This window comes from Serinus canaria, chromosome 19 (genome assembly GCF_022539315.1).
Source record: "Serinus canaria isolate serCan28SL12 chromosome 19, serCan2020, whole genome shotgun sequence".
In the NCBI taxonomy this organism is placed as follows: Eukaryota; Metazoa; Chordata; class Aves; order Passeriformes; family Fringillidae; genus Serinus; species Serinus canaria.
Genome location: NC_066332.1, coordinates 8,492,206 through 8,780,563, shown reverse-complemented (window position 1 = coordinate 8,780,563; position 288,358 = coordinate 8,492,206). Strand labels below are relative to the sequence as shown.

The 288,358-nt window shown below is 46.2% G+C and overlaps 1 protein-coding gene across 1 annotated transcript; it reads right to left on the bottom strand.

Annotated features, from left to right (window-relative positions):
- Positions 1-89,058: 89,058 nt before the first annotated feature.
- LOC127060289 (NADH-ubiquinone oxidoreductase chain 5-like) lies at positions 89,059-263,040 on the bottom strand. The gene is made up of 4 exons (XM_050981970.1): positions 263,010-263,040; positions 105,604-106,354; positions 104,577-105,548; positions 89,059-89,191 (listed from the first exon to the last, which is right to left on the bottom strand). Exons 1-4 carry the CDS (start codon positions 263,038-263,040, stop codon positions 89,059-89,061), a joined length of 1,887 nt encoding a protein of 628 aa, XP_050837927.1.
- Between the last annotated feature and the right edge of the window lie 25,318 nt (positions 263,041-288,358).

The following is a 288,358-nucleotide window of genomic DNA, read 5'->3' as shown; positions in this document are numbered from 1 at the left end:
TTTCAGGTTAAACAAAACCCACAGCCAACACTCATTCTCACACTATTAATGAAGATAATCTTGCCCTGCAATTGACTTTTTTCCAGAAATAGCAGGAGAGGGATTTTCAAATCCTTTCAGGTTTGCAAAACGTTATCTCACTCTATTTCTTTAATCTCCTGATGGTGAAAGATGGATTTTTTTCTCTTATGGCTGGATGTACTTCTACACTTCAGCAGCAAACCATGAAAGGGAATCAGGCTTATGGAAAGAAATAATAAAGAATTTGCAGCGTTAACATTTACTTGGGCTTGTCTGGACTTCCTCAGCTGTGAATCCCAACATGATTGACCAGATTGAATGTTAGACAAAAGAGACAAACCAGCTGACAGGCTTTGTGTAGAAAGGACTGCTGGGCAGGGGAAGGGACTGTGCTCTGCTCCAGGGCAGTGGTGGACAGGACAAGAAGTTGGAGAGCTCAAGCACAGCCATGGAGGGAGGCAAGTTGGGCTGGGGAAAACATTCTTTCATCAGCACCAGTGCTGAGCACTGGGATACACTGCAGGCTCTCAAGTGTCAGAGTTTTAAGAACACCTCCAGCAAATATGACAGGGCTGAAGTTTATCCATCCTTGGAGGTGATCAAGGCCAGGTTGAAGGGGGCTTGAGCAAGCTGGGAAAGTGGAAGGGGTCCCTGCCTATAGAGTTGAACTAAATGAGCTTTAAGGTCCCTTCAAACCCAAACCATTCTGTGATTCTGTGATGACACTGCCCTGGAGGAAGAAGGTAACCTGGAAAATCTCCCAAGGTCCCAGTCACTTTCTGGTTTCCAGAAAAACCCACAGAGAAACTGCACAGCTTCAGTAAAAGGCAGAGCAGAGCATTCCCCGAGCAATTCCTACTCCCAAATTGCAGGGAAGGCACAATTCATGGCCTGCTTTTTCTCTTCCATGCATCTTAATTGTTCACATAATAATCACAGAAGTATTTAATAATACAAAGCATATGGGCCAGATGTTCAGCTGGTGTAAATCAACAGCACTTGGGAAGCTTCAGTGGTGCTGTGCTGGCAGAATCATTTGAAGCTCTGGTGCTGCATCCTTAAGGTGGCTCTCAGGATTTTAGTACCTCCTTATTGTTTCCACTAAAACCAAGTCACAGAGTTCATTGCCCACCTACAAAGGGCCACCTCCCACCAAATGCTCAGAACTGAAGATCAAAAACCCAAAGCTCAAAATAGAATGACTTAAGGTCACTTAAAAACCTCTGGTCCAGCCTCTGCTGGCCATCACTACATTTTTTCACGGCCACATCCCCGTCCAGCTGACCTCACCCTGGCACAGGCAGCACTCACTCAACCAGAGGTCCATGCAGTGCCTTGTTTTAGTCTCAGCTGGTGTGTGAGCTCTGCTTTATTTGCTTCCCACTATTGAAAAAAAAAAAAAAGAAAAGCTTTTAATTCACTTCCTCCTGGGAGTTTCTGTGATGCTCATTGATCCAGCCTACAAGTACTTCACAAACACTAATGGATCCAGTGAAACTCTCCACTAATCTCCTCCTGAAACTTGGCACCAAACTGCTCATTTCTGACAGCTTCTCCTTTACAGTTGTTTTGCCTTGCTACCTGTTTCAGAGCCACTCCAGGGCTCATTAATTGTTCATCCTTTGTCCCTTGAAATTTTTTTTTTTTAATCTTTCCAGTCACAGGTTGGATACTGATGTGAAACAGACTTCAATTTGCAGGTCCTTCACACCTGCAATGATACTATTTGAACTGATCCTGGCATTACCAGTTGCACATGGACATCTGTAATTGAACTGAAAAGCTTTGCAAGACATAGTCATTGGACTTGTGATCTCATTTGTTAGAGAGCCTTAGGGAATGAGCAATTTCCACTCCTCAATTTATGACAACTGGTCATAGCTACTTAAATGGAATAAAATAATCCTGTGGCATGTGTCCCTTCTGGAAAACAGGTTGGCAATTGTGCCCAGAAGAGAATTAAATTGCCCAGTGACAGTGCTGTATTGAGGGAAAAATATATAGATAGAAGAAAGTAATAGTAAAGTTTTGTGGATGTTCCCAGGTTAACATTCCTTCTGCTAATGTGACTCCCTGGTTGAGATTCTGGGAAATTCAATAAATTCTGTGGAGACTATGCAAATAAGCTGGTCTGCTGGATTTGGAAATAACCTGTCCTTGTGCTGATTCTGTCTGGGGCTAAGGGGTGACCTACTCCACTTCCATGACTAAGGCTGCATTTTCAGCTGTCAGGAACAGCTGGATTTTTAAAAGACTGGCTGACCAGCATGACTGGGCTCCTTGGGCAGCCCTGTGCATGCAGGAGGAGTTTTACTGACCACTCAACCATTAGCCCTCAAAATATCACTCCTCAACCAGTAAAACTTTTTTTTTTATTCTATGTAACAAGCAACTTCAGTGCTTTTTTTTTTTTTTTTCCCCTTGGGTTGAAATTGCAGTATCTGGAAAGAAAAGCAGCTGATTCTACACTCAGCCAGTTTTAAAGCTGAGGTTTGTCCACACATCTCTCTGTGCACCACAGGCTCAGCCTGGCATCCTGCCATAATACCCAACATGGGAAAGGCTGAGGAATTTGGGAGTTTGCTCCCATGTGTGATGCTGCAGCAAGAACTCCAGCTGAGAGCCCTGACTTTGTCCCCCCCACAATCAGGGTCCTGAGAGCAGTGTGAGCCCCAAACAGCCAAGGCTCTTTAACTTAATTTAACCTGCAGAGCTTGGCCTGAAAGGAGGCCAGGTCCTTCTGCCTTCCAGCCCTGCCCTCTTTTCCACAGCCTTGTTCTCTGGAGCAAGCACCCCATTCCCCCTAAAGAGTGTGCAGTGACTCCTGAGGGCTGAGGAGCCAGCCCTGGGTGCCACAGCAGGTGCCACAGCTATCAGTGTTCTGCTGTGGGTGAACACCAGTGTGCATTTATGAGATTATCTTTAAGTACAAGATGCACATTTCTTAATTATCAGTATTCTCTTCCTGTACAAGTAGAATTTGCATAATTTCCCAGCAGTAGGATGGAGCAACATCAAGGCAATAAATTAAAAAAATTCACAAATTCATTACAGAATTGTTCTCCAGTTGCCGGAATTGTTCCTTTTCCTTGCATAGCTAATGCAGACCCCAAGGAAGAGCAGATCATCCATTTAGATTCCAGAGAACCACGTTGGCTCGTGCTGGTTGAAGAGCTGGCCCTGCCTGATTCCATGAGTTCTTCATGGAGACAGTTTCAACAAAGAATGCCAGCTGGGCCAGTCATCCAGAAATCTTTAAGCACTGAGCACTGGAAATACTGGTGCTGTTACAGGCCGTGCTCTTGGCACCAGTGAGAGCTCACAGCACTGCTGGGACCAGGGGACACAGGGGACACAGGGGACACAGGGGGCAAGGAGGACACAGGGGACACAGGGGGCACAGGGGGCACAGGGGGCAAGGAGGACACAGGGGACAAGGAGGACACAGGGGACACAGGGGACACAGGGGACACAGGGGGCAAGGAGGACACAGGGGACACAGGGGACACAGGGGGCAAGGAGGACACAGGGGACACAGGGGACACAGGGGGCAAGGAGGACACAGGGGACACAGGGGACACACTGTCCTTTGGAGGCTGAGACCTTACAGAGCAAAGACTTTCACCATTTGGTTTTAACAATATGGGAATGTGCAGCACAGGCAGCACATTCTTCAGGTCCAGGCAGGCCAGAAGTGCCATCAGCAGGGTCCCAACAGCAGAAAAACAGGCAATGGATTCACACAGAGCCCACTGCCTTCCTGGTGGGTTTGGTGCTCCAGCACACACCTGTCTTGGGGATTCTGTGGTTGAAATGCCTCCCAAGGTATTAAAGAGTCTTTTTTTCCCAGCCCTGCCACCAAGGAAGAAGTTGAGATTCCTCAGCTCTGCTCTCCAAGGTTGTTTATTTTCCCTTATCTGTTCCATTCTCTCTCTGCCCTGCTGAGATCTGTCCAGCAGGTTGGGTTGGGGCACAGCCCCTGCCCTTGGGGTGCTGTTGGCTTTTTACACTAAGAACTGTGTGTGCTTTAGTTACAATAATTTCCCAATCCCTATCACCTGTGTCAGACAGTCTGTCTGTGCTCTGAACCAATCCACAAGTGTCACCATCACAGCAGGAGATGGAGGACAAGAAGAAGGAGAAGAAGGACAGGACACACCCAGATTCCTCCCTCTTGCCTCTTGAATTCCCATTCTAAATCTTCAAAATTCTACTTTTCACCCTGTGAAAAATTCACTGTCATTTTACTCAAACTCTTGTGGCTTGTGAAGCTTCATACAAATTTGGTAATTGTTTCCATGGGCTATATTCAAAGGCACAGGGGTTTTTATCTCTGAGCCCCTGCCAGGGTCTGGAGTCCTCCAGGGCAGCCAGAGCAATGTCCTGGGTCCCAAAGGCAACCTGGGGTGTGCAACTCATCCTGCTCTGCCAGGAGCTCCTGGGCCAGCCTCCATCTGCAGGGACAGCTGGGCAGCCTGTGCCCTCCTCAGCCACTCTGCCTCTGCTGGACACTGCTGCAAATGGGAATTGGGAACCCAGACTACTGAAGTGCTTTAATCCAATTTCACTTCCTTGCTGTCCACTAAATGGCAATGACATTAATGGGATTTTTAGCACTTCAGATAGTCCAGCTGCCCATGTGAAAACTAGAGATATATTTTGACCCTGTCTTGTCTACATTTGTGAATGGATCAAACACTTGCCATCCTGGCACCACGTAACTCAAAATGCCACTATCCCAAGTGAAATATTTTGAAGAGAGACCATTCTCCTGCTGTACTGTATCAAGGAATGACAGGTTCTTGTGGTGTACATCAGCAGGAAGATGACACTCTACTTTTGTGTTTTAAGGGCTCCAAGATATATCATGGAAAGTGCTGCCTCATTCCTGGGATCTAGAGGCAGGCACAAGGTGTTGCTGTCAAAATAAAAGAGATAAACTAGGGCAGATTGTGAATCTGACTATTCTGTGATGATAGCAACACCCAGGAGGTCATGGAGGCATTTTCTTCTAGCAGACTGGGATGTTTCTTCATCAGTCCAGTCCAAAAGTGTGTTCCTAAAGCTATCAGTTCAGAATTCACCTTTTGCTTAAATTTTACCATGTGCTTCCCCTGGACTTCCAGTGGATTTGCACATGTTTAATTTTAAGCAGCTGCTTTGCTGTCATGCTAGCTGGGGGTGGTAATCTGAATTTTATAAGGCTGACCTTAGTTCTGTGTGGTCAGGAAAAAAACAGAATAGGGAAATAATTCAGCAAAGATATGTGAAGAAAGGACACAATTGCTCACTGAGTGTTCTTTATACATCCCCTGGCCCCAGAGGAGCTGATTCCAGCACAGGTTAAGCCAGAGCCATGGAGCTGCCGTGGCTCCACCAGCCCTCAGCAGCAGGTGAAGCAGAGCCGGTGACAAAGCCAAGAGGGGCTCACAAACCTCTGCAAGGCCCAGATGTGCTTGTGAAACAGGTGACCCCAATGCAAAGTACTGGGTTTAAACTAGGAAAAATAGGGGGGAAATTGATAATATTTCTCAGAGGCCAAATTGTAGGGCAACCCCAAGCCCCCAAAGTCAGATTTCCCATTTTAGAGCACCAGGGCAGGTTTATCAGCCAGCCAAGAGACACGAGAGCGCTGGCCAGAGCAGGCAGTCCCTGCTCCTAATTCCACCAGTGATTTACTGGCTCAGGTTCCATCTCTGCAGATTTAAAACCTCACACTGGCTCCTAAGGCTATGCTATATAAAATTTGATTGTTACATTCAATGGCCTGTAATAAATTAAATGAACTATCAGTAATAAGTTCACAGGCAACACAATCTTTTTTCAGTCAAGTATACTTCCTTAAAACATACCAGCAGCATCAAATGTAACCAGATTTAATTTCATGCTGAAGAGTCTGTGAATATTCATTTTAAAATATTCACGAAGAGCCTAATTCTAATTTGTGTGATGTTTCTGCTAATACCAATACCCATTAAAAAGCCTTAAGAATATTAACAGGCAATTCTTATGAAAATGCACTGGAGTTTTATGTTTTGAATTACCATTGCAGGCTTTTTGGTTTAAGTCCTGTTAAACAGATTTAATTATTAACAAGAGTATGTGCAAATTAAAACAAACCCATTAAAATCTAAAATTCCATGCTAAAAAGATTAGGGACATTTGAGTTATACTTCTTCTGAAGGAATAAATGTAATAAAAAGTGATAGGGAGTAAAACCCAATACTCACAAGATGACAGTGGCTAGACAGTGGTGCAAAGTTCCTGACATGCTTCAGAATAACCTGTTTCACACAAGGAATCACTTTCCTTGTCTTTTTCTGCTCCCCATCACAAAGACATCCTATTTCTAAAGCCTTTGTCACAGCTCTTGTTGGAATGAGATAGGCTTTAAGGTCGCTTCCAGCACAAACCATTTTCTGATTCCCTCATCTTCCCCTGGCTCCAAGGTGCAGGCAGGGGTGGGATGGGTCAGGGAGGAGATCTATGGTCCTGTCATGCCTTAACCCCAGCCAGAAATCAGGGACAGAAAATCAAGGCAGTGAGAGTGCTGCTCTCCCACTGCCATCCCAGTGGGATGGGGAGGAGAATCAGGGGGGGAACAGTTTATTACTTGAAGCGAAGGAAAATAAAATAGTAGAAATAATCCTACCAATACTACTAATAATTCTTGTAATTAAAATGAGAGAGAGAGAGATAAATCCAAGAGAAACAAGTGATTCTCAATGCACCTGCTGCCTGACACCCAGCCTGTCCCCCAGCAGCACCAGTGTCTCCCAGGCAGCTCCCCAGTCTCTACAGGGCAGGACACTCCATGGGATGGAACAGCCTCTGTCCTCAGCTGTCCTGGCCGTGCTCCCTCCTGCCTTCTTGTGCACCTCCTCATGGGCAGGGCATGAGGCACTGAAAAGTCCTTGATTGAGGGGAAGCAGAGCTCAGCAACAACAAAAACATCACTGGGATGTCACTGTTGAATCAGGAACAGGAGTGAAGGTGACACAAACTCCAACTCTCTTTATAAACCCATCTCTTTTTATACACTGTTCTGATACAGGTGGGCCTGAGTGGTCATTTAATCAACATCTTGTCATCACTGGCTAATTAAGAAGATCCCCTTTGGTAAACATCTTATGAGAAAACAACTGTTCAAAACACCAGCTGCAAGATTGTTTTAATTCTTTCTCTCAGCCTTCTCAAAACTCTCCAGAACAATTCCTGGGAAAGTTGATCTGGCTTTCTCTCTCTGACCAGGCTGTCAATATCCACAGTGTGTGATCAGCACTGTTCTCACACTGAACCCAAAATACACCACTGTACCAGCTACTAAGAGGAAAAATGCCAGCCAAAAGCAGGACAAATCCTCACACCATCTGGGTTGAGCAGGCCTGGAGAGCTCAGACTTGCTCACCAAAGGCTGTGGTGCCACTGACTCTTGGGTTCTGAGTTGTTGGAATGGCTCTTGAGGTATTAAAAAGCCTTTTTTTCTAGCTTCACTCTCGAGGAAGAAGTTGAGATTCCTCAGCTCTGCTCTCCAAGGTTGTTTATTTTCCCTTATCTGTTCCATTCTCTCTCTGCCCTGCTGAGATCTGTCCAGCAGGTCGGGTTGGGGCACAGCCCCTGCCCTTGGGGTGCTGTTGGCTTTTTACACTAAGAACTGTGTGTGCTTTATTTACAATAATTTCCCAATCCCTATCACCTGTGTTAGACAGTCTGTCTCTAAACTAATCTAGAAGTGTCACTATCACAGTAGAAGATGGAGGACAAGAAGAAAAAGAAAGACAGGACACGCTTAGATTCTTTTATTTTGCTTCTTGAACTCTCATTCTAAATCTTTAAAATTCTACTTTTTCACCCTGTGATAAATTCACTGACATTTTACTCAAACCCTTGTGGCTTGTAACTCTTCACCCAAAGTTGGTGATTGTTTCCATGGGCTAAAATCAAAGGCACAGGGGTTTCTGACTCTGTGCCAAGGTCTCTGAGCCCCTGACAGGGTCTGGAGTCCTCCAGGGCAGCCAAAGCCATGTCCTGGGTTCCAACAACTGACTTTCACCCTGCCCTCTGATCCCCACCTGCTTGCTGAGGATGGCAGTGAAGGTGGGGATTTGAGCTTAAACCATGATCCAGCCCAGAGCTGGATCTCTGGCAGAACACCTGGGAGGCTGGGTTTGGTGCTCTGGGCAGGAATGGCCTCACCCTCCAGCAGAACAACTCAACAGCCTGAGGTGGGGCTCACTGCACAGCCCTGGAGGGAGCTGGGCTCCCTGGAAGGATGTCCAGCACTACCCACATAGATAATAGTGTGTTCTAAAGCCATCAGTTCATAGATATGGATCCAGGGGCACTGAAAGCACTTCACACAGAAGGAGGTACTGCAATTTACACTTCTCCTTCTGTTGCTTTGATTCCCAGCTGCTGTATTGATCCCCTCAGCTTCTAAATAACCCTCCATTCAATATAATCATCAATGAAAAGTCTGCTACTCTCATGAATCACATGAATATTTACACTGCCTTGTGTAAAATGCATCTTGTCACCTCTCAGGTGACTTATACCCCTGTTCTCTGTCTGGTTACTCCTGTCCCTCTCTTCACCTGTCTCTGGTGGGGCTGGGGGAGCTGCTGACCCTTTCCTTGGCTCCAGCCAGATGCAGCAAATTATCTGTGCAAAAACTCTCTTCTGCCAAGCTGCCAAATCTTTTGCATTAATCCTGAAAATTACAATTAATGAGTGCTAAGAGGATCTTTCCACCTCTGTGTATGGCTCTATTCAGTTGGAATGATCCCTCCTGCTCTGCCAGCATCTAAAGCCTCCCTGGGTGGCAGCTTTCGGCTCTGGGGCAGAGAAGTGCAGGAAAGGGGAGGGGGCTGGTGGCAGGGGGCTTCTGCCTCTTTTTGCTTTATATCCTGGGACAAGAATGCTCTCCATTGAACGTGGAGGAGACCTGAGTTAATAAGAGCCCAAGGCCACCATGGATACATGCCATGAGAAAGGTTGTCAGGAGCTTGAAGCCCTCTGATATTGCGAGGTGTGCCACGAGGTGAGGGACAGGGCTGGAATCACAAATCACACTGCCTGGGGTCTCCAGCCACACCTGGCTGACTAATGTGGCAAGTGTCTTGGTTTGAGAGGCAGGTGTCTGCTAAGGAAGGCAGGAGCCTCCCCTGAAATGGAAAATGTAAATCCCCTCCCTCTGAATTATTATAATTTTGAAATTAAGGGGCTCTCAGGCAAAGATATGGGAATAGGAATAACAGTTCTTTACTAGAAACACTAAAAATACAAATTCAATAATACAAACAACAATAAAAAACCCACTGCCAGACTCAGAGCAGGAGCTGACCCTGTGTGTCAGGGTGGTGGCACAGTCCCATCCCAGGGGGCTCAGGGTGGTGGCACAGTCCCATCCCAGGGGGCTCAGGGTGGTGGCACAGTCCCATCCCAGGGGGGCTCAGGGTGGTGGCACAGTCCCATCCCAGGGGGGCTCAGGGTGGTGGCACAGTCCCATCCCAGGGGGGCTCAGGGTGGTGGCACAGTCCCATCCCAGGGGGGCTCAGGGTGGTGGCACAGTCCCATCCCAGGGGGGCTCAGGGTGGTGGCACAGTCCCATCCCAGGGGGGCTCAGGGTGGTGGCACAGTCCCATCCCAGGGGGGCTCAGGGTGGTGGCACAGTCCCATCCCAGGGGGGCTCAGGGTGGTGGCACAGTCCCAGTAATTTGGGAATGTCCATACTGCCACAGGTTGTGGGATCCTCACATACCTTCCTAGGATTTTTTAATTAAGGAAAACATATATATATATATATATATATGCATATATAAAATGCATAAAATATGTGTGTTCTATATATTTTATATAAATATAATATTATATAACAACATAAACAATATTTATATTATAGAGTATACATAATAGATAATATTTATATAATATATTATATTTATACAATACACTCTATTAATATAGTGTTAATATGATATACTATTAATATAATATGTTAATATTATATACTATATAATAAAATAATAATATTTTGATATATTATAATATATATTAAATAGATTAACATTTATTAATTATATAAAATGTATATAATTATATGTTAATAATATAGAATAATGAATAAATATATATAATTGATAATAATATGTATTTAGAGTTAATAATATATTTTTATAGTATAATATAGTTGTATTTTTATATAACATTTTTTATATTTATATATAATTTACATGCATATTTTGTAGAGGTAATGGAGGTTTTGGTAGGAAGAGAAAAACTATGAAAGAGAAAAAAAAAGAAAGAGAAAAATCAGTGTCAGTGAACTGTATTGGTCTGAAACTTGTGAATAACACCCTCAGAGCCCCTAGAGCTTGCTGGTGGCATTAGACACTGATGTGCTCCCATTAGTGGGGTCATCTGTGGGGTCACCTATGCATGGTGGGAGAGCTGAGGCATTATAGGGAAAAGCCATGTGGAAATAGCTGTAGGTTTGAGGTGTGCAGGGACCTAAATACTAAATCTACCTGGGAAACAGGTGGCACAGGTTGCAGCTAAAAGATGTTGGGTTTGGGAGCCCACAGGAAAGACAGCAGCAGTATCTCCCAAATACAAACATAGTGGGGCTGGTCTCAAAAGAAACCCTGGCATTATAAAGCAAATGCTGTGTGATTTCTATGAAGCAGTGGTTGGGCCTTTGGGAGGTGGAGGTCCCAGCTGTGCAGTGGCTTTGTGAGCATTGGAGAGCAGGTAGGTCCTCAGAAGAAGTCTGACAGCAGAAGGGAGAGGAGGAAAGGCCATCCCTCTGAAACTGCTGTGTCCTGGGGGAGCTGGCAGAGTTTGGGCACTGCCTCCTGAGTCCAAGGATCACCATGCTGATGGGATCCAGGCTGACCACAAGGTGTGTGGTGGATTTAACCCCTCCTTGGATGCCAGAGGCCCTCTCAGTGCTGTGCCCACTGCTTCCAAAGGGAGCAGAGCTGTTCCTCAGATCACCAGCCTTCTTCAGCTACTGGCACTTCTTGTTTGGGCTGTGGGTAATTCTTCCTCTGAGAGGGCAAAATTGACTCCCTCCTGTGAGCACATTAAAAAGGCATTTGTAGATGAAGATGATGCTGGGATAGTGGCACTAATAAAATCAGCAGAGAAACAGCATTTAGCAGCTGGGAGGGGAGGGAAACTTTTCTTCAGGAACACACAGGCTCCTGCTTTGATGTTGCATTCAAGCCAAAGCAAGGGCATGTTTTAAATTCCCAATAATTCAAGTTTCTTTTTAAGTTACCAAGCCTGGCTGAGCTCTTAAAGACAACAGATCTTGCTCCTGGGGTTGGCTTTCCTAGGCAATTGCAGCTCTGCTCAGAATACTATTTAAATACCAATTATTGTAATTCTCGGCAGAAATATTACAGGCATTCAGATTTTTTTCTTAACAGCCAAAGGGAGACATTTCCAGCATCTATCAAACCTCTTTTATTTTAATCCACATTAAAATGGCTTTCCAGAAGGACTGGGCAAAGGAGCATAATTTATCAGCACAGTTTAACCATTTGTCATGGCTGCCCTGTGCCAAGCCAGCCTGTCTAGAGAAACCCTTGGGGAGCAGGAGGGGTGGCTGGAGGGAGCAAAGGATGTTGCAGCTGAAAAGTGTGGAGGGTGCAGAGGTGGGAAGCAGTGGAAGCAATATTCCAGTCTTTCCTGCAAGCAGCAAATTCCCCATCTCCCATGCTGTGGGGGGCACACACAAACTTCCCTCTGTTTTATGGTGGAAGTGAGCAAGCAGGGCACACCTTGGGACTTGGCTGGCAACCAGCTGGCAGTGCCATCAGAACTCCTGCTGTCAGGATGGAGTCTGTCACCTCTGGGGACTCTTCCCAGGAGGGCCTGGCAGCCTGCCTTAACCCCATTGTGAGGGAAAAAAGATACTTGGTACCTTCTCTGCTGAGACCCTGGGTCTGAGCAGCAGCTTCCAGAAGGGCAAATGGTTCTCCTACTGCCAAGAGTCATCATGCTGCCTGACAAGACTGCTCCAAAGCTGTCATTTTTATTTCCTTCAATAGCTGCTATCAAATCAGGGCAATGGTGCTGGCATGAGCACTGAGTCAGGGGTGCTGGGAGGAAAGTGGTAGTTGTTACTAACAGCCAGTACTATGAATAGGAAAATGGATGTTAGAGAAGTGTTGCTGTGTTATACAAAAAGGGATCCACTCGTGGCTCACTCTGCCCAGGTGCCTGGATGGATGCTGCCCATGCAGGGCAGCAGAGGAGCTTGCCCAGCTCCTCTGCTGCTTCCCCACCTGGCACAGCTCTGGTTCCTGAAGGACACAGGGCCTGTGAGCCTGAGCTTTCCATGCTGCCCTCCTTCACTGCCTCTTCCCCCAAACACTTTCAGCCAGGCAGTCAGTCTAACCAGGTTTGGCAAAGGCAGGAGTTAAGAATGAAGCTTGTGCAAATTTGGGGGGAATTTGGATAATGGGCAGATGCCCAGAGGATCCCTGCCCAGTGGCACCATGGTCAGCCCAGGGCTGCCTGCTGTGCCTGGGAACAGAGAGCTCAGCCTGCCCACCCTGCAGGGGCTGGCACCCCCAAGCTGCAGCAGGGAGCTTCCAGCTTTGCAAGGAGGGAAAAGGCCTTCCAGGCACAAACTGTGAGGGAGGGCAGGGAGCACAATTACCTGCTCGAGCAACAACTTGTTATTTTAACATGCCAAAGCAGCCAGAACTGGTGAATGTGAATCCTGCTGGGGCCCAAAACTCCACCAGCAACCCCCTCCTGCTGTCAGCACAGGAGGTGCTGTGCCTCCAGCCACTTCCCAAGATAAGCAGAATCCATAGTTCAAGTCAAGTTAAAGCTGTCTCTCTTCCTTCCTCTTGGCTCTTCAGCTGCACCCGTTGTAAACAGCACAGCTGTGGTGCTGGGCCTCAGACTGTCTAGGAGCTACAGCAAAGTGCTTAATGCATTCTTTGCTTTTAAACTTCTATTCATCAGCTGCAATCAAAGAAGAGAGCCAGCATCATGTTGCCAGCTGAATTAATCACAGCTCCCCCGTTCCCCCTGCACACACGCAGTCACATTGTGCACAGCTCTGGTGGTCCCCAGACCACTGCAAAAGGCCAAGGTGGTAAATGCAAATCCTGGCTGCTCTTAATCATGCTCCTAATGACCATGTCATCAATCATGTGTGTTCTCAAGTGCTCAGCAACCACAGCCCAAGGGTATATTTTTCAGAGAATTCAATTCAGTGAGGTCTCTCAAAAGCTGGGTCACCATTATTCCCACTCACGTGGGAGGAGGGTTTCTTCTTTCTGGCACTGACAGTGCCCACAGTCTCAGCATCTCCCTCACAAGCCTGACTGCAACAGAAAATTTCACTGACCTTTAGAAGAAAAGAAGAAAAACAAAACACATCAACAGAATGGACTGGGAAAAACACACTGTTTCTGCCATTTCCCTAATCGTGGTATTTTTCACTGGGGACATGGTCAGAACACTTTAAAAATTCAAGCTTTCTAAAAATGTTGGAACACTGAGAACTACTGGGAATTTTAATGGTTACAGATTTCTCCCACAGATCTCCAAAGGACTCGAGACCTTCTGGCTATGGACACACAGTACAGAGATCCTCGTGTGAAACAACCCACCCACAAGTGGTAAACACCCTGAATTCCCAGAAATGCTCCAAAATGAGCCACAAGTGAGTCACCAAACCAAAGCAGCTCCTCTGGCTGGGTTCTGTCACCAGCTGATGGGGTGGGCACAGGGTTTGCATCGTGCCAAGCTGACTGGGAAGCCCATGCATGGCTCTCCTGCATGCCAGTGGTGCAGTGCTGTGGCAGTGACTGCACTGGCTGCATTTCACAGCCCATTCCCAGCTCAGTCTGACCTGTCTGATGCCAGGGGAGGAGCTGATGGGAGCCTGAACACTTGGAGGAGAGTTCAAAACGATTTTACGGAAGCACGCCTTGGGGAAATTGAAATGTCAAGCATAATTTGGCACTTGAAACATGAAGGGGAGAGACTTTGCATTTGTTTTCATCTGCATCTTTCCCTCCTCTGAACTGTACATGCTCCATTTCCTGCTCTTCCCTAAGCTTTCATTAGGCAGTGCTGAAATCTGCTGGATTTGAGGAATCTCTGAGGATAAACAAGTATCTGGCATTAACCTGCTCTGTAAAAGTCAAATTGACGTGTCTCACTGTTCTTCCATTCTTGTTAGGGAAACTAGTCCAAATCAAGCTTTTCCCCTGTTATCTTTCTTTTCCCATCCAGTCATTTGATCTTTCATGTAAGACTTGAGGATTACTGCTCACCAGTCCAATTCTTAATAGATAGGGATTCACTTGAAAAACAAAATAAATAAGCTTTTGATCTGAGTTTCAATCTCAGACCTGGTCTCTGGGGCCACAGGCACTCATCAGGGGCTGAGCAGGCAGCAGGCAGGCACAGGGCAGCTGGAAAGGCTGGGAAACAGCAGAGCTTGCTCCTCCCTAAAATAGAAACTCTCTGATAGCTGTCAGCATGAGAAGGAACACCAGGAGCTGGCAAGCAGGCCTCTGCCAGGTGCAGCTCCTGGGAATGCTGATAATGTGTTCTTGGGAGATAAATTTTTATTTCTTCCCATCAGATGAGTAATTTCTGGTGAGAGAGAGCACAGAGCCCCACAACACTCCAGATCTTTCCCACAAGGATTTTTCATGAGGCAATGCTCGCTTGCTGTATGGGGAATTTCTTGCACCAGTTCTGTAAGTCTAACAGAAGTTCATTTTTAGAGAAAAATCAAAAGAGCTTTCAGTACTGTAGAAACATGCACTATTGGAGTAAATTCCTCAAAGATATTCTCAAGGCACAGCCATTATGAGCGATAACTTAGCTTAAGAAACATAGAGTAACACCAATAGAAGACATTTCAGCTTTTTAAAGAAAACTGTTTTAATCCACTTGAAACATGGGGTTAGTTTAGAGGGGTTGGGACTGTCATTTTTCAAGCCATTTTTGTTCAAAATTTTTTACTTGAGGATAAAAGGAGCTTCGAATAATTCCCTATGAAGTAAAAAAATCCCTTTACTATCAGCCTTGGAAGTGACCTTAAGTGACCTACACCATTTCCATCTTTGACAAGGAGCTGCAAGGTGCAGCATCTTCGGTGTGAAACTCTGCCTGAGTTTTGCCCAATAAAAAATGTCAGCATAATCAGCAAAATTTTCCTTTTTACTCAATGGGAAAATTCTAGGAAAAATCACTTAAACACCCCCCCTGAAGACCTCTTCAGGAGCACCTGAGCAGATTTCTCACCTGAGGTGCTTGTTCCATCAATGACCCATGGTTTTGCATGGCTCCAGCTGCAGGGCTGGATTATTTTGGGGCTATCCTTTGTCACTGGATGCAGAGTCTTTCTACTGATGAGCAGTTTGTGTCAGTGAAAACAGACTACATTTGAAACAAACCCTATTGATTTTCTATCTCCACTTCACTCCCTGCCACCAGAATGAATTCAGGGCAAGTACTTGGGGCTGCTCAGTCCTCCCTGGGCAGGGGACGAGGCACAGCCTTTACTCCCCCTGTGCCAGGGCTCTCCTGCAGGCTTGGCAGCTGCCATAGCAATCACAGGTTTGGGGTGATGCAAACCAGGCTGAACCCCCAAAGCTGGATTTCAAACATCACCCTGCCACACAGGCACCTGGCAGCAGCTCCGAGCAGCTCCAAGCTTTTGTGTAAATCACAGGATCCCAGAATGGTTTGGGTTGGAAGCAACCTCAAAGCTCATCGAGTTCCAATCTCCCTGCCATGGCAGGGACACCTTCCACTGTCCCAGGCTGCTCCAAGCCCTGTCCAGCCTGGCCTTGGGCACTGCCAGGGATCCAAGGGCAGCCACAGCTGCTCTGGGCACCCTGTGCCAGCAACCCTGCCCTCACAGGGGAAGAATTTCTTCCCAATATCCAACCTAAACCCACCTCTGGCAGTGGAAGCCATTCCCTGGCTCCTGTCCCTCCATCCCTTGTCCCCAGTCCCTCTCCAGCTCTCCTGGAGCCCGTTCAGGCCCTGGCAGGAGCTCTGAGCTCTCCTGGAGCCTCCTCCTCTCCAGGTGAGCACCCCCAGCTCTCCCAGCCTGGCTCCAGCCCTTGGAGCACCTCCCTGGCCTCCTCTGGACCCTCTCCAACAGGCCCATTTGTCTCTTGTGCAGAGGACTCCTGACCTAGATGCAGTACTCTAGGTGAGATCTCACAAGGTCAGAGTTCTACCAAACCCAAAGTTTCAAGGTGTTTCTGGAAATCAGCAGTTTGCAAACCCAGCAGAACAACCAGCACAGCCCCTGGCATGTATGAGAAATTCCCCTGAGAGCCCATCTCAGAGACAAAGAGAGATAAAAAGCAGCATTTAAAGTCTCTTCACTGTGTCCCCCTTTGAGCCACCACCACCCTGCTATGCTGTCTTGGGTGGTGGAGTTAAAACTTCTCTCCTCCTGAGGCAGAACATTGTTTTACATGAGTAAAAGGAAAAGTCATTGGGGTATCACTGGCAGGAATTGCCCTGGATGCAGCACTGCATGATTATCTTGTGAAAGGGAAAAAATAATACCACTTCAGTGGTTAAAGAGAGTATTCTTCCTGTGGGTGGATAAGATCTCTCTCAAGTGATAGACTCTGGTATTTATTATGTCAGATTATGGCACTTCAGTTACGGGTTCAGATTATAACAAAACTGCAAAAACAACCACTTACTAGATATTAATTTTATCTTACAGATTCTATTGTAAATGGGATACAGGCCCCTATGTATATACTACAATCCTTAAAATAGCTCCATCTAAATGCAAATGTGGGCCTCTGTCTAACACAGAGCTGAAAGCCTTCCCATTAACACACCAAGAGATAGGGGAATTAATTTAATGCTTAAAAATTCCCAGAGATAAGAGGAACTTCTTTCTCTTCACATCTAGCATCATTTTCTCTTCATGGCCAAAGCACCCATAATATGATAATTTTTACCTTTCTCGAGCTCACTGAGGGAAAAGGCAGTACGATCTCTCTCCAGAAATTTCTTTTCAGGCTGTACCCTCCTGATCAAAACTCAGGTCTGTGTATATTTGGGAAGGGAAGCCCAGGCAAAGACAAAAGATGAAGGTGACTTCTTCATATTTTGAAGGAAGATTGTTGGGATTTAATTACTCATCTTTGCAAATTAATCAAAAGCAGAGATAGGGCCAGACAGTGCTCATCTCTCACAGCACCTTCTCCTTCACCTGTTCCTCTAAATCTGTCACAAACAGGAGGCTCAGGCTGTGCCTAATCCCAGCACACACACACACACAGTGTGAGGGGCTGACTTCTCTTTGGAGAGCTTTGGTGATCCCTCAGTGGCACATGGAAGGTGCTGGCTTCCACTAAAATGATACATAGAATATTGTATTTGCCAGGATCCACAACAAAGGAAGGAGTGATGAATCTGACTCCATGTTCTCAGAGGGCTAATTTATTATTTCATGATACTATATTATATAAAAGAATGCTATACTAAACTATACTAAAGAATACAGAAGGCTAAAAAGACAATAATGAAAACTCCTGACTCTCTCCAGAGCCCTGACACAGCCTGGCCCTGACTGGCCAAAGAGTGAAAACAACTCCCAGAGAATGCAATGGAACAATCACCTGTGGGTGAACAATCTCCAAACACATTCCACATCAGCACAGCACAGGAGAAGCAAATGAGATCAGAATTGTTTTCCTTTTCTCTGAGGCTTCTCAGCTTCCCAGGAGAAAAATCCTGGGCGACGGGATTTTTCAGAGAATGTGAGTGTGACAATAGAATTCATAGATCCATGGAATCACAAGATGGTTTGGGTTGGAAGGTGCCTTTAAAACCAGCTGGTTCCAAGCCCGTGGCATGGGCAGGGATGCCAGCCACTAGATCAGGCTGATCAGTTCCTGGACGTGCAGGAGCTGCAAGCATGCATGGCCTGTGTGATGGATGAGTAATGTGATGGCTGACTCTCACAATTAAAAGGCAAATATCAGTATGTATGTTAGGAGCAGTTTTATAGATTTATAGCTGTGTTTTACCCCCCTTGTGCTGTTATCAGGGGTGCCCTGGGTGTGGGACATTTGGGAGGGTCACTCGTTCCTATGGCAGCACCTGAGCTCCAGTCAAGGTGTCAGGCAGTGATCTCCAGCCCTGGGCAGGGAAGGAGGAGTCCATGGACAGAACTTTGGGAGGGCTAAAGGGTTAAAAGGGGAAACCTCCATGGTGTGGGTGAGCACATGTGGGGAAAGATCCTCTGCTCCTGTAATATTTTCTCTATTCAGTCTTCTGTTGTATTTTTGATAAGGTTTTAATCAACCCTTTAAAAATTTTTGGAAGTGAGTATCCTTTCTCAAAGCCTGGAAAGCAGGACACAGCTGTGGCTCCAAGCCCTGGTGCCAGCACAGCCACAGGTGCCCAGCATGTCCCTGCTGCAGTTCCCAGCCTAGGGCATGGCAAGGCAGAGGGGAAGGGAGCTGGTCTGGATCTTCTCTGGGTCAGAAGTGTCCCAGGGGAACTGTGCCCTGCAAGCATCTCATCAGTGTCCACGAGGTTGTGTTGATGAGAATGGTGTGAGAGACAACTGCTCACTTTGAAAATTTAAAAAGGTTTATTAAACCTTAACAAAAATACAACAAAGGACTATATAAAGAAAAACCTGCAGTGCTGGGAACTGCCCCTCATGGATACCACATGGTCAGTTCATCTTCAGGCTGGATGCTCAGGCTTTTATACCCCTGGGGTTGCATCAGCCAGCCCTGGCCCCTCCCAAGGTCTGTCAGGCAGCTCTTCTGTGCCATTTATCAGTGCAGACTGCTTTGGAACTGGATTGGAGGGCAGGGGTTGCCATGCCCACCCCCTGAGCACCCCCAAGCTTTTCCATTCCCACCTGCCCCAGGCAAGGGACACCTGGGCAGCTTCTTTGTACCTGCCCTGGACAGCCCAGGCTGTCTGATGGCAACAGTACAGGGGGGAAAGGGAACTGTGGGGAGAACAGGGGACATCTAAACTACAATAACAGAACTGTGCATCACTAAAGCTTTTATTGATATTCACACAATAGTTACCCCTTAATTGTGAGAGCCAATCATCTCATTATCCATCTATAACAATGGGCAGTTATGGTGGCACTGGCACAGAAGCAGCAGTGAGTTACATGCAGAGATTTGCTTTGGATTGTCCCACATGTCACCAGCTGAACTTAGCCCAAAACCCCTTAAAGCAGAGCACGTGGAGGGAACTGCTGTGTTCCTGCTCTCTGAGGTGCTCTACATGACACAGCCCTTCTCATTCATTGCTTGCTGCTGAATGGCCCCCAGCGTTACAGCTTGCTCTGCCAGGAGCTTGCAGAGGTGCCAGAGCCAGCCTCTCTCAGCAATGGGGGCATATTTCCACAGCCAGGAAGAAATTCCTTAAGCTGTTTTCTCCCTGGACATTGTCTTGTCAGTGCTGGATATTTTCTCTGCAAAAATTCAGTGGCTGGGTTTTTGTAGATCTGATCATCTGCAAGGTAATGCCCAAAATGGCATAAGAAAACTGGAAAAAGGGTAAATTCTCGTGGCAAACAGATGTACCTCAGTTTATGGAACTCTCCAGCTCTCTGAGTACAGAGTCAGGGTTGCTGAGAGTGGAGTTTCCTTCAGCAAAGCTAATGGGTCTGGTCTGGCCTTTGATCATCAGCAACATCTAATAGGGATTTGAAGAGACTTGTGAAATTTGGGAAATAAAAGACTCACTGGAGCTGTGAGCTGATGAAGAGACAACTACAGACTGAAAAGATGCTGTAAATCTCAACACATAAGTCACTGCCATAAAAACATCATTTCCCCCCAACAGCTTTTTTTTACTTCGTGGTACACAACACTTTCCATTTAATTCCTGAAATACAGAAAAACTTTATGAAATATTGATATTGTCAGCATTACTGATATTCCCACAGTAATTATCATTCATAATTATTAAACAACATGACACAAAATCTGGTGAGGCTTGTTCCTGATAACTAACTTTTTAGACTTAATTTACTTTCTGTTCTTACAGAGACAAACATCTTTTAAAGCCTAAAAATTGCTGTTCTTCACAATCTTCACTGGGCTTTATATTAACAAGGACAGTATGTGAAAGCAGGATTCTAGTTTCTCTGGGGCTTAGGTTTTTTCGTTTTAACTATTTTTCTAGTTCAAATTACATCAAATTATGAACTAAAATTGAAGATTCTACTCAATTCTGTTCTTGTTGAGGATCTGGGTTTCTAATGGGAAGTTGTTGTGGAAATCTTCCCTGACCCCAGCACTGCAAATGTTTGCTTTGCAACACACAGGAATCTGGCCTGTCCCCATTCTCTTCAGTTTGGGGCCTCATGGATTCCAGATTTGGCTCCACAGTAGAGCAAAAAAAATATAACATAAAGACTTTCAAAAAGTCATTACAAAGCACTCCAGTTTTATGAACAAGAACTCTTATTTATATCCAGGATCTAAGCTTGAAGGGATCTTGAAACATCAGAAATAGTTGATGAGAGCTCAAGACATTTTCAGTGAAATGTAGGAGATAAAAAGTAGATTCAGGAAAACCACAGGATAAAAGCTAAAGGAAAAATGCAATCCCAAAATAGCTCTGTTTGGAGTGTTCTTCTGGAAGAGTTATTATACTGTTCAGCATGGCAAAACATCAAAGAGGGAATATTTCAACCAAATTGCTTGTGAGCTGAATTTCTAATCTTCTTCCAGATCACCCCAAGTTGCTGGTTTCCTTGTTGTGGTCCCGTGGCCAAGCATGGCAGGGGAAGGCTCCAGTGGAGAGCCCTTCCTCGTGCACCCAGGCTGGCACCACGGGCACAAACAGAGCTGCTGCAGCTGCCCCTGCCCACAGTGCTGCTGTGCCACCCCCAGGCACACAGCCCTGCTCCCTGCAGCACCTTCAGCACTGCCATTGCCCTCTGCAAGGGGCTTCCCTTTCCCTCCCATCTGCACACAAATGGGCCCAGTCAAACCATGAGTGTCAGAATGTACCTCCAGTCCCCTCCAGTCCCACTGGTATCTGTCGGTGGCCTGCTCTCAGGGACCTCTGCTGCCTCCAGAACCTGAGGAGAAACTGGCCAAACCTCTCTAAATAGAATTCTCCTCTATTCCTCAAGACCAGCAGTGTTTTATTTACTTCAGGAAGTTCTAGTTGTGGTTTAAGTACATAATATTATGGGTCAAGCTAAGGAAGCCATTTCAGGTTCTAGCCCAGGACATTGTCAGAGGAGGACTTCAACAGGTTTTCATCAACACAAATCCTGCTTCTCTGCATTCCTGTTTCTTCCTAGTGCCCCCCACTGCCTCTCTCTCTCTCTCATACCCTGCCCTTACAGAGCAAGTCCTTGAGATTAACCACAATATGATTACAATTTAATTGAGGCCAGCTTAGTGTGGGGACATCCTTTTAACTCAGGAGGCCTCAATTCCACAGAACCATAATGAACTAATAATGAATGTGCTAAAGTCATTAAATCAAAATTCATAAAAGGGTGAATATTGCTTTCTTTTATAATAAAGCAATTAAAATCCCATATACTATAATAGATACTACTAAGGTGCACTTAGTGTTCTTTAAGGAGGTTAGTGTTTAGTGCCACCACACACGAATTTGGGGAGCTTTTCAAAATAGGACTGCAACACTATTAATAGATGATCAGAACTCTTTTCATGTCTTCTCTGGTTCAGCATTATTGCCTGCTTTAACAAATACTGGCATGATTTCATTAGCACAGTTTATAGAACAGTTATAATAAATCCTGACTTGCAGTATAACTAACTTTGAAGCAGTGAAGCAGGGTCCCACTGCAGATATGCTACTTGTCTCTGTCCTTTTCATCATGACATCCCCTTCCCATCTCTAGTGCTCTGTTCCCTGGGGGTTAACAGAATTTAAGGTAGCAGAGAAAGCAAGAGTGGGCACATCTGACTGTGCGAGTCAGGCCTGGCTGGGGTAAGGGTGCTCCAGAAAAATGCATGTCCTGGTGTATGACCACCTGTGTCTTCACATGGTCTGTGCTCCAAGGAAAACTCAGCTGAAAGCCCTGGATTATTTTAAACTTGGATCTCATTGCCACAGGTGTTGGAAAGCTGATGGTTATAGCTGGACTCAGGGAAAAGGTCAATTAAAAGACTTCAGCTGCATATTAACCATGGTGGTCTGGAGACACCTTTTCAAAGAACTGTAGAATATCCTGAGTTGGAAGAGACACACAGGGATCATCCAGTGCATCCTGGCTCTGCACAGGACAGGGCCAACAATCCCACCATCTATCTTAGAGCACAGTCTGGGCATTTCTTGAGCTCTGGCAGCCTTGGGGCCATGCCCATTCCCTGGGGAGCCTCTTCAGTGCCCCAGCACCCTCTGCAAGAAGAAGCTTTTCCTAATACCCAGCCTAAACCTTCCCTGACACAGCTCCAGCCATTTCCCCAGCTCCTGGTCACCAGAGCTGGGGCAGACTCAGAGCAGTTGGTGTTTATGGGGCCCTGTCCCTCTCCCCTTTGGACACTCCCCAGCTCACAGCTCTACTTATTTTTGCTCAGCCCTTGCAACGTGACCAAGTTGATGACAGGCCCACAGGAGAGCTGAACTCCTTGGTCCCCAAAGATGCTTGGTGCCCCAAGCCCAGATTCCCACCTAGGAAAGCCCCTTCCTTGAAGGGCTGCAACCCAGCCACGCAATGGGTGAGAAGAAAGGGCAGGCACAAAGTGACTTGCATCTGATAAAAGAGCCAGCAGCAAACACAAACATCACCAATGCCTTGGTGAGACCTTTGGAGAGGGTCTTGGGAGACCTTGGTGTCTCCCAAAGGCCTTTGGCCTCCATCCAGGAAAAAGTAATTATTGTGTGCCAGAAAGCTGAGATCTAAGCACAAGACAGTTTATTGTTACTCACAGATCCACACAAGCAACAAATGTTCTTCATCTTGATGACACAGTCATGAAAACCCAGAACTCTGAAGGGAGACTGATGGAAAGCTCATCCCAGGGCAGGTGGGCACGGGTGCCTGGCTGAGGGAGAAGAGCAGATTGGCAGAAGAAGAATTATTAAATTGTACATGCTAGAGTTGGGGATTATCTGCAGAACATGATATAAGAACAGACAGATTAAAGGAACACTAAATATTTATTACAAAGTCCCTCATATCATATGCAATAATACATGCCATAGCTGCTGCTGAATAATACAGGCAACAGCCAGTTGCTGAGATTGCTCTCTGAGTTGGATAAAATGGAATTAGAGGCTTTTATCCACTGGAGACTATGTGCTGTTATACATAATAATCAAAATCACTCTGAAAGGACAGAGAAATAGCTCATTGATCATTATAACTACATCAGACAAAACATATTATATCCAGGTTACCACAGGCCAGTGCTGTTCATGCAGGGTGGGGAGGCACCAGACAATCAGAGTTCTTTTCCTCCCTCAATTTTGGAATGGATAAGCCCAAAGGAATACAAGGACTTCAGGCCATAAAGGATTAAAACTGGCATTTCCTGATGAGTCCAGGGGCTCTGCACTGGGCCATGAGCCAGTTTTGGTACACTGGCCTTAGAGGGAGGTGCAGCCTGCTTTGGGCACAGCCAAAATGATTCTTTTTCTGTGGCCATGACACAAACACATTGTTTAGTCAGCCTGATTCTAGAGCTGCAAGGAACAAAACGATATTACAACCTAACAGTTTGTCTCAGAAGCCCATTCCTTCTTCTCACAAACAGGAGCAGGTGGAGGGGATGCACTCCTGGGTTCCCTGAGTAGGCTAAAAATGAATTCACTTCAATGGAAATTCTCCTTGCTGCAGCAAATTAACCCTTGATATCAACTCATGTCTGTCACCTTATACACAGGCAGGAAAAGAGAAGGTTACCAAGCAGAAGTGACTTGTCATCATGCAGCTGCTCTGCACCTCCTTCCCAGAGCCAAGTCCCTTGTGCTGCTTTCACAGCCTGGCCAGGAGCTCCCAGAAAAATGAGATTTCCATTTGGCTGGGTAATGGTCACCAAAACCAGTTGTGGGGAAGGGGGGAAAAGGGAATAGAAAGAAAACTGGTTCAGGACTAGGACTTTTTAAGCAGACACAGTGATTTTTTCAGGACCACTGCCCAGTAGTGGGTACTGCCAAGGAATCACATGGGATGGAAGTAAGATGGAAACACCATAACCTGTGTGTAGCAGTACCACAATCACAGAAATCATGGAAATCATAAAAATCACAGAATGGTCTGTGTTGGAAAGGACCTTAAAGATCATTCCCACCCTCCCACCATGGGCAGGGACACCTTCCCCTATCCCAGGGTGCTCCAAGCCCCATCCAGCCTGGCCTTGGGCACTGCCAGGGATCCAGGGCAGCCCCAGCGGCTCTGAGCACCCTGTGCCAGGGCCTGCCCACTCCCACAGGGAAAAATTTCTTCCTAATACATCAACTAAACCTATTCTTTGTCAGTTTGAGGCTATTCCCCCTTATCCTGTCACTCCATGCCACGTAAACAGTTCCTCTCCAGGTTTCTTGTAGAATTGAGCAGATTTAGCAGAGTAAACTCTCCCCCCTCAAAATGCTATTGACCTATTTACTTCTGTGGCTTTTGCACAGGCAGTTCCCACCTGCAGCAGCAGGAATTACCTCAAGCAATCCACCAGGAGCCAGGAAAACAGGGATCCCAAGGAGTGTTGTGTTTCTCCATTTCTCATCCGTACTGAGCAGACGAGAGCTGACTCACTGCAGGAAACCCAGGTGCTGAATTCATCTAACAAGCTGCTTAAAACTCCAAACAGATGTTTCTGTGTCTTCCCTGCTCCTTAGGCAGGCTGTGTGGAAGCACCAGCAGATTTACAAAAGAGCAGATGCATGAGCCATACATGCTTTAATATCAAGGCCCAAGTCATTGGAAAATGGTTTATAACTACTCTGTGTCCACGTATTTTGAGCAGTGTGCCATAGGAATATCAGATCAGCCTTGTCCATAATGGAAATTTAGATTGACTGGGCTGGAGTCAGAGTGGAGGCAGCAAAATTCCCACTGAAACTGGAATGTACCTGTTGTTGTGTGTTCCCTGCTCCTGCAATGACTCATGAAAATGTGGATTGGGTATTTAGGCTGGATCTCATCCAGTGCCTGGGGAGATGTACAAAACAACTCTGACTTTAATGGATATTTTATCAGGGTCCTTAACTTTCCAAAGATCATGGAAGGATCATAGATTGACCAGTAAACACTGTGACAGCTGTTAGAGTCTGGAAAAGCTAATTCTCACACTACATCACTTTTTACACTCACAGAGCAGTGAAAAATTGTCTCAGTACAAAGTTCCTCCCTACACCTTCACCAAACACCACAGTCCCCAAAACCCATGGTACTGGTTTGAAGAGCAGACACAATTTAAAATCTCATTCCCAAAAATACAGCATGTTCCCACTGTTTCCTAACATTTAGGATTTACAGCTTGCCATTTCTTAATGCCAGCAACTGTTTTCACAGGACAATCTGAAATCTGATATTCTAATGTGCTCAGATAACTTCAGAAGCTTTAATGAGAAACATGAGGATCAGACTTGTAGATTAGAGGAGGTGAATCTCACCTGAGATGACAACAGTCTCCAAATCTGCACCAAAGCACAGGGATAGGATCCACACACAGGGTCCCATGTGGTCCTGTGCCTTTTTTGGCTTCCTTATGCATAAAGCTGGAGCTCCTGGACTGTTGTGATTATTCAAATGCTTTGACAATGGTTCTTAAGGCAACTGGAACACAATCACATGAAGGTAAATCAGCAGCCACAGACCACAGCTCCAAGGTGGATCAGGGAACATTTACAAAATTAATTTCTTCCAACCTGTCCATGGATCAAGGCATAGTGTGAGGATGAACCTTCACAGCATCATCCTGATATTGTAAAAACCCCTGGGTTCAAGGAAATTGGAGGTGGAGGTTGAAGCCCCAAAGACTCAAAGTTTCTGAAGGTGTGGAACATCTGAACACGTAACCCTCTAGGTGGGTATGTCCCAAATTACTGCCTCTGATGGAGAAAACCATATTGACTACAAGCACCAGAGAATCCTCAGGAGAATTTTGCAAGCACCAAGCACACTGATGCCAAAGAACCACTTGTTTAATACACACAAGACAGACTTGTTTTCTAAGGTAATGTCTGATAATAGCCAGTTATTAATCCCTTCAACTGTAAATTGGATTTTCCAGGTACCATAGACATCATTGACAGGGAAGTCACTGAAGCCTGACAGTAGAGACTGAGGAGAAATCCTGCTCTCAAAATAGTGCTGGGGAACTCTGTCCCTGCCTCTTACAGGGACACCATTCCACAACTCCATGTGAGCTGCTGAGATTTCTACCAATTGGACATCTCAGGGTTACCATTTCAGAGACTTTCTTCCATCAAACATCCCAGGACATTTATATTTTATTTATAAAATATGTATCTAATTTCTATATTAAAGGAAAAGGTTTACAGCAAGCCCTGGATGTTGCTGCTTCACTTGCACACACTGCATTTCACAAGTTGCATTTCCTGGCAAAAATGGGTTCCCTTATTTCTGAAATACCAAACATGCAAAGGAGAGCTCTAATGTATGAATTATACAGTGCTGCAAAAGCTATCATCATGTCCATTTTTTTTGGCATTTCAATGTATAAATATTATCCCAAGGAGCTTTTATACTAATGGATAATTGCCTGCAGTGCACACTTAACCTTTGTCCACTTGAATTGACTTGGTGGTGCTACCTACGTACATCAAACATCAATTCACTCAAATTGGCACCACATGAAAGGCATGGGGCCAAATTCCCTCTCTCCTGCAAAGCTCAGCTCTACAGGATTTCCAGAGTGATGCAAAGGACAGCCCATGCCACTTAGACTAATTGGACTAGATCCTCCAATAGCCCATTCCACTTATGCCAGGGGAGGTATCCTGAGTTTGGGCTAGCAGGAAATCAGACACCATAAAAAGTTGGTTGTTGGACTCACACAGATTCCAATTAACTGCCAGCAAACAATCTCACCTGCTGTGACATTATTCCTCTATCAAACATGAAGCTTCTGGGGAAAAAAACCACCCTAAATTATATTTCCTAAGGGCACGTAAAGGCAGTCCACACAGCCCTGGTCAAGATCTACATTCCCTGTGTTATCTTTGAGTGCAATTACCTCCTCATTTTGAAGCTCTTTGTGGCCATTTAATCTCTCCCATTTTGTTTCTGACATCTCCAATAATCCAACCCTGGCATTCCTCCTCCATGTGTAAAAGAGCTGTGCTGGTCTCCTTGCCCCAGGGAAATAAAATACATCCCTTAAATTCTGAGAGAAGAGGAACATGCAGGGATGCTAGAAATGGCCATTAGCTCCACTCCAACTCCTCCACCTGTGCTCCATGAGCAGGGGGACACTGAAGGTCACTTTTTTTGGCTTGTATGCATGTACAAGATACAGCCAGACAACAGCAAAGTGCTGTGGAGAAAACAGGAGCAGGGAGAAATCAAACACAGCTGGTAAGGGCACAGCAGCACTCCTGAGCCTTCCTGCAGAGACCTTGAGGGATGAGAAATAACTACGGGTGAACAAGAGCCAGCAGAGCTCTTCCACTGCCTCGGGGCTCTTCCAGGATGAAGCTGGCATCTGCAAGAAAGCAAAGTGCTCATATTTGGCTTTTCTCCTCTAAGATCTCATGGCTTCCTACTGCCCCCAGGTTAGCTCAGGCTGACTCACCCACAGCAGCCATTGAGAGGCTGGTGAAGGTGGCAGGGGCAGGAGTGATGAAGGTGCAGGCAGGGCCAGCAAGGGCTGGTGAAGGTGGCAGGGCCAGAAATTATGAAGGTGGCAGTCCCAGAGCTGGTGAAGGTGGCAGTCCCAGAGCTGATGAAGGTGGCAGCCCCAGAGCTGGTGAAGGTGGCAGTCCCAGGGCTGATGAAGGTGGCAGCCCCAGAGCTGATGAAGGTGGCAGCCCCAGAGCTGATGAAGGTGGCAGGCCCAGAGGTGATGAAGGTGTCAGTCCCAGAGCTGATGAAGGTGGCAGCCCCAGAGCTGGTGAAGGTGGCAGCCCCAGAGCTGGTGAAGGTGGCAGTCCCAGGGCTGGTGAAGGTGGCAGTCCCAGAGCTGATGAAGGTGGCAGCCCCAGAGCTGATGAAGGTGGCAGGCCCAGAGCTGATGAAGGTGTCAGGCCCAGAGCTGATGTAGGTGGCAGCCCCAGAGCTGATGAAGGTGTCAGCCCCAGAGCTGGTGAAGGTGGCAGCCCCAGAGCTGGTGAAGGTGGCAGCCCCAGAGCTGGTGAAGGTGGCAGCCCCAGAGCTGGTGAAGGTGGCAGCCCCAGAGCTGGTGAAGGTGGCAGCCCCAGAGCTGGTGAAGGTGGCAGTCCCAGAGCTGATGAAGGTGGCAGTCCCAGAGCTGGTGAAGGTGGCAGTCCCAGAGCTGGTGAAGGTGGCAGTCCCAGAGCTGGTGAAGGTGGCAGCCCCAGAGCTGGTGAAGGTGTCAGCCCCAGAGCTGGTGAAGGTGGCCAGTCCCCAGAGCTGGTGAAGGTGGCAGCCCCAGAGCGGTGAAGGTGTCAGTCCCAGAGCTGGTGAAGGTGGCAGCCCAGAGCTGGTGAAGGTGTCAGTCCCAGAGCTGGTGAAGGTGTCAGCCCCAGAGCTGATGAGGTGGCAAGCCCCAGAGCTGATGAAGGTGGCAGCCCAAGAGCTGGTGAAGGTGGCAGCCCCAGAGCTGGTGAAGGTGTCAGTCCCAGAGCTGGTGAAGGTGGCAGCCCCAGAGCTGGTGAAGGTTGTCAGTCCAAGAGCTGGGTGAAGGTGTCAGTCCCAGAGCTGGTGAAGGTGTCAGCCCCAGAGCTGATGAAGGTGTCAGCCCCAGAGCTGGTGAAGGTGGCAGGCCCAGAGCTGGTGAAGGTGGCAGCCCCAGAGCTGGTGAAGGTGGCAGCCCCAGGGCTGGTGAAGGTGTCAGCCCCAGAGCTGGTGAAGGTGGCAGTCCCAGAGGTGATGAAGGTTGGAGGAAGCCCCAGAGCTGGTGAAGGTGGCAGCCCCAGAGCTGGTGAAGGTGGCAGTCCCAGAGGTGATGAAGGTGGCAGCCCCAGGGCTGGTGAAGGTGGCAGCCCCAGAGCTGGTGAAGGTGGCAGTCCCAGAGCTGATGAAGGTGGCAGTCCCAGAGGTGATGAAGGTGGCAGCCCCAGAGCTGGTGAAGGTGTCAGGCCCAGGGCTGGTGAAGGTGTCAGGCCCAGGGCTGGTGAAGGTGGCAGGCCCAGAGGTGATGAAGGTGGCAGGAAGCCCCAGAGCTGGTGAAGGTGGCAGCCCCAGGGCTGGTGAAGGTGGCAGGCCCAGAGGTGATGAAGGTGGCAGTCCCAGGGCTGGTGAAGGTGGCAGTCCCAGGGCTGGTGAAGGTGGCAGCCCCAGAGCTGATGAAGGTGGCAGGAAGCCCCAGGGCTGGCCCCATGTGAGGTGCAGGGGGCACACCAGGCAGCACTCCTGCCATTGAGTTGGAGATGCACTGCCTGCCCAGACCTTCCATGGAGACTGACTGACTGACTGACTGACTGACTGACTGACTGACTGACTGACTGACTCACTCACTCACTCACTTACTCAATCACTCACTCACTCCCATGTATTCCTTGTGTTTTAATTCAGCAGGGAGCTGGCTCCCTCATTCCAGAGGCTGCTGCTGAAGTGCATTAACATGCAGCAGAGTTCACCCTTGTTCTGTGCCCCCTTTGCAGGAGGGACAGGGTGTTTGCCTCAGTGGGTCCAGCAGGGCTGTGTCACCAGGCTCCTCCAGGAGAGCACCTGGAGACCAGGCACACACCACGGGCACTCTCAGCTCCACACAGCCCTGGTCCAGATCTACATTCCCTGTGTTATCTTTGAACTTGTATAAAGTGCAATTACCTCCTCATTTTGCAGCTCTTTGTGGCCATTTAATCTCTCCCATTTTGTTTCTGACATCTCCAATAATCCAACCCTGGCATTCCTTACAGATACTGCAATTACAACACGGAGCAGCCCTTGACAGGATGAGTTGTATTTTGCTTCCTTTCTGTGGCACTCAGGCCACCAGGCCTGGCTACATGGAATAGCAACAGAAACCATCCCTGATGATTTATGTGGGTCCCTAGCAGATAGTGATACTGCTATATATCTGTCTTAACCAATTAAATGGCTGGAAGCTGCCCAGAATACACCAGCAGAGCTACAATTTACATGTGATTCTGTTTTCAGTAATAATTCTGATTTTCCTTTCTTTTCTCTCCTCTCCTCTTGCCTTTCCCTTTCCTTCCCTTCTGTTTAATCTGGGGACTTTCCAGTAGCCTCTCCTGCCTTGCTGCCCCATGTCACACCCTCTGCAGCTGGGGGAAATGGTCCTCTGACATGCCCATGACAATTGGGTTCGTGGGGCAAGACCTGGGAAGGAAAACACTTCCCAAAATACCCTTGATAAATGGGCTTTTTGCTTCAGCCAACACAGAAATGGGCCAAGCAACACCTTCAGTCTGATCACAGAACTACAGAATGGTTTGGGCTGGAAGGGACCTCAATGCCACCCCTTTAGTTCCACCCCTGCTGTGGGCAGGGACACCTCCCACTGTCCCAGGCTGCTCCAAGCCCTGTCCAGCCTGGCCTTGGGCACTGCCAGGGATCCAGGGGCAGCCACAGCTGCTCTGGGCACCCTGTGCCAGGACCTCAGAACCCTCACAGGAAAGAATTTCTTCCAATATCCCATCTAATCCTGTTCTCTGGCAGTGGGAAGAGATTCCCCCTTGTCCTCTTGCTCCAGGCTCTTGTTAAAAACCCTCTCCAGTTCTCTTGCAGAGAAAGATGCTGAGGATGACTAAGCAGCTTGCAGAAAACCTCTCTACACAGTGCAAGGCAACATCAGATATTTTTCACTACTTTCCCAACTCCCAGTATATGCCAGGATGTGTCATATTCCCTTTTTTTCTTGGCCAAGAAAATGTATCCTCCAGCTGCTCCATCAACTCCAAAGGGACCATTGGCTGGTATAAAAACTGGATGAGCCTTGTGGTAACCCTGCAGCTCATGCCCTTCCTTATACTATTTGCAGCAAAACCCAAGCCCAGGAAGTCCATGCACAGATCCCAGTACAATGGGTTTCCTGATCTCTGGTGTCAGTTAATCCCTAGCTAAGGTGGAATCTCAGAAATAATTGAATCCTTCAAGAACATGTTTGATTTGCAAAAGGGACGAAGGATTTAGGCATTCTTCTGCCACTGAATTTGTTTACACCTTATTTATGTACATTAATCCCACGCTTTGGGATGTTTGGCTACCTGCAGGAATCAGGAGGGATTATTTTCCCCTGCTGATTCCCAATTTGCCTTTTCAGTTTCCTCTTTATTTTCTGGCTCTTCTCCAAAGCGGTCAGTTTTAAATTCATCTTCAAACCTGGGGTAAGGAAAGACTCATTCCTACCTAATGTGCAGGATTTGTAGCAAGACAAATCTCAGCTTCAGCACCATCATTCCCTGCAGAGCATCGTGCTGGAGTTGACCCTGGCCTCAGTGCTTGCTGAGAAACCAAAGTGACCCTCTGTGGTATTTGCTGGGGTCCCCAGGATGAAGGAGGAATTGAGAATCTGACTCCATGTTCTTAGAAGGCTAATTTATTATTTTATGTACTTATATATTATAATAAATAATGCTACACTAAACTATGCTAAAGAATAGTGAAAGGATCCTTACAGAAGGCTTAACAAGAGACTAATTAAAAACTCATGACTGACTCCTCAGAGTTTGACACAGCTGATGGTGATTGGTCATTAAGTCAAAACAATTGACATGAAACCAATCAAACATGCACCTGTTGCATAAACAGTCTCCAGCCACATTCCAAAGCAGCAAAACACTGGAGAAGCAATCAGATAATTATTCTCTCTGAGGCTTCTCAGCTTTCCAGGAGAAGAAATCTTGGCAAAGGGATTTTTCCAGGACACATGACAGTGACAGCTCTCCAAGAGAAGCCATCATACCCTGCCAAAGAGTCACAGTCCCCTCTGCACCAGGGAGCTGCACACAGTGTTAAAGATACCCTTAGGAGGGGCTCAAGGAGGGATTTTCTGCAGCTCACAACAAGTGTGGGGATGTGTGGTGTCACTGTCATATTTTCTGAAAAATCCCTTTGCCCAGGATTCTTCTCCTGGGAAGCTGAGAAGCCTCAGAGAAAAATGAAAATAATAATTATCTGATTGCTTCTCTTGTTTTGCTGTTTTGGAATGTGGTTGGGCATTGTTTACCAACAGGTGGATGTTTCACTGGTTTCATGTGAATTGTTTGACTTAAGGACCAATCACCATCAGCTGTGTTGGGACACTGGAGGCAGTCATGCATTATCGTTCTTTCTTACATTCTTTCTGTATCCTTTCTCTGTTCTTCAGTATAGTTTAGTATAGCATTCTTTTATATAATATATCATAAAATAATAAATTAGCCTTCTAAGAACATGGAGTCAGATTCATCATTCCTCCTTCATCCTGGGGACCCAGGAAATACCACAGTGTGGCTGTGAGGGGCTGGGAGGAGAGGCAGAGCCCAACATCTGTTTCTCAGCCAAGCAGTCCCACTCTCTTTGTGTGACCTTGAACATGTGCCATCAGCAGCACTGCTGGAAAATCCACTCTGCACTGAGGAGAATGAAACCAGCCCACCTGGCAGGTGTTGGGGAGGCTTCTCCTGCACAGTGATTTGTGACTGTCAGAGCACAGAGTACGTGCCCACGGGAGTAGGGTTTGTGTAAGAGGAGCTCAGCTGAGATTAGCACTGCTGGGGCCCCATCCAAGCAGTGGATAAGGGACTGTGCCTGCCTTTGGGAATATCTAATTCAAGGCCACACAGCTCCTAATGAACAGAAAAAAAGAAACTGATTACTGTGCCTGTACTTTGGCAGAAAGTATCTTAATAGATGCAGTGGCATTAGGGTGTGCCTTTTTCCTTTGTAGTGGTAAATGTAGCAGTGTGCTTGGATATATTCCTTAAAGGTGGTTAAGTATTATTTAAAATTAATAAAATCTGGCTAAATATTATTTTTTAAGAAATTAATGAGTACTTATGGTGTATACTGAAAATGAAAAGAACATACAGAGCTAGTGGGTGTTAAGGAATGCTCACACACCCAGTCTCCAGAAGGATGTGTGTATACCAGATATATTTGTTGCCAATATTATGACTGGACTAGTTACACCAGTATGAAGTTTGCTTTCTTCTCACCCTCATTATAGTTCAACAAACTAATCCCTTTATTGATGACATAATGTGCATCCCTGTGCTAACAAATTATTTGCTGTCTGCAATTGATTTCTGCTGCTGTAATCACTACACACAAATATCTTCTGTATCATTGCTCTGTAGAAAAATGTGCCTTCCAGCAAGATTATACAGAGTAATAGTGTGATTACTCAGCTTCCATGAAGTTATCTATCTGTTTAACCTCTGTGCAGCCTTTACAGCGGGTTTATACAGATATGCTCCAGGAATTTATCCACCTACACTTTGTAAAACACCTTGTTAAACCACCTTCCATCTCAGCCTGAGGATGAACTTCCAAGTACTTCACAGACAGGACCGTGTCTAAGAGTAATTGCTTAATTTAGGAGAGCCAGCCAGCTTTCCTTTTTGGTGCTATTACTCTTCCAAAGTGAATTTCACACAGATGAAAGTCTCAGATCAGCAGCTCTGTGGACTGGACTCCTCTCCTGAGTACAGGCATGGTTTCCTCAGTGATCAGACTCTGCTCCCAGCCAGTGGAAGGCAATCTGCCCCTCAGCAACTCAGACCTCAAGTGTTACACTGGGAGGATGGACAAGGTGTACAAGCTAATGGGTCACTGCATCTACACTTGCCAGTCCACCAAGACCATGTCCAAGTGCACTGCACAGCCCTTGCAGATGCTTTTGTCCCAAAACAGGTACTCCCAGCCTGCTGGGTCAATATTTTGTCCAAGGGGGAGAATGAAAGGAAGTGAGCAGTGCTGGGATGTGAGATGATGGCAAACTGCCACTGCCATGGCATGGCTGGGTCAGCATCCAAGCTCACCTGCTTCACCTGCTCCACAAAGGTGCCAGATAAAGGTTTGCTGCTAGGAAGCTTTTCTCACCAGAGCAACTCCCACCACAGCAGCTCTGCTTCACCCATCCACCAGCACACACCAGCACAGCTTCACCACAGCCTCACAGCAGGGGCAGCTGCTGCTGCTGGCATTTCCCTGGATCTGTGAGCATCAGCTCTGTGATAGATGAGCAATGCCATGGCTGACTCTCACAATTAAAAGGCAAATACCCTGTATATATGTTAGGAGCAGTTTTATAGATTTATAGCTGTGTTTTACCCCCCTTGTGCTGTTATCAGGGCTGCCCTGGGTGTGGGACATTTGGGAGGGTCACTCGTTCCTATGGCAGCACCTGAGCTCCAGTCAAGGTGTCAGGCAGTGATCTCCAGCCCTGGGCAGGGAAGGAGGAGTCCATGGACAGAACTTTGGGAGGGCTAAAGGGTTAAAAGGGGAATCCTCCATGGTGTGGGTGAGCACATGGTGGGGAAAATCCTCTGCTCCTGGTGCTGTAATATTTTCTCCATCCAGTCTGCTGTTGCCAGGGTACCTGTTGCTGATTCCCTGACTTCTGTGACTCTGGCTGGGCCCTCCCTGGGCGTTCCCCTGTCAGGGGAGACCCTCCTGGAGTGGTTTTGTGTCAGGAAAGAGAGACACACTGGATCTTTTCAGTCTTCAGGTCCTTGTTTATTGTTATCTTATCTGGAGTTTTGCACACTGTCCACACCAGGCTCAGCAGGCTGGAAAAGCACCACAAAAATGCCCAACAATCTCTTGGTACAAGGTCTTTTAAAGCTAAACTATCCAATTAAGAACTGACACCTGGATTATTTCCCTTTTAACCCAATAACTGATCCCAAAGAGCTGCAATGTGGATTTTCCACCCAATTACAGAATGCCACCCAAACCCATGAAGGAGGAAGAAGAAGCATGAAGAAGAAGTCCAGGATGACACCCTGTGCCCTCCATCTTGCTTCCATCCACAACACACTAAAAATCCCAAAACCTCAATTTCTCACCCAGTGACACACCTACACTGCTCTCCATAATCTATTGCACACTTTTGTGGGTTCCAGTCTATCTTGAAGTCTGGAAAAGTTTCTCCATGGATGAGGGTCAAAGTCAGTGCTCCCCAGGGAGCCAGGGCACCCCAGAGCAGACAGAGAAATATTCCCTGTGTGCTCTGGTTTTCCACATTCTGTTGTATTTTTGATAAGGTTTTAAAAAACCTTTTACATTTTTTGGAAGTGAGCATTGTGTCTCTCAGCTCCTCCCTGGCAGCAGCAGCACAGCCAGGGTGTTTTATGCAGCTGAGGATCCAGCCCCTCTTGTTTACCCTGCTCTATAAAAGTGCCTTGTAAAGGTTGTTACTGGCCCTGCCTGTGTTTGTCACGAGGCCATTTTGCTCCAGTGTTTTCAGATGTGACTGATAAGCACTGGTGCCTGAAATAATGCAGATTCACAGCCCCCTGATATTCCCAGGTACAACAGTTGCACACCAATCAAAAGCAAATGCCTTTCAATCACAAGAAGAGAAATGTTTCTGCTGCATTATGCACAATTACATGCTCAGCTGTTATGAATAACTCTGAAGCTCCTGCTCCAAGAGTATTTCAACCATATGTGCCACTTGCTCAGCCACTTTCTGCTCTCTTCTCAGGAAGGGAAGAGCAGGAGAGACACTTTCACCCTGAAACAGCCATTATTTAAATCAGCTACAGCCAGGAGGATGATTTGGGCTCTGTATAAATGTAAAATACAAACCATTAAGTCAACTTTGAGGTATCAAACTGAATCCAAGTGAGGATCATTCAACCCAGCAAGTCCCACCACTCAAAATACACTTAGAAATCGACAGAATCCAAGTGACATCCTCATCACAAAGTTGTCTCAGAAAAATCTCCCCTTTCCTGACCCAAAATTCTCTGCCACAGGTACCTGTACAGCTAACAGGGCCTGGAATGCCCTGCTGGGATACCCACAACCAGCCCTCTCAGCAGGAACAGGAGCAAGTCAAGGAAAAAAAAATATATATATTTAGGCTATTTCCCTTTTTATCTGTGTGGATGAGGAGTTGGTGTAATTAGCTCTGTAAAAATGGAGTTTTCAGGAAGGAATGTTGTTTCTGCTTCTAATTTTAAGATGTTCAATGATGCATTTGGGCCAGTGGTGTGTACCTTGTGAGTGGAACACACATGCTCACATGCCCTGCTTGTCTGACAAAGGAAGGCATCAATAATTGCTGAGCCTGTGAGCATGAAGTGTCTCTTGAAAGGAACTAAGAGACCTCAAGAGCACTAAGGAAAATAAAAGTCATCTGGGAAAGACAGGAATCTGACAGCTTTGCCATCTGAAGGTGTCTCTCAGCTTCTTAATTGCACAGGTTGCTTCTGATTACATGAGGTAGCACCAGAAGTAGGTTACTCTGCAGAAGGAGGTGACAAAATAAGCAGAATTCCAACTATGGTATCTTTGATCTAAACTCTGGCTCACCAAGGCTCTACTTTCTGAAAAAAATAGAAAAATTTGCATCATCACATGGCAGCACCACCATCAATGTGACTGCTTCATCCACTGATCCCTGTCTCAAGCTCTGCCTGCTCCCCAGCACTACAGTGATGACCAAACTGGAAAGAGATTTTAAAGACTGGAAGCTAGAGAACAAAAATAGATTGGTCACAAATATGCTGGTTAAAATATACTGGTTAAAACCTGGTTAAAATATACTGGTCAATCCTCTGAGGGATGGGTGGAGAACACAAGAATTGAGATTAAAAACATATATTTATGTGAGTTTTTAATCTCAATTCTAATTGAGATTCTTATATCTAAGAATCTCAATATATACCATATATAATATATATATTCTTGATATTCTTTTTATATTTATATATATAAACAATAAATATAAATAAAACTCACTATATGCTAAATCCTGAGGAAGAACCTGGCCTTTCACATTCAAAAATGAGTCAACAAGACTGGTAAATATTTATGCCATATGGGATGGGTGAGAGGGATGGGTGGAGAACACAAGAATTGAGATTAAATACTCATATATACATATACATGCACATATCTATATATAGATATAAATATATATATAGGAATATGTACAGAAATATATATTATAAAATATATACATGTATTTTTATAAATATATATGTTATATATATATATTTATATTTTATATAAATATGTATAAAATACAAATATAACTAAAACTCACTATATGCTAAATCCTGAGGAAGAACTTGGCCTTCATACAACTTCACATTCAAAAATGAGTCAGCAAGACTGGTAAATATTTATACAAATGGTGGGTGCTTACCTGGGGCAAGCAGAGCCAGCTTCCCCCTCCCTGCCAGCAGCGCAGTCAGGGGTGTGATGGGTGAAGGCCAGCTTTGGGATTTGGGCACAACTCTCCTTGCTGTTTGCTCCAGCAAAGATGATTATTCACCATGGGATTACTCTTCTCAGTAAATATTCTTGGAAAGAAATCACAAAGAAATACAGAGAGGGCATCTGGCTTTCCTTTTGCAACCAGGGAAATGAAAGTAAATCCAGGATGGCAAGCAGTGCCATGAACTCACAGCAGAGGAGCAGCCCACCTTGTGCCATGGCCATCAGAGGGGTGCCAGGGTGGAGCTGCTCCTTCAGGACATGAATGGAGCAGTGAGAGATGGGAAAGGGCCCAAAAGCCTGAGGAGCCCAGTTCAGGCTGCCTTCCCAGCCCCTCCCACAGAAACAGCCCAGCTGACTGCTTGCTGAACACAAACCAAAAGCTCAAGGGTTTCAGAAGGCTGATTTTCACACTGACCCTTGGGAAATGGACACAACTCCGTTCATGTGTTTCTTTTTTCCCCTTCTTTTTGCCTCTTTTTTTCCCCTTTTCCTCCCAAGTTCCTTAATTTCTCAGAACAGTGACAGTCAAAGGCATCAAACACTCTCCTTCCCAGGGCCAAGCATTTCTCCCCAGCACTCCAGTGCAGCAGCCTGGGGTTGCCTTTTATAGATGCTCAGCTGACAAATCTTGCATCATTAACACTTTTTTTCTAGTCCAAATAAAAGCCCAAATAAGTTGTCAACTTTTTTTTTTTTGTTTAATTCCACACAAATCTTACAAAAGCAGCCCCAATTGCTGCCACAAATTCACTGTCCTCATCCCACGCCCTTCCAATGCCCAAATCACACCCAAAAAAGAGATTTATTCACCTCCACAGGCAAGGTAGGGCACACCCAAATGGGCACCTCAAAGAAAGAGAGAAAAATCTGGACAAACACCAAACACATCAAGAGGCCAAGAAAACTGAGTAAATATCAGCATTTTTTTGACCCTGCCACATTTAAATCCATTTTAGTGTTCAGATTTGGATAGGAGCTTCTGAGGAAGCAGCACTGGAAATGGTTTATGAACAGCAGAAAGTCACAGGGTCAGATAAAAACCATCCACGTGCTCATGTTGGGGGGAAGAGGGGTGGGATAAAGGAGGAAATTAAAACTGTGGAATATGAAATTCTATCCAGAGTCCTGCATGCTTCCAGTGCTGCTGAGTTCAAGACAATGAATAAAAAAGAGAAACTGAAACCCAAGCAAATCTCTAGGATGAGACAAAATTCGTTGCAGTGTGTTAGAGCAGATTTGAGGAAGGAAATGTGTGTGCCAACAGCAATTACTATGGAGAACTCGCTGAGCACAAGTCTAGAAGACTGGAAAATTGGAAAATAACAAACCAAATGTGGTATCAATATGCAAAAAATGAGAGCAAGCCTGGCACAGGAAATTACAGGGCTATCAGCTTAATATTCATTACATATAGGAAAACACAAGGTCCCCATTGTATACAAGAGTGTAATTAAATCAAGGGGTTCAGCTGAAATCAACTGCTTGTGATGCTTATGAATTAGCAGCAGATTCCAAATGCAGCCACAGCCTCAGCATCCAGCCCAGGGCCTGGGGTTCTTTGGTACAAGCTACAGACCAGCCCTGGGGGGAGTTTTCTCCCCACAGGGAGAAAGTGAGTTGAAATTCTCTCACTCAGAGGTTTGGGGTTTTTTTTTGCCTGGCATGTGATTCAGTGCTGAGGAGGATTAGCACAAACAGGCCATCTGAGGACAGTGTCTGGGGGAAAATGTTATGGGCTTATTTACTGATTACTGCTTATTTGTTTGCTGTTTAGAGCAATGGCAGTGAAGCATATCTGTAATTCCTCCACGACAGTAACATCTGCAGCTACCCTTGTATTTCCTGGCAAATATGGGAAGCAGGGCCAGACATTCTCAGCATCACAGAATGGGCCAGGTTAAAGGGCACCAAGGGGGTCACCTGGTGCCACCTCTCTGCTCCAGGAGGGTCATCTCAAAGCACAGGGCACAGGATTGTCCTGAGAGGTCTGGAGTGGCTCCAGTGAGGATGACTCCACACCCTCTCTAGGCAGCCTGGTCAGGGCTCAGTCACTGCACAGAGGAGTTGTTCTTCTTCATGATGATGTGGAACTCCTTGGGCATCAGTTCCTGCCTGTTTCCTCTTGTGCCATTGCTTGGCACCACTGACAAGACCCTGGCTCCATCCTCTGGACACCCATCACCTTTCAAGGGGCCATCACTTGATGCCTGTGGAAACCCCCTCTTGCATTTCTCCTGCTGCACTCTCACTGCTCAGTCTGTAAAGTCACATGGGAGTTTTATTTCCAAGGGCTCTGCCAGGCTCTGCAAGGGGAGCAACAGCAACACTCACCACCCAAAGGCTGCCGAGCCAGAATGCTCTGCTGGTCCCCTTCAGCAGAGCCGGGAAAATTTACACTGAGACCTCCACTGCTGTGCAAGTGCCTTCAGAAAACTCTGAATCAGCATCCAAATCCTGGGAAATGCCAAGGATGTGGCTGAGGCTTCAGATGAAGGATTTCTCTGGTTTCCCAGAGCAGCTGTGGCTGCCCCATCCCTGGCAGTGTCCAAGGGCAGGTCAGACAGGGCTTGGAGCACCTGGGATGGGGGAAGGTGTCCCCATGGCAGGGGTGTATCAGTGTCATTTCCACCCCACGGGCAGGAGGAATGATGAGGAGGACTCCACAACATCAGAAGGCTAATTAATTACTTTATTATACTACATTATTCTATATTACACTACATATAAACTGAAACTGCACAAGCACTCAACAAAATCTCTTGACTGTCTCCTGACTGATCATCAGGACACAGCTTGCAGAGATTGGTCAAGAAAAGAAAACGCTCACACCAGAATCCAATCAAGCAAATTCCTTCAGGTAAATAATCTTCCAACACATTCCACATGTTCCAAAATACAGGAACAGGAAATGAGATAAGAATTGTTTTGATCTCTGTGCTTCTCCAGGAAAAACCTGAGAGAGAGAATCATGTCTCTCTCTGTTCAGAGAATGTGAATGCCACAGTGGTGGACTAAGATGAGATGTAAGGTCCCTTCTAACCCAAACCAGTCTGTGATTCTGTGAATTGGATGTGTTCAGCCAGACAGATGCCCTGAGTAATGCACATTAATCCTCACCTGCTTCTCCTGGGCAAGTACCGTGTAGGAACATGAACAAGCCCTTCAAACACCCCCCCAGTGCACCTAGCTTCCAGAAAGGCATTGCTCTGTCCTTTATTGCCCTTAATAACCTCCAAGGAAAAGTATGAATGAACAGAAAGAGCCTATTTGGAGTGTGCAAATACTGAACATGATTTTGAAACACAGCAAGCAGTGCCAGAGATAAAATGCAAGTCTCTTCACTTTCATCACAAGTTTCTTGTATCAAGGAAAAACATATGGAGGAATGACGCAGAACCTGACTGTGTTTTTAAGTCAAAATGAGATCTTTGAAGAATTATCCTCTGAGATTTTGTACTTACACCATCAACACTGGGTAAAAAAGCTTGCCACTTTTTTACAAGAAGTTAAAATGAAAATCTCACAGCAGCCCAAACCTGGAAAGGATTTGCAATGTAGATCCTGATTCCAAACCCCATTTTTTGCAGGGCCAGAAGCTGGACTCTGATGATCCTTGTGGGTCCCTTCCAACCCAAGATATCCTAGGACTCTATCATCAGCTGTGGAGAGTCAGCCAGTTCTTTGGCTGATATGGATTTTCCTGACTGCACATTGAACAGGAGCTGAGGGAAAGCCACCACAGCAAGTCCTGGCCACAGAGCTCAGCCCAGAGGGCTCCAAGGGCAGACAGAAGAGCCAGAAAGTGAGGAAAGGTCACTTCTCCTGCTCATTTCTATTAAGAGGTCTCAGCCCTGTCCCAGCTTCCCTCTTCCCCATAAAGGCCTAGGCTGAGACAGCAAGAGCAGTTTTGGCAGCAGCTTGTACAGGGCTGATGGAACAGGGTTTAGTTAAAATTCACCTCACAAGGAGGAAATGAAAATCCTCAAGGCTACAAATTAAAAATTGTGACTTGATAGAACAACAATTTATAAATAGAAAGACCTATTTCCTGCAAAAATCCTGTGGACTGAGTATTGGAAACTAATTAGTGGACTGAATCACCAAGAAAAAAAAAAAAAAAGCTGTTTTCCTGTTACTCATGGGAAGATATTACTTTTCTAGCACTTTTCACTTTTCTTTTGGCACTGGTGATTAGCATAACCCTGTGGGCACTCCACAGCCCCTCCTTGGTGAATTTTCTTCCTATTCCAATAAAACACCCTAAAGTAAAGTGCAAAACTCATCATTAGCCATTGCTTTTACAGCACCAGCAGCTGCACTCTGTCTTTTTCTCCTGGTTATATGATAATGGGGCAGGAAGGTGCCAGTGCACCTAAAATGTTTATTACAAATGCCAGCTCCACTCAAGGAGACATTTATAGAATGACAGAATGGTTGGGTTGGGACCTTAAAGCTCACCCAGTGCCACCCCTGCCATGGCAGGGACACCTCCCACTGTCCCAGGCTGCTCCAAGCCCTGTCCAGCCTGGCCTTGGGCACTGCCAGGGATCCAGGGGCAGCCCCAGCTGCTTTGGGCACCCTTACAGAGAAGAATTTCTTTCTAACAGCCAATTAAAATCTCTCCTGCTTTGGTTTGAAACCACTTCTCCTTGTCCTATCACTATTAGCTGTGTAAAAAATCACTATCCCTCTTTTTTTTCTAAGACCCCTTGGGAAAGCCTCAATGAGCTGTCCCCAGAGCCTTTTACTTTGAAGCAGAGACTTTCCTACTAAATTCATTAAGAAGATAAGAAAACCCCAAAAGCCCCAGGGCTCACTGGAGGACAGAAAGTGCAAGTGACCTCTGTGCAGGCAGCCTGGCTGTCACTCACTTGTCAGAGAACTGCTGGAGTGGGATCTGTCTGCAGGAAGTCTTGGCTTCAGCCAGCAGTCAGCTCCAATATCAGCAGTGCAGTGCCACCATGCATTAAAGCAGAAAAAAATCAGCACAAAACAAACTTCTCAGAATGGTTAAGACTCACATTTGCAGAGTGCAGAGCCTTTTCCCTTGTGACTACACCCACACAAAAGCACACAAGCAAAAATTGGTGCTCACTGCTGTTTGAAAATCAAAGCCAAGCCCCCCAGCGTGGATGGATCTTTCTGGATCTCCTGCCAGTTTGCCTGGTGGTCTCAGGCCACAGAGCAGCCCCACACTGCAGCCTTCCCAAGCACTGGTGGGAAAAGCCCTGGGACAGCTCATAGAGGAAGAGGGAACCCGAAAAACCTTTGAGAAAGGGGAGGAAGGCTGCAAGGCTCTTCTGCACACAGAGGAGAGAGGCTGCCAGGGGCAATGGGATTGCTCTCAATCCTGAGGTCTCTTTGGGCATCCTCTTCTGGCTGGGACCATGGGCTGTCCCTAGGAGTCACCACACCACTGCCCAAGGTCACCATCTACCCCAGAGAGCCAACGAAGGAACACAATTCTGCTAACTTGTCACTGTCACATTTTCTGAAAAATCCCTTCGCCGGGATTTCTTCTCCTGGGAAGCTGAGAAGCCTCAGAGAGAAATGAAAACAATCATGATCAGATTGCTCCTCCTGTGTTTGCTGCTTTGGAATGTGGTCTGGAGATTGTTTACCAACTGGTCATTGTTTCATTGGTTTCATGTGAATTGTGTTTACTTAATGACCAATCACCATCAGCTGTGTTGGGCTCTGAGGAGTCAGTCAAGAGTTTTTATTATTCATTCTTGTTAAGCCTTCTGTCTGTATCCTTTCTCTTTCTTTAGGTATAGTAATATAATATAATATAATATAATATAATATAATATAATATAATATAATATAATATAATATAATATAATATAATATAATATAATATAATTATATAATATAATATAATATAATATATATAAGCCTTGGGAGAACATGGAGTCAGATTCCTCATCTCTCACCTTGTCCTGGGGACCCTCACAAACTCAGCCCTAACTCCCTGCAGAAATCAGTGTGGTGAGATACAAAATAGTCCTACACCAACAGCCCCAGCTGAGTGCAGGGTTGTTCAGAGAAGGAAGTGTTCTTTTATTACTAAATTAACTTTAAAAACCTCATCCAGTTCACTTTCCACATCAAAGATCATAATCTCCATGTAAAATAGAGGGTTGATGAAAAAGGAAGTACTTAGAAAACACATTTTAAAATTTAAACACGCATTTAAAGCACTGATTCTTCTTGCTTGTAAAGAACTCTGGCTTTTTGGTCTAATAAACTACTCCAAGATCCCATTTGCAAGCTACCACTGCTTGCTACTCTGGGTTTTGCTGGCCGCTCATTTACTCTTTGGGGATTTCATATTCTTCTAAATTTTGTAAATGGCCACTAAACTGGACATGAACATTATAAAACACATTTCAATCACCCTCACAATTTAGAGTAATTCATTGGCAACTGTACAAAATGCTATTTACAAGGTACTTCCATCAGCTGGTATCTGGCATGAAGTATTTTGAATCAATCTACCTTCATTTTCATCTCTTATTTTTCATACAAGGGAAATTATTGATCGAAGCTTTTCAGCCTCATTTAATATACTGGAATAGGCTTTAAATTTTCCCATGTAAACCTCAGTGGATATTAGCAACCCTGTCTTGCTTAATGCAACACAAATCTTTCTCCCTGATGAGACCACAATATTGAACATGATATCATGGCCACTTTACTCATTGATGGGCTCTGAGACAGGCACCTGCAGGAAACTCCCCAGGGGCTCCCACTGGAGTGTGGTTTGAGTGACCAGATGCCTTAAAGGGAGAAACCATTGGATTGTCAAGGTTGGAAAAGATTTTTAAGATCATGAAATCCAATTGTCAGCGTGGCACCACCACCATGCTCGCCACTAAGCCATGTCCCCAAGTGCCACACCTGCACATATTCTGAACACCCCTAGGAATGGTGACTCCCCCATTTCCATGGGCAGCCTGTTCTAGTGCATGACAACCCTTTCCATGAAATTAATATTTTCCCAAAAACTCCAATTTGACCCTGGTGCAGCTTGAGGAGGTTCTCAATTTCCTCCTTTACCTCTCAAGGTCATTACAGTCTCACAGAGTAATACCCAGGATGGGTTTGGGGGCAGGCTGACTTTTTCCATTGCTCCTGTCAAGTTTGCATTCAGTTTTTGAATCACATGGAATTTTGCATTCAGTTGCTATTGTGATGGGTGTGTTCAAATGCTCGATTAGATCTCTGTATGTTGAGGAAAGAAAGCTTGGCTGAATTTTGATGAACTCATTCTTGAATAAATAAACAAAACATCACAGAAAAAGATATTCAGGCAGCTTCAATAAATACATATGGTAGGAAAACAGCCAGCTAGACAAACAGAATATATCACACTGGAACAAGCACTGATGATTTTGTAATGACTCCAGGAGCTCTCAGCATATTCAATACTACTGCAAAAAACAATATGCAAATGTCTCAGTCCAGTTTACAGTAGAAAACAAGTTCTGCTCAAGTTACCAGAGCAGGAGTGAGCAATCCAGCGTGGAACACCCTGCTCCCCCTTATCAAGAGCTAGAGCTAATTGGCAGGCAGGCACAGGAGCTGACAGGCACACGGTGATGCTTCCCCAGGCAGCAGGATTTCCAGAGGCCCTGGTGAAACTCTGCATTGGAGATTCTGTTAGATAAGGACATCAGGATGGATTGGGTGGGAATACAAAACTGTTTTCTTGTGTGGAAACACACGACTGCAAATGCTGTTACAAGCTAAGCCCAATACAAGATAAAAGTGCTTGGAGCTGCTGTGGCATCCCTGGTACTGCATTTGATGCTGAAAAAGAGAGAATGAATGTGCTCCAGGGCTGAACTTCCAGTGGTCCATTGCCTGGGCTAATTTGTGTGCAGGCTGATACTTTGGGATGTTTCTGTACTAACAGAGAATAATCATAGGATAAGTAGAGCAAGGTAAGTACATATGCTGCCCTTGTTTTCTTGCAGCATAATAGCATCATCAATGAAGCCTGAATGCAGCCCAATTAGCATAGAGTAATTAGAATCATGGCTGATTTTTCATTTACTTTTGCACATGAGAAAGAGCTGGTGGTTGCAGTATGTAGGGCTGCAATCTAATGGATAATGCCCATCCTGCAAAGCCTGTATCCTGTTCTCTCATCAAAAGAAACAAGGGAGACACTAAATCTCCTCAAGCTGCTCAAAGTTCAGTTGTGACTGAGTGTCCTGGTTGCAGAGAAGGATGGTACAGTTCAGCACCAGCCCAGTGTGGCCAAGTTTGTTTATCCTACAGCACCCCCATCATTCCTGGGAGTGTGGTTTGGGCAGGGAGAATGGGAAGTGCCCCATCTTGCCTGGCTCACTCCAGCAGAGGAACTGCTGCCATCCAGCCCTGCAGAGCTCATCCCTCTGCCACCCACTGCTCCCCCTGCTCCAGTTTTCTCTGCAGATCTGTCACTGTGATATTTTCTGAAAAATCCCTTCATCAGGATTTCTTCTCCTGGGAAGCTGAGAAGCCTCAGAGAGGAATGTAAATAATAATTATTTGATTTGCTTCTCCTGTTGTTTGCTGCTTTGGAATGTGGCTGGACATTGTTTACCAACAGGTGCATGTTTGGTTTCATGTGAATTGTTTTGACTTAATGACCAATCACCATCAGCTGTGTTGGACTCTGAGGGCTCAGTCACAAGTTTTATTATTCATTCTTGTTAAGCCTTCTGTCTGTATCCTTTCTCTTTCTTTAGTATAATTTTAGTATAGAATTTTTAATATAATATCATAAAATAATAAATCAGCCTTCTGAGAGCATGGAGTCAGAGTCTCATCTCTCACCTTGTCTTGGGGACCCACAAACACCACTGGGATGGGCTGTGGTGCTGACAGGGCCAGCTCTGAGGTCCAGCTGAGCCAGCAGGGCTGGGCAGTGTGAGCTTGGCATGGGGCAGGAATGGCATCACCCAGAGAGTGGTGAGGGCAGCACATGGAACTGCAGGAGCTGAGCCCAGGGAGGGGCTGCACAGCCCTACATGCATGACCCAGCTTCCAGGGCTGGTTTGTCCCTGACTATTGTTGTTTTTGACTTGGGGGGCTGACATTAGCCACAGGAGCTGCCCCACCATATTGACTTTGTGAGAAAGGACTGCTCACTTAAAAAATTTTAAAGGTTTATTAAACCTTAACAAAAAATACAGCAAAAGGACTAAATAAGGAACATTCACAGTGCTGGGAGTCTCTGTGATTATCAGCCATGTGCTCATCTTCAAATGGATGCTCCACCTTTTATACCCTTAGCCCCTCCTAGAGTCCTGTCAGTGACTCCTTCCTGGCCATCCAGGGGTGCAGATCACTTTCTTACACCTTGATTTGGGGCCAGCTGTTGCCATAGCAACAACCCCACCCTCCCAAATGCCCCTGGGTGCCCAAGGCCATCCCATGACAACAATGCAAGGGGGGGACACATTGCAGTAACACAGCTGATCATCTACAGAACTTCTCTTACACACACAGAATGTTCACCCTGTGACTGTGAGAGCCAACATCTCATCACCCATCTGTAACACCTTGGGTACAATCTCTGGGAAGCATCAGTGATTTGGGTTTTTTGTTCCTGGTATGGAACAAAAAATTTAGGTTTTTTGCTCCTGTGTTTTTTTTTACCCTTCTGTGGGTAAAACACCTTCTCTTCTTTGTATTCTTTTGCTATTAATACTGCTGTAGTTACTGTGTGTGTCTTATTCCATTGCTTTGTGCTTTAAGTAAAGTCTTATTTCAACCTTTACTGCCCCTCCCTTCCTGGAAGGGAGGAGTAATTTGGAGCTTAGTTCCCTTCTGGTGTTACAACCAGCACCCTCTGGGAAGTCTCCAGCTTCCCAAAGAATGTCTAAGCACAGGCTGTGTTCCCAAGGGATAAGCACACCTGTAATACCTGCTGTCTTTAAAGGCAAGAGGAAGCTTTAATAAAAAATCTGAATTTCTAAAAGACATTATCTTTTAGCCTGTAACCTTTACCAAGTTGCTGACTGCTGCTGCTTAGAGTAGACTAGTGTTAGGATCTTGGTTGAGGACACCCTGTGCAGTTGTCCTGTGCTGTTCCATGGCAGCCCCAGGGAAGAACAGCCTGCAGATACTCAGATATTGGGAGAGGGGTCCTTCAGAGCAGCCAGGGCTCCAGCATTTGTGGAAGCTGGCTGAGCTGTGGACTATTTATAACCCATCCAGAATTGAAGAGTCTCTTAATGCTTCTCCAGACTTAAATGGCTGACTTTTATGGCCCATTTATGGCCCATTTCAACAGAGCAGTTAAACATGTTCCAGGACTGGTGTCTATATGTAAATAAAGAAATGGTACTTGGCTGGCACCCAGGCTCCTGGTCCCCACTGGTGACCTGGCCTGCTCAGCCCTGTCACACTCACATTCTCTGAACAATCCCTTCGCCCAGGGTTTTCTCCTGGGAAGCTGAGAAGCCTCAGAGAAAAGGAAAACAATTCTGATCTCATTGGCTTCTCCTGTGCTGTGCTCATGTGGAATGTGTTTGGAGATTGTTCACCCACAGGTGATTGTTCCATTGCATTCTGCTGGGAGTTGTTTTCACTCTTTGGCCAGTCAGGGCCAGGCTGTGTCAGGGCTCTGGAGAGAGTCAGGAGCTTTCATTATTATCTTTTTAGCCTTCTGTAAGTTTCCTTCCTGTATTCTTTAGTATAGTTTAGTATAGCATTCTTTAATATAATACAGTATCATAAAATAATAAATTAGCCCTCTGAGAGCATGGAGTCAGATTCATCATCCTCCCTTCATCAGGGCATTCCCTGCAAATACAACACAGCCCTGAGCCCACACACTCCTAACAGAGGGCAGAGCATGAGGCTCTCTCCATGGGACCCTTCCAAATCCAGCCTGCAGCACCCAAAGCTCCTGGGCAGCCCCACAGATCCCTGCCCAGGGGAAATTCCCTCTCCTCTCCCACTCCCAGAACCTGCAGCACACACCCGACCTCACACCGAGAGTCACACAAACAAAACACACCTAAACTGAGGTTTATACCAGCCCTGGGAAGGCAGAGGGGCTGGTCTGGAGGGGCTTAAAACCCTGGAGGTTTTTCATGTGTTTTGTTCCTATAGTGTCCAGGAGAAGGAAATCACATAAGCCAGAGTGCAAGACATGGTGCTTTCTATGACTGGAAATGATGATACAGCAAGAAAGGGCATTTAAGGAAAAGAATTATATAAGATGTAGGTTTTACAAGCTTTATAAAGACTCTCTTAGCACTCCTTAGTGGCAGGAACCTCCCTGTGGGCCAACCAGTCTGAAAAGGGAAGGATAGAAAAGTGCCTTCCATTTAAAGAAATGGGCTGTGAACGTGCTGTCAATGTCTGTGATTCTTTTTATTGATTTACAGTGTGTAAGCCATAAATCACTCTACCATTTACTGAGCCCATAACTATGCATCACTTTGTCAGGGAAACTCCTCAAATTTTAAGGGGGTCATGCAAGAAAACAGACTTCTCCTTCATTGACTGGGCTCAGCCAGGGCTGGATGTAACACACGGGGTGGGGTGATACACAGAGATAAAACACTTAATTTGGGCATCTGCCCATATCTGCTGCTCTCTAGCTCTCATGGATTAATCTTTGGCCACAGAGGGGCAGGTGGAAGCCCTGCTTCCATCGAAGGCACTGCACAGGGGTTTGCCTCTCTTGCCAAACAGATCTCACACCCTCACCCCTGCTCCAGGGCAGCCCAGCTGCTGAGGAACCTCTGATGGCACCAAATCTTGGCTGGGGAGCAGGACTGTTAGCTGGGGCAGGAGCAGTGTTTGTCCTGAAGTTGGTTTTGCCCAGGGCACCAACACCACCATCCACTCTGCCAGAATCTTTAAAAAATAGCAAAAAATGTGTCAGTCTGATCTTACTACAGATTTCAGGACAAAGCCTATGATTAATGAATTATAGACAAATTAATGGCTGGCTTCAGTTTGAACAAGATTTCCACCTACTCTTTCTTAATTCTTGAGAAGTCCTGCAGAGTTAAATAGTTCAGGCTTGGTTTGCCCACAGAATTCAGCAGTTACATTCTTGGTACAAAAATCTTACCTGAAGAGCAAGACTTACCTAAAGACTCAGAAAATCCAACTGCTTTCTGTAGAACAACTATGTAAAAAACGCCAATCGCTTGTTTTTAAAATTTTAAAAGTTTAATAATAATAAAATGGTTATAAAAATAGCTATATAATTAAAGTAATGATAATTTGCACAATTTGGATTAGGACAATATGAGACAATAGAAACAAAGAGTTATGGACAGTCCCGGTAGCTTTCTGGGCAAAATAAGCCCGAAAAAAGACCCACGTTAACAGAGGATTAAAAGCAACAGCCTGTTGCATATTCATGCACCTCATCCATGATGCATCAATTCCATTCACACACAGGATTCTGTCTGGGCAGTGTCAGCTTCTTCCTCTGAATCCTGACGATGTCTTCAGGGCTGAGCAAGGCAGGAAGAAGTTCATTTCTTCTGATAAGAGAGCAATACATTATTTTTCTCTGAAAGATTTCGGTGTCCTGTGGCTGCTGTCTTGCTGCAAGTCCCTTCTTTAAAAAGTATCTTGCATAGCATAGTTTCTATTTTAACATTATGTTACAACCTAAAACTATATTTAACACACTACTAAAAAAATTAATTCAGCATCACTTTCTGACATAACATATATAATATTCATTTTAATATTTGCAAAAAGCCAATCATAAAATACGCATTTTTCACAATCTACACATAGGGAAATGTTCAAGGTTCACTCCCAGCAGAGTCATGACCTCCTCTGCCATGGGAGCAGCCCTGAGCCATGAGAATTCTGGGGTGCTGCATAAATCTGGGGTGAGTGTGGATTCACCCACTCAGGGAGCTGGCAGAGCACCATCTACTGGCACTAAGAGCTGCTCCTGCCGTGGTGGGACCTGTCATGCTCGGGTTGTTTTATGTTTTAAATAACCTGGCTGATCTGCCTCGTAAGGCATTTCCTTCTTTGTATGCTAATTCAAGCCCAAGGCAAAAATCCATTCTTCTTCAGCAAAAGCCCTACACACCTTCTTCAACCCAGCCTGGTACGTGGGCTTTGCACAGGTGTAAAATTAAGGTGAGATTTAGTGCTCTGCTGAAGAAGGACTGCTTGCTGCAGGAGCACTGAGTTGGCTGGATTGGGACCTCGCTGCTTTAAGGTTTTCTGATTAAACATCCCCACCAGATTACACTGCAGGAGGCTCTGAAGAGCAGTTCTCTGCCAGAGTGAAGCAACTGGGACAATTCAGGTCTTTTGCTTGCTCAGGGCTGATCACTGGAGGGGCAGAAATTAATTTCCTTTAAACACAGGCATATTTTTTTTCACTACCTTGGCAAATGCAGTTGTAAATAAGCCCTTACAGGAGCTGATCTTTATGATGCGTGACTTTGGCTTGTCCCAATGGGGGATAGTTTATGAGGCATTTACATAAACATATACAAATCAAAAGAGCCAGCTGTGCCTCTCCTGTAGCTGCAACCTACAGATCCTTCAGCTAATCCCAGGTTCTCATAACCAGCACCCCAAAGTGGAGCCAGGTCAGGTGGCTGGGCTGGACAAACTGCAGCAAGATCCAATGAGGATCCCAAATCCCTAGGCTGTGAGGTTTGAGGAGCTGCTCAGCACACAGCCCTGAGTCCCACAGAAATAAATAAACCATCAGACTGCCCACAGTGCTTCTCTGAGGGGATGATGCTGTTCATCAAGACTCTGCTATGATTCCTCTAAAATACATTTGTTAAAACAGTTGACTCTGGGCTTACTGAAGAGGTTTTGGAGTCTTAGTTTTAAATGTATTTTGGCCATTGTTTGATGGAAACTTGTAGTGGGTTGATGCTGGCTGGATGCCAGGCACCCACCAAAGCCACTCTGTCACTCCCCTCCACAGCTGGACAGGGAGGAGAAAATATAACAAAGGGTTCATGAGTTAAGGTAAGGACCAGGAGAGATCACCCATCCAACACCACCATGGGCTAAACAAGCTTGGAGTTATTAATTTAATTTGTTACTAACAAATCAGAGCAGGATGGTATTCGCCTTGGCCAAGGCCAGGGAAGGAGCCACTGGCAGGAGCTGAGTCCCTGATTTCTGCCTTGCCATTTCTTCCATTCACCTTCCCAACTTCCACCTCCCTCCAGACCTCTTCTCTTTCTCCTAGTGGGCATCAGCCAGTTTCCCAACTCCTTTTCATTTATCACTGCTATTTTCTTTCATAACATCAGTCTTGGGCAGCTGGTGTCAGTTCAGACACACAAGTGTCTCTGCCAGGAGTCTTCAGCTCCAAGAGTTGTCTCTCCATCAGGCATTGCAAGGGCTCAGAGAGTTTTTACACTGTGCCCTCAAGCACAGCAGCGTGTCCATCTTTTCCATCCCTCTGCTGATGCCTGGGCAGCCAGGCCTCTCACAGGGCAAAACCTGCTGGTTCAGCCTGGAGCTGGGGGAGGTGTCTCTGAAGGCTGGCTGTCAGGCCAGGTTTAGCAGCTGATTGAGCTGAATTAGGTTTCCTGCAGCCTGTTTATTTCTTTAAATGACAGAGAACAACGTGTGGCATTCACATGCCCTCTGAACAGGGAGAAACTGTGAGAGAAGCCGAGAAAACAATGATCAAAACAATTCTTATCTCATTTGCTGCTCCTGTGTTTGTGCCCATGTGGAATGTGTTCTGGAGATTGTTTACCCAAGGTGATTGCTTGACTGGATTCTGGTGATGGTGTTTTGGATTCACTGACCACTTGGATCCACGTGTGTGCGTCAGGACTCTCGGGCAGAGAGTCATGGGTTTTTGAGTTAGTTAGTGATAGCTCTTGTTAGAGTGATTATTATTGTGATAGGTATTATTAAAAATGAGATCAGGCTTCTGGTACTGAAGTGATTTCAGCATTTATTCTAATAAAAGAAAGGGCCAAAGCAAAGGGCCCAGGCTGGGCAGGAGCGTTCCCTGGAGGATGGAGCAGCGCCGGCGCTGGGGCTGCTCAGCAGAGATGGCCCCGATGATGGCCCCGAGGCTCCAGGGGGAGCAGCACAGCTTCCCTGGGTCAGATGTCCCTTTTGGTCCTGTTTTTTGTCCCTTTGGATTGGTTTCTGTTTGGATCCTTTGCATTTGCACAAAGGTTTAAGGCACTCAATTGGCCCATTGCAGTTCTGTCCAGGCTGGCCTGTGCTGCACTTCACTGAGGTGTGCTATGGGACCTTGGGTACTGTATTTCTTATAACTGCCCTTTTAACCCCTTTTTCAATACAACAACCAAACTAACAGTACATGCTTAACGATTATCAACTATTTTACATCAGTTTCTAACCTATTTTTAACAGTTATATATAATATAGTATAATAAAGTAATTAATTTGCCTTCTGATATCATGGAGTTCTGTGCATCATTCTTCCCTAGATGATGGGTATGGTAGCACTGATAACAAGGCACACAGCACATGGAGTGTTCCAGCCCTTCTCCCTTTCCCAGCCACACCACAGTTACACTCACCTCTGTTTGATCTCTGCTAATACTTATAAAACCTCAGGGCAGCTGCTCCCTCAGCATTCAGGAAATGACAGCCAAAGCCTGTTCAAGAAACTGCATTCAATGGATGGGGAGAGAAGGAACACATTGCTTTGATTTCCTGATTTCCTCTCCATTCCCATCAAACAGACTTTTCCAAACTCTTCTGCTTTTGAAACAAAGTCCATCCTTGAAGCAGCCTTGTTGGATTTCAGTGAGCTGTGCAGCCTGATCAATTGACTGCCCCTCCTCCCCACTCTCCTGGGCTGTTCTCATTTGCTTGAAACTGCACCTGAGTTTCCCCTGTTTCCCTCCATCTCTCTGGTGACCTGGCTGCATTCAGAGGACAACTGCTTCCCTTTGCCACTGCTCCAGAGAAAGCTCAGGCTGGCTTAGACAGGGCTTGTTGTCTGCAAGATTGTTATCTGGGCTTTTAATTATAGATTAAATAATGGTAATAGGCTTCCTAGAAGGTTTTAGTATCCTGAAGGTGTAGGGGAGTGGGCTGAGGATGAGGAGAGCTCGTTGTGTTGTGGCTGGAGCAGCTCTTGCCCTCATCCAGGGGCTCTCAGATTCCAGAGTCAGAGCTCAGCAGGACCAGCCAGGTGTGCTTTGGGACTGGATCCAGGCAGCAGAGAACACAGGGTGGGATGAGACAGGAGGTATCTGGGGGAAGATTGCTGATTCTGGCAGTTACAAGGCAAAAGGGAGAGTCCTGATCTGCAGCCACAGCTTGTTCCCCCAGCCCTACAGCTGGATGCTTCCCTATGGGCGATGAAGAGAGATGGGGACTCATGAGATGGCCAAAGAATCTGAATTTATTGTGGGATACAAATGCTTATATGGTATTTCAGGAAGGCTAGTAATGTTTTACTACAATAACTGGGTTAATCATCACATAAACAAACTCATACATTTTAAATACCTCTTGCTTGCAGAAGCCTGATGTAATTTTCTTTTTCTGGCCAGTCTGATTGAATCCTCTTGCAATCTTGATTTAATCCTCAGAGTTCTGTTTGCCCTTGCCAAGGTATTTTGTCTATCAAATCTCTTATGCTGACCAGGTCCAAAGTCCATTGTCTGTCTGGTGTGTCCCAATACTTCCCCATGCACGAAGCACACAGAAAACTCTTGCTTTCCACTGAGGCTGTGTTTTAGGCTGGACATGTGCAAGTTCTGTGTGAGGTGCACAGTGAATTTAGAGACACATAAGGGGAGCAGCTTCTCTGGATTTATAGGGCTGCAGCACTCCAGTGTTACCATCTCCTGCTGCCCTCCAACCAGGCTCTGAATGATCCCTGCAGACAGGCTCAGGTAAATACAAATGTCAAACCACCAAGCTGGATTACACTTTATCAATGCCACAGTGAGAAAAAGGGAAGCCCTTCCTTCTTCACAAGCTGTTGTCTTTCACTGGATAAGAGTCAGCCCAGAAAGCATCACTAGTTCAAAATCACTCAGTAACATCTAACAACTGGGTTAATTAGAAGTTAGCAAAGCTTTCCCATCAGTTTGCTGCTACAAAACCCAGCCCACCCTTTCAGGAGCTGAGCAGTCAGAACAAAGCATCAGTTCAAAAAGCACTCCATGGTATTCTCATCCATCATTTCCTGTCCCTTGATTTTTTTATTCTCCCCAAACTGGTGGATACTGATTACTCACTCTACAGACTTGCATAGATCAATACCTGTTTTCAAAAGAATATTGTGCAAAGCTGAAGAAATTAGTTTATTTTATAATGGGGAAGAAAGAGGCTGTCAGTCAGACCTCTGGACCTTCCTGTCAAGGCACAGCAGTGCTCCATGCTAAAGTAGAAAAATATGAGACAGCAGAAATAGGCCAGGCTGCCAGGAAAAAGGACCTGTGTTCCATAGGAAAGGAGGAGGCAACAGAAGAGGAGCCCCTACAGACCTGCCACTCCCTCGTGCTTTCCCTGCCACACCTCTGCCTTTCCTGCAGCACAGGCCTGGCCCTTGGCTTTGCAATGCTGAGCAATTTGTGGTTTCACCTGGAGCAGTGAGGAGAAACTGAGGCACTTTCTCAGTCTATGCACAGCAGTTAATTAGACCCCACCTAAGTACTGCTGCAGGGCAATCAAAACCCAGCAGAACTTGAGGCTGAAACGTTCACATTTACCTAATTGCCAATAAAAATCAACAAGAAATGGAAGATGACATCCCACAGATACCTTAAATTTCCACCTTAATACCCAAACCACAGGTTACCAGCACTCAACAGCAGAATGGGAAGATTTAAGTGACACTGCCAAGACTTGGCCCCAACTTGAGGTTGTGAGTTTGACCATCTACACTAAGAAAGGTGGTGGTGTCCTGATCATCTCCAAAAAACCAAGCAGAGCTCATACAGAGTATAATACTTTAATTGACTACACAGTCTTGTGAGAAAAGTAAGAAAAAGAAATCTTCCCCCACAGTTAAGGACACAATCAGGATATTTTCCTGAAGAATTTACTTGCTCCTACGAGGCTCTTCCACATGCAAGTTGTTTGTTGAATTTCTGTCACATAGCCTGGGAGCAGCTGGCCCCAGGAGACGTGAGCTTTGCTGCTTTAACAAGCACTTTCAGAGGAAAGCCTTGCCAAGATCAGTCTTTGCAGTTAGAGGAACAAAAGTCACTGCACTGCCCATCTCTTTTCCTTGAAACTGGCAAAGGCACCACTGGAAAAAAGCTACAGAAACAGTTCCTGGAAGTGGATACTGTAAAATGAAACCCTTCACCTGGCATAGGTGCTCACAGGAAATTGTGCTCAGAGATTCCTTGAGTCCCCCAAGGTAGAGCTACATTATTCTTTCACTTGCATCTCCTGTCCAAACCTGAGTTTATTTCTCAGCAGAGCCACGCTGGTGCAGCATTTCTGTTCCTCCTGAGCTGTGCCCTGTATGTGGCACAGCCTGTGCAAGGCTCTGCACTGCTCTCCAATTAAACTGCATACTGAGAACATGTTGACATTGTTAAGGTTAATGACCTAATGATGAGCACCAGGAAACAGGTTTGCAATAAAATGGTCTGCACTGATTGCTTCCATGATGAATGTGAACAATATGTTGGACTGGGAACAATATGTTAAACAATATGTTGTGGTTTATCAATGTCAGGGTGCAGTGCTGCTGCAGGGGCTGCTGCAGGAGATCCCAGGGAGGGTCACTTTGAAATGAGCACAAGGAATGTCTGGCTCTCCCAGGGAAGGAAGGAGCAGAACCAGCCCCCAAAAAGGCAGGAGGAGAGCCTGATCCAGCCCAGCTCTGCAGCATCAGGAAGCATGGGCCAGAGCTGGCAGGAAATACAAACTTGTTACACCTGCCACTAGAAATGAACCACCTTCTAAAAGGCTGAGTTAAAATAATACAGGAACCAGAGTTTAATCCAAGACAGATCTGGTGCCCCTGAGAAACAGGCACAGTGAAGCAGACATTAGTACAGAAGAGCTGCTCAGCTGTTATGTGAATAGATATAAAAAATTTAGGAGCTGAAAAACAGAACTTCTAAGGAAGTGTTTTCCTTATTCATGGAAAAGTTAATTTCTTGGGATGAAAAAAAAAAAAACCAAAAAAAAAAATCCCAAAAAACAACCAAACCCAGAACTCCTTTCATCCTAAAAAGCCTTGCTTGGAAAAGTAACTGCAGGGCTTGGTGCAGGTGATGCAGAACCTCAAAGGGCTGCTCTGAGCCACAGCTGCCACTGCCTTGTGCCACTGCCTCCCCAGCACCAACAAACCCCACAGGAGCAGCACCCACCACACAAACCCCCAGAGCTCAGTTAATTAGCACTAAATTAGCACCAGGCAACACAGAAACCAGGGCAGGCAGCTGAGCAGGGGGAGCTCTGCTGCTCTCTGGGTTCAGTAAAGCCAGAGATTAGAGGGCAGCACCAGGCTAATGCAACGTGTCCATGAAAGCCACGAGTCAGGCAAATAACCCAACCTGCTGCACAGCCCAGACTGACACCCCAGACTTGCAGCCTTCAGAAACACTGAACATGAGAGGAAGCAATGTGCAGCTTAGCAAAAAACAATTCCACTTCACATCAATACATACAAACTTACTTTTCAAATGAAGAGACAATCACGAACAGATAATCCTACTAGCCAAAAGTTAGGCCATCATTTTAGAACCTCCAGGCACACAACCCCTAACTAAGAAGGGCACAGACATCAGACAAAACCCTCTGCAGACTCTATGTCTCTCCCAAGCCCTGGGCACTGTGGCAAGACAAAGCTGAGACTCCCTTGGGCTTCCTCCTTCCCCCTGTGCTCCCCCAGCCAAAGCAGGATTACAAAAGGGGTCATTTCACTGCATGAAAGGGAAAGCCTGGCCTAGGCAGGCTCCTGAGGGCTCCCTGTGCACTGTGAGCTTGGCCTCAGCCTCCCAAGGTTGCATTTTAGCAGATGTCAGTAGTGAAAGATGTCAACCAGGTTTCCTTGTGGCTAGACGTAGGTGGTGATTTCTGCAGAAGGAAATACCTGCAGCTGGAAGTAATCCATGCTCCCTTGGGCAAAAGCTGTCCATGAAACAGTTTGCTCTGGCAGATAATCTCACCAGAGGAGAGACTGTCCAGGCTGATTTGTGGACTCAGAAAAGATGGACAAGGTTTTACACACCTGAGTCCCAGATTAGGAGAGGGAAGGGCTTCTCCAGAGGGTAATTCAGGGCATGTTTGAGGAATGTATCCTTAAATCCCCATTAACTATAAACAGACACTAACTCCTTAATTGAATTAAGAATGCAGTTATCTGGCAGCACCTCCTCCCACCACACATGCTCTTCCTGTCAAGGGCTTGTGTGGATTTATTTGCTGCTCATCTCTCTGACAAAGGAGAAATATGTAGAGCACTGGACTGGGAGCCAAGAGCCTGTGTTTCTGCCCCTAGGTCTGAGCTAAGGAAAATCATTTAGCTCAGTGATCCAGGAAAATGAATGCCCTACATTTTGGCAGTGAGGCTGGATAACCATTTCAAACATTGAGCTAACAGATCTTGGGCTCCTTGGTCACTGAGGAGCTCTGAGCAGGTTATGCTGCAGTTATCAGAGCAAGGTGGATTTTCTACACTGTATTTCCTAGGAAAAGTTCCAACAAACCCCCTCTATTTAGGGTCTTCTCTGGAAGTCAAGCTCTCCCTGAAACTTTGTAAGGTCCAGAGGTGCTGACCACAACACTGAATTCTTCAAATTTTCACTTTTTTCACCATAGTATCAAAGTGGTAAATTTTTCATCTTTGATTCACAAAGTAAAGGAAAGAAATTATTCAGTGGAAAGGAAATGTACTCTTTGTCAATACCAATCAACTTTCAGAGTAAATAATTTAATTACAAATTAAAAAAAACCTCCAACAAACCCCAAAGAAAAGTCAGTCCTTCCCCAGATGCAAGAGCATGTCAATTTGTTTCTAACTCACTTTGACTGGTGATATATCCTAAATGATCTCCAAAAGTCATTCAAGTATTTATAATGATGTTAGCTGAAATGAAGGCTTGGAAAGACTCAGGCTTTATGGAAAGAATTTCAAGACCATATGCAGGGATTTAGCTGTGTGACTCCCATTAAAAATCAGTAGGTTCCTGCAGGCTAAAATCCTTGAGAACTGACCTCTACCAACTTGAAGCTGTCTGTGTCATCACATTAAGAGTTGCATTGCTTATAAGTTAATGCTAAAACCCTCTGATGAGAACGAATAAGCTTAAAAATTACCAAGCCAGAATTCACCTTGCTGTTTGTGCTCTGGAAATACAAAGCCAGCTAATCAAAGTTCAGATGCTGCAAAATTCTTGAAAAAAAAGTGCAGTCCATTTGAACTCCTGTCTGTCCTGAACTGCACAGGCTATCATCCTTTAGAAATCTTATTTCCAGCAATCTCAGCAATTCTGAGGGGTGTCTCAGGTTTAGCTGGGTGTACATTCTATCCCCATCTGTCAGAGCTGGGCAGTTCTCTGCTGTTCCTGGGGCAGGTTTCTTTATCTCTCCCACAGCCCATCCTCCCTCCAGGAGATCTCTGCTGTCCATGGCCACTGAGTGTCCCTGCAGGGCTGATCAAATTCCACCATCCCATGGGGAGATGCTCTGCCCAGGGGAGGAGCCAAGCATTCCTACCTGGATCCAATCTGCCCTGGGAACAGCCCAGCAGCCTTTGCCCCCTGCATTCCCAGAGGAGCAGCTTTCTGCTGCCCTGCATTCCCAGAGGGAGAGCAGGCCCATCTCCAGCAGCCCTGGAGCTGCAGAGGAAAACTCCCCCCTTGTGCAGGATCCCTGCTCCAGCAGAGCCACAGCTGGCACTGCAGGAGGGCTGAGCCCCCCTGGGATGGGACTGTGCCACCACCCTGAGCCCCCCTGGGATGGGGCTGTGCCACCACCCTGAGCCCCCTGGGATGGGACTGTGCCACCACCCTGAGCCCCCCTGGGATGGGACTGTGCCACCACCCTGAGCCCCCCTGGGATGGGACTGTGCCACCACCCTGAGCCCCCTGGGATGGGACTGTGCCACCACCCTGACACACAGGGGTCAGGAACTGCTCTGTCTCTGGCAGTGGTTTGGTTTCTTTTCTTTATACTATTGCATTTGTATTTTTAATTTCCCTAATCAAGAACTGTTATTCTTATTCCCGTATCTTTGCCTGAGAGCCCCTTAATTTCAAAATTACAATAACTGGGAGGGAGGGGGGGTTGCATTTTCCATTTCAGGGCAGGCTCCTGCCTTCCTTAGCAGACACCTGGCTTTTCAAACCAAGGGGTCAAACAGAGCAAATGTGGGGGACACCTTGCCTTGGAAACTTGGTAGAAAATTGCCCAGGGGTGCTGGAACCTCTGAGCTGGTGCAAACCTTTCTTTTCCCTACAGAGTCTTACAGGAGAGGTGACGTGGTAGAAAACAGCTGCCAGCTCCCCCTGCCTTGCCCTGCCTCACCTCCAAGGTGAGGGCATGCTGGAAAACTTGTTCATGTGCTGTAGCTCCCATCACTGCAAACAGGCTGAGCCATCCTTCAAAGCCTGTGTGGGAAGAGCTCAGGAAGGAAAACCAAGCAGCTGAGCAGCTCTGGGTATCACGACTGCAAGTGTGAATTCCCTTGCCTGAGGCAGGAGTGAAAGGCTCAGATAGGTGGGCTTCAAAAGCAGGAAGGTTTTAGAAGCCATCACCCTGCTGTGTTCATGCTGTGCCCACAGGCGGGTCCCACTGCCAGCTCTGAGCCCAGCTGGTGCTGGGGGCTTTGGAGCAGGTGAGGACTGTGACAGTGGGGACAGGGCAGCTGAAAATCTCCTTCCCTGACAGCAGAGCCTGCCCACAGGATCTGTGTCTGTGGAGTTATCAGGGCACCCCCAATGAAGGGAATGATTGGCATTGACTCCAAGGCTTCACAATGCTGAACACTGGCTTTGGTAAAACTACACTGTATTAATTTACAACTATATTAAAGAGGAATACTATCCTATACTATATCATAGCTACTGCTACCTGAAAAACTCCTGTCTGCAGACCACAGTCCACACAGCCTGGACCTGATGGGCTCATTAACATAAACAATCTCCACCAGAATCCAATTACCAAATTCCTTCAGGTAAACAACCTTCCCACCACATTCCATGTGTGCAAAACACCAGGAGCAGCAAGCAGAAATAAAAATTGTTTTCCCTCTGTGCTTCCCCAGGAAAAAACCTGAGAGAGAGAATGATGTCTCTCTCTGTTCAGAGACTGTGAATGCCACATCTGCCAGCTCCAAGTGCTGCAGTGTGCTGCCCCATCTATCCAACCACTCTGCCACTGATTTAGGAAAGGGAGCCTCAAAGATGTCCTAAAACAAGCCAGGCTCACCAAGGAGCAAGAAGCAAAGAGAGTTCTGGGGTCTCCTACCACTGACATCTCAGCGCCAGACACCCTCCCTGAGCTACCTGAGGAGAGATCCTCCGCAGTCAATGGGTGATTCATGCCATCAGTCATGTATTTTGGGAGGGGGATGAGTCACACTCCGAGCCTGCCAAGCTCTCCCAAGGGAGCCTGGAAGCATGATTGTCAGAGGAGTGGAATTATGCAGGCTAGGGCTGAGCTCTGGTTATCACAGTTACTGTTTCATCTACAAATCAAAACTGAGCAGCACTAATACAAAGCATCCCACTGACATCAGCAAACACAGCAAAACTCCTGGTTTCCACTCAACACATGTCAGGTGGGATTGGACCTTCCAGCTCAGACTGGGATCCTTTCAGAGAAACCACTAGCTCCCCGTTTGATGTGTGCTTATCTCCTGCTCTGTGCAGCAGAAGGAAAGGGAATCACCCCTGTTGGCACGTTGAGGTATTTGCCTTGCTAATGAAGGCGGTGCACATTCACTTTTGATCTGCAGAGAAATGGAAAGTGAAGAATTAAAGCAGATTCCCCCCACTAATACTGTCACTGAACATCACCCTGCTGTCTCCTGGCTGTGATCCTCTGTGCCTGCTGCTGCCAGTTAGAAATATCTCAGGCTGCTTGGCCCAAGGGATGCCTTCAGTTGTGAATCCCCCAATGCAGCACTGCCCTGCCTGGGCTTGGTGAAAATATTGCTGAATGCCCAGAACAGAGAAAAAAAAAAAAAAATTAAAACTTCCATGTTTAAATCAAGAGCTTCAGTGTTTGCTGTTAAACTGGATCCCAGTCAGAGGCAGATATTAGGAAAAGCCTGGCATAGGGAGCATCCCTTCCATTCAGTCAGGACATCTTCCCCTTGGTGGTTTGGGCCTGTGAGGTGGAAACAAGGTGTTGCTTGCCCAGATCTCAGGTGATCTGTACCCAGGTCTGGTGGCTGACTGTGAGGGTCAGGGTCATTCAAGGGGTAAACAGCTGAAACAGAGCATGGACTGCATACAGGGGAGATCCTAAAACCCCCTTTAATGCAGCATCTCCTTCATCTGTCCCAAATTGCAGAATAATGTCACAGAGAGCAGCAGGAATTGCTGTTCCCTGGGAAAGAAGAGATCAAATCCTTGGCCCACTGAATTTCCTGGCTAAACTCATAAAAAGCAGCCTGACCCTAAAAACATTGAGGTCTGACATAAAACATCTTAGTAGAAAAGCTTCTGTGGCAGCATGAACAGGGTGTACATCTGGGCCCTTGATCTGGACAAACCAAAAGGAAAATGTGGATAAAAGGGGGTAAAGCCACAGAGGGACCCAGTGTTTGACAGAGCTGCCTCTCCCCTGTGCCACTGAAACGGGGCTGGAGGACACACACAGGGTTCACAGGGTCACTGGGGGCTGTAAACAGGTGTGCTGAACTCTGGGAGTTTTGGTGATTGTCACCTCTGCAGGACAGGCTCTCCATCCTGTTCCATCCATCCCTGGCCAGCCCTGTCCTGCTGTGCACACACATCCTCCACTGCAGTCAAACTCCTTTTATTGACTCCATCTGCCACGTGTGAAGGTCATTGCCTCACTTCACACGTCTCAGCAGGGCTGTATTTCCACATTTAGCCACTTCAGTTTGTCAATATTAACATCTGTGACTCTTTAACACCTGCCACTGCTCCCGGGCAGGTTTAGCCCCCAGCCCCAGCCTGGCACCTGCTCTGCAGGGCAGGGCAGGGCAGGGCAGGGCCCCTTCCTTAGAGAGGATATTTTTGCCCCCAGCGAGGGGGAGAGAAATGACAAGGAGGACTCCATCCTATCAGAAGGCTAGTTAATTACTTCATTATGCTATATTATTCTATCTCAGGTTTCTGTGGTTGAGATGACCCCCAAGGTATTAGAAAGAAGAAGTTGAGATTCCTCAGCTCTGCTCTCCAAGGTTGTTTATTTTCCCTTATCTGTTCCATTCTCTCTCTGCCCTGCTGAGATCTGTCCAGCAGGTCGGGTTGGGGCACAGCCCCTGCCCTTGGGGTGCTGTTGGCTTTTTACACTAAGAACTGTGTGTGCTTTATTTACAATAATTTCCCAATCCCTATCACCTGTGTCAGACAGTCTGTCTGTGCTCTGAACCAATCCACAAGTGTCACCATCACTGCAGGAGATGGAGGACAAGAAGAAGGAGAAGAAGGACAGGACACACCCAGATTCCTCCCTCTTGCCTCTTGAACTCCCATTCTAAATCCCCAAAATTCAACTTTTGACCCTGTGACAAATTCACTGTCATTCTACTCAAACCTTTGTGGCTTGTAACTCTTCACCCAAAGTTGGTGATTGTTTCCATGGGCTAAAATCAAAGGCACAGGGGTTTGTGACTCTGTGCCAAGGTCTCTGAGCCCCTGCCAGGGTCTGGAGTCCTCCAGGGCAGCCAGAGCCATGTCCTGGGTCCCAACAATTCTATATTACATTACATCTAAACTGACTCTGCCAAGCCCTCAACTGCACTCCACTGCCCAGAATCTGTGACTGTCACCCAACAGTCCCACACACACAGACACACCTGGCCCTGACAGGCCAAGGAACAAAACCCCATCACTGTGGGTAAATAATCTCCACATTGCATTCTACTGTGGCACAAACACAGGCACAGCAAATGAGATCAGAATTGGTTTTCCTTTCTCTGAGGTTCAGAGCACGTGAGTCTCAGGAGTGGGTCCCAGTTCTGCAGGAAATGCTGCTCTCTGCCGTTCCCTATTGCCCCACACCTGCTCCCCAGGCTCCCAGGAGGCAGAGCCCCAGTGCCTCATGCAGTGGCCAGCAGAGTGATGGCTCTGCCAGAGCCCCAGTCCCATGGCATGTGCCCAGTCCAGAGCTGACTCTGAGCTTAGTCAGAGACCAGAGCAGGCTTTGGGACTGAGGCTGGTGCTGGCCACTGAGCAGGGCTTTGGCAGACCAGCTCTAACTTCAGGCATTACTTTGACACTGCTGACATGGCCCAGCAAAGCCTCTTGCATTAACACAGGACACCTGGAATGTCAGATAAAGCAAGAACTGGCTCCAGAGCAAATCAAGGTGGTGCAATCCCACTCACACCAGCTTTCATTTCCACCTGCCTTTGCATTTCCTGCTGGTGACTGGCAGCAGAAATGCCCACAGAGGAGCTGCTGGAGAGGTGTCTCATGGTTCTGCAGGCTGAGAAATAATGACAGGTCCAGGGAAATGCTGACATCCAAGGGAAGGCAGAACTACACTGAGTCCTGTTTAAATGGTTTGTTCAAAGCTCATCTGCCACTGTAGATCCCTGACTGCAGTCATGGTGGTGGCATCTCTGGTGGCCAGAACAAAACCACAAAAACCAGAGTAAACAGTACTGAGCAGATGCAGCTGTTTGCAGAATCCCTCTGGGACCAAGCAGGAAAAATTCTGTCTCTCTGCTGTTGGGTTTCTTCTGCTGAAAAGGGCTTTTCATCTCTGCCTTCCCTTGAACTATGTGGGATTTCATTTTCTCATGAGTCATGTGTCTCATGGAAGCAGTGTCCAACTGGGACATCATTACAAAGCCTCAAAACATTACTTTTGTAGCAATTTCCCAGTAGAATAAAATTCACAAACTTCTATTTAATTAATAGTGTGGACAATTACTCACAGATTCTCCAAACCATGGCAACAAGCCAGCACCAATGTCTTTAAAAGAGGTTTCATGTATCAGTTTTCCACCTCTAAAACTCCCTCCTTTCTTTGACAAGACAAATATAATTACTGTTGATTTGCTTTACTGAAGGTAAAAATCCAACAGTTCCCTATCCTCTCAAACAGCTGACTTGAAATTCCACTGTTTGTTTAAAATCTGATTAATTGCTTAAAAGAAGTTTTATGTCTATTCAGCTGTGCCTGTCTTGTGGGAATTTTACAGACTCCTAATTCTATGCAGACAATATCCACCACAAACAGGAGTGACTGACCACCCTGTGAAACCATGACAATGTTTGTGGTTCTCCTCAGCTCCTACAGAGGATGAGAAAGAAACAGGAAGGAGAAAAATGAGACAAAAATAAAAAAAAGAACGAAAAGAGAGGAGGAGGAGAAGGAATTAAAGAAGAAAAAAGGGAAAAAAAAGAGAAAAATCTCCCCCTCTGTACAGCAGTGGAAGCTGCAGCACAGCCAGCTACAGCTAATGTGAAGAAGGTGAATCAAGATCAGCTTTTCAGGATCAGCTTGGCAGGCTGATCTTGAAAGAAACAGAATTTCAGCTCTCCTAAATACCTTCTATTTCTTTACATCTTCCAGTGTCTCCTGTTCAATCAGGGCCTCTCACAACACCCAGTATTCCCTCTGCTTTCTGCAGGAGCATCAAAACTCTCCACCCATGAGGTTATCAGGCACTTCCTTTCCCTGCTCAGGGATGCCAGAGGGTCCCAGCTGTCCCACAGCCCAGGGCAAGCATTAGTGACACCCCCACAGTCCTGTGTTTTCATCAGGAAGGTTCCCACAGCTGTGTCCCAGGGTCTGGGGGAACAAGTGGGGCCTTGACTCAGAAATCTGAATGCTGGAAGTGTAAAACTGGAGCAAGCAGCATTATTACAGCCTGTACCATGAGGAACAGGCTAGTAATTTTAAAGACAAAATAAGAGTCTCCAAGAGGCAGTCCTACCATGCTTCAAGTGATGGCTGGAGCCCTGAAAAACTGAAGATGGAACAGGAAGGTTTTTATCAAATAACCAAATAATATAGAGAGAAAAGAATTTCAAACTGTCAGTATAGTGAAGTTCAGCACTGGAGGAAGAAAAATAAAATAAAAATACTACTTTGATAGTTCTTGCACAGATTTTCCCAGGACTGGGAACATATGAAATAAAATCTGGCTTTTAGCATCTTCCTCTGCTTATTTCCCCTCACCTTGCTACAGCCTTCTGTTCTTGCTGGTAAATGTAAAAGAAGAAATGTTTGAAAGATTTTCTCTAGAAACAGAGAAACATAAACTGGTACACAAATATGGCAATATCTTTGCAAAGATCTTCTAGAGCTTAACAGTTCCTCTGTTCAGATTCCCTCCAAGTGTTCAGTTACCAGTTCCTACACACTCAGTGGTGCTTGACCCTCAAAGATCCCCAAAAGGATGAGCAGCAGTAGGTTTTTGACAGACCACTCTCACTCACCCAACAGAAAACAAGAAGGAAATGAAGTCAGATAAGCTTTCAGGCCAGCAAATATTTCCTCTTGGATTTTACCTTGGAAGCAAACTCAATCCCACAGCAGCAGTAGCAGGTTTCAGACCACTGGGTATCTGCCTTTTAATCAGAGATTTCACCTCTTGTCTGGTAGAGCTCCTTTTTGACACTACTGACAAACAAGAGAGAGCACCTAAATACAAATGTCAAAACCAGTGATTAAAAGAAGGAGGAAAATCTTCAGAAGGAGATATCACAGCTGATGTTGAACTTGTCCTGACAGCAGCTGCTCCAGAATCTCCCAGATGTCTTCAAAAAGAAGAGAGATGAAAAGGGAGAGAGTTTACAAGTGTGTGGGGGGTGATGGCATCAACTTCCAGCCAATTTTACCAGCCTGTGAGAACTGCCAAGGCTGTCCCAGGGCAGAGAAACCACTTCTGAAACCATGATAACACTCCAGTCCTCAAGGGAACCCAGAAAGAAACACCCTCCACAAGGCAAAAAGCCCCCCAGATGACAGGTACAATACATTTCATAAAGGTATGGTCTGGCTAAGCCAGTCCCAGTCCCAGTGGAAGGCTAATGAGTAAAAAAACACCCAAACATTCAGTCTTGCTGCACATTTGACACCATTAGAGGGAACTAAAAGCAGATTTTGTTTTCCTGGAGGAGATTGTTCCTGTGGGCTTCTCCCCATACACTGGCATGGCTCAGAGGTGCCACTTGCAAGACAGAATGTTCCTTGAGCCCTCATTTCTGATAGTTGCCCTCTCTTTACCTCCACACTATTCCCAGCAGACTTTGATTTCCAATGCACTCCTAATGGTTCAATTCACTCCCAGAACCTTGCAGAGACTTCACTGCAGACTTTACAAAGAATTGTGCAAGAAGTCAGCAGAGCCCTAATCCTGGCACCAACATCTCCAGCAGGATCCCAGCTAGGGAGATGACCAGGAATGTGTGTGTGGCACAGGCAGGTGCACCCAATCCTACTGTAAATGCAGGGCCACCAACGAAGGAAGGAATGAGGGGGAGGAGTCCATCTTATCAGAAGGCTAATTTATTACTTTATAATACAATATTAATTTATTACTTTATTACACTATATTATATTAAAGAATACTATAATATACTGAAGAATACAGCAAGGATACAGACAGAATGTTAAAAGACAATAATGAAAACTCCTGACTCTCTCCAGAGCCCTGACACAGCCTGGCCCTGAGTGGCCAAAGAGTGAAAACAACTCCCAGCAGAATGCACTGGAACAATCACCTGTGGGTGAACAATCTCCAAACACATTCCACATCAGCACAGCACAGGAGAAGCAAATGAGATCAGAATTGTTTTCCTTTTCTCTGAGGCCTCTCGCTGCCTTTCAGCTTCCCAGGAGAAAATCCCTGGGTGAAGGAATCACGTTCAGAGAATGTGAATGCCACCCAATCTCCTAGAAGAAGTACAAAAGGTGTGGGTACAAAAGGAAGAAAAGCTCATCAGCACCAAAACATTGACCTGCCTGAGCCAGGAGCTGTGGCTTGTGATGGTCACAAAAGTGCCTGGATTTTGCAGTGGTTTGGGGTCTGATAGAGGGACATACGCTCACATGGTGGAGCAAGGAGCTGACTTTGGAGGGATTCATCCTGAATAATAAGATTCAACTTTGGTATTCCCAACATGCAACAAGAGGTGTATCAGAGTCTCCTGAGCAGGACCTGGAAACAAGGAGATTAACTTTCATCATCTGTTATCTTCCATAAAAGAGGGAAGAGAAGATGTGGAGTGACTACAGAAATTCTTGCCCTTCCCAAGCACCAGATATCTTGTGCTGACAGGGAGGATCTTGGCAAAGGAAGCAAAATGGGGAAGATACTGGAGGGAAATTTCATGGAAGGATAATTTTTCTGCTTTAGCTTTTTATGTGTCCCTGCCTCTCTTGTTTCCAACTAGCAAAGGAATTCACTTGGACTTCAGAGAGAGGGACCAGACACTTCCAACTGGAGAACATGCCAGCCTAAAATGGACCTGAGAAATCTTAACCTAAACTTTTCCAAATGCCCAGTGATTTCAAATTAGTGATGAGTTCCAGAGGTTAAAAAGGCATCTTTAGTGGATGCTCAGTGTAGTCATCTAAAATCAAACCTCATCAAGGTGTAAGCACGGTAAGTCATCAGAGGTAAAAATAAGGGCCCTGGTTTTGATCACTGCACAGCGACACTGCAGGAGATTCTGCACTTCCCCTATTGCCCAGACACACAGAGAAACAGGACAGCCATCAAACTTGCAGTGAGCAGAATTTGCATTGGCTTTGCCAAAAGCATGTCATGAATTAGTAATCCACAGCAGAAATCAGAGCACTCGCATTCCCCGAGAGATGAAAGAATGGCTGAAAGTTGTGGCAAAATGCCTTCCTACTTCAAAATGCTCTGCAGCAGGGAAAAAAAGGACAAAAAGAATATGGACAAATTTTCCTGAGCAGCGTGTTCCCTTTGATCAGCTGTGTGAGGCAGTAAATCCTGTATGCACAAGTACATGGGCACTAATTGAATCAGCTGTGTGCTTTAATAATTGGCATTGACTGCAGAGGCTTTCAGTGGGTATTTTCTCAGGACCCCTCTCCTCAGCAGATCCCTTACATTTCTTGTCTTATTTACTCACATTTCAATTTTAAATCCTGCCATTGGTAACATGACAGCAGTGCTTTCATGAGCCTGCCTGGGCCCAGGGAAGGCTGTCAGAGAGAACAGGCTGATCCCAGGAGAAAGGAGCCTGATTAAAAACCTCATTGTGTCAGCCAGGCAATCAGCTGTTCATTATCCTATGACACACGACTACTGAAATGAAACATTCACATATTTTAAACTTGAGAGATTTGTACTTTAATATAATTATTTTTGAAAGATTCTTCATCAGAAAGGTTAATAAGAGCAATATAGGTTAATAACAGCACTAAGGCAGCTGACATAATCAGATAATTGACCTTATTGATATGTTAAGTGCCCTATGCTTCACCTTGGGATGTGTGACTGCTCTCCACAGTCAATTATCTTATAATGATGCCTGCTTCTTAAGGTCTTATTGCCTGAATATTGGACTTCATCCAAGGTTTTTGGTGCATCCCCCTTGCCTCTCCTGCAGGATTTCTGCTCCACTTTCATCTAAGAACTGTGCTAACATATTACAGGCACTTTTCATAAATGCACTGATTCAGAGTCTCATCAATAGCTTATAAATTCAGTTTCCTCCAGCGAGACTGGAGTGATTCCTGATGTCTCCCTACAGCAGGAATGGCTTCTCCCAGGCATGGGATGCCTGCAGCACTGCTGGGGCTCCTGCCCATCCCAGCAGAGAGGACAGCTCTCCAGTGTGGCACAGAAAGAGGCCCTGTGGGGTGGGAGCCTTGCTCAGAAACCCTCCTGGGACTCCTCCCTGGAACAAGGCTGTTTGCTCAGGCTCCTCTGCAGTTCAGAATGACCCCATTGCTTTTACACAACATCAAGAATGAGGGAAAAAAAAGCTGTATCTGCATGAAAAGCAACAGCAATTCCCCCAGCCTGATTTTTCCTTCCTGGCAGGTGTTGTGGCCCTGCTCAGACCTCCCAGACTTCCTGTGCTGACTGCGTGTGCCTGCTCCAGGTTGTGCTGAAATGCCCAAAGCCAGCACAGCCCTGGGTGGGAGTGGGGCTGGTTGGTGGAGCAGCTGTGCTGGCTCTGCAGGGCAGTGTGGGTCTGGCTGGGACCCTCAGCCAGGAGCCCTGTGCTGCTGTTGGTGCCACCTGTCACAGCTGAGAGGGTCACAATGCAGAATATCATTGTTGGATTAAGCCCTTTTCTGACCCACAGATGGGGCAACTGAGAGGTGTTTTAAAAACCTTTATTCCATTTTCAGTCTGTGAAGGGTGAGACAATACAGATGTTATAATTCACACCATCACAATCAGAAGCCAACTAATTATTAATTACAATACATTATAAGTGTTTCTTGGCCTATCAGCTTTTGCCACACCATGCTGTAAATGCCTTAAAGCTAATTATCTAAAATTACCCTGGTGGGTCCTACTAAAGTGCATCTTTCATAATTCTATATATCCAAATTATCTAGTCTTATTTGCCAGGCCATCCTTCGAAACTTGCTCCCCATAGGATCACACAATTTCAGAAAGCTTCAACCTACACAGAGTAACATCATGTAAGTGTCTGTCCTTCTGGTTCTTTAGCCCTTCTGGTTCTTTAGCCCAGCCTTTTATACCCCTGATGTTGATGCATTGCCCCTGTGCCCTCTGTTCCCTTTGGAGGCTGCTCAGTGCCCCTGGGAACTCCATGGCTCATTGCTCTCAGTGCTGCTCACCTTCTTCTCAGCTGTGCCCACTGGGGATGGGGCTGGGCCACAGCCCCAAACTGTGCCACACACAGCCCCATCCCAGTGACTCCAAACTGTGCCACACACAGCCCCATCCCAGTGACCCCAAACTGTGCCACACAGCCCCAGTGCCAGTGACCCCAAACGTGCCACCACAGCCCATCCGTGACCCAACTGTGCCACACACAGCCCCATGCCAGTGACCCCAAACTGTGCCACACACAGCCCCATCCCAGTGACCCCAAACTGTGCACACACAGCCCCATCCCAGTGACCCCAAACTGTGCCACACACAGCCCCATCCCAGTGACCCCAAACTGTGCCACACACAGCCCCAGTGCCAGTGACCCCAAACTGTGCCACACACAGCCCCAGTGCCAGTGACCCCAAACTGTGCCACACAGCCCCAGTGCCAGTGACCCCAAACTGTGCCACACACAGCCCATCCCAGTGACCCCAAACTGTGCCACACACAGCCCATCCCAGTGACCCCAAACTGTGCCACACACAGCCCATCCCAGTGACCCCAAACTGTGCCACACACAGCCCCATCCAGTGACCCCAAACTGTGCCACACACAGCCCATCCCAGTGACCCAACTGTGCCACACAGCCCCAGTGACCCCAACTGTGCCACACACAGCCCATCCCAGTGACCCCAAACTGTGCCACACACAGCCCATCCCAGTGACCCCAAACTGTGCCACACACAGCCCCCGTGCCAGTGACCCCAAACTGTGCCACACACAGCCCCATCCCAGTGACCCCAAACTGTGCCACACACAGCCCCATCCCAGTGACCCCAAACTGTGCCACACACAGCCCCATCCCAGCGACCCCAAACTGTGCCACACACAGCTCCATCCCAGCGACCCCAAACTGTGCCACACACAGCCCATCCCAGTGACCCCAAACTGTGCCACACAGCCCCATCCCAGTGACCCCAAACTGTGCCACACACAGCCCATCCCAGTGACCCCAAACTGTGCCACACACAGCCCCAGTGCCAGTGACCCCAAACTGTGCCACACACAGCCCATCCCAGTGACCCCAAACTGTGCCACACACAGCCCCATCCCAGTGACCCCAAACTGTGCCACACACAGCCCCAGTGCCAGTGACCCCAAACTGTGCCACACACAGCCCCATCCGTGACCCAAACTGTGCCACACACAGCCCCATCCCAGTGACCCCAAACTGTGCCACACACAGCCCCAGTGCCAGTGACCCCAAACTGTGCCACACACAGCCCCATCCCAGTGACCCCAAACTGTGCCACACACAGCCCCATCCCAGTGACCCCAAACTGTGTGCCTACAGCCACCTGCCCTTGTTGGTGGCAACGAGAAGCAGGAGGAGTGGGCTGGGCACACGCCAGCCCTGCCCTGGCACACGCCAGCCCTGCTGCACACAGATGGGTGTGTGACACTTCCCACTGCCTCTCCAGGGCAGCTCCTCCTGCTTCTGAAGCAAGGAAATCACTGAGGACCTGCCAGTGGCAAGAGGGCTTAATGATTGTGACAGATGAGCAATGCCATGGCTGACTCTCACAATTAAAAGGCAAATATCAGTATGTATGTTAGGAGCAGTTTTATAGATTTATAGCTGTGTTTTACCCCCCTTGTGCTGTTATCAGGGGTGCCCTGGGTGTGGGACATTTGGGAGGGTCACTCGTTCCTATGGCAGCACCTGAGCTCCAGTCAAGGTGTCAGGCAGTGATCTCCAGCCCTGGGCAGGGAAGGAGGAGTCCATGGACAGAACTTTGGGAGGGCTAAAGGGTTAAAAGGGGAAACCTCCATGGTGTGGGTGGGCACATGGTGGGGAAAATCCTCTGCTCCTGGTGCTGTAATATTTTCTCTATTCAGTCTTCTGTTGTGTTTTTGATAAGGTTTTAATAAACCTTTTAAATTTTTTGGAAGTGAATATCCTTTCTCACATGATCATTAGAAGGGGCCAGTCCAGAGCTGCTTCTGGGTCTCCCAGCTGGGCTCTCCTGCCCAGCTCCTGCTTTAGAAATCCTTCCTTACCTTGTGCTCGTGTCCACACAAATGCCACTTTTATCTCAAGGGTGGCAAAATGAAGTCACAAGATACCAGAGTGTCATGAAGTTTTGGATAAATTTGGGGTTCTTTTTCTTTTTCCTTGAAGCAAAGTGGGCAGGAAGATTTTGGAAGTGAAGCAGGAAGGCCTGAACTTGGAGCTCGAGGTGTCTGAAGAGTGTCTGTGATCCTGGCTGTCTGCCTCGTGCCTGCATTCCCCCTCTCTATCTGCCCCCTCATCTCCTTGCCAGCCTGGGCACGCTCTAAAACCTTTCATTCCCTCAACAATGAATATTCTTGTCACCTAATGGGCTTAAAATTGGGATGGCATTCAGCTGAAAGGCATTAGGTAATTTTGTGAGAGGCCGTGTCCGAATCGCCGCTTCAGAGCAGGGCTGCGATGTGCAGGGAAAGATTGACTCTGCAGCCACTGGCAAAATGAGGCTTTTGGGGAAGCCATTATTTCCCAGGCATTTTTCAGTTCTTCCCCAGCAGGCCTTTGAAGCACTCTGCAGTGTTTTAACCTCTCACTGATGTAAATGGCAGGCCAGGCTAGTGCTGCCCTGCAGTTTAACAAATGCTGAAATGGAATGGCTCGGTAGCCTCTCAGGCAGGACCCTCCAGCAGCAATCTGTTGTACTCCAGCCTTCTCACAGACTTGAGAAATGAAGGATTGCTCTGCACTATTTATTAGTAAACCTGTTCTCTGCCGTTCTACCTGGTGGGACTGCTCTGATCATCATAATTCAAGAAATAAAATTTCATCTCTGTGAGCTGATATCAGTTAATAATTTAACAGGGATATCTTCACAGCAGCCTTAGCCCAGCAGTGCAATTAAGTTGCACAGGCAGGGTAACTTCCATAATCTCAGGCACTTTGAAAGCTTTGGGGATGGACTTGCTGAAATAAAATTGCCTCATCCTGGCACCAGTACCTTCAGCAAGACAATTCAGGGCTGTAGGTACCTCCATGAGGCAAAGAATGAAAACACAAAAGGTGGATCAGGCCAAAGCAGACCACACCAGCCTGGGAAATGCTAAAATAATTTCCATCTAGATTTCTGCCTGACAATCTGCTGCCTGCAGGGCAGTGGACACTGCCATTAGATCTGAAGCCACTCCAGCCATCAAGGTCCCCTTAGTTCCCTTCCAAAATTGGCTTTTCATTTTCAGGGACAGAGGACAGATGGTCAGCTCTAGCTTGGCACTGTCCCCCCTTACCTTCCCTTTTCCTTTCATTCATTTTTAATCTACCACCCTTAATACCCCACTCTGGGAATGTCTGGAAAAATGGAGATGTCTGTGATTAAAGCAGTGAGGAAGAAGGGAGCCAACAGGATGCTTTAACTGCTTTCCAGCTCATATGGAACATATAACACCAGGTGATCACATCTGGTCTAGGCAGAGGACTCATGATGGCAGGAGAGGTTACACTTCTGCAATATGCTTTAGAATTTGCAGAAAAAGACACAGAAAATCCACATTTTCAGCCCTCTCCAGTGACCAGGACTTGCAGTCCTTCCCATAACATTATCTACTAGTAGCCTCAAAGCACCCAAGCAGAACTAATGGGTTTAAAACAACCAAGACAAAATATGAGCTCAGAGCAACTTTTCTCCCGATCTATCCAGAAAAGGGAGATGAGCCCTGTTAAACACATCACCCCAGTGACACACAGAGGGACTCACCTGGCCAAGCCAGGTTTCAGGGCAAACTTGTTCCCTTGACAAGTAAAAATACTGATTGAAAATATCCTGCTGCTCTGGCTCTGCTCTCAATAGGAACCTCAGGAGCCAACAACCTCAGTAGTGTGTGCTGGGCACTGAGGCAGGGGTGGGAGTGTTTGGCACTGCCTGCTCAATACCACTCACAGCACTGCTGGGGATGTGGATTTGGCCAGGAAAAGCTGAGGGCAGGAGTGGGAAGTTGTCCCTCTCATGTTTTTGGCTGCTCTCACTCCAGAGAGGGTGTGAGATGGGGGCTGCTGTCACTGCTGCCCCAGGAGAGTTCCTGCAGCAGAGCCCAGACCCTGCTGGGTGCACAGAGCTGGCATTTCAGCAGCACAGCCCCTCATTCACAAACTCAGAGAAAAGGAAAACAATTCTGATCTCATTTGCTTCTCCTGTGCTGTGCTCATGTGGAATGTGTTTGGGGATTGTTCACCCACAGGTGATTGTTCCAGTGCATTCTGCTGGGAGTTGTTTTCACTCTTTGGCCAGTCAGGGCCAGGCTGTGTCAGGGCTCTGGAGAGAGTCAGGAGTTTCCATTATTATCTTTTTACCCTTCTAAGTATCCTGTCTGTATTCTTTAGTATAGTATTCTTTAATATAACAAAGTAATACATTACCCTCCTGAGAACATGGAGTCAGATTCATCACTCCTGCCTTCGCTGGGGCACCCTGCAAATACAATTCCCATGCAGGTTCATGCCCTTTGCATATGAACTGCAAGGTAGTTAAAAGCCTGGCTGACATTTTAGGCACTGAAGGAAAGTTTTAAAAAGCTCAGGGGTTGGTGTGCTGTAATGATATTGAGAGGTGCTCCCAGCAAACCCAGGCACTGCCAGTGAGGCTGAGGAGGAGCAGCTGTGGGGCTCCTCTGCCCCAGGGCAAGTCCATCTGCAGAAGGGATGGGATGTGCAGGATGGCTTTGTTGTTGTCAGTCTGTCCCTGCTGCTGCTCATGCTGGCTGCTGAGCAGAGACAGGCTGGGGCCCGCTCTGACTAGCACTGAAAACCCCATCTTTTCTCTTTGAATCAGCCAAACTAAGACAGCTCACGCTGTTTCAAAGCACCAGCAGTATTGCTGAGCTTGCAGGAAGTACTGGCAAGCTCCAGCAAAATCCCTGGGACTGTCTGGAGCTCACTAAGGGGAAAGCCTGAGTAAAGCAGAGACTTTTATTCCACACAATCTATCCCTCACCCTCAGGTGAGGTGGAGATTCTAGAGAAATCATGACCATGGAAAGCCAGTGAGCAACAGATCACTCAGAAGGAGAAGGGGGGAGTGATGTCCTGATCTAAATCATTTGTACATTGTCCCCAAGAAAAAAAAGAGGCTCCAAGATGAGCTGAACCCTAATTAGGTACAAAGGAAACCCGTGAACATCCTAATCCATGCCAAACATTTCAGAGTTCACACCACATCAGGCACCAGAGAATCAAAAGTCAGGACACAAATCCCTGAGGAGCAGCTTCAGCATTTCCACTGCTGCTGAAGTGTTGGGTTCAGAGCAGTGAGAATCTTTTGAGCAAGGACTCCCACCTGCCTGTTTGACTGCATCAACTACCAGGACATTTGTGACAGCATACAAATAATACATAGCAGTGATTAATAAATAATCCATGAAACACAGCACAAACTCTGCACTGAATCAATTTCCTGTCCCAAAGCTCTGCAGCAAAGCCAACACTTGCAGCTGCATTACAGAAAATATCTTATTTGTACAAAAGTTGAAAAATACTGCTGTCATAATTAGATTTTCCATTAGGCTTGTGTGACATAATTAAAAGTGTAATTTCTCTGTAAGCACATAGCAGTGCTCTAGGAAAAGGGTGTCAGAACTTATTAAGAGCATATGCAGGTACTTTAACCAACCACATAAATTGATTAAGTACTAAACTAGGCTATGGAGTCTAATTGTTTTGAACAAATACCTGCTTACAGCCTGTGAAAGGACACATTGCCTTGCCTGCTGGAAAATGCAGTTTATTCCAACAAGTACTCATTTTACCCCTCAGTAATGCCATTCTCAGCTCCAGGTACCCAAACATGTCCTGTGGACACCACAGAAGCCTCTTGCAGATAGCAAAAGTCCCTGAAGAACCCAGATGAAAGTAAGAGCTTGACAGGCTTGTGCCCTGTCCCCTGCAGCTCCAGATGATCCATGGAGCCCCTTTGGGACTAATTTGCCCTCAGCAGACTGCAATAACTTCTCCTGCCTTTGCAAAGTCCTGGCTAAGTCTCTCTGTAAATTTCCCACTGAGATTTTGATGGAGGACACAGGAGCTGGGTCAGATAAGCCTCTCTGAAATCCACACCTGCTATTATCAGCCAGATTGGGCATATTTTCACTCAAGCAGGCAGTTGTGGTTTGTGTGAGCCCAAGATTCAGTGGTCTGCTCTTCACAGGCACCTGACACTCTCAAATCCTTAAAAAGCCTCTGAGGAAAACCCCAGGGTCTGTATTTCCAGGAAGGAATTCTGCACTCTCTGGGAACTCCTGAAGCAGCAGCACTGGAACAATGAGCTGGGGGCCTGTGCAGCCCCTCAGGAGGACTCACCCAGCTCCCACTGAGTGGCTGCCCACCCCACCAGCCCAGTTCTGGCACGGGGACAGGCAGGAGCTGGTGCCTGATGCAGGGGCAAGGACAAATCCACTGTTGTATTTGCTGGGTCCCCCGTGGCAGGGAGGAATGATGAATCTGACTCCATGTTCTCAGAAGGCTCATTAGTTACTTTATTATACTATATTGTATTAAAGAATACTATTCTGTACTAAAGAATACAGAAAGGACACTTACAGAGTGCTAAAAAGATAATAATGCAAACTCCTGACTCTGTCCAGAGCCCTGACCCAGCCTGGCCCTGACTGGCCAAAGAGTGAAAACAACTCCCAGCAGAATGCAATGGAACAATCACCTGTGGGTGAACAATCTCCAAACACATTCCACATGAGCACAGCACAGGAGAAGCAAATGAGATCAGAATTGTTTTCCTTTTCTCTGAGGCTTCTCAGCTTCCCAGGAGAAAACCCTGGGCAAAGGAATTTTTTTCAGAGGATGTGAATGCCACAATCCACCTGTCCTGTGCTGTACCAGCAGAATGAGGAGCTGGAAGAGGAAGCAGAGCTTCCCAACATGAACTTAAAATAAAGCTGATGAAAGGAAGAAGGACTTGTCAGGCTGGGAAGGCTTGAACCAATAGGCCTGATTCCCCCAGTATACTGATTTCCTACTGTTGTGCTTGCATAAAGTCATCTTAGCTTTTCCTGCTAATAAATGGGAAGACAATCTGACCCAGCCTGTTCATTGACAAGCTCTGCAAAAGAAACCTCAGGAATATTTTATTCCTCCCACATTAGGAACGTACAGAACATACAGAGAAATTTACCATCACATAATGATCCCTATTATGCAAAGCAAGGCTGACAAAATTTCCATCATTACATCCCTGACAAGTACTCAGAACTGCGGGGGCTTGCAGGCTTTCTTCTGAAGGAAAAAAGACCTGCAAAGTAGTTTTAATGTCTTAAATATGGAGTAGGAACTTCATCCTCTCTCTATTCACAAACACCTTAAATACATCTCTTTCCTTCACAGCTCGTTAATCCCTACTCCTCTGCACTTCAGACATTTAAATTCTTTCCACAGATCTAACACAGAAGAGGTGTTTATATCATGTTTAATCAGCACTCACCAGCTCTGAACACCCCTCCTGACCTTTTCAGTTACTGAGTGACCAAAGATCATTATGGGATCAACCAAGCGAGGACCTCCTGGGAGCCTGAGCCCTTGTGCCATTACCAAACCACAATCCTGACACATTTCTCCTGGTTTTGCATCCAAAAATGCCCATCAAATGGTTCCCTGAACATCAAAACACCGATTAAAATCCTGAACCTGAAGGACAAGCAGTGAATTAGCAGCTTTGCTCAGTCTGATGCTGTTTTAGGGTGCAGATTGGATCCAGTGCCTCTTTGGCTGGAGGCTCCAGAGGTGCCAGCCCTGACCCCAGGTGACACTGAGGTGATGTGCTTTGCTCACTGGTGTGGGCTGCACACTCAGAGCGACATTCCAGGGCCATCTCATCCTCCTCACTGCCTCTGGAACACCAACACAAGGAAGAACCAAGAGAGGTACGAGCAGAGAGCACGTGGGGCTCACAGGCACAGCACCCACTGGCTAGTTTGCCTTCTGTGAGAAACGACTGCTCACTTTTCAACATTTTAAAGGTTTATTAAACCTTAACAAGAATACAACAAAAGGACTGAATAAGGAACAATCACAGTGCTGGGAGTCTCTGTGATTATCAGCCAGGTGCTCATCTTCAAATGGATGCTCCACCTTTTACACCCTTAGCCCCTCCTAGAGTCCTGTCAGTGACTCCTTCCTGGCCATCCAGGGGTGCAGATCACTTTCTTACACCTTGATTTGGGGCCAGCTGTTGCCATAGCAACAACCCCACCCTCCCAAATGCCCCTGGGTGCCCAAGGCCATCCCATGACAACAATGCAAGGGGGGGACACATTGCAGTAACACAGCTGATCATCTACAGAACTTCTCTTACACACACAGAATGTTCACCCCGTGACTGTGAGAGCCAACATCTCATCACCCATCTGTAACTCTTCCTTGCCTTTTTTTTTTGTCCTTTCTGTGCATCCCCTTCCCACCTCAGATCTGCATTCAGATCTCCCCTGATTTCCTTTCCTCCCTGATTTCCTATCCCACTGTAGCTACCCAGACTGGGGCTCCTTGCCCCTCTGCAGCCCCCCAGGCCATTCTCCTCCCCTCTGAAGCTGAGCAGAGGAAGGAGCAGAGGCTGTGGGTGTTAATGAGCATCACACGGGGCTGCTGCTCCCAGCACTCTCCCTCTCCCACGTGGTGGGCCGGGGCACACGTGAGCCCCAGAGCAGCAATTAAGGGATTTTAGGAGCAGAATGCCCTCACAGGGCACCAGCAGATTGACACATGGTATTTCTTCCCAATAATGACTGTCCTGAAATGTATCGGATCCGTGTGCTGCTGTTTCCAGCAATTTGTGAGAACTGTTCAATGTGTAGCCAGCTGGAATGCACAACAGCACATAATTGTTCTATTACTGCAGACTTCAATTGTTTCTCTTTTATTCAATAAATGGGCATTTATTGGAAGAAAGGTCCTTTTTTTAGATGCATTTTTACGCAGCTCTGGATTGGACTTGCCAGGACTGAACAAGAACAGGCCTTCCCTTTTCTCACTGTGCTCTTCGAAGGAAAATGGAGAGTACAAACACTGGAATTTTTGTTTTTTTTAAATGGAGATGTTGAAAGCCTTTTACATTCTGCACTGGAACAAAAATGAAGGATTTTGAAATGCTGCATGGCAGTCAAGGCAGAAGGCCACCCACGCTGACTGTGGGAGAGGGGAGAGCAAGGGGCTGCTCAGCAGCAGCCTTGGGCATCCTTTGGATCAGGAAAGCTCCCAAGGACTCAGGGAAAGGAGGATTGCTCTTGTGAGAAGCCACAGGGCAGGGGAGAACACCAACTGCCTGGAGCTTCCAGTGCCAGGAGGGATGAGGAGAGAACTGCACCCCCAGGTGGGTGTCCAGGAGGGAGGTGGTGATGTGAATCTCTGGTTTGCACCAACAATTCCACAGCAGGCCAGGAGTTCCTTAACAGAGCCCAAAACACCCCAGTCAGACTTAGAAAGTGCTGTAGAACTTACTGTGCCACCTCAAGAAGTGTTTCCTGTATAAGCAGCATTGTCTTGATTTCAAATAGATTTTCAAATCTTACAGAATACGAGGGACTGAATCCAAACCCAGGAGCCCCAAGGCTGAGGTTCCTAATTCCCATTTCAGCTGCTGTTCCCCCAGTATTAGGTGGATCTTTTAACCTGTCCATTCTGGTCAGACCACACTATCTGCCCATTCAAAACTGTCCTGAACTTCACTCTGCAACAAAAAAAAGCATAACAATAAAATGTAAAAATGTAAAAAAAACCCCCAAAACATTCAGTGCACATGTATATACAGTAAAATGTATAAACAGGAGGAAATTCCCCATGCTCTCCTAGCTTTTCCTTAAGCTCTTGAAACGTGAAATGGCCTTAAAAAAAAAGAAAAAGCAAGACGTAATTGTTTCCTGTGCAAACCTTGTGCCAGACTTTATTTTTATGGGCTGTATTTATTGACTTTAGCTATTTTTCCAGTATGCTGCACAGTGTTAGACTTGGCAAGAAATCCTACAAAGTGAAATAACATCTCTGAAAAAGTGGGAATTCTCATTGTTTGGCATGGTCCAAGGAAACTCCAGCCAAGCAAACTTATGACCTTCTCTTGTGTCAGACTCAAATCCAGGCCAGGCCAACCACTAGATCAGACTCTTTATTCCTCTTAAGTCACCAGAAAATCCAAATTTGAAGTCTGATCCAACACCTAAGTGAAGCCCCATGTGCTCTGCTCCACATTTCCATGACGAGCTCCTGTTTACCAATAAGACACCAATTGTGTTTGTGGGGCTCCCAGACAAAGCAGGAATGATGGATCTGACTCCATGCTCTCAGAAGGCTCATTTATTTTTTTGTGATACTGTATTGTATTAAAAAATACTAAACTATACTAAAGAATACAGAAAGGACACTTACAGAAGGCTAAAAAGATAATAATGCAAACTCCTGACTCTCTCCAGAGCCCTGACACAGCCTGGCCCTGACTGGCCAAAGAGTGAAAACAACTCCCAGCAGAATGCAATGGAACAATCACCTGTGGGTGAACAATCTCCAAACACATTCCACATGAGCACAGCACAGGAGAAGCAAATGAGATCAGAATTGTTTTCCTTTTCTCTGAGGCTTCTCAGCTTCCCAGGAGAAAAACCCTGGGTGAAGGGATTGTTCAGAGAATGTGAGTGCCACAGACACCCAGCATCTCCAGGAGCCCTGAGTGAGTTAACTGCACCTGTTTGGGAGCTGGGTCTTGCTGTGCCTGTCAGCTCCAGGCACTTGCTGCACTTCCCAGGGCTCTGCATGCATCCCAGACAGATGTCTGCAAAGCAGTCAGGAGAGTCCCACAGTACACACTGAGGAAGAGAGAAGACAACTGAAGAGATTTATGCTGGATGGAATGACAAGCTCAAGAGTTTGACTGCACATGGCATTTCTGGAAGCTTGCCAGCTCCAAGTTTAGTGTGTTTTGTGTACTTCACTCATAAATGTTTATTGTGACAGGTAAACACTTGTTTTGAAAGCTTGCAGGCATACTATTAAAACAGAAGTGTTCCTGACATAGTCAAGCTGTGCTGTCAAATGTTTATCTTTTGAATGATGAATGCTGGCTTCCCTCTTTGTTCCTCTCAGTGAGCAGGGAGCAGATCAGAACAGCCTCTCCCAACTTGTTTGGGCTCATTTCACCTGGGCCATGGCTGGCACTGCTGGCTCAGGAGCAGCCCTGGAATTCCCAGATGCCCATCAGAGGAGGTGATCCAGAGAATAAAGGAGGAACAACGGGGTGAGCAGGAGCAGCTCAGTGCCAGCTCTGTCTGCAATGGCAGATGCTGAGCTTTGGAGACCAGGATTCAACAAAAAGGGCTATTTCCAGAGCTTAGAGTACCTCAGAAACACACATTTCACAAGCCAGATTCCAGGAGACTTATGCTAACAAAAAAATCTTAGAAGCAACTGTAACAAATTTTTCACAAATGTATATTTTACTCTGTTTTTTAAGTAATAAGCTAGGAAATCTGGAAGCATTTAAGTCACAGTATTGGATGTATACACAGCCCATGAAACTGCAGACAGTCATAAAAGCTATTGGCAAAAACGAACAAAGAGTCTTATGGGTGAGAATTAAAATTCTCCACTTGGTGCAAATATGCCTTCTACAGAACTAGCAGAAAAGCCTGTGAAAAAAAACGACAGTAATTTCTGTGTATCTCAGTGTAATTGCATATGTTAAAAGGCTGTGGAATTCAGCAGTGATCCCATGGGCTTTCAAGTGGATTTCAGATATTTCACAGTGTGTCAGTTATAGATTGAGATGTAAGACTTTGGGGAAACCAAGAACAATCTTTGATTAGATGAAATAGCATCAGATTTCCATGAAAATGCAAATGTTTAATGAATTCATTGCTAATGCAGCTCTGCTGCTTCTTTGTTCTGCTGCAGAGGTACCTCAGCCGTGGGTTTGCTGGCCTGCAGTGGGGGCAGCACTGGGGCCAATTTAAGCAGCACCACTGTGACAGTTCCCTGCTGGGGCACAGGGATGACAGTGAGAATCAATGATTTATCACTGACTCAGGAACTTACACACGGTGTAAGCCCTGGAATACCCACCACAGGAGGCGTCAGAAATGATCCTCTCACCCAGGAGCCAGAGGAGGATTGAAGATTTGTAGATATACTGTAAATATTAGGGTTCACAGAAACAAAAGAACCCCAAAAACTGCTTAGACAGCATCTAATTACAAGGGCAGAAAAAGAAAAAATCACCCTCCTCCCAAACCTGTACATTGTGTAGGCCCAGCTTACTGCACAGAGGCTGGGCTTACAGAAAGGCTCTCTCACCAAACCAGGCTGCTCCAGCAGAAGGTGGAGTTAATTTTTGGCCTAGAGAGACCCAGAGGAAGGATGTTGAGATGCTCGAGTACATCCAGAGGAGGCAGTGAGGCTGGAGAGGGGCTGGGAACACAAGCCCTGAGAGGAACCCCTGAGGGAGCTGGGCAGCATTGCTGTGGCACAGCAAGGTCAATGCTGGGAAGGTCCAGTCAGTTCAAAGGGCAGAAGTCATGTCTGATAACAATTACAGGTCATTGTTCAAAACAGTCTGGTCTGTTCCAAGGGTTTAACTCAAAACCTTTCTCTCTGTCTGTACCTTTATCCACCATCTCTGTGAATTCAGAGAACCCTTTGTGAATCAGCAGGGCCAGGTCCCAGGTTCTGGGCATCCTGCCCACTCTGGATCTGCTGGAGTTTGGACACAAACAGGCTGCCTACAAAGGGGCTCCTGTCCTTCCTTCCCCAGCTTCAGTGATCAGCAGGGTGAGCTACTTCATCCCTTCTCTCCTGGGAAAAAGTGTGCTGTGTCCTGTGCAAACTGAGGGGACCCCTCCAGCCAGGAGCCCACACTGACCATTGCTTTTATCCTTTTAAATAAAAACTGTGTAAAAAGGGCAGTAATTAAAAACAAAACAAACCATTAAGAGTCACACCAGGCTTGTTAAATGATTTAAATCTTCATCATGTGTAGCATTTTCCTGGTAATTAAGTTGGAACATTGAGCTGGGCCAAATCTCTGCTACTGTTAGATAACACTTTAAATGCTCCTTTGCACACTCAGAGTTTTTTCAGGGTTTTTTTCACAGCCCTGACAACCAAAGGCAGGTTCCTTCAAAAGTGCAGGAATTGTTTCCCACTGATGGAGCACAGCAGCCCAAAGTGCATTTCATACTCACCACTTCAGGAGAAAGAAGAAATCTGCTTGGAATATGGGGCCTCTTTGTCAAAAAAAAGAACAACAAACTCAGAAGGAGAAGGTGAGAGACAAGCAGAGCTGCATTTTTATATGAAGTGGGAAGAAGAGGAGGTAGCTTCTCTCTGCTCATGTCTCTATTTTATTTTTTCCAAAGTTAGCACTGCAGATTGTTTCAAGAGAGGGTCCTGACCTGCCCTGGTAACAGACTGTGCCTGTAAACAAAGATCAGTGGTCGATCCCATTTTCATTTCCAGTTCTTCTACCCTCTTCCTGCCATTTCTGCCCTGGTATTTATCTGCTCTTGGCTTACCCATTCCAGCTCCTGCTCTCAGCTGTTTCTTCTCTCCTGCCCTCTCAGCACTCACTTACACCCAGCCACCCCACCCAGCACATTCCTTACAGAACAAATCTTGGGAGCAAAGCCCACACTCAGCTCAGAGGGGAGGTTTATCCTGTGCAGTGGGGGACCCCCATGCCCATCCCACCTCCATAACCCCCCCTTGCCCAAAAGCCCTCCCAAACTGCCCAACTGCAATCCCATTCAGTATTTTGTCATAAGCACAACCAGCATTGCAGGGTAATCCAGGTGAATCCAGTGATTTAGTGATGCACACACATCACCTTTGCAATTTGGGCAGCCAGCCTACAAAGCCCTTGGAGGTTAATTGACATTGCTAACTCCTACCTGGCAAGTGAAAAGAATATTTAGATGTTCAGTAAAGGCTTCAGGTGAAGCCTTCAAAAACTTAAAGCTAAACAACAACAACAAAAAAATCTCAAAATTTAGGTCTGTTTTAAAAATCCTCCCAGGCTGGCTTCATATATCATCCAAGCTGAAACTGTTCTGGTGATGTATTATACATGGAGACTGCACTACATCACCAGAGTTCTGACACTGCCATGTTCAGGGGATGCTAGGATGCAATGCAATGAATTACTACAGTGGACATTGACAAATACACTTTAGGGGAAGTTTAAATTAATTTTTTCAGCTGCTTGCAGTTGGCTTAGAAAGGAGCTTTTATTAAATAAACTGGTGGGAGAGTGGGCAGATTCAGAGCCCTTGAGGAAGGGAATGGCAGAACAGAGAAGAGACAGGACAGAGTGCAAGGAAGCAATTTCAGCTCTGGATTTGATGTGCTCTGTGATTTTGGAAAAGCCAGCTGGGCCAAACCCTGGCTGTGCTCACACAGCTCTGAGGAAGCATCCCTGTGTCCAGGTCAAACACAGATGCCAAATTCTCAGTGCAGTCCCCTGTTTTAGGACATGAAATGAAACAACGTGGACACTGGATTTTTAAGGTAAAAAAGAGGGTGTTTAATTTCTGACTCTAACATTTACAGATTTCTAAAAGTGACAGTGGATTGGAAGGTGACAGTGCCACCTCTCCAATGACACTGGACAGACCAACATTCTATCAAATTTTTCTTCTTCTATAAAAGAATGCAAAACAATGAGTTATTGCATAAAGTGTGTGAGAAGGTTTGTTACAAGAATACAACATCAGAAGGCTCAGAAAAACTTTAAAAAACCAGGACAACAGTGCCCCCTCCTTGGACTGGGCATCAAGCAGTGCCCCCAGTGCAGAGAGGAAGGGGCTGCTGGAAACACCTGCACAGGTGTACAGGAGCACAGGGGCTCTCACCTGGGAAATTCCTCATCACCCAGTGGTCCTGGGTTTGGAGTGGGGTTTTTGGGGAAAATAAAGCAGCAATAATGATAAGAAAAGGGTGAAGTGTAGCTGATCATGCCAAATCCTTTCCTGAGAAGCAAACACTAGTGCTTTTGAGAAAGCCATGAATACTAAACACCTTTTCTCTCTGGAGGAATCTTTTGTCATTTCATGGGGAATCAATTAACCACAGTGTCTTATTCAGGTAGACTTTAGATTACTACCATATCCCTTCACTATAGATAATTAACCTCAGTTTCTGAATTAGCAGCAAAATAAGCCAGTTATTAGTTTTTATAATGACTAGAGCTCAATATTTTGGGTAGTTAAACACCCAAGAGTTTAAATTAAAATAGACATCTGACAGAAATCCCTAAAGTGTTCTTCAGATCATTAATATTATAAATTCCACAGTAGATTGAACTGACAATGTTCCCTTTTCCTTTTGGAGCACTCCAAAGGGATGAGCTACTCCCTCAAATCAGCATTCAGTTTGATCTCTGAAATAATCTCTCCTTGATACCTAAAGCCTCAAGGCCAACAGCATAGTTAAACTCATATCCTCCTCCTGCCAGACTTCTGTCTGGTGAAGAGAGAAACATAATGAATGGAAAAGCCCAAGTTCCTACAGTCTGCTCCACATAACCAGGGCAGACTGATGCTCCCATCCCAGAGCAAAGCCCTGCTGAGGGTCACAGCCCAGCAGGGCAGAGGGGAGGGAGCAGGGGGGACTCTGGAGCTGTCAGGGGGTGTGGGCTGTGCACAGCCCCCATGGGATCCTGAACCAGCCCCAGCCTCTGCCCTCCCCAGGTCCCTGCAGGGAGGTGTGGGGCACAAGGGAGAGAAGCACCAGGGCTCAGGGATCCTGAGACAATGCTGCTGCCTCCTCCTGCCCCTCAGCTGTCCCACTGTGCCTGTCCCACCCCTGGCAGATGCTCTTCCTCAGCACCCTCTCCTGTGGCACTCACATTCCCTGGAAAAATCCCTTCACCCAGGGTTTCTCTCCTGGGAAGCTGAGAAGCCTCAGAGAAAAGGAAAACAATTCTGATCTCATTTGCTTCTCCTGTGCTGTGCTCATATGGAATGTGTTTGGAGATTGCTCACCCACAGGTGATTGTTCCATTGCATTCTGCTGGGAGTTGTTTTCACTCTTTGGCCAGTCAGGGCCAGGCTGTGTCAGGGCTCTGGAGAGAGTCAGGAGCTTTCATTGTTATCTTTTAGCCTTCTGTAAGTGTCCTTCCTGTATTCTTTAGATAGTTTAGCGTTCTTCAATATAATACAGTATCATAAAATAATAAATGAGCCTTCTGAGAGCATGGAGTCAGATCCCTCATTCCTGCCTTTGTTGGGGCATTCCCTGCAAATACACCACCAGCCCATGCTGGACACTGCTCACCATCAGAAAGCTTTTCCAGTGCACACTCTCCATCACCCCTGTTACTTGATGTCCTACCTAAACTTGCCTTTTCTTCCCACCATGGTGCCACTGAGACTTGATGAACTTCTTGTCCAGCCTTTGTTTTCCTCTGCTCACCAGTTCCCTTTCCACAGACCCCCTGCCTCTTCCCCACACCCTGCATTGATCATTCCACCCAAGTTTTGTGCCTTGCACTTGCCTCTAATTTAATTCCTTTTGTTTTCCTCCCCCAAAGCATTTCTGCAGTTTGTAGAACTCATTTGAATTCTCACTCTGTTGTCCAACACATTTGCAGTCCCTCCTAGCTCGGTGCCACCTCTGAGTTTCATAAGTGCACTGTCAATTCCATCATCCAGGTTGTTAATGGAAACACTGAACAGAACCCATGGCCTCCCTCCTCCCCAAGCCTCAGTCAGCCTCTCTGCCCCTTTGGAGGGCTGGCAGGGGATATTTCCCCACAATCTACCACTGACTTGTGTGGAAGCTGTGACTTCTCCCAGTGAGTTCAGTGAGCCACAGAGGCACAAACACAAATCCTGAACATGCTGCTCAGCTCACAGCAGGCATCACCTTTATTCCATTTTTGCTCCAACCAGCCATGCGTGACACCACAAAGGAAAGAAAGAAGGAACAAAAGCTCCAGGGATTGTCCCACTGCTAGTAAAATGTGTGTTCTGAGAAAAATGGATGTTTACCTTCCCATTTATGTGAATCAATTAGTGATAAATATCCCCAGGGCATGGAAAAGTCTAACACAGATAACAAAGGATATGCCCCAAATAATGGAGGATTAGAAAAAGGCACACATCAGTAATAAAATATCAGCTGCAGATGCCACTTGAGAAGATTGCAAAACAGAGAAGAGTGAGGAGCTGAAGGAGGAGAGAAAGCAGAGGTGATGAGGAGATTGCAGGATCAGTGAAGATATATTGTGACTGTGCTTTTTGAGTGTCTATGTGAGAGTTAAAAGGGTTCAGTGTCGAGCCAGGAAGGTCTCTGGGAGAACAGAAGGGCAATTTATAAACAAAAGAGTCAGACAGGGCTTCTATGCCCAAAAATAAGTCCCTTTTTTTCCCAGTTCTATCAGTCCCTCTAAGAAAAGATATTACCTTTCCTTTGAAACCTTACCTCTTGACAATACCAAAATAGAAAGATGCCCTGGCACTCTGATAGGACAATGGGAAATGGATGCCATGAGTCTAGAGAGAAAGAAACCTTTTAAGGATGAAAAAGGACCAAAGGTAGAGCTTCTCAGGAATTACATTTTATCTCATGAAAAATGTCACCAAAAAGGAATAAAAATTGGTTCCCCTTCCTCAATAGCTTCATTTTTCCCAGGATGTTTTTATCAAAAAATGAAATCTTTCTTTCAAAAAACCTCTCAATGTCCCTCCCTCTAAATCCCCAAACAAAACATTTGTAGCTTTAAAGCAAATGGAGGGTTCCTAGTTGGGCTTTTTACAGCTCTGAGGCACTCTTGCAATGTAAATAATGAAAAATGAACATCTCAAGGCCATTTTTTTAAACCCCTCAGTAGGCTTTTAATATTGATCTTTTCCAGCCTTCAAGTAAATAATAAAAAGCAGAGTAAGGATGATCCATTTCTGTACCCACAGCTGGGCTCTCCAAGGGACATTGGCACCTACAAGACCTGCACTGTCAGCCCTTGGGCTCAGGACAAAGAGGACACCTGTCCCAGCTGCTCTTTGGAGCCAGGTTCATCATCCATCAGCATTGTCCTCTCTGGGGTCTGTTCTCCTTTGACAGCCCCCTTCCTCCTGGGTCATGCCCAGCTCTCCACCTCCACCCTCTCCTCCACACCCCCAGCTCTTCATCCTCCTCCACCACCTCCTCAACCTCCTACACCTCCTCTGGGTTCCTCCTTTGACAGCCCCCTTCCCCCTGGGTCACACCCAGCTCTCCACCACCACCTCCTCCACCTTCACCTCCTCCTCCACCACCACCTCCTCCACCTTCACCTCCTTCTTCTCCACCTCCATCTCCTCCTGCTCTGGGGTCTGTTCCTCCTTTGACAGCCTCTTTCTCCCTGGGTCACACCCAACTCTCCACCTTCACCTCCTCCACATCCACCACCTCTTCTACCTCCTCCTCTTCTTTCACCGCCACATCCACCTCCACCACCATCTCCTCAACCTCCTCCACCTCTGGTGTCTGTTCCTCCTTTGACAGCCCCCTTCCCCTGGGTCACACCCAGCTCTCCACCTCCTCCTCCTCCACCACCTCCTCCACCTTCACCTCCTTCTTCTCCACCAGCACCTCCTCAATCTCCTCCACCTCCATCTCCTCCTGCTCTGGGGTCTGTTCCTCCTTTGACAGCCTCCTTCCCCCTTGGTCACATCCAGCTCTCCACCTTCACCTCCTCCACATCCACCACCACCTCTTCTACCTCCTCCTCTTCTTTCACTGCCACATCCACCTCCACCACCATCTCCTCAACCTCCTCCCTCCACATCTGGAGTCTGTTCCTCCTTGGACAGCCCCCTTCCCCTGGGTCATACCCAGCTCTCCACCTCCTCCTCTTCCTCCTCCACCATCACCACCTCCTCTTCCTCCTTCCATCCCCTCCTCCTCCCTGCCCCTGCTGCTCTGGACCACAGCACCTCACAGTGCCCTCGCCTGCCCTGCCTGGCACCTCCCCTGGCAGGAAAGAGCCAAAGGAACCAACAGGGAGCACATCCCGAGGCCAGGGAAGAGCTGCTTTCGTTTGGAGAAATCCTGTTGCTGTTTTTGGTTCTCAGCATGTCAGCAGAAACCCGAGGCTTGTCAGGAGGCTGCTCCCAATCCAGTAATTACTGGAGGTGCCTCTACTTGGCCCTGTCTTGATCTTATACTGTGCAATCACTTTATTATTCAGTTTTATTTTATTATTCAGTTTGATTTGGCAGCTGCCTGAGGAACCTAAGGCTACTCAAGCTGTATATTTTAAGATCTCTAAAATCTGTTGGTATAAATTCTTTTAAAGTCTTCAGGCCTGAGTCAACACTGTTAATTCTGCAGCTCCAGCCCATCAGCCTGGCAGGACACTTGACACAGGCATGCACAGGGCTCAGCAGCAGCTTAGGAGGGATCTGGTGCAGGAGCTGTGGTTTTCCCTCTGGCTCCCAGCCAGCCCCACTCAGGGGCATCTTCTGAGGGCCTCAGCAGAGACAGGAAAAGCTCAGCCCTTTGGACAGTGCCAGAAACAGACACTTGAGAGGAGAGAAAACATGATTGCTGGTGGAAATGACAAGTAAAAGCTGTGCTGACTGGGTGGGGGTATGGGTGTAACCCTGCTGCTTCTTCCTTCAGGGCCTGTAGTGAAACCTTCTCAGACCTGACAAGCACTCTCCTTCTCCCCTTCTCTGCCAGGCCAGGGGAATTTTGGACCCTTTTCCAGGTGGGGGCTGTCCCTCTGCAAGGATCTAAGAAAACTCCTCACCTCACTTTATTGGGTCCTTGGATCTCGTCTTTTCCAGACAGAGATTTGCAGGTTGTTTAATGTTCAGGTTTGATTTCCATCTGTGCTTTGATTTCAGATTACTCTCTCTCCTCTCAGCCTTTTCATGATCAAAACTCAGATCCAGCTTCCCCCCTCTGACTTCAATCAGTTTTAATCCTCCCTCCCTAACATCTATTTTCCTTCTAATTCCCTGAAGAATTTCCCTTCTGGGATCGCCACTGTTCACATTCTCTAACAAGTTCAAAGTCCTTCACACTCTCCTTTCATCCCTGCCACGCTCCCCTATCACAGACTCCTCTGATTCCACCTCTTCAAGGGCAGAAATGTGCATTTTCATCCAGGATGTTAACAGGTTGGAAGAGCTGGATGCTCAGTGCTGCTCTGTGTTCACACATCAGAGGCCAAGGAGAGCCCAGGGGATGGTTCAGGTGCTCACTGGAGGCTCAGCCAGGGCTCTGTGCCCAGAACCACCACGGGGCACAAAGCCTTGTCCACACACACAATTACCCCTGAAGGGGAGCAGGGCTTTGCATCCAGCTTGCACCTGGAGCCACGGCACAGGAATCCCATTTTCCATCCACTCTTGGAGGCTGTGGAGTGCAGGTGACTCTTTCTTGAAGAGAAGCCACACTTTTGTGGCTCTCAACCACAAAATTAATTTGCTTTTATCTGTAGGACTTGGTATTTCCTTGGACATCCTGCACTGCTGTCACCTTGTGCTCAGCAGGTGGAGAAGGCAGTACTGAATTATCACCACCAGTCTGTGACTTTGTTTCACTGTTGTCATTAACGTCACTTTTCTGTGTAGCAATTAGTCCTTTAATTAGTCCTCTGATTGCTGCCAGCAGTGCTCCCCATCCCTTCTGGGTTTCCCAATGACAAAATCTCTGCTGTGACACCTCCTGGTAGGAGTTTTCTGTCACAGCTGAGGGACCATGTGGCCCCATGTCCCCAGCAGGTCCCACAGGTGTGGCTCTACCTTCTCCAGCTCCCTGCTCCTCTGTCAGCCTTGCTGAGGCTGCAGTGGTGGCAGCCCTGGCTCTGTCCCTGTCCCTGTGCTGAGCAGGGAATGTCCAGGTATGGTAATCAAAGAGCCCTGTGGCAGGGAGGAATGATAAATTCGACTCCATGTTCTCAGAAGACTCATTTATTATTTTATGATACTGTATTATATTAAAGAATACTAAACTATCAAAGAATACAGGAAGGACACTTACAGAAGGCTAAAAAGACAATAATGAAAACTCCTGACTCTCTCCAGAGCCCTGACACAGCCTGGCCCTGACTGGCCAAAGAGTGAAAACAACTCCCAGCAGAATGCAATGGAACAATCACCTGTGGGTGAACAATCTCCAAACACATTCCACATCAGCACAGCACAGGAGAAGCAAATGAGATCAGAATTGTTTTCCTTTTCTCTGAGGCTTCTCAGCTTCCCAGGAGAGAAACCCTGGGTGAAGGGATTTTTCAGAGGATGTGAATGCCACACCCAGGTTTCCTTGGGGATTTCTGGGTGCCTGCCCTGTACTGCCCAGATCTCCTGACACAAACCCCCAGCCTGCAGGACAGCATGTGGTGTCACACAGCTCCCTTTACAAGACCACCACACATTTTTTGAGCAAAGAGGTTCTGAGCCTGTCCCAGGAGTGAACACATCACCCCTCCAGCAATGGCAAACCATCTAGGATGGGACAAACTGCAGCATCAAATCCCCTTTTCCCCTGACACCCCCTAGGATAATGCTCTAGGGAGCACAGAAAGAAGTGACAGCCCAACCATTTCTTTTGTTTTGGAGCTTTTTAAAAATTTGCCTTTAAAGCTATAACTTAGAATACAAACCAAGGCATGAAACTCTCTTGAAACTGATTTAATTTCAATTTACTTAGCCTGAAGATGGTTTGTGGAGTTTCTTTGCTCTGGAAATGCCCATCAGAAAGTTTTGGTCCCTCTCCCTCCTCCAGACACAGTTCTCCAAGTGGATGGGAAGATGCAGAACAACTGTATTTCCATTTTATAGGATTTTAAAACAAAATAGCATTGGCTCAATCAGTGACAGCCCAAAGCACACACAACAGCGTTCCCATGAGAGGTCATTCACCATTTGTCACAGAAACAGACCTGGATCCCTCCGTGGTGCAGGGAGGCTGGAAGGGAGCCCAAGGAGCCTGGCTGCCAGGAGCTTTGTGCCCTGGGCTTTGCTCCCAGCCAGGGAGCAGCACTTCCCCAGCCCCACTGCTGTCCCTCAGGAGCAGCCTCCCTCCAAACCTGCTTTCACACCAGTCCCCCCCTCCAGATGTGAATACCCTGCAGATTCACACCATCTCTTACCTCTGGAAATAGTTACATGGGCACTTCCAAGATAAAGCACTCCCAGAAATGCTGAAGTAATTTTAGTAAAATAGTCAGTTTTACACCAGCTCTCACACAATGCCTCTCACTGCAGCCCTTGTGTACTTCCCAGCACTGAACTGCATAACATGACTAATGGCTGTCATGCACAGCTTGCTCTTCCTCTTCTAGGATAAAAAAGACTCCAGATATCTAAGTATGAAATTTCCCTTTCTACCAAGCATTTTTGTTTTCCCCAGGAGCCATCCTCCTGGTCTCCTGGCATATCAGCTGCTCTGAATCAGTGGGGAGGTGCAGAGATACACATTTGGAAACATAAAAGCCAACTCAACCTGCTGTTAGAAGAATAAACAACTTGTAGGGCTGTGTTCCCTTTTGGCAGCTCTTTCCCTTCAGGGAGTGTGAGGGAGCTGCCAGCTCCTCCATCCTGCCCTGCCAGCCCTTGCAGCTCCTGGCTTTGCACCTGAGCCCTCTGTGCAGGCGAGGGGGCTCTGGGTCCAACAAACACCTCACACACAGCCACTGATTTTTGTGGGAATCCATCAAATCAGAGGGTTTGGGAAAGCTGCAGAAGGCAGGGCTCAGAGACAGCAGAACTGTGGTTAGAGCTCAGCAGCAGCCATGAGATTGGTCAGCAGGAAAATTGTGTAAGAAGTAGAAAAGCAAGGACAAACACCAATGGTCTGTGTATTAATGCTTGTCTAGAATAACTCCCTGAGCTGCAGAAAAGTTTATCTAGTGAGATATTAGGGAGTTCTAAGCTTGATAATGGAGCTCTGTGCAGTGTCTTTGAAGGCTCACAAGCAGGTGTTGGATTTGAAATAATCCAGCATTGTTTAACCAAAGGTACCTGTGCTTACAGTGGTGGATGGAACTGCTGTCAATGTGCTTTTGCTTTGTGAGATTGGCCAAAAAACTTTTAAAGTGAGGTGTAACATTGAGTTCTTGGTCTGCTGCCTGGGGTGTGAGCTGCTGGCATCTTCCCATTGCCATAAGCATGGAATGAGAGCAATGCTGGAAAATCAAACAGCTCAAGGCACGATCCCAGCAGTCCTGTCCTGTTCATGGCTTGTACACAGACCCTGGCCAGTGATCAATTTCTTGCATCTTCCCGTTGCCTTCATCATCCTGGGTTCAGGCCTCTGTCTTGCCAGGCAACTTTCGATGTGTTCAGGCACCCAAGGCAGCTGGAATCAAGGAGGGTTGGATGTGCAGGTACTGTGAAATCCCCCTGTCTGCCATTTGGTGGGCCCAGGTATTTTTTAAGGTCTGACCCTAAGGGATTCATCCACTGGGAGCCATACAATTAATCCAGTTCTGCTCTAGTCTGGTTTTGGGCTAACATCCAACACTACTCTTTCTCCCTGATCACACAGATAGCAGAGAAAAGCCATTTAAAGGTGAAGATTTCTGGATAAGAAGGAGGGCCTGACAAGCAAAATGGAGACTGGGAGAGTATAGGCTTAAAACAGCATTTAAAATCATTGGAATAACAGTGTGCAAATGTATAAAACCAGTTCACAAATTGACTATCACTGGTCAATTGGAATCCAGGAGAAGCCAGGGTTAGGAGCCCTAATTGTATTTAATGCTGCAGTGGGGCTCAGTGTACTAATTACATGTCAGTTTTCCAATATTTCTGCCAGGAGTATTTCAAACAAAAGATAATTGTTCTTCAGAGGGTTTCAGCACTGGTTTATTTAATTATGTTGGCATTTTCATGTGTATTGTGAAAATGCTAGCAGAGAGAAAACTGCCTTAGTAGGAGGTGGAGTGTACTGGGGCAAAACAAAGGAGGGGGAGATTTGAGAAGGAGGCAGATCCTGGTTGCTGAAGGCATTCAGGGGCTTGGAAGGGATCAAATGAAGAACAGATCTAACAGGAGCCCCAGCATCCCAAACACTTCTGATTCTTCCTAGGGTATTACTGAGGGTGGGGAGGACTCCAGTAAATAAACTGACAGCACTGAGTAGGAATGGTGTAAACATCTTCCTCAGCATCAGAGATGGGAATGCTGCTAAAAACATGCCATTATCTACCCCAGGAAATCCTGAGGAAGCTTCTACACTGATCCAGGTGTGCCCTTCCCTTCTTCCCTCCTCCCCAGGTGAGCCTGAGCACAGGGGTGTCTCTTGTGTCCATTTCCACCCACTCCTGTGGAGTCTGTTTTTCCTCCTCAGTGCAAATACCTGGGCTAAGAACATCCTGAGAGGAAGGAGAAAAGGGCAAACTGCTACAGCTCACTAGTGAGAAGCTAAGTGGGGCATTAGTCTCCAACCTTGGCTCAGGGTTACCTATATTAAAAGTACAAACACATGGCAGGCACCAGGAGCTGCTAATTTCAGCAGCAGCTCTCACAGAGGGGACCTTCCCAAAATAGCTCTGCTTTTGCATAACTACCATTTAAAAACTGTTTGAAATGAAATATGCTTGGAGTTTTGTCATTCTTGCAAAGTTAACTCTAGAAAAGCCTGGTCTGATAAAAATTTCACTTAATATGTCTCAAGAGTTTCAAAGCTGTGGAAGTCTCTTCATTCTGTGTTTTCAAAATGAAACTTTCAGACTTCCTAGTTTCAGCTTTCAAATAATATTTTTAAAAAAAAACCACTGTCTTCTTCATTTTAGATCAAAAAAGAAGCTCCTTAAAGGATGTCAAAGGGAAGATACAGCATTTTGCCTCACTTGAAGGAAAGGTAGCTGTTGATCTGATAAATATTTATTTTCCTTGGTCATAAACTTCACAAATGAGACTTTTTGGGGGAATCCTGATACAGACTGGGAAATCCTTTAAGATCACCTAACTTCTCACGAGCTGGGATAAACACCCTAATCCTCACTGCAGAGATGGAAGAAACATTTTGACAGGCAGCCTTTAGTCAAGGGTAACAGAAATGATCGCTGCTGTCTCTTGCTGTTTCAGAAATCATCCACAAGAACCTGGTGGCTGCCAATGAGGAACAGCTGTTCATTAAGAGACCCAGTTGAACTGATGGCTGAAAAACCTGTTCTCTGCCAAACTCAAAGGGAATGCCCTGCAAAAACACCTTTCAGAACATGTAGGCAGCTTCTACACTTTCAAAAGCCCACATCTGTGCCAATCTCACTGAGATCATAAACCTGGTCACTGCTCTAAACTGCAGGCAGTCAGGTTCAGAGCAATTCACTGCTCTCACAGCTCACCAGGCAGCTCTCACCCAAATGGCAGCACAGACTGACAAACCGGGGCAGAGACAACAATGAATAAACTGCTCATTAAAATAATAATGCTGCCAGCACTAAAGGAATGACAAAAACCTACTTCACATAGCTGTGCTTGCCCTGGTTATTCTGTACAGAGAAAAGCTTGGAGAGGGCATTGAAGGCATCTGAGACAAGATGATGGGAACACCTGGGACCTGGATAACCCTTCATTCCACAAACACCTGCAGCTCAGCTCCTGAAACCAATTGGCTTCACTTGCTTTTTCACTTCTTAATTACCCCTTTCAACTAAAGCCACCTGAACTCATTTGTTTCTTAAATGGGGAAGTTTTGTTTCTCCTGTTCTCTCAGTGCTTTGGATAATTTTTTTTCCTGAAAGTGTTTCAAATAACTGTGATATTCTATATTTAGGGATATAAATAAAATAAAGGATATTTAGGGATATAAATAAAATAAAATCCTTAACCTCTAGTTTCCAAGGCTGGGTGCTGTACAGCATGAGGAAAGCAAAGCAAGCCTGACTCCAAGCAGCCCTGGGTGTGCTGATGATGCCTTGAGAAGGCTGCCCTAGAACAGAGACTAGACAGAGCTAAAGAATAAAGCAGGGATTTATTAGGAGGGCTCAATAGATCCACCTTGGGCAGCACAAGAGCCCAGCCAGGGCTGCACCCCAGGTGAACCAAATGGTCACAAAATGCCCAACAGGTCACAGGGTCCCTCACTTTGATCAGCTCTGCTCCATTTGCATATTGGAGTTCATTGTCCCATTCCAGCTCCAGCCTATCCAATCCCATCCCTCTTGTTTTTCTCTCTCCAGCCCACGGTGTTTGTGCTCTTGGGGCTGAGATTTGGATCATTTGTCCTTGGTCCCCAGCTGGAGCAGGAATTGTTTTGTCTCCCTGCTCTGTGCACAGAGCTCACCATCCCCTCATGTGAAAGCTCAGGACTCCACACTAAAGCAGCTCAGAATGTGAAAAATTAAAAAGCTGAACCCTGAGGCATCACCCAAGGTGACAACACCCCAGCACAGAGGAGGCTCCCAGCCCTGCCTGGTGCACCTGGGTTTGCTCGTGTCCTACTTGCAGAGAGAGCCCTGGCAGGGGATCTCTGCACACACCATCCCCTGAATATTTCCTGGATGAGTATAAACCATATTTTAACTGCTGTACCATAATTCCCTTCTTTTAATTAGAAAGTGTGCTAAATACTTGTGTCCTTGGGGATTCTCATTGAACTAGTCAGGTTTCTGATCATGGAACTTCTGCGTTAATGAGACTTTTAGTTTGACTTACAAAAGCTCTTACATTTACACAGCCAGGCTTTTAACTTCAAAGTCCTTGAGAATTGTTGCTGTGCATCTGCCTTGTCTGGGGCCCTAATTCACAGTTCTGGTCTCTGGTTATTATATAGGGAATGTTTTGTTTAGTGTTTATAGATATGTATTTACAGCATTTAGGGATATTAGAGCTTATACCAAGCTCCATTGCTATAAACACTGATCAAAGGGACAGTTAAGTGAAGCTGAAGCACTAGAGGAAAATATTTCTGCAGTCACGATGGGAAAGTACAGCTGGGAGAAGAGGGGAAGCTGCCTGCCTGGTTATGCCACTTTCAAAGCCTCCAGCCCTTCTCTCTGCCTTCCTCTCCTGCCAGCCACCAACCCCAAATGCCTTTTGACAGAGCAGGAAAAGCACCTCAGCTCTTGCTGAGTGTGTTTGTGTGGCACTGCCTACATCCAGGCACACACAAGCTCCAGAAAGGCTGTAAACACCAGGCAACAGCCAGTGCTGAAGTGTGTGTTTTTATTATATTTCCTAGTTTCATTTATTTTCCTGTGGGAGACAGAAAAAGAAATTGTTTTGGTGACCATTTAAGTCAGTGTAGATCCATAAATACTTTTCCACTGTGTTTATTTTTCTTATGCTGCTATGAATGTTTTTCTAGAGTTCCATTAATGCCCTTGTAAGTCATGTCACATCCATCTCCTCATCAATTTTCCTTTTAAACCCTGTCACTTAGGGAAAATCAGAGAATTCTATTGCAGCTTGAACATTAGCAGCTTTTGGAGAGTTCACTGTTCAGTTTTATGGAGGATTAGGAGTGCTCATTTGCTGCAGCACAAGGTTCTGACACAGAAGCACCCTGCAGCCCTTGCACACACCTTTGCACACCTAGTGTCACCCTCCCTCTGCTGCTTCCTGGATGTTCACTGCTCCTCTGATGTACTGAGCCTCATTTCAAACAGCTCCCCTGCCACACACACCAGTTCATATCAGGTTAGTTAATATTAGATACAAAGCTTTGAGCATGGGCATGACCTATATTGAGCAGCTCCAGAAAAAACCTAGGAATTTGGGTAATTTAGGATCCTCACCCGACTCTTGCTCTGAACTGGAGGGAACAACAGCTTCATCCTGGAAGCAAGCAGTGAGGAGGAATCAGCAACGTTTGGTGCATTCATAATATAGATATTATTTGGCAAACTAGTTAAACAAATTGTTTCCTTTCAGGCTCCTCGTGATGTGTGTGGTTGGCAAGCCTTCCTCCCTGCTGCTCTGCCACCTGCTCTCCCTCCTGCTAAGGGAGCTCCATCTCCAGCCCCAGCTGCACCAGGCTGCCTTTGCCTCAGCCATGGGCAGAGGGCTTCTCTTGGTTTGGAAAGCCAGGTGTCTGCTAAGGAAGGCAGGAGCCTCTCCTGAAATGGAAAATGGAAACCCCCTCCCTCTGAATTGCTGTAAATTTTAAATTGAGGGACTCTCAGGCAAAGATATGGGAGCAGGAAATAACAGATCTTTACTAGGGAAGAAAATAAAAATATAAAATAAACACTGCAGTAAACTAAACCAACCCTGGCAGAGGCAGAGCACAGCCTGACACCCTGTGGGTCAGGGGGCTGGCAGCAGTGCCACTGGAATTGTGGCTCAGCCCTCCTGCAGGGCCAGGGCTGGTTCTGCTGGAGCAGGGATCCTGGAGAAGGGTGCACTCTGCCTCTGAAGGGCCAGGGGCAGAGGCAGCTGCTGCTCCTCTGGGAATCCAGTGGAGAAGCTGTGCTGGTGTTCCAGAATCTCCAGATTCTATCCAGGTAGGAATGCTTGGCTCCTCCCCCTGGGCTCACATCTCCCAGTGGGATGCTGCAGTTCTTATCAGCCATGCAGGGACATCCAATGGCCTCTTATCAGCAGGTGTGTCCCCAGAGGGAGGAGTGGGTGTGCAAGAGATAAGGAAAACTGCCCCCTGATCAGAAGACAGCTGCCCCACCTCTGACAGATGGCAGTAGAACACACATTGCCTTGCTGTCTGGGACAGGAGTTTTCCATCAGCACCACGGGCTTCTTCCAACCACCACCTTCCAGACTGGGCAGGGTTTGCTGGCTCCCACTGAGTCCGGGGTGTGTGGGTGTGTTTTGATAGGCAGCACACCAGACTGGTCCTTGCTGGCAAGCTGCAGATGGACCAGCCCACACTGAGGCTTGGGGAGGCTCAGAGAGACCATCTGACACAGGAGCCTCCCTGCCTGCCAACACCAAGGGCAGGGTGAGCATTTCCCACTGGAAAAACCCTCCCTCTCAAACCATTCCCCACTGGAAAAACCCTCCCTCTCAAACCATTCCCCACTGGAAAAACCCTCCCTCTCAAACCATTTCCCACTGTCTGTTGCACCTGCTGGGTTCTCACTCTTGTTTCCTGCAATGATAATGTGATGAAAAGACCTTTGCAAACAGGACAGCCCTGTGCCTATGCTCAGGATCTGCTGTGTGTCCATGGCAAGAAGAACTCCCCAGGTCTGGAGGCCATGGGCTCTGATCCTCTGTGCCACTGCCAGCAGGGGCTAGGTTCAATCTCTTCCATGTTAAAATTCCCTCACCAAGTGCATCTTTGTCCCCCTCCTGTGGCTGGATCCCATCACACACACAGGGTGTGGCACCAGGGATGGATGGACCCTTGGCCATGCAGAAAGCAAATACTCTGCAGAGAAACTTGTGGTATTTCTTCAGGGAGCATGGACCTGAGGAACTGAAGTGGGTGATTTCTGCTGTGCACATACTGTTGTTCTTCCCCAAACAAGAACTTCAGACTGCCTGACTCCCAGCCTTGGTTCCTCTAGAGATAAACAGAATGAGTCCAGGACATCTCATCTGTGCTGGCTGCACTGGACTTACAGCAAATACATTTAATGTGCTGCCTACATGTGCCATTTAAAATAATCCTTCTGCCACCTCTAAAGTGCAGATCATCCTTGAAAATTAAGTCAGAGCTGTCTACATGTAACAATCATTACAGCCACATTAGGAAAGACTTTTTATTAAAGAGTCTCTGGAGTTTGGGAAAATAAATAAATTAATGAATCACCAGGACTTGTCTGCCCAGGGTTCCCACATTCCCTGGCTGCAGCATCATGTGAACTCTTCTGTAACAGGATGGAAACAGAGACATCCCAGGAGGATTTATCAGGCAGCTGCCCTGCCTGACCCACCTTTGCCCTGTGAAGAGATTCTGGCAGCCAGTGCTTGAAAAAATGCCTTTTATGTCCTTACTTTCCCCCTCTTCTATTAATTTGCAGTCACAACCATCACTGTTTGATCCAGGGAGCCAAAAATGTCCATCTTCATTATTCTGACTGTTTGCAGCTGAACAGGGCACACACACACAAGGTCTCAGACCTCCAGGCAAGACACAATACTTGACAGTCAAGAACCAAGGGCCTTAGGATGTTTTCCACCTTTTAACAAATGTTTTTTTTTTTTCCTTTGCAGTTTCTGTGTCATTCTTGCTGAACCTCACCTCCTGAAGGTTTTTATTATGCAAGATTTTGTCACAAGGAGGCTGCATAAGGATGGGGAATTAAACCCATGTCTTCCCAAATCCAGATCAGTAGCACAACCTTTGGCTCATCTTCTGCCTCCTTGTCTAGCAAAGGGCACTCTCCAAAGGGACACAAGCACACATTACACCCCCAGGTCAGGAGTGTGGGATGAAAAGGATGAATACATACCAGCCCATGCCCTAGAAATCTGCTCTGTACCCTCCAAGGATTTGCAAATAGCACTACTAAGAAGCAGAAATTAAACCCACAGCCTTTCAGCAAGGCAGGAGCAGCACTTTGCTGCTGCTGCTGTTCCATGGACCACAGAGGGCAACACATCCAACAGCCCCTCCCACGCCAGCAGGGAGGTGTTAGCTCTGAGTATCCCTGAGGAACACAGCTTTATCCTGGCCCTTTCTGTCAGCTACACACACTGCTGGAGGTTACTCACACCTTACACACCACAGCAGTGCTTTCTATCAGAGCTGGAGGTTACTCACACCTTACACACCACAGCAGTGCTCTCTGTCACTGCTGGAGGTTACTCACACCTTACACCCCACAGCAGTGCTCTCTGCCATGGCTGGATGTTACTCACACCTTACACCCCACAGCAGTGCTCCCCGCCCTGGCTAGAGGTTACTCACACCTTACACCCCACAGCAGTGGTCACTGCTGGAGGTTACTCACACCTTACACACCACAGCAGTGCTCTCTGCCATGGCTGGAGGTTACTCACACCTTACACACCACAGCAGGGCTTTCCGTCACTGCTGGAGGTTACTCACACCTTACACACCACAGCAGTGCTCTCTGTCCTGGCTGGAGGTTACTCACACCTTACACCCCACAGCAGTGCTCTCTGTCACTGCTGGAGGTTACTCACACCTTACACACCAGCAGTGCTCTCTGCCATAGCTGGAGGTTACTCACACCTTACACACCAGAGCAGTGCTCTCTGTCACTGCTGGAGGTTACTCACACCTTACACACCGAGCAGTGCTCTCTGCCATAGCTGGAGGTTACTCACACCTTACACACCAGAGCAGTGCTCTCTGTCACTGCTGGAGGTTACTCACACCTTACACACCAGAGCAGTGCTCTCTGTCACTGCTGGAGGTTACTCACACCTTACACACCAGAGCAGTGCTCTCTGTCACTGCTGGAGGTTACTCACACCTTACACACCACAGCAGTGCTCTCTGTCCTGGCTGGAGGTTACTCACACCTTACACACCACAGCAGTGCTCTCTGTCACTGCTGGAGGTTACTCACACCTTACACACCACAGCAGTGCTCTCTGTCCTGGCTGGAGGTACTCACCTTACACACCACAGCAGTGCTCTCTGCCCTGCTGGAGGTTCTCACACCTTACACCCACAGCAGTGCTCTCTGCCTGGCTGGAGGTTACTCACACCTTACACACCACAGCAGTGCTCTCTGTCATGCTGGAGGTTACTCACACCTTACACACCACAGCAGTGCTCTCTGCACTGCTGGAGGTTACTCACACCTTACACACCACAGCAGTGCTCTCTGTCACTGCTGGAGGTTACTCACACCTTACACCACAGCAGTGCTCTCTGCCTGCTGGAGGTTACTCACACCTTACACACCACAGCAGTGCTCTCTGTCCTGCTGGAGGTTACTCACACCTTACACACCACAGCAGTGCTCTCTGCCCTGGCTGGAGGTTACTCACACCTTACACACCACAGCAGTGCTCTCTGCCTGCTGGAGGTTACTCACACCTTACACACCACAGCAGTGCTCTCTGTCACTGGCTGGAGGTTACTCACACCTTACACCCCACAGCAGGGATTTTGTCACTGCTGGAGGTTACTCACACCTTACACACCACAGCAGGGCTCTCTGTCACTGCTGGAGGTTACTCACTCCTTACACACCACAGCAGGGCTCTCTGCCCTGGCTGGAGGTTACTCACACCTTACACCCCACAGCAGGGCTTTTTGTCACTGCTGGAGGTTACTCACACCTTACACCCCACAGCAGGGCTCTCTGTCACTGCTGGAGGTTACTCACACCTTACACACCACAGCAGTGCTCTCTGTCACTGCTGCCCTGGCTGGAGGTTACTCACACCTTACACACCACAGCAGTGCTCTCTGTCCTGGCTGGAGGTTACTCACACCTTACACACCACAGCAGTGCTCTCTGTCACTGCTGGAGGTTACTCACACCTTACACACCACAGCAGTGCTCTCTGTCACTTGCTGCCCTGCTGGAGGTTACTCACACCTTACACACCAGAGCAGTGCTCTCTGTCACTGCTGGAGGTTACTCACACCTTACACACCACAGCAGTGCTCTCTGTCCTGGCTGGAGGTTACTCACACCTTACACCCCACAGCAGTGCTCTCTGCACTGGCTGGAGGTTACTCACACCTTACACACCACAGCAGTGCTCTCTGCCACTGGCTGGAGGTTACTCACACCTTACACACCACAGCAGTGCTCTCTGTCACTGCTGGAGGTTACTCACACCTTACACACCACAGCAGTGCTCTCTGCCTGGCTGGAGGTTACTCACACCTTACACCCCACAGCAGTGCTCTCTGTCACTGCTGGAGGTTACTCACACCTTACACCCCACAGCAGTGCTCTCTGCCCTGGCTGGAGGTTACTCACACCTTACACACCACAGCAGTGCTCTCTGTCCCTGCTGGAGGTTACTCACACCTTACACCCCACAGCAGTGCTCTCTGTCACTGCTGGAGGTTACTCACACCTTACACACCACAGCAGGGCTCTCTGCCCTGGCTGGAGGTTACTCACACCTTACACCCCACAGCAGTGCTCTCTGCCCTGGCTGGAGGTTACTCACACCTTACACCCCACAGCAGTGCTCTCTGCCATGGCTGGAGGTTACTCACACCTTACACCCACAGCAGTGCTCTCTGTCCTGGCTGGAGGTTACTCACACCTTACACACCACAGCAGTGCTCTCTGTCACTGGCTGGAGGTTACTCACACCTTACACCCCACAGCAGTGCTCTCTGTCACTGCTGGAGGTTACTCACACCTTACACCCCACAGCAGTGCTCTCTGCCCTGGCTGGAGGTTACTCACACCTTACACACCACAGCAGTGCTCTCTGTCCTGACTGGAGGTTACTCACACCTTACACACCACAGCAGTGCTCTCTGCCCTGGCTGGAGGTTACTCACACCTTACACCCCACAGCAGTGCTCTCTGCCCTGGCTGGAGGTTACTCACACCTTACACCCCACAGCAGTGCTTTCTATCAGAGCTGGAGGTTACTCACACCTTACACCCCACAGCAGTGCTCTCTGCCCTGGCTGGAGGTTACTCACACCTTACACCCCACAGCAGTGCTCTCTGCCATGGCTGGAGGTTACTCACACCTTACACCCCACAGCAGTGCTCTCTGCCCTGGCTAATTCCAGTGGGGCTGCGGGCAGGCACGTGGGCACCCCCAGAACCCCTGAGTTTGTGCCACAGCCAGGCCAGGATCCAGGTCCTGCCCGGCACCTCTCAGTCTCCTCTGGGATGCTCCAGGGCCTCGCAGAGCCCAGCAGGTTTTTGGCAGCCTGAGGCTGTGCTTTGACACACCCTGTGAACTTCTGTAACCCCTGGTGCAGAGAGGTTGTAGTGAGGTTGAATCCAGGCTCTCCCTCTTGCCAGAGAACCAAAGGGTGTGCTGGACAATCATTCCTCTTTGAACAAAGGCTGAAACAGCAGTGTTGTACAGGCTGGTTGGCAGTGGAGTGAGTGCCACTTACTCTTTTTTACCTACACACCTTCCTCACTTGCCCTCTCTAACCCCCTTGTGAAACAAACACATGCTTGCTCTACCAGGAAAAGAAAACCTGGGCTCCTTCTTCATCCACGGGGAATTCTCAGCAGAGGTAAAGCTGTAGGATGTATCTGAATCACCAACTCTGGTAAGGCAGGTAAAGCTGTAGGATGCACAGGTAGAGCTGTAGGATGCACAGGTAAAGCTGTAGGATGTACAGGCAGAGCTGTAGGATGTACAGGTAAAGCTGTAGGATGCACAGGTAAGCTGTAGGATGTACAGGTAGAGCTGCAGGATGTACAGGAAGCTGTAGGATGCACAGGTAGAGCTGTAGGATGCACAGGTAAGCTGTAGGATGCACAGGTAGAGCTGTAGGATGCACAGGTAAAGCTGTAGGATGTACAGGTAAAGCTGTAGGATGCACAGGTAGAGCTGTAGGATGTACAGGTAGAGCTGTAGGATGTACAGGTAGAGCTGTAGGATGCACAGGTAGAGCTGTACGATGCACAGGTAAAGCTGTAGGATGCACAGGTAGAGCTGTAGGATGTACAGGTAAAACTGTAGGATGCACAGGTAGAGCTGTAGGATGCACAGGTAGAGCTGTAGGATGTACAGGTAAAGCTGTAGGATGCACAGGTAAAGCTGTAGGATGTACAGGTAGAGCTGTAGGATGCACAGGTAGAGCTGTAGGATGCACAGGTAAAGCTGTAGGATGTACAGGTAGAGCTGTAGGATGTACAGGTAAAGCTGTAGGATGCACAGGTAGAGCTGTAGGATGTACAGGTAAAGCTGTAGGATGCACAGGTAAAGCTGTAGGATGTACAGGTAGAGCTGTAGGATGCACAGGTAAAGCTGTAGGATGCACAGGTAGAGCTGTAGGATGCACAGGTAGAGCTGTAGGATGTACAGGTAGAGCTGTAGGATGTACAGGTAGAGCTGTAGGATGCACAGGTAGAGTTGTAGGATGTACAGGTAAAGCTGTAGGATGCACAGGTAAAGCTGTAGGATGCACAGGTAGAGCTGTAGGATGTACAGGTAGAGCTGTAGGATGTACAGGTAAAGCTGTACGATGTACAGGTAGAGCTGTAGGATGCACAGGTAGAGCTGTAGGATGCACAGGTAAAGCTGTAGGATGCACAGGTAGAGCTGTAGGATGTACAGGTAGAGCTGTAGGATGTACAGGTAAAGCTGTAGGATGCACAGGTAAAGCTGTAGGATGTACAGGTAGAGCTGTAGGATGCACAGGTTAGAGCTGTAGGATGCACAGGTAAAGCTGTAGGATGTACAGGTAGAGCTGTAGGATGTACAGGTAGAGCTGTAGGATGTACAGGTAGAGCTGTAGGATGCACAGGTAGAGCTGTAGGATGCACAGGTAGAGCTGTAGGATGCACAGGTAAAGCTGTAGGATGTACAGGTAGAGCTGTAGGATGTACAGGTAAAGCTGTAGGATGCACAGGTAAAGCTGTAGGATGTACAGGTAGAGCTGTAGGATGTACAGGTAAAGCTGTAGGATGCACAGGTAGAGCTGTAGGATGTACAGGTAAAGCTGTAGGATGCACAGGTAAAGCTGTAGGATGTACAGGTAAAGCTGTAGGATGCACAGGTAGAGCTGTAGGATGCACAGGTAAAGCTGTAGGATGCTCAGGTAGAGCTGTAGGATGTACAGGTAGAGCTGTAGGATGCACAGGTAAAGCTGTAGGATGTACAGGTAAAGCTGTAGGATGTACAGGTAAAGCTGTAGGATGCACAGGTAGAGCTGTAGGATGTACAGGTAAAGCTGTAGGATGCACAGGTAGAGCTGTAGGATGCACAGGTAGAGCTGTAGGATGTACAGGTAGAGCTGTAGGATGCACAGGTAGAGCTGTAGGATGTACAGGTAAAGCTGTAGGATGTACAGGTAAAGCTGTAGGATGGACAGGTAGAGCTGTAGGATGTACAGGTAAAGCTGTAGGATGCACAGGTAAAGCTGTAGGATGCACAGGTAGAGCTGTAGGATGTACAGGTAAAGCTGTAGGATGCACAGGTAGAGCTGTAGGATGCTTATCTGAATCACCAACTCTGATTTTAGAAATAGTGGTCCAGCAGAACAACAGCTGGATACAGCTGGGCCAGCTGCTGCCTCTCCTCCCCTGGCAGAGCCCAGTGCCTGTGGGCTCCTCTGCTGAAGCCTCCCTCCAGCTCTGCTCCAGGGGGTTTATGCACAGATAGTGCCACCAAAAGATCCTTCTTCCTGGAGCTCTGTCTCACTGAGGAGGCAGCAGGAGCATTAATGGATCACTGTGTGGGGGAGATGTGGCACTCTGTCCTTGCAGTGAGAGCTCAGCCTGGAGAGGCAGCACCTGGAACAGCCAGGTGAGTCCCCCCAGAGCAGGGCCTGGAGGATCTTGCTCTTTTGGATGGGGAGAGATTTGGGTTAGTGTTTGTTTTTAACAAGTTTCCTTTCGGTTTCCCCCACAGAAGCATCCCGTGCCTCCCCTCAGATCAGAAGCTGGCTGTGCTGCTGGCAGGGCTGTCACAGCTGTGCCCACTGAGGGTGACAGCAGGGTGGGGTGTGAACACACATCCCTGGGTGCAAAGTTCATGTCCCTGCTGTGTCTGTGCCAGCTGGCAGCTTTCTGCACTGCTGGGGAGGACAGGGAAGGAGGGGCTGAGTGGAGAGCAGAGGAAAATCAGGGGTTAAAAAGGCTGGTGAGGTGCCTACAGCCCCTTGGTCTCCTCCTGATAAACTGCAGCACAGGCTTGGGAAGGGTTGGGAAAAAACCTCTCCACATTCCTCTCTGAGACTGAATTAAGAAATTCTCCTGCATGCAGAAGGAGAGCTCAAACACCCTCCTTTACAGCCCTGCTGCTCTGCCCACCTGCCTGCTCTGGAAAATCCCTTGGATGCTGGACACTGCACCAGAAATCTGCTTTTCCTCAGAATGTTATTAACCACTGTTGTGTTAGTGTGCTACCTCCAGAATCCTTCCTTCAGCATCAGCTCCTGGCTTCTCCCTGGAGCACTGCCCATGCCTAGTCTGCCATTTGCTATGAGCAGGAATAAAACACAACAAACCAAACCCAAAACAGATTTCCTTTTTGAGATGGCTGCAGTGGGAGTGTGGCACAGCCTGCAGTCCTAGGGAGGAGCATTTGGTTCACAGTTATGTCTGTGTTGGTGGTTCTGTGTTTGGGATGGCAGGTGCTACTCCCTCCTCCCTTTGATCCATGATTTTGGTCCATGATTTTGGTCCATGATCTTGATCCGCAATTTTGGTCCATGCTTTTGATCTATGATTTTGCTCCATGATTTTGCTCCATGATTTTGCTCCATGATTTTGCTCCATGATTTTGCTCCATGATTTTGGTCCATGACTTTGATCCATGATTTTAGTCCATGATTTTGGCCCATGATTTTGATCCTCAATGGTCCCAACACTGCAGTGCAGAGGTTTCTCAGCTCTTCCTGCTCCAGGGGAAGTTCAGGACACCTCATCCCATGTCCTGGGAATATTTTCTGCTGGATTCAGTGGGGCAGGGATCAGGAGAAGAAGAAGCTCAGCCCAGAGAAGGCAGATTTTAGTTCAGCAGAGAGCTCACTTGTGTTTTCTGCCACTGTCAGCAGCTCAGGCCCTGGAGGGCAGCAAGCAGCTGCCACTGATGTCCCTTAAGAAAAGACTTCAGCATCACTCAGAAAACTTAGGTTTCATTTAGCCTTGTTAAAACTACTCTCTGTTACATTCTCCTGCAATCATTTAAAACAAAGGAGTTGATCAACACTTGAATTCTCCAGGTCTCTACATCAGTGTCTGGGAATGAGAATAAGCTAGTGCTTTTTGTCTTCAACCACCAAAAGAGTGTCAGGAGAGATTAAGTGAATTTCTGCAGAGGAAAGTGCTCCTGGATGCAAGTGTCAGCAGGGCTGCTGCTGTTTGCCAGGGTAACAAATGAGCAGTGGCACCTGCCCGTGCCCTGGCCCTGCCTCAGTGGGAGCTGAGTGCTGCAGCAGGGATGGGCACTGCCCCGTGCCTCCACAGCAGGGGCACAAAGAGAGATGGCTGCAGGGCAAAGAGGGGAGCTCTACAGGGAAAGTTCTGCAGCCCAGTCTGAGATGGCCTTCCCAGTGAAGTGCCAGCACACAGCAGAACACAGGCAGGGATGAGTTGCTGAGTTTCTTTGATGAGCTGTCGCAATCTGACACAAAATGAATGACACTCACACGCTGAGATGTCCAGGGCAAAAAAGGCACATTTATTTCAGGACCTGGATATTTATAGAATTCCAAAAGTGACCCTGGATTGGAGGATGAAACTGCCACCTCTCCAACCACACTGGTCAAACCAACAGTCCATCAATTCTCTCCTCCTCCTGAAAGGAATGCAAACCAATCATTATTTACATGAAAGTGCATGAGAAACTCCATCACAAAAATGTAAACATCAGAAGGCTTAGGAGAGCTTTAGAAGAACAGGGTGACAATGAACAGCCTTCCTTCAGCTACCACAAATGCAGATACCACCACTCCTGCCTCTGTGGAACACCCTGTGCCACCGTGACATTTCCAGTTCACAAAATGAGATAAAGGAACTGGAAAAGATACCAGGAAAGGCTGCAGGGTTGACAAAACCTATGGATCAGCATGTGTTCAACTCTCTTCTTTCTGCAAACTGGAAGGTGAAGCTGGGGAGGGCCTCACTGTCCTTTGAACACCCAGCCCCTGCTCAGACAGGTTCTGCCTTTCAGCCAAAACAAAATGCAGCCCCTCATGTGGTGTTACACCCTGTGGGATTGACAAACCTTCTCTCCCTTACTGATGGAAGGCACTTTTCTGATCTTCATGCAAAGAGTGGCTGTACTTCAACCCAGTTCCCAGTTCCTAGGGACCAGGTGCTAAAAATCACCCAGCTGAAATGAGTTTTAGGCTCCCAACACCTCTGAGTATTTGTGTTGAGTTGTTTCCATGTGCTGATCCAAGCTCTGTCACATTCAGGTTCAGTGTGATGGCTGCAGCACCACCAGACTGGGGGTGCCACTGGAGCAGAGCTCAGGCATTTTGCAGAGCTTGTCATGTTATATTCCACTCAAGGAACAAAATGGGGAATTTTAGATTTTAATTTGTCACTTTACATGCAAATTAACTGTTGTATATTTTCACAAGTGAATTCAGCCAGTATTTATAATAACAGAAATCTGCTGCTTGGATTGCTAAATGAAAATTCCCCACATTGCTTGTGCTTCCCTGCATGAGCTGTTTCATTTCAGCTTTTCTGTGCTCGCTCTTCTAGAATGCCTGAAAGATTTTGTGGGGGCAAAGAAGCACTGAGGAAAAAAAACAAGAATGAGAAATAATTGTTAGGATTACTCAGCAGGATGGCTGGGTGACATTTTGTCCCTGTTTTTCATGGGCAAAACCATTGCAGTGCTTAAAATTAAGCACATGCTTAAGCATTCTGTTGATCTAAAGCCAGAATACTCCAAACTGCATCTGATTAGTCCCTCCCAACCTGCTGTTAGAGCAGTTACAGAACTGAAGTGCCCCAACCATCAGCTGAGCTCACTTGGTACAAGCACAGCCCTTCCCCAGCAAGGAGACTGATTACCCTGAGCCCCCTGGAAACCAGGGGATGGAAAGTTAAGGATGCTGACATTTCCTTTCAAGAGCAAAGGAACTGGAAAAAAATAAAGCAATGTTCAGGAAATGATGCCTTCAGGAGCCTGTAAAGCCAGGAATCCTCCTGGTTGTTCCTGTGTCCCAGGTTTTTGCTAATACTCCATGGGCTTTGAGCCACTTGGACAGCTCAGAGAATAAAGCTGCAAGGAGACTGACTGGCTTGTAACCTGCAATGCATTACTTATTTTTTATTTTAATTGCAAGCAGTCTCTGAAACATTATAGAGCATATAGTGCTAGACACAGCAGAAGTAATTAAAGTGAGAGGGCCACATGCAGCCATCAGTAAAACACCAGATGTAGGCAGCTTGGAAAAAATGTCATTGATTCAGCATCAGGAGAAGAGGCAGGGTTGAGATTATCAACAACAGATCACACTTTAAATTGCAGCAGCATGACTACAGCATTTAAAGAGAAGCAGCCAAGGGATGTATTGCTGTAGAGCTGGGTCTCAAAGAGGGATGGGGCCATCAGCAGCTCAAGGTGCTTTCAAAGGAGCAAGGCAAACCTGAACAATCTGTTCTTCTCCTGGCTCTGCAAGGAAAAACCTGGGCTGTGATTTCCCCCACAGGAAAAATGGGATGCTTTCACATCATATTAAAACCAGTAATAATTAACTAAAGCAGGTAGAAAAAGGATCCATGGCTTTTTGTTTGGGGAGGATGCAAAGTGATGCAGCTGCAAGCAAGGCCAGAGAGCTCTTCTGAGGTGAGCAAGGACACCTGACTGTGGTGTTCAGTCTGCTCGTCCAGTGTGTCTGCCAGGGCAGACCCAGGGTGAGAGGGACTTCAAAGCATGAACATCCTGCCTCAGGTTGGAAATGGGGGTGTGTGCTCTGTCACCCTCTGTCAGAGCTGGGGCAGTTCTCTGCTGTTCCTGGGCAGGTTTCTTTATCTCTCCCACAGCCCATCCTCCCTCCAGGAGATCTCTGCTGTCCATGGCCACTGAGTGTCCCTGCAGGGCTGATCAAATTCCACCATCCCATGGGGAGATGCTCTGCCCAGGGGAGGAGCCAAGCATTCCTCCCTGGATCCAATCTGCCCTGGGAACAGCCCAGCAGCCTTTGCCCCCTGCATTCCCAGAGGAGCAGCTTTCTGCTGCCCTGCATTCCCAGAGGGAGAGCAGGCCCATCTCCAGCAGCCCTGGAGCTGCAGAGGAAAACTCCCCCCTTGTGCAGGATCCCTGCTCCAGCAGAGCCACAGCTGGCACTGCAGGAGGGCTGAGCCCCCCTGGGATGGGACTGTGCCACCACCCTGAGCCCCCTGGGATGGGACTGTGCCACCACCCTGAGCCCCCTGGGATGGGACTGTGCCACCACCCTGAGCCCCCCTGGGATGGGACTGTGCCACCACCCTGACACACAGGGGGCCAGGGCATGGTCTGACTCTGGCAGTGGGGTTTTCTCTTTTTTTGAACTATTGAATTTTTAATTTAAATTTTCCTAATAAAGATCTGTTATTCCTCTTCCCATATCTTTGCCTGAGAGCCCCTTAATTTCAAAATTATAATAATTCAGAGGGAGGGGGTTTCCATTTTCCATTTCAAGGGAGGCTCCTGCCTTCCTTAGCAGACACCTGTCCTTTCAAACCAAGACACATCCCCAGGTCCCTACAAACCCTAATGTGCTGTCACCTTGACTCATATAAAATGGCATTGACCACTCTGAATGTAATTGGCTACAGCAAAGGTTAATGATCATTTCTACCTTTAAATAGTTTATGAAGATGTTTGATGTCTTCTAACAAGGCAGATTTTGTAACTTGCTGTTCTTTCCACTGACTTGCATATCATTGATCTTTCTTCTTGAAATGATTATCCCCAGGCAACCTATAAATCTCACTTTCTCTGGCTCAAAAGGCTGGACAATGTAATGAACTGTTATGAGGCCAAAGACAGTGGACAGGGTCACCTGTTATGAGCTGGCAGCATGTGTGCTTCAGCTGTGTGCTCAGACCTGCCCACATCCCAGAGAGCCAAGGAAACACACACCTTGAGGCAGATTTTGTAATTAAAGAGCATGCAGTAATTCCAGGTCTATCTGATAGCCTCACACACTAAATTCAAAGTGCCTCCTGGCAATCTGGGGTGTGATGTCACACCCCAGCATTTAGCTCAAACTCTCCTGCTACAAAAGTGCCTCAAGGGCAATTTCTGCCCCATCACTTTATTGCTCTGAGCTCCTGCAGGTCTCTCAGACCAAGAACAGAGAGGTTTAAAGCTGCAAGTGCCCAGAGCAGGAAAAGCTTTCATCAAAGCCCCAAGTCCAAAAGGGCTTGAAAATTTTACAAATTTTACAAAGAAGAGTTCTAATCATTACAAGAGTCTGTAAGTGAAAAGAAAAGACCCTCAGCTGTGAAGCCTCTCCCAGCTTCAGGCTGCCATCCAGAGTGAGTGTGTGGGCACATTTGGGAGCAGGGACAGTGATCATGGTCTCTGACAGGAATGCACTGCCTGGGAGTGTATTTCAGGGATGAGCAGTTCAGGGATGTGGATGGTTTAGTTTCTGCTTCCAGGCACTGAATATCTTCATGTGGGGCTTTTCTGGCCAGTGGAAAAGCTGTTCATCTGCACATATCTGGAGACAAGCTTGTCAGCAGTTCACTTTTTGCTGCAGCAGAGCTTCCTTGTGTTTCCTCTGAAGGACTGTGATGATGTTCACAGGGGTCTCAGCACGAGGGAAGAGAGGAGAATCTTGACTCCATGTTTCAGGAGGCTGATCTATTATTTTATGATATATATGATATTAAAAGAAAATTATATATTAAAACTATACTAAAAGAATAGAAGAAAGGATTTTATCAGAAGGCTAGCAAGGAAAGGAATGGAATGATGATAAAATCTTGTGACTGCTCACAGCCTCGACACAGGTGACTGTCGTTGGTCATCAAGTAAAAACAACTCACATGGACCAGTCAAAGCTGCACCTGCTGCATTCCATAGCAGCAGATAATCATTGTTTTTCTTTTCCTCCGAGGCTTCTCAGCTTCTCAGGAGAAAAATCCCAGCAAGGGATATTTCAGAAAATATGTCTGTGACAAAGGACCTCCCAGGAGCAGATCTGACCAGATCAGTTTCACAGCTCCTGAACTCCAGACTTGAGCCAGGTTTGCTGTTGGAAGTTTGCACTGCTAGGTCCAAGACCTCATCTGCCTACACACCTAACCCTTTTCTCCAAAGTTAGAGGAAAACAAAGAGTTTTCACAGGTACCACTGGTCAGAAGAAATGCCCCATGTGTTTATCTATTTTTGCATTTAGAATTGTTCACAATTATGAAAGATGATTAATGCTGATAAATGCAGCTCCAGTATAACCACCAGATAAAAAGCAGACTGCAGGCTCAGCCTTTTTCCAATAATACATCCAATGAGGAAGATAAAAACAAAATCAAGCAGGAAAAAAAGGAAAAGGAAAATCAAAAAGGAAAAAAAAAATCTGTGTACCATGAGTGAAGACAGAACTGAAGGAAATGGGGGCAAAGGCAAGATCCAAGGATAAAACTGGTGTTTCTGCTGCCCACACTCACAGCAGTATGGTAAGCTCATTTTACTCTCAGGGCTTCCCAGGAGTTTGGTCGTTTGTTCTGGAGCTTTCCACGCCGTGTGGCACAGCCTGGGGTGCCCCACTCCTCACCCTGATGCTGAGGAAGGAGCTGTGCTGCCCTTCCTGCTGCCCTTCCTGCTCCTCTTCCTGCTGCCCTTCCTGCTGCCCTTCCTGCTCCTCTTCCTGCTGCCCTTCCTGCTGCCCTTCCTGCTGCCTCTTCCTGCTGCCTCTTCCTGCTGCCCTTCCTGCTGCCCTTCCTGCTGCCCTTCCTGCTCCTCTTCCTGCTGCCCTTCCTGCTGCCCTTCCTGCTGCTCTTCCTCCTCTTGGCAATGCTTCAACAGGACCCAACTGAGTCAACAGGGAAAGATGTTTGTCCACAGCACCATTTAGAATAGACCCAAAAGGAAAAACCATGGGCAGTTCTTAAACCCCAGACAGCAAACACAAATATAAATGTCCCTAGGCAAGCCAGGGTAGAGACTTGATACACTTTACAAGCTGTAAACACTGATTTTATTAGCCATTTATGGGCTACTTTGCACAATGCAGCTTTAATATCTAACAATAAAGCTCACAACACACTTACAAAGGAAAACAGTCTCTCTCATTTACTCCTCAATTGCAAGTGTGGCATCTCTTGATCACATGAAATCAGCAGAAACAAGGTTATTCAGTTTAGGCTGCATATTTTTTTGTGTTTGATGCCCCCCACCAGGAGCACTGAGAGAGAGGAAATAATGTGGGAGCCACTGGGAACTGTAGAAATGAACTTTCAGCAAGCCCTGAGCAGCCCTGTTACCCACATCAGCATGCACACAGACTTCAAGGAAACTTGTCCTTGTGGTTATGGGTGTTTATCATTTATAATCTGATACATCAGATGTCTCATGTAAGATAAGGTCTGACTGTACCAGGGGCTGCATGCAAAATGCATGGATTTGTATGCAAAAGAAGTGATTTCTTTTTTTGAGCCCACAGGCAGAACAGAAAAGGGAAGTACTGCTAATCCTGTCTGCAAATGGAAAACAGGCTGAGGGGGTGATTTGGCCAAGATTACACAGGAACCACAAAGAGCCTGAGCACCAGCAAAATCCCAGTGAAGCATGTGCTGTCCCTCAGCACAGCCCAGGCAAAGGCTGCTTTGTGCCCCTGAAGGCTTTGGATGGTGTGGGGAATGCTGGAGCTGGCCATGTGCCACTCCAATCACAGCTGTGCAGGACTTCTGGAGCAAGGAGAAGGATTTGTAATCCCACTGCACCTGCATGTGCTGCTCTATCCTTCCACAAGCCCAAATCTCTTCAAGTTTGGCTCGAAGAAGGCCAAAGACAATCCAGCTGTTCCATTTCCTTTTTTCAGCTGGCAGCTTTAGAGGTGTCCATACATTTGGCCGCTCTTCCCAACCAAACCATGCCAGGCTGGGGACCAAGGATTGTAAAAATTCTTAGACCAGATGGACCAGGTCTGTCTGGTACCTGCTAGAGACAGCTCAGACAACCAAAGGAGGGGGACAGAGATTCCCTTCCTGAAGGCAAACCAAGCTCCCAAACCCATCACACTCTATGCACAGACATGCATGAGAAATATCCCAAAATAAGGCCTGGGCCTGGCTTACCCACCTGGAGGGGAGGACAGAAGTAGCATCCTGAATATGTGGACTGTGGAGACAATTGCACTGTAGGGACACCTTCCAGGGGGTTCTTTAAACTGCCAGAAGGCAGGGTTAGATGGGATATTGGGAAGCAATCCTCCCTGGCAGGGTGGGCAGGCCCTGGCACAGGGTGCTCAGAGCAGCTGGGGCTGCCCCTGGATCCCTGGCAGTGCCCAAGGCCAGGCTGGATGGGACTTGGAGCAGCCTGGGATAATGGAAGATGGAAGGTGGAAGGTGAAAGGTGTCCCTGCCCATGGCAGAGGGTGGCACTGGATGGGTTCTAAGGTCTCTTCTAAGGTCTCTTCCAAACCATTCTGTGCTTTCTGGAAAGCAGAGTGCACAGTGGTTTGTTAACTTATTTGAGGTACTTTAACAATTCTAACCAATTACAACAGATGGAACCTTAGTGAGAGAAGGGCCTCAGGAGAGTACTGATCCAAGCCTTCCTAACCAGGGCAGGCAGTGAGATGCTTTCCATGGCCTAGCAGCTGAGTCTGGTCAGCAGCACAAGCAGGACACAGGCACAGAGCAGCACCAAAGCTCAGCCAAGATCAGTTTTGTCTAGTGGCTCATTTAATGGGATTATTTACTAAGTCACAATCAATAACAATTTAACAATTATTATGGAAGACTCTAATGATGTTATAAGGAAATGATTCACTGTAAAAAATTCTACTAAAGTCCAAACAGCTTTGGAAGGGAGAACAGAAGCTCAGCAAAGCCCCAGGTTCCCTGTGGTGACTCTCACAACCTCAAGAAGCCCTCAGGTATCACTCTGCAGAAGTGGCACTCAAGAACAGATGTATTTGTAGTGTGTATTCCTGAACAGCATTGCCCTAAGAGGTGCCTTTTGCCCAGGATGCCTCCAGAACCCTTTCACTGCCCCCTCAGCTGGCTGTGTCCAGGCTGATTTACCCACCCTGCAAGCTAAACTGGGGGTGCCTGTTTAGATCCAGCACTCTGCAGACACGATGCCTCACCCAAAGGCAGACAGCTGATGGCACAAACCCTCCATCACCTACAAACCCTCTCCTCAGAGGGGGCTGTGGGATCTGCCAGTGTGCTGTACACTCCCCTTTGTCACATTCACGTTCTCTGAAAAATCCCTTTGCCCCGGATTTCTCTCCTGGGAAGCTGAGAGGCCTCAGAGAAAAGGAAAACAATTCTGATCTCATTTGCTTCTCCTGTGCTGTGCTCATGTGGAATGTGTTTGGGGATTGTTCACCCACAGGTGATTGTTCCAGTGCATTCTGCTGGGAGTTGTTTTCACTCTTTGGCCAGTCAGGGCCAGGCTGTGTCAGGGCTCTGGAGAGAGTCAGGAGTTTTCATTATTATCTTTTTAGCCCTCTGTAAGTGTCCTTCCTGTATTCTTTAGTATAGTTTAGTATAGAATTCTTTAATACAATATAGTATAATAAAGTAACTAATTAGCCTTCTGAGAGCATGGAGTCAGGTTCATCATTCCTCCCTGCCATGGGGGACCCAGCAAATACAACACCCCATCAAACCTCCAGTGATGCTGTTGAGTCAGGGATGAAAAGAAGACTCCAGTCTTCAGCTGGATCAGAAGGCAAAAGTGTTTAATGAAAGTAGCAAGTCTCTTTGTAATGTGACTTGCTGAGGTGAGACTTGGCTGGTCCTAAAGTAGAAACCTCTCACACTGTTGGTGACTGTGAACAGCACACTCTGGAGAGCCATATCTATAAACAAGGGTTACAGAAAGAGAGATTATAATTGTTTGAATTCTTCCCTCTAAGTTTCCCACAGCTTCCCAGGATTTTCCTGGGTGAACCATGTCTCTCTGTTCAGAGGATAGGTGATTACTACACCTCCAGCAGTCACATCGCCCCAGCCACCCCAAAACAAACACTCCTGAATGTTCAGTCCAGCATGTTCCTTTTATTTTCTGATGGATTACTGGCTCAGCCCCAGCCTCAGTGGCTGTGTCAGCCCTGCCAGTGTGAGCTGCTGGCACCCTCTCAGAGTCTCTGTGGTCGAGATGACCCCGAGGTGTTAGAAAGTCTCTTTTTCCCAGCCCTGCAATTGAAATGACTGGAGTTGGGATTCCTCAGCTCTGCTTCTCAAGGTTGTTTATTTTCTCTTATCTCTTCCATTCTTTCTCTGACCCACTGAGGTCTGTCTGGCAGGTCGGGTTGAAGCACACTGACACCCTCAGGGCAGTGTTATCTTTTTACACTAAGAACTGTGTGTGCTTTAGTTACAATACTTTCCCAATCCCTATCACCTGTGTCAGACAGTCTGTCTGTGCTCTGAACCAATCCACAAGTGTCACCATCACTGCAGGAGATGGAGGACAAGAAGAAGGAGAAGAAGGACAGGACACACCCAGATTCCTCCCTCTTGCCTCTTGAACCCCCATTCTAAATCCCCAAAATTCTACTTTTCACCCTGTGACAAATTCACTGTCATTCTATTCAAACCTTTGTGGCTTGTAACTCTTCACCCAAAGTTGGTGATTGTTTCCATGGGCTAAACTCAAAGGCACAGGGGTTTCTGACTCTGTGCCAAGGTCTCTGAGCCCCTGCCAGGGTCTGGAGTCCTCCAGGGCAGCCAGAGCCATGTCCTGGGTCCCAACAGGACCCAGCAGGGCCCTGTCCCCCCAAACCCTCTCTGAGCTGTGACCAAACCCACCAGGTTTGTGTTGTCTTTGGGGGCCACAGAGCAGAGCCTGCTGTTTTCTCAACTGAGTGAGTGTGGAAAGCAGCTTGTTTTACATGGATGAAACAATTATTGATTCTGTCACAGAAAAGAGCTTTTGGGTTGTGTCTGCTACAAGAATAATAGAGTGAATAGATTTTTTTTTTCTGAGCTCTCTGAATTTTTAGTAAATGCTGGTTATTAAAGGGGCCTAGAAAAACACAGGGTGAAAAAAATAGGAGCATGCAATTAAACCATTCCTAAACAGAGCCACAAATCAGTGACAAGGGAAAGGGGAAACTTGCCATTTAAAGACAACTGTTCCTATCTGGTTAAGCCTAGAAGCTTGAAGCAGCAATTGTCAACAAGAGAATAGGCAATATTACCCTTGAAAATATAAACAAATTTTAATTACAGTTGACATTTTTCAGACTGGTGCTGAATATTTTCATCAGCTGGAAAATGGCTGTCATCTCCCTACCCCTGGGGACAGGAACACTTTGTGGAAGTTACTCTAAGTGTAACCCAGGCTCCAACCTGCTTTGTTGCTGGCCTTGAAGTAGGGAAGGAAAATTTAAACTGTCATCATGAGTGACAAACTCTGGTCCATTGAGTAAAACCTCTCCACAACATGGAAGGGGAGGGTAAAATCTTCCAGCAGTGGGAGAGGCTGAGTTTGGGAACTGAGGGGAAGAAGCTCTCTCCAGTCCTGCTCCTCCCCTGCCTTTCCACAGCCCCAGCAGCAGGAACCTCTGCAGAGCAGGGCCTTTGTCCTCACTCAGGGCACCACTAAATGCCAGCTTTTGGATTCTCTTCTGCCTCTGTCTAGGTTAGGATCAAAGCACTTGAGATGGTATTTGGTGTTCAGACTCAAATGTTTATTATTTCTTTTCTGTATTACAGTCCTACAAGTTGTGAGTTCTACAGCATTCTACTAACAAGATACAAAGTGGCTAACTATCCTTCTTTACAATGTCTTTTAGGGATAAACTGTCCAATTAAGAAATGACACCTAAATTATTTTCACTTTTAACCCAATAACTAATCACTCAAAGTTTCCAAACCCATGGAGAAGAAGGAAGAAGAAAAACAGCCAGCCACCACTGTAAAACCTCCATCTTGCCCCATATATATTGCTATATTCTAAAACATTAAACTCTCAGTTTCCCACCCTGTGAATTACACACCTCTATTCAAACTCCACCCCCACAATCCCAGTTCTGTCATTCAGTTTTGGAAGCCTCAGGTCAATGCAGTGTTCTCCTGGGGGTCAGTGCCTGTCAGCAGAGGAAGCTGTAAATTCTCAGCACCCAGAACTCCACCAGGGCTTGGCTCTCCCAAGGCTCCTGGTGCTGCCAGGGGCTGGATGTGCTGCAGGGGCAGGGCAGGGTCCTGCTCTGGCAGAGGGGACTGGAGCTGTGCCTCAGCCAAGGGCAGGGACATCACAGGGCAGCAGCCCAGCTCTGCCAGCCCCTGCAGGGCTTCCCCTCCTGCACATACACCAACTTCACTCTTTTGAGTGAATATTCATTTCCAATATTGGACAGCAAGGTTTCAGTGAGGAGTGAGAAGCAGCTGTCAAATGTAAAGCATCAGATCTGATTCCTAGAAATGGTGCTTTGGGGCCCCTGCCTTCCAGGGCAGACACTGACCTCTCCATGGGGTACCAGGCCTGTGGCTCACTTTGGCCTGCTGAGGACATCTGCTCAGTCCAGATGTTCAGCACTGGGCTGTACCAGGACTCTGAGCCTGCACCTCCCACTGCTCAGAGCAAACCTCCCACCTAACACAGAAAATCAAGCCCTGGCTTTCCTGAGTTTGGCAACCAACCAAGTTGTGAAGTTTTGCTGAGGAAGCTGCAGCCCTCTCTTCTTCAGAGACAGAGCAGGAAGCAGCTCCTTTACATCCCTTTACATCCTTGTCAGGGTGTGATGGCAATTCCCATCCCCAGCTGCTGAATGGAGAGCCAAGGCAGCTCTGAAGGAAGAGGCAGCCCAAGACAGGGACACGTGGAAGCTGAGCCAAAGGGCAGGTTGGAGCCTGGGTTACACTTAGAGTAACTTCCACAAAGTGTTCCTGTCCCCAGGGGTAGGGAGATGACAGCCATTTTCCAGCTGATGAAAATATTCAGCACCAGTCTGAAAAATGTCAACTGTAATTAAAATTCCAGTGTCTGAAGTAAGGACTGATTCTGGCCCTCTCCTTCTCTGCTCTGAAAGAGGGTAATAATGGGGAAAGGGATCCCATCCTAGCATTTTACAAAGACAGCACTGGAGCTTCTGTGAGCTGACCAACAGAACTATACATTGAGAAAAAGGCTGGGAAATACCAAATTTCTTCTCCTAACAGGAGATGGGTCAGGAAGAGACATTTCTTATTTAATGATGGAAGGAAGTGAAACAAAGCAGCAGCATCTCTCTTCCTTCTAAAACCAGCACAAAAGAAGTAAGGGGCTTTGATATTGATAACAGCCTAAAAGAAATGTGTGCTGTCAGTGAGCTCATCCTTCTGACCCATCAGACAGTTCTCCTGCCATTCAGCTCTGACTCTGGGCAGTGTCCCCAAGATCTAACACAAAGTAATTGCCAGTCCATTCTGACTTTGACTGGAAACCCCAGTGCTGAGAAGGGAATCATCTGGGCTTTGATGTAGAGATCTTGGTAGCATCTGTGGCTCCTGGGCTCAGAACACACTTGTCTGATGTATTGTTGAATCGAGGTATTTGTTATCTTCTCAGAGAACATGCATGTAGCTTGGTAAAACTGTTTCCTGGCTGCCTTCTAAGACAGATAGTACAAGGCTTGTTTCTCAGGCATCAGCTCATCTGATACAGAGAACAGGCTGGAGACAAATGTAGAGACCTCCAAGTGCTGGCATTACAAGTCCCTTTGAGGTCCCTTTTGGTTCCTTCCAGGCATGCTGTGACAGAAAGGTTCCCTTCATGCAAATTCCAGTGTCATTTTTATCTAGCACATGAAGGGGTTGAAGAGACAGCCTCTCCTGGATCAGTGTCCTGGTTTAGGGGAAATTTGGGAGAAAACCTCCACAGGGCCCCTCCAGAGAGCAAACCCACACAGCCCCTTACCCCAACTGGTTCAGGGAGGATTCCTGGGAGAGAAGTGGAAAGAACCTGTTTATTTAACAGGCACAGCACCCCCAGCACACAAAATGAACAATCCTGGGTGACACCACTCTGTCACTGCTCTGACAAAGATGACAAACCCAGAAAGTCTCTCCTGGGGTGGTGGCTCTGTTCTCAGTCCCTCCAGCACTGGGGCAGCTGCTGCAGCCACAAGGTGCCAACCCTGGGTGTTTGCCAGGGCCCAGTCCAGAGCAGGCTCGAGGGGGTCCAGAAAGGGAAAGGAAAAACAGTCCAGGGAAAGATTCAGACTGCTGAGCTAAACTGACTGATGAGCAGGAGCAAAAGCAGGAGCAAAGCAAAGAGCAAAGCCAAAAGCCAAAGCTGCACTGTGTACTGCCCTGTCTGTGTGTCCTGCCAGCCGTGGGGGAGCGGCTGAGAACAAAACAAAACAAAACTTTCACTCTTCAGAGCCAGTCCTGAAGGCACAGAACACAATATCCAGCACAAACAGAACACAGGAATGGGGATACAAGCATCATAACCTCACCCTAGGACAATCAGGAATACAGACTGGCAGCAGCAGGAAAGGCCCCTCCAGCACCCACACACTGCCATCAGCACAGGCTGATCCATGCCCATGGTGGGATGGGCTCATTCCCATTGCCAGTCCCAGCACTCCCAATCTGGCCAATACAGGATGAACCTGGTTATTTTTCTGCCAGCATTCACCTGCAATAGGTTTTTCTCAGCCTCTGCCAGGCTTTGCTGTGCAAGGGAAGAGCACACTTGACTGTTCTTCTGTACCCTCAGGAGGCTAAGCCTGTCTGAAGCTGTTTTGGGACACTGCCATGAGCCTCTTAGGGGTATTAAGGCCCCGTGCTGAGCAGCACACGACGCTGCAGCAAGGCTGTACCACTGTCAGTGGTGGGTGGAAGGTCCTTTCCACAGTGTCCCTGCACTCCTGTCTGTGCCAGAGAGACACCAGCAGCTATTCCAGTCCATTTGAAAGATGGAATGCCTCAGGGAAAACCAGGCTTAGGGCATTTCTCTGGAACAGGGAAGGGCACCAGCACACCTGGCCATGTCCTGGGGTAACCAGCACACCTTCAGAGCTGGACCCTCCTTTGTTGCTGGGGCTCTAACATAATCCTTTTATGTAGGATTGCTCTGAGATTTTAATTCCCTGGGTCATCCCTTTATCTCTTTTGAGTTATCCTAGCAAGCCTCTAATCTTTTAAAAATTCTTTTTTCATTTCCTAGGATCCAATTTGCTAAGTTCCCCCTCACCCCCAGAGCTGCCATTAGCTGATGTTGGGTTTTTCTGGAGTTTTGTTGCTGTTCTTCATAGGAAGTTTTAGAAATGCCCTTTTCTCTTCTGTAGTCTTTTAAATATTTTTATCACACAGGTATCTCTACCTTGCTTTGCCATATAAGAATAAGAGATAAATGAGCCTCAAAGAATTATATAAATGAGAAGTCTGAGTTATTTCATGAATGCTGTTTGAGAGTTTAACAACAGAGGTAATTTTATAGCTACATCCAGTGCACAAGAGCAAACAGGCCCTGGGACAGGGGTACCCCTTGTTGCAAGGGCAGCTTGCAGCCATCACTCACAACAGACATCAGAATATCCTTTCCCATGGAATTATGCAGTCACTCATGTCCACAGTTTGAACAATTCCTGTTTGCAGCAGACCAGGGCTGCCCTACCTGCCATGCCAGTACACCCAAAGAAATCAGACTGGCCTTGCCAGAGAAAAACACCTCACACAAAGGTACAAAGAGAGCTGGACGTGTTTAACATCTTGCTGGATCAGCCTGCTGAAGTGTTTAAAACAATGGAAGAGGGAAGCATGTGCTCCTTTCAGCACAGCCTGTGCCTTATAATCAAGTCTAAATGCTCACAATCCGCTCAGATCCTAATGAGGAGAATGACATAAATGGCAGAATGTTCTGCTCTTTCTACAGGTTTACAAAAATGAAATTAAACACAGGCTTTCTATTACAAAACAATAGGCACATTGAAGACCAATTATGCAAACCCATCAGAGAACCTGGTGAACTGTGGAGGATTTTGCATTTCTGAGGCAGAACGACTTTTTAGATAAAAAACCCTCTACTCCAAGAAATTGAGAACATCTGTGCCATCAAAGAAAGAATGCAGTGAATAATTGGACAATCATAGACAGGCAGCCATTTGAATATGAAGCTGTTTGTAATGTGGCAGTGGAAGGGAAATCACAGAATGCCAGAGCTGCCTGGCTGTCACTCGCCCTGGTGGCTCCCTCTGTGCATGTGCTCACTGCACAGGAGCAGCAGGGTCAGCAGCAGGGTCTGCAGGGCTATCTGCCCCCATCATTTTGCACATCACACACATAATGAAAAACGAGCAGGCAGAGAGGTCCTTGAGCACTCACTTCCTCCAGCATCCCAGTTTCAGCACACCTTTAACCCCCCTGACAGAGAGCCCATCCTGCAGCCTCCCCGACAGCCGCCTTGCAGCACGCAGCAACATTCTCCCTCTGTCAGCTGACAAACGTTGGTGACCCCTTGCCTCGAGCATGATTGTCCTCCTTGTTTCCAGCAGGCAAATCCCACATGGAAGGGGAGGCACGTGGGGCCACCTGGCAGCCTGCAGCTCCCTCAGGAGTGACCCCCAGCTGCCCTTCCTCACTCCAGCCAGCATCAAACCATGGCTGGATATTGAATTTGCACCCCTGATGAAGGCAGGAATGAGGAATCTGACTCCGTGTTCTCAGAAGTCTAATTTATTACTGTTATACTATATTATATTAAAGAATACTATGAACTATATTAAAGAATACAGAAAGGACACTTACAGAGTGCTAAAAAGATAATAATGAAAACTCCTGACTCTCTCCAGAGCCCTGACCCAGCCTGGCCCTGACTGGCCAAAGAGTGAAAACAGCTCCCAGCAGAATGCAATGGAACAATCACCTGTGGGTGAACAATCTCCAAACACATTCCACATCAGCACAGCACAGGAGAAGCAAATGAGATCAGAATTGTTTTCCTTCTCTCTGAGGCCTCTCAGCTTCCCAGGAGAGAAACCCTGGGTGAAGGGATTTTTTCCGAGAATGTGAATGCCACAGGTGGACATCTCCAAAAGCTGGCAAAGGCTCTGAGCAACACACAGCTGTGGTCCATGCCCAGCCCCAGCAGCCAGAAGGATCTGTCCCCAGGAGGAGGAGGCTGAGCAGGGCACACTCTGGTCCCAGGAACACCCCAGAGCACTCCCCAGCACCACCTCTCCTGTGCTGGGGAATTCCAGCTCCAGGGAAAAATGCTCTAAGGTATCTTCCAGGATGAACTAAGCAAAACAAAAGTGATCAGCTTAGTTGTGATTTCATGGCTAGTTGCACAGATATTCCTGTGTTACTGTGCACAGTCAGTCTAATAACCAGCTTTCAGAAGGACAGACAGCGTAATGAATGGGTTGTAAAACACGCTCATAAAAACATTATAGCATGTCTTGGAGCATTTGTTAGCTGTTTGTGATTTACTGGGTCCCCTGTTTTACATTTTCTTATAACTTTCACATTTCCTCTGAAAAATAAGCTTTCAATGTGCCTGCAATTTATTTTAATTTCCCTCCCCCCTCACAAGATGATAAAACTTTTACAGCCGTGCAAGAATGGCAATATTGTAGTCACGAGGTTCATTATACAGTAATTAATACATGTTAATATCCTGTAAATATTATGTTATAATGGCTTTAAGTAAATACATACTGTACATTTGCAGTACCTATTAAGTCAGCGCCACTTAAAATGAAATGTGACTAATTAATCTGTTTAAGAAGTCTAATGTCAACTTGGATATTCTTTAAAAATTACAGTAAAGTATTGAAAGCCTGAGCAGTGATTCAGTCAGCATTTAATTATGGGACTTTGACATTAATGGTTACTTTCCTGGTTTATTTAACTGGATTGGTCACATGGGCCAGCATTAAAGGAATGAGAAGGGAAGAAGGAAGTCTCATGGTTATGAGAAGCTAAATTCCCAAATAATGCACCCCATTACTGTCAGGTCAAGTGGCTGCAAACTTGCCCATGGATTCCTGTGGTAGCTTCCCCTTGCACAGGGCCTGGCAGCCCTGGTAGCCCTGGCAGCCCTGGCAGTAGCCACTCAACAGGCTGCTCCAGTAATGCTGCCTTCAGAAGGAACTGGAAGGACTCCACCGTGGGTTTGTCCATTGAGGCAGCATCATTTGAGGCACCCCCTCCCAGGACTATCAGCCTTTTAACAATTTCAGTTACTCTCCACTGTCCTAAATACACAAAGGAAAAAAAATTCCCCAATTCCTGCTGCCATGAGGCACAAATGCAAGACAAGGTGACACATCCTGAATGAGGAGCCCAGGAAGGGTCAGCTTTGATGAGGTCTCATGTCGAGATGACCCCGAGGTGTCAGAAAGTCTCTTTTTTCCCAGCCCCACCACTGAAGAAGAAGTTGAGATTCCTCAGCTCTGCTCTCCAAGGTTGTTTATTTTCCCTTATCTGTTCCATTCTCTCTCTGCCCTGCTGAGATCTGTCCAGCAGGTCGGGTTGGGGCACAGTCCCTGCCCTTGGGGTGCTGTTGGCTTTTTACACTAAGAACTGTGTGTGCTTTATTTACAATAATTTCCCAATCCCTATCACCTGTGTCAGACAGTCTGTCTGTGCTCTGAACCAATCCACAAGTGTCACCATCACAGCAGAAGATGGAGGACAAGAAGGAGAAGAAGGACAGGACACACCCAGATTGCTCCCTCTTGCCTCTTGAACCCCCATTCTAAATCCCAAAAATTCAACTTTTCACCCTGTGACAAATTCACTGTCATTCTACTTAAACCCTTGTGACTTGTTAAGTTGGTGATTGTTTCCATGGGCTAAAATCAAAGGCACAGGGGTTTCTGACTCCGTGCCAAGGTCTCTGAGACCCCTGCCGGGGTCTGGAGTCCTCCAGGGCAGCCAGAGTCATGTCCTGGGTGCCAACACAGCTTTTCTTCCACCTACACACTCAGCCAGAAGACATGTCAGAAAGAAAACTCATTCCCAATGTGTCTCACAGGTATTGATTTTCTACAGAAACCCTCATCCTAGGATGCATGTGTCTAAGGAATGCCTATCAGGTTACCCCTGCTCCTTTACTCTTGGGTATGTGGAGGTGACTATCTCCAGCTTTAGGGGTGCCAAAAAATAAAGCAAACTCAGCCCTGTGAACTGCAGCCTTTGTTCCCAGGAGGTGGAGTGCAGGCATTTTGGAGACACACCCTAAATCTGGAGCAGAGCAGGAGAGCAGCCCCAGCTCTCCCAAAGCCTTTATCCATACCCATAGCCCAAACAATTCACTGTTCTCCAAAGGCAATTCCAACAAAGCATAATTAAGCAAAGAGTTCCACCAGAAACAAAGGCAGTTTAGGAAGCTTCTCTTCCACTAATTGAAATTGTTAAAAAGTTCTTCTTCCAGATATTCAGACATATTGCCAGGACCAGGAATGCAAGAAGGACTCTTTCTACTTTTCCATGGTCAGTTCCTTCAGGTTTTGCCATCAAACTAACCTAAATAAACTTTCCTAGCAGAGCAATTCTCTAGTCTGTGCTGGAGGTGACAGTTTGGGAGAAGCATTTTATGGGATAATTACCTCCTTCAGGGTGATGCCTGGAACTGATGTCCTCCTTGAGTGCTGGGGGAAGCACAGCCAAGACAGGACTCCAAAAGCTGGGAGGCATTTTAAGATTATGGGAATAAATGACAAGAGCTCAAGAAAGGCCAAAAGTGTGTGTGTGAACAAAGGTTGGTCTAGAGGCTGTGGCCTGGAGAAGCAATGCCAAGCTAGACACAAGAGAAGAAAGTGAGGTTTCAGATATATTTTCCTTCCCTTTCCCCAGCAGCCACTGCCTGGTCTTCAGTAAATCAGGGCAATGTGAAGCTCTCCCAGCTTGCTTCCACCTGATAGAGCCCAAAGTGCCAGCTGGAAAGCTGGGTGTCATCTGGCTGTACTTCCTTCTGGGCAAACCCTTTCCCCAGGCAAGTACCCATCAAAAGGGCTCACTTCAGGTGTGAAGCAGAGCCTCTGGCTGTGTGGCTGCTCTGCAGTGGGAAAGCACCTGGGACAGCTCTGGAACCTGGGTCCTGTGCATTACAGAAGTCCCTGAAATATTGCATTTCATGTAACACTTCAGCACTGGCTTTAGAAGTGGGGAGCACAGCAGCATTCCATGGCATGCTGGAAATACAGGAGCATGGATAAACAGAGCACCAAGGAGGCAGAGGCAGCTGCTGGAGGTGGGAGACTTGCATCCCAGGCTGGGACCTCCCAGAGCTGTCCTCAAAGGTAAATCACTCACCTGTGCCTCAGTCCCCCCACTGCTAAATCACAGTTCATGTTTGGTTACCTCCTAAATCATCTCTGGCCTTATCTAATTAACATTCACAAGACCTCCAGAGATAAAGCACTTTCTTAAGTGCATTGTGTGTCTTGTAATCTCTTGATGTTCCCATGCAAGAAGAGATGTCACAGAGCATGGGAATTACCCTGGGCAAGCTCTGATCTGCTCTTTATTTCCAAGAGCTCTTTTCTCAGTGACCCCTTCCTTTAGCAGCACATTCACCCCTGCCTCCTGTGAGTGGGAGTGGTGTGCAGCATCCCTACCACCAGCTTCCCTCAGCCATGGAAACCTGCTGTTATGGCCAGAGAGAAGCAACCAGTACTATTATTTGGATCATTTGCTGAGGTTTGTAACCTAGAATTAATTTTCACACTGAGTCCAAACGCTGCCTATTTCACACATATCTGGGTACCAGACAAGAGCCTTTTTAGCAACAGAAGCAAACAGAGCTACAATCAAGCAGCCCAAGGTGCAAACCCTTAATAGTTCAGTAATCAGTAATAATCAGCCCTTCTCTTTATGTTCAGGGAAATCTAGTATAGAACCCAGCTACTCTACAGTGAATACATTTTCATTTATAAGACTAAATGCAAGCATACGTTATCTACTTAATTAAAATCTAAATTCTCTAACTAACCATTTGTTGTTTCTCCTGGGTGCACATTACATACATTACTAGTGTTTTCCTCAAATCTATTGCTAATGGATTAAAATAACTGGATGAAATGTTCCACTTGCTGCATGAGGTTATGAGAGACCACAAAACACTCAGATACTGTGCACATAGGGAACTCCTCTCCACTGTTATCCCAGGACTGCAGCTCCATTTCTGTGTGCTAAGAACCCCAATCCTTTCACAGGTCCCTCTCTGGGGGCAGGGAAGATGTAACTCTCCCAAACACCAGTGTAACTGCTCAGATTGGAAACTCATCTCAGAAAAGGTCAGGAAAGGTTTTGGGAACAAAGTACAGGCCTGGTAGGGTCAGAGTGAGGGGACATCATTCACAGAATTCACAGAATCACTGGGTTGGAAGAGACCTTCAAGATCCCAGAGTCCAACCCAGCCCCAACAGCTCAAGTCACCCCTGGCACCCAGTGCCACATCCAGGCTTTGTTAAACACCCCCAGGGATGGAGACTCCACCACCTCCCCGGGCAGCCATTCCAGAACTTTATCGCTCTTTCTGTAAAAAACTTTTCCTAATATCCAACCTGTGTTTCCCTTTGGCACAGCTTGTGAGTGTGTGCTCTGGTTGTGTCAGTGCTGCTGGAGACACAGCCCAGCCCCAGCTGAGCACAGGCACCTTTCAGGAGCTGTGAGAGTGATGGGGGCACCCCTGAGTCTCCTTTTCTCCAGGCTGAGCACCCCCAGTTCCCTCAGTGGTTCCCCAAAACAACCTAACCATACAAAAGGTGAGATTTGAGGTCCTGAATGCACAACTCCACTGTCAGGTTTGTCAGATGTGACACTGACCCCACAGAGACCTGACCCTCTTAAACACCTGCTGGGATCTGCCAGCACATCTCTAAGGGCACCAGACACAGATCTTCAGGAGCAGAGATGCTCCCAAGTGTTCCATCTCCCTGGAGGAGGGAGCACCTTGGAGTAAGGGAGTCCCTCTGTGCATCTGCCAGTCTTTGGGAAGGAAAGACAGCAGAAATTAATTAACTGCCGTTGTTTAATTAGGAAGTTGTCCTCGGTAGTTTCTCATTCTCTGAGTCAATTCTGTTCTCCAAATCTTTCTGCACAGCAAGGTGTGGCTGTGCTGAGTGGGTTGGGTTGTGTGTTGGTGGCACATGGTCCTGGTGTCCCTCAGTTCCTGTGTCTGCACTCCCAGGGCCCCTCAATACTTAAGGACTACATTTTCTCCAAAAAGCTCCTGTAAAGATTTGAATGTCATTGCTTCCCTGGTGGTGAAACATTCATTTTCTTGCATTTTCATGCCTCTTTCCCAGGGGACCAGAGAACCTCCATCCATCCCCCGAGGGGGCACAGCTGGCCCCTTCTTTGACAAAAGGCCAATTATGTGTCCAAATTAGGAACACCTCAAAGGGTCACAATCTTTACCCCTGGTGCTAAACCTGGCTCATTCTCTGTCTCTCTGGTCACATCTCCTTTGCAAAGGTGTTAAACACCATTAGCTGCTTTGAGTGTCATGCTTTGAGGGGGAGAAGAGGGGTGGAGGTGAGGCATTATCAAATTAAGACTGATGGCTACTGCTCATGAATGAAAGGAACCTCCCTACAGCCTCACATCATTACTGCAAATCACATTATTTAGAAAGATGCCACCAGGAATTCTGCTTTGCTTCCAGCAGACACAAAGTAAAAGGGCACCTTCTCAAAGCCATTCGGGCTATTATGCATTATAATTAAAAACAATTTCTATCCTCAACAGGGTTTGATTCAGGTAACTCATTACCCCCAAGAGCCATTTGTGAGACTGAATTGAGAATGCAAATTAATGTCAGCTTTAACAATAATGCTTTTTCCCTTCCTGCTTTCACCCTCTTTTGCTAGCTTCCATTTTTGGAAGCTTTCTTTGATATCAAGCAGGTGCCTGGACCAGAGTTGCCAGGGGACAAAGAGGGTTTTATACCTCTCTTATTAGATGCTCTTTAGTGCTTAATTGCTGCAGCCCTGCTAGAGCCAGTGCTACACCCTCAGTCAGGAGCACAGAGGTTCCTGCCTGTCCCAGCTGCAGCCCTGGGCCAGGGTTTTCTCCATCAGCTGAGAGAGTGGAGTTCTTGCTGAGGTAACAGGCAGGAAATCCCCAAACCCCTCCTCACAGTCCTGCCACAAGGAGAAATCGCTCAGGTTATTACTGCAACAGGAGCTGGAACATCCGTGGATCCTCTGCAAGGAAACCAAAGCTCTCCAACCACAGGCACTGCTCTGACTCCAGCTGCCCTTGCCATGGCTCTCTCTAACTTGCTGCCCTCTTGTTTGGTCCTGCCATTATATTATAATTGCATACACTTCTATAAATATATATATAAATACTATATATTTTATATAATACATATAATTATATACACTTAAAATATATACTTACATATACTTATACAAATATTTTGCATGCACTTCTCTAACTCCTGGCTTGTATCCAGTCTGACGCTGCCTCAAATCCAGCCCAGCCAAAGGACCCCTGATATTCTTCACAAAGAACAGAGCAGCAAATACAGGAACTGAAAAGTTTTGCTGCTGTTCCTTTCTTAGACCAGGTGTGACCACAGTAGCAGTGTGGAGTGACACGAGGTTTGCTTTGGTTAAAGGGCAGCAGTGTGTGCTCAGGGATGCTGCCCTGATCAAGCATGCCTTATCCATAAGCTCACACCAAAAGGGGAGTAAGACTCCTCTGGGTCTCCCATCAAACACCCACAAAAAGCCACACAGGTAGAACTGACCAAATAATTATTGCTAAAACCGAAGCAAGTCAAAACCCCCTGGATGGGGAAGGCTGGAATGCAGAGCAAGCTGCTGCTGCTGGTACCTGCTGGTGGCTGTCTCCAAAAGGCAAAGTTGTTATTTATGGTCTTTTATTCCTGTAGCATTTGATGCCTTTAATGCAGTCTTCCCACAGGAGTGTGATGAAGTGCTCTTACTTCCATCTCACATATGAGCAAAGAGAGACACAGTCTCCTATTCTCAAAAGGCACTTGAGTTCCTAATGCCCTTGGAAACCAGCTGTAGTGGAGCTCTGAAATACCTGGGAAAAACCCTGAGGGGCCCATCCAGACCTGCCAGCTGGCACCTGCAGAGCCCTGAGATGTGCTGCATGAATGCCCTGGGGAGGGAGCAGCTCTCAGGGGCTGATCCCTGCTCTGGGGCATCCCCAGGCACAGCTCACCCTTTCCACAGAGCCACTCACTCCAGACAGGGATGTCCTGCTGCAGAAAAGCTGCATCTGAAGCACTCACAGCACCATCAAACTCAGAGCATGGAGGATGTGGGATATGGCTTGGAACCCTTCTTCCTCCATGGCATAGGTTCAGGAGGGATCCAAGGAATTATTCCTGTTCCACAGCAAGTGGAAGTATTTTGAAGGTGCTCTGACTCATACAGGGGAATCCCAGCTCTGCTCTTAACTTCTCAATGGCCTTCAGCAAATTATTCTTCATCTTTATGTGTCCCCATCTGGAAGAGTCATTTGCTGGTGCTGGCCTCAGATTTGATGGATTAACTTGATACTAATTCCACTGTGTTCAACAAGTCCAGAGCATTCCTTACTAATCAGCAGAAAGTTATTAATTCTCATTATGACTGCTTCTCATGTCCTTTCTGAAAAAGCTCACTGGGAGATACAATAGTTCTCCAGAATACAGGCAGAGTCCCTTGGAAAAATCTGCAGGAAAAAACAATCAACTCGTTTCTTTACAAAAATAACTTCATATCTCTATGGGAATTTGCCTCACATTAGATTTCCAGAGGAATTTTCCACTCACTCAATTTCTTAGCTTTTTCCCCATAGAGAAACTGCCTTTTAAACCCACATTTTCTGGGTAATTGGACTGAAAATGGGTTTTTCATGGCAGAGAATGGAGCTGTCTCCTCCATGGTTGCCAGCCCACACCCCAGAGGCTGTTCACTTTGTCCCCTGAACATGAAGCTGACACCAGCCTTCCCAGTGGGCTGCCAGATGCAAACATCAGAGATTCCCTGCCAGGACAGTGCCAGACAGGATCCCACATGGCAGAGTTCCTCAGGAAAGCCCTTCCTGCAGAGCACCACAGCTGCCTGGGGTTGGGGTGCAGGGAAGCATCTCCCACTTGTGGAGGCTGCTCCCCACCATGGCACAGCCCGTGTGTAAAGCAGCAAAGCAGTCCCAGGGTGGAAGGTGTGCATCCAAGTCCAAATGCATCCAAACAGGGGCAATCCCCTAGCACTGCCACTGGCAGGATGCAGGTGGTGTGTGGGGTATGGAATTCACATTCTCTGAAAAATCCCTTCAGCCAGGGTTTTTCTCCTGAGAAGCTGAGAAGCCTCAGAGAAAAGGAAAACAATTCTGATCTCATTGGCTTCTCCTGTGCTGTGCTGATGTGGAATGTGTTTGGAGATTGTTCATCCACAGGTGATTGTTCCAGTGCATTCTGCTGGGAGTTGTTTTCACTCTTTGGCCAGTCAGGGCCAGGCTGTGTCAGGGCTCTGGAGAGTCTCACCAGTTTTCATTATTATCTTTTTAGCCTTCTGTAAGTGTCCCTTCTGTATTCTTTAGTATATTTTAGTATTCTTTAATACAATATAGTATCATAAAGTCATAAATTAGCCTTCTGAGAACATGGAGTCAGATTCATCATTCCTGCCTTCATCTGGGGGAACCCAAAAACAATAGTGGAGGGTTTTTTTTTCCATTCAGGAGAGAGGAGGAAATGTGGGAAATGGATTTGTAGAGATCTCAGGGCCTGACAGAAGGCTCACAGAGTGCATCTGTATGCAAACCTTGAGATAAGAAATGCTGACTTAGAAATGCCATGGAATAGGACAGACATTGTTGACAGAGAAATGGAACTAGAAACAAGTTTCCAAAGATGGCCTTGCAAATAAGACTAGATATTTGGAGAAACAGAACTATGAAAAATACATTGTAATAAGACTTACAAGAAGTAATTTTAGATAATTAGCTTTAAGGCATTTACAGCATGGTGTGGCAGAAGCTGATGGGCCAAGTGATGCCAAAAACTGTGAAGGCTTACCTAGAACAGAGACTAGACTCTGGAGCCAAAGAATAAAGCAAGGAATTATTAGGAGGCCTCAATGGATCCACCTTGGGCAGCACAACCCAAAATAGCCACAAAATGCACAACAGTTCATGGGGTCTGTCACTTTTATAAGTTCTGCTCATTTGCATATTGGAGTTAATTGTCCAATTGTAGCCCCAGCCCAGGCAGTCCCACCCTGCTTCTTCTCTCTTCCCACGGTGTTTGTGCCCTTGGGCTGAGATTTGGATCATTTGGATCCTTGGTCTCCATGTGGACCAGGAATTGTTTTGTCTCCCTGCTCTGTGCACAGAGCTCACCATCCCCTCACATGAAGCCCAGATCCACCAACTAAAGCAGCACAGAATGTGCAAAATATAAAAGCTCAAATCTGAGGCATCACAAGAAACACTGATAGTGTATTGCAATTAAGGAATAGTTGGCTTCTGATTGTGATGGCCTGAATTCTAACATCTGTATTGTCTCACCCTTCTCAGGAGACTGAAAATAGAATAAAAAGTTTTCAAAACACCTCTCAGTTGCCCCATCTCTGGGTCAGAAAAAACTTTAATCTGACAGTGGTGGCCTTCACACACAGGGAGCTCCCACCCCACCTGGATGCCTTGGATGGATGCAAGCTCTGCTACCTCTCAGTGCCTCCTTTCCCAGGAGCAGGAGTGTGACAGATGAGTAATCCCATGGTTGACTATCACAATTAAAAGGCAAATATCATGGATCTGCCTTTTATAGGAGCAAATCCATGCTCCTGCCTGCTCACAGGAGCAGTTTTATAGATTTATAGCTGTGTTTTACCCCCCTTGTGCTGTTATCAGGGGTGCCCTGGGTGTGGGACATTTGGGAGGGTCACTCGTTCCTATGGCAGCACCTGAGCTCCAGTCAAGGTGTCAGGCAGTGATCTCCAGCCCTGGGCAGGGAAGGAGGAGTCCATGGACAGAACTTTGGGAGGGCTAAAGGGTTAAAAGGGGAAACCTCCATGGTGTGGGTGGGCACATGTGGGGAAAATCCTCTGCTCCTGGTGCTGTAATATTTTCTCTGTTCAGTCTTCTGTTGCGTTTTTGATAATGTTTTAATAAACCTTTTATAATTTTTGGAAATGAGTATTATTTCTCACAGGAGCATGGGGAGAAGGAGGTTGTTCAATTTTATTTTTTTGGGAGGTGGCAGGGCAGGGGGAGGAGAATGTTTTAATTTTTTTTTTTAATCCTGGCTAGCATTTTGACTTTGAGCTGCTTGGAGCAGCTACACCTCTTGCTGTGCATATTCATGATAGCCACGTCCTTGCTGACACATCAGTCACCTTTGGAGCTGAAACAATGAACCAGGACAACTTGTGATAGCAAGGCACACAACAAGCACTTTCAAAGCCAAGAGGGCACCGTTCCATACCAGAGAGGGAGTTTTTAGTTTGACCCTCCAAAATAAAAAACGTAAGCAAGACAACAACCCCACACATTTATTTTTGATCTTCTGGTGAAAAAAAAAAAAACAACCTGAAAGTTGTATGTTTGGTTTAAAAAAGTGTTCATTTGGAGCAATGCTGTAGTTCTTTAATGCCTTAAAAAAAGTGCACATGAAGTCAAAAAATTATTCACAGGAAAATCTGACGTTTCACTTTTATTAATTAGTTTCCCTTCAGCTACCAAATTCAGACCCCAGTCTGAATCCATTGATACTCAAAACTTTCTTCCTTTTTGCACAGAACTATTACTGAAAATTAATTTTGATTTGGAGTCCAAGTCCTTGGGCAAAGCAATAAGCCCAAATTACAAAAAGAGAAAACAACTAAAATCTCACTTTCCTTGAGAGCAGTAAAATCTTAACAAGTCTCCAGATAATATCACATATCAAAATCTGTCACAAATTGCTTCTTGAAAGAAAAGATTACTCAATTTATCAAATAACTTGTAAATTCATATGTCTGGCACGGGCAAGACTCAAGGGAGTTGCATGAATTATAACAAAGCACTCTGGCTCCTCCCTGCCCATTTCATTTGAAAGAAATAAATGTCAAGAGAAAGTGGCCTGAAATGTCTTTGGAACAAGATGTGATTCCCTGTGATGAATGGAGGATTTGGTTGCTAAGGCAGCTTGGCAGGACAGTGGCAGCAGCTTTGGCCTTTGGAGCTGCTGCCTGGAGCAGCCCCTTGCACCCTCCTGGATTGGAGTTGGGTTCCCCCCAGTGAAGGCAGGAATGATGGATCTGACTCCATGTTCTCAGAAGGCTAATTTATGACTTTGTTATACTATATTATATTAAAGAATACAATACTAAACTATACTAAAGAATACAGGAAGGATACTTAGAGAATGCTAACAAGATAATAATGCAAACTCCTGACTCTCTCCAGAGCCCTGACACAGCCTGGCCCTGACTGGCCAAAGAGTGAAAACAGCTCCCAGCAGAATGCAATGGAACAATCACCTGTGGGTGAACAATCTCCAAACACATTCCACATCAGCACAGCACAGGAGAAGCAAATGAGATCAGAATTGTTTTCCTTTTCTCTGAGGCTTCTCAGCTTCCCAGGAGAAAAATCCTGGGCAAAGGGATTTTTCCAGAAAATGGGAATGTCACACTCTTGCCCCTCTGTCCCCTCTCCTACACAATATTTCTGTACCCCTTACCCTTCCCCAGCCCTCCCTCTGCTGCCCCCACCCCTGTACTGCTCACACTCCCCCTCCCCAGTGTCCCTTCTCCAAAGGCAGGGACCCTGCAGGGCCTGGAAGAGGCTGGAGGGATGGCATCTGATCCCAGGATCTCCTTTCCAGCAGGCAGGGGCTCCCTCCCAAGGGAGCAGTGCACAACAAAACCCAGAACACCCTGCAGAAACTCCCTGGAAGTGTTCTGGGGTAGATGGATGTGGCTGGGCCAGTGGAAGGTGACCCTGCCATGGCAGGGCATGGAACCAGATGAGCTTAAATGCCCATTCCCACCCACAGCAGGCTGAGATTCCCTGATATTTCCCTGTAACCTGAGCAATCTGCTGCCACACTGATGCCAGCATTGAGAGTGAGGGATGGGGTGGCTGATGGGGCAGGAGGAGAGCCCAGCATGGGCAGATTCCCGGTCTTGCTGCCTCCAGGCAGTTCAGAGTGCTGCTGTTTTGAGGGCTGCCCAGAGGTGGATTCTCCCCAAAATGCCAGCCCTTGCCAAACCCCCTTGCCATGCCTGGGTGGGCTGTTTTCACACACAGACTCACTGCAGCAGCAGTATTTTGCCTGCAACTCAATACACAGGCATGCCAATCATGTGTCTGAAGAGACATTTAAGTTGTGAGCTGCAGTCTTTCTTAGCTGAAAGCACACCAGTGCACCCATAAAAGCAATATAATCTCAGGAGCAGAGGGAATGCTGCTGGAAGGATTGGTTTGAGCCAGGCTGATTTCTGCTCTATTTTCTCAGGGAAAATCTCCAGGACAACTGTGCAAGAACCAGAACCACTGATGTGGCTGCTGGGCTCAGCAGCTGTCACCAGGGCTCTTCTGGGTGCCCTCACTCTCACAAGCACTTCTCTGGCTCTGTTCAGTGCTGCCTGAGCCTGGGAGGCTCAGTCCTGCCTGTCACTAGACCCAGCTGAACCATGTGTCCCTCTGTGTAAAGCCCAGCTTTGGGAATCCAAGGCCTGCGTTCAGTTCTGGTCCTGAGACAATCTCTCTGCCTAACCTTTGGCAGGAGACTGGATATCAGTGAACTCCTCATTCTGTAGGATGGGGAGCACTGCTTTGTCTGTTCAGAGTGCCAGCTCAGTGACCCAGACTTTGGGCAGATGGGCATACACTGGCTGAGGACCCTGTAAGTGTCACTGCCACACACCTGAACATTATTCTTTGGGAGCAGCAAATGGATATTAAAGTCCAGCCACTCTTTAGCCTAAACATTTTATATATTTGCCTGTAGATTCACAATTCCTGTCCTCCTAAGAGCAAGCAGAAAGACCATCCTGCTTGGCTAATACATCTAAGGAAACCCCTTAAGTCATCCCTGCAGTCCAAACCCCTGGGGCAGGCTGGCAGCTCAGTGCTGCTGTTTCCTGCACTGTCTACACCTCCCAAGCCATCCTGTCCCTGCAGAGCCACTGCAAGGACACCACTCTGGTCACCTGGCAGTGTCACCAGGCCTTTGGGCAGCCTGCCATGGGGACCTGCTGATCCACCCGGGCTGGCCAGCAGAGTGTGAGAGGAGCTGGCCCAGGAGAGGGGAAGGCACTGGAGTGTCAGAATTGAGGACATCCCTCTGGCTGTCCTGGATGGCTCAGGTCCCTGCCAGGGGGCTCAGAGACCTTGGCACAGAGCCCAAGACCCCTGTGACTTTGATTATGACCCATGGAAAAAATTACCCACCTTATATGAGGATCTGCAAGCCATGAAAGTCTAAGCAGAATAATAATTAGTTTGTCACAGGGTGAAAAATAGATTTTTGAGGTTTTTTGAATGGGGGCTCAGAGTCCTAAGATGGAGGAATTTGGGTGTACCCTGTCCTTCTTCTTCCTAGCCTCCATGTTCCAGGTAATAGTGGCACTTTTGGATTGGTTTAAGGTAGAAGCTCACTGTCTAACATAGGTGATAGGTATTGGGAAGTTATGGTAAAGTACATGGAGTTTTTAGTATAAAAAGATAACACTGCCCTGAGGGTGTCAGTGTGCCTCAACCCGACCTGCCAGACAGACCCCAGTGGGTCAGAGAAAGAATGGAATAGATTAGAAACAACAAACAACCACGAGAACAGAAGAGTCCTGACTCCTTCTTCAACTGCTGGGCTGATAAAAGAGACTTTCTAACCCATCTTGGGGTCAGTGTGAAATCCCAGCAGGAATCCCGAGACTGCAGCCCCAGAGACTGAGCCCTTTGGCCGTGGCTGAACCATTTCAGCCTCCTCTGGAGCAGCTACCTGCACACACCACAGCAACTGGGCAAGCTCAGAACTCTGCTGCAGGGTAAGGGAGGAGAAAAATGAAAGCATTTGTCCACAGTAGAAGTGCCAGGCTCCACAGGACAGGATTCCATTCCACGAGGCTGTTAAAAACAAGTGCTCAGTAACACTCCTGCTTACACATTTTCATGCTGCTGTACCCAGAGACTTTTAATTCTGTGAGAAGCTGAGTTGCATCCAATGGCATTAGAAAGTAGTAATGCCCATTTCAGGCTAGACAGATGGGGCACAAGGACACCTCAAAATGAGCTGGGAAAGCCACAGGACACAGACTCACATCTGCAGGAACTCACACACGACTCCACTGAACACACTCCAAACTTACTCCAAGATGAGAATCTGAACCAGAACTGCATTTTTCCCAGATGATAACATTTGGATGAGAGCACAAACAGCTCAATCACTAAAAGCCTGGAACAAACATCCTCTGTCCTGTGGTGGATAAAGAATTTTTGTTCTTCAGCATTTGGGGTGGCTCGGGAGCACTGGTGGGGAACCAAAGCCCCTAAGTCTAGACAAGGGAAATAAATCTACAGCTTGTCAAGATAAAGAAAAAAGGTGTATTTGTTTTCTGAATTAATAAAGTTCAGTTTAATCTCTGTTCCACTACGCTGCAATTCCACAGGGTGTGGTGAATTCTTGCAATGGGAGCAGAGGGTATCCTGCAGGCCCCAAAGCTGTACTTCTGCATGAATTAACAAAAACTCAGTGTTCTGTGCAAACCTCATCTGACTGTAAGCTGAGCTTCCTAATTGAGAAGTCACTTTTTTCTTCAGTTAGAGAACCTTCAGAATCCAGCTCTTGAGCCTTCATTCTGAATGACAATGTGGCCCGTTTCCATCATAAATCTAGCCTAGGTGCCACACTGTCTCTGCTCTCCATTAAACCATGGGCTGTGGTGATGAGGGGAGTGGGATGGCCTAAAAAGAGCTGGGTTTCAGCATTACCAACACTCAAGGTTTGTCCCAGCTTTCTGCCCACAGGCAGCTTTAAATCTTCTTTGATCAACTACGCACACTCAAGTCATGCCAACTCTCCCACCCCCAGCTTCTCCTTCTCCCAAGTGCACTGGAAGCACAAACATTCCCAGCTTCAGATAAAAACCCTACTCACTGAACTCACCTGAATATATTTATTTTGACCTAACTGTGTCTTGCAGGAGGCAATGTGATGTCCTCTCCCTGCACATAGCTCCTGGACTACACCAAACACCCTCCAGAGCAGCAGCACTGGCAACAATGAACAATAACAAACAACAGTGATTTCAGCATTCTGCAGGACCTAAATGCATTTTAGGTGCTCCTATTGCTAGAAACTGTAGTCACTAATTTGATCACTGTTTTGGGGTTTGGAGGAAAAAGGCTGGCAAAGAAAATGTACCATCACCTGCAAGCTGAGCAACCTACATGGATTTGTTCCTCCTCTTCCTGCTCATCCCAGCCTGCACTGGAAAAGCAGCCTAGGGTAAAATCAGGAGAGCAGGATACCTGGGAGAGAGAAGCAGAGACCAAGAGGTCCTGTCCTCTTCTGAGGATAAAGGAAAGTTTTCTACTGTACCTGAGACAGGGCAGGAGGGAAGGACTGGTCTCAGGCCATGTATGAGATGGGAGTACTGAAGGGAAGTGGTTGTGAAAGCAGAAAGGTTTGTGTCCTTAAAAAATTGTGCCACTCATTACTTTTGTTCATGTGGTCTCTGAGTGGCATTACTGTGCATTATGCTCTGTAAAGAATGAGGTGCTCTTCACACTGGCTATTGAGATATTCCAGGCTGCCAAGGCCTTCTATGAAGCTATTTTAGTTTTTGTCAGAGGAAACCAATGCCTTTTCAACAAACGGAGAATAATAAAGAGGAAAAGAGTCCTCTTTTCTTTCTGCCATTGTTACTAGCAATGACAAGGCTGCTCCAGGATGGATCCACAGGCACCATACACAGCATCAGGTCATTGCCTTCAAAGCCCAACCAGTTTATGCCTGGGACTTCGCCCTGTGTATTCAAGCCCACTTCAGCTCTCTCCACATTCTCCCTTGCTATTAACTCTGCTGAGCTGTGGCCCAAATCACTGTTTGCTCTGATTTTTCTTGATACTCCCTCTCTCTGACCTCTTTTGGAAGAGCTGGTAACAGCTTGCCTCCATGAAAGTGTCCACTTTCCTTCCCACCAGCTGAGAAGCAAGGTCAAGATCCAGCTGCTCCCAGATGATAGCTTTAAAACAATAAATTTGGTGGGGACCAAACCAATCTGCTCCAAGCTCTTTTTTGGGGAGAGGTGTGAAGAGTGGGTTGAGGATGGGTCTTTACACCTTCTACTCAGAGCAGGCAGCCTACTCTGGTGACAAACTGTGGCATTCACATTCTCTGAACAGACAGACATAACTCTGTCTCCCAGGATTTTTCCTGGGGAGGGCAGTGAGAAGCTCAGAGAAGAAGAGAATACAATTCTTATCTCTACTTGCTGCGCCTGTTGTTTGGCACATGTGGAAGGTGTTATGGAGATTGTTTACCCAAAGGGATTTGTTAATTGGACTCTGGTGATGGTTGTTTGGATTGATTGGCCAGTTGGGTCAAAGCTGTGTCCTGACTTTTGGAGACAGTCACGGGGCTTTCTTTAGTATCTTTTTAGTATAGTATCCCTTTAGTACAGTTTTAATATAGTATTAGTGTAATATAACATAGCTTAATAAAGCAATTGTTCAGCCTTCTGAATCATGGAGTCAGAGCACTTTATTCTCTACATTGGGTTGCCCTGAATTGGTAACAAACTGGGATAAATAAACTGCTGGTAGAAGAGATCATGGGGCTGATCACAGAGAGCATTCAGGCAATGTGCTGGTTCCCACAAGAACTGAGCCAAGAAAATGTTTCTTCAGAGACTAAATGTTTCAGTTTTGCAACGAAAAAAACCCCAACAACAAACCCACCTAAAAATCTGTGTATGATACAAGCATTGTTCCACCACTGTATTTTGTTACTTTGCTACTGAGAAAGGCTGGTAAGGCTGGAAGAGCAGGAGATGGGCTGCACAGAGCCCTGCACGCTGCTGGTTTCCAACACAATGAAGATAGAGGTGGGCAGAGTGGATTAAAACACATACTAGCTTCTGATGTGACCAAATTCCACTTTCAGGGACTTAGGTAATTATGCTTTAAGAGAAGTACAAACAAACCCAGAGAAACCAAAAATCCAGAAGAAACCCCCTGTGTTTGCATCTGAACAGCTCAGACTGCAGTGTGCACCAGCCATTTCCCTTGTAACTGTTTTATCAGAATTTTGTCAGGGCCCTCTGGAATTCATCAAGGTTGCTGAGACATAAAATGTGCTAAAGTAAGAAAGAAGAAGCTGAGAAACTGAATTCCAAAACCAAAGAAATAGATAACAGAGAGCTGTGAGCCACCTGGACTGTGACCAGTCACACATTCTGAGAGGTGCAGGCAGAACACATGGACAAACAAAGGCACCAATAAGAAATGTGGGATCAGTGTGTGCAGTGGGGTTAGAATGTATAAATAAGTATTTAATGTGAACAATAAACAGCTTCTGCCTAATCATATTGGTCAGTTGTCCAGGAGTCCTGAATTTCCCACACCCCCTGTACCAGAAGAAGCTCAGCAGAGCCATGGTCAAAACCCAGAGGCCATCACTGCTGAGGGGCAGCCCAGACTTTCTCAAACCAGTTTGCTCAGCTGGCACCAGACACTGTGTGACTGGTAGGGTCTCCTCAGGAAGCACCTACGTGGCCTTCAGAGTGCCAGAACACATTCCACCCCTTGGGATGGCACCAAGGGCTGCCTGTTTGCCCTCCACTGCTCCCCACTGAAGCTGTTCCCCCACCACCCTCCCAGCAGCTGCATCTGCTGTGGGTTGAGGCATCCTCCCCTTCCCCACCAGCACCTGCTCAGGTGCTCAGCTGGCTCCTGCTCCCTCCAGCCCTGGAAGTGAGCCCCAAGGCTTCACTGGGGTGTCTGTGGGGAATAAAGCTAAAGGGATTTGGGCCTTCAGCAGGAGGTGGGATGAGCATGTCTCTCATCAAGTGCCTCTCTGAAGAGTTTTGTTCACTGGTACTATAGCCTCAATTTGAAACATTGCCTCCTGAGCTGCTGCTGAAAGCCAGCTGTCTACCATTTATATTGTTAATTCATTAAAAGGAGTTCTTTATCCTCTCAGGAAATAACGGCACTCCTGCTTACTGGCAGACAATAACATCGGAGGGCTGCAATCGCTGACAATATCAATTATTTAGTTTTCTGCCAATTCCTATTAGACTTTCCAGGCTAGAGAATTTACACTGTGTTATTGAATTAAAAAACAGCTAAAAGCTTTAGGGAATCCAAACTAATTAGCCAGCATTTGTAAACCCCTTTGTTCATGGTAATTTGTTTACAAGAGTAGCTCAACCTTTTAATTATGGGCACACTCACAGGCCACATCCTGTACTATTACAGGCAGCTTTTTTTTTGTTTGGTGCAAGAAGGGCAAAGATGCAGAGGCTAATTTTACTTTAATGAGTTGTGATGACCCCACTTAGCACTGGATGACCCTAAAATGTAAGTGTGTCTATAATTATAACTAAGAAAAAACCCACCCTAGATGCTTTGAATGGGCCAAAAATTATCAGCATCCAACAGTGTTGGCAATTCAAGTCCAGAGCCCTGCCTCTCACTCCCTCTGCAGCCTCTCTTACAGATCTCATCTCAAGGCAATGCTTCACCTTCTTATCTGTTCAAATCTGTTTAACTCCTTCTGCTTTAGGCTTGGAAAATGAATGGTTTAGATATTCCAGAACAGGTCACATCCTCACTTGTGATGACAACCCTGTCGTGACAATTGGCACCTCTCACTTGGCAGGCTGTCCTTCTCTCTCTGTGCAGTCATTTGTCACCCCCAGACCACGAGCATCACCAGTGTTTTACAGGTCCTTTCCCTTTAGCATAGAAATCAGGGCTTAGTTTTAGAAGAAATGCTTACGGTTCTGATTGATGGAGGATTTTTAGTCCATTAAACAGCAAGCTGTAGCAAACTGTTTGCTTTCTCTTTTGATGGCTTTAGCAGGCTGAGCTCTGGGGTAGAGCTGTTCCATGGAGTTGGGCAGAAGTGTTTGGGCTGAGGTCCCAGGAGCAGGAGGTTTCCTGCCTGCAGTCTGTGCCCATCTCTCCTTATGCAGCAATGCATGGACATGCAAATAAGAGAAACAACCAGTGTTTCCCCACTGGATCTGGTTTCTTCACTGAAAAGCTGTGCAAGGTTACTCAAAATCAACTGTGAAAATCTTAACGTTTGCCTTGACATTGAACAGAAATTCTGAATATGTTCATTTCTGAGGTAAGGGGTGGCAAAGAAGGGAACAAAATGAAGTAATATGTCTCTTAATGAGGGAACACGCAGTACATTACAGGAAAAGTGGAATGCAAAGATTGCAATAAAGTTCTTGCTTCATTTTGAATAGTTCCAGGAAACTTGTTCAGATAAAATCTGTATCTGTTTTGTTTTTGTGGGTTTTTTTTTTTAATGTATCAAACTTAATTTAAGGGGGGAAAATGCTAATAAAGTATTTAAAACTGCTTAATCCCTGATAGGTAGACAGTGTATTGGGCATCCATCAGTCTGATCTAACAGATACAGCCTTAGCCCATGGGATCAGTGTGAGTGAAAAGCCACCTTTCCACTCATTCTGTGGGTGGAACATGGCAATTGCAGAGACTCCCACAGCACAGGGTACAGGGTCCTGTGGACAGCAGGGTCTAACCAGAGCACACCACTGCTTTCTCCCAGTCTCTGGCACTGGTTTGCTGGGCCCTTGGCCAGGTTACTTTTACCCTCTGTTGTTCTGTTTTCCTGGAAAATGTTCCCAGCTCATCTTCCATCCTACCCCATGTCACAGTGGGCATTGTTCAGGGTGCTGTGACCTTCCCAAAGAAGAGTCCTGAAAAAGGCACCTGGGGGGCACAGGTGGGTCTGTGCTCACCCTGGGTGATTTCAGCTCTTCTGGGACCCAGGAGATGCAGAACAAGGGGTCTGTGAGAAGGACAGCCTTCACTGAGCCCCTTCCCAAGAGGATCCAGGGCCAAAAAGCCACTCAGCTGGGGAAGCAGGGTTTATATGGGGATCTTGAGGGGTGGGACAGAACACCAGGGCCAATGGGATGAGGGTTCAGGGGTGGAGCCAGGGGGAAGGGCCGATGGGATACATGGAATCTGCATGTCACAGCAAGGCATGCTGGGAGGAGCCTTTTCCCTCACCCTAAAAAAGGGTGGTTATCCCTTGAGGGGTTTTCCCTCCAGAGGAGTACTGTGGCCCCCTGGCCTCCAGACCCCCAGCCCTGGAATTGTTCAAGGTCAGGCTGGACAGGGCTTGGAGCAAGCTGATCTAGTGGAAGGTGTCCCTGCCCATGGCACGGGGTGGAATGAGAGGAGTTTTAGATTCCTTTCCAACCCAAACCTCTCTGAGATGATTCTGTGGCTCTGTGTCTCTCAGGCACTCTGGGCTCTGTGTGGATATTACAGAGCTCTCTGGCTCTGGGTCTCATCTGACAACATCACATTTAGCTTTGCTTTAAGGGCAGCTGAACAGCATGTTTAGGTAGAGCAGCTGATTTAATCTCTTTAGGAATTTTTTTATGAGGCTCAAATAGCATCCATAAAAATGGAGATGGGCACAAGTGTCCCTCAGACATCCAGGTCTTCTGGACCTCGTTTAGTTAAAATATCATTAACTGTGCAGCATGTTTGACAAGAATGTATGACAGCACCAGCCATATGGAAAGCATAAATATTAAATACTGTATATTGCAACCATTTGCAAGAAACTGCATTAATCCCTTGAAGGTTAATGAGAATTATTCATGTGCATCTGAGGGAGAGAAGTACTTCACTTTAGAAATTGAACAGCTTGACATGCCTGATTTTTCACTTACCAATAAATATGAAAATGGAATATGGATGGACATCTTAGCATTGTGCCTGCATGAGAGGCTCATTGAGCAACTCAGAGGTTTGTTTTTTCAGATTAATATTTTACATCATTAATATTTTCAGTTCCAGGAATCAGTGGAACAATAAATCTTGCCTGATCACAGATGGTTTGCCACTGTGTAGATATTCCTGCAAGAGGGGAAACAAATGTCAAGGAGTCAAGACAGCCCTGGTTTGTTAAGTCCTGAGAGTAGAAAGGAGGGATCAATACCTGTGTAGGGCCTGCTGAGAGACCCAGGAAAATTGGGAAAAGAGAAATGAGGCAGAATTATCCTTGATGGGCAAGACCTACCACTGACATCATGGAGACCACTCTATTCACATGTTTGAAGTGTCTCACCAGAAAATATGGACAGATATTTAAAAAGAGTTTCAGTGAGTAATAGATGTGTTTTTTTGCAGTAATCCCTCTTGAAATTATTTCAAATGGTTTTGAAACAGCTTTGTTATGGCCTGTTTTTACATGAGCTACCTGCATCAGCAGAGTTATTAAAAACTGGAAATGATAAAATTTCTCTGAATTGATGAAAATCACTTGTTCTCAGTGAAATCTTCATGCTGCTTTGCAAGGAACCATTTCTAGAGACAGCTAAAATTTGTGGATAATTTTCTTTTAATTAGAGTGTGGGTTTGTTGCGTTTTTTTTCAACAGCATCCTTCAAAATGAAAATCCTCTCCCTTCCTTTTTCTCCCACCTTGTACTTTTTCCATAATACAGTCACCATATTGATGCTGCACTTTGGCAAATCCCAGTCATGACACCTGCACAGTTCATGGTAAGTAGAAGAATTTAGTCCCTACTAGCCATGAACATCATCCTATGGAAAACTGGGACATTTAGCTGTATCAGCAGAGAAAACCACCCTGGGACTAGAAACCACACTTTCCAGAGCCTTCAGAGCAGGTTCCAGAAGAGATTTTCAGCTGATGTGAATGGCAGGAGCTCCCACAGCTCTAGGAAGCAGTGAGGCTGGACTGATTTCCATAACAAAAGATTTAGCTATGCATTTGCTCCCTTCAGTGCTAAATGCTTGTGCTCCAAGCTCATTCCTGCTCAGTCTGAAACACGTTGGGAAAGAGCTGGAAAATACAGGGAGCTGCCAAAGGTACCATGTCTGCAGAAGCTCCTTTGTCGTGGTAGAGACAGACACTACAAAACAACACACTCCATTTTCAGAAGGCTTCAAACCCCCAGGTTTTTTATAGCATGCATGTTTTTAATACATTCTTACAAAGCTCATAAATTTACACTTCAGTCTTTGGTCACAAGAGACAAAGTGCTTATTGGAATAGGCAGTTGCAGGTTTCTCTTATTTATCCTTCTTTCTTTCTTGGTTTCTGTGTCAACAACCTTGGTAGGAAATTCTTTCAGGGGTAAACACGGACCCTCTTATCAAACTTCTCCTGGCTCACAGAAGTTGCTGTAAAACTTCTTCCACACTCCTTGGGAAGCAAAGCCTGCCCACCTGAGGAGGGAGGATGCAGCTCCAGCTCCACCTTGCCTGATCCCAGCTGAGCCCTCAGCCCTGGCTCAGTGGGGCTGGTTTGGACAGGCCAGCTCCCACTGAGGGCAGCAGCAGGGCAGGGTGGGCAGGGAGAGCCAACGCAGCTGTGAGAAATAGCTACTCACTTTTCATAGTGAGGAAGGTTTAATAAACCATATCAAAAACACAGCAGAAGACTGAATGAAGAAAAAGGGTACAGCACTGGGAGCAAAAGATTTTCCCCACCATGTGCTCAGCTCTCTCACAACGGAGGTTTTCCCTTTTTAACCCTTTAACCCCTCCCAAAGTTCTGTCCATCAACCCCTTCTTTGCTGTCCAGTGGTGGAGATCTCATCCTCAAATCCTGACTGGAGCTCAGATGTCCCCACAGTGACAGCCAGCCCTCCCAGATGTCCCAACTCCAGCTGTCCCTTGATTACCACGTGAGGGGATACAACATAACTATAAATCTATACAACTTTTCTTAACCTGTATACATGATATTTGTCTGTTAATTGTGAGAGTCAATCATTGCATTACTCATCTATCACACAGCTGAAGCTGCTCCAGGGGCTGAGCAAAAGGGCTGATGGTGACCAGGGGACACCCTAGAAATTGGGCCAGGGGAAGGAGAGGGAGCTGTCAGATCAGGCACAGTGCTGTGTCTCTGCACAAGGATGCTGGCACCTGTGTCAGGGCATCCCATCACACAGGCTCATCTTTCTCAGATGTCTGGGGTTCCAGTCCTAGTGCTGCAAACATGGCTTGTGTGAAACAAGTCCAGAGTGCCAGCAGCCAGACATGCCCCTGCAGCACAGTGCAAGGGATAGGAAGCTACTGGGAGAAATCTTGTGCTACTGGGCACATCCTGCCCTATTTTTCAGGCCAGAGCCGCCCTGTGCTGGTGTGCAGTGATGTATGTGGATCAGGAGCAATTGCACATACAGCCAGCTCCTGGTCCCCCAGAAACTTCACTGAATCACATGCAAACTCAGCATTGTGGTTATCAGAAGCTGGACTTCCAAGGAATTAATGCACTTGATTCCTCTTTTTCTTGGTTTGGAAAGCCAGGTGTCTGCTAAGGAAGGCAGGAGCCTCCCCTGAAATGGAAAATGTAAACCCCCCTCCCTCTGAATTGCTATAAATTTGAAATCAGGGGGCTCTCAGGCAAAAAATATGGGAGCAGGAAATAACAGTTCTTTATTAGGGAAGAAAAATATAAAATAAACACTGCAGTAAACTAAACCAACCCTGCCAGAGCCAGAGCACAGCCTGACACCCTGTGGGTCAGGGGGCTGGCAGCAGTGCCACTGGAATTGTGGCTCAGCCCTCCTGCAGGGCCAGGGCTGGTTCTGCTGGAGCAGGGATCCTGGAGAAGGGTGCACTCTGCCTCTGAAGGTCCAGGGGAAGGGGCAGCTGCTGCTCCTCTGGGAAATCCAGTGGAGAAGCCGTGCTGGTGTTCCAGAATCTCCAGATTCTATCCAGGTAGGAATGCTTGGCTCCTCCCCCTGGGCTCACATCTCCCAGTGGGATGCTGCAGTTCTTATCAGCCATGCAGGGACATCCAATGGCCTCTTATCAGCAGGTGTGTCCCCAGAGGGAGGAGTGGGTGTGCAAGAGATAAGGAAAACTGCCCCCTGAACAGAAGACAGCTGCCATACAGATGGCAAATCGATATAATTTGTTTGGCAATCCAGGACAGTCTTGCACTGTGTCCAAGGCCAGAAAAGCAGCTGAGGGAGAGTGGTTTGTATCAGAGGTATATTTATGAACAGCTTCTAAGGGGTTAGGTAAAGGGTGTTTGGATAAGGAGCTAATCAATTTGCACAGATTATTATGAGACCAGCAGAGCACAGGCTGCTGATGAATGCCTTACAGAGTCAGCTCCCATTATGCACATAACCATTTGATACATGTATTAGTCACCTCTGTAGCAGCTATCACTGAGCATTTATAACAACAGCATCCACATGGGGCTTCTTACAAAGTCAGTGAATCCACGAGGCTGGGACGACTGAGGATGAATCAGGTGGGTCTCTTGTCCAAAGGATAGCTTCTCTCTCAAGAGTGTCTCGGTGCCCAGAAATCTGGCAATCCATGAACTCCAGCAGCAGAATTTTGCTCTGTTTTCATTGTCAGACACAGCACACAAGCACTGTCAGATCGTGGGAAGGAAAACACAGCTGGTGATTCTGAACTATGCTATGTTTTTATTCTGAGTCATTTACCTTTAAATAATCCCAGAAGCCTCCACCGGGATTTCCTTTTTACAGCATCAGATTGCTCTGATCTGTGTCTTGTCTCTGGCCTTCTGCCTTTCAATTTCTATTCTGAGCCAGCTTCACTTGAGGAGAGGATGGGCTCAGAGTCACTCAGAGGAACATTTTAAGGCTCTAAGGATGATCCATGACTGATGTAAAGCACAGCAGATCCAGTGGCTTTGGAGAAGCCTTGCACAGTTACACCAGCAGTGCATCTTCAGCTTGCAAAGCTGCACTGATAGTGCCTTCCCAAAAAACACAAATCACAGCTTGGCTGGGCAGGAAATGCCCCATTTCCAAGTCATGGCATGGCACAGTTTGGGCTCTGGGCACACATATCTAGATCATAAATCCATATTACCAATTGATATTGTGTGTTTGACAGCACTAAAATATTTAGGGCTGCACCCCAGGTGAACCAAAATGGTCACAAAATGCTCGACTGCTCACGACATCTCTCACTTTTATAAGTTCTGCTCCATTTGCATGCTGGAGTTAATTGTCCAAGGCTGATCTCCTTTGAGCAAAGAAGAACAACACCTTAAATATTGAAGATGATTTTTTAAAAAGAAATTGGGTATGAAAGTGTACATCTGCTCACTGAAATTTGGTCAGAGTATGTTGTTGCACTGCAGCTTCCAGCACTGCTGTGTGCCACAGGCTGCCCATCATATTTGGCTGCACTCAGCAGCCAGGTTCTCCCTCCTGATGGAAAAATAGAATTCAGACAGAGCAGGCCACAAAGTTAAAAGGGGGAATATCCCACTTTTTTCTTTGTACAGCTGTGGATGGTTTGGGATGTCAATGACTTTAACAACAAGGATCAAAGTACAGTCACACAGAAGTGCTGCACATGAGACACACAAGCCCTTACTGCATCCTGCTTTACCCTGTGCTTTGGTGCTCCAAGAAGCCAGCAGACAAGCTTTTCTGTGCCTAAATTTCCTCTGGAAACCCACAGATAGGGGGAAAACCAACAAGAAATGGAAGTAAAGCTAATCCATGCCCCTTTTCCTGCTTTACTGCACAATATTTGCTTGACAAGGTTCACAAGGTACCCTACCATGAACTGCAAGGTCAGGGCCAACTTTGGGAACATCTAAATTTTCCACAGCTGTTTCATAGCTATGCTGAGAACAACCTGCCCAGGAAATGTTGTGTCCTCTCTGGCAGAAAGCGAGCAAACAGAAAGTCATGAATCCTTCAGCCCCTCGCTGGCTTTGGCCAGGCTGCCTAGTGTGAGCACAAAGGTCAGCACTGGACCCTCCCTGGGAGGGGCAGCAATGTCTTCCCTCACTTTTGGTGTCTATACCCCAAATTTTCCAGATGCTAGTGATGGCTTGTGAAGGCTGATGTTGTCATCTTATTGCAGGGGTTCCATACTGTTGAATCCTTACCACGAAAGTTTCATACCTTCTGGGTGTTTCTCATGGGCAGCTCCTCAGAGCACTGACCCTTTCCCCCTCACAAAGCAGCCAGCAGACTCCAGCTCCCCTCTCAACCACCCACCCCACTCTTTTATAGCACTCTTCTTCTCCCTGGTCACAGCTGTGGCCTGTTCAAGTCAGGCCTGCTCCTGATCTTTGATAATTGGCCCAGCTGCAACTCCTTAGGGGTGAGATTACTTTCCACACTATCTTCATTTTCTTATATTCTATCCCCCTACAGGCTGACCTAGAACAGAGACTGGACAGAGCTAAAGAATAAAGCAGGGATTTATTAGGAGGCCTCAATGGATCCACCTTGGGCACCACAAGAGCCCAGCCAGGACTGTGCCCCAGGTGAACCAAAATGGTCACAAAATGCAGGGTCTCTCACTTTGATCAGCTCTGCTCCATTTGCATATTGGCGTTCATTGTCCCATTCCAGCTCCAGCCCAGGCAGTCCCACCCTGCTTGTTTTTCTCTCTCTAGCCCACATTGTTTATCCTGTTGGGCCTGAGATCTGGATCATTTGTCCTTGGTCCCCAGCTGGAGCAGGAATTGTTTTGTCTCCCTGCTCTGTGCACAGAGCTCACCATCCCATAATGAGAAGCCCAGACCCACACACTAAAGCAGATCAGAATGCAAAAAAATAGAAAAGCTAAACCTGAGGCATCACTTAAAGCTTTAATTTCACTCTGAGGAGAGCAGAAGAACAAGAATTATGTGTATAAAATTGAAGAAAGCACAACTCTGCTCTTCTCCAGGAGCCATTCTGTGTGCTGCTCACAGCCATTTACACAAGCAAAGCATTTCCTTAGAGCAAATCAGCTTCTTCTTAATGAAGACTTGTTCTTTTCAGTAAGTCAGTGCTTTTGGTGGGGAGATTTAATAAACTTCATTCTTCTTCCTCTCATTATGATAAGTAAATTTAATTTTACTCATATTATTAATAGTATTAAGCATCTCTTGAAAATGTACAATAGGCAATCTGAACCAGTTTGTTCAGTATGAAAATCCTCTTTTCTGATACAGTATTTGGGTAAATGGAAAATATCCAGTCCCCCATAAATGGATGTTGAGACAGAGGGAAGATACAGCCAGAAGGTAATTCCAACCCTAAGGAGGGGACAACAGCAGAACCACTGATTTCTATTATTGATGACATTTCCTTTGCCTCCAAAAAGAGAATACAAAAGGCTGAATAAAAAAGGCTGTGTCCTGAATTCACAAGTGTTAAATGGTATTTGCAAGCACTTCTGCCGTGCCTCTGTCAGAGCTAGGGAGGGGTCCCCTCAAAGCCCACAGCTCCCCACTCCCACAGTCCAGCTGAAGGCTTTGGCTGCCACACCCTTGTCCTCCCAAGGCAGCAGTAAACTGCAAAAAATGATGCATTTGGTGTTGGACCACAATGTTTTGTGCTTTCTCACACTGTAAAGCATTCAGTCAGATATGGGACTGTGCAAGGCAGGCCCAGAACATCAGCACCCCATCTCCACCTTTGCTCTGCCCAGATAACCCACAAATGGTGCTGTCACCTACCCACAGTCTCCAGCACACATTTTTCCCTGGCAAGTGTTTTTTGGGCCATCACACCTACAGATCACCAGCCAGTGCATTCCTCAGGCTGGCAGCCAGAATAAGGCTGAATGTGTGTTAATGAGAGGGAATATTCTCCTTATGCAAAAGGTGAATCAGGGAGATAAATTCAAAAGCTTTCTGTGCCATTACTATAGGCAAGTGCTACAGAGTTTAATCAGGTCTTTAGAGAACTTAAAAAGATATGGAAACTAGTCTAAAATAGGCTGTTTCCTACAGAGAAGCTGCCCTTTCCTGTGATGCCTTCCAGCCTGGCCCGAGTGCCTGGCTGTCTAAAGATTCTGCACAACTCTTACAAAGGAGCAATTTTATCCCCATTTTGACAATGCATTAGTATAATAGCTTGATCAGCAGATAATCTCCTTTTACAGAACAATAATATTTACAAAGCCTAAAAAAGTAATTTTCTCCCTCCCTTGCTGACCTAACCATCTCCTGGAGTTTCAGAAATAACCAAAGGCTTTTCAGTCACTTTGTATGTATGAACAATGGAGACTCTGAATGGATCCTTTCTTCCCTCTTCAGAGGAACTTTTCAACAGAACACCCTTCATTTCTTGCAGACATTCTCTTTTCTCTAAGCATTACTGACACAGACGTTGTTCTCCTTACCTTGCCTGCACTAGTCATGCCTTGCTGGCTCATTTGGTCCAAACATGATAAATCAATTTCCATCCAATTAGGCTATGCCTGAAGAATTAATTTGATACACTTTAGACTGTAGTATTTTGTATGTTCCTAAACGCAATTAGAAAACTTTAATTTAATCTTACATGCCCAATATGATCAGCTGCTACATAAGACAACCCAGTTGCAGCTTGTTCAGCATGCAATTGTAGTTGTAATTGATTAAAATTGTTTTTGCAAGTGTGTCTTGATGTCATGGATGACTTGATTTGCTTTGGGTCTTACTCCTGCAAGCACACAGCCACATCAGAAACTTTCTCTGTGTGAGCAGTTCCTCAAGCTGCAGCATTTATGAGCTGAGATAGGCAGGGACAACTTTGCTGCCCCAAAGTTGTGGTTCTCTCCTCCAGCAGTGATTCTGTGGTCAGAGATGTGGAGAAAAGAGGGTAAAGATGACAAATCTTCAAAAAAATAAAGGTGCTTAGGCTGACATGCACAGAGGGAGCAGCAGGGAGGATCCATCCTCTGTGGTTTCAAAACCCAGCCCAAGCTCTGGGCTCACACTGAGTGCTCAGTTTGCAATTCTCTTTGTTCATGGTAACAGCTCAGGATGACTCCAAACACAGCCTGGCTGTCCTGTGAGGTCAAAGGGGATCCCAGCAGTCCATGCCCCTGACCCCACAGTGGTGCTCAGGCCTTTGAAGGGCTCTGAGTGATGGATACAGGAGAGGTAATGCTTCCATCAGCCTGCTCAGGTGGGCTCTGGCAGGAGAGGGGACCCCATCACTCCTCTGAGTGATGGATACAGGAGAGGTAATGCTTCCATCAGCCTGCTCAGGTGGGCTCTGGCAGGGCAGGGGACCCCAGCTCAGCTCTGGCTCCAGGCAGGGCTGCTGTTCCCTCTGTCTATTCACCCAGACCATCACTGCAACACTTGGCCAGGGCAGATATGGTCCTCAGCACTCCTGTCAGCTCAGCCTGGCTAATTCTGGGGCTGAAAATTCATCATGGAAATCCCACTCCATCACCCAGCAACACATCCTGACAAAACAAACTCTAATTTCACCAGACACCTGGCTATCTTTGTGTGTCCAGAAATCCATCTAGGCTTCTGTCCTAAAGGCTTACCCAAACCTGGTCCCAGGTAACCAGACACTACTACAATTGGATTTAACTTAGGATGTAGCAGTTTCTTAAAAGATTTGGGAGGATATTTCCCTCCTGGAAAATATTTTCCAATAAAAAGCTTTTTCTTTGAAATCTTTCAGTAGCAAATCAGCTGTCTAGCTCAGCCAAAACTGACTGGATCAAAACCCTACTGTTCCTTATTTTCAGAAGTAGACTACAATGTGAAGGTTGACTGTAACTGGACATGACAGAATCCTAATGCCTTCAATTCTCCTCACCCACTTCTGTGAAGTGTTTACATTTGAAATCATGGTGAGTTAACATGAGTTAAAGGCACATGCTCTCATCTCTCGGTATGTAAGTAACGGATTGTTCCCTGGATAATACCAGGGCTTGTCAAAAATATATAACATATATACTGATTTTTCACAGCTTGTAGTTCTCACTGTGTCAGTAGGTAAGAGAATTTCAGAGAGGTGGGGAAAAAAATCTGAAGATACAAGATGGAACAATTTTGTGCCATGAAAGAAACAGGGCTTATAAGTTTGTTTCTGATTTGTTTCCTCTGTTTTGTTAAGAACAAAAGTCAGAAGGGAATTTCCATTTCTTATGTATGATGCACTTCAAGAGACAGGTGGTTTATAAAGTATTAAACAGCACAATGGGAGAGAAAATGACCTAGTGACTGCCTCTGTCTGGGAAGATAGGTTGGTATGGTGTGGTAAAGAGGGAGAAAACATCATCCAAACCTCAAAATGACCAAGAATCTGGGCCCATGCAAAGCTGACTCTTGATTTAAAAATTCAAAATATAAATGCCACCTTTGCATGAATTACCACATCACACACTGACAAAGGGAAAAGCAGATGTTAAAATGGAAATCTTTTTTCTGCCCAAAGCTTCACAAATTCTTCATTCAAATGAAAGCAAACAAGCTTTTTAACCTTCATTTCATTCTCTACTGGACTGTCTCAAATGGGAGACTGGCAGGGTGAAGAGCCAAAAGAGGAAGGTTCTTTCAAAGAAAGTAGTATTGACATGGGTTTAACAACACTTGCACCCTGACCCTGGTGAAGACCATGCTGACACCTTCAGATGACCCTGATGACACTGAAGGACAAGGCACAGCCATGAGTACAGAGGTGCCAGCAGTTCTTTTCTCAGCCCAGTACATAATTGCTACTCCCACAATATCCAGAAACACTAAACCAACCTCATTTTCTCCCAGCTTGGTGCTTATCTCTGCAGAACCTCCCCCATCCTCCAGACTGCCTTGATTTCACCTTCCAGGCTCTGTTTGGCAAACTGCTGCCCCAGTGTCACGATCCACGAGGGCAAGCGAGTGGTGATGGTTCATTTCCAGATCCCAAAAGTGCAAAAGACAAACAGCAGGGGACTGTCAGTTTAATCACAGCAAATGCACCTTTATTGAGGGCCAGCAGCAAATGGGGTAGAGGGATCAGAAAAGAAAAGAAAGGATAGAAAGAAAAAGAGGGGAAGGGGAATATAGCTACCAACGAGACAGAATCCTCTTGGTCCAGCCACAAAGATTTGCTGTCCTCTGTGGGGGTTCAGCAAAGCCCTCTCAAAAGTTACAGTTTATACAGTCTCAATCCAAAGGAGAGGCATCTGGCCAAAAGGTGGGGAAGATTCCTGGGCCACTGTGTTGAGACCCCTTGGTCTGTGAGGCAGGGGTGAGTGTGCAAGGCCAAGCCACCAAGTCAGAACTTGGGGGGCAGGTGCAGGCGTGCAAGGACAGGCCACCATTTATCAGAACCTGTTTGAAGCAGTGTTCCATGAAGGCACAGTGAGCACACCTGCAAACAATCACATGGCATAACATCCAGAAAACATCCATCCCCCTCAGCCAGGCCAGAGCTCCTGTCGGGGCCCTTCAGGGCCCTTGCGACGATCCCAGGCCAGAGCTCCTGTTGGGGCCCTTCAGGGCCCTTGCAACAATCGTGAGGCAAATGAAGGAAACTCTGGAATATCTCTTACACCCAGCAATGTGAACAGCCCCCAGCTGGCTGCACAGGGCTGGGGGTAATGAACTCAGCCCCCTGTGCCTGTGGGTCCAGGCTCCTGCCATGCAGGCAGCAGCCCTGGCAGCCAAACCCTGTCAGAGACGGAGAAGCTTTATTGTAAGACTGGGTAAGTCACATCCCACACTGCTGCTGCTCCACAAGTTCCTTCCTGCGGCAGCCTGTGGTTTCTGGTTTATTGATGGCCAGCCTGTACCTATTTCGTCTCTTCAGGGGCTCCTCACCATCTCAGCACAAACTCCCCTCCTCCCTGTGGGCTCAGAAAGAGCAATCATGGCTCTGCTCTGCTCAGCCATGCTGCCAAAGCTTTGTTTGACATCTCCCTGCTCACCCTTAACAGCCTATGCCAGAGCTGCTCCTGGATGGGAAGTACAGCTGCCTAACCCAAGAGCACTGCTGCCAGCTGGTGTAGCTACCGCAGGCCTAACCACTGCAACCTGGTGTAGCTACTGCAGGCCTAACCACTGCAACCTGGTATACCTACTACAGGCCTACCCCAAGAGCACTGCTGCCAGCTGGTGTAGCTACCGCAGGCCTAACCACTGCAAGCTGGTGTACCTACTACAGGCCTAACCACTGCAACCTGGTGTAGCTACTACAGGCCTACCCCAAGAGCACTGCTGCCAGCTGGTGTAGCTACTACAGGCCTAATCACTGCAACCTGGTGTACCTACTACAGGCCTAACCACTGCAACCTGGTGTACCTACTACAGGCCTACCCCAATAGCACTGCTGCCAGCTGGTGTAGCTACCACAGGCCTAACCACTGCAAGCTGGTGTAGCTACCGCAGACCTAACCACTGCAAGCTGGTGTACCTACTACAGGCCTAACCACTGCAACCTGGTGTAGCTACTACAGGCCTACCCCAAGAGCACTGCTGCCAGCTGGTGTAGCTACCGCAGGCCTAACCACTGCAACCTGGTGTACCTACTACAGGCCTAACCACTGCAACCTGGTGTAGCTACTACAGGCCTACCCCAAGAGCACTGCTGCCAGCTGGTGTAGCTACTACAGGCCTAATCACTGCAACCTGGTGTACCTACTACAGGCCTAACCACTGCAAGCTGGTGTACCTACTACAGGCCTACCCCAAGAGCACTGCTGCCAGGTGGTGTACCTACTACAGGCCTAACCACTGCAAGCTGGTGTATCTACTACAGGCCTAACCAACCAAAGAGCACTGCTACCAGCTGATGTAGCTACTACAGACCTAACCAAAGGGCACTTCTGCAAGCTGGTGTACCTACTCCAGGCCTAACCAAAGAATCACAGTATCACAAAACCACAAGGTTGGAAAAGACCTTCAAGATGATTGAATCCAACCCGTTCCCTAACACCTCAACTAAACCACGGCATTGAGCGAGCAGCACTGCTACAAGCTGATGTAGCTACTACAGGCCTAACCAAAGAGCACTGAGCACTGCTGGTGTAGCTACTACAGGCCTAACGTCTGCAAGCTGGTGTAAAAACACCAATCATTTATTTTTTAAATTTTAAAAAGTTTAATAGTAATAAAATGGTTATAAAATAGCAATATAATTTGAGTAATATTAATCTGGACAATTAGGATTAGGACAATATGAGACAATAAAAACAAAGAGTTACGGACAGTCTGGGTACCTTTTTCTGGGCAACATAAGCCTGAAAAAGGCCCCACGTTAACAGAGCATTACCCTTAAAACCAATAACCTGTTGCATACTCTTACACCTCATCCATGATGCATCAATTCCATTCAAACACAGGATTGTGTCTGGGCAGGGTCAGCTTCTGCCTCTGAATCCTAACGGTGTCTTCAGGGCTGAGCGAGGCAGGAATAAGTTCATTTTTTCTGATAATGGGGCAATAAATTCTGTTTCTCTGAAAGATTCAGGTGTCCTGTGGCTGCTATCTGGTGCAAGTCCTTTCTTTAAAAAAAGTATCCTACATAGCATAGTTTCTATTTTACCATTATGTTATAACCTAAAACTGTATCTAACACACTACTTAAGAAAATTAATACAGCATAACTTTCTAACATAACACATAAAATATTCATTTCAATATTTGTAAAAAGCCAATCATAAAATACACATTTTTCACACTGCAGTACCTACTACAGGCTGAACCAAAGAGCACTGCTGCCAGCTGGTGTACCTACTACAGGCAGAGCCATGTCACATTCCTGCCCTTCTCTCCATGCCATCAATATATACCCTTGACATGTCTTAATGGCCAAGGGAATGGCTGGAGCTGTGCCAGGGGAGGGTTGGGCTGGAGATCGGGGAAAGGTTCTTCCCTCAGAGGGTGCTGGGCACTGCCCACAGCCCCGAGGCTGCCAGAGCTCCAGGAGTGTTGGACAGCACCCCCAGGGTGGGATTGCTGTGGGGTCTGTGCAGGACCAGGCACTGAGCTCATGGAACCCTGTGGGTCCTTCCATCCCAGGATATCCTGTGACTCTAAGATTTTATGAAAACATGCTTGAAATGGTTTTGCTGTCATTTTAATGTCAAACTGACAAGATGGTGCAATTCATTGCAGTGGCCACTGCAGGCTGTGCAGAGGTCTCCTCCCTGCTGTCCCACTCACCTGCACAAGACCAAAACCAGAGCAGCTCTGGATGCCTCTGTTTGTGCTGCAACCACAGCTCCTGGCTCCAGGATAAGTCAATCCTAAATAGGTATTTTATAACAGCTCTTTATTCAGCCACATGGTCCATGCTGCTCCTGCTCAACAAAACTTTTGCACTGGATGTCCTACTTCTGGGAAACTCCACCACTAAAAAGAGGATTTTATTTAAACAGACATCACTGGGCAAAAAGAGACAATAGATTCAGCTGATTCTCCCACATACAAGGTAATCAGCAGTGGGTATGCAAGGGGAAAAAAGGGAAGAAACAGACATAGTACTGCAGGAATTTTCAAAAATCCATTCCAGCAAAGTGTGTAAGTGTATCCCTAACACTGAGCCCTGCACAGGAATAATTGCACTAAAGCAATTAGTTGGATTTCCATGGGTGAGCACACCCAGCCATGCCAGAGCCAGGGTCAGGCCACATACCTGGTGCTAACACAGACTGAGTTAGTGGCATGTTCTGCAGAGTTTTGACCATGTCTTTTCTGTTCCTTTCTGTCATAGCAGGTGTTAATACATCAGGTGCCTCCAACTGTACCTCTAAAATATTTATTTTCCTGAATATTACATTTCTAGTCATATTATTTAAATGTATCAGGAAAGCCTCAACTAAATCTTTTAATCCCATTTGATCTACAAACAGAGCTGCAACATGACAGCTTGGATTAATGCATCTGGCATTTGTGAAATTATAAACCTCACACAGCAAACAGACAGTGACTGCTGCTCTTTCCTTTCTGCTTGTGTAGCACCAGGCTAAACTAAAACAAAACAAACCCTTTCCCTACATCTACATTTGATTGAAAGATAGACATGCAGGAAAGGGTGAAGTACCCTAAGTAATGGGCTCAGTGGGATATTGAATTTATGTCTACACTTTGATGCTTCTGGGTTTCGTTTTCTGCTCCTGGGTAGAATTAATTCTGTTCCCCACAGGAGTCAATTTGATATTTTTTATACCCCCCCCCCTCCATTTTATTGTTTTAAATCCAACTTTAGGGAAAAGACAAGAGGTCAAGGAGTGACAGAAGGAATGAAAGGTGGAGAGGGGACCTTTTACAGCACAAATGCCGTTAAGACCCTTTTTAATATACTAAGCCCCATTTTGTCTGTCTTGGTTTCAAAAAGAGACAAGAAACTCTTTTGAAGGGGCCCCTGTATCCTCATTTCCAATTCCATGTTCTCCCTGACAACCCTTTACTTTGTGTTCCTGACAGTTACACCACTGACAGCATTACCTTCCCCTTATACTCCACAGCAAGAGGCAGAGACAAGGTAGCCAGTGCTAATCCAGCAGCCCCAAATCCAACAGGGAAACCCCCCCTGGCTCTGCCCCACACTCCTGGGCTGGCTGTGGGGGAAGGGGGTGAGCTCTCCCAAAGACCCCCAAACCAACAAAGCACTGCTGAGGCTTCCAAAGACTCATCAGCCTTCAGAGCTGCCGACTCCACACTGTGCAGGACACTTCAAAGAGTGTAAAAGCACAAGTTTATGTATGGAACAATATTGTATTTGCAAGGAGTGTCCCGAAGAAGGCAGGAATGATGCATCTGACTCCATGTTCTCAGGCTAATTTATCACTTTATTATACTGTGTTGTATTAAAGAATACTACATTAAACTATAGAATACAGAAAGGATATTTACAGAAGGCTAACAAGATAATAATGAAAGCTCCTGACTCTCTCCAGAGCCCTGACACAGCCTGGCCCTGACTGGCCAAAGAGTGAAAACAGCTCCCAGCAGAATGCAATGGAACAATCACCTGTGGGTGAACAATCTCCAAACACATTCCACATGAGCACAGCACAGGAGAAGCCAATGAGATCAGAATTGTTTTCCTTTTCTCTGAGGCCTTCTCAGCTTCTCAGGAGAAAAATCCTGGGCAAAGGGATTTTTTTTGAGAATGTGAATGCCACAGAACAAAGCAATAAAAGGGAACAAAACAGGTGGAGCAAGAAAAGGACTGCTACAAATGAAGATCTTTGTCTGGAAGTTTGCTTCCTGGAAGCCTGTGCCCTAGTTGCAACATCATGCTGGTCCAGATTTTCCAGTGGTCTGAATGCTGAGCTGATGGGCAGCTACACAATGGAAACATCCAGGTCTCCAAGCATACAGAACCATTCCTCATCCTGCAGCTACACAAATCCCAATTAGCCCCACTTACAAGTAAATCTGCCAGGAGTGCATCTGTGTGGTGTGAAGGGATGTTTCACACATGTCCATTTTCCTTCCAACACCATTCCACCAGCCATGCCCCTGGGCAACCTGAAGTGCCCAGGGTCACACCAGAAAGGTGCTGAATCCCTGGGCCCCAGCACAGTGCCCATCTCCACATCAAGGCATCCATGGCAGCGATGTTCTCCTTCACAAACCAGGGCAGAGGGTCCCAAAGGGCAATGCCACAAGCTAGACCTCAAATCTGGGCCAAGTTCTCATCTCCTGAGAAGAACAGCTGTCAGTTCAGAAGTTCTTAAGGGAATTTTGAAAGCTAAGGACCTGAATATAACCAAACTTATCTTTGGCTGAGTTTGCAGATAGTGAAAGGAAGTAAACCTTACTCTCCCAAGTGGCGTCCTACAAGTTGGAGAAAATCCAAACACAAACCCTGTGCCCTGTACCAAATTAAAATGGTGCCTTTCCTTTGAAATGTACTGTTCTGTTGATAGTTCACCAGCAAGGCCCTCCTTTGAAGAAGGATAAATCCTCCCTCAGAAGCAGCACAGAAATCCCTGCAGAAGCTGCAGTCCACAGGGGCCCACATCACACAGGCGTTGACTGACTGACCCTTCCTTCCCAAGCAGGGATGCGCTGATGGCTGAGACAGTCAGGAATGTTCATACTGGGCCCAGATTTGTTTATTCCAGGCCCTCAGATGCTTTAAAGCAGACCTACTTATAGCCTGCAATGTATGAGTGACTCTCTGCTATTTTGGCACTAATATTGTCAAATGGCATTAATTAAAACAAATCGCTTATAAAACAGGCTGGATTCATCAACAATAAGTGAGGAGATATTTTTTTCCTTGCTTTTTTTTTTTTTTTAAGGATTTTAATGAATAAACAGCAATTCCTATTCATTATTTATCTACTTCTGAATTTTAATGAATAGTTCCCAGCGCTCATTAACAAATCTCTGTATTTATGGAAAACTGGCACTTCATAAATATCAAATTGTGCTATTTTATATGCTGGTTCTATATAAATATAGAAATTCTGTAATTATCACTCGAACTGATCATTAAAATTCAAAAGCAGATAAATAAGCCCAAGCTTCCTGCCTTATTATGCAGACAAAACCTCTTTTTTTCCAATATGGTTCCCTTTTCCCCCACATGTCACACCCTTCCCTTGGGGTGGCACACAGTCACTGCTCACCTTGCAGGTGGCACCTTTCTGCTGTGTTATCTGAGGCTTCTGCCCTTTGCCAGCTGCAGGAACTCTTTCCCCCAGTCTGGCCTCTCTAGGTGGTGAGATTCCTGGTAGGCATTCTCATTCTACACTGCTCTGTCCTTTTTTCCCCTCGACACTGTTATTGACTTTTGTATTATCACAGCATAAACCATTAGCCATTTTATGCAAATCCCTGTGTTGAATGAAATCCGTGTCAATCCATAAAATCAAATTCCAACGTGCTGAGTGCCCTGAGTGTCTGGAGCTGCCTTTGTTCAGAACTGCTGGGAGGAATCCCCCAGTCCCACCCTAACCAAAGTCAGGCTCTGCAGCCTGCTCTGCCCTTGATCCCACTCATCTCTGGCGTACAGAACAGCTCCTGTCCTGATCCCAGTGTGAGGGGCAACCTGGAGCACCACTGCTGCAGTCCAGGAAGCTGTCCCAGTTTTACAGCACTTCATTTCAGGTTTGTGCTAGAACCAGTGCTTGAATCCACGTGAGGAAAATGAGCATTAACTTTACAGTAACACATAAAAACATATCAGCCTCCTGCACTTGGGGTTGCTTCACTCACTCCATGTGAGTGAGCGTTACTTCACTCACTCCAAACCCCCAGAGCACACCAACATCTTCTGGATGTGTGGTGGTGCTCCCACCCCAAGCACAAGGAGATGAAGAAGGTAAGAGATGTGTCCAGAGCCACAGGGGGGTTCTGGCTCTGAGGCTGCAGTGCCTACTCAAGGGGAAAAGCAAACAGGAATTTAAAAGGCAGGTAAAACTGTGACTCTTGAAAAGCAAAATCTGTATTAGCCTAAAAACCCCAGAAATGCTGCAGGGCACTGCAGCAGATGTGTTGTATTAATGGTAATTCCTCTAAAAAATCAGTCCAATGAAAGCATTTAGGGTCAGGGAAATCTTGTGTTTCCTGACTGCATTAGGCCATGAGACCAAGGGCTGCCCAGGCTGCACCTCTCTCCTTAGAGCAGTCTGTGTGCAATATTTTCCCCAGGTTTTCTTTTTACCTTATGCTGTGTCCTTGCCACAGTGCTGGAGATGTTTGTGACAATTGTTAAAAAAGAGATGTGATTAGCAAATGGAAGAGCCATGACTCCTTTTAATTAAAATCCTTGTTTTTAGTTTTGTTTAAAAAACCCTCCTCACCCTGGTGTTTTGCATGTCAATGCACCAATAATGAAGCAGACTTTGGATCTCAAAGACTGGGGCTCCACCTGAGCATCAGGTCATTTATCAGGTTAGAAATGGGAATGTTATTTTCAAGTTTAAGTGGTTCATAGCAGCTTAATCCAAAACTTCCCCTGTGCCAAAACTGGCATTTCTGTGCCCCCCAGAACTAAATCAGACCAACACTCTTCCAAATTACAGTCAACGGAGTCAACACTCCCTACACCACCTGTGAGAAGAAATGACACTTTTATCCTTTTTTAGTCCATTTCACTATGGAACAGTGAAGTTTAGAGGAAGTGTTGAGTTTGATGTCTTTTAAGCCTACCTTCCTCTCTTGACATTAAGGAAGACAGGTGGTACCCCAGCACTTCACCTCATTTCTCCCACCTGCTTTCCTTTGCTTACAGAAACTTTGCCTTTCCTCTTACATGGAAACTGTGCCCACTCTGGGGCAGGAGGAGTGTGCTCAGCCTCTGTTGGTAATGGCACCTCACAAAGTGAGGCTCTGCTGCATCACTGCAGGGTCACCATGATATTGTCTGAAAAATCCCTTCACCAGGATTTCTTCTCCTGGCAAGATGAGAAGCTTCAGCTTCTCCGTGTTTTGCTGCTCTGGAATGTGGTCTGGAGATTGTTTATCCAAACATGTGAATTGTTTTTAATTAATGACCAATCACAGCCAGCTGCGTCAGACTCTGAGGAGTCAGTCATGAGCTTTCATTACCATTCTTCTTTAGCCTTCTGATGTATCCTTTCTCCAGTTTTAGTATATAATTTCTTATAATATAATATCATAATATAATATATCAACCTCCTGAGAACATGGAGTCAAATTCTCATCTCTCACCTCGTCCTGGGTACCTCACACCACCACAACTGCAGGCCCAGAAAGAAAGGTGAGACAAACAGGAGGATGGATTAGCTCAGGCCCTTCCCTGCTGCCATTACAGACAGGTCAGTCCTGGGAGAATGCACTGAAATCCCTGTGCACAAACCTCATCTCTCACAGCAATGCCTTTCCCAGCTCTCAGGAGTCTCTGTGGTCAGGATGACCCTGAGATGTGTCAGAGAGTCTTTTTTCCCAGCCCAGCAACCGAAGAAGGAGTCGGGATTCTTCTGTTCTGCTCTCCAAGGTTGTTTATTTTCCCTTATCTGTTCCATTCTCTCTCTGCCCTGCTGAGATCTGTCCAGCAGGTCGGGTTGGGGCACAGTCCCTGCCCTTGGGGTGCTGTTGGCTTTTTACACTAAGAACTGTGTGTGCTTTATTTACAATAATTTCCCAATCCCTATCACCTGTGTCAGACAGTCTGTCTGTGCTCTGAACCAATCCACAAGTGTCACCATCACAGCAGGAGATGGAGGACAAGAAGAAGAAGAAGGACAGGACACGCCCAAATTCCTCCATCATGGGACCCCAAGCCCCCATTCTAAAACCCCAAAATTCTACTTTTGACCCTGTTACAAACTATTTATCATTCTACTTAAACTTTCATTGCTTGCAGATCCACATATAAAGTTGGTAATTTTTTTCCATGGGTCAGAATCAAAGGCACAGGGGTGCCATGGCTCTGTGCCATGGCTCTGTGCCAAGGTCTCTGAGCCCCCTGGCAGGAGCTCGAGCCACCCAGGGCAGCCAGAGGGATGTCCTCAATTCCAACATCCAACAGGGAATGCTACAATCAGCTCTTACCAATGGCAAAAAAAAAAAAAAAAAACCCACAACTTTTTCTCTTATACTCTTGTCTCCTTATCTCATGCACTTTTTAAGTCCAGTTCCACTTTTTCAGTCTGACCCTTCTTCCATTGTGCTGAGCTTCTCCTCAGTGCTGGCTGCTGCTATTCAGGGGCTCAAGGCAGGGCAGGGTTGAAGGTTTCATTAGAGCAAAGCCCTCCCAAAGCTGAGCATTGTGCATGGCTCAGCAGCACAGCCATCAATCCTGTTCCAGCACCCCCTGCCACTCTGGGGAGCTTCTCCTCCAGGACACGTCCCCTTGGCATGTCATCGTGAGAGCCAGAAGTTCTGAAATATTTTTGAATTTATTATCCCAGTTGCAGCAAGAGAAACATTTGACTTTTCTGTCTAAATCAATACAAGGTTCTTTTCTTTTCCCTTCTTTATTTTAAGGACATGCCTGCACAACAGTTTCACAGCCAAGCTCTTCAAAAGCACAAGCAGAGGAAGAGCTGTCGGATCATTCTGGCTGTAATTTCAGTGTATCTTTCAATTGCCCACTATAAGAGGGTCAGTCTTGTACTTTTTGACCACATTTCCCCTCCACCCAGGTTTGATGTTGACCTACTTTCCCATGCTACAATTCCCTAATATTCCCTTCAGCATCCAGATAATAAAGTGAGAGGAAAAATCCAAACCCGACTTGCACTAAGCAATTATTTTCAAGTCCATATGTATTCACTGTGTTAGTGCCAGGGTTTTGTTAATGCACAATAGAGGATAATGAGATCACTTTCTAATTCTCCATCTTCTTCCATCTGAAGCTCTGGGAGCTCTGAGGAAAGACAAAAGCTGTCATGTTTTACCAGGGCATCCCTTCAAACTGCAGCACCTCACAGTGATTACAGCCATGTGTTTACAACAAGGTGTAAAAAATAAGTGGATGGATGAATAAATAAATGAATTAAACCCCTCATGTTAAACAGTTGACACAGATTAAATAACATGCCAGGCAACTTGTTTCCCTTTGCAAATGCTGTTCCTTTAAGCTAAATCCTCAGGTAAGCCCCAGACAAGCAGAAGCACAGGTGGGGAGATGAAGCTGTGTAGGAGACAGATGGGGTTCTTACAAACAGCCTGAAATCCCAGCACTGAGAAACATGATCCTACACAAAGTCTGTCCCCGGGGAAGGAGCCTTCTCCTGGCACTGAACGTGTGAGGTCCCACCCTGATGCCCTCCCCAGGGCCATCTCAGCCCTGTGAGTGTGCTGGGAGAAAACCCCAAAACAGTTCCAGGAGCTGCAGAGCTACCCCAAAACTGTCCCAGGAGCTGCAGCACACCCTGGCCAGCCCAAAACTGTTCCAGGAGCTGCAGCACACCCTGGCCAGCCCAAAACTGTTCCAGGAGCTGCAGCACACCCTGGCCAGCCCAAAACTGTTCCAGGAGCTGCAGCACGCCCTGGCCAGCCCAAAACTGTTCCAGGAGCTGCAGCACACCCTGGCCAGCCCAAAACTGTTCCAGGAGCTGCAGCACGCCCTGGCCACCCCAAAACTGTTCCAGGAGCTGCAGCACGCCCTGGCCAGCCCAAAACTGTTCCAGGAGCTGCCGAGCACCCTGGCCACCCCAAAACTGTTCCAGGAGCTGCAGAGCCACCCTGGCAACCCCAAAACTGTTCCAGGAGCTGCAGAGCCACCCCAAAACTGTTCCAGGAGGTTTAGAGCATCCTGGCCACCCCAAAACTGTTCCAGGAGCTGCAGAGCACCCTGGCCAGGCACAGCCTGGCCCCCATGGCAGGAGTGGACAGGGACTGAGTGGCCTCAGGGCCAGGGGAGGCCCTGGTGAGGGGGTCCAGGCTGGCCCCACACCTGCTGTGGGCTGTGAGTGTGTCCCAGATGTGTCAAATCCAGCACAGGGCACTGCAGGCTCAGACCCAGCTGCTCTGAGCATCCTCTGAGCCTGCTGCCTGAGAGAGGCCCAAGGATGTTTACTGCATGTTGGAGCAATATAAATAAATAAAAAGGATCTCAACATTAAACAATGGCCTCTGGAGTGTGGCACACCTGCAGTGCTGGGTTTTCCCATTTTCCTGCCTTTCAAGGTTGCTGTATTCCAGAGCTAGCTGTGGTTTTCTCTCCACAATGCAGTGTCCTCACCATCTGCTCCATGGAAACCCCTCCAAACTTCCTTTTCCACGAGGAGCTGGTTTGCAGCAAAGACTCACCAGGACTGCAGTGTGACAGACAGACAGGCTGAAGGACACACTGGCCACTGGCTCAGCACACAAAGTGAGCACACACTGGCCACAGCTCACACTGGCTCAGACCAAAGGATTTGGGAGTGCACATGATCTCCTCGGCTCCAAGCACAAATGAGGGGTTTCTAAAGAATAGCAGAGAATGAGCTGGCCAATACTAAAAGCCTTTGACATAGAAGCAGAAGTTATCTAAATTATGCTTCTTTTAAAACACAATTGATTCTGGCTAGTAAAACTGCAGTGCATTCAGAGAATCCCAAAATATGCTTAACATAAGGAAGAAATAACTAGATAAACTTTCAGATCAGATGTTTTACCATATTCTAGGAAAGTATTCCTGATCTAAAAAATAAATCAAAGAAAGCTCTGAGTAAATACAAGTGCAGCAGCTCTGTTGCCCTCAGTAGAACTGGGTCATCTATCTGCATCAGGGTCAAACCTGGTGCACACATTTTGACTATTCCTAATGTCCTGCTTTGATAGAACAACTTCTGCCTTCCTGAACCTCTAGGAAATCTCCCAGAGTACAAATTCCAGGGGTGGGCAGAGGCACACCACTTCAGAGGGTGTCCTCTGAGGCATGAGAGCCAACATGGCCATATCTTATCAAAAAATAGATTAGAAAAACAAACTTTTAGACCAAAACCCAGGGTTGCTTTTTTTTTTTTTTTTTTTTTTTTTTAAGCAGGAGGCATTTTGTAATTGCCAGATTATTATAAATGCAATATATCCTGGTTTTTGACCAAAGTTACTTTTTTTCTGGTGTTTATGAAGACTCCTGGTGTTTTTTTATACACAAATGTTAACTATGGCTTAATTGTATGCCATATAATCCACTTGTAATTATAGTCTCTTTAAGGGGGTGTAATGGGGTCTGATAGTTTCTGGAGTGCATCTGCAAGCTGTACTATTGGAAGAATTTTGTTCCAGCCTCACAAACACTGAGAGTTTTAACTGACTGAATCCATAGGTTCATATATTTATAAACATATATATTTATGTAATATATATAATGTAAACAAATATATATGTATTTAAACATATATTTGGGTTTTGGAAAAATTTTGTTTGAGCAAATAAGTAGCTGGTACGTAACAGCAAGGAAAGAAAAATTAATAGTTATGTATGGAAGTGTTATATTCACATAAAAATCTTTCATCTAGAAGAAGCAGCCTTCTCCAGACATATCCAGTGACAAGGAAATAAACTCAGCTCCAAAACCACAGTCCAAATTCACTGCTGAAATTGGTGCTTTGCAGCTGGCACCCTTACAACCATGCCTAAATACAGTGAAAAAGAACCTCCCAGATGCTGGGAAGTGGCTGGGGGATGAGCAGACCCATCTGCAGCTGGACTGGAGCCACCCAAGCTCTGAGCTGCCCTGCTGGCATGGGTGTCTGAGCTGATCTCCTGAGGCAGGGCTTGGCAGGGGAGGCTGGGACAACCAGCCTGGGCTTCTGCACAGCTCTGGCTCCTGACACACCCCTGGGTCCTCCTCTGTAAGTGCAAAGAGTACGGACAAGCAGCCAGCCCAGATACAGGCTGGGGAGAGATGCCCCTTGAGCAGATGGAATATTCCAAGAGAGACATTGGAAAGTGGCCATGGGAGCCAAAACCCCAGATCCCATTGACTGTGTCCACACTGTACATCCTGGATGGCTCTGAGGTCCTGGCACCAGACTCCTGTGCCAGCCTGTGCTGGTGTATCCCCCTCCCCAGGCCACATTATCATCTCATAAATGCTCATTAGGCCTCGTTCTTGATAAACAGCCCTTGGGCTCAGCTCCTCTTAGCTTATCAGAAATCCTGACAGCTCCAGGAACTGCTGCTGTCCAAGCAGCTCCTGCTTTTTAACCAAGTCCTGAAACTCATTTTTCCTTCCTGAGTAACAACCTTGGGATAACAATTTTGTTGCTGAAATGTCCAAGGCAGTGACTGACCTGCAGCCAGGATGGAAAATGGCAGTGACCAAACCCATCTCCTGTGACCCACAAACAGCAGAGCCCAGTGAGAGCCCTGGAGCCTCCTGGGCTGCCCCAGGGACCTCCCTCTGCTGGGGCCTCTCCCAGCCCAACAAATCTCAGGTTTCTCATCCCTGCTGAAGGGCAGAGACGGACCCTGGGCTGATCCCCCCTCCCTGAGCTCAAGTCTTTGCCCTTGGGGAGATCCAGAGGCTTTGGATGTGAGCACTTCACTGAAGTCCAGGGGGATCTTTCACAGGTTTGTACCCTGTACAGACCCTTTAGGTCTGTGTGTGTGCAAGTGGGAAGGTGCCACAGCAAATGCACATCAATATTGCTCTCCTCATCACTGAATACTTTAGATTTGTAAGTAAATGAGGCCTGTGAGTTGCTATTGTGCTGCAGTAAATTCTACACAAATCCTTTGTTAGGTTGTTTAACTTAAGCTATTGATTAAATGCTGTTCGGTTTAAGTGCTGTTAAACCTCACTGTTGGTTGAGTCCCAGGCTCAGGTTGGCAGGGGGATCCACTCTGAACCTTGTGCCTCATCCAGAGCGTCTCTAATATTCCTTTTTAGCCTCACTCTCCCTATCCTCCCCCCTTCACCTCTCCGCCCCCACCCTACACCCCACCAACCTTCACAAAGACAATTTTTGGGCTGATTCTGATTTTAGAGGGATTGATTTTAGATCTTTGTTTGCTTTTTGTCTGTGTTTATCCACCTGGTAAGTAGTAGAGAGAACCTTGCCCATGAACTTTATCATGCTTTCTCTTTTATAGTGAACCTGCTTTTGCCAATACCTTTGCTGGTGATGCTTTCAGTGACCTAAAACACTCGTTTGTGACACAGCCCCCATCAGCAGCTTGCACACAGCTTCATGGCAGCTGGACTTTTCACTGCCTGTAAATCCCTTTTGGAAAGACAGATTTCTCTGTGAAAGTCATTTTTTTCTGTCTGACACAATTGCCACGGGGGAGATCAAAAAGCTGGAGATTGCAAGGGATGGACCGTTGTCTTGGTTTGGAAAGCCAGGTGTCTGCTAAGGATGGCAGGAGCCTCCCCTGAAATGGAAAATGGAAACTCCCTGCCCTCCAAATTGCTATAAATTTTGAATTAAGGGGCTCTCAGGCAAAAATATGGGAGCAGGAAATAACAGTTCTTTATTAGGGAAGAAAATAAAATGGTAAAATAAACACTGCAGTAAACTAAACCAGCACTGACAGAGCCAGAGCACAGCCTGACACCCTGTGGGTCAGGGGGCTGGCAGCAGTGCCACTGGAATTGTGGCTCAGCCCTCCTGCAGTGCCAGGGCTGGTTCTGCTGGAGCAGGGATCCTGGAGAAGGGTGCACTCTGCCTCTGAAGGTCCAGGGGAAGGGGCAGCTGCTGCTCCTCTGGAAATCCAGTGGAGGAGCCGTGCTGGTGTTCCAGAATCTCCAGATTCTATCCAGGTGGGAATGCTTGGCTCCTCCCCCTGGGCTCACATCTCCCAGTGGGATGCTGCAGTTCTTATCAGCCATGCAGGGACATCCAATGGCCTCTTATCAGCAGGTGTGTCCCCAGAGGGAGGGGTGGGTGTGGGAGAGATAAGGAAAACTGCCCCATTAACAGAAGACAGCTGCCATACAGGTGGGAAATCGATACAATTTTCTTGGCAATCCAGGACACCCATGCCAGTGAAAACTGTTTTCAGGGTACTGTAACTAGTGGATGCACCTTGGAAATGAGGTTTTGCCTCAGGAATGTAAACTGCAACCTCCCAGACTACCAGGAGGTTGTGAGTAGTGAGGGAAATGGGTGTAACAGGAGCAAAGGGGATCCACTATCAGCAATGGAGAGAGAGACTCTGTGAGATGGCGAAAGAGTCCAAATTTATTGTGAACCACAACTGCTTATATACTTATTCTAGGAAGACTAGAATGTTTTACTACAATGATTGGGTTAATCATCACATCAACAAACTTATACATTCTAACCATCTCTTGCTTGCAGAAGTCTGGTGTAATTTTCCTTCTCCAGTGAGTCAGTCTGATTGAATCCTCTTGCAATCTTGATTTAATCCTCAGAGTTCTGTTTGCTCTTGCCAAGGCATTTTGTCTATCAAATCTCTTGTGCTGACCAGGTCCAAAGTCCATCTTCTGTCTTGTGTGTCCCAATAATCACCAGCAGCAGCACTTGGCTGTGCCTTGGCAGCAGGGCACATACACGTCCACTGGATAAAGCTGATCCAGGAGGGATGTCAGCATCTCCCAGTGACCTGAGAGCCCTCACACTGTTCTGTGCATTTATCTGCAAACAGACACCTTGATGAAAAGAGATCAGTTGCATTCTGAGCCCTGCACAGCCATCCCAGGCAGGTACAGATCTCCATTGGACTTCTGATGTTTCCACTAAGCTGGAAGTGGATTAAGCTCTACAAATGAACAAATCTGCCTGGACTGACAGACATGGCAGGAGGTGGAATCAGGAGCTGTCAGCTGCTGCTGAGTCACTTGGGCAGAAAACCCTCCTCTGAAGTTCTGTGTGAGGCTTTGTGGAGCTTACAGCTGCTTTCTCACCTCTCTTGTCAGGAGCAACTGAATAGTTCTACAATATTGTTAACCCTGTGCAAAGGAAAGTGCATCCTGCCTTAAGCAGATTTTGCAGACCCAGAATATTTCACCATTTCTGTAAATTTGGAAATTTTGCTGTCTGGTCACATTTTCCTCCCTATCAACCTGGGCAGTGTGATTTGTTGCCCTAGAAGAAAATCACCCTTATGTTAGCAGCACACAGCAGCAACAGTTCTAAGATCTGACACAGCAGCAGTGAGTTCCTGACCTGACATTTCGAAGAGACTTTTCCTGACTCTGGTGTGCTTTGGAGTAAGCCCTAAAGACCTTGCCCAAGCTTTACCCCAGTAGTCTTCCTTGTGATCAGCACTTGACTCTTCATCTGCTGAGGCTCCTGGGGTCTCTTTGTTCTTTCTGAACATTCAGCTTACAGCCAAATGTCAGCTACTCAAAAATAAGTAGTGTTTTGTGGTTAAGGAGTGGGAAGAAGAGGGCTTGGGTAATTCCCAGCTCAACCACAAATATCCCAAGTGAGGTTGGCCAGATTGCTCAGAGTCTGGCTTATTCCAGAAGCACTGAATTCAGTTGTTACCCAGTGGTACTTTTATGTGCTTGGCCCTTAAAAACCTCTCCTAACACCCATGGCTGTAGGGCAGGGACAATCCTACCACCTTTCTCCCACTTCCTGAAAGCTGGAAGCTCAGTACCAGGCTCTGTGCTCTGAAACATTTGTACAGCACTGGGCAGAGGGAGCTGCAGGGGCTCTGACAGAAGAAAGAGCCAAGAACAGAGACCCTCCCTGTGAGAGGGTCAGCAGAAAAGGCTTCTCCCACATCCCAGGAAGATGATCAGAATATGCCAGAGGGGAAAAAAAAAAAAAAGAGAAAATTGTCTGAAACTGTAAGATTACCCAGGTTGACTCATGGGCACATGCAATGAGTTTCTGGCAGATTTCTGGCAAAGTGATTTTACCTCCTCATTTGAACCACTCCAAATGAAGGCAGGATTTTAGTCACACAGAAATTACATCAAAAGGAAAAGCCAGATGTTTTGTGAATCCCACCACTAATGAGCTACAAGTGCTGTTTTTTCCATTGTACAAGAAAATGATGAATTTTTAAACATATACAAAACAAATTGTTTGTGATTGTATTAGACCTTCAAAAGAAAGAAGGAACATAAATTCAGAGATGAATAGCACAATATTGGATGCTTGCCTCAGAGCTCGACTTCAATAACTTATCTCAATAAATCCCCCTGCAGAAAGCATCTTATGTACTTCAAACCTGGAGAAGATGAGACATGAATGCTGGAGGAATTACAAGACAGGGGCATTCTTGCAACAGTGAACAAGCTGAAAATTACAAGGTAATGGAAACTCAGCAGGAGGCTGCCATACCCTGCCATTAGCTAACTCCTCCAATGATTGCTGCAGAAATCACTCAGGTTGTGTAAGCACTGTACACTGCTGCTGCACTTTGCATCCCTCTCACCTAAGCACACAGACAATTTAATGAGGCAAGAAGAGATACCTGAGCACCAGGGGCTTTGGCTTGCAGATGAAAGGGGGCTGCCTCCCAGCCCAAGCACAGCCCTTTGTCCCTGCTGCCTGCCTCTCCTTTGTGCCCCTTTGACACCAGCTCTACAGATCCATTTATTAAAGCATTTGCCATTTTTAAGCCAATATAGCCCTGACCTCCTCAAACTGCTCTACTACAGTGACTCTGGAGATCAGGAAAATGAGGAATTAACAGCAGCAGAGTATTAGGCTTGAGTTCCTTAAAGGGCAATTAGTGCCTGTCCTTCATGCTTCTTCCCACAGCCTCATCCCATAGAAACACTTGTTATTCCTGTCTTGGATAATAAGTCAGCTTCATATAAACATGTCTGTGCTGTGGTTCTTATTTTGCCAACCAGGAGGTTAATGAGAGTAAGACACATTTGCAGGATTTAAAAGGAAGAAAAAAACCAGCCTGGCAGGTGAAATATGGCAGAGCTGAGTGGGAAATGCACTTCCAAAAAAGCACAAGAAACCTGGAAAGAAGAAAATACTTCCTCCATGTAGCCCCACATTTCTCTTCACAGAAAAAAGCAAGGCACAGTTCTTCCCAAGAATATTTCTGGGATTTACATTCTCTGAACCTCAAAAAAAGAAAACACAATTCTTATCATTTACTATACCTGTGTTTGTGCAAAAATAGAATACAACATAAAAATTGTTTACCCAAAATCATAGTGTTTTATTTCCTTGGCCTATCAGGGCCAAAAATGTGTGTGTGTCAGGACTGCCAGGTGACAGTCACAAGATTCAATACAGTGTGGGAGTTGTGTACAGAGCTGAGTGCTTAACAGATTCAGTTTATGATATTTATGGCTACCTTCTGATAGCCATAAAATCAGATACATCATCCTCTCCCCTTGTCAGAGCCATCACAGCACTGCAATACCTCCAGGCAGATGCACCACAGAAACAGAAGAAATCTGCTGAAAACTTTGGTGCAGAAAGGAGACACAGGAGAGACCATGATAAGCTTTCCAAGGGCTGGGAAAGGGTAGAGCAGCAGTAATGGCTAGCAGGGCAGCCCTGTGTATTTAGAAATGACAGTGGTGCTCTGAGGGACTCACAGTGCCAGAACAAGGAGGCACAATGGTCAGGACTGTCACCAGGGGCCTTGGTCACACACTGCAACAAGGCCCTCCAAGTCAAACAGAGGTGTGCCCCAGCTTTTACCCTCTAATAATTGCTTTCTCCTGCTGTCCTGTGTGCTGTCACCTCACAAAGCCATGAGAAATGTCCCCAGTCCTGCAGGCTGAGGGTGGTTTGGTCTCAGGCCATGAGATATCCATGCCAGTCCAGCCTTCCTCCTTCCCACCTATGGCAATAAATCACAGGGACTCCATTTTCTTCATGGTGGAAAAAGTCCCTTCTTTATTCACATAACTCCTTTTCATGCAGTTTTACAGACCTCCTGTGGGACTCCAATTGATTAGTAATTTTCTTGTTAATTACTTTATTGGTCAATAACAAGTTGTTATTCTGCATTAATTGATCACCCAAACTCTCACTGTGTACGTGCAGGGAAGTTGGTTGTAAGGGATAGTTTTCATTTTTCCATCTAATGGTGTAAAAACAGTTTATACAGGTGCAAGTTGTCTTTCACCCAGGAATAGATTGTTATGTTAAGGAACTGCTGACACCAGGATTGCTTTCACTTGGGAACTGCCAAGGGCCAGCTTGGCTTAGAAGAAATGACAGGCCAGCCAGAGCAGGCCTGATTTTATAAGGCTTTTCCTTATATTTTTCCACCTTACTGCAACACTGCCCTTCCCTATCAGGATGAGCCCTAGCAGAGCCCAGGCTCTGTGCCCCTGGCCAGCTCTGACCTTACCCCAGCTGGGTTTGAGACACAGAACACAGCTTCTCCTCCAGGGACTCAGAGAGAGCCTTCACTCATCAGAGCACAGAGGAAACACAAGACACAGGAGATCAAACCTGCAGCCTGATTTTTGATCTCAAGTGCTTAAAAGATAGGCATCTAAATCCATCCTGAGGTGTTTTCTTGTCTCAGTGAAGTATTTTGGGGCATGACAGCAGAAAGCTTGACTCCCAGGCTGTTCAGCTCGATGGGACCTGACTCTTGTGAGGTTGTCACCTCATGTGAGACAAGCCCAGCCTGGCCTGATGTCCCCAGAGCTTGCTCTGCAGGGAGGGCAGAACCCAGCCCAGACTGGGTGGGTTAATCCTGTCGCACTGGGAGCTCCTGCACTGTCCCTGTCATTCCCTGGCTTTGTTTCAGCTCTGGAGTCCCTTCCTCACACTGTGCCCCATCCGTGCTGTCAGCATGGGCTGCACCATCAGCAGCTCCTTTGATGCACACTGCTGGCATTTAAACTCAGCCCTCCTCCAGAGTTTTCCAATGAATATCCCCTGCCAGGATTTCTGAGATACCTTGGTATTTTCCAGGAACTATGACAGAAAATGTGAGATAGATTGCAAATGCCACCAAAGTCACTGGATGACATTTATTTCTGTGCCAGGCTTCAAATTTGGTGGGATAGATTTCATTCTGAGTTGAAGTAGGGATGTATTTCACCCTCTGTGTCTCAGAGATGCTTTCATGGTGGTGGCTGTTACATCCCTGGTATGAAATATGCAATTATAAAACAATGTCTCTAACTATTATTTAAAAAAAAACCTCTAAAAAAAGATACTGACTATTAACTGTTAAATATTCTTGGTTTTATTCTGCATCCAGAGAAAAGGAAATTTAGAAACATTGGTACTCTGTGTGTGGAAGAGTCTCTCAGATCCCAGAACGTGCTTTGGTTTTTATGGGTTTCATTTCAGGAGCTGAATTTTTAACTCAAATCAATAAAATGCATGGGTGCACTTACACGCTCATCCAGCTTTCCTGGACATGTTAGAAGATTACCAAGCTTCCCTGATTCTAATTAAAAACAGACTAGTGGGCAATTAATTTAACTTGTACCAACTTGTAATTACAACATTTGCTGTACAACTCTACAAATGCAGGTGGCAAGGGGGGGAAGGCTTCTCTGGGATTTTTGTGGGGCTGCTCTGAATAACCTCAGAGCAAATCACTTGTGGTAGGTTCCAGTATGAGACCTGCATTGTTTAAAAATCATCTCAACGCTGCCTTATGCAACAATAAAGTGCAAGATGTGTGTCTTGGTTTGAAAAGCCAGGTGTCTGCTGAGGAAGGCAGGAGCCTCCCCTGAAATGGAAAATGTAAACCCCCTCCCTCCCAATTATCATGATTTTGAATTTAAGAGGCTCTCAGGCAAAGATATGGGAATAGGAATAACAGTTCTTTGCTCGGGAATAAAAATACAAATGCAGTAATACAAAACCCCACTGCCAGAGTGAGAGCAGGAGCTGACCCCCTGTGTGTCAGGGTGGTGGCACAGTCCCATCCCGGGGGGCTCAGGGTGGTGGCACAGTCCCATCCCAGGGGGCTCAGGGTGGGGGCACAGTCCCATCCCAGGGGGGCTCAGGGTGGAGGCACAGTCCCATCCCAGGGGGGCTCAGGGTGGTGGCACAGTCCCATCCCAGGGTGGCTCAGGGTGGTGGCACAGTCCCATCCCAGGGGGGCTCAGGGTGGTGGCACAGTCCCATCCCAGGGGGGCTCAGGGTGGTGGCACAGTCCCATCCCAGGGGGGCTCAGGGTGGTGGCACAGTCCCATCCCAGGGGGGCTCAGGGTGGTGGCACAGTCCCATCCCAGGGGGGCTCAGCCCTCCTGCAGTGCCAGCTGTGGTTCTGCTGGAGCAGGGATCCTGCACAAGGGGGGAGTTTTCCTCTGCAGCTCCAGGGCTGCTGGAGATGGGCCTGCTCTCCCTCTGGGAATGCAGGGCAGCAGAAAGCTGCTCCTCTGGGAATGCAGGGGGCAAAGGCTGCTGGGCTGTTCCCAGGGCAGATTGGATCCAGGTAGGAATGCTTGGCTCCTCCCCTGGGCAGAGCATCTCCCCATGGGATGGTGGAATTTGATCAGCCCTGCAGGGACACTCAGTGGCCATGGACAGCAGAGATCTCCTGGAGGGAGGATGGGCTGTGGGAGAGAGAAAGAAACCTGCCCCAGGAACAGCAGAGAACTGCCCAGCTCTGACAGATGGGGATAGAACACACACCCCCAGCCACATCTTCCAACCTAAGACAATGTGGGAAGTTAAAATGCACATTCTCCATGGATCCCACCCATACCATTGCTCCCAATGTCTGACCAGTTTCTCCCCTAATGAGCTCTGTTCCCTGCTTTTCAGTCTGACCTCTTGCTTGCCTGAGCCAGGTGGTTCTGTAAGCAAATCCCTCTCTGCTGCAGCTGCTTGACCATTCAAGAGTGGAGTTTTCATCCACTTCTGCCTTTCCACTTCCTCCATCACTATTCACACTGCAATGAGAACGAGAAATACCACCAAGTTCTTCAGCTCCATAACCACCTTCTGTTCTACACAGATATTTTATTAAAAGACTTCCTGAAGACCTATGCTGCTACTAAGGCAGATGTAACAACAAACAGACTCTTTTCCTCCTCTTTTGTAGGACTACCAAAGACTACTCAAGCCTCAGTGGAACATTCTGGCAAGACAATGTTTCCTGTGCAATGGAGAAAAACTAAAGTGCTTCCTTTCCTCATCACCATGTGACGTTATGTCCTTTCCCCATAACCAGCAGGAGGAATCCATTGACACATTCCCCTAATTCAAGCTGCCAATTAAATGACAACGAATAAATGACAACTTTAATGTCACTTCGCTAAAATGACTCTGCAATAATTTTTGCTTTATTACTCAATTGTATTCTATCAAGTACCAATGACACAGCTCTGAATAATATGCCCAGAAGAAGGGGGGAAAAAAGGAAAAAATTGAGGAAGGAAGGAAAACTAGTGGAAGAGGAAGGCAGAAAGAGTTTCTGATGTTGGGTTTACATGGTTCATCTCTTCTCTGAGACTGGGCACAGCTCAGTGGAGCTGATGAGGTGACTGGTACATGCTTAGAGCAAAGGTGGTCTTCCAGAGCAATTCACATTTCCGTCTTTCATTTGTCATGCCAGGACACTCAGAGATTGTCAGACACTGAGTCAGTGCTTGGTTTGCACAGAAAAATATACACAGCTCAAAGCTGAGATTTCATGCTTTGAAGTACTGCATTGCCCCTGCTCCCTTGGTGATACCTGATGCATAGGAAACCAAATCACTTACTGTTGGCACTGACTTGTTCCACTGAGGATTCTTGTTTGTTCTGAATGATCTTCAAGCCCTGGAGAGTGTGAAATGTACACCACCAACCAGAAAATGCTTGTGATGATAGTTATTTGTCATACATTCTCTCACTGCTGATTTTTTATGGGATAGAAACAAAACTAGTGAATAATTCAGGTGGGAGGGGACCTTGGAAACCTTTAGGCTGAGCCCCTGCTCAGAGCTGTCTCAGCTGGATTAGATTGCCAAGGACCTGAAGGGGTTTCAGTATCTCCACTGGCAGAGATCCCATAACCTCTCTGGTCCCTGGTCATGTCTAATCACTCTCATGATGACACTGGTTCCTTAATATCTGCAAAGGGATATCCAGAATGGTTCCATGGCTGAAAATGTCTCCTTATTCCTCTTCCATTGTATCACTATAATTTCCTGCACTGAACACTGGATCTGTTTTCTCTTCTCCTAGCAGAGGTAAGGCTGGAATCAAGCTGTGTGGAGACCTCTGACAGCATCAGCATTGTGCAATATTCTGTAATAAGCAGGTCCAGTGCTCACATCCTCAGATGTGTAAAGTCTTACCCAGATTTAAGGTCTAACCCTGCACTTACTGAAGTTAATGAGGTTCTCCCATCAATGATAGCTGACATCCTGTGGTGTCAGGGACCATATATAAATGATCAACAAAATTTTTCCATTATTAAATAAGGACTCCAGTGAAATCCCTGCCAGCTGGGGTTCTGCTGGGTTATTGTATGTGCTGCAGGAACTTGCACTGTCAACCAAGTACAAGTTTTCACTGACATACAGAGTGAAGGAGGAGCAGTGAGTTTAGCAGGGGGCCTGGAGCACACCAGCACACGAGACATGGCAGAAGGGACCTGCTGTCAGCAAGCAGTCTCTGGGCTGTAAGCAGCTCTGCCTGCTCCTTTGCTTATCATGAAGTAGAAAGTTGTTTGGTTTCTCTCCCAATATTTGCTGCCACAGACCTCAAATAGAACTTTCTGAAGAGAAAGCATTCCACAGCCAAATCAGTTCCACTTGCCACAAAGGCAAACTTGTCTGCTCCATAATTGATTTTCCACAGACAATTGATTTAAACTTTTCAAACCCCTCCTGATGGTAGGATTAGAGCTGAGTCTGAACAGTTTGCAGGGCAAGCTTGGAGCTACATTTCTCTTTCACAGAGTTCTGGTTAATTGGACAGAGGGGACAGAGTTCAAGGGCGAGCCAATAGAAGGTGTTTTATTTAAACACCACCCTAAAGTACCTATAATGAGAAAGCATGTCTCTCACTCCCATGTAGAAATGACAGAAGAGATGTTTCAATTCCATCTCCCTCTCCTGGCTCAGTGGCTAACACAGGAACCTGACACATTTGATCCTCTAGCATTAGTTTATTATGTGTTTATTATGAGTTTCATTACAATATACTTAGCACAGTCCTTTCAAGTGATGACTAGAGGTTTATTTAGGAACTAATTCAGCACCAGCTACAGCTAAAAAGCTTTCACATGTCAGTGGAAACTGCATTAGATCTTTACTGACAGTTACAGTTTAAAAAAATCAGTAATGGAGGGGAGGGAAAGTGATTAAACATTTTTACATGCAGCTTATTGACATAATCAGCATTACTTCTCCCAGTGCATTATTGTTTCCAATAAGTTTTCTTATTAGGATTGGTGGAAAATACCAAACCTTCACAGCTGCTGTGAAAATGTTTCCCTCTGAAAAAAGTTCAGTTTGGCATTCCAGAACCAGGAATTCCCAACAGCCAACTGGAAATGTTCTCACTCACATTAGAATACCCAAGCAGCAGTGGTCAGGAGCCTTCTGCCCATCATGGTTTTTTATGAGAGGATAAAAAGACCAAAGTCTATCTCAGTTTGAAGAATATTCTGTTTTTCACAGTCCAGTGATGAGTTCCACTCACCAGTTCTGCTGTCCTCCAGGGGAGAGGAGCTCTTGTCCCCCAGGCCCGAGTTCTCCCACTGCTGTGTTTGCTGACCAGAAAAGGAGGAGCACTTCACAGCAGAGATGTTTTGGAACATAATTCAGACAGTTAATAATGTCTGAGGTTCTCAGGCTAAGAAATAAAAGAGAGATTTGGGATTTAGTGCCTGCAAAGCTGATAACCAGGTACAGTAAACACTGGCTGTCTTATAAGCTCTTTATGTTTTGAATGCAGTATACAATGTGAAATGACCAGTATTGAATTAAATTTTCTGCATACAATGAAAATGTCCTAAAAATGGTACTGTAAACCCACTGAGAACCACTGCAGTGACAGCAGCCAGGGCACTCACATCTCTGTGCTCCATCTGCCCAGACCTTCTCTGCTAGGACACCCCAAGGAGGTTTTCTGTGCACAGCAAACAGAACTAACAGCTTTTCTTCTTACCATACTCAGGAGTGCAGGTAGGATGAGGGTTCCCACTGTGTTCCTGTGGAACAGATCCCTTTCCTTGAAGCTTTCTCTCAAAGCAGTGCTCAGCAGCTTGCTGGAGTGCAGGCAGCCAGGATATTGAGTGTAAGAAATGACTGCTCACTTTTAAAATTTCACAGGTTTATTAAACCTTAACGGAAATTACAACAAAAGCCTGAATAAGGAAAGATTACAGTGCTGGGAGCCCCCATGACTATCAGCCACCTGCTCACCTGTAAAATGGATGCTCTGCTCTTTATACCCTTGGCTCTCTCAAAGTTTGGTCAGTGAACCCCTTCTCTGCCATGCACTGGTGGAGATCACTTCTCACACCTTGACTGGAGCTCAGGGTGTTACCCCAGCCCTCCTGGTGACAAGCTGCCCTCTCTGAATGTCCTGAGTGCTGAGGTGTTACAGGGGGAGGGACAGAGGGCTGTGGGGTGACATCTTACAGTAACATCACTGCACATCTATAGAATATCTATCTCTTAATTGTGAGAGCCAACTATTGCATCTCTTATCTCTGACATGTAGCAACCTTCTCTGTGTGCCCCTGCTGAGGCTGCTGTCCCTGAGCCAAGCTCTCTGAGCCCTCCCCATGCTTGGCTGGCCCTGCTCCTGCCCAGAGCTCTCTCTCAGACACCTCCAGCACATTCTGGGAAGGAGCTGCCTCAAGTCCTCCTCAAGGGTCAGGCCTGACCCAGGATCTCCCTCACTGGAGGCAGATTATAATGGTCAAGGACAAAGAACCATAATTACCACAACACCCATTCCTCTGTTCCTGTCACTCCCTTTCCTTTCTCTGAATAGCTCAACCCCATTTCCCCCATGGAACGTGGGCAACAGAGCTGGGACTCTGATGGGGAGGGGCTGAGGGAGCTGGGCAGGGGCTCAGCCTGGAGCAAAGGAGGCTCAGGGGGGCCCTTGTGGCTCTGCACAACTCCTGCCAGGAGGGGACAGCCAGGGGGGTCGGGCTGTGCTCCAGGGAACAGGGACAGGAGGAGAGGGAACGGCCTCAGGCTGGGCATGGGGAGGGTTTGATTGGATATTGGGGAAAAATGCTTTACCAAAAGCCTGCCAGTCATTGGAACAGGGTGTCCAGGAGGGGTGTGTAGGAGCAATGGGGGTGGGATGGTGGGGACAGACGGAAAGCAGAGATCTCTGAAGCCAGGGCTTGGAGCTTGTGGTTCATTGCCAAGGGCCTGGGTGCAGGGACCTGCTGGGAGCTGCCAGCCACAGCTGGAGCAACCCCAAAGAGGGAGAGAGAGGTAAAGAGAGAGGTTGTCAGGGTACCTGTTGCTGATTCCCTGACTTCTGTGACTCTGGCTGGGCCCTCCCTGGGGGTTCCCCTGTCAGGGGAGACCCTCCTGGAGTGGTTTTGTGTCAGGAAAGAGAGACACACTGGATCTTTTCAGTCTTCAGGTCCTTGTTTATTGTTATCTTATCTGGAGTTTTGCACACTGTCCACACCAGGCTCAGCAGGCTGGAAAAGCACCACAAAAATGCCCAACAATCTCTTGGTACAAGGTCTTTTAAATCTAAACTATCAAATTAAGAGCTGACACCTGGATTATTTCCATTTTAACCCAATAACTGATCCCAAAGAGCTGCAATGTGGATTTTCCACCCAATTACAGAATGACCCCCAAACCCATGAAGGAGGAGGAAGAAGAAGAAGAAGAAGTCCAGGATGACACCCTGTGCCCTCCATCTTGCTTCCACATCCACAACACACTAAAAATCCCAAACCCTCAATTTCTCACCAAGTGACACACCTACACTGCTCTCCATAATCTATTGCACACTTTTGTGGGTTCCAGTCTATTCTGGAGTTTAGGAAACTTTCTGCATGGATGAGGGTCAAAGTGAGTGCTGCCCTGGGGTCAGGGCACCCCAGAGCAGACACAGAAATATTCCCTGTGTGCTCTGGGTTTGCACAGTGGTAAAGAGAAAGAAGTCAAGAGCGTGGTAAAGAGGATGAGAGAGCGAGGTTCCTGTCACAATACCATAAATCTTCTTCTGTGCTGAATATTCTAATTCTCCCTGAGCAATCTAGTCCAAGGTACAAATCCTACAGCATTTACACACAGCCTATAAGAATCATTACATTCCCACACTGTGTTACATTTTAAACCCTAAAAACTCCTCTCTGGGCCCTCCTGCCAAGCCAGCAGGGTCTGCTCTGCCCCTTGGAGCTGTCTGCAAGCAGAGGGTGTTGTTCCACCCAAAGGGGATTCCCTTCAGCTGGCCATGCCATTGTTTTTCAGTAACTGAGGGATCTCAAAGCTGCTTTCATTTCAATCTCACTTATAATTTCCATACTCTCAAAATCTGTTGCCAGGCAATCATATTGATAAGGCTTTCCTGTTTCATCTTCCCCAGCAGTGGTGGAGTCACCATCCCTGGAGGGATTTAAAAGATCTGTAGATGTGGCCCTGAGGGACATGGTTCACTGGTGGACTTGTGAATGCTGAGTTAACAGTTAGACTTGATGGTCTTATGGGTCTTTTCCAAACAAAACCATTCTCTAATCCTATGATTTCTTGTTAGAATGACTAGTTTTTTAATAGACTGTAAGTGTCCTTAATCAGCCAGGCTAAACAGCACTAGGCAAAAGTTCAAGGTGACTCCAGCAGCTCTATTAAAACCTGCATTTTCATCTTGCTTAGATTAATTCATATTTTAATTGCTCATATCATTGAAGTGAGAGAGAAGGGAGCACTTTCATTTCTTTGATCTCCTGCCTTCAGTACTCACAGACAATGGTGCAAACCTCAGGCAAAGCTCCAAAGTTTCTCTGCCTCAGGGTAAGGCACAAGTGTGGAATGACCCAAACCACAGGGCATGCGTGGCAGCAAGGCCTGGGGACAGGACACCTCGTGCTTCTGCTATCCCAAATATTTAATTTGCTTATAACACTACCAAAACAGGAGAGCCTTCATTAATTTATCAAAATTGGAACCAGGAGACACATGAAACCTCCTTGCCAGTGCCCACACCAATGTCAAAGCCTGGCCATGGTGGCTGTGGCCCTGAGTGTCCCTTCCTCCACAAGGAGTTAAAACAACTACCAGAATACCTCTTCACACAGAAAGACCAGTTGGTAAGCCACTGCTTTACAATGGGGACAATCAGGAAAGGATCACACTACAAATAAATATAAATTTGGGAAAGGGACTGTGAGTCCTTTGGTTCTTGCCACAGCACATCAGTGAGAGCTATCAAGGGAGTTGAAAGGACAAAAAACTCAAAGCCTCAAAAGTAAATCTTTTTATACTGTGATTAGTCTACAGCACTCATAGACATGGGATGCTCCTGAAGGAAAAGCAAAAATCTTTTACAAGGTGTTGGAAATACACATGCCCATCATGGCTGCCCAAAGTCAATGGCTGTCAAAATGGGGGAAGAGATCTGAAAATTTCCTTTCCATGTGGGTTCCAGGTGTTTGCTCCTCATCTGTCTCTTGGGGATTTCAGCACTCCCAGTCTCAGGTATCAGCTCCTGATGCCTGTCAGGGAGGAGCCCTGAGCTGGAGCCACTGCTGGTACAGCCTGGATGGTTCTGATGAGGACTGAGGTCACAACAGCTCATGCTGCTTGGCATGAGCCACCAACATATTAAAGAACTCCACAAAAACACCAGCACCCCAAAAAAGACCCAAACAAACATTGCATTTTTCATTCCAAAAAGCTAAGTACAACTCTATTTTTAACCTTTTTTTTTGGTTTGTCCAGGTAGTGTAGCCCCCTGAGGGGCTCCCACTGAGTATGTGGCAAGAGAAGCCTGATAATTTCTGAAAAAAAAAGATATTCTTGGTTCAAACCCCAATGTTTCTATGTGAAGAGAAGGTTTTGCACCAAGCACTGTGTGCAGAAGCTATTTCTGCTAATTTTGAAGCCCCACTGATGGTGTACATGTCAGCAAGAGCACTCAGGCTCTAGCCATGGGGACAGTCTGTCCCTGCACTGGGACAATTCCTTTGGTGAGGAGCTGCTGATGCCCCTGGAATTTCCTCTGCCCCTTTCAGCTGTGCAGAAGGTCCTTCAGACCAGCCTGTCACCTTCCTCCCTGCCAGACCAGTTTGTTCAAATTCAGATTTGCATTTCCTCCTTTAATTTGATTAGTGACAGCTGCTATTATCTGAGAAAATCTAAATTGTCTCTTCCTGTGCTAATGAATCACTGCACTATGTGTGTGGGGATTAGAGAACAAATGGATTTATTAATACACTGCTAATTAAAGGGAGAGATCTACTGTTCCAGTGGCTTCTGGTGAAGAGGTTGCAGCAGGTTTTGGGGGTGGAGAGAAGAGCCACAGGCTGTCACTGCTAATCATAAGCCACAGTTGGGGTCTGACTGAGCCCAAGGACTCTTACCTAAGGTTTGTAAGTTAAAATTGCTCACGCCTCTTGCATCACAGTCTCTAATGGTTTTGTCTTAAGGGTAACAGGGCACTTAAAAAATCACCAGGCAGTTTGTAAAATGCTAGTGAAGGGTTTTGTAAACTAAGCCTAATTACAGCAACAACAGACCTGTCTGCAAGGAGCTGTGATCTGAATACTGAGGCCCTGAAGAATAGCTCTCATTTTGTCTTCTCGGGAGTGCAGCTTCACAAAAATGTCCTTGCACATATTCTTCTTTTCTCATAACTTATGCCAGGAACTCAGAGGGGTTCACAGCCTCTCTTTACCAAATACAACACAAGGACTTGTCTCCTGCTGTACAGCAGAGAGCTGGGACTGCACTCTATCCACAACCACAGCCCAATCCAGAATCCTGAAACCCCACAGAGAAAAGAACATGGAAAAAGAAAGTCCAAATATACTCATGTGTCACCCCAAACCAGGTCATGTTGTTGGAGAGCAGAATGTCTGCTCTGGTATGGCCACTCTTGCACAATTAAGTTTATGTGGGTGTCCCAGATTGCAAGGCAAGATCTATTTGCTACCTGTATGGCAGCTGTCTTCTGTTAATTGGCAGTTTTCTTTATCTCTTCCACACCCACTCCTCCCTCTGGGGACACACCTGCTGATAAGAGGCCATTGGATGTCCCTGCATGGCTGATAAGAACTGCAGCATCCCACTGGGAGATGTGAGCCCAGGGGGAGGAGCCAAGCATTCCTACCTGGATAGAATCTGGAGATTCTGGAACACCAGCACAGCTTCTCCACTGGATTCCCAGAGGAGCAGCAGCTGCCTCTGCCCCTGGCCCTTCAGAGGCAGAGTGCACCCTTCTCCAGGATCCCTGCTCCAGCAGAACCAGCCCTGGCACTGCAGGAGGGCTGAGCCACAATTCCAGTGGCACTGCTGCCAGCCCCCTGACCCACAGGGTGTCAGGCTGTGCTCTGGCTCTGCCAGGGTTGGTTTAGTTTACTGCAGTGTTTATTTTATATTTTTCTTCCCTAATAAAGAACTGTTATTTCCTGCTCCCATATTTTTGCCTGAGAGCCCCTTAAATTCAAATTTACAGCAACTCAGAGGGAGGGGGGTTTACATTTTCCATTTCAGGGGAGGCTCCTGCCATCCTTAGCAGACACCTGGCTTTCCAAACCAAGACAGTGGGGAGGATTAACATCCCCATGGGGTGAGCAAATAAAGAACTCTATTAGAGAGATCTGAGGAAGAGCTTCCTTCTTGCACCCACCTTTTAGTCTAATTCTTTTGGCCCTGATTTACCTCAATATCAACACACTATTGGGAGCAGACAATTAAATGATTAATTAATATTTTAATTGCTCATATCATTGAAGTGACAGAGCAGGGAGCACTTTCATTCCTTTGATCTCCTGCCTTCAATACACACAGACAATGGGGGGCATCAGGCAGCCCAGAACACATGAATAAAGCACCTCCAGGAAGATGAGCTGTTCCAGGAGGGCTCCTGCAGCCTCCAGTGCCCAGGACAGCAATATTCACACCTCAGGAACACAGGGGGCAGGAGGCTGAGCTGTGGGAGTTTATAGACTGGAAATATCAGTCCACTGAAATCACCACAAGTCTCTTCATGGACTTGATTTCCATCTCTGGATCAGACCTTGATTGTAATATTCAAATCCTCTGAACAATCCCTTCACCCAGGGATTTTCTCCTGAGAAGCTGAAAGGCCTCAGAGAAAAGGAAAACAATTCTGATCTCATTTGCTTCTCCTGTGCTGGGCTCATGTGGAATGTGTTTGGAGATTGTTCACCCACAGGGGATTGTTCCATTGCATTCTGCTGGGAGTTGTTTTCACTCTTTGGCCAGTCAGGGCCAGGCTGTGTCAGGGCTCTGGAGAGAGTCACCAGCTTTCATTATTATCTTTTTAGCCTTCTGTAAGTGTCCTTCCTGTATTCTTTAGTATAGTTTAGTACAGTATTCTTTAATATAACATAGTATCATAAAATAATAAGTGAGCCTTCTGAGAGCATGGAGTCAGATAAATCATTCCTGCCTTCATTGGGGCACCCCACAAATACAATACCTGGATCTCCAGCAGATGGAAATCCCTGCATCTCCTGGAGTCACACTACTCTGCCAGATGAGGTCAACTGATGCTCCTGCCCTGTCTCTCCACAGAAATTCAACATGCATAACTGCCTGCAAAAGCATTTGCTGACAACAGCCTTCCCCTTTCAAATGAGCTCCTTCCCCTGCACTCCCAGGTTCTACATCTTCTCTAATAATGTCTTACTCTAGCTGGATTATCCATCACCATAAAGTCATTTATTCTTTCAGACACTGTTAATTTTAGTGAGGCTGGCATGGATTAACAAGCCATTGATCCACATTTACAGATACAGTAAACAACTCTTGATTTCTTTCAAGTCCTACCTTGGAGCATGCTAAGTAGTTCCAGGCAAGGCTCCTCACTAGACACACACCCACCTTGTTACTGAGATATCCAAACCTTTCCTGCAAGGTTATCACTGCACACTCTCCTGCAGAGGAAGAGAAAGCCAGAGCTTATTGGTACAAACAGATCTGCAGGATATCTTGATTGCCTGTAGTCACTTCAAATAAATCAACAAAGTTCGTGTTTCTGCTATCACTTTGTAAAGATTATTCCTCATTCCAGTAAAAGCCTAAGGAAAACAAAATGTTTTTCATTGTGGATTCTCTCTTTTATTGGTAGTTAAAAGATTAGGGGTGCCCAGACTGTTGTTACCATGGAAGAAGAAACAGTCCTCATCTTGGCCTCAGCTGATTTTGCTGTTGGGGAGCTCACTGCTGTGCTCAGTGGTAACTCACACTGGTGGCAGCAAAACCAGATGGAGTGTCCCAAGCCCAAAGTTTCTCTTCAAAACATAAAAAGAAAATAAATCCTTCAAACACTTCTGAGGTACCTGGCCCTGACCAGCATGCTCCACAATCCTTTCAATTTAGATGCCTGAATTTAGCCTGGATGAATCACCCTGGGGTAAATCTCTACCCAGAACTGATGTGTAAAATGATGCATTTTTCAGCATGTGAAAAAGGCAGGTCCTGGAAGGAGAAGCTGACCTGTGACTCCAAGGATGAGTGATCCAGTCAGTCCTGTCTTACAGGCTGGGAAGGGTTTTCAAAACATCACATCATCGATGGCCCTTGTTACTTTACTGTGTCCCACTGTAAGGTTTCCAAGACACCATGGGAATAAATCACAGGGACTCCATTTTCTTCATGGTGGAAAAAAGCCTTTCTTTACTCACATAACTCCTTTTTATACAGTTGTACAGACCTGGTGTGGGACTCCAATTGGTCAGGAGCTTTCTTGGTAATTAATTATTGGTAACAAGCTGTTACCCTGTATTGATTGGTCACTCAAGCTCTCAGTGTGGACGTGCAGGGAGCTTGGTGTGAGAGACAGTTTTCATTTTTCCATCTAATGGTGTAAAAACAGTTTATACAGGTACAAGTTGTCTTTCACCCAGGAATAGATTGTTATGTTAATGAACTGCTCACACCAGGATTGCTTTCACAGGGAACTTGCAAAGGGCCAGCCTGACAAGGCCAGCCACTGATTCCAGGAGAGAAGGCTTGATTTTATGAAGCCTTGCTTTATGATTTTTCTACCTTACTGCAACAAGACACTGCCCCAGCTGCAGGGCTTCCCAAAGCTGCCTGTTCCAGGCCTCACCATTTATTCCTCACAGCAGCAATCTCCCTCTCCTTGGCTGCAGTATAAAGCCTAAACATCCTTGTTATATCTCCTGCAGATAACAAGGACAAACTACTTTCTTCCCCTTTTAAAGCTGCCTCCTCTTAGCCCTGCTTTGTCTTAAGTGCTCTTCCACAGACTCTTCTGCTCCTCACTGGTAAGCACAGGACAGCAGTGCTGTGCCTCCCTTCCTCAGACAGACAAACACATTTAGAAGATGATGAGTTCCAGACATGACTGCAGGGCAGTATGAGTTTTTCAAGGTACTTTGAAGGGATGGATAGCATTGCCAATGGTAAATTTAGCTCAAGCATTGGAAAACAAGGGCAATTCCCTCACAATAGATTCAAGTTGTCTTCTGCATCACCCCAAAACCACAGAATTACAGAATGTGTAAGGCTGGAAGGGAGCCCCGAGGGTCCCTGGTGCCACCTCCCTGCTCAGGCAGGGCCATCCCAGAGCACAGGGCACAGCATTGTGTGCACAGGGCTCTGCAGTATCCCTGCTGAGGGAGACTCCAGCCCCTCCCTGGGCAGCCTGTTCAGGGCTGGGCACTGCCCAGGGCAGGAGTTGTGCCTCCTGGGCAGGGGCAGTTCTGCCTGTTCTTCTTGTCCCATTGCTTGGCACCAGCAGGAGGAGCCTGGGCCATGCCCTGGCACTCTCCCTTCACACACAGACACTGAAGCCATCACAGAACACCACCCCAAGGTGTGCTGTTAACAACAGAGTTCCACCATCCTCCCTGGCAGGGTGGGCAGGCCCTGGCACAGGGTGCCCAGAGCAGCTGTGGCTGCCCCTGGATCCCTGGCAGTGCCCAAGGCCAGGCTGGACAGGGCTTGGAGCAACCTGGGATGCCTTGAGAAGGCTGCCCTAGAGCAGAGACAGAGCTAAAGAATAAAGCAGGGATTTATTAGGAGGCCTCAATGGATCCACCTTGGGCAGCACAAGAGCCCAGCCAGGGCTGCACCCCAGGTGAACCAAAATGGTCACAAAATGCACAACCAGTCACAGGGTCCCTCACTTTGATCAGTTCTGCTCCATTTGCATATTGGAGTTCATTGTCCAATTCCAGCTCCAGCCCAGGCAGTCCCAGCCTGCTTGTTTTTCTCTCTCCAGCCCACGTTGTTTGTGCCCTTGGGCTGAGGTTTGGATCATTTGTCCTTGGTCCCCAGCTGGAGCAGGAATTGTTTTGTCTCCCTGCTCTGTGCACAGAGCTCACCATCCCATAATGTGAACCCAGACCCACGAACTAAAGCAGCTCAGAATGTGAAAAATAGAAAAGCTCAAACCTGAGGCATCACTGGGATATTGGGAGGTGTCCCTGCTCATGGCAGGGAGTGGGACAAGATTTGCTCTAACGCTGCTGCCCACCTAAACCATTTTATGATTCTACAATGATTCAGATATCATCAGCTAAAACTGGGAGGCCAGGCTATGAAACAGAATAACTGGAAACTTCTATGTGAATATGCCACTTGGTTGGACATATTGTACTGCTCCTTAGCTGAACTGAGAGGACAGGGCAGCAGAGGTGCTCTGGGTGTGATGCAGAGTCCACCAGCACAAAAGGGGACCTGAGCAGGGTCCCAGGGCAGGGCACACAGGCTGCTGCAGGACCAAGGGCAGAGGAGCTGCAGCTCCTGCCTTCCATCATCCCGTGTGTTCTGACATGCAACACTAACAGCAATTTGCTCTCCTTTGCCTAATTGAAAGATGTTAATTTAAGTCTGGGGTTTGGTGTTTGCCTACAGAAGCACTATTACTTTTGCTTTCACAGTATAAAATAAAAATCTCAAATAAGCTCCAAAGACAGGGCCTTGGGCTTGGTGTCACTGACAAACAAACTGGCTTTGACTTCCTGGGATTCACATATCATAAAAACCTAACTCTGGTTACATTCTCAGAGGACAAATTCTGGAGTTTCAGGAGAATCATTATGGAACAGAACTTTAGCTCCTGCCTTCACCTCCAGTGGTGGGTGGACATATGCTGAAATCAGACGAGATGGATTTTAGGCATTTGAGCAATTTAGGTGTCTGTCACCATCACATTTTCTGAAAAATCCTCTTTGCCCAGGAATCTTCTCCTGGGAAGCTGAGAAGCCTCAGAGAAAAAGGAAAATAATATTATCTCTTTTGCTTCTCCTGTGTTTTGCTGCTTTGGAATGTGGTTGGAGATTGTTTATCCAACAGGTGAATTGTTTTTACTTAATGACCAATCCAGTCAGGCTGTGTCAGGAAGGAGTCACAATTTTTTCTTTAGTATCTTTTAGCCTTCTGTCTGCATCCTTGCTCTATTCTTTGGTATAGTTTAGTACAGCATTCTTTAATATAATATAGTAACATAAAATAATAAATTAGCCTTCTGAGAACATGGAGTCACATTCATCATTCCTTCCTGCCATGGGGTACCCCAAAATACCACAGGTGTCCATGTTTCCAGAAGGTGCAGAGTAGAAAACTCTGGATGCTCAGCATTTTTTAAGCATTTAAGTGAGGGACCCAAATTTGAACAGCCTGGCTCCCATACAACCAGCAGAACTGGCCTCTCCTCCTTCCCCAGACTGTGGAGGGATCTCCCTGGTACCCACATTCCGAATTGAACTGTTCCAGTTCTGAGTGGATAAATGTGGTTGTAATGGCAGCTGAGTCTTGAAACAACCTGAGGTGTGCACCTCCTCTCTGAATCCATTCAGTTCCCAGAGAAAGGGAATTTCTGCCAGGACTGCTCTTGCCTCCAGCCTCTAGCAAAGGTGAGTGGCTGCCACACCTGACACATGGGCTTGCAAAACAGGGCTCAAAGAGACCCCTGGGAAGTGTTTGAAAGGACACAAGCCCAGAGGAGGAGTCTCCAGCTCTTGTTCCTTCCTCCTCTGTGCTGCAAGACATGCAGAGAAGAGGAGAAAATGAGGATCTTCTGTGCTCAGTAAGGAGTGGAGCCAGGAGGTGAATGTGCAGGGGGAGCTCAGCACTGCTGTCACAAGAGCTGGGGATGCACTCTGCCACATGCACAGCATCTCTGTGCAGCCCTAAGAGCACCCCAGGTAGCAGGGGGTGAGCCCAGGGCTCTCCCCAAGAGTCTGCACTGGGAGGACCTGCCAGGGCATCCTGCAGTGTTGGATAAATTCCTTCATCAGCACAGAATTCTATTCTATCATATTTTCTCCTCTCCTCAAATGAAGGGAAGCAGGATAAGAAACAGACTACTTTATATTCAGGGCTCCAATAACCAACACTGCAGGATGTATCACTATCAGAGGGTAAGGAAAGGGAAAAAGAAGCTAAATGGTGGTATTATAAATGCAAAATATAAAAACATTTAAAGTGACACCTTCCTTAAGAGAGCTTTCAAATTATTCACACTCAATGCAACACAATCCACAGCTAATTACAGTCTATACATGCAACTGAAGGTAATGATAATCATAATTACTCTGCACTTACGTACTATAGCAATTTCCACCTGAAGACCTCAAAGTCTTTATAAACATTAATTAATCCCATTGCCCTGCTGAGGTAACTGTTACCACCAGTCTCATTTTAGGGACAGGTAGACTGTGGTTCAGATGTTAAGTGCTCTGCTTGTTCCATTTTGGCACAGCAGGTGGGACTGATTACCTGAGCACTCCTGGTGCCAGGTGTTGAGGCTGGGGAGGAGGAGGGTGCAGGTATTGAGGCAAAGGGCAGATTCTGAAGCTGAGGAACAAGACTTTGACAAACACACTTCACTCACACTGCTACAGGCAGGGCTGCATTTATAGCCCCCCTCAGTGTGCTGGTTCCACTGCTGAGGTCGATGCATTGACCCTAGAAGCATTGACACTAAATTTAAGGTTTGATTTTGCCTTCTGTACTGTTGCTTTATTTTTTTTTCTTGTGTTTCTTCACAGGAAATAGCATCACAAAACTTTGTCTTGGGGAGAGGTTTGAAGAGAGGACAGAAAATACCAGGGTCACTACTGTTATCAGCTCTGGCTAATAATGACCTTTTTCTTTGGATTTTGAAAATGCAGAGTGAGAGGATGTAGTGCATATGGGGAACAGGGCTGAATTTACAGAGCTTTTCAGGCACGTGGGCTCCATTTAAGCCAAGGCAGCCCTGTTCCTTCTGATTTCTGCCCAGAGCCTCCAGGCCTGCAGAAGGATTCACCACTGGTAATGGCAAGCACAGGAGTGAAGGTGATTTGGGCCAGATGCATCTGGTGAGCAGACACCTCTGGGCTTCACAAGTTAGGTTTGTATGTCCCACTGATATTCCATTGCATTTTGAGACTATGGAGAAAAAGCCCATTTATATAGGGCTTGTGACATCTTGGTCTGTGTCAGCCATCATGCAGGAGCAGGCAGTGACCATCCCCCTGTACTGGGCACTGGGGAGGCCACACCTCAAATGGGGCATCCAGTTCTGGGCCCCTCCCTCTAAAAAGGACATTGAGGTGTTTGGGCATGTCCAGAGAAGGAAAGGAGGCTCCTGAAGGGGGTAGAAAACAAGTCTGATGAGGAGCAGCCAAGGGAGCTGGGCTTGTTTAGTCTGGAGGAGGCTCAGGGGGGATGGCTCTGTTTTCCACAACTGCCTGAAAAGTTCACAGGATCACTGGGTTGGAAGAGACCTTCAAGATCATTGAGTCCAACCCATGCCCTAAACACCTTAACTAAACCCTGGCACCCAGTGCCACATCCAGGCTTTGTTAAACACCCCCAGGGATGGGGACTCCCAGAACTTTATCACCTTTCTGTGAGAAACTTTCCCCTGATATCTCTATTTCCCTTGGTGCAGTTGAAGGCTGTGTGCTCTGGTTCTGTCAGTGCTGCTGGAGGAAGAGCCCAAGCCCAGCTGAGCACAGGCACCTTTCAGGAGCTGGAGTGAGGAGGGGCTGCTCTCTTCTGCCGTGCCTGCAGTGAGAGGACAAGAGGAAATGTTCTTTACCTGAGACAGGGGAGAGTCAGATTAAATACCAGAAAGAAAATTTTCACTGTTCAAAGTGGCTGTCACTGTTGACAGGGGGGTCAAGGCACTGGAATAGGTTGCCTGGGGAGGTGGTGGGATCACCACTCTGGGAGGTGTTGACATCTGGATCTGGCTCTGGGTGATGTGGATTAGGGGCTGAGGGCTCCAGTGGCAGTGCTGGGTGAGTGGCTGGACTGGATGATCTGGTAGGTCTATCCCAGCCCTGATGGTTCTATGATTCTGCAGCATCTACCCTAGAGCAGCAGTAAAGGAAAAGCTATCACCTAAAAAAAAAATAAAAATTAAAACTTAGTTTTACACCACAGGACAGGGAGTTCCTTCTTGAGCTAATGATTCATGATGCAAAAGATGAATGGACTTGAAAAATCCTGTCAGCAGAATATCTGACAGTCCAGAAGACAACAAAACTTAACTTCAGTTTCCTCTCACCTGTAATTACTCTCTTGGATTTGCATCCCATGGCTCAGGAAATGCACTCAGATTTTGTCCTCACCCCCAGTCTCCACAGGCTGCTGGGTGTTAATCACTGTCTGGCACCACAAAGCACAAGAGCCATCACCATCAAGGCTGCCAACTTAAGAGACTCTTGTGCTGGGAACGTTTCTATAGACCTACACAATAAGACTAATTGCATGGGCTTGCTGTAAAAGCCAGAGGTCGTTTGATTACTGGCTGTTTTGTACCATGAAAGTGCACATTAATTATTTAAAAGATGGACTTATAATTATTGCAAGCTCTAAGTAATTACCTATAATTTTGGCAAGTGTTAGAAAAACTGATAGTCTAGCAAATTCAGGTTTTAGTCATTAGTAAGCTACTAATTACATTTAAATTGTAAAATGAGAATTATGCAATTTATCTCCCCAATAATGCATAAACATTACAGTGATTGTAGGTTTTAATGGACTATATTATTACTATAAAAAGCAGAGCAGTGATGGGCAGTGAGGGGCAATTTGAGTTCATGGCTGTTATTTTACATGATAATTGCTTATCAGTGCCTGCACAGTGATGGGTCTTCTTGATTAAGATGGGTAAGTCCATTCCACCCATCCAACTGCACTGGAAAATTACAAAACTTAGTGAAGAGTCACTAAAGAGAGTTGAATAATCTCCTATCAATACAGGCCTAATTGCTGTAGGTAAACAATCTAGAAATCATATATTTTTCCTTTCTCTATTGCTTGAGAAAAGCAGAATTCCCAAGTCACACTTGGCTAGGGCTGCTTTTTCATTTTGATTTCTCAGGATCTTCTCATGCACTCCCCACCCTTTCCTGAGGCTACTCAGTGCTATTCCACCACCTGTAAGGAACAGGAGTGAACAGAAACATGCCACCAAGTGATACATGCACGTGAGGATGTTCCAAATGCTGCTATTCCAAAGCAGCCTGTGTCCACCTAATATCCCAGCATGCCAATGCCAAAATCCATTTCCCAACCAGTATGAGGACTAAATTCAGATTACCAAACAACAGAACAGGTCTGGAACAGTAAATTGTTCAGCATCATTCCAGAAAGAGGAGCTTCCTAATAACAACAACAACAACAACAACAACAACAATAATAATAATAATAATAATAATAATAATAATAATAGTAATAAGTGCAAATTGTCAAAGGTGATCAAGTATGGGCCAAGTATGAACTATGGCTGTGCAGGCTCTGATTTTACAGATGATCACCTGTCTCTCTGCAGCAGCAGGTGTTCACAAAAGGGTCAATCCCTGCTTAGCAAGAGCCCCAAAATCTTTACAGTGGAAGCAGAGTCAGTGAGGAAAAGGAGGAAGAGCTGTGTGAGGCTGGGACACTCCAAACTGGAGCAGAGGATGCAGGGAGCACAGGGACACCCTGACAGCACTGCCACGGGGCTCAGAGGACACATTGCCACCTGGGGCTGAAAGCCAGGGCAGGAGGTGTGCTGCAATTTAATAATGTCACTGTTCCTTTGGTTTCAGGTGATTTCTGTGTGTGGAATAAGCAAGGCATCCATCAGACAAAGGTGTCAGCCACACAAGGCTTAGGAGCAATGCTGGTGAGCAGATTAAGATAGAAATGGAGGATGTTCTATCCAGCTGAAAATGACTGCAATTAATCCATATTAGAAACTAGAGGGGTTTATATCTCAGACAGTGTATGTTCAGCCAGCAGCACTTCCCTCCACAGCCCAGCAGTGGTATTGGAGTTCAATACTTAGTGAGCAGAAAAGGCACCACCAGCCACTGTGAATCACTCAGGCAATTTCCCTATGGATTTTCACCTTCCCTGTTCCATGAACTATGCAGAAAATTGAGCTGAGGGATTGCTAGAGGTGAGGACCATGCCTCTCAGCTTGAAATCAGGACCTGCCCATGTAGTAAATAGTTTCATGATTTCACTCTGACTCCTGTCTGCAGCACAGGGAAAATTTGTCTCGTTATGATGTGGGAGGAATGAAATGTGGGACTGTATTTCCAGTCTTGTCCACAGTGAGACACTTTCATGTGGTGTGCACCTTAAAGGCTGGAGTCTTGCCAGTATAACTGGCTTGGTGTGACACCAGGGAGATTTAAGAGCTGCTTTGTATTGTTATTTTACAAGCCCTTATACAGTGTTTGTTTTAAATGATGTGCTGTGTGATTTAGTGGTGCCTGCTGCAATGATGAAAGCCAGTGCCTGCTGTGCTGTGTGACTGCTGTCTTCTCCTGGAGATGAGACATTACTTTTTACCAGAGTTTCCCAAAAAGGCAGCAGCAGCTTTAGCCTTTGGGGCATCAGATCTGCTCAGAACTCCCAAAAATAAACTCAGGGAAATGATGGTGCTTTTGGCCCTGTGACAGATGAGCAATGCCATGGCTGACTCTCACAATTAAAAGGCAAATATCAGTATGTATGTTAGGAGCAGTTTTATAGATTTATAGCTGTGTTTTACCCCCCTTGTGCTGTTATCAGGGGTGCCCTGGGTGTGGGACATTTGGGAGGGTCACTCGTTCCTATGGCAGCACCTGAGCTCCAGTCAAGGTGTCAGGCAGTGATCTCCAGCCCTGGGCAGGGAAGGAGGAGTCCATGGACAGAACTTTGGGAGGGCTAAAGGGTTAAAAGGGGAAACCTCCATGGTGTGGGTGAGCAAATGTGGGGAAAATCCTCTGCTCCTGGTGCTGTAATATTTTCTCTATTCAGTCTTCTGTTGTGTTTTCGATAAGGTTTTAATAAACCTTTTAAATTTTTTGGAAGTGAGTATAATTTCTCACAGCCCCAGTCTGCATGTCATTCAGCAGAGTGGCTCATCAGATGTTGGCTGGCAGGCAGGAAGGACCCTGGCAGAGGACACACCTCAGTGCCCAGGTGGGGACACCAGCAGTGCTGTGTGAGCCACCCCCAGGGCATGGGGGCACCTCCCCTCCTCTGCTAACAGCAGCCAGGAGGTTGCTCTCATGGGATGTGGCTTTTATTAATGAGAATTTTTTATTAATATTTGGAAGGCCATGGGAACATAATTTCTTCTGTCAATGCTCAGGCCAGCCCCTACTCCCTGTTGTGTGAGCTGGGACACAAACAGGTTTGTGTCTCGGGTTTTGTCCTGCTGAAATGCCTCCCAAGGTATTAAAGAATTTTCTTTTTCCCAGCCCCACAGCCGAGGAAGAAGTTGAGATTCCTCAGCTCTGCTCTCCAAGGTTGTTTATTTTCCCTTATCTGTTCCATTCTCTCTCTGCCCTGCTGAGATCTGTCCAGCAGGTCGGGTTGGGGCACAGCCCCTGCCCTTGGGGTGCTGTTGGCTTTTTACACTAAGAACTGTGTGTGCTTTATTTACAATAATTTCCCAATCCCTATCACCTGTGTCAGACAGTCTGTCTGTGCTCTGAACCAATCCACAAGTGTCACCATCACTGCAGGAGATGGAGGACAAGAAGAAGGAGAAGAAGGACAGGACACACCCAGATTCCTCCCTCTTGCCTCTTGAACCCCCATTCTAAATCCCCAAAATTCAACTTTTTCCCCCTGTGACAAATTCACTGTCATTCTATTCAAACCTTTGTGGCTTGTAACTCCTCACCCAAAGTTGGTGATTGTTTCCATGGGCTAAAATCAAAGGCACAGGGGTTTCTGACTCTGTGCCAAGGTCTCTGAGCCCCTGCCAGGGTCTGGAGTCCTCCAGGGCAGCCAGAGCCATGTCCTGGGTCCTGACACAAAGGAGCTCCTGCCTGGGCAGCTCTGTTGTACTGGGCAGATCTGGGTAGGGCATATTTCTCTATCAGTGAGAACCAAAACCTCTGCTCCAGAGGACAGGCAGGAAGAGAAAGAATTACTTTTTGTCAAATGATAGACTTTAGCTTCCTTAAGAGCAATACAGGATCATCCCCAGGAACTCAAAAGCTGATGAAATTCCTGCCCTGGATAACTTCCAGGTTGCTAGAGACTGAAAGAGTTGGAAATAACAGGACCCTGGGGATTTTGATGCTGCTCAAGAAATCTAACCCAAAATCTTCTTTCTGCCAATGCTCTGGATCAGGTGCTTCACTGAAGATGCACTGAGCCTCACAAGAGCTAACAAGGGATAATGTAACTCCAGCACTCCTACTCAAGGCTACAGCTAATCCCAATTCAGCATATTTCACCTATACACTTGAGCATTGGAATTTATACCCCCTACAAGACTCTTTATTAAGTAGATTAACTCTGCATTGAAGCATCCAGTGACCCTTTGCACCTCCCTAAATTCTGGCCCTTCTAGGAATTGCCCATTTACAACACAGGCACAGCAAGGCTTTGGCTTTCCTTTCTCTGCAAACCCTCTTTGCCCTCTGGTTCAAAGAAGGATCTGGCCACAGGTCAGTGATTAACCAGAGGGCATCTGAAGAGGAGCAGCCCTTCAGGTAGGGCACATTTCCTCAGGGGTGGTGACAGCCATGGCTCTGTGGGATCACAGGATCACAGGGACTGGATGGGACACTGAGTCCCAGGCCATGACTACAGAGACATCCCATCATCTTGTGGTATTCACATTCTCTGAACAGAGAGGCACAGAATTCTCTCCCAGGGTTTTTCCCTGAGAAAAACAGAGAGAAGAAGAGAAAACAATTCTTATCTCTATTCTCTGCTCCTGTTGTTTTTGCACAGGTAGGATGTGTTAAGAAGATTGTTTATCTGATTTTTCAATTGGATTCTGCTGAGGATTGGTTTGTTTCCTTGGCCAGCTGGGTCAAAGCTGTGTCCTGGCTGTCTCAGACAGTCACAGGTTTTTCTTTAATATTCTTTAGTATTTCTTTAGTATTTAATTTAATATAATATTGAGAGGAATAGCAGATTTGTATTTCCAAACAAGCTGTGGGTCTGCTGGTAGATAAAAGCAGCACTGGGAGAGAAAAGAAACCATGGGAAAGATGCCACTGATTGATGAATGGAAAAAGATTTGCTTTTACAAATAAACTTTAGGTTTGCTGTAAATTAAATTAGGCATAGAAAGATGAAAGAAACAATGGGGAAGAAAAACCCCTAAATTTTGTAAGAATTAAAAATTAAAAGGGAGGATTCTACATTAGAGAGGAATCTTTGGTATCAGGTGTTCTGGGAAGTCTGAACCTCTCAAGTACCTCAGAAATGGGGAAAGAGAGAAGGGAAATGCAGCCAGGAAACTGGGATAAAAAGGAGGCTGCATCCTCCAAAAATTGGATCGACCCCATGGGCATGCCCCATGGCCTCTCCCTTTATTCAAATAAAGAAAAAGGACTCCTCTGTCTCCTTTTTGGATATAAACCTCTGATGCTTGTGGATTAATTTTCTTAATAGTAATAATGTAATATAGTATAGTTTTGATAAAACAATTGTTCAACCTCCTGAATCAACAGAGTCCAATGCCAATCATTCCCTGTGGCAGGGGCACCATGAATTCCATATCATCTCTTTCTCACATGCTTCCAGATGTATCTTCACTTTAAACTGGCAGTATTTTTGTCTCTGGTATTCTGGCATTAACATTGCTCTGTTCCCAAATCTTCTTGCTTTAATGGCTAAATACTCTCTAGTTTCCAGGTTAGATTAATTCATGGTTAATCTATATTTTGCTCCTAGCCAATGCATTCCTCTCTCACTGCTCTGTACTCCCATATGGTATTTTTAGACAGCAATCAGCTCATCTCTTGGTCTGTGATTTGGCAGACTAAACAAGCCAAACTCTCCCAGTCCCATTTCCTATAAATCCACTTTCCTTTCATCTCTGAGCTCAAGTTCACCTTTCCTGGATGGGGCTGACTGCAGTGCTGCTGTTTCAGCTGGCAGGGACACTTGCCCTCGCTCTGAAGGCAGCCTTCCTGTGGCAGCCCCACCACCACACACTGCCACAGCTGCAGCCCGGGGGCACTTCCCATCAGCAGCCAACACAAAAGGAAATCATCTCATTTGTTTCCAGCTGCTGTCTGTTACTCTGCTTTGAAAAGGTTTTGCTGTTGGTCCAAGCAAGCACTTGACCTCTCCCTTCATGTTTTTAAATTTTGGAAATGAATGCTGCAAACTGTTTAACACTGTTCATGGGATAAAATTTTTCCAACAAAAAAAATTGTTTCATTACAACTGCTCTGAGCCTGCTTGCTCCAGTTCTTCCCACAGGTTTGGCACACAGCTGCCAGGACTCTGCCAGCCTCTTCTCTGTTGATCTTGGAGGAACAAAAGATCTGTTCTCCGGAGCAGCTGTTGGGGAGAAAGAGATGTGGAGCCCTGGCTTTGCCCACATCAAGTGAGCTCCTCACTGCACAGCCCTCAAGGCTCCAAGGAGCTGAACAGCACAGCAACAGAGCTGCTGAGCCCATTTGGCACGAGGCTGATCAAAGCAAACCTCTGTGCTGCCAGAACTGCAGTGGGACCGTCCAAAGGGTAGGTCTGGGGCTATCACTGCCCCCAAAGCCACCATCCCCACTCTGCTGGGCTGAGCCCAGCTGGACCAGCCTCCCAGGGCTCCTGTGCCACCCCACTTCCCTCTGGGAGTGTGTGCTGTGCACCAGGCTGAGAGCAAGAGCCTTGCCAAGAAGGTCCCAAACTCTGACAGGACCACTGGGGGGTTTGGTGCTAGAAATCCCAACTCACCACTGCTTTTGAACTTACTCCTGTTCTCAATTTTGTCCAGGGAAGCTTTTTCTCAGGAGCATTTGCATCCCATGGATGCACAGAAAGGGCCTTTCTTTGGTTTTACCCAGCAGTCTCCACTCCCATGCTCTGGGTCTGTGCATGTTTTACCAGCAGATGGGTGTTTAGGCACAGGGTCCTGTCTGAAAGGGGGGCAGTGCCCTCCAGCAGTGCCTGAGGAGCCTGCCTGTGCAAAAGCCACCCGTGGCATCACTGCCAGAGAGGCTGGGCTAGCGGGGGGCTGGCAGGAGCAGCTCTGAAATCCACATGCCCAGGTTTTAGAGATCCTTCTGCAGCCTGCCTGGGTCCAAGAAAAGGCAGCTGAGCCTCATTAGTGAGGCAGCCAAGCAGGACAGGTAGCCTCAGGTTACACTAACGAGCCAATTAAAAGGACTTCTAAAGGAAAGCTGGCTGGGGAACAGGGAGGAGGAGGAGGAAGCCTGGCAGCTCTGGCTGGGGAGGCAGAGCTCTGCAGCTGAAGGTGAGTTGCTGTGTGATTACTGACATTTCTTCTATTGTGCCATTGGGGAAGAGGAGTCTAAAAGGATTAAAAATGGCTGATTTGGGGCTGTGATGTTGTTAATTTGTCTCATCAGAGGCTGAAGTAAACCAAATAGCAGTAAATAATGATATTCCTGCTCTACCTGGCACAGCATCTTAGGGCATTTTGGAATCCCTGTTTGAACCAACAGGCACCAGGAGATCCCAGGATCCCACCAACAGCCTTGAGGCCTTCTGAGGCAGCTGGATGGGGAGGCTCCATCATCCAGCAGCTCCCAGTCACCAGAGACCAAACCCAAATTCACACCCAGCATTTCACAGAAAACAAATCCCCACCCAAATTCACACCCAGCATTTCACAGAAAACAAATCCCCACCCAAATCTGCCCAAGTTCTCTGCTAAGGACAGGAATTAAAATCATGACTCCAAATGATCTTTTCAACCTAATCCAGTCATCAATCTGTCTCAGCAATTTGGAGGGTAAAGAAGGTTATTGGTCTTTTTGGTCTGGACTTAAAACTAAATTATTATGCAAACAGACTTTTTTCTTTGTTAACCCATTCTTGGTTAGCCCATTTGCATCTCATACCTGAAACTCCTTTTGATGCCTTCAAGGATCCATTACAAGATATCCAGATAACCCATATTAATTCACTGTGATTTAACAGATTTTGGTTGGTGAAATTCCTACAAGTTTCCTTCAAACCTGTGCCATGGATTTTTGCCCCAGAGTAAGGGCAAGTTTAATGTCTCCAGCCCAATGTCCTGTTCCATGCCTTGGCTAAAAACCAGTGCTCCTGAGTAATCCCTTCTGCACGAGCACTGCTGGAGTCTGGTAAGCAAAAACAGCCCATAAAACCTCATGATCATTTTTCAGCCATATGAGAAGAGCACTGAGAGCCTGTTCTGAGTTAAAACCCACAGCCCAGTGCTAGCATTGGGCAAATAATGGCAACAGCTTCTTGCACCAAGAGGCCCCAGCTGCAAAGAATCCCAGCTTAATCTGATGGAAAAAAGCTGCCTGCAAGAGGCACAAACACAAATAGGTCCTGGCACACCTGACAGAGCATCAGGATGCACGTTCCACCCACGTGGCTGGGATCTCCTGAGCCTGGGAATGGCAAACAGCAGACCCAAGTTTGTGTTCAGCTCATCTGAATGATCACACAACAGAGGAAAATCACATCTGCATGGCTGAGAAATCAAGCACTTTCACTTTTCAAGAGGAAGACAAGAAAGCCATAAGTTCTCACTTCTTTTTTCTTTTTTCAATAAAGAATAGACATAGTCTTTTCTTATTTAAACAGATGGATACCACTCCTACCTGGGAAAGAAGGTGCACTGCCTTTTGTAGCTGGATCAAAGTAAAGGTGAAAGGATGAAATAACACCTGAAATAATACCATGAAGTATTGCAGGACAAAGAAAACAGTGGTAGCTCTGAGAGTCCTGGGTTTGGGATCAGAACAGGAGAGAGGAAAACTTGTTTATACTAATTATTTCAAGAATTATCAGTTCTAACTCCTCAATAGCACAACCACAGTGCTTCCAGTACATCCACAAGGATGTTGTCTGGCTCTCCAGCATCAAAATATTCTAACAATTCATATGAACAACTCATGAATATGGAGTTCAATAAGTTTATCCTGTAACAGAAGTTGGTGTCTGACCAAATGATGAAAAATGTCAGAGTTCTACTGGTCTAAGGAATTTGGAATGCTAGAATAAGACATTACTTAAAATAACAGCAGAAATTAAAATGCCAGAAGATGGCTTTGGGGCAACCACAATGAGATTTGGGCAATCTAGACACAACTGGTCTGTCTTGTAGAAACCTCCTGAGTGAAGAGCAGGTGCACTGCAGTATAACTGTGTTCCCAATGGAAAATGGGGGTAAAAATTCTTCTCTGTCTAGTCTTAGTTAAAAATAACAGAACTGCAATGAGGACTTGGACAGTGAAGTCATGATGTAACATTTCAGTCCCCACCCCAAGGTAACTGCTGGAATTCCCATATTTTCATCACTGGCAGTTTTAACCCCAGACACCCCAGGCTGGTCTGCCTTATCTTTTCATGGAGGAGTGCAGAGGATGATCAGCTGAACTCACTTCCACCCCAGGGTCATCCCAGGGATAAGAGTGATCCTGCTACTGGGAGCCACCTTGGCTTGAAATCCTCCTGATAAAATCACAAGTGAAATAAGGAACTTTCAGCTGAGCAGATACTGAAATAAACAGGAACAGTTTTTATTGTGAGATCTTCTATACTTTGCAAGGAAAAGCTTTTGAAGACTTTTGAGAGCTGCAATATTGTTTCTTGGGCTAATGTAGATATTATGGTTTTCCCCTTTAAATGAGAATTGTCAATGATTGTATCTCAGGGAGAGCAAAAGAGACTTTGAATTTAACCTAAAAATTTTTCCCCACTTAAAAGAAGATTCATAAAACATTTTCAAACATGAACCATGAAAAGGTAAAAAAGGAAAAAACAGTCATCTGCACAGGTTTGAAGTAAATAAAAACCACACAGAAGCTAATGAAACATTAAGTGAAAATGTACCTATCTCTGGCTACTTAATTCCCCATGTCTTGGTCCTTGGAAGCAAAATAAAGATAACAGGAATAAATCAGCAGTTTTGAGAAGCTGACACAGAGGCAGCATTTCATGCAGACTGGTTCATCTTCATGACCTGTTCAGCCATGAAGATCTAATCCCAACATCTTCTGACCCATCTCCATGGTTCATGATTTCCTAATCACTTCTGGCCCCCACTGAAGAATGCTCTGAGCTTCTCAGGCTGGAGCAAATCTATGAATCAAAGACAATACCTTCTTGGCTTTCTTTAGCAGCCTGTCTTTTCTTTATAATCTTGTCCATCTGTCAAACCTGAAACTCACTTTGTGAGTGTACAAATATACTGCTAGCAAAAATTAAGATGGGGGGGGGGAAATATTTCCAGTGCAGAATAAATTATCCGTTGAATTTCTGAGCTGGTGTGAGACATTAACCTGGCACGTGAACTCAGGGAACTGAGGATATCTACTGCAATTTGTTGTCTTGCTGCTCTCCAGCAGAGTTTCTCACTGTTGCTTTATAGAAATGCAGCTTCCCTCCCAGGGGGAGGCAATAGGAAAAAGGAAGAGTCACAGAATAACAAACTGATTATTTTGATGGCTGTCTGTAGTTTGTGTTAAAAATTTTGCAATGCAAATTAAGAACACATGCTTATTAACAATCAATCTTTGTGTCAACTTCTGAAAGGAGGTAACAATCAAATTTGGAATTTGTGTATTTTCTAGATCCCAAAGAGCCCTTTTTCCTCCTTACATTCTTCAGTAAAATCATCCTTATTGGGCCATGACAGTGACTTACAGATAAATTTCTGCTCTTTAAGGGAAATTACATGAGTGACATTTGTTGTGGTTCTATCTCCCAGATCAGCAGAGAGAAATGCATTCAGGCCCCTTAAAATGGATTTAACAAGGACTGAAACCACAGCAAAGAGGATGAGAGTGGCTAGCTCAAGCTAAGAAGGTGAGAAGGACTTTCCTTTTCACTTCAGCCAGACAAATAAGAATTACACTCTTCCACTTCCACTAACAAACTTGCAAGGCCTGTCCATAAAAGCAGCAGGAGGCAAAGCAGTGCACAATGATGGGAAGATTTCATGCGCACTCTTCTCACCTGAGGCTGGTGGGGGGTGTTTTTTCTACATATTATGGCAAGAAGAAAGTTTAATTTTGATACAAATAAGGCAGAACCTGCCTGGTGAAGTCACTCAGGAGCTGTTTCATCATTTCCCATATGCAGTACTGGCCAGAAGGGAGAACAGTGGGCAGAGCAGGGCAGCAGAATAGGCAGAAAAGGAAAGAGATGAGAAAAGCTGGTTTTGAAAAAAAAACATTTGCAAAGAAGGTAGATATAAAAGAGTTGTGCAAAATTTATCCTGCTCTACCTTCTTGGATATCATTTCCAAACTGGGCTTGGTGAAAGATTAAGAAAACTTCCCAAAGCACCAAGCAGCACAGACTGAAAATTCCACAGCACCTGGACACACACTTAGTCTAACTAACAGTAACAGCTCTTGTGAGGCTGGTAAATCACTTTCTCATAAGGCACAGAAACCCTTTCAAACTGGCCTTGGCTTCACCCCAGACTGGATTTGAGCTGGGCACCTCACCCTAAAAACATTCCTGAACAGAAACTTGGCCTCCTGTCCTGATTCAGAAGGAGCTGATTTGATATAGCTGAGACAAAAGATCTATCTAGGATAGAATTCACCAATAAAATCACTGGAAAGCAACAGGAATCCACAAGAAAAAAATAAAGATGGCACAGTTCTGGAATATGGATAAATATAAGACATATACTGTAAATGGATTTAAATTTCTGAGGCAAAACAAAATGTGCTGTGTGTCACCTCTGTGTTCTCCTGACCCAGAAAACTTATTGGGATTTATTTGGGGCTGTCTGACAGCCTATCTAATTGGTAACATTCAGACATCATTCATCTCTCATGCACAGCCAAAGCTGGCAGTGTTATTTAGGAGCTGAACAACCAAGGAATAAAACACAAGTTGCTTCTTCAAGATCAGTCTCATTTGAAAATATTTAGAGATTTAGCTCTTATCCCCATTAGAATAAAAACATTTAGATATCCTTAACAGACAAGCTTACTCTTCTTTTAAGTTCTTCTTCATTGTAAGCAAAACTGAGAATGAAATTAGGCTGACTTGGAGTAATACCAAAATAATAACTACAGATACTGTTCAGCAGCCAGCTCCTGCACCTGTGTGAGCCCTGTGTGCTGTGAGTTAGTTTGGAGCTGCAAGTCTCCACTGGTCAGGGTGGCATCCAGCTCAAGCAGTTTATAGTTTTGAGACAAAAAAAAAAAAACCACTATAAAAAATGTGCCATTGTGGTGTTGTGAGGTCCCCAGGACAAGGCTGGAGATGAGAATTTGACTCCTTGTTCTCAGAAGGCTGGTTTCTTATTTTATGATATTATTATTTTATGATATTATATTAAAAGAAATTATATCCTAAAACTATACTAAAGAAAGAGAAATAATACATCAGAAGGCTTTATAAAAATGATAATAAAATCCCATGACTGGCCAGAGTCCCGACACAGCTGGACTGGGATTGGTCATTAAGTCAACACAATTCACATGGAACCAATTAAAGATGCACCTGTGGGTGAGCAGCCTCCAAACCCCATTCCAAAACAATCAGATCATTATTGTTTACATTTCTTTTCTGAGGCTTCTCAGGAGAAAACTCCTGGGCAAAGGAGATTTTTCAGGAAATATCACGGTGGAGTGCCATGTCTCTGTAATTCATCTCACTGTCAACTGGTTATCATTGAATAATGCTCCAGAGCAAGTGAGGAGGAAGGTGAAGTCAGCTCAATAGGGGGTGATGCTAAAAGTACAGCTTGTCACCTCCAGGGCTGGGTTAGTTGGAAAAGTCCTGTCCTCCCCAAGACCAGGAGGTAGAACAGACATATCCTGGAATAAATCAAACCCTGTATCATCCATCATCTCTTCTGACTATCTATATGACACTGACCACATTTTCCATCTTATCTTTTGCTGTGTTTTTCTGTGGCAAGTCAATACAGAAGGTTTTCTTTCTTTGCTTGTCAGTCACACCCCTGGAACAGTTAAAAACCACAACCCTTTCCCAGGAGACTATTTCACAGAATATAACATCATACACAGACCATCTCAGGCACAAAATCAAAGACTGTCATGTCCAACTTCTAAAGTGTATACAAGAAAAATAACTGTAGGAAGACTGACTTCCTTTGCATGCTTTTCTGGGTATTTTCCCTGCTTTAAAGATGGTTTTCTTGGGTGTGGTGTTTGTCACCCCAGGACAAGGTGAGAGATGAGAATCTGACCCCAAGTTCTCAGAAGGCTGGTTTATTATTATATCATATCATATATTATGCTATTCTAAAACTATACTAAAGAAAGAGAAAGGAGACATCAGAAGGCTTAATAAAAATGAATAATAAAAATTTGTGATTCCTCAGAGACTCAACACAGCTGATGGTGATTTGTCATGAAGTAAAAACAATTCACATGGAACCAATCAAACCTTCACCTGCTGGTAAACAATGTCCAAGCCACATTCCAAAGCAGCAATCAGATAATTATTGTTTTCATTGCTCTCTGAGGCTTCTCAGCTTCCCAGGAGGAAATCCTGGGCAAAGAGGATTTTTCAGAAAATATCATGGTGACACTTGGGGAAAACCCATTGTCCCTGTCTGGATGTAGAAAGCACAAACTGTCCTGGACTGGCCCTGTTGCCCAGAGCTCACAGCACAGTGCCAACCTGAGCCTGTGCCCGAGGGACACCACTTAAACACAGCCTGAATCAGGCAGGAGACGAGGATTTAGATGAGTTAAACAAAAGTAAGGAAGGAAGAGATCACTTTTAGACTGTTCCCAAATGGCTTCTCCAAGCTGCATCTCCACAGAGGGACCGAGCTGTAGCCCAGGGGCCAGCAGTGGCATCCATCCATCCATCCATCCATCCATCCATCCATCCATCCATCCATCCATCCATCCGTCCATCCATCCATCCATCCATCCATCCATCCATCCATCCATCCATCCATCCATCCATCCATCCATCCATCCATCCATCCATCTATCCCTCCCTCTGTCCGTCCGTCCATCCATCCATCCCTCTGTCCGTCCGTCCATCCATCCGTCCATCCATCCATCCATCCATCCCTCCCTCTGTCCGTCCATCCATCCATCCATCCATCCATCCATCCATCCATCCATCCATCCATCCGTCCATCCATCCATCCATCCATCCCTCCCTCTGCCCGTCCATCCATCCATCCATCCATCCATCCATCCATCCATCCATCCATCCATCCATCCATCCCTCTGTCCGTCCGTCCATCCATCCATCCATCCATCCATCCATCCATCCATCCATCCCTCTGTCCGTCCGTCCATCCATCCGTCCATCCATCCATCCATCCCTCCATCCGTCCATCCTCCATCCCTCCATCCGTCCATCCCCCATCCATCCTCCATCCATCCATCCATCCATCCCTCCCTCTGTCCGTCCGTTCATCCATCCATCCCTCCATCCATCCATCCCTCCATCCATCCATCCTCCATCTATCCATCCATCATCCATCCATCCATCCATCCATCCATCCATCCATCCATCCATCCCCCATCCATCCATCCATCCATCCATCCATCCATCCATCCATCCATCCATCCATCCATCCCTCCATCCATCCATCCTCCATCCATCCATCCATCCATCCATCCATCCATCCATCCATCCATCCATCCATCCATCATCCATCCATCCATCCATCCATCCATCCATCCATCTGTATATCCATCCATCCATCCATCCATCCATCCATCCATCCATCCATCCATCCATCCATCCATCCATCCATCCATCCATCCATCCATCCCTGCCCATGCCAGCCCCCAAAGCAGACCCCATTGTTGTGCTGCCACCTGCTCAGTGTGTCTGTCTGTGCCAGGGTGAGAAGGAAAAGCAAGGTTATTAAAAAGCAGTTTGGCTAAATAAGGGAGCTCATTATGTGTGCTATTTTTGTTCCTCAAATGCCTGCCTTCCTCTCTTTCCCTTGAGGTTTCCAGAGAAATCTGACAATCAGGGCTGAGGTTTACTGTCAGCTCCCATTAGGCAAATCAACCTGGCTGGGGATGGGGGAAGGACAAGGGGAAAATTGCCCTAAAAGTGAGCTGATTCAGCACCAAGCATGTCTGAGCACATACCACCAGCAGAAAGTGCTGGGCTGGAGGTGCTGTCCCAAAGCAGAGCCTGTCAGAGCCTCTGCCAGCTGGGAAGTGCTGCTGCTGCTGAGCAGCATTGTCAGAGCTCGGCGTGGGCACAGCATTCAGCTCCCACTGCCCTGGCAGAGCCAAGGCCCTTCAGTGAGTTCACCTGCCACAGAACTCCTTCCCATGGTGTGATTGATGGGTAAATGTGGTCTGCATTACTTGAACTAAAGACTCACGAGCCTGCACAACAGGTGATTTGCCCCAGAATATGAACAGGCTCTCTGGATGTGGAGCATTGGATTTGACATTTCAAAATCTCTGCATTAAAAAAACCCAAAAAAAAGCCCAAAAAAACAAACAAAAAAAAAAAAAAAACCCAAACAAAAAAAAAAAAAAAACCCACAAAAACCAAAACAAAAAAAACCCCAAACAAACAAACAAACAAAAAAAACCAAAAAAAAAGACAAAACCCCACCAGAATTGTCGTATTTTTCAATTTTCCTTTTAAAAAATTATTATTTTCCATCAGTGATTTTTTATGCATTCCATAATGGAGAATCATAGAATTGTTGGAAGGGACATTAAGGATCACCTAATTCCAACCCCCCGTTGAGGGGGGGTTCTTTATACATGGAGCAGGAGAATAAACTCTCCTCCACAGAGCAGAGGGCCAGTTGTAAGAAGAAAAGGTTTCAGTCTCTCACATTTTTAACCACCATGCTCACAAAACAGGCCATTATTTCAAGGAGAGGTCAGTCCCACTGCACTGTGTTCATCCTGGTTGCACTTCATCCATCTCCCAGGATCAGTCACTACACACAGCCACAGGATGAGGAAGAAAAATCAGAGTCATGATCCATTTCCTGCTCTAGAAAACACAGCTCTTATCCCTGTTACAAACAGTGGGGTTTCCCTGCAGCACACTGCTTTTTTTAAAACTGCAGCCATCGTGGTGGGAAGGCAGCTTGTACATTATGGTTTCCACAGATATATCACTAAGAAAAAATATTTATCTCTCCAGCTGTGAGATGTCTATGAACTGTAATCATGCATGTCTTCTTTGTCATAAAGCAGTTGTTAGGCATCATCAAATCAAATTCACAGTAAACAGGGAATTAAATTCAATTCTACATCTCCTCACAATCACAGAGTCATTTAAATAAGCCCCTGACCCACAAAAGCATCATCAGTATAGCCACAAATATAAAATGATATTTAGGAGCTTCTGTGGCACCTGTGGCTTAAGGAATCTGCATGTTGGAAATTCCAATTACCTTGGCAGTATTGCACATCCCTGGGTATGTTCTAGGTCCCAATAGATCCCCCAGAAATGGAGGGACCTGCCTACTGTAAATGCAGCTCCACCAATGGGGGGAGGAAAGATTAATTTGACTCCATCTTATCAGAAGGCTCATTTATTAATTTATTATACTAGATTATATTAAAGAATACTAAACTATGCTAAAGAACACAGGAAGGATACTTACTGAATGCTAAAAATAAAATAATGAAAACTTGTAATTCTTTCCAGAGCCCTGACACAGCCTGGCCCTGACTGGCCAAAGAGTGAAAACAACTCCCAGCAGAATGCAATGGAACAATCACCTGTGGGTGAACAATCCCCAAACACATTCCACATCAGCACAGCACAGGAGAAGCAAATGAGATCTGAATTGTTTTCCTTTTCTCTGAGGCTCCTCAGCTTCCCAGGAGAAAAATCCCTGGGTGAAGGAATCATGTTCAGGGAATGTGAATGCCACATTCCAAGCTTTTAAATTAACTCGTGGAGACAGGATCCAAATTTCTTGCTGCCATCTTTGTCTGGCCATCCTTTCCTCTCCTCCACACACCTCAGGAGACAGCAGCTAACCTCCTTCTGAGAAACTCCTGCTTGCTGCTGAAGGCTTCAAGAGGATTTAAGTTCCCAGGGTCAGGAGCATTCCTCCCCTCTGATGTACTGAAGTTATCCCAAAGTTATCCTTTGGGTTTCCTTATCAGACCCCAAAGCAATGCCAGCCACAAAGAGCTACTGGGGAGAAGCTGGCACAAAGGGGGACAAGGGGACACATGTCCTCTGCAGTGGTAACAGAGCCCCAGACACTGTCCAGGGTCCCAGACAAGCTCTAGGGCAGGAATGGCACAGGGGAAGAAACTCCCTACAGAGAGTCAGTCCAGCTTCTCCTCATGCAAGAAATAAGAACTGCATCTTTTTTATTTTTTCCCCTTAGCCTAGCAAAAGAAAAGGCAACCTTGCCTCAATTAGAATCTGTTTTGGATAGGGTTTCCATTCACATCCACCCAGGTGAGCAGCTCAGGGAGGGAGGAGGCTCAGAGAGCCCCAGGGGGCAGAGCTGCCCCACCATGGATGGGAGGGGCTCCAAAAGCCCCCAAAAAACCAGAAAAGGCTTTTCCCAGATGCTGCCATGCCACAGAAAAGTAATTTCTCCCATATGAGAGGGCAGTGCTGCTGCAGGCCTGTCAGGAGTCCATTTCAGGGCTGGAGCTTACAGGATAAACCATTCAACCTACAAGGCATTGTCAAAAAACACAGCTAAATAGCAAACATGTGTAAGTCCCAGGCATTTCCCTGAGCCCCACTTGTTCTTTTTTTAGCCTCAGGAGAAAAGCACATTCTTCTGCATAATTTATTTCTTCAGCAGAATTATGCAGAAAACTGCAACTAAATTGCTTTTCCTGATTAAAAACAGAGCCTTTTATATTCTCCCCTCCCCCCCACTTCTGGATTATTTGCTTTTTTTTTTTTTTTTTTAATCCTAGAGTTTCTTCTTCCTAAATGAAGCTCCTTTAATTTTGCCTGAAAGAAAACAAAGCTCCACCTGATCCTGCCTTTCCCAGCACATCCCCAGGTGTGGGCAGGACACATGCCCAGCCCCAGTGCTCTGAATTTGGAGTTTGCTGATGAAAGGGGGGAGGCTGTTTTATCTCAGACGGTGAAAGAGCTTTCTGCAAGCTCCCCCTGCTCTTGGGATGGCTGTCACAGGCACCTGTACAACAGAGCTGGGCTCAGCTGCTCACAGATGCAGGGCCTCAGATCACTGTAAGAATGATCAAGTCATTTTCATGGGTTTTTTTTTTTTGCCTGGGAGTGTGAGAGATTACTTTTAGCATCCTTGGAAAAGGGGCTGAGGATCAGTGGCTGGTGAGGGAGCAGCTTCACCTCCCTGTGAACTCAATTTCCTCCTGCACTGGAGATGTAGTGCTGCTATTTGCATTTAGCTCTGGAGGAACACACTGTCTCAGCTCCTGTAGAGACCAGGTGCAGTCCAGAGGCTGCTTCTACACCTTTGTATGCCCAATGCCATGCTCTTAGAAGAAATAAAAAACTGATGGATTTTTCCCTTTCATTTAAAGCCTTTCCTTCCAGGAGGAGCTGATGTGATGAGTCAGAGCTGAGCTGTGCTTTATGGTGGCTGCCTGCTTGGAAGGAATTAGGGCTGTGGCACCTAAATACAGGTACACTCAGGATTATTCAACAGGCTTTATTTCCAGCATGACAGCACTGTAGTTCTCTGCTTGGCTGTGCTTCTTCCCAGGTTCAGCAGCACCAGTGGAAGTGAAAGTGCAGCTGCTGTAGCTCTGTGGGGAGATGCAAGTTTCCTTTACAGTGGTGTGACCTTCTCCATCCCTATCCTGGTCCTTATATATCAATAGTGTCTGAAGTAAAAACAGGATCTGGGCCACACGGCCAGAATTCATGGGATTGGGGTGAGTGGGGGCTGTTACTTAGCCATTAAATCCTCCTTGTCAGCTGTTGTAGGTTTGGGGGGATTTTTTTATCAGTGGAAAAAGATCCCCTGCTGATGTCCCCTGCATTTCTCTCCAAGCCCATTCACAGAACTCACAGAATCACTGGGCTGGAAGAGACCTTCAAGATCATCGAGTCCAACCCAGTCCCAGCACCTCAGCTAACCAGGAGCCAGAATCCATGGGAAGAGCTGAGTCTTACCACTGGAACTGTGTCTATTGCCACCTGCAAGGCACAAGTTCACAGGTTTGTCTGTTCAGGTTGTGTTCCTTTTATCAGTGCTGGCTGAACTTTGTATCATTTTCTTTATTGTCTGTGTCTCCACTAACAGGATACATCAGCTGTTAGAACCCTGCCACTGCAGAAGCTCTTGACATATCTGAAGTGTCAGGAAGTGTCTTAGGTTGGAAATGGGGGTATGTGCTCTGTCACCCTCTGTCAGAGCTGGGCAGTTCTCTGCTGTTCCTGGGGCAGGTTTCTTTATCTCTCCCACAGCCCATCCTCCCTCCAGGAGATCTCTGCTGTCCATGGCCACTGAGTGTCCCTGCAGGGCTGATCAAATTCCACCATCCCTTGGGGAGATGCTCTGCCCAGGGGAGGAGCCAAGCATTCCTACCTGGATCCAATCTGCCCTGGGAACAGCCCAGCAGCCTTTGCCCACTGCATTCCCAGAGGAGCAGCTTTCTGCTGCCCTGCATTCCCAGAGGGAGAGCAGGCCCATCTCCAGCAGCCCTGGAGCTGCAGAGGAAAACTCCCCCCTTGTGCAGGATCCCTGCTCCAGCAGAGCCACAGCTGGCACTGCAGGAGGGCTGAGCCCCCCTGGGATGGGACTGTGCCACCACCCTGAGCCCCCCTGGGATGGGACTGTGCCACCACCCTGAGCCCCCCTGGGATGGGACTGTGCCCCCACCCTGAGCCCCCCTGGGATGGGACTGTGCCACCACCCTGAGCCCCCCTGGGATGGGACTGTGCCACCACCCCGAGTCCCCTGGCATGGGACTGTGCCACCACCCTGAGCCATCCTGGGATGGGACTGTGCCACCACCCTGAGCCCCCCTGGGATGGGACTGTGCCACCACCCTGAGCCCCCCTGGGATGGGGCTGTGCCACCACCCTGAGCCCCCCTGGGATGGGACTGTGCCACCACCCTGAGCCCCCCTGGGATGGGACTGTGCCCCCACCCTGACACACAGGGGGGCAGGGCATGGTCTGACTCTGGCAGTGGTTTGGTTTTGGTTTTTTGTGCAATTGCATTTATATTTTAATTTTCCCAGTAAACAACTGTTATTCTTCTTCCCATATCTTTGCCTGAGAGCCCCTTAATTTCAAAATTATAATAATTGGGAGGGAGGGGGTTTACATTTTCCATGTCAAGGGAGGCTCCTGCCTTCCTCAGCAGACACCTGGCTGTTCAAACCACGACAGGAGCTCACCTCTCTTTCCAAGGAACAGGTTGGTGGTGCACTGGTGGTGTCTCTTTCTTGAATCCATCAGTCATTGATCTTCAGCTTAAAACTGCCAACAAACTATCTTCTCTGGTTTGAACCTATTTTTGCTCACTATTAGCTTTGCTCATGATAGCATCATGTGGTTTTCCAGAGTTGTTGGAAGATCCTGGTAGGAAGGGGATTTCCAAGAGGAAAGTAGGGGGAAAGTATATTAATGGGACAATCTTTGACTGGTAATTTGAATTAATTATAAAAGGAGTGAGAATCCCTGTATGTCTCCAAATAAGTAACCTTTTTTGTTAGCTCCTAAGTTAATATATACAATGGCTTCCCAACAGTAACTAAACCAGTAACTACAGATAAATAGTATTTAGTGCTTTTATTTGCAAATTAAGTCTGTGCTATTTAGGACAACTTTATTTCTGAGGATATGTCTGCAAGGGAACCAGAATCACGGCAAGAACTCCTGTTGCTATTCCCTTGAGAAGGAGTTTTTGTTCTCCACTTTAGGCTTGGCATAGCATTACTGCAGGTAATATCCTTGTGAGAGCAGTGATTAAATGCACAGGCTGAACAAGGCTGTACACATTGTGCATTACATTCCAGCTGATTGCATTAAATATTCCAGATTCACGGGGTCCTCTCAGTAGATGCAATGCTCTGCTGAGCAGAATCATCATCAATATTTAAACATTCTTTCAAACCAAGCTGTAACAGCCCCATCTGATACCTGGCAATGGAAATGATATCTCAGATTGTGATGGAGCCCTGGTTACTGAGAATTTCAGACTTCCTCTGCTGAGAGGCACTGACAGAGAGAGAGAACACTGCATTTGACCTGAGGCCATGGAGAAGGCTTCCAAAATTGATGGATAGAACTGGGATTGTGGGTGTGGAGTTTGAATAGAATTGTGTAACATCACAGGGTGGAAAACTTAGAGTTTAAGCTTTTAGAATGCAGCAATATATAGACAGCAAGATGGGCATGTTAGGGTGTCACCTTCTTCTCCATGGGCTTGGATGGTTTTGTGTAACTGGATAAAAAAATCTGCATTGAGGGCCACGGGTGGTTGGTTATTGGGTTAAAAGTAAAAATAACTTCAGTGTCATTTCTTAATTGGACAGTTTATCCTTACAGGGCCTTGTAGAGAGAGAGATGGGGCTCCATTTTTAGTTTGTTAGAGTGAAGTGCTGTAGAACTCAGGGTTTGTGAAACTGTGACATGGGTAAGAACTGATAAACATCTGAGTCCCAGCAGGAAATACTGTCTTGTGCATTTAGTCCTGACCTTGACAAAAAAGATCAAAGCCAACAGGACTGCAATAGCTTTCACCCTTCCCCAATATCTTCTGTAACTGCTGTCCCGTGGTCCCTCCCTTCTCGAGCCCACCTCACTCAGCAGTCTGATGCCAGAGCTCACACGGAATGCTGCTGTCCTGCCAGCAGAAGGCAGATGAGCCTTTGATGTGATCTCAAGAAAATGCACCTCTGCACAATTCATTTGGCCTCTTAGGGCCCCTTTAGGGCCTTGGGGCTTTTCTGCTTTCATCACAACGTGCTCCAAAGCTCCTCCTGGGCCAAGTGACTCCTGGAGACCCTCTCCTTCCAGGGCAGGAGATGTGGAGCTTTGGGTCTCATGTCCTCCAAGTGTATCCTGGCTGACAGAGAATCAGCATCCTGGGCCCATTTTTCCCTGTGCAATTCCCAGAATCTTTTAGAAGGAGGGGCTGCAGTGGTGAATTCAGCTGGAGCTGAGTTCATCCCCTCCTGTGCCCTGAGCCAAGCTCCAGCTGCATCCCCTGAATGGAGACAGGGAAGGAAGCATATCCTCAGATACTAATAACTGAACTTAGAGTAAAAATAAAACAGGATATGCTACGTTAGATCTTTCATTTAAAATAAAATCCTGTGACACAGAGATATCATTATCATTTTTATCTCCTCACAAGTAACTAACCCATTTGAGGGCAAATAGAATAGATCAAAATGGATACTTCTTAGCAGAAGAGTCTGTGTAAGTAAAAACAGAGGAGATTAAAGGGCTGACAGCAATGGTCTTTGCTGCTGAGTCTCCAGCAGCACCCTGTGTGCATCCCCAGCAATATGTTTACAAGGAAGATTTAGGAACTAAATCTATGATATTGCTTCTCCCCTGTCAATAATCTGGTAGCCTTAGGCACAGATGCCAATGGAAAAGAAGGCTGGAGTTCAAAGATGTGGGACATGAGAAAGTAGCAGGGATAATTTTCACCTGATATCACATCATCAGAAACTGCTACACAAAATTATTGTGAATTATGGGGGCCTGCTGTGCATTTGATTTCCCACAGCTGCTACCACAGCAGTCACTTTCCTGAAAATTAAGTGCATGTTTCATCTGCTCACAGAAAGGGGAGAGGGGAAAAAAGGTAAAGAAAGAAATGGAAAAGGCACTGAAATCTCCTGTGCCATGGCAGGCAGCCACAGCCTGAGCTGTGGGACAAGCAGCAGGGACAGGGGGCTGTGGCAGAGCCAGAGCTGTGTGTCCATTCCATCTGCATCCCCCACAGCTCCCTGCTGTCCCTTATCTCCAGTGAGGGACACTGCACAAAGCTGATCGTTCCACTCTCTCCTCCAAAGCAGCAGCACTGCCAGGAGCTGTGCAGGAGCTCGAGGAGAGCTCCTCATTTGTCAGGAGAGAGGGGCTGGGGGATTCTTCTGCATTCCAACACCTGAAACTGCAGCTCTGAGCTGCTCCTGAGCTTGGTTTGAATGCCCTGCCCATGGGCTTGGTGTGTGGTACCAGCCTGACAGCCCCCACCAATGCATTTCCCTCCTCCACCCTGGCATTCTCCACCAGCAAATGTTGACCAGAAAAGCCATGTGGTTATTTAATTTGCAGGCAGATTTTACTAGCATGGAAACAAAGATACTTCAATCACGTTTTTGCATCCCAAGCTCGCCAAGTGCTTCTCTGAGTGCTAATTAAATTCCACAACCTCCTCAAACAGCAGGTCAATCCAATCTGACATTGCTGGAGCTTTGTTTCCCATGGAAGTGCTGCAGAGGTGCCCATGCTGGAACCACTGGCCCAGTTAAAGATGATTTGACAGAGGCAGAATTCTCAGATCTGAGAAAAATGCTACTCACTTCCAAGAATTTAAAAGGTTTATTAAAACCTTATCAAAAATACAACAGAAGACTGAACAGAGAAAATATTACAGCACCAGGAGCAGAGGATTTTCCCCACCATTTGCTCACCCACACCATGGAGGTTTCCCCTTTTAACCCTTTAGCCCTCCCAAAGTTCTGTCCATGGACTCCTCCTTCCCTGCCCAGGGCTGGAGATCACTGCCTGACACCTTGACTGGAGCTCAGGTGCTGCCATAGGAACGAGTGACCCTCCCAAATGTCCCACACCCAGGGCAGCCCTGATAACAGCACAAGGGGGGTAAAACACAGCTATAAATCTATAAAACTGCTCCTAACATACATACTGATATTTGCCTTTTAATTGTGAGAGTCAGCCATGGCATTGCTCATCTGTCACACAGAGGAAATTAAATCTCTGAAATCCTGTTTGTGGCCCTGGGCAGCATCGTGTCAGGGTGCTGAAGGGGAGCCTGCTGTGTGAGGTCACAGGGTGTTGTATTTGCAGGGACCCCCGTGGCAGGAAGGAATGATGGATCTGACTCCATGTTCTCAGAGGGCTAATTTATTATTTTATGATACTATATTATATTAAAGAATACTAAATTATACTAAAGAATACAGGAAGGACACTTACAGAAGGCTAAAAAGATAATAATGCAAACTCCTGACTCTCTCCAGAGCCCTGACACAGCCTGGCCCTGAGTGGCCAAAGAGTGAAAACAACTCCCAGCAGAATGCAATGGAACAATCACCTGTGGGTGAACAATCTCCAAACACATTCCACATCAGCACAGCACAGGAGAAGCAAATGAGATCAGAATTGTTTTCCTTTTCTCTGAGGCCTCTCAGCTTCCCAGGAGAAAAATCCTGGGCAAAGGGATTTTTCAGAGAACGTGAATGTGACAATGGGGCAGTGCAGGCAGAAAAATCCTCATCTATGGAAAAGCTTCAGCCAAAGCTTGTACTGTCTCAGACACTGCAGTAGGAGAGAGATATCCAGGAAAAGCTGCACTTGGGACATTCTGACTCACAAAACAATTTCTAGACCAGAGGAACATGGACTAGGTTAGCAGATCTCCTTTCAGCAGCTCATGCCAGCCATGCCCTGATCCAGGATCTCAGCCCAGAATCCCTGACATTTCCTTGGGCAGAGTGATGCCTTGAACCTCGTCCCTCATACAGTGACTCCTTTGATTCTTGCACTGCTCCCAGCACATTGGATCAACCCCAGGGAAAACCAGGAGCAATAAAATCAAGTCTTCACTGGGCCTCTTTCTGTGTCTGGACATCTTCTAGAAAGGTGATTTTGTCCCTAGCCCTTGAATTTTTAGCACTTTCTTCTCAGAAAGGAGACTGGTATGAGTCTTTAGAGTAAAAACTCACAAAATTGTTTCTCTCAAAGAGGACTTTGTATAAGATAGAATGAATATGGATCCAGAGAAAAAGGAGAGAAAAGTCTCTCTGATTGCTGAAGCAATTTCATCCACACGGGTGACCTTCTTCAGATTTTCCCAGGACGACTTCTGGGGTTTTTTGGGGTCTTCATCTTCACACAGGAGGACTGAGAGGGTTCATCTGAGATAGGATAGGAGGCTTAACAACTGCCACCTTATTTCCATTGGCACTTGTTTTGCAAAGACCCAGGTTCTCCTTCATTATGAAGATGAGGCCAGGAAAAAATGACTGGAACTCATTTTAATGGTAAATTTACTTTGATATCCAGCTGATACTTTAGACAGATCTGAAGTTATTCTGTGGGAGTCAACTGAATATCAACTGAATAATTATATAATGAGGAGAAGGATTGAAATTTGGGGTTAATTGGGAGTATTACAAACAGAGAAAAATGGAAAAACCGAAAAGTACAAACATGTGGTAGTACCTCTTCAAAACAGTGTGCACTCGAGTGTAACTTTTTTTCCTGTCTGAATAGAAAAAAAAAAACAACTAATTTGAGAGGCAGTGGTATTTCTGTGATCTGGATTGTAACTGGGGGGAGAAGATGGAGTTCAATGGGAAAAGGAAAGGAATGGGGTTTGCTTTAATTCAAAGCATCTTGAGCTGCTAAAATGTTTGCCATGCCTGGAAAACAATAATGGAAGAAACAGCCCTTGGATAAATATCTCTTTTCTTTAGAAATTTCTGTTCCAGCAAGCCAGTCTCTGTCACTCCTATGTCTGACCCCTAATATAACAAAAATAAATACAGCTTTCAGGGGTTTGCCTCTTGCTGTGCTCTCTGTGACCTGCTGGGTAACTTGCTGTGCCCAGAAGTGGCTGTCAGTGCTCATTTGTGCACAGATGGGGCTCTCTGGGCACACAGAGCCTTCCAGCAGCTGGACCCCTCCAGTGGGAGCAGCAAATCCATCCCAGCCCCTCCTGGGATGCAGCAAAGCAAACCCAGCAGCACCTCTGAGCCCAGGATCATTAGCAGAGGAGAGGGGGCTGCATTTCTCTGACTTCCAAGACAGCAATGCCAACAACAGAGGAAAAGGGATTATCTTTTTTCTTCCAAGGCTGGGATCCTGTTTCAGGTTTCAAGCCATGCAGACAGCAATAATAACCTGCCCTGAAAGCTGCTGGCTGCACAATGGCAAATTGCTCATGGGCAGTGATGGCAAAATCTAATCCCTGCTCTTAGAATGCAGCCCACAAAGCCACTCAAGACAACATAATAGCGCTTTTGTAGCTCTCTGCTCCAAACATCGCTCTGAAAAGGATACAGCTGTGGAGGGGAGTCTCCACCTGCGTCATTTTTTGGCTGGCTACCAAGAGCTCAGAGCTCAGCCTCTGCTGCCTCCCAGCTCTGCCAGCTCCTGCAGAGACACGCCTGGGCAGGGCACAGGGGGGAGGGAGCTGTGTCAGAGGAAACACAAGGAGAAATTCAGTTGCTGGCCAGGTGATCAGGTTAGGAATTCATCTTCTGAAGAGCTGGAACGAGAGAAAACCGGGAGACAGCTCCAGGCCGGGATTTAATTTACAACCCATAAGGCACGGAATGGGCTCATTTGGGATTCTAAAGCTGCAGAAGTGCCAAACATCAGCCACTCCTCCACTGAATGACCACACATGGAGGAGGTCAGACAAGACCACAGACAGCACCAGCAATTCCTCCCTCTGTCCTCCACCCATTGTTCTCTCAGTCACGCTGTTTCCAGCTGCCAAATAAATCAACTCAGTGGCCAAAGGAGGCCAAAGCCCACCCAGTTTGCTCTCGCTGGCTCTGCACAGCCCCAGAAGTGCCCCATGTCCTGCTCAACAGCCAGAGCTGCGAGCACCCTGCTCTGTGCAGGAGAGGAACCAGCCTGGAGAGCAGCCCTGGGCACTGGGACCCCCCTGGCCGTGCTCTGCTCCCACCCTGTGTGCTGCCAGGGGATGCCCCTGCTCCTCCAGTGCTGCCCCTGAGCCCTGCTGGCAGCACTGCCACCCAGCCTGGCTCCAGCAGCACTGGCACCTGAGAGAGGGACAGGGCTGCTGTCCTCCCTGGGGAGGGGGCAGGAGCAGCTGAGAGCAGAGCAGGATGCAGCTCTCTCAACCAGGGGCAGAAGAGGCACATCCACTCTGGAGCACAGCTGTGCTGGAGGGCAGCAAGAGCCCAGGTTCTTACAGTCAGCTGGGGACCAGAAGGAGCAAGAATCCCCTCCAGAACTGGCCAAGGTGCTTTGAGTCTTTACCAACCTGCTGCCAGCTGTTTCTGAAAGCACCAAGAATTCACAGAATCACTGGGTTGGAAGAGACCTTCAAGATCACCGAGTCCAACCCAGCCCCAACAGCTCAACTCACCCCTGGCACCCAGTGCCACATCCAGGCTTTGTTAAACACACCCAGGGATGGGGACTCCACCACCTCCCCGGGCAGCCATTCCAGAACTTTATCACTCTTTCTGTGAAAAACTTCTTCCTGCTATCCAGCCTGTATTTCCCTTGGTGCAGCCTGAGGCTGTGAGCTCTGGGTCTGTCAGTTCTGCCTGGAGAAAGAGCCCAACCCCACCTGAGCACAGCCACCTGTCAGGGAGTTGTAGAGTGATGAGGTCACCCCTGAGTCTCCTTTTCTCCAGGCTGAGCACCCCCAGCTCCCTCAGTGCTTCCTCTCAGGGTTTGTGTTCCCAGCCCCTCTCCAGCCTCGTTGCCCCCTCTGGACGTGCTCGAGTGTCCCAAGGTCCTTCCCAACCTGATTTCTTTATCAGAAATATCAGCCAGAATTAGTTCATGCATAACAAACCCAAGAAAACTGCAACCTTCTTATGGATCCCTCTAGGAGAGGTCACACTGCTGTGTGTGTCCTGGGTGCCACTTGGGCCTCAGCATGGAAATAATTGTAGGAAGAACTCCCTTAGAATGGTCTGGTTCTCACCACAAACCTTTGGGGTGTGTTCTCCCTTCCTGGCACAAATAAAGATACAGGATTTGAGTGAATTGCCTAATAATTCTGTCATGAGCTGATCTCCCTTCTCCTTCCTTCCCACCTCACCCTATTTCTGATGGGAACCAGGGAGTTGTTATCAATCAAGGCAAGCTACCTTGTGATCCCTGCAACCGAAATCCATTTCAGATTGGAGGATAAAATGTGATTATATTTACACTTCCTTGACACTATTCAGGCAGCAAAATAACAGCCTTCTACAGACATTTTTCTTCTTCATATTTAGATTTGTCAGTATTGTGGAGCTGTGTGAGAAGGGAGGGAATTATTACAGCAGCTGAGATTCAGTGATATGTTTTAGTTGCCTCACAAATGAAGATGTTCAGTTTATTGTGTTGCCTTCCCATCTTTTTCATCTCCAGGTTCCTTGAGTACTGTCCAGAGCCTCCTCCAGATTGATGAAATTGTAGTTCAATCAATACAGTTCTATGTAAATATATTTTGGGTTTGACATATCCCATAAATTATTTTTACTTATAATATTAATTGCTCTGTATTCATCACAGGAGGTGGAATTTCGAACTCGTGCAGCTGTTTACAAATTAAATTTACAATTAATGGAGAAAGTAGGAGATAAGGCACTTCATATTTCCCAAACTGCATTTGAAAAGGGTGTGATCAGGCTTTATATGGTCAAACCATAGTTGGACCTTTGGATATTAAAGGTGTCAGCCCCAAAAAATCCCAGAAATGCAAAAACTGCTTTGACCTGTGTCAACCTAAAGCTGAGCTTGATGTGCTGCTTGGAGCCAACACTATTCCTCATAACAAAAGTCTCATTTCCAGTAGCCAGCCATCTGTTCTCCCCTCCTGCCAACACCAGCAATGATACTGAGCCCATCCACCCTGCCCAGAGCACAGGGAAGCCTCTCTTCACATGAGTGCCTGGCACTGTGTGACCCCAGCACCACCAGGAAACCCCCACAGCTCTGCTCTGAAATGGAAACAATTCTACTCTCAGAATTTTACATGTTTTTGGGAATTGTGTTACAATTTAGAATGTATGTCCTGGATCCTACAGAGTGTTTTATGGAAGGGCCATCCTCTGCCATCTCTGCAGATTCACAGAGGCAGTTTTTGAATCAGTAGCCAACCCACTGAGAATGGTTCAGTATTCTCCTCACAGCCCCCTGCTCTGTAGCAGGAGAGCTGTGAAAAGGTGACTTAACCAAAAGCATCAATAGCAATTTTAAAGGAACAATCATGTAGAATTACTGTTCAAACTTGATCATATACCATAATATACAGAGCTTATCTGCAGGATGGCACACTGAAACTGGGAAGAATGAAAGCCCTTTCTCTTTTTTTACAACTGGAATTCAAGACCTCTTCATTGGCCAATTTTCTAATAGCTGCAATTTTTATTTTCTTTTATTCAGTGCCTCATTCTGCCTCATCTTCAGCAGACTGCCTTGGGCAAAGCTGTGCTTCTCTCCATTCCAGTTTTTCTCTCTTTCACCTGCACCACTTAAACAGTAAATTGGAAATTACAGAGTGCAATTAGGAACATAGCCTTGCCCTGCCATTTAGTACAGGCACAGAAAATTAGGAGAAAACATAAAGTCTGTGGTTGAATTCCAATGCAGTCTGTGCTCCTGGGCCCAGAGGACCAAGGCTGTCCCTAAAGGCTTGCACACAAGGATCAGGATCCCGAGTCTGTGGATGAACCCATGTGGGCAGGGAGGGTGGGTGGTGGTCCCTTCCAGTCTCACCCATTCTGTGATTCTCTGCTGATGGAAGTTTATCATATCAACTGTTAAAAGTGCTATAAATTCCTCCCTGGATTTCTGCAGTGACAAATGAGATGCAGGGCTGCCAGCCTCCTCCATAGGCTCCAGAGTGTCTATGGCTGTGTCACCCTGCTTTCAGAAGGGCTCCATGGCTAACAATAGACTGGAAACTTGTTGGGACTCCATGCCTGGACCCTCCTGTGCCTTCCCAGCCGAGCTGCTCTGTCTGTCTGTCTGTGTCTGTCTGTCTGTGTGTGCTGTGCTCTCGTGGCTCCCCCCCATTGGAAGGTTGCACCCACCACAGAGCACAGCAGGATCAGCCCGAGCCAAGGGATCCTCCTGATGCCCAGTGGATGAAGCTCCTTCAGCTCCTTCCTTCCCCTCAGGGCAGCAGCAGCAGCAGCAGGGCTCATGGACCCTCAGAGGCAGCTCCCACTGTCTGTCTGTCTGTCTGTCTGTCTGTCCCACAGAGCCAGGGCTGTGCTGCCTCTCCTCCCCAGCCTCAGCTCTAACCCATCTCCTGACTTTCCAAGAGGAAGGACACCCTCCCTGGTGCCCGTTTTGGAGGAGCAGTAACTTTGCTAATGAAATGCTTTGCATGCCAGAGCGTGCTCCCTCCATGCCTTACCACCATATGGGTAAATTTTCCCCTCCATCAGATTTAATAAATAGTGTTTACAAATTCTTAGGCATGCCTCTCTTGTAAAATCCACTAAACCCACAACAAATATACTTATCATGGCATTAATTTGGTTAGAGATTTTCTCAGAGTATTGACAGCCATATCTAATTTCTAAGGATTTATTTTTATTTCAAAATATATTAGATACATTTTTCCTTCACCCACTACAATTCCTTTATAATTGTGTTTCATCTGAAGGCAGGGGGCAGCTGCTTTACAACCATCCACTGTCAGACTACATTCCCTCTAAAATATCCTTCAATAATTAATATTTTATATTTATTCTCTAGTAAGAACCTAAACTTTCCTACATGGATCTACAAAGCCCTGAGTTCATTCATCCTACAGCTGAACACTGACATTTCATGGTTCAAACACCACTCCCTGCTGGGAGATTATCTGCTACCACAGTCTAGATATTAATATCTGCAGTCTGTGAAGGAGCTTTAATAATCTTAAATATAAATTTTAATATAAATTCCCTCTCATTCATACTTGGTCCTCCTTAAAAATGAAACCAAGCAGACATCCAAAAATCAGAGACTTCATTTTATATTCATCACCAATTTTTGATTCATTTCCTTTCTTGGTCAGTAAATTGGCTTCTGTAAACAAAAAAAATATCTGGACTAATACTGAACTGAGTGTCCTGCTGGCACATTTGGATGCCCACATTGCTCTTGAAATATGAATTTTATCTGCCATTTATATACAAGACTCCTTTCCACCCAACAGTTTTAGAGCAGTTCTGGCCCCTCAGGTTGGGAAGGACCTTGGGGCGCTCGAGGGCGTCCAACGAGGCTGGAGAGGGGCTGGGAACACAAACCCTGAGAGGAAGCACTGAGGGAGCTGGGGGTGCTCAGCCTGGGGAAAAGGAGACTCAGGGGTGACCTCATCACTCTACAACTCCCTGACAGGTGGCTGTGCTCAGGTGGGGTTGGGCTCTGTCTCCAGGCAGAACTGACAGAAGGAGAGCACACAGCCTCGAGCTACACCAAGGGAACTTAGATTGGATAGCAGGAAAAGGACAAATGATCCAAATCTCAGCCCCAAGAGCACAAACACCATGGGCTGAAGAGAGAAAAATAAGGATGGGACTTCATGGGCTAAAGCAGTAACTGGACAATGAACTCCAAGATGCAAATGGAGCAGAACTGATCACAGTGACAGACCCTGTGACCTGTGGGGCATTTTGTGACCATTTTGGTTCACCTGGGGTGCAGCCCTGGCTGGGCTCTTGTGCTGCCCAAGGTGGATCCATTGAGACCTTTTAATAAATCCCTGCTTTATTCTTTAGCTCTGTCTCTGTTCTAGGTCAGCCTTCTCAAGGCATCAGCCTGGAAGGTGCAGCTTGCCCGTGGCCACCTGGGTGAGGCAGAGACCCCTGGGAAGGGAAGGGAAGGGAAGGGAAGGGAAGGGAAGGGAAGGGAAGGGAAGGGAAGGGAAGGGAAGGGAAGGGAAGGAAGGGAAGGGAAGGGAAGGGAAGGGAAGGGAAGGGAAGGGAAGGGAAGGGAAGGGAAGGGAAGGGAAGGGAAGGGAAGGGAAGGGAAGGGAAGGGAAGGGAAGGGAAGGGAAGGGAAGGCTGCTGGGTGTCACCCTTAGTGGCTGTGTGGGTTAAGGCAGGGCTGGGAGCTAATGAGGCTGCTGGCCTGAAGATGTGTGCTTAGCACTAAACTCCATGACCTTGGCTGCCTGACTAAGCACCATCCATAGCTGTAAAAGTGAGTGCAAAGCACAGCCTAGATCATCCACTGTAGAGCTTTGTGCACAGGGAAGCCATGCTAGTGGCAGCCAGAGTAATTCCCTGCAGCTCAGAGCTCCCAAAGGCACATCACATTGACCTAAAATGCACTGTTCTCCAAAAGAATAAACACAGTCAAAATAAGAAGAAAAATGCAAATATACTGAGGTATATAATTCTCCTCTGGAGGATGCAGTATAGTGACTTTTTACTGAACACTGTGGATTAGGTCTTCTGTATTACTGAGATGTCTTGAATGAATCCCTTTTTGGAACATCATTGCACATAAAACAAATCAAATGGTGATATTTAGCTCTTGGAATATTGCTTCACCTTTCCCAAAATTATTCTGTGCACATCTGTGTGTACCAGAAAAGATACTAATTGAGCTCACCTTATCCCCTTTTTGTTGCTGTCAAGGTATTTTTACTCACTTGTCTAGTGTTACTAATCTCTGCATTTTCTCTTACAAGGAGCATTTGAAGAAAGGCTTCCCTGTGCTCCCTGTGTGCGGGGGTCCACTCCCTCCTCAGCCCTCCCCAGGTCACCCTCACCCTGTGGGAATAAATCACAGGGACTCCATTCTCTTCATGGTGGGAAAAGCCCCCTCTTTACTCACATAACTCCTTTTTATACAGTTGTACAGACCTGGTGTGGGACTCCAATTGGTCAGGAGCTTTCTTGGTAATTAATTATTGGTCAGCAACAAGCTGTTACCCTGTATTGATTGGCCACTCCAGCCCCCAGTGTGTATGTGCAGGGAAAGTTTGTGAGAGACAGTTTTCATTTTTCTATCTAAGAATATAAAAACAGTTTATACAGGTGCAAGTTGTCTTTCACCCAGGAATAGATTGTTATGTTAATGAACTGCTCACACCAGGATTGCTTTCACAGGGAACTTGCAAAGGGCCAGCTTGGCTTAGAAGAAATGACAGGCCAGCCAGAGCAGGACTGATTTTATAAGGATTTTCTTTGTAATTTTTCTACCTTAGTGCAACATCACCCTGCACAGGCAGCTCCACAGATCAGTCACTGCTGACCAGAGCCTTCTCTGCTCTGCAGCTCCTGGACTTATTTGGGCTCATGGGGGCTCCTCTGGAGTCTCAGATTTGGCTCTCAGGCTGTGCCCCCAGCTCTGCACCCACCTCTGCTGTGCCCACACCTAATTCTGCCCTTTCCTCCTCCTCTTCAGTCAGGCAGGACTTGCAAAATGCATCTCAGGAGCTCTGGAGGGTTCAGGGCCCAGTTGGTCAGTGCAGGCAATGCCCAAGAGAAAGAGACCTTGCACCCCCCTGGGGAATGGGGCACAGAGACAGACCTGACTGGGAACAGGAAAATGGAAGGTGAACTCAGATTTGAATCTTACCTGGGACACCACAGCCACAGGAATATCCTTCTTAATTCTTTTAACCTGAGTACCATAATCTTTTCATTTGTTCTTTCTTTTCCTTGCAGATAATAGCTGTAATTACTTTATAGCATTGAATACCTTTGGAATGAAAATTAAATAACAAGTTATTAATATATATTTTCTGCATCTCTTCCCTCAATGCACAGGAATTCCTAGTCTCACAGTGATCACATCAAATGTCACCAAGTACTGTTGGTAAGTACTTTATAAGAAAATTGCTACTTTTGATATGCTATTGATAGAGAATTTTGATGTACTATTGATAAAGAAAAGTTTTCCTTTTTAAGAAAACCCTGACTCAATCCCTCAGTGCTCATGCACCTGTGGAGTGGAAAGTTTTTTGGATTGCTCTTGAGTACCAGGAATTTTTTCCCCCACTTGTATTTGGCACCTTTCATCTCAGCCTCTTTCTGAAGCTGATCATCCCTGTGGTGCCTAAATGAGAGATGACAGAGAACCCATAGGGAAAATAAGGCTGATGAAATGCAAAGTAGCATTATTTATGCTGAGTCTGTGTGCAAAGTGCATTTCAAACTTCCTTAATTTTTCAGTAATAACCAGTGTTGGGGGGATGGGGCAAGTGAATATTTGCATTTGAAATTTCTGAGTAGCTCATCCTTTTCTTTCTCCCTTGGCTCAGTGAAGCACAGTTTGGGGATGGGGTTTTTTTCCCATTTGACTTGAAGATCTGAAGGATAGCTGAAACCTTGTAGGAAACATTTTTAGGGTCCACAGATGGGAGGGGGAAATAGGCTGGAGAGGGGGGATTGAGGCCACCTCTCCTTTCAGCTAGAGGAGATGAATGTCAGCTGCTCACACTTGGAGGTGTGGCTGCTGAGGGAGCCTCACATTGATGCTGCCAGTGTCATTTTCCTGTTCCCCATCGAAATTAATTACTTGACTTTGAAATATTACCATGGTTGCTGCTCTTTAAACAAATATCCTGTCTCCCTGGAGAAAAGCCATCAGCTGCAATTGCTGCTCCAGGGTCAGCCCCCTCCAGGCAGGGCTGGGAGCAGCCAAACCCCTCTGCCACACACCAGCCCACTGTGGCTCTGGCCAGGATTTGGACCAAAAGAGCCAAATACTGATTTGTCCAGAGCACCTGGGACTTCCTTGGCCTTTATCAGCACCACATAAGAAATTATCCAAAAGATACAGGATTGATAAGATCCAGAGGTAATTCACTCAGTGTTTCACCTTAGAAATATGACTGGAGGGCCCAAACAGATCAAACCCTCTCTCACAGGAATCTCTAACCTTGGTGGAATGCACTGGGTCAGGCAGGCAAGCAGAAAAAACCCTGTCCTGTTGATAATCTGCCCTTCTGCCTCTGCTCCTCTCATTGCAGAGACTGGGAGGGGCAGACATCCCTGTTTGCTTCAAGGGAGTCTTGCTGATGCCTCAGGTTCAGCTTTTCTATTTTTCACATTCTGTGCTGCTTTAGTTTGTGGGTCTGGGCTTCACATTATGGGATGGTGAGCTCTGTGCACAGAGCAGGGAGACAAAACAATTCCTGCTCCAGCTGGGACCAAGGACAAATGATCCAAATCTCAGCCCAAAAGCACAAACAAACGTGGGCTGGAGAGAGAAAAACAAGCAGGGTGGGACTGCCTGGGCTGGAGCTGGAATTGGACAATTCCAGGAGATTCCTGCTCCTCCCAAAAACCAAACCAAAGAAAACAGAGATTATATTCTGTACTGCAGATAAAAGGGTCCCCACACAGGCAAAACGAAACAGGCAGTTCCAAATTTAGAGGATAGCTTTGCCCACTGGTGTGATTTTCTCTTATTTCCAGTTGCACAGCAAAAGCATTCCTGTTTAATCCCCAAGTCAGGCTAAGCAGCTAGTCCTCACTGAGACCTGTCCATATTTATCCTGTGTCACAGCCAGGCACTTCAGGGATGTCTGCATGGGCAGGGCAGCTCCAGGCTCCCTTGTGCCATCCCCAGAGCCACAACAGCTGGATCAGCTGGCAGGGAACTCTGAGCCAGCAGTGGGAACAGGCCTGAATTCCAGCCCAACACCACAGCAATCATTGACACCAGACCCCAGGCTGTGCAGGGCAGAGCAGAGAGCAGCACAGGCAGGAAAAGGAGTGTGGGAATCCACAAAATCAGAGGGTTTGGGAAAGCTGCAGAAGGCAGGGCTCAGAGACAGCAGAACTGTGGTTAGAGCTCAGCAGCAGCCATGAGATTGGTCAGCAGGAAAATTGTTTAAAAAGTAGAAAAGCAAGGACGAGTAGAACAGTGGTCTGTGTATTAATGCTTGTCTAGAATAACTCCCCAAGCTGCAGAAAAGTTTATCTAGTGAGATATTAGGGAGTTCTAAGCTTGATAATGGAGCTCTGTGCAGTGTGTTTGAAGGCTCACAAGCAGGTGTTGGATTTGAAATAATCCAGCATTGTTTAACCAAAGGTACCTGTGCTTACAGTGGTGGATGGAACTGCTGTCAGTGTGCTTCTGCTTTGTGTGATTGGGCAAAAAAGTTATAAAGTGAGGTGTAACATTGAGTTCTTGGTCTGCTGGTTGGGATGTGAGCTGCTGGCATCTTCCCATTGCCATAAGCATGGAATGAGAGCAATGCTGAAAAATAAACCAGCTCAAGGCACGTTCCACAGCAGTCCTGTCCTGTTTGTGATTTGTACACAGCCCCTGGCTGGCAGCAAGTAGCACAGCCACAACCTCACTGTCCCCTCTGCATGTGGCACTCCATGGCCCTGCTGGGCCAAGCCCCAGCCAAAACAAGGGCCCCATTTTGCTGCAAACCTCCCAGGCAAGAATTTCCTTGCCATTCAAACTCAACAGATTCTGCTTCAGCCTTCCAAATTAACAACTCATTTACCATCAGCTGGGCATGAGAAATATCAGCTCAAGCTATACATTTTTGGGAAATTTATGGTCATGGAGTGGTACAAAGTAAACTATACCAGAGAGTAAACCATACCACAAAGTAAACTGTACCACAAAGTAAACTGTACCACAAAGTAAACTGTACCACAAAGTAGACCATCCCCCAAGGATTCAGGTACCTCCAGCTGACTCTGCTGTGCAGCTCAGAGCTCTGCTCCTCACCTGAAAGGCAGCCCTGGGCTCTGGGTCAGGATTTTTTGCTCCCACTGGAGCAGGCACCAGAGGGGAACACCCCACTTCCTCAGTTTGCTGCCCAGACTTCTAAATACATCCCTGTAAAAACAAAATATGACCCTAAAATTTCATGTGAATGAATGTAAATCCTTCCTTCAAGCACACAAACAGCAAACCTGCTTATAAGATTTATTATTGTCAAGCTGGGCAATTACAGCATGGAATCAAATTTGTGTTTTAATAATGAAGTACCAAAGCTCTTGCCAAAGAAAGTGGGAAAAAGAATTAAGTCAAACTTAATCTGATCCAGATGGGCTGCACCAGGTTTTACCCAGCATGGCACTGGTTTGATAAGAGAGCCTGGTCTTCCACCCAAAGCCTGGAAAGGCTTCCCTGCTGCCTGAGGAAATGGCACACTTTGGAACCCAACTGCAAGAAGATGCAACAGATTTTTAAATTACACAAATTAAAAATTAATTAGCTCCTTGGTTTTTTTTTTTGTTGTGTGATTGGTTTTGTGCTCAGGAGATTAACTGTCAGCAGGGTGGTGACCAGCAGAAATCAGCTCTGCTGCAGCCCCTTGGAAAAGCAGGGGTGGGTGACAATCCTGAAGCAGCTGGTGGCAAGAGGCTCCAGCACAGCTTAAAGGTGAGAATATCCTCCCTGATTTGCTTAATTTGTAGAAGAAACCTAGTGAGACCTTCTGTCAAAGCAGGCCACAACTATAATTTCAAGTGCTAAATGTTGAATTAAGGCATATTTACCTGCCTGCTCCCCCCAGAGACCAAACCAAGGAAAACAGAGGTAAAATGCTATATTCTGTACTGATTTGCCCTGTTGAACAAGTGTAAGAGAAACAGGAACTCCTTTGTCCATCAGAACTGCCCACAGAGGATCACAGGTCAGGTTTGCTTTATTTCCCTGCTGCTCTTGCACAGACACCAGAGCCATGTCCTGGCCATAAGGGGCTGCCCAGGTCCTTTGCTTGCTCTCACAGAGGTGGTGTCTCTGCACCTGTGCCACTGTCAGCCTTCCAGGTGCTGCTTCCCAGCTCACATCCCCAGCCCAGAGGTCCAACATCTGGATTATTCTGCTCCCACATCCATTTTGTCAAGGACAGCAGAGGAATGGCCCAGCTCTGTCCCAGATTAAGTCACTTTCTTGCACCTCAGTCTAATGAAGCAGATTTTACTTTCTCCTCTTCCCTCTGTCCCTACTGGGGATGTTTCTCTGAGGAGCAGCGAGTCCCTTTTCCTGTTGTCACACCCCAAAATGTCCCAGCACTTCTCAAAATACCAGCACAGGAGCTGGGACTGCCATCCACTGACAGAGCAACTCAGCTGTGCTGGTCCAGGGGCTAAGGACAAATGGTACACAAAAATTGTCAGTTCCCTGCATTGCTATCACCAATGAACATTTATTTTCTAAGACTAACAAACAGAAAAATTCTGTTCCTGACTCGACAGCTTCTGAGTTCTATCATTGCCTTTTTTTGTACAGTCCCCATACCTTACCATCATTTTCTTGCCCTGCTACCAGTCTCAGTGCTCAGGGTGGCAAGTGAGACACATCTGCTTTTTGTTTAAACCAGCAAAGGAAATATTTATGCTGCAGGAGAGCATGTGGTTTTGCTTGTGGTGTGAGAGGAGGCCACTGAGTGTTGAGCAGGAGGCTCCTTATACCTGCAGATAATTCTCCTTATACCTGCAGATGATTCTCCAGGCTGGATCAGCTCCTTGCTGTTGAAGTGCCTGGCACCAAGCCATCAGTTGTGTTGCAGTTTGTGCTTTCCCTGGGTGGTTTCTCTCCACTGGAGCTCAGTGTCATGGAGGGCAAGAGGGAAGGAAAACAGAAAAATGCCACCAGTGTATTCCCAATGTTCATAGTGACATGCTGGTTAAGTTCTAAATTATGTCTCTAATTACTTGGCATGATTTATTGAGACAGTTTAACAAGGTCATAAAGCACTACAAAGTGACACAACTTGCTTGCCAGCTGGAATCTCTGCCACTGAAGTGCTCCCTTCTCTCCTGCTCTGTCATGCTCCTTGTGCCTCCTGCCACCCCATCCAGCATCTCTGTGGTTGGATGGAGTCAGGCTTAACACTTCAGATACCTCTGGGGGCTAATTTAATACCTCTGAGCCAGTGCTGCAAAGGTTTAGGGATAGCAGAGTTGGGCTGAAGTGTTGTGTTCCTGGGTATTTGTAAAACAGATCAAAAAAAAAAGATCTGTAACAGATCTGTTGCAGATCTGTAAACAGATCTGTAAAACAAACAAAGGAGTAGTTAAAATAAAATAGTTCCATTAATGACTCATAAAGAAATGAGAAACCTAGAAAGTGGGTTTGTAAAATGCAGGTTCACCAAGGAGGGGAGAGAATTATTAATCTGACTCCATGTTCTCAGAAGGCTAATTTATTACTTTATTATACTGTATTGTATTAAAGAATACTAGACTAGACTGGACTAGACTAAACTATACTAAAGAATACAGAAAGGATATTTACAGAAGGCTAAAAAGATAATAATGAAAACTGGTGACTCTCTCCAGAGCCCTGACACAGCCTGGCCCTGACTGGCCAAAGAGTGAAAACAACTCCCAGCAGAACCCAATGGAAAAATCACCTGTGGGTGAACAATCTCCAAACACATTCCACATGAGCACAGCACAGGAGAAGCCAATGAGATCAGAATTGTTTTCCTTTTCTCTGAGGCTTCTCAGCTTCCCAGGAGAAAATCCCTGGGTGAAGGGATTTTTCCAGAGAATGTGAATGCCACACAGGAGCAAAAAGGGAAGAAAAAAAGCTGCTGTAGTGCCTCCCATGCAGCCAGGTCCAGCAGCATGAGAGCCTGACTGGGGGAGGAGAGAACAGCCCTGCAACCTAGAGATGTTCTCCTGCACCCCCTGCAATAAGCAAGAGGGTTCTGAAGGCTCTGCCCTGTGTCCTTTGGTCCCAAAGAGCTGCAGAGGATCTCACTGATCCTAAATGCACAGCAGGGCTTTGCACCCCTGAGTGCCAGTTAAAGCTGCCAACACTGCTGGGGAGGGATGTGTGCCCTTCCTGTGGCAAAACAGGGCCCTGTGGCAAGGCAGAGACTGTGCAATCCAACCCTGGTGCGTTTTAAGGCTTCTATAAATAATTAAGGGAGCTCATTAATTAATAAAAAGAGAGTGAAATTGCAAGCACAGGAGGAGAGGGGCAATGAATACCCACTGGGGGATAAGAAGTATGTCCTACACTGCAGCTTACACAGACTGAAGTCTTTTGGAGTTAAAGTGGCTTTGTGGTTTGAGCTAGAGAAACAAATCTTAGCTGGAAGAAAAATCTTCTGGGAATAACAAAGCTGCTTCCTAAATCCAAGTTACACTTGGGAATATTTTTCAAGATTTACACACTCAAGTGAGAACAGCATGGGATATGTACAGCTGTGTCTGTGTATTTCTCAAATGCATGAGGAAAAAGGATCTAGCTGGTGCCTGAGGTTGGCTTGCACCAACAAGGCTTTGGGGAAGGGATAAAACAGAGCAATGCAGAGAAAAACATCTTTCACTAATTAGATTATTATTGGTCTCCTCTGGCTCAAACGTGGGCAGCTTTGAAACCCTAGCTGCTATCAAAGAAAAGATTTGCAGAAGTTCCACAAAGAAGGAAACAATAAAGTCTGGTAATATCCCAGTGGGCTGAGAATTGGTAGAGTACACTGACTGCAAGTCACTAATTACAGCAGCTTTGAAATCAGAAGCTGAAATCTGTGCTGAACAGCGACACGGTGCTTTGGGGCACAGCTTCAAGTGCAGAGAAGAAAAGTGCCAAACACACACACACCCAGGCACAGACAAGTCATGGCAAAAGGGAACCAGGAAAGGGCAGGTGCAGCTGAATGCTTGTGAGCAGACAATTCCCCAGTGGGTGACTGAACTGCATATTTCATATGCACAATTACCTCTTTGCACCCCTGTGTGCAGATTTGTGCATTTGCCCTCCCTGCCTGTCTTTAGGAATATGACCTTGGAAATACCAAATTTGCCTGAACTGCTGTTCCAAATGTCTAGCAGGCACCAGGGTTTTAAGCAGGTGAAAGGGCTGTTTTATCTCATATTACTGACACACTGCCTGACATGAAATTGGTACTTTGCTGCTGATGACTTCTCATCTCCTGAATATTTCCTGGGAAGTTCTGGCATGCAGCAGGGGAGCTGTGCAGCACAAGGGAGGGGAGAGGAGATCTCTGTCTAGCCTACAGGAAGGAAATGCAGATAAAAGGTTTCAAATGAGGTTGAAGCCTGTGATCTTGCCAAATCAAGAAAATGGAAGGTAATACAGGTGCCTGTGCTAAAGGGCTATCTTTTGCTGTCAAGCAGCCTGACATTGGCTCTGGTTTCAAATACTTATAATCTGTTGTGAAATACCCTTTGGATTTTGATACCCTTTGGATTTTGATACCCTTTGGATTTTGATACCCTTTGGATTTTGATACTCTTTGGATTTTGCTGTCAGCAGCTCTGCAGAGGTGCGGGATTGGGATGGGTGGGCAGGAGGAGGATGGAGGAGAACACAGAGCTGCCCAGTGCCTGCCACATGCTCTGGCACACAGCCCTCCAGGGAAAGCAGCACCCTGATTTTCTCAATGAAAAAACCTCCAGCATGAAACAAGCACAAAGCACATTTGAAGACAAATGTATTCACTAGAGGGAAAAGCAGGCTGCTCGACAGCAGAACATAGCTCTTTAGCACAGGCATCTGAATTTCCTTCCATTTTCTTGACTTGGCCAGACTTTCACGTGCTGCTTTAGGACCCACGTAGCTCTACCCCCTTATCAGATGTTTATTAGCAGCCAGCAAGATCCCTGCAAGGAGTAAATGAGTTTTCCCCAGGGCAGGGCCAGCACAGCCCTGATTGCTAAATTTTCCTTGCCTGGGGTGGAGAAGGCAGAGTGACTTCCAAGTCTGTTACACTGGCAGGTTTTAGTGCTCCAACTTCACTGCCCTGGCATCCAGACTCCCACATAAAGATTCTAACCCTGAAATATGTGTCTGATGTAACATCTAACCAAAAGGTTGAGGGAAGGGGTTGGGGCTTTACCTGTGCTGCCTCATTTTTACTGTTAGTGGCCTGCAGTGCCTTCCAAGAAAGAGCAACAGAAGGGAACAGAGCTTGAAGTAATTATGCTAAAGAACAGATATTAGTGGCAGAAAAGTTACACAGTTATTCATTGCTAAACTATAGTAGTTTTAAATAGCTGCATAAATGTAAGAACTGATGGATTAAATGATGGAAAAAAGATATTTCCACCTGGTATGGAAAAAAATCTCTGTCTAAAGCTGCAATGATTTATTAATATATCTAATCAATAGCAATATGTCTGTATCAACTTTACATCTAATTTAAACTTTCAAGGCTCAATGTATTCATTAAATAATATAATAGATTTACATATTTTAATTATATTTTATGGATTTTATAGTCTTAGAAAAGCATGGCCAGAGAGTTAATATTTGCTGAGCACGACTGTATAAAATACAGAGAAGGTGTTTCAGGTCTTGTGCCAAGGACAAATCAAGGTGATATTCCTTAGACAAAACATCTCCAGCACACACTCAGTTGTGTTATGTGACTTTGCCTTGGGTTGGAAATGCAAGATTTAACTGGGCGTGTGCTCTGTCACCCTCTGTCAGAGCTGGGCAGTTCTCTGCTGTTCCTGGGGCAGGTTTCTTTATCTCTCCCACAGCCCATCCTCCCTCCAGGAGATCTCTGCTGTCCATGGCCACTGAGTGTCCCTGCAGGGCTGATCAAATTCCACCATCCCATGGGGAGATGCTCTGCCCAGGGGAGGAGCCAAGCATTCCTCCCTGGATCCAATCTGCCCTGGGAACAGCCCAGCAGCCTTTGCCCCCTGCATTCCCAGAGGAGCAGCTTTCTGCTGCCCTGCATTCCCAGAGGGAGAGCAGGCCCATCTCCAGCAGCCCTGGAGCTGCAGAGGAAAACTCCCCCCTTGTGCAGGATCCCTGCTCCAGCAGAGCCACAGCTGGCACTGCAGGAGGGCTGAGCCCCCCTGGGATGGGACTGTGCCCCCACCCTGAGCCCCCCTGGGATGGGACTGTGCCACCACCCTGAGCCCCCCTGGGATGGGACTGTGCCACCACCCTGAGCCCCCCTGGGATGGGACTGTGCCACCACCCTGAGCCCCCCTGGGATGGGACTGTGCCACCACCCTGAGCCCCCCTGGGATGGGACTGTGCCACCACCCTGACACACAGGGGTCGGGGCATGGTCTGCCTCTGGCAGTGGGGTTTTATATTACTGCATTTTTATTTTATTTTTATTTTTTTCCCTTGTAAAGACCTGTTATTCCTATTCCCATATCTTTGCCTGAGAGCCCCTAATTTCAAAATTATAATAATTGTGAGGGAAGGAGTTTACATTTTCCATTTTAGGGGAGGCCCCTGCCCTCCTTAGCAGACACCTGGCTTTCCAAACCAAGAGAGTCTTTCAACAGGGAAACTGAGTCCTGGAACAGGAGGAACAAACTTGTCCCAGGCCTCAGAGCAGGCAGGGACAGAGCCAAGCTGAGACTTCCCTCTGTCCATCCTCCTTTACCCAGACATCAAGCTGAAAAAATTATTTGTGTGCCCAGAACTGCTTTTCCAACCACATCAGATCAGTTTATAAAAGATCCTAATCTTTCTGCAAACCTTGCATCTCTCTTAAACAATCCCAGCTGTACCAGCACCCCTGACATGTCTGCATTCAGGCTCTACCCACCAGTTTGATGCAGCTCCCCTGAACCAAGGTCAGCACCCACTGAATCACATCCTCAAGGGCTTCAGCAGCCACAGTGACTGCTGGAGATGGGAGTGAAGAAGATTTGAAATAAAAACTGAAATGAAATCACAGAGGAAAGGAGGTCAGCCTTGCCAGCTCTCCTGACTCCACTAAAGGACTGTGATATTTCACGTCTCCTCCACAGCTTCAGCTCTTTGGTCTTGTCAGCAGAGAAATAAAGTTTCTGGTTCTCGTGACTGTGAAGAAAAAGACCTCAAAATTCCTCAAAATTAATGCAGCCCAAGGAGGTTCTAATCTTAGCTGAAGCCTGCTGGTTCTACTGAGGTATAAAACACTGCTTCAGCTCAAAGCAACAAAAGAACAAGCAGTCACTTGTCTGTAATTTGGTGACCCTCAGCATCTGAAGCCTTCTGTTGATTTAGTAGTCAATCCTCAATTACTCTCCAGCTTTCTTTCCTCCTTGGATAAAACCATTTTCTAGCATCTACACCAGAAATGCATCAATAGAGCTCTGTAAGAGCCATAAAATCCACAGTGAGGGATGCTTTGCTGTTTTAGGATCCCTTCACTGATTTAGGGAAATAATGAATTGTTCTCACTTCCTTTCTGCCTTTCCAACAAGTGTGCCCTTCCCTGCTCTGTGAAGTGCACAGGGTTTGCACTGTTCCCTTCACAGCAGGTCCCACAGGAGCTGGCTGCAAGATCTGGGGAAGGCACAGCTGGCTGCAGCTCTGGGAGAGCACAGTTTGGGTCATGAGGAGTTTGGGTTTTTCCCTGTGGGACAGAGGGACCAGGCAGCCAAAGCCTTTAGCAGCCCTGGAGGTGTTCAAGGCCAGGCTGGATGGAGCTCTCAGCACCCTGGTCCAGTGGAAGGGGGGGTGGCAGGGGGTTGGAACAAGGTGGGTGTGCTGTTGTGAGGTCCCCAGGACGAGGTGAGAGATGAGAGTTTGACTCCAAGTTCTCAGAAGGCTGATTTATTATTTTGTTATACTATGTTATATTAAAAGAAATTATGTACTGAAACTATACCAAGAAAGAGAAAGGAGACATCAGAGGGCTTAACAAGAATGAATAATAAAAACCCCTGACAGACTCAGAGAGTCTGACACAGCTGGACTGGGAATGGCCATTAATCAAAAACAATTCACATGTTTGGATAAACAATCTGCAGACCACATTCCAGAGGAGCAAAACCTGGAGAAGCTGAGGCTTCTGAGCTTCCCAGGAGAAGAAATCCTGTGAAGGGATTGTTCAGAAAATGTCATGGTGACAGGTGAGCCCTAAGGTCCCTTTCCAGCCCTGTCCTGTGGTTCTGTGGCTGTGGCCTGGCTGACAGCAGCCCTCCCTCTGCACTGCTCCCATCTGGTTTTCCACTTACAAATTCTGGGTTTGTTCATTGCACTCACTGCTTCTTGCAAGACAGATCCCAGAAATTCCCCTGAGCAGCATGAAATCTGCATTTCCTCCCTTGCCTCCATGTGCAGTGACTTCCATGGACTGCTTTCCATTGCACTTTTTCTTTACTGGGAACTTTTGAGACCTCTGTCATGCAAGTATGGGACAATTGTGGCTTGGCCTGGCACAGGGGCAGCCAGCAACAGTAGTAAAAACACACCTGGAATTTCTGCTTTTTTTCTGCTCAGAAAATCTGAGCCTGCATCAGTGTCTGAAACTGGATCCAGTTTTGTGCTGCAGTGAGACCCTCAGTGTGTTATACCTTAACAACCTCTGCTGGTTTGGACTGGGTAGAGTTGATTTCCTTCACAGCAGCTGGGACAGGACCCTGGTTTGGATTTCTGTTTTTTGGAAACAGTGGTGATAACTCAAGGATGTTTTCATTTCCTCTGAGCAGTGTTTGTACAGAGCCAAGGCTTTTCCTGCCCCTCACCCCAGCAGAGAGCAGGCTGGGGGTGCACAAGGAGTTGGGGGGGACACATCCAGGACAGGTGACCCTAGTGACCCCAGGGCCATCCCATCCATGTGGTGTCATGCTCAGGAAATGCTGGTTTAGGAATGAGTTATTTAATGAATCTCTGGATCTGATACCCTCATGAACTCTTCTCATGGAACTAGTTTATTTTCATTTTTAAATAAGTCCTAGTTATTGGTCCTCATACCACTTTCCCTGAATATGCACACAGAGGACATTGTTTCACTGATTTTCCCAAAAAGAAGGGTTTTAAATGAAGTATAAAATATCATTAAACCACAGCAAGGGTGGGAATTCCCCACAAACAATCAACCTGTGATGGCTGAAACAGAAATCTATTCTGAGATATTTCCTGGGGGGCACTTCCTTAGGCAGCAGCACAAAATCTCTATAGTTTACAAGTTTTTATAGCTGATAGTTTTTATAGTTTACAGTTTTACATAGTGCTTGAGTTCCAGCAGCATGACCTTAGCACAGTTTCAGTACAAGGGGACACATGAATGCCTTCCAAGGCACACCTGAGTCAGTCCAGGTCAGTCCCAGCTGTCACATCAGCCCTGCCTGAACTGTGCCAGCCTTGACCTCTGGACAAGGTCCTTCCTCTTCAGATGATAAACCACATTTCATTTTTGTCCATGCTGTTCCCAGCAGGCCCTTGAATCACTGTTGGGACCCAGGACATGGCTCTGGCTGCCCTGGAGGACTCCAGACCCTGGCAGGGGCTCAGAGACCTTGGCACAGAGTCACAAACCCCTGTGCCTTTGATTTTAGCCCATGGAAACAATCACCAACTTTGGGTGAAGAGTTACAAGCCACAAAGGTTTGAGTAGAATGACAGTGAATTTGTCACAGGGGGAAAAGTCGAATTTTGGGGATTTAGAATGGGAGTTCAAGAGGCAAGAGGGAGGAATCTGGGTGTGTCCTGTCCTTCTTCTCCTTCTTCTTGTCCTCCATCTCCTGCTGTGATGGTGACACTTGTGGATTGGTTCAGAGCACAGACAGACTGTCTAACACAGGTGATAGGGATTGGGAAATTATTGTAACTAAAGCACACACAGTTCTTAGTGTAAAAAGCCAACAGCACCCCAAGGGCAGGGGCTGTGCCCCAACCCGACCTGCTGGACAGATCTCAGCAGGGCAGAGAGAGAATGGAACAGATAAGGGAAAATAAACAACCTTGGAGAGCAGAGCTGAGGAATCTCAACTTCTTCCTCAGTCATGGGGCTGGGAAAGAAAAAAACCAAAAAAAAAACCAAAAAAACCAAAACAAAAAAAACCCAAAAACAAACAAACAAACAAACAAACAAACAAAAAGAAAAAATAACCAAAAAACCAAAACAAACAAACAAAACAAACAAACAGACAAAAAAACAAACAACAAAAAATAACCAACAACTTTCTATTACCTTGGGGTCATCTCAAGCACAGAAACCCCAGATCTCACCCCTCTGGGTTGTCCCTGCTCCCTTCAGCCCTGGCTCCAGCTCCAGCTCCCCCTCATGTTTCTGCATTTGCTCAGTAAACACACCATGTTCTGTAGAATGTAAAACATGAGCATCTCATCCACTGATAAAATTACTTCTGTGCTTACACAGCTACTTAATTCCATTTTGCCATTGATTTGTCATTTTAAAGTTAAATAATAAACATGGATTGCAGCCAGGATACCGAGTGCTGCTTTCTCCCCCTCTAGCTTTTGATTTATGTGTTTGTTTATTTACTGATAGATTTAAGTACTCCCTTTTGCATTTCACACATAATCTGGCAAATCCTGGGGATTTACTTTCACAATTGATTAGAAAAGTCAAAGTTTTACAGATAGGATTAAAATGGAAAATATCTGGGAGCCTTGATGGAATCTGCTTATGACAAACAGTGTCTCCAATAGCCTTAAAAACCTGGGTTTGTGTTGTCAGGCACTGTGAAGACAGAACTGTTTCCTGTTACAGGTATCATGTCAATTAGAGAAACACACTTGACTTGCTCATTTGTTCTTTGTGGGAGTGCCTTGTGGGCTTTTCATTTGATCAGCACGTGGGAACAGATTTTTTCCATTTGCTGGTAGTTTTCTTCTCTGGGAGATTAAATCAGACAGGCTGGAAGGCAGGGCTCAGGCAAGCAGTGCCTTTCCAATATTGTCATTTCAGTAATGTAAACTTTAAAATTCTAAAACTGTTGACGTGTGACATTTTGGGTTTTTCCTCTTCTGTTTTAGCTCCCAACCATGTATTACTTCTTCAGTGTTATTTACTTTTAAATCTGTGTTTAGAATATTACTAATGCTTTATGACAGGGCAAACTGCTTTTCAGCTGTTTGATTCCCTGTCAAATGCTGAACCTGGCTTCCTTTTGATCCACTCTCACAACCAAAGCAACCCAGACCAAATCAGTTATTCACACACAGCTGACTCCACAGTGGAATAATTTTCCAGATCATGAAATTTCAGTGCAGAGTGATAAAAAGATTAGGCTGGTGTCAAAGAGTAGATTACAGGGCAGCCTGGAGAAAAGAATTAGATCTGCTGCTAATCTCATTCTCCTGGGGCTCAAGCCCTCTGGTACTGCTGGGTGGGGAAACTCAGTTCTGCTGCTCAGAGCCATCCGTGGTGTGCACACATATCGGGGGCTTGGTTTAGTGTTCTTGGTGAATTTAATGCCAAAAAGTGTGGAGGAAAGGAAAGAGATTCTCTGCTGGGTGGAGGAATTCCTGACAGAGCCAGGCATCCCTCTGCTGTTAGCTGAGCACTGGAATTTGCAGCCCAGCCAGGACTGGCCCTGCCTGTTGCAGCAAGGTGGAGTGAGCAGGCGTGGTGAGGAGATGGCAGTCACTGTCTGTGTGTCCTGGAGCTCGAGCACCACGTAAAGCCAGGGACAGACAATGCACAGAGGCCCACACAAGTCTGGAAAAAACCCCAATTAAATGAAAATAACCATCCCCATTAAGTGGCAGCAGCCATTGCTTAATTGCTACCCAGGGAGGAATCCTAATTGAGAGCAGCTGAAGTTTAGCAGCACATCTTAGGCAGTAGATTGCTGCTCAGATATGAAGGGAAGGGAAGAAAAGGAAAATCAGAAACACAAACTAAGGCATTTCAGTCTGAAGCTGAAGGTGTTCATTTTTGCTAGACAAAACCAGAGCAGGGCTGGGGATCCACTGAGTTGGGGTGTCTTTCTCTGCCCACCATAAGGTCAGGGTGTTGCAGGGACTGGGCTGAAATGCCCCTGGTTTTCCACTTGTTTGCTTCCAAGGGGGAAGGAGAGGAACCTGAGCCCTCCTGCTCCTGCTGGACATTTAACCCAGCCAGGCTGGACCCCAGCCCTGCTTGTTCTCTGGAGCCCAGAGCAGCTCAGAGCACCTTTTCTTTGGGTACAATCAGCACCCCTGTGCTCACTCTACATCCCCTGGCCCTAGTGAAGACTCTGGCTTTATCAAGATAATGTGACTTTTGTTTCCATTACCCTAACCCAGCAATTCCTCTTTCTTTGGAAGAGCTTTGACCTTTTAATGAAGATGCATGCCAAAAAAAATCCAGAGCTTGTTATCAAGACAATCGGTGGCACAGGCTGTGTGGTGATGTCCAGCTCAGGTAACGAGTCAGATCTGTCAGTGTCTAGCTACTAAAGCCTTTTTTATCCTTGCAAACTCAGGGCTTTCCAAATCTTTAAACCTGATCAGAGACAGAGCACTACAAGAGCTGACTTAAATCTCAGCAAGCAGAGAAGAGGGTGAGGGGCAGAGAGCTCACATAAAATAAAGACCACTTTTTAAAGATAAAACAGAACTCCAGGTACAAGGGAAGCCTTTGGAGAACAGAAGAGATCTTTGTCAGGAATCTGTCTCATTTAGTCCCATTGTTTCACTGCATGCTTTGCAGAAAACCAGCCATTTATCTTGCCTTTTTTGCACAGCTTTTGGGGTTTTTTTCCCTTCCATTCTTGATGCCAGTTTCCATTTCATTAGGAGATTAATCACTGATGAGATGCTAATCAGGAAAAAGGAAACATACAGTATTGTGGCCTGAAACACGAATGCTTGTACAAGTCCAGGTGTATTTCTGTTATGGAAATACAGAAATATTTCTGGGTTATGGATGGACGTTTTTAGTGTTCATGGCATGTCAGAGTACCCATGGTTAGAGACCTTCAGCACATGCTGAGGTCCCAAAGGGAGAAACCTTCAAAGGGAAATGCAAAGGGCAGAAGAATTCCTAAATTTCCACACGATTTCCCCTGTGTGTGAGCTGAACCCTGCTGGGTCACAGCCCATGAGTGGAATGCTGTGCCTGTGTCCCTGAAAGGCTCAGAGGGATGTCTCATGTTCACACTTGGTGCACTGCACACACATTTGTCTCTGGGGTTACAATCCCATCCCTGTGGCTTGAGCACCTCTGTAATGAGGCATGATGCTGGAAAGGGCTTTGCACAGAGAAGTCAGCCCAGCAAGGCCCTGTCAGCTTGGGCCTGACCTTTCCTTCAGCCCTGCTGCAGATCAGATATTTCCTGTGTCCCGTGGCCACACGCCGAGCGCACGCAGGCTGTCACATGCAGGACAGTCTGCACCCCAACATCCTTCATCTGCTGACCCCTGAGAAGCCAGCCCCTGACCCACACAGCTCATTTTGGCTCCTTCAGGTGCTCCACAGTGAGAGGGGAAGAGAGGGAACCCCACTTCTCCATGCCCTGCCTGATCTCAGCCTGCACTCAGACTCTGTTTGTCTGACACAAGCCAAGCTGTTGCCAGAAATTCCCATCTTGGAGCTTGAAAAATGTGGTTTTTCCCAGGAACATCAGTGTAATAAAACACAGTTCTGCCTACCACCCCAGTCTCTTTCATATCCCCTGACAATACTCCTACATGACTCTCATGATGCTGCACAAGTCTTCACAGCTTCCAGCTGGATTTTTGTTACATTTCAGTTAGATAGCCACGAGAGAAAACAAACACAGCATTGCAGAACCTTGTCCCTCAGCTTTATAAGGTTAAGATTCATAATGCACACATTTATTTGATGCAGCTTCTAAGTGACTAATCTAATGTCTCCTCCTCTTAGAGAGCACATTGCACTTTGCAGAAATGTGCAGGATTGATTCACTTGTGAGATGTGCAGAGTGGCACACACCACTTTCACTCACGTCATCAAAACACTTGGGGAATTGTTGTGCTGGGAGTTTGATCAAATCCTGCACAGATACAATTCCCACAAGGGCTTCATGTTTCAAAGATCCACATTTACTAACCAGCAGCCTGATTTTCAGGAGAGTGAAAAATCCAGCAGCTTTCTGAGTCTCCCTCTCATTTTTTTCCTCCAAAAACAATGCTTGTGCATGACTTCTGTTCATTCCTGCAGGCAAGGATGCCCTCAGTCCACCTAAACATTACTTAAAATCTTTAAAAAGTGACAATGCACAAAGAGATGGAGGGCACTGATAACAGCATCACAGGCTGAAGAGCTCAGTCAAAGGCCTGAGTCCAGGGAGGACAAGAGCAGCACTCTGGAGGGAGTCTGGCAGAATGAGCCAAGGGCAGCCAAGGAGGCAGCCCAGCAATGGTGGACTCGTTGGGAACTTGTTCTTTAGTCAAATTGCTTCACCTCTCCCAGTGCCTCCTGTCAGATTTGGCTCATCACCTCTAGGACAAAGCCTTCTTCACATGATTTAGGTAAAATGCCAAAGGCCATGGTGCAATCTTGACTCCCTGTAGCCTGCCAGAGCCCAAAAATACCCAAGTGCAAAGTCACCCTTAAACTAAAACCTTTCTCACCTTCTGTTTCTCCTGGAAAGTACCTTTACTTTGCCAGTTGTATTTCTTTCTTTCTACAGTGAATTGCTTTGTGTCCCAAACCTACTTGTAACTTGGTAAATCTCTTACTTTAGTGTTGCATTATTTCTCAGCACTCCCTGTCCGTTTTCATCTTCCTGCTGGGCCATGTTTTCTGTTCTTATTTAAGATTTTACAGGTCAGGGACTGTCCTTTTTCTGTTCCTTGTTGTGATGGGGACTTTTCACCTCTGTATTTTCTACTCTTCTGCATTTGTATAATGCACAGTGCAGAAAGTTTTCAGTGATGAGTTTGAATCTTTTCCATCTCTGACACTTTTGTTTCCTCTATATCTGTTCTCCCTGCTTAGGCTGGAGCAAAAGAGGACACCTTCAATATGCTGTGCATCAGCCCATTGATTAAGTAGGAAACTTTTCTGTGCAGCAATTATTATTGCCTAAGCTGTACTGAAGCCCAGCAAATCATTTTTATTTCAGCATGCTCTGCAACTCAGAGAAAGAAGCCCTAGTCATAGTTAGACAGCATATGAATTGCTGGAAAAATCCCAGGTTGTGCACAGATCATTTATAACCCAGCCAGCCCAATGTTTGCAGAGGGTTTTGCCCACTAAACATCTCATAAATCATTGGCTTCCTTTAGAAAGATAACAATGATTTCAAAGAGGTAAGTGGGATTGGTCTGGATCATTATGTTCTCCCTCTAGGGCAGGGAGTTGAAAGTTTTAATTTTCTTTCATCAATCTAAGTCATCACCCAAGGCTGGAGTGTGATGTTTGACTTCCTCTACTGGAAACCTCAGTAAGAGAGATCTGAGCCCCCTCCACAAAGGTCTTGAGTGATGCTGGTTCAGCTGTTCAGGGATGTGTGCCTCAGATGTCTGCCTGGGAGCAGAGCACTGTGACCCTGTGCCAGGGCCACTGTGGGACCACAGCCTAGAGCCACCAGCAGCAGAGCCTGCTCTCTGTCTTGATCAAACTCCCAGCACAACAATTCCCAAAGTGTTTTGATGATGTGAGTGAAAGTGGTGTGTGCCACTCCTGCACATCTCACAAGTGAATCAATCCTGCCATGGGTTTACAGATAAAGAGGAGGGATCAGGATGATGTCACTTCTATGATCAGGACCTCCCAAACAAGTCTCTGTGTACAGGCATTATACAGCACAGCCAGAATGATTTCAGCATGAGTTTGGTGTCATTAAATTCACTGCACAGGATGTGCAGGGTTGATTTGTGCAGGGAACGTGCCTGGGGTTTCAACACATCTGGCAACCCAAGCTATCCCTTCCAACTAGCTCACTGACATTCAGGAGCCAGAATAATTGTTCTAAATCTTTCAAATCTAAGCAGACAAAGAAAATATAGCCCCATAAACTCAGCTGTACAGTTCTGAGGCAGGAGGGTTCCTCCTCCAGTGCAGCTGCTAAAGCTGCCCTGATGCTCCTCCATGTGGTGTCTGTGGTGTGGAGCTGTCTCCCCATCAGCCCAGGGCTGCATCCCCCACCTCTGGCATTCACATTCTCTGATAAATCCCTTCTCCCAGGATTTTTCTCATGGGAAGCTGAGAGGCCTCAGAGAAAAGGAAAACAATTCTGATCTCATTTGCTTCTCCTGTGCTGTGCCCATGTGGAATGTGTTTGGAGATTGTTCACCCCCAGGTGATTGTTCCATTGCATTCTCTGGGAGTTGTTTTCACTCTTTGGCCACTCAGGGCCAGGCTGTGTCAGGGCTCTGGAGAGAGTCAGGAGTTTGCATTATTATCTTTTTAGCCTTCTGTCTGTATCCTTTCTGTATCCTATAGTATAGTTTAGTATTCTTTAATATAACATAGTATCATAAATAATAAATCAGCCTTCTGAGAACATGGAGTCAGATCCATCATTCCTTCCTGCCACAAGGGTCTCTGTTCAAATACAATGCCCACTGCCCTGGAGTGCCACTTTCTGTCTGCCCTTTCCCACACTGGGGCACAGTGGGCTTTCCTGTCACGTGTGTGTAACCCAGGGTCCTGGAATCTCCCCTACAGTTCATGGCTGGTGCTCTGCTGTGCCCCCATTCCAGGCACAACACCCAGAACAGAAACAAGGGCTGCCCTGAGCTAAGCACTTTTCCTTCAATTAATCTACTGGGTTTGCTTTTTGCAAAAACTGCACATCCCTGTAATATTTTCTCCAAATATGCTAAATAATTATTAAAAATAATTAGCTGAATACTTTTTATAACAAATTTTAAGCATGTACACCGATTCTTTGTTACTTCCTATTGCAGTCAACTTGGTTTTAGTTGTAATAATTGTAATAGTTGTAATAATTTCTTGGAGTACTATGAAGAACACAGGAACTTTCTAATAGGAACTCTGCAGAAAATGAGATAATGTCCCTTGTAGTCCATAACCTTATGTCAGAAATACAACAAAAGAGACAAGAAGGCAATAAACAGGGGAAGAAATATCTTATATATGTAATTCCAGGTACAAGGGAAGCCTCTGGAGAACAGAAGAGATCTTTGTCAGGAATCTATTTAATTTATTCCTATTGTTTCACTGCATGCTTTGCAGAAAACCAGCCATTTATCTTGCCTTTTTTGCACAGCTTTTGGGTTGGTTTTTGTTTTTTCCTTGCTTGATGATGGCTTAGCTGGAGTCCCCAGATGTTCTAGAGGAATTCTGGCAGGAAGAAGTTCAGTACAGTCAGGCATGTGGGGTGCTCCAAGCCTGGAGTTTTGGAGCAAAACTGTCAGAAAGAAGTTCAGCACGCTGACACGTGGGATGTTCCATGCCAGGACTGTGTCAGCCTTGCACTTCCTCATGTTGTGTCTCACATCTTCCACCTGGAAAAGAAGATGCCACATCCATACACCAAAGGGCAGAGCAACTCAGAGCACACAACATTAGAAAGCTGTTTAGTAACAATTTGACTTCCTGCCAGCAGCCTGTTGCTGGCACACTGTACCAGCCATGCCAAGAGCCACTTCTGCAGGCAAAAGGAAAATTGGCACCAAATTATTGCTTTCTTAATCCTTTCCAGTGCCACTGCCAACAAAGACAGTCCTGGGTTTGGTTCCAGATTTGGTGAGCCTTCCAAACAATTTATTTCCTATGTGCCCCAGAAAGCAACTGGAGGGGCAGAGCACAGATGAGTGCAAGCCATGAGCAAATCCCTCAGGTCCAGAGCCCTTTCCCAGGCTCCAAACAAGATCCACATGTTCTGCATCCCTACAGATGCTGGACTCACTGACAGCTGTGCCTGAGAATGCCAAGACAGATGTGACAAAAGCAGACCTGAGCACTGCAGAATCACAAGCACTGCTTGCAGGGATGCAGGACTTGGAGGATCAAACTGCAGTGGTCTAATCTTCCCCAGCTCCTGCTTAATTAAAATTCTCAGCACTCTATTCAGGACCCAGAGTTCAGTTATAGTTCAATAGGAGTATCACAGACTACTTAAATAAAATGTATTTCAATAAAAGGAAATTCAATCTACAGAGGAGATTTTAAAAGGAAAGGATGTATTTCTTAGGACTGGTGTTTCTACCTTTATAAACTGATGATCTGTCCTATGTAGAATAAAACACCAAACTATCATGTTTTAAAATGAGTATATTACATTTAGCTGCTTACCTTAGATTTCCTTGTAAATTAAACTGAAGCCCTCAGCAATACTTTTCTTCCTTTTGTTCTTTCTTCTCTAATTATACCATGTCACTAATTATCTTATGGGCAAAAGCAGTCTATAGATTGCTGCTGCTTCAAAAAAATTGTATCATTGCTCCTCCTACTCTCTTGTACCTGATGAATGTTTTCATTCAGCCAAAAATAAAAACCCAAAAATCAAACCAAAATGCAACAAAGAAAGCAAAATTCTGCTCAAGTCTTCTCCTTCTCTAGAAGTTGTCTGCCTCCCTGGTTCTCAGCTGTTGCCATCCCTACTGATTCCCAAAGTTTCAGGGTATCTTTGAACTACAGCCCTTCTCTGGGCTGTGAATGGTACCTGTACTCTCAAAAGCAGGACTGTTTCCTAATCCCTGATTCCCATTTTCATGATTGTTGGGATCTTTTCCTGTAGCCTTTTTGTGGCTGAGTGGGCTGCCTCTAGTATAATCCCATCTGGAGTAATTTAACAGCAGCTGTCAATAGTGTAACCATGAATTTTTTCATCTGAGAAAATCATTGTAAAATTGGATCATCATAGAGTGCATTTCAGGGAAAATTTCCAGTTGGGTGGTTTTAAGTAATATGATGTTTCTAAGGTTAAATCATGTAATGTTAGCTTGTGGTTAATGGCACAAACCTTTGCTCACTCCACAAAATTTACTAAAAGAGAGACAAAAAAGGATTTAAACAAATTTTTCAACTTATCAGCTCACCATGGAGTCACCTTAAAGCACTGATGAACAGAACCCTTGCTCTCCTATCTGCACCCATAAGTAGCTTAATAAGACATAAAATATTCTGATCAGGGTTTTTAACTCTGCACTATTTTACTGATGGTTTTTACAAGAAAATACAACAACATTATGCACATAAAGCACCCTGCACAGGGCCTTAATTTTGCACAGGCCCATCAAAAGTAACCTTCGTTCATTTTGCATGTGTCACTGCTCTGTGTGACCTTTAAACTGCTATTAAAGAGGAAAATTAAATATCCAGCAAAAAGCTTTGAAAGAACAATTCATTAGAAAGTGCTCAGTTTGTGCTGCACGTTGCATCAAGTCAGACCTCTGATGGGAAAGTGCTGACATCTGGTGATGCCAGTGGTGAGCATTCCCATCCCAGTCCCATCCCCATCCCAGACCAATCCCAGACCCATGCCCATCCCAGACCTATCCCATCCCATCTCCATCCCATCCCCATCCTAGACCCATCCCATCCCATCCCCATCCCAGACCCATCCCATCCCCATCCCAGACCTATCCCAGACCCATCCCATCCCATCCCCATCCCTATCCCAGACCCATCCCAGATCCATCCCAGACCAAACCCAGACCCATCCCCATCCCATCCCATCCCAGTCCCATCCAAGACCCATCCCAGACCCATCCCATCCCAGTCCCATCCCAGATACATTCCAAGTGCATTCCAGAGACCCATCCCAGTCCCATCCCAGACCCATCCCAGACCCATCCCATCCCATCCCATCCCATCCCAGTCCCATCCCCATCCCCATCCCCATCCCCATCCCCATCCCAGTCCCATCCCAGATACATTCCAAGTGCATTCCAGAGACCCATCCCCATCCCCATCCCAGTCCCATCCCAGACCCATCCCCATCTCCATCCCATCCCCATCCCATCCCCATCCCAGTCCCATCCCAGACCCATCCCAGTCCCATCCCAGACCCATCCCAGACCCATCCCAGACCCATCCCAGATACATTCCAAGTGCATTCCAGAGATCCATCCCAGTCCCATCCCAGTCCCATCCCAGACCCAGTCCATCATCTTCCCACCACCCCCAGAGCTCTCTCCCCCCAGGGCAGTCAGATGCCCCAGCTCAGCCTGTGTGTCACCCACAAGGTTTCCTCCGTGCCCTGCTGACCAAGCCCCTCGGAGACCCTTCCCTCAAAGAGGGGATCCACGATGGGATAGCCCTGAGTTTTCTCCAGCTTGGATCAGAATGTTCACATGTTTCTTTTTGCTTGATTTCTGCTTTGAAGGACAAACTGCTCCTTTCACTCAGAGCCATGAACCACTTCCACCACCCCTCACAGCACATGGCTGGGGTGCTCCTGCCTCCCTCTGCCTGTGCCCATGCTGCTGGAGTCACTGCCCAGGGCAAGAGAGGCAGAGCCTGGAGCACAGGGCTGCTTCATGGGCAACCAGATTATTTTTGTTCTGTTTTATCTCACTTTGGTTTTAAAAGCCTTGCCTGGAGTAAAAGGCCTAAAGTCACCAGCACTGGGGAGACCCAGCAGCACACAGGGATCTGCTCCATGTGTGGGAATCCTTAAAATCAGAAAGGTTTGGGAAAGCTGCAGAAGGCAGGGCTCAGAGACAGCAGAACTGTGGTTAGAGCTCAGCAGCAGCCATGAGATTGGTCAGCAGGAAAATTGTGTGAGAAGTAGAAAAGTAAGGACAAACACCAATGGTCTGTGTATTAATGCTTGTCTGGAATAACTCCCTGAGCTGCAGAAAAGTTTATCTAGTGAGATATTAGGGAGTTCTAAGCTTGATAATGGAGCTCTGTGCAGTGTGTTTGAAGGCTCACAAGCAGGTGTTGGATTTGAAATAATCCAGCATTGTTTAACCAAAGGTACCTGTGCTTACAGTGGTGGATGGAACTGCTGTCAGTGTGCTTTTGCTTTGTGAGATTGGCCAAAAAACTTTTAAAGTGAGGTGTAACATTGAGTTCTTGTTCTGCTTTGTCACTTTGGTTTTAAAAGCCTTGCCTGGAGTAAAAGGCCTGGAGTCACCAGCCCTGGGGAGACCCAGCAGCACACAGGGATCTGCTCCAGAGCCAGACCAGGGGCAGGTTTCAGACATTCGGGCTTGGAACACCCAGAACAAGCCTGTGTTCCCCTGTCCAACAGTGACCCCTTTGTGACATTGCTCAGAAATAAGCACAGGCTTGGGGGGGAGGTGGATTGCAATCATTAAATTGTAAATCCCTTTAAATGCAAAGATCAAAGGGAAAGTTTCAATCCTATGACACATAATTAAAAATGCAGACATGAATGGCTTTGATTCATGAATGCTTATGTACTTTTAAATTGTTGCCAGGGAGATCAGGGCATGAGAAAATTAAAAACCATTACGCTTCAAAAGAATAAATGATTTTCACAGCTTTCCAACATTATTTCCTGTTGCGCAGATTTTTGTGTGTTTTAACATTTTCCCCGCCCTCCCTGGGCAGATTAGTTCTGAAAAATGTTTTCCAGAAAATGTTCAGAACTCAATGAGATTAAAAGGAGATTAGTGAACTTGTTGGTTGGAGGGTTCCCATTTGTACCTAATGGCAAACACTTGGGGCAGTTAAAGAGGAACCCCACCACACATATTTTACCTTTATTTCTAGTTTAAAAAGCTGTGACCTTTTAATTCATTATTCTTTTTCTAATAGAGCCAGTGCAACACAATATGGTGCAGGCCATAAGCCAAATCTCCCTGAAGTTAAAGGAAATATTCCCAGGACTATAGTGATTTCAACCTGTTTGTTTAACATTTCTCACTTGTAAAAGTCAAAGCATTTAACTGAAAGGAAAAGGCTGCTTCCTATTTCACAACTAAAAATTGAGATATACAAAGTGGACATGATTCTCAACCCTCTCACCATGGATGCCAGAGTTAAGTGCAGAGCTAGCCAGCTACAACAAATATTTCCACTTCTGATCCATGGTGCCTCAGATTTGCCCAGCTTCAATGTGTCACATTGGCACTACCAACTGGCACCTGATATATCCTTTGAAGTGCTTTACAATCACCCCAGTTTTCCCAGGGACAAACCATTAATTCCTCAGACAGAAACATATTGCTGAATTGCACCTGGGAGTTGATGGCTGCCCTGAACTCATGGACAGCAGTTCCATTCCTGGGCTGAAAGAACCTGTGAAAGCAAACCCAAACTCCTTCGTGCTGAACTTACATTGCTCTTTAGCCACTGGTGAGGATGATCAGGTGAAATCCTAAAAGCTGGACATGAGTTTTCCCCTCCTCTCCCTGTATAGCTGGTGGAATCCAGGATGATTTATCTCATCTCCTAGCACCTACAGTCTTCAGATGTCTCCATATCATGGAAGTGATTTTGGTCTGCAGTTCCACAGGATGAATCCCACCACCCAAAATTGTACATTTGGGATGAAGGACTAGATCCAGCCCCAGAGACACTGCAGCTCTAAATACACAGTCATCCCATTGTGTTCTCACGTTTTTGAACTTTGGGACTCCAAATAAAATAAGGTTTGGCTGAAATTCATCTGCACGAGGCTGACTTGCTCCTCACTCTGGCACTGTTCAGCTTCCAGTCAAGTCAACCTTCACAAAATTTCCCCTGAGGGGGAAAAGCCAGAGACAAGAAGCAGCAGGCTTACAGAGCCCTGAGCAGTTCAGCAGGTATCTGATGGTGAAAGGAAAACCTTTTGTATTTACTTCTGAACAGAGGAATCAGACATTGTTCCTGTTTGAGACTGGGCTGTTTCCAGAGTGTCTCCACAGTGGCAGCCAGCTGAGATTCAGTGCAAGTGGCCATCCCAAAAATGCACTGAAGCTTTGTTATCCACTGTGTTGACTGAGATAGCTCCAGGGAGAAGATGCCCTACAAAAACACCTCTAATATGTAATTTGTTATATCTAATGTCTGAATAGCAAATAGCATGGCAAGAATTTATCCTTTTTTTCAGCTGGTATTTGTTCAGAAACATGTTATTATTGTTCTTTTTTTTTTGAAAAGAACAATATTGAATCAATAATGTTGCAACACAATTCTCATTCTTCAGATTTCAGTCCAAAGAAGATTTTCTAGTCTCAGTTTCTTTGTCACACAGACCATAACTCTTAATCCATTTACTGCAAGGCTTAGATCAGTAACCTGCATTTGACTCAAGTCAATCTGGTGTTGACTTGAGAACTTTAAGAAATGAAGAAGCAGTTTATTCTATATTTTTTAGGACATTATGTGAATATGGGCCTTTCTCCACTAATGTTGATGTTCCAAACAGCATTTGCTATGTGAAAAAACAAAATTTCCCATGTTCAAGCACTTGGATCCTCTTGTAAACCTGGATCTTGAATGCTGCCTTCTTCCACACACCTTTGCAAAATGACTGTGCTGTCTTAAAGGAGCAAGAGACCAGCTCCTGTGCAGGTTTAAATGAACTCTGGTTCATTTACAAAGTCACAAAGAGAAAGTACAACACAATCAGAAGAGACTTCAGGGCCCTGGGATCAGGGCAGCAGGATCAGGAGCACAGGTAGTGATTTCCTCCATTCTTCTGTTAAGGACAATATTGATAGGAAGAGGCAGATCCATCAGGTCAGTGGGTGCAGCTCTGAGATGGGTGTCAGGGGAGTCACAGCAATGCAGCTCTCTCCAGGATGGGACTCCTGCAATTCTAATTTCTGCTGATATCAGCTTTGAGAATCAATGTAAGAAAAGCACGTGCACTGTTTGAATATGCAGGGCACACAGACTTTGGTAAAACAGCTGCAAGGACAGTGTCCTACATCATGCATCAGTCACCATGCCAAACACTGAACTATTCTCCTTCATCCCCATGGTCAGACTCTGACTCCTACCAGCACTAAGTGCAGAAGCAGGCAGCTGCAGCTGTTCTGATTTCCAGCATGCTCAAAGGCAGGGACAGGGAATCTCACAGCTGAACAAAATCCTTTGCTGTTTGTTTTTATTTATGCTCCAGTTTCAGCACCCAAACAGTGAACTGGCATTCAAAGATTTAGGCTGATCCAGGGACTGGTGGTGTGACTTTCTTGCTCAATTCATGTTCATTCTGGTCCCAGTAATGATTACCTTTGTCACAGGCACATCACAAGGCCAAGCTCACTGCAAGTCTTAGGAGAAGGCAAAGAACAAAACTACTGAATTGGAATAGTGTTTATAATTAATAAATTCTATGAACTCCTGGGCTGTGTGCAGCAGCAGTAAATGTGCTAAATTTTCTTTGTAGGACAGAGATTACCACAGTTCCTGACAATGGCAGCAGTTCATCAGCGCACTGAGGAAGAAATTATTTTCAAATGGATAGGTAGCCAGATGGCAAGTGTTCTCTTTTTTCAAAGACACCTGCATGTTTGAAGCAATTCTCTTCCTTAACACTCTCAGCCTCACCAGGGCTGGGACCATTATGAAGGGGAAGATGAAGAGGAAATCCTCATCCAGAGATCAAAGAGCTGACAACTGCCTTTTCTGCCCTTTGGAAATTATATTGAGAGTTGAGAATATCTCTTCTCACCTCCTGGAGCAGTTGGCACCTGAGTGCTGACTAAGTCACAAAAGACTCCCAATCCACTCTTCTGTGCACTTTTCAAAAGGAATCAGTGTTCTCCATGTTCTGCAGGTCTCCTTTACTGAACAGCCACTTAGCAAGATCCTTCCTCTGCTCAGCTTGTCCTTGAGTTGGAGTGGCTGCTTTCTACCAGGGTACAGAATACGTTACAGACAAGTTTTTCAGAAATTCTGAGTTTGCAGAAGTACAGCTGTGCTGAGGCTCAAGAGATTGCACTCAGCTTCTGACTGCACCACTGGCTGCCCAGTGACCTCAGCTCCACCATTCCAGGGGCAGTGATGGGAATTATCACACAGCTCCTTGTGTGTCAAACACAGAAAAGCTGGGCATGAGCAGCACTGGAGAACAGTGAAGCATGATTACTAATAGCTTGCATGATTATTCCCAAACACATGCAGGCTCTTAATATTGCCTTCATCTGGCATCACACTGCCTGAAAACACCAAGAGGAAAACACTGTTTTGCTCTAGTGTTTTATTGATAACTGGAAGGGGAGATACAAACAGAATATCTGCATTGCCCCAGCAGACAAACAAAGCCCCAAGTCCCACAGGTAATTACCATCTCCTAATTGGGTTTGAAAACAGGAGATTTGAGTCTGAATGCACGGAGTTTGCACCAAAATGAACAATTACTTGTCTGAGGGATTCAGTGGTTTCAAAACACAACAGGAAGAGACTGAAGCTGAGGCTGAATGGAGGCTTTAACTGAGAGTTTGCTGATGGCCCTCACAGACCCCCACCAACGAGCTGCTACCTTCACTAGCAGGAGTCAGAATTCACAGTCACCCCCACTGTCATTTTTATCTGCCACTCCAGGCTCATTACATCAGTTTAACTAATGGCAATTAATATGAAAATTAAAATTGATAGCAAAATTAAGCACTTGGAAGACAGTCAGTGCTCCCACACAACTCTGGCATGCCTAATTACTGTTGTAACAACGCCCCTGGCACAAGCTGGCCAGGCCAGTCCTGGTGCAACCCTGACTGCTCTGCCCTGGCCCCTGTGTCTGTGAGAAGATGATGATGATGATGATGATGCTCCCCTTCTCCTGTTCACACATCACATTTCTGCCTGGCAGCCACATTTGGGAACTTTTCAGATGCTGTGACAAAGTGGTGCCCTATGTGAAAAATGACTGCTCACTTTTCAAATTTTAAAAGTTTATTAAATCTTTTAAAAAAATACAACAAAAGGACTAAATAAGGGAAAATCACAGTGCTGGGAGCCCCTGTGATTATCAGCCAGGTGCTCATCTTCAAATGGATGCTCCACCTTTTATACCCTTAGCCCCTCCTAGAGTCCTGTCAGTGACTCCTTCCTGGCCATCCAGGGGTGCAGATCACTTTCTTACACCTTGATTTGGGGCCAGCTGTTGCCATAGCAACAACCCCACCCTCCCAAATGCCCCTGGGTGCCCAAGGCCATCCCATGATAACAATGCAAGGGGGGGACACATTGCAGTAACACAGCTGATCATCTACAGAACTTCTCTGACACACACAGAATGTTCACCCTGTGACTGTGAGAGCCAACATCTCATCACCCATCTGTAACACCTGGCTTGCTATTGATGCATGCAAAGATTTCACAGCATGGCTTAGAGCTCAAAGGTCAAAACCAGCCATGAGCTGGCTCAGCAGCAACACTGAGCTTCTCAAAAAGTCAGGGCTGCTGCCAGCAGACAGTGCAAGTCTTACACCTGACGCCAGAAGAAAGGAAAACTGCTAGACCTGCCTATGACCTGGGGGTTTAATTTCAAAATATCTACTTTGCCAACCCAAATGCTCAATTATTCAGAGTTTGTGTGATGCTTTGAAGGCACAAGCTGTATCCCAGAATTTTAAAATCATTATAAACCAGGTTCTAATATCTTCCAGCCTTCATTCAGCAACCCTTTAAGTGTCATTTGCACCAACATTACTGTGACAACAGCCTCTCACCATCAGCAATGTCCAAACTTTCCACCCATGACATGCAGCTTAAAACTCATCTAGTTTTAAATGAGCTGGCAGAATTAGAATTATCCTCTAGATTTTCCATTACCAAGGCACCAGACACATTTTACAGCCATCCTTTCAGCAAGGGACTTTGTCACAGTTTACTGATACAATAATCAGCATAAATCTGCAAAACACTTCTGCTGACATTGTTGATAGGGAACAAAACAGTGTTTTAAACACACTCAACCCTCATTCCCCCAGTGCAGCTTATCTGGAGCTGCTTGGCAGAGAGGATGTTGTGATTTTATGCCGGTGTGTCCAATTTTATGTTGACACCTGCTGTGTCTGAGAGGAGCTCTAAGTGCCTTGTGCCCCAGAGCTATCCTTACCATGCACTGCCTGGGCTCTGACTACCTCCATCATATACTTACAAATGGCTCCAAGCAGTGAAATAACATCTGTATTGATCTAAAGAACATTTTATTGATTAAAGACTTCAGAAGAGACCGTGTGAAATGCAGGCACATTATTTAACAATGTCTTTCCAGTACCTGTGGTGGAAATATAGGAACATGAAGCTGTTAAATTTTGGATCAAAGAGCTCCCAGTGAGATTGCTGCAATGATGCAAAGTCAAAGAGTTAAGCTGTGGGGCTCCCCACCCCCCATTCTGGTCCCTTCTATAGGGAGAAGGGAAAGACCTACAGGTTAAAAATTGTTTCTGGATATTGACATGTCAGGACCCAGGACATGCCTCTGGCTGCTCTGGAGGACTCCAGACCCTGGCAGGGGCTCAGAGACCTTGGCACAGAGTCACAAACCCCTGTGCCTTTGATTTTAGCCCATGGAAACAATCACCAACTTTGGGTGAGGAGTTACAAGCCACAAAGGTTTGAGTAGAATGACAGTGAATTTGTCACAGGGTCAAAAGTAGAATTTTGGGGATTTAGAATGGGGGTTCAAGAGGCAAGAGGGAGGAATCTGGGTGTGTCCTGTCCTTCTTCTCCTTCTTCTTGTCCTCCATCTCCTGCTGTGATGGTGACACTTGTGGATTGGTTCAGAGCACAGACAGACTGTCTGACACAGGTGATAGGGACTGGGAAATTATTGTAAATAAAGCACACAAAGTTCTTAGTGTAAAAAGCCAACAGCACCCCAAGGGCAGGGACTGTGCCCCAACCCGACCTGCTGGACAGATCTCAGCAGGGCAGAGAGAGAATGGAACAGATAAGGGAAAATAAACAACCTTGGAGAGCAGAGCTGAGGAATCTCAACTTCTTCCGTGGTCCTGGGGCTGGGAAAAAAGAGACTTTAATACCTTGGGAACCATTTCAATCACAGAAACCCCAAGACTGACACTGAAAGAACAAGACAGGTTGAAAGTGCATCTCCAAGCTGTCTGCAGCAGGGGGGCACACGGGTCCAGAGCAGGGGACTGGAGGGAGTGAGAATCCCTTTGGGAAGGACAGCCTGTACACAGCTCCCCTGGGCTGCCCTTGAGCAGCTCTCAGTGGGGTTCATGGTAAATTCAAAAGCTGCTGTGTCCTGTAGAAGGGCCATCCATCTTCCAGGCCTTGTACTTCATCTTGCAGGTAGAGGAGGGGGATTTGGAGGAGAGCCCCAGCAATGAATGGCACAAGAGGAGCAATTGGAAGTTTAAAGAAACCCCATGGGCAAGCTGAGAGGAGTGTTTCAGGTATGGAGAAGGGGAAACTTGGCTGCAGGCACAGGGGATCAGCATCAGGCTGCCTCCTGGCAGCTGCTGACAATTTATGGTGCCTTTTAGTTCATGCCTCACACTCCTGTTCTCCTCCTAAAGAGAAAGTCAGAAAACACTCTGACAGGAAATAGGAAATGTAAATAAAACACAGCAGCCTCTTGGGAAATCCAAATTCAAGGGCTTTCAGACTCAATCTCCACACAGGTCTGAGCTCCCCAAGATTGTGGGGCCTGTAAGAGAAATCCACTATCAATTGTTTTATCATTGATGTTGTGTTGTAAGGGGAAAGATAGCACACAGAGGTGATGAAAATCTGCACAAGGAAAGTGCATGAAAGCAATGTTTGGGAGGCAGAAAGGAAAGCATGTGGCATGGTCCAGGATCCTGACTTTGTCCAATGAGGCTTTGGCAAATATATTCCACATACATTGGGGTATTTACAGTTATATTTACTGCAAGAAGAGGAAAACCTGGTGATTGTGATATCGTGGGAAAGCTAATGTGGATTTTTTATGTGTGTCAGCTGGGAGAGAAACCCAGTCATCCCAAAGGAACATGGGGAATAAAAACCTGGTAACACTGGTAAAGTCAGCTCCATAAAGATGCTTCTCCTCTTTGTTGGTTTTTTTTGGTTTGGTTTTTGGTTTTTGTTTTTGTTTTTTATTTTCTTGTGTTTCCTATCTCCCTTCTGTAGTTTTAAACTTTCCTCTATTGAAGAAATCAAGATGAATGGTGCTTGATTGAGTGAATCCAAGCTAGACAGATCAGCTAAAGGAGCTTTTTCCTGATCTGGCATTTTCTATGCCAGATGGAAACCAACACTGCATTCGAAATGCTGCCTTTGGAATATCTCTTGCCAGGCTGAGATGGCAGAAACCAGTGCTGGAGCACACAGGGAAAGGGAAAGGACCTGGACTGCAGCACCTCCACCTCCAAGGACTCTTTTTGGTCCCTGGTAAGTCTCCACATATTGTTCCATACCAGCATTGGGGGTTTCATTCAGTGTGGGAGACTCTGCCCTAGCTTTGTCAGCAGGCCTAATTTGATAATTAAAAATATTACAGAAACATTATTACCAGGGCTAAAAAAATATTTTGTTTTCCAGGCTGTACACTGTCTTTTTAAATCTTTACCCCAAAGCAAAGAAAACCAGTTGATTCATGTTTTTCTCTCTATATGTACACATCTCTTTAGCCTTTCTTGCACACACTCTTCCCAGTTTTGCTTTGTATAAGCAACCACAGTAAACATTTTTTTAAAATTATCCTTTTCCACCAACTGTTTGAGAGTTATCTAATTTAATTTTTTTAATATACTTTCATATTAGTATTTCCAAGAAGTAATAGCATTTCATAGAAATTACCTCCCAAACAGAGCTGGAGGACTCAGGGAGAGGAACCTGTAGATGAAAACCTTTTGGTGACATGCAGCCCCTGAGGAAATGGCTGGGTCTGGCAGTGAGAGCCCAGCAGACCCAGAGAGATCCCTGGGTGCAGCTCAGCTGAGGTGTCTGCAGCCCTCTGGGCACACAGACCCCACCTGGGCATGTTCAGACACTCAGGGGTGGAGGGAAATGCAAACTGTGTGCTCAGAGCATTGACAGACCAAACTGAGCCTCTCTGGCTCCTGGAAGGAGACTTTCTCAGTTAGTTACAGTTCATTTACTGCTGCCATTGAGTGGTTCTTATTTTAATTCCTTTGGTCTAATTCAGACAGGGATTTTTTCTTTGTCAGCAGTCGGCCAGAGTGTAAGTTTTGGCTCAGTTAATGAAATATAAAAGTAATTTACATTAATGGCTATTACTGGACACCTAGAAACATTCAGGCAGTCCAATCACTCCAAGGGTTTTTTTCACTTGAAAGGTCAAAACCTCTGAACCCAGCTTAGACCAGTGGTGCCATGAGTCAAATGTAATAAATGGAAGGCTTCAATTAAATAAAGAAAAATTAGCTGCATAAAACCTCACAGTTCTTGCTATCTTTAGTATCTCCTGCTGCTCCCTCGTGATTGAAAGGCAGCTTTGAAAATGTGATATTGGAAATCACAGAGCATGCTGTACTCTTAGTCCTCTTGGCTCAGAAAGACTCAGGTTAACCCAGGGAAAGAAACACACAGGGAAACCCTGGGAATCCTTAGGAAAACTTCTTGTTCTCCCCCTGTTCATCCCTGGGGGATCACAGTCACACAGCAGAACAAAGCAGGAAGAAGCAGAAGTGGCCAAGGAAACCCAGAGCTCATTGCAAAGGATGGAAACCCAGCACTCCCAGCCAGGGTCTGTGGCACGAGCCTGACTCTGCTTTGTTCATTGTCCTGTGAAAGAGGCAGAAGGGCTCTGAAAGAACCACACTCTGCCCACTGGAAGTTTTTCCTAGCAAGATCTCAGATCCTGGCATCAGGCACAGTTCCAGCATGATCATGCTGCAGGGCAGAGCCTTCTACCACATGCTGATGCAGCCACAATAAACAAAAATATCAGAGTACAAACAGCCTTTGGAGTCCAAAGTTTTAGGGGGAGAGTTTATTTAAAAAGCCAAAAATGCTTCCAGCTAAATTCTTGTTGGTTTATACATTAATTGGGGAACTGAAATAATTGTGGGAAAGGTGGAGTCTAAGGCAGAACAATTGTTTTTATTATTTTAACTGTAACCACCCCAAACTAGTTTCCAGCTAATTTCATTGCAACTAGGCATCTGGGATTTTATTGGCATCATTTTCAGTAGTGAAAATGCTTTTTCTATCCCACTGAAGCTTCTCCTCTGCCTCTTGATTTCTCAGAGTATTGTAAATATGGGACAGTATAACATAAAACTCTGCAGAGGCCATTACTTAAACAAACTGATGGGGTCATTTTCATTTATTTCATGACAACCTCCTCCACCCTTTGCTTTCCTTTGAGGTCATTTTTTGATTGTCTTGTTTTGAAGCCAGGGAATTTGTCCCACACTCTCTGCTGTTCATGGGCTAATTAGAATTTTAAAAGTAATTGAAACACCCTTTGCAGTATGCTGTTAATTCCCTCCAGATTGCTGGGAACATTAGCTTCAGTGTTTGTTTATTTTAACTGACTCTAAAATATTAAACTGTCGTGGTTTAGGAATGGTATTCTCCAATTTAGTGCTCCCACTAAAACCACACTCCCACTTGCTCCCTTTTCTTCTCCCATTCCTGCCCTGTGCCTGGAGAGGAGAACTGGGGGCACAGAAGGCAAAGGTCAGGGGTTGAGATAAGAACAATTTACTGGAAACAGCTGGGAGGTGAGAAGAGGGACAGCAACAGCAACAATAACAAAAGTGTGCAAAAGAAAGAGTTGTGACAGATGAGCAATGCCATGGCTGACTCTCACAATTAAAAGGCAAATATCAGTATGTATGTTAGGAGCAGTTTTATAGATTTATAGCTGTGTTTTACCCCCTTGTGGTGTTATCAGGGGTGCCCTGGGTGTGGGACATTTGGGAGGGTCACTCGTTCCTATGGCAGCACCTGAGCTCCAGTCAAGGTGTCAGGCAGTGATCTCCAGCCCTGGGCAGGGAAGGAGGAGTCCATGGACAGAACTTTGGGAGGGCTAAAGGGTTAAAAGGGGAAACCTCCATGGTGTGGGTGAGCACATGTGGGGAAAGATCCTCTGCTCCTGGTGCTGTAATATTTTCTCTATCCAGTGTTCTGTTGTATTTTTGGTAAGGTTTTAATCAACCTTTTAAATTTTTGGAAGTGAGTGTCCTTTCTCCCAGAGGGATTCACATGCAAACTGCCCACTGCAGGAACCAGCATCAAGAATTTGGAACAGATCTGACTGGACAAAAAATTAGCAGGAGTTTACAGGAAAGAATTAATGCTAGGATACATTCAGAGTCTGCAGAGTCATTGAATCTATCTTTTCTACTTATCTGTCTGAAAAGAAGGACAATTTTATGAGAAAAAAAAATAGTCACTACTCTACAGTCCTGCACTTCCCTTATACCCCATTATTTGTTCAAACAAAAAGTTAGTGTTGGATTATCAGCACACATTTGACACCACTTTCCACAATGAGTATTACTACAATTAAACAATTAAAATGGAGCCACACTTGTCAGAGAAGTGCCTGCAGTGTGTGTCAGTCAGTGTTAACAAGCACTTCTATCTGTGTGTTTGCTCATTCATTTATGCCCTGATTAAGCCAGCTAATGAAAGCAGCTGTACCTGGGTTCATTCAGCCAAGGATCCCCTCTTAAGGACCAGAAGATGACACCCAGAAAGAAATAAGAGCTAGGCAAGTGTTGTCATTTCCCAAGTACTCCCACAGCCCTCACCATTTCCAGCTCAAGGTATTTCCTGAATCTAATCTTATTTATCTGTCTAGTAAGATTCAATAGATGCCTCCTCCTAATGCTGTGCAGGCTCTGCATCCCACAGGCTCCTCTGCAAATGCAGTCTTTGGCAAGGAGTTTCACAGGCCTGCTAACACTGTGTTTGTCATTGTTTGCCACTTGACATTGTGTCTGTTTGACATAATTTTATTTTCTATCTATTCCTTTCATAAAAGCTTTTTTTTTTTTGTTTGTTTTATTATTTGCTCTTTTGGTAGCTGCAGAGTACTGAGCTGCTATCTTTGTGGAATTCAAGCTTGCTCTGAATTGTGGCACACTTTTTGCACAGCTGCATCTCTTCAGAAGTGAACAGTCTGCCTTCCTCACAGTTCCTCTACCAGTTACACCATTGTAGCTCTAAAGAGATGAATGCTTTAGAGCTGTGTAACCCTACCTGTTCTGGCCCTGTTCTCATTGATAAATGCTCCATGGCTGCCTAACCCTACCTGTTCTGGCCCTGTTCTCACTGGTTCCCATGTTTGTAGCCCATTCCTAGCTGAAATACTCAGCAAGGCACGAGGCAATACAGAGGCCAGGCAAAACCAAGCTATCATCCCACTGTGTGAAAACAGCAGTTTGAATCAACAGCACTGCTTCATCCCAGCCATGCACTGCTGATGGAAGAACCTGACTGCTCCTCTCTTCATCCCAGTGCTTCTGTGTGCCCCCCAAAGAGCTTGTATCTGGTACTCAGGCTCTCACCTCAAAGTGTCAATGAAGGGTTTTTAAACCACCAGGCACTGAAAGCTGAGAGACTGTTTCTCCCTCAGGTTTCCATGGTTACCATATCTCCAAAGTGTCATTCAAGTCACTTGTGTCAGTTTACTCCAGGTGGCTCCCCAAGCTGTCACCAAGGCACCATCCCCCTTTGGACAGGCAAGTGCATGGCAAGGACAGCCAGTGTAACCCTGATTCCTCCTCCCCAGGGGTGACCCAGAGGTTCACTGGGCAGGTCCTGCAGGGGGTGACCCAGAGGTTCACTGGGCAGGTCCTGCAGGGGTGACCCAGAGTTCAGTGAGCAGGTCCTGCATGGGGTGACCCAGAGGTTCACTGGGCAGGTCCTGCATGGGGTGGCCCAGAGGTTCACTGGGCAGGTCCTGCAGGGGGTGACCCAGAGTTTCACTGGGCAGGTCCTGCAGGGGGTGACCCAGAGGTTCACTGGGCAGGTCCTGCATGGGGTGGCCCAGAGGTTCCCTGAGCAGGTCCTGCATGAGGTGACCCAGAGGTTCACTGGGCAGGTCCTGCATGTGGTGACCCAGAGGTTCACTGGGCAGGTCCTGCATGGGGTGACCCAGAGGTTCACTGGGCAGGTCCTGCAGGGGGTGACCCAGAGGTTCACTGGGCAGGTCCTGCATGGGGTGACCCAGAGGTTCCCTGAGCAGGTCCTGCAGGGGGTGACCCAGAGGTTCCCTGGGCAGGTCCTGCAGGGGGTGACCCATCTGCCCCTCGCCATGGCCACTGATGGCTCCTGCATTGCCTTCAGAACACACCACGTGGGCTTTGGCAGGTCTCAGCTCAGGTGTGGAAGGGTCAAACCTGGCCTGGTGGGAGGCAATGAGGTTTGGTCTATGGCTGGATCATATTTCAGCTAAGATGTATTTACAACCCTGACATTTTTCAAGAGAAGACCAAGCCATGGATAGCACCTCAGGCCCAGGCCAGTGATGCCCAGAGCTTTATTCAACATGCTCAGATGCCTTCAGGCATCAGTGTACTTCTGCAAAGCCAATGCTGAAGCTCCAGGCAGCCTGGCAGACTAAAGCCAAGGAAAACCAACTTTAAAAGCAGCATTAAGAGCCGTGAGAAACACACAGCAGTTTGTAAAATGCACACTTTGAAATGGACTTGGCAGACAGCAGAAAAATAAGTGAAGATGCAATAACTATATGTAATAATGTCCTTAGAACACCTGAAAAAACAGGTCTGATGTATTTTCCAGCTGCCAATTCAGATAATCTGGCAGTAGCAGAAACCACCAAGGAGGCAGGTGGAGCCCACGGGACAGGAGCCTGTGGGGCAGAGGCGCAGAAGGTCGGGCACTAAACACCAGAGCTGACAGGAGCCAGTCAGTGCAAATAATGTGGAGGCACCAGGGCACCAAGGTTCAGTGCCTGAGCATGTCTGGGGCTCCATCAGATGGAAAGCAAGAGCTCTGACAGATCACTCTTCAAGATACAGAGCTAAACAATGATGCTCAAGAACTTAAAAACTCCATTACACATTTGGAGCCACATTTCTCTTCACAGCGAAAAGCAAGGCATGGCTTCCCAAGAATATTTCTGAGACTCACATTCTCTGAACCTCAGAAAAGGAAAAACAATTCTGATCTCATTTGCTGTGCCTGTGTTGTGCAAAAGTAGAATGCAATGTGGAGACTGTTTACCCACAGTGATGGGGTTTGGTTCCTTGCCCTGTCAGGGCCAGGTGGGTGTGTGTGTTGGGACTGTTGGGTGACAGTCACAGATTCAGGGCAGTGCAGTGCAGTTGAATCCTTGGCAGAGTCAGTTTAGAGGTAATGTAATATAGTATGTAATAGTACAGTATAATAAAGTAACTAATTAACCTTTTGATATCAATTGAGTCCTCCTCATCATTCACAGAGAAATTCACCTTCACAGAGAAAAGCAAGGCACAATTCTTCCCAAGAATATTTCTGAGATTCACATTCTCTGAACCTCAGAAAAGGAAAACCAATTCTGATCTCATTTGCTGTGCCTGTGTGTTGCAAAAGTAGAATGCAATGTAGAGATTATTTACCCACAGTGATGGGGTTTGGTTCCTTGGCAGTCAGGGCCAGGTGTGTGTGTGTGTGTGGGACTGTTGGCTGACAGTCACAGATTCAGAGCAGGTGTGTGCAGAGTTGAGTGCTTGGCAGATTCAGTTGAGATGAAATGTAACATAGTGTAATAGAGTATAGAATAGTATAGTATAATAAAGTAATTAATTAGCCTTCTGATATCAATGGAGTCCTCCTCATCATTCCTCTCCTTTGTCAGGGCATTCCCTGCAAACACTGCACATATTCAGGGTACCTTCTGCCACCCATCCCTCCCAGAACAGGGAATGGAAGGGCACTATCCAAAGCCATCTCCTTGTGAAGAACAACCACCCACTGTCAGGCCAGGCATTCCTAAACTGAGATGTCATTTGAGGTTGCCCAGATTCAAGAGGAAAGGCTGGTTACCAAGCTGCTGCCAGCTGAAAACGAGCCCTGTGCCAGCACCTCAAAGTCTAGAGGCTGGGACAGTCTTAATTCACTTTTAAGGATCATGGCTTCAGGAATTCATTCAGACTGAAGGATGGTACATTACCAAGGAAGAAATACAGGCAAGTGAAAAGCACCATGGTTAATAAACACAGAAAATTTACTTCCAAGCACTTTGCTACACTCAATTCAAAATGTTTTCTGTTCAGTCTAGCCATGTTTATCTACAAACATATAAAATGTCATTATATGTCCCTTCTGGTGGATAAAATGGCAAATAGTTAAGAGCATGCAAAAATAATCAGGGCAGCAAGCAGAAAAAAGCTCTTTTCTACTGGAACTTACACATGGAACCTAAAAAGAGAGACTAATTGCTCCCCTGGACCCTGTGATTAGCTAAATCTGACTTGCAAACAGCTGCAAGATCATGGTATCAAGGAGTGGGTACCTCTGTTTTCTGTCTCACTGGCTGCTTGAGACACATTTTTCCTGTGATTTGAGCTGATTGGGACTCTCATTTACCAATTAGAGGATGAGACTGAACAGGGAGGAACAGAAGATGATTTCAAATCTGCTCCTTGCTATTTCTAAACAACTGTGGTCCATTCTCTTCCAAATTAAATCTGGCTTCTGGCTGGCAGGCTAACTGGCAAATGCAATCTCATTCCCTGAGTGCCAGGGCACATCAGCTGTGCATGTGCCATTTGTGCTCCATCTGCAGGAAATGGGATGTGCCAACTGATTTCAGGGGTGCAGCACCACAACCAGCACGACAGGGAGCTTTTTAACTCTTCCCACCAAAGTACCATAAAGTTTGGGAATCCCAGGAGACTGTGCTTTAAAACTTGGGCATTTTACACCATTTCCAAATGGCAGCTTTTGTCAGCAGGCCTGCTATCACTCTTGAAATGGAAAAGTAGTGGCAATGAAAGATTTTCGTTGTTTAAAAAATTATAGCAGTAAGAATAGAATAGAATAGAATATAGAATAGAATAGAATAGAATAGAATAGAGCAGGAATAGAATAGAATAGAACAGAATAACATATAATATACAGTAATATAGCAGTAATATCAATATAGCAGTAATATAATGTAATATAATGTAATGAAATATAATATATGATGATAATATAATGTAATGAAATATAATAGTAAGTATAATATATATAATATAATATAATATAATAGAATATAAATAATAATATAATATAATATAATATATAATATATATAGATATATAATATAATATAATATAATATAATATAATATAATATAATTATGTAATACATAATATAATATAGCAGTAATGTACTATAATATAATATAGCAGTAATATAATAATAATATTTATTATTATGTAAATAATGATATAATTATAGGAGTTCTGGCAGGTGATACATGAAGTGTTTGGTTTGTGTTTGTCCACTCTGTCTTTTGAGCTAAGGCAGAGAGTAACTGAACTGAAAGCACCCTTAGAAAGATAGTTCAAACATATCAATTTGAAATGCACTCCTAGCCAGATGAGGTGTAAAATGAACATCAATAGGAAGCCCCTATCCTCCACTGGATAATTCTTGGGCACAGACTCCTCACAGGAAAGCTTTAGGCCAGTTTCATATATATATATATATATATATATATATATATATATATATATATATATATATGTTTTAATTTTAACATCTCTATCTTGGGAGGGAAGTAGTGCTTTGAGGAGAAGAAAGTTCTCTTTAAAATAACTCTTTTTATTTCCTGAATAATTGTATAAAAATAATTTATTTTTATACTCATTTTAGATAGAGAGAAATATCATATTATGTTTTATATATTATTATTTTCTATAAAACATAAAAATACGAAAATAATAAATATTAAATATTAATAAATAATAAATAACAGAAACATGAAGACATTTTATTTATATATTTTATAGATAATATTATTATTATTATGTTTTATGATGACACCAATTTTTCCTTTTTTTTTTGGATGGGTAATAGCAAAGAGTGACCAGAATGCTGACAGTGGCAATGCTGACCAGAATTACAGCTCCCTTCTCTGGCTCTGACACAGTGAATAGGTAAAGGTGAGCAGGTATTACTCACCTACTGTGTAATCAGTAACCAAAGCCCCCTTGGCCTCTCTAATTTGACCTAATTAATTTGTGCCAATAATTGTCATAGCTGGGAAATTCCCTTCAGGAGAGGTTCAGAACTGCTCCCAGTCCCCAGTGCAGATGAAAGTGAGCAGCCAGAGGTGCAGGGGGAGCTGCCAAGGCAGCTGAGTGTGGAGTGCTTGGAGTGAGGAGCTGTCAGTCTCCCCCCTGGAGTGCTCTTGGTGGAGGAAAGCACCAGATCCTGAGTGCCTCTTGTCCCCTGTGATTGCATCTGCACTCCAGCACTGCCATCCTGCAGGTTGGCCCAGCCCCCTGATCACTGAGAGCTTGTTTGCTGTTTTCTCAGCATACACTGGGTTGATATATACATTTATTTTGGTTTTTTTCAGCCTTTGTTTGCCTTGCTGCAGCTGAAAGCAGCTGCTCAGACTCTGCCTGACATTGTCAGAGGGGAAATGATGTCAAACACTGGTACCTGTAATGCTGGCTGCAGCTGAAGCCAAAGGCTGCAGCCAGTGGCCTCACTGCACAGCACTGAATTAAAATGTTGTGCTTATTCATGAGCTTCCTTGATATTAATATGAATAAAATGGCAAAAAGCCTACATTTTATAGTCTGTCATTTCACTCTGCATGACTGGTACTGTAACTCTGTATGCTCCCACTACACTCATACAGATTACACTCACAAATTGCCCCTCTGAATAAGGAGCACTGCACAGGGATGACAAGTATTGATTTTCAATCTCCTTCCAAAATGACTCTATCATCACAAGTAAGTCAGGCAATTTGCCTCACTTTACACTTCAGGCTATGGGCCTCAGATCACATTGACAAGCCTGATCCTGCAGGAGATGTTTAATTAGAAAAGAAATGAAAGGAATTACTGTAAATCAGCACTTAGCAGTGATACAGAATTTGTAAAGCTCCTTCTTCCCCCCTGTGTGAGCTGACTCCATCCTGCTATCCTCATCAGGAACTTTGAGGTGGTTCTTTCTCACAATTATAGATGCAATCTTTTCTCTAGGAAATCCCTCACTGGTGTTTTCTGCCCCACAGTGAGGGCACACAGCCCCAGCAGGGCTCATCCTCCTCACCTTCCCCACTGTGGCTCCCTGGCACTCTCAGAGCTGCTTGAGCAGAGCTGTGACCCCTGTGCTCTGCAGCTGCATTGTGGTCACCAATTGTAGTGGTGAATTGAGGGCTCCCAGGACGAGGTGAGAGATGAGAATTGACTCCAAGCTCTCAGAAGGCTGATTTATTATTATATTATATTATATGATATATATGATATTAGAGTATATGATATATATAGTGATATTATATTAGATATTAGTATAGTATATAGATATATAGAGTAGTATATTAGATATATGATATTATATTATGATTATATGATTATATTATATCATATCATATCATATCATCATATCATATCATATCAGATCATATCATATCATATCATATCACATCATATCATATCATATCATATGAAAATTATATATTTAAACTATATATAAGAAAGAGAAAGGAGACATCAGAAGGCTAGACAAGAATGAATAAGAAAAATTTGTGACTGACCAGAGAGTCTGACACAGCTGGCTGTGATTGGTCAATAAGTTAAAACAATTCACATGCTGGGTAAACAATTCTTCAAATCACATATCAGAGCATCAAAACATGGAGAAGCTGAGGCTTCTCATCTTGCCAGGAGAAGAAATCCTGGCAAAGGGATTTTTCCAGAAAATACGACAGTGACAGGGGTGCATTCTATCCCCATCTGTCAGAGCTGGGCAGTTCTCTGCTGTTCCTGGGGCAGGTTTCTTTATCTCTCCCACAGCCCATCCTCCCTCCAGGAGATCTCTGCTGTCCATGGCCACTGAGTGTCCCTGCAGGGCTGATCAAATTCCACCATCCCATGGGGAGATGCTCTGTCCAGGGGAGGAGCCAAGCATTCCTACCTGGATCCAATCTGCCCTGGGAACAGCCCAGCAGCCTTTGCCCCCTGCATTCCCAGAGGAGCAGCTTTCTGCTGCCCTGCATTCCCAGAGGGAGAGCAGGCCCATCTCCAGCAGCCCTGGAGCTGCAGAGGAAAACTCCCCCCTTGTGCAGGATCCCTGCTCCAGCAGAGCCACAGCTGGCACTGCAGGAGGGCTGAGCCCCCCTGGGATGGGACTGTGCCACCACCCTGAGCCCCCCTGGGATGGGACTGTGCCACCACCCTGAGCCCCCCAGGGATGGGACTGTGCCACCACCCTGAGCCCCCCTGGGATGGGACTGTGCCACCACCCTGAGCCCCCCTGGGATGGGACTGTGCCACCACCCTGAGCCCCCCTGGGATGGGACTGTGCCACCACCCTGAGCCCCCCTGGGATGGGACTGTGCCACCACCCTGAGCCCCCCTGGGATGGGACTGTGCCACCACCCTGAGCCCCCTGGGATGGGACTGTGCCCCCACCCTGACACACAGGGTCAGCTCCTGCTCTGACAGTGGCAGTGGGTTTTGTTGTTTGTACTATTGCATTTGTATTTTTAGTTTTCCCAGTAAAGACCTGTTATTCCTATTCCCATATCTTTGCCTGAGAGCCCCTTAATTTTAAAATCATAATAATTGAGAGGGAGAGGGTTTACATTTTCCATTTCAGGGCAGGCTCCTGCCTTCCCTAGCAGACACCTGTCCTTTCAAACCAAGACACATATCAGCCTCACAGTCTTGACAGGAAATATCTGTGCCTTTTATTCCTGTTAAAAAAGGACTATCTCTAAGCTAAAGAGAAAGATGTAACATTTGTAACACTGAGAGAGGCTTTAAAAATTTACCTTGTGTTGGAATGCGGTAGGGAGGGAAAACTCTCCTACAGTTTTATTAAAACTTGTTACAAATGGTGAGAGCAATCATCCATCATCTTGTATGGATTACTCTTTCTTCTCTTTAGTGTGAGAAATGAAACCACTCATTTACTGCTGCAATAATACAAGGAGATCGACTTCCAAAGCTCCCAGCTGGGCCATGTCTGCCACTCACCATGAAAGGGGCAAAAATATCCCAAAAAAAAAAAAAAGGGAACAGAGAGGTTTGGATGGCAATGGACTCCCAGTGGGCAGCATGTGAGGAGATGACAGGTGTGTCCCTGCAGTGCAGAAACACCTGAAGGGGGGAGGTTTTCAGCAGGATGGGGCAGTGGGGGAGCCCCAGCTGCCCTGGGAGCAGTGTCAGAGATGGTGCTCTCTTTGACACAAGGGCAGAAAACAAAACACTGCACATTAATACCTACTTTGCTGCCAAAAGTCGGGAAAAGGTCATTTTATTTTTACAAATGCATAGGAACAGCTGGAACCTTCAGTATTTCTTTGAACACGGAGTTGTCAGAGTAAGCTCAGTCAAGTCTATGAATTTTAATTTGGTTTTGCTGTTAATTTGGGCCACATGGGTCACACAGATGACTGTGGCTTCTCCCTCTGGTGTTGTGAGGAATCCTGGCTGCAGAGCACCCTCCTTGCTGTTGGCAGACATGGTTTGCCAGCTGACTGTGTACAAAGGCTCTCAATAAACAGTCTCATTCTGAAGTGTCTGATAGCTCAGCCCTGAATTGTTGGAGTCAGTGGGGGAAACACTGGATGGATTTTTTTTTTCCCTGAATGATTCAGGACTTTAGAGAAGAGGAATCACTGTACTATATAATAATAATAAAAATACAACACCTATTAAGTACTTCTAAAATATATCATGATTAAAATATTCTTTTCTACAGAGAACCTATTAGAACAAGAACCAAATACAGAGTGAACCTTCTGTGCTTTATTACTACCACTATTAATATTTTCATAAATTTCCAGCTGCTTCAACCATTTGTTCTGGCACTAAAACCAAAGGCTTTGATTTATTAGTGTGCTAAAAACACCAAATTGTTCTATGAACAACACAGCTAATGGAGTCAAGCTTCCTATGAAGTTGAGATTTTGCTCCTTTTTTCTCTTTCACTACCCAGAGTAGTTGCAGCCTCCTTTCATGGCCTTTGTGAGAGCCATACTGAGGAAGACAGGCCACCCAGCAGAGTGTGAACAACTGAAATCCACTTGCCTTTCCCCTGACAGAGGTGTTTGTTTGGGTCCCTAATTAGCTAGATACCAATGGCCACAAATTTGTAGGAATACAATTCTCTTTGAATCTTCTAATTCTGTGTAAACATTTGTTAGAGCAGGCTAGCAGGTTCCTCAGTTCCTGGAGGGTTGCTGTGGCTTGGTGGCAGGTTGAGCACTGTTCACCAAGGCCTGGTTTCTTGAGGAGATCAGGTCAGTGATGCATGTCAGTCATGCATCATGTCAATCATGCATTTCACTGCTCACGTTTTCAGTCCTTGTCCTGGGAACTCCAACTGTACTTTCAGAACCCTCAAGAATGAATAATGCTTAATCCCTAGCCAACAGTGCCTTTACACAGGGGGTTTAAACAAGTGTAAGGCAGTGAGGAGAGCCCATGGCTGAATGCTCAGCCATGCACAGGGGTTTTGCAGCCTGGGAGAGGAGGACAGTACCTGAGAGTATTGTGCTTTTCTCCTTTCATGTGGAGGGCTGCTGAGGGGGCCACTAGGCACCATCTGCCTCTAAAGGGATCTGCAGTCTCTGGGCTGCACTCCTTGCCACAGGTGGTTGTGGCTTTGTGTGGGAAATAGTAAAGGAAAAGAGATGTTTAGAAAGCTGGGAAAGCAGGCCTGAGAAACAAGAGCAGAGGAGCAGAGAGCTAGCTGCAACTGCAGTCTGAAAGTAGAAAAAGTTACAATGGTACAACAAGCAAGGACATGAAACAATAAATTGAGTTTTAGGCTTGGCTAAGATGGACCTTAAGACTGCAGAAAAATATGCTCAGCAAGATAGTAGAAGGTTTTAAGGTTAATAATGGAGTATTGTGTATTGTTACTAGAGAGCCAAGCCAAGCAAGCATTGTGTGAAGCAGATGTACTTGTACTTTTAGTAATTGGCTGAAACAACTGTCTGTAAGCTTTAGCAATATTATAAGTTAAAAGTTTTTAACTAATAATATTATTAGCTTTAGCAATATTATTGGCTAAAAAGTTTTTAAGGTGCTCTGTAACAAAGAAATTCTTGGCTGCTACTGGCTATATGTGAGCTTTGCCATCTTCCAGTTTTCTCAACCATGCAGTGAGGCTGATGCTGCAAATAGAGCTCAAAGAATGTACCCCAGCAGTCCCATCCTGATTGTGAAAAAGGAAAAATAACCACACCAACACAGCTTTGTGCTGGAGAGGGAGCTCCTGCTCTCAGCACTGCCCTCAGCCCCAGCTTGCTGGGGTTGTCATTGCTGCAGAAGCTGTGATACCATCAAGCCTGTTACTGATGGAGGAGATATTTCTTGCTGCACCTTCTGCTGATGTTTTAGCTCTTCTGGAAAAGTAACAGCAGCCTAAAAGTTCCCTAACCTGGCCTTAAAGTCCCTATACCCAAAACAAACGAGTTTTCTGTGGGTGTCTCTTGGGGTGTTTCAGCAGCTTGCTGTCTCTGAGCAGACATGCCACCCTGCTCAGCTAACAACCTCAGCTATCCTGGCCAGACATTCAGAAGGAGCAGTGCAAATACTATCTTAAAGTTGAAGAGAGCATGTCATTTTAATAAAAATATCCCTGCTCTTTTCCTGCAGGCAAGACCTGTGTGCTGCAGCCAGGGGCCCTTTCCTGACCTGTCCTCCCTGTCCTGCTGGGCTGCAGCTCCTGGCTGATTCCCCTGCCCCTGCACAGCCAGGAACCTGCTGAGATCTCCCCTCCTGCTCCCTGTCTCAGGCCTTCTGACACTACAAGAACTTGCAAGAAATTACAGGATAATAAGATCTTAGCACCTCCTTAGGACTGCTTTTCAATAGATCTCTGCTTTATTATGTGCAGCCCGTGACTGTAAAATCATTTTGCATTTACAAGTATTTTCTGTTAGAAAATGGAATCATAGAATCATAGAACTGGAGAGGACCCAGAAGGATCACTGAAGTCCAGCTCCTAGCCCTGCACAGGACAGCCCTGAGAATTACCCCATGAGACTGAGTGCAGTCACTTATTTTCAAGTGTTCTGTAGCTTTTTATACATTTTTGTTAAATATCTATCTATCTATCTATCTATCTATCTATCTATCTAAAAATCAAAAATGTGAGATACAGGCCTGAATGTTCAGTGCATAAATTATTTATATATATATACTGCAAAAGATATTAGTATCATGCCAAATATAAATCCCTTTTTTCCTTTTAAAGCTCTTATGATGTAGGTAGAAGCTGTACTGTATAAATGGAGAAAATGAGGACAAGGGGAAAGTAAATTAATGAAGAATGTGTAAAATTAGCAATAGTGCTCATTATCACTAAATATTCTTTTGCTTGTCTCTCAGGAAGGAAGGGGAAATAGAAAGTGCATATTCATTTCAAAAGCCTCAGATCAGTGAAGAGGGAAAATGCTTTCCAATTTCCTGGCAGGGGTGACCATGGGAGGGCTCCTCTGTTGTGTCACCATTCCCAGATTCCATTTCTCCTGCTGCTGCTGTGGTGCCCAAATGCAGGTGCCAGCCCTGGTTGGATCACAGCCCATGGTGGTGTGGGGCTCCTCTGCCAGAGCCCCTGAGCTCACAGAATGAGGGGCTGAGCCCTTGGGGCAAGGACAGCCTGGATTATCTCCCTGCACAGCACCCTCAGCCAGCACTGCACCTTCACTCTGATCTAAACTGGGAGAGCTGAAAAACAGCCCAACCTTTTGTTTCCACTCTGTCCCTCTTGTACCCCAATAACTAACACTGCCCAGTCTCATTTCAAAGGGATCTGCACCTTCTTGTGCTACTGCCTCATTTTCTGAGAGTCCTTCTGAAGGAAACCTCCTCACTAAACAAATGTCAGCGTGCTCAATTTAATTTTTCAGAGATTCTGCATGAGAGAGGGAGATAAGTGACACAGGCTATTTATTGAACCAGACTAAAATACCACACTTTACTTAGAATTAAGTACTGAAAACTTAAGTTAATTGCAAGGATTAATTAGGCCTTTGAAACCCTGCTCCTCCTGAATAATGCATGTCATGTGAGGGGAAAGAGGCAAGTATTTGGGTGATGGAACAGTAGCTGGTTCCTAGCTGCTCACCCCCTGGTCCAGGTGCTGACCTTTACTTACACCAGTTCCCTTCCCCCAGGAAGTCCCTTCCTCTGCTTTGACTTGTTTTTCTCATTTGTTTTTCAGTCTCCATTTACACTTTTTCCCTTTTTAAGCAATTTCAACTGATATACTTTTCAGAGCACACCAGTCCTCTCCCACCAATCCAAAATGTTTCTTAAGAGGAGGAGCAACATTTTCCTGGAGAGGACACCTCAGTCACAGGTTATACTGGAAATCTCTTTTCTACTCAGTAACATTGCTCTGCTGGTTTGTCCCACATTCATGCTCACCTTAGCATTTATATTTGGGATTCTCCCTCCTGCCTGGAGGAAAGTCTTGCTATCATTCCAGCTGCACTTGAGCCTCTGTGGTCTGAAGCAATCATCTTATTTAAGCTGCAGTTTAAAAATAAAATCCTCAGCACAGTAATTATGGTGTTGCATGAGGAAACACTGGCTGTTACATATTGCATCCATAGGCTGTACTCTGCTCTGAGAGAGCTGCACCATCTGCTCTCCTGCTCCCTGTCCTCACTCCTGCAGACATCACATCAACATCTTGAGAGAGCAGCAGGCTGCTTGCAGTCATGGCATGTCTGAGCTGTGTTTAAAGTCTAAAGCCTTTATTTACTGCTTGGTGAAGAGAGAGGACTCCTAATCAAGGGCAATAAATGAGATGGATGGCACTTAATGATTCAAAGGGATGGCAGCCATGAATGCCAACCTGGCACTGCCGGGGTCTGGAGGATCAGAAATGGGGCAGGCAGGCACTGCTGGGGTCTGGAGGATCAGAAATAGGGCAGGCAGGCACTGCTGGGGTCTGGAGGATCAGAAATAGGGCAGGCAGGCACTGCTGGGGTCTGGAGGATCAGAAATAGGGCAGGCAGGCACTGCTGGGGTCTGGAGGATCAGAAATAGGGCAGGCAGGCACTGCTGGGGTTTGGAGGATCAGAAATGGGGCAAGCAGGCACTGCTGGGGTCTGGAGGATCAGAAATAGGGCAAGCAGGCACTGCTGGGGTCTGGAGGCACAGGAATGGGGCAAGCAGGCACTGTCGGGGTCTGGAGGATCAGAAATAGGGCAGGCAGGCACTGCTGGGGTCTGGAGGCACAGAAATGGGGCAAGCAGGCACTGCTGGGGTTTGGAGGATCAGGAATGGGGCAAGCAGGCACTGCTGGGGTCTGGAGGATCAGAAATAGGGCAGGCAGGCACTGCTGGGGTCTGGAGGCACAGAAATGGTGCAAGCAGGCACTGCTGCCTTTGGCCATCACAGAGCAGGCTGAAGAGAAACTCCCTGGCCTTCACCCAACACACAGAGTGAAGCACCATGAGATGCTGTCCAGGAGGACATCCTTCTCTGGGAGAAGTTCCCACAGCTGCTGTTACTCAAACAAAATAGATATGAGATCCTCCTCCACATTTGGAAAGGAAGGAGAGCAATGAAAGGGGAGGAGAATTGACAGGATGGACCTGTAGGAGCTTAGAAGTCAATGAGCCTGTCTTGTAACTCACTGCAGAAACCCACAGAGTTCATTGTGCACATTTGGACAGCAAACCAGTCTCCATCAACTGACCTAGCCCCACATCACCTCAGAGTACTTACAACACTGAGTACCTACTTACAACTACTATACTTACACTAATTACACTACTACACACTATATATATATAGTAAGTATATATGTATATATATATACTTACAACCACTCACAACTACTATAACACTACTTACAACACTGACTACCTACTATACAACTACTCACACTACTTACAGTACTATATACTATATATATAGTAAGTATATATATGTGTATATATATATATATACTTGCAACTACTTACACTACTATAACACTACTTACAACACTGAGTACCTACTATACAACTATTCACACTACTATACACTATATATATAGTAAGTATATATGTGTGTGTATATATATATACATATATATATATATATACACATATACATATTCACACACACACACACACACACATATATATATATACTTACAACTACTTACATGACTATAATTACAACACTGAGTACCTACTACACCTAAACTAACACTCTGAACCTTATCTGAGCCTGGGCAGTGACAGGGCCTCTGCAGTGCTGTGTTCAGGTAACTCTTCAGTGCTGTGAATGCAGAATTCAGTTAACCTGAAGCCTTAAATGTGAGACACTCCTTGGCTGAGCTCTGCAGGAGCTGGGGTGGCCCTAGGAGCAGTCTCCTGGCTTAGAGCTAGTGCTTACTCCAAGATAATTGAGTAGATAAACTGATCCAGAATAACACTCAAGCTTGAAAAAAATTCCAGAGCCATGTTTCACAAGCTCAGGCTCTTTAGCAACAAATGCACATTTTCCCTTGTTCACTTCATCAGCCTTTCTAATTTTACTTGTTTTCTCCCTGATCCTTGGAATTCAATTGTACTGATTCCCTGAGCATTAAACGTACCTGAATGTTCCCCTGGTCTGCCTAATGGCCCCAGCAGAAAGTGTTTCAGCTCATTGGCAGAGCAGTTGGAGCAGTCACTGCACACAACCTGCTCTTGCAGCATTAGATGTTGGAAAGAGCTAATTTTTTTTGCAGTGGGTGAGCTAGCAAAGTTATGATATTACAAATGGCTCCTGAGAAGTGATAAATGGGCTTCAAAATGCAGCATAATGATCATTACAAGGGGATGCATTTTGGTCTTGAGCTACTGGGCACATTTTATTGGGATGGGGGAAAATATCCCAGAGAGTGAGGCTTCAGCAGCCAGCTGGAACCCAGTTTGGGCTTTGGCATTGAGGCATTTGTGAACTTCAAGTTCCACATCTCTTGGATGGTGCTAAGAAGGGATGATGCAGCTGATGTGGATTGCTGAAAAGTTGTTGTTTTTGTTTTTAAAGATGCAGAAATTTCTAATCCTGAAGCATATCCCAGCTGCAGCCTTCCAGCTCCAGGTGGGGACTGTCATGTTGCAAAACCTCAGGAGTCTGAATTGGAGTTAATGGTGAATTAACAGTAATTTTTTAAATTCTCTCAGGATTTTTCTGACTGAGGAAGCTGTTCTTGCACCAAACACTTTGTGGTTCTTACACTTTCAGTCAGGGATTAAGAAAATGGCTCCAGTAACTGAGTCACAGCCTAAAATGCCAAACTTTGGTTCTTCAGGCTGAACCTATGACTCAGTCAAGCAGAGCAGAGTTTCTTCCCTCTGCTTCAGGAACATATCCAAAGCTGTTCCCAGATGATTTCTGCTCCCTGCAGGTCTACCAGTGGCTCTGTTTTTAAGATATTTTTACTCACTTGAACTTCACCCAGTGAGTCTTTCTGCCTCTCACATTTACTCTGCAATCCCCAAGTCCTGATCTGATGATTAAAGCAGGCAGGGAGAGGCCATAAGAAGCCTCTCACTGCAGTTTTAGTGTGGCCCAGCTTTTTTCTCCCAGCTTTTTCTCTAAAACTGAGAGGTTTCTGTGCTGAAAGGCACAGACCCTCAAGAGAACACTACATTTAACCTGCAGCCTTCACACCTAAAGCCTAACTTCACATTTAAAGAAAGCTTCCAAAATGGAATAGCAGAACTAAGTGTGTGGTTTGATTAGAAGTGTGTAATATCACCTAGTAGAAAACTTAGAGTTTAAAGTTTTAGAACATAGTAATATATAGAATATTTAGAATATAGCAATATATAGAAAACTGAGATAAAAGTGTTAGTGTCCTTCTTCTTCATAAGTGTAAGTAGTATTTTGTAATTAGAGAGAAGTCCACATTACAAGACATAATAATTAGTGATTAAGTTAAAAGTTAAAATAATTAATTTGTCATTTCTTAATTAGATTTTTTCTCCTTAAAAACCCTTGTAAAAATAAATACCGGGCCATTTTGTAGCTAATTAGTAAAATACTGTAAAATTCACAACTTGTAAGTCTGCCATATAAATAAAAATAATAAACATTGAGTCCAAACACAAAATACTGTCTCACTTTCAATCCCATCCCTAACCCAAACAGAAAACCCAAAAAGAATAAACACTTCATGGCCTGCTCAAGGCAGGCAGTGTCAGGAGGTCCTGCACTGGAACACCCTGTGGATACAGACCCCTGCCCCAGGTTCATTTGTAAAAAAGGAAAAAAAAAAAATCCCTTCATTTATCAGTGTATTGGTGATTCCTGTAGTGGAGGGGCTGGCTGGGAGGTGGGGCTGTCCCAGGACTGTGCTGATCAAAGGCAGAGGGAGGGGGAAGGGGAGGGAGCTGTGGGTGAGGTGGCACAGCCATGACCTGCACCCTGCCCCACAGAGCCACAGCCTCGATTGTCCAAATTACTCCTCAGAGAGGAGAAATCATCTTCCCCTCCAGAGGTAAAAGTGTAATGCCCTGTGTCCAATTTTCTTTTCATTGCTGTTTTTATTATGGAAACAAAATGTTCACTGATTCTAAGATGAAATTGGAGAGAGCTAATTTTTGTAGTTCTTGCTAATAAAATTCTTAATGTGTTCCTTTCCCATTATCATAAAGATTGTTATAGTTTACTTTATCTCTGGAATCTTATTATTTTCCCCTGAATTCCTGGGCATTCCTTGTCTTCAAAACTATTTTCATCTATTGAAATATTCCTCCTTTATCTTATCTTTGCCCTCATAGTTAGTATGAACACATCTTCATTATCCTACTTCTGTTTTCAGAACAATAAGTGGCAAGTGATCACAAAAGACTTGGAGCCTTCAGAAGATGAGGCAGCAAAACTACTGGGAAAGAAGAAATTTTGGGTTTACAAGTAACCCAAAATCTAACAGCAAGATTAGAGGTAGCAAAGTACCTAGAGAGCAAAATAATACAAAGTCATCTAAAAACTACTAATTCCAGTAGTACTGAGAAGTGTCAGCTTAGTTTACACCATTGTGAGTGCTGCAGGAAATGCACTGGGCCCCTTTCATACAGGTAAAATGCACATCAAGTGCACACATCAAATTTATGTGGTTGGGGGGCAGACTGCAATAAGCTGGCTGTGCTGGAGCTGATCTGTCTGCCTGCCTCGTGCCTGAGCATGCTTAAAATGGGTTCCAGTCAGGGTGAAAGGGCTGCTCTCCAATCACAAGGTCTTTTTCCCTCTGGAAATATTTTGTACCTTGTAAGGACTCAAGCAAAGCTAAAATGAAGTGGTTGCAAAGGTTTATTGGAAATCACCTCTGAGCTGTGGGCACTGAGCTCTGTGATTTACAAGCACAAAGGTTGTTCTGAGAGCAGGACAGGGGAGTGTGGCCTCCTGGAGCTCCTGGTGAAGGCTCTGCTGCACAGACATGGGGCACAAAGCCCCTGAGAGTCTGAAAACTGTCAAGGGAAGTGCAGGGCCTCTTTACAGGGGTTATCTTCATCCCCAGAAAAACAAGAAAGAACAGGAATCCAGAGTGACTCTTACTCAGATTGCACTTGCAGAGTGCAAGACTGCAGTGTGGAGTTTGTGAGGGTCTCCAGGACCAGGCTGAGATGAGAATCTGACTCCAAGTTCTCAGAAGGCTGATTCAATATTTTATGATATGATATTATATTAAAATGCTATACTAAAACTATACCAAAGAAAGAGAAAGGAGACATCCGAACAATGAATAATAAAAACTCGTGACTGACTCAGAGCCCAACACAGCTGGCTGTGCTTGGTCATTAGGTTAAAACAATTCTCATGGAACCAATCAAACATTCACCTGCTGGTAAACAATGTCCAAGCCACATTCCAAAGCAGCAAACACACGAACAGCAATCAGATCATTACTGTTTTCATTCCTCTCTGAGGCTTCTCAGCTTCCCAGGAGAAGATCCTGGGCAAAGAGGATTTTTCAGAAAATACCATGGTGACACTTGTAGAGTGGTGTCACTGAGCTCCTGCAGAGCCAGAGGGCTCCTGAGGCTGTGAAGGTGTCCCAAGGTGTGCTGCCTCTCACTCCCTTCCCCTCCTGGGCTTGTGCCCCTCTCTCTGAGCTGGTCTGATAGTCACAGCTGGAAACCTAAGGAGAAAACACAATTCCCTTAATGGCCTAAAGCCTGTTTCACTCTATCTAAGTAGCAATTAAACAAAAGAAGATAAACAGAATTGTCAAGGAGTTATGTGAATTTGACTCCTCAAATCCTAAAATTATTATTTGTCCCACTCAGGGATGGCAGCAGGAGTCTAATGATGAGCATGTCATGAAGAAAGCCTGAAACACCTCTAAGCTGAGCAGACCAAAACTGGAATTCACCTTCTGACACATGGCCAAATGAGTCCCCTTTTCCTGAGAGCTGGCAGCTAGGTGGGAGCCAGAGCATGATGGATTGCCCAGGCAGCTCCAGTGACAGCTGGAATCCTTTCTTTTTCCAAATGTCCCCTCCATCTCCTTTGAGCCACAGGACACATCAAGCATATGAAGTGCAGCCTGAGTCAGGCCAGCTCTGCCAGCAGCTCACACTGCCAGCAGGATTTCTGCTTCACACCCAGCTCCTGCCCTTAATCTCCTTTGCACTGAGCCAAGCACTCCCAGCAGCTTTTCCTCACCCTCTCTCTGCTGAAAGCAAACTGTTCCAATTGCTGCTGAGGTGAGAGGCAGAGGACAGGGCAGGCTGTGCTTCAGAGGATCAAGTCACCAGATGGGAAAACACACAGCCCTGGTCCTGCTGGAGCAAGGCTGGCCTCCCTGCCCATTGCCATGGCAACCTCAGGCTCTGGGGTGACAATGACACTGAGACCTGGACCTGTGTGGCTGTGAGGAAGGGGTTTGAGGCTCTCATCATCATTCCTTTTCCCCACACTGCTTGTAGAAATGACTGGTCACTTCTAAAATTTTAAAGATTTATTAAACCTTAACAAAAAATACAATAAAAGGACAAAATAAGGAAAAAATTTCAGCACTGGGAGTCCATGTGACTATCAGTCTGTTGCAATAAGGTAAAAAAGAAGGGATGTTTATTTCTCAACTTCGATATTTATAGAATTTGAAAAGTGATCCTGGACTGGAGGATGAAATTGCCACCTCTCTAACGACACTGATTAAACCAACAGTCCATCAAATTTCTCCTCCTCCAGAAAAGAATACAAAAACAATAATTATTTACATAAAAGGGCTTGAGAACTCCATTACAAAAATGTAAACATCAGAAGGCTTAGGAGAGCTTAGAAGAACAGGGCAACACCAGCCAGGTGCTCATCTTCAAATGGATGCTCCACCTTTTATACCCTTAGCCCCTCCTAAAGTCCTGTCAGTGACTCCTTCCTGGCCATCCAGGGATGCAGATCACTTTCTTACACCTTGATTTGGGGCCAGCTGTTGCCATAGCAACAACCCCACCCTCCCAAATGCCCCTGGGTGCCCAAGGCCATCCCATGATAACAATGCAAGGGGGGGACACATTGCAGTAACACAGCTGATCATCTACAGAACTTCTCTTACACACACAGAATGTTCACCCTGTGACCTGTGAGAGCCAACATCTCATCACCCATCTAAACCCTGCTGAACTCAGACCACCACTGACCTTGCTGGAAGATTCCTGTAAGCTTTTCTGGTTTGTTCATTCTAGCAGTTTCTGCTGTAATGTCCACACATGGCTACTAGGGGAAAAAAAACAGACAGCAGAAGGATAAAAGTTAATTATAGTGGCTGGCAAAAAGTGGTGGAAGCTCTCTCCATGCTGGCAGTAGTTCACTTGAGATGTGATTAATGCTGGCTAGTGTGAGTACAGCCAAAGCTTGTACAACCCTAGATAAATAATAATGAACTTTAAAAAGATATAAGCTACTTGAGTTAATAATTTTAACAGGCTGTGAGAAAATGTTGCTGTTCTCATGGTAACAGAAAAGCTGTAATTTCATCTCTAATTTGAGCATGCCTGATGATGCAGTGTACATCCATGGGGTGTGCAGATACAATAAGTGTGCAGATAGCTTTCTGCTGGGAAGTTTTTTCTCTCTTCTTTAATTGAAGCCTTTTTAATGAAATTATACTATTGCCTAGTTTGGACAAACAATTCAAAATGGACTAATTAGCACTAAATACACCATTGAAAAGTAAACTGGAATTTCTGCTTGCCACCCTGGTGTCTGTGTCAGTAGATGTCTGACACTGATGTGTGTGGGCATCTCTCAGAGCTCCTCAGGAGATCCTGAATGCATTTGCATCTCACTGGTGGTCACAGTTGTAGAGTTATATTCATTAGACAAGATAGAAATGGATTCACTGTTCCTCATTTCTGTTCTGCAAACAATGTGTACTCACATTTTGAATAAACACCTCAAGAGCAAAGACTCTCAGAGGTCAAAACAGCCTAAGGATGTGGACAGCCAATTTTTTCCTTTTGTGGCTTTGGCCAAGACATCAAGACACACAAGGACATCAAGAATCTCATCCTTTCCATAGTAAGGATGAAAATACATTGAAAAGGCACCTAAATGTGGGCTGCAGGTGCAAGGCTGAGAATGAGACTCTCAGAAAAGCAGCAAGAATTGGACTTGTGATTCTTTAGCACTTTTAAAAGTGTTATCCATGGCCCTTTTCAGTTTATTACAATGGCTTAGTCACAGAAGCCAAGTGACAGCACACATAATAGAAGGAGTTTGGGTATCTGTACAAAAGCATCTCCATGGATTACTAATCCTACACCATATCCACTGCTCATTTTTCCTATTAAAGTTCTATATTCAGGTTTATTATCCTCCATCAGTTTGAGAACATTTAACTGTTACATACCAGGGCAGTTCCAAAGCAGTTTCAGAGAACTTTGAAATGTGAATTACAGCTTTGTTTATAGGAAAACAGGTGACTTTGCCCCAAATGGATGTGCACAGGGATTGAGCTGGGACCCCAGTCCCACAGGGGTAGGAGTGGATGTGTGGGTGGCCTCAGGAGCCTCCTGCACTGGAAGGAGCTGGAGCTGAGCATGGAGGAGGAGGAAATCACCATTTTCAGCTTCTTGTTTTTATCTTTCAGCATAGGCAGATTGACATGTGATTGAACAAACACATTTCACAGTGAGCTTTTCAAAGGCTGTTGCTTCAGAATCATTAACCTGGTTGGGATCTTTGCATTCTTCTCTCTGCTTTGTTGAATGTTTTCATAGCAGCAATTGGTGGTAGTTCACATATCCTTAAAGCTGCAAAGCTAGCATTTTAATTTATCCTAATTCAGAACTAAATTGTCTTGCACTGTTGGCTAATTAAATGTTCAAAGAAGTGATAAATTAAGCAGGTTGATCATTACAACACAAGTAATTAGTCAGTCCATCTGAATCCAAGCCTTGAAATCCACATTCCCTGAGATGACAGGAATTTTGGGGATGTGCAAGAATGCAAAGTGTGCATCAAGGTTTAAGATTAAAAAAATTTCCTTGAATATTTCACGTTCACATGAAGTTTGAGATTTTCAAGCTGTTTATTTTGTGCATAAAGGAATTCATTTTCTGGCACCACTAAGAGAAGATGAAGTTTCCAAGCAGCATCTTGAGATGCTGAGATTTGCAGTTATTTTCCTACAGGATCTGACATCTTCCTGTGTTAAACACAGGAACACACCTGTCTGTGAAAACAGGTACGAGTGGGACAAACAACAGCACAAAACCTCTAACCAACCCCCTTGGCATTAGTTAAATTCCTAAATAGGCCATTGTAAATGTGATTGTCTGTGGCAGGGAACTTCCACTTACAAAGGTTTTCTACACTACTTCCCTAAAACTTCTCCCTGGGACCATATTATCTCAGATCTCACGACCAAAATCTTTGTTCTGAAAATCAGCCTGAGCACATGCTCAAATTCTCAAAACAACTTTCTGCCAGAAAAGCATTAAATCTGTACAATTCATGATGACAGCAGCTGGACATTCCTCCTGCTAATACATCCAGGTGCTCCTTGGTCCTCCCACGTGGCCAGCCCTGCAGAAGGTGGCTCAGGAAGGGGCTCATGGCTCAGCAGCACCACATGGCTGGGATTGTCTGGGATGGTGTGCCCAGCACAGGCCATGCCACCTTGCAGCTGAAAACAGGAATGAAAACTCATCAGGAGAGGTGATGAGGTTGTTTAATTAAAGCATGTGGGGGACTGTGGCATTCACATTCTGTGAACATGATTCCTTCACCCAGGGTTTGCTCCTGGGAAGCTGAAAGGCAGCGAGAGGCCTCAGAGAAAAGGAAAACAATTCTGATCTCATTTGCTTCTCCTGTGCTGTGCTGATGTGGAATGTGTTTGGAGATTGTTCACCCACAGGTGATTGTTCCAGTGCATTCTGCTGGGAGTTGTTTTCACTCTTTGGCCACTCAGGGCCAGGCTGTGTCAGGGCTCTGGAGAGAGTCAGGAGTTTTCATTATTGTCTTTTTAGCATTCAGTAAGTGTCCTTCCTGTATTCTTTAGTACAGTATAATATTCTTTAATATAATATATTGTCATAAAGTAATAAATGAGCCTTCTGAGAACATGGAGTCAGATTCCTCATTCTCTCCCCTCGTTGCCTGCATTTACAATAGGGGACCTTTTCCTCTGTGGGACTGTTTGGTCCCTTAGCAGAGTTCTCCCTTCCTTTGCCTTTAGGATAGTTGGATTTGAGATCTCCAGGTTTCTGCAGTGCAAACAACAAACACTAATTAGTAACAGTGTCTCTCAGGGTAAATTTCCAAAGCAGGCTTCTCTCAAGCTGTTTTTCTCACCTATCCCCAGGGGCTCTGGTGTGGAACCAGCCCTTAGATTGTTCTCTTAGTGCTGCTGCACTTGCTAAACTACTCTGTCTCCTGCCCACCTCTTTTAGAGGTGATAAGTTTGATAATCAGTTTTAAAAGTATTCTGCATGTCTGCCATGGGGAAAACACCTTGTCATGGCTTTTCAGTTTATCTAATATTTCCTTGGGTCAGGGGTTATAACTTGTTTCCTGAACTCTTACTTGTGTGCTGAATCAGCTGGTAGTTCATATTGCAAATGATGCTCTTCAAATTGAAGCTTCTGCAATCCAATTTCTTTTCTTTTTTTTTTCCTTTTCGTAGCTCTAATTGGTCTAGCTGGATTATGTTAATTATTTCTGATCAAAACTGCTTAATAAGCATGTCAGGTCAATTAGTGAGGGTCTCTAGAGTTTAAGATAGTTATTTTCTTTTCTTTTTTAGTTATCATGTAGGCAATCCACTGTTGCACATTTTGTGTTTCTAGAACTATCCCTGAATTAATGAAAAGTTAACAGGCTGGGATGTAAGAAAATGCTTCATAAACATCCACCAATATCTTGCACTGGGGACCACTGGTACCTAAAATGCTGCTTTAATGCTTCAGCATTGAAATCAATCTTGAAATCAGAGTTCATGGCCTCACAGCTGGCCCACAAGGGGACAAGCATCAGGAGAGCCATGTACTGCCCTGAGCCTGAGGGATGCAGGATAGAGCAGGGAAAGCTGCAGCCATGAGTGCTGTCCCTTCCTGTCCATAAAAAGCAGGGTTAACAGTAATTTCCCATCTGTGAAATCCATTTGAGTAATTCTGTAAAATACTGAAAGGCTGCTAAATGTTGTTCTATTTATTTCTTGCAGATAACTTCTTGTAATGCTCATTCACAAATACAGAAGTGTTTAGATTACACTGACATGGAGGATGTCAGAGAAAAGCTGTCCACAGATTTAAGTTGGTGTGTTTTTTTTAAATATTCTAAATACTTGATTTATTTCTGTGAGTTTAGGTTTTCATCAAACCATCTTTCTCCTTAACTGAGCTAATAACTTCACTGCTGTTCTCCCCTTCCTTCAGTCTGGCAAGCAATTTCCCAGCCTCATCTCCCATCTCATAGATCCACATTTGATCTGATTATTAGCATTGAATCTTTTACAAAATTCAGTGCAAGATATTCAAGCCCAGCCTCCTTTAAGGAAGTGATACCTTTGGTGTGCTAGGTGTCACACACCTCCCTTGTAAGATAACAATGTTATAGTTTGTTATTGCAAGTTATTTGCTCTCCATTTTCCTTTCCCTCCTCCCCTTTTCTAACTGGCATGTGACTCTTCATGAGAAGGTGTAAGTGAGGGTGGTTCTGGAGCAGCCAGGTGGGTGAGCAGCTCTCTGGGGCAGCTGCATGAACTCACCAGTGTCAGCTGTGTCCCTGCTGGGGCTGGCCCTGCAGCACAGGCAGGATGGGGAACAGGGACCTTGCTGCAGAGGGGGAGATCTGGGCCAGCACAGACAAAACCTCTGGTGCACACATACACTTACAAATCACCTTTTACTCATAAACTAACTGGGATTACACATCACTGAGACAGACCATTCAGAGCCTAGTAACATTTAAATCTGGGGGGAAAAAAAGAGATCAAGAAGTGGTAAATGATCTTTTCTAGCCAAGAAGTTATCATAGCAGCAGTCCCTGCTGGGGAATAATGAGCATTGGCTCAATGACTGCAGAAGGCTGATCAATTCCATTATTGTACCACACTAAATTATACTATTAAAAAAACCATAACCCTTGCCTGACAGTCACAACACACACATGGATCCAATTGGTCAATGAATCCAAACACCATCACCAGAGTCCAATTAAGAAATCACCCTTTGGTTATCAGATCTCCAGAACACATTCCACATGTGCACAGCAACAGGTGCAGCAACTGGAGATCAGAATTGTTTCTCATTCTTTTCTCTGAGCTTTCTCACAGCTTCTCAGGCAAATCCTGGGAGAGAGCTGTCTCTCTCTGTTCAGAGGATTTGTGATTACCACAAGTTGTGTCCAGTGTCAGAGTACAGTGCACACTGTTCCCAGTGGGAGAAGTGAGCAATCAGTGTCACCACAACTCCTTCTTCACTTACACAGACTTTTCTTCCTTAATTTCCAGCTAAATTCATAAGGATCTATCCCAAGCTTTTCCCAGATGCAATCTGGCATGACTTTTGTTGGCAGCTGTGAACAAACCTGAGCACTGGTGATGGCCAGACACAACCACAGTTGTGTTTCCCTGGCTGCTGCTCTCTCACCCCGTCCCAGTGGCTCACCTGCACCTCACTCCTCCCCAGTCTGGGAATCAAGGAACAATCAGGTTATCAGGAACAATCTGTTTTTAAACAGTATCAGCCTGGACTGAACATTCAAGACCAACACAAGTCCTGTGAGGAACCCCTGAGGGAGCTGGGGGTGCTCAGCCTGGAGAAAAGGAGACTCAGGGGTGCCCCCATCACTCTCACAGCTCCTGAAAGGTGCCTGTGCTCAGCTGGGGCTGGGCTCTGTCTCCAGCAGCACTGACAGAACCAGAGCTCACAGTCTAAACTGTGCCAAGGGAAATACAGGTTGGATATTAGGAAAAAGTTTCTCACAGAAAGGTGATAAAGTTGTGGAATGGCTGCCCAGGGAGGTGGTG

Bases quoted from the DNA above. Each gene is read 5' to 3' on its own strand.
- LOC127060289 (XM_050981970.1), bottom strand. From the start codon at position 263,040: ATGGGAACCAGTGAGAACAGGGCCAGAACAG. The intron at 106,355-263,009 runs GTAGGGTTAGGC...TTCTAAAATCAG, and splicing joins TGAGAACAGGGCCAGAACAG to AGTTGGTGATTCAGATAAGC. The intron at 105,549-105,603 runs GTACATCCTACA...TGCATCCTACAG, and splicing joins TACATCCTACAGCTCTACCT to CTCTAACCTGTGCATCCTAC.